The sequence below is a fragment of the Bos indicus genome, chromosome 3 (genome assembly GCF_029378745.1).
Source record: "Bos indicus isolate NIAB-ARS_2022 breed Sahiwal x Tharparkar chromosome 3, NIAB-ARS_B.indTharparkar_mat_pri_1.0, whole genome shotgun sequence".
Taxonomy (NCBI): Eukaryota; Metazoa; Chordata; class Mammalia; order Artiodactyla; family Bovidae; genus Bos; species Bos indicus.
The window spans coordinates 50,497,310-50,732,722 of NC_091762.1; the positions used below are offsets into that span (position 1 = coordinate 50,497,310).

At 37.4% G+C, this 235,413-nt stretch overlaps 3 protein-coding genes and 1 pseudogene across 12 annotated transcripts; 1 reads left to right on the top strand and 3 right to left on the bottom strand.

Annotated features, from left to right (window-relative positions):
- Positions 1 to 2,365: 2,365 nt before the first annotated feature.
- DR1 (down-regulator of transcription 1) lies at positions 2,366 to 24,964 on the bottom strand. Its single transcript, XM_019957035.2, has 3 exons — positions 24,036 to 24,964; positions 13,197 to 13,360; positions 2,366 to 5,964 (listed from the first exon to the last, which is right to left on the bottom strand). The coding sequence occupies exons 1-3, from the start codon at positions 24,253 to 24,255 to the stop codon at positions 5,818 to 5,820; spliced, it is 531 nt and encodes a 176-aa protein (XP_019812594.1). The 5' UTR covers positions 24,256 to 24,964; the 3' UTR covers positions 2,366 to 5,817.
- Positions 24,965 to 34,314: 9,350 nt separating this feature from the next.
- CCDC18 (coiled-coil domain containing 18) lies at positions 34,315 to 207,526 on the bottom strand. 9 transcript variants are annotated; one of them, XM_070786084.1, is made up of 29 exons: positions 207,338 to 207,526; positions 205,045 to 205,180; positions 204,364 to 204,538; positions 195,228 to 195,389; positions 191,105 to 191,211; positions 189,090 to 189,218; positions 175,812 to 175,908; positions 174,202 to 174,323; positions 172,487 to 172,778; positions 169,322 to 169,446; positions 165,456 to 165,613; positions 154,853 to 155,073; positions 153,646 to 153,756; positions 150,050 to 150,181; positions 144,972 to 145,106; positions 144,724 to 144,801; positions 141,692 to 141,808; positions 134,212 to 134,379; positions 131,898 to 132,040; positions 129,085 to 129,248; positions 128,656 to 128,869; positions 124,861 to 124,960; positions 121,272 to 121,388; positions 120,447 to 120,590; positions 118,405 to 118,608; positions 116,520 to 116,657; positions 109,629 to 109,829; positions 98,783 to 99,250; positions 81,152 to 95,042 (listed from the first exon to the last, which is right to left on the bottom strand). In XM_070786084.1, the coding sequence occupies exons 2-29, from the start codon at positions 205,176 to 205,178 to the stop codon at positions 95,028 to 95,030; spliced, it is 4,371 nt and encodes a 1,456-aa protein (XP_070642185.1). In that variant the 5' UTR covers positions 205,179 to 205,180; positions 207,338 to 207,526; the 3' UTR covers positions 81,152 to 95,027. The 9 variants fall into 9 exon arrangements, with proteins under 9 accessions (XP_070642191.1, XP_070642190.1, XP_070642185.1 ...); XM_070786086.1 differs by having other exon boundaries at positions 207,293 to 207,526; XM_070786085.1 differs by having other exon boundaries at positions 206,242 to 207,526.
- Positions 75,614 to 76,526, bottom strand: LOC109556050 (myosin regulatory light polypeptide 9 pseudogene; annotated as a pseudogene).
- A 137-nt stretch (positions 207,527 to 207,663) lies between the features above and the next one.
- Positions 207,664 to 227,943, top strand: TMED5 (transmembrane p24 trafficking protein 5). 2 transcript variants are annotated; one of them, XM_019957041.2, is made up of 5 exons: positions 207,664 to 208,141; positions 216,424 to 216,521; positions 222,585 to 222,779; positions 224,704 to 224,753; positions 225,130 to 227,943. In XM_019957041.2, exons 1-5 carry the CDS (start codon positions 207,962 to 207,964, stop codon positions 225,189 to 225,191), a joined length of 585 nt encoding a protein of 194 aa, XP_019812600.1. In that variant the 5' UTR covers positions 207,664 to 207,961; the 3' UTR covers positions 225,192 to 227,943. The 2 variants fall into 2 exon arrangements, with proteins under 2 accessions (XP_019812600.1, XP_019812599.1); XM_019957040.2 differs by lacking the exon at positions 224,704 to 224,753 and having other exon boundaries at positions 207,680 to 208,141; positions 222,585 to 222,768.
- Positions 227,944 to 235,413: the final 7,470 nt, after the last annotated feature.

A 235,413-nucleotide genomic window follows, 5' to 3' on the forward strand; every position in this document is an offset into this window, starting at 1 on the left:
TTTTAAGTCTACTTTATATAATGGTTTAGCGGTGTTACCAGTTTGCCACTATGAACTATCGCTACCTGTTGTCACAGAGATGATGAGAAAACAAAGTAATATATGCAAATATCTAAAAGAAAAATGTTGGTCCCATTTTTTCATGTCACATTTATCATGTTATAATCAGTCCTGGGTGTTCACTGGAAGGACTGATGTTGAAGCTAAAACTCTAATACTTTGGCCACTTGATGAGAAGAGCTGACTCATTTGAAAAGAACCCTGATGCTGGGAAAGATTGAGGGCAGGAGGAGAAGGGCACGACAGAGAATGAGATGATTGGATGGCATCACCGAATCAAAGGACATGGGTTTGGGGGGCTCCGGGAGTTGGTGATGGACAGGGAGGCCTGGCGTGCTGCGGTTCATGGGGTCACAAAGAGTCGGACACGGCTGAACGACTGAACTGAAACTGTCTTCATATGTGCATTCATATTACACTGCCTTCCTTCTTTCAGTTCTCAGTATACACATCCATACACTCAAACATTTTAGGGACCAAATAGGTATTTGTAATGGTTACAAATGCCCATAGCAGCATTAATCATAGTAGCAAAAAGGTGGAAGCAACCCATTCACAGATTAATAGATAAATATGGCATATACATACAATGGAATATTATTCAGCCTTAATAAGGAATGAAATTTTGATACATGCTACAACATGGATGAACTTTGAAAGTATTATGCTAAGTGAAATAAGCCAGGCACAAAAGGACAAGCACTGTATGACTCCACTTCTATGAAGTATCTAGAGAAAGTAGAATACTTATCAGGGGCTGGAGGAGAGAAGAAAGGAGCTTAGTGGGTACAGTGTTTTCAGTTTGGGATAATGAAAAAGTTCTGGAGACAGTGGTGATTGTTAGACAACAATAACAAAGTGCTTAATGCCAATGAACTGGACACTTAAAAATGCTTAAAATGATAAATTTTATATGTATATTTAACCACAATAAAAACATTTTTTAAAAAATTCATGATTGGGGACTTCCCTGATGGTCCAGTGGCTAATACTGTGCCCGCCCAATGCAGGGGGCCCAGGTTCAATCCCTGGTCAGGGAACTAGATTCCAGATGCTGCAACTAAAACCTGGTGCAGCCAAATAAATAAATTAAAAAAATACACAAACAGCACTCGGGTGTTTACAATAAAATCATGATTGTTAAAAGATATATATATAGTAATGAGATGGTATACCTGATCTGTCTTAAACTGGGTGTGACTAGGATCTCCAAGTTAAAAACAGCAAGGAAGTAGATTTCAAAGAACTGGACTTAGGGTTCTAGGGGGCAAAAGGATCTGCAAATGTGAAGTTAAGAGCCACCTTTAAGATTTGACTTTTTTAGAAATACATTTTAACCCTGGGCCTATTCTCTCCATATCGTCCTGTTTCTTTTGGTCTTTTTCTGACAGCATGTTTTTCTTCCAACAGAGGTTCAGTTTCAGTCTTTCTCCTAGTACTCTATCCTGAAAGTAAAAACCTGGATGTTCTAAGGTGATGCTTCTCAACAAGGGTGATTTTGCACCCCAGGAGACCTTTGACAATGTCTGGAGACATTTCTAAGTTGTTTCAATGGGGCTGGGGGGCAGGAGTTGCTACTTGCATCCAGTAGATAGGCCAGGGATGGTGCTAACCTTCCCATGAGACACAGGATAGTCTCTCACAACAAGAAATTAACTGGCCCAAAATGCCTATAGTGTTGGGTTGGGAACTCTCTTCTAAGATCTTATTCTAAGGTTTTACTAAGTTGCTTGATTTCTGGTAGAAACTGATTAAAATGGAAGTTACCTCCTTTGATTCCCTACTTTCTCTTTTCATTTACATCTTTTATAGGAAAAAGCTAGTTTCAGCACATATGCTAAGGGTAGGTCTTTTATTTTGAGTTTACAGGACAAGGATCAATGGTTATGTTTATGATAAGTGGGGGTAGGTGAGAGGCTATTTACGCTACCATTCTCCTTACCCCGGCCAGTCCTACCATGATACTCTATGCCATGGGACAAGATGAAAAATAGAAGGGACAAGGTGTTACAGACAGAGAAGAATGGGAAAAAAAAAATCCAAGTGAAGCCAGTGCAAGGCAGTGCCTATCCCATGTGGACTGGCTAATCCTTTCCAGTGGCCACTGGATAAGAGGAAGTATCTATGAATCCGATTAAAGTTATAACAAAAAATTTTTAATTCAATTAAAACCTAAATCATGGACTTTCTACAAGATACTACTTTTAAACTCAACATAATGTTTATAATTACCTAAAACTTACATTTCTTCTGAGGAGCAATAAACTAATGAATGCGTAATACTACTGTGTCAATAACAAGATACTCAAATACTTATGCTTTTATTTTTCTCTTGTATCATACTAAATATCAGACCTGCTGTAGCAAGTATAACTCATTTGGTATAATTTAGAAATTTCAAGAAACTACTGAACATCATGGGTCACTAGACCATTATAGTAATTCATTATCATAGTACACATTAAAATGGTACATTTTTACAAACACTTTGGGAAACTGACAGTACATACTAAATACCAAATATATACACATCCTTTAACCCAACAATTTCACTTTCAGGTATAGATTCAACACAGATGCATGTATATACTCACGAAATGACAGGTGTAAGAATGTTCTCCACAGAATTATTCATACTAGTCCAGAACTAGGAACTACGCAAATGCCCACCAATGACAGAACGGATAAATTCTGCATATAATAAAAATAAACTAATGAAATACTATTCAGCAATAAGAATGAATGAACTACAAATACATGCAACAATATGAATGAACCTCACTTGGGCAGGTTAAGTAACTACCTCCTAAAATACCTAGGATTGAAGCCCTGAAACCTGTAAATGTTATCTAATATGGCAAAAGTGATCTTGTGGATATGATTAAATTAATGATCTTGACACAGGGGATTATCCTGGATTATCCAGGTGGGCCCTAAGTGTAGATGCAGAGGAACATTTGACTACAGAAGAAAGATGATGTGATGATAAAAGCAGAAGCTTTGAACAGAGGAAGAAGGCACAAGCCAAGGATTATAGGAAGACACTGGAAACTGAAAAAAGATAAGGAAATGGATTCTCCACTTACAATTTCCAGATTTAGGAACCAATCTTGCCTCTGACCTAATAAAACTGATTTTGAATTTCTGATCTTCAGAACTACAAGAGAATACATTTGGGTTGTTTTAAATCCCTTAGATTTGTGGTATTTTGTTACAGTGGCATCAGGAAATCAATACACTCAAAAATAAAACAATGAGCAAAAAAAAGTGTATTATGTATAACTGCATTTACATAAAATAAAAGACAGGCAAACTGATTTTAGAAGTCAGAATAGTAGTTACTTCTGGGGAGGAAGAAGGTGCGGAGACAGGGGCAAGAGGAGAGCTTCTGGGATGTTCATAATACTGTTTCTTAATCTGAAGGTGGCAAAATTATATTTAATTTGTGAAAACCCTTATTTATGTACTTTCCTACATGTATGGTATATATAATTTTAAAAGCTGATGCCTTTTCTGATGCCTTTGCTGCTGAAAAAGACAGACATATTCAAGGAGGTGGGGAAATACTTACCAAACAATAACTTTATTTCTCAAGAATACTAAAAATTTTGTTTCTCTCTCCAAAAGATTTTAAAAATCTCAACAAAAGACACAATATAATAGTTCACTGCTAAAAAATAAACTAAAACACTGCTGAATTAGCTCTATTATGCCTGCATCCTAAGACTATAAATTACAAAAATACAAGTAAAACCACATTTTCTGAAAAACCAGTAAACAAAGGAGAAAGTCTAGTACTATATACCTAAAGATCAGAATTGTTTTGGGGGGCCTAAGATTCTTGAAACTAGTAAAAATGGTAATAACAGAAATCTCATGCCATCAACCTGTACAGATCATTAAATATAAAAACAATTTATAAAACACATCAGATTTTATTGCTTGAAGAATACAGCATATGAAAATCACAAGAATGTCAAAATGAAAGTCACTAGGATTTGAACATATAATACATTATCAGATGCAGTAAAATATTAACCTGAACTCTGCATCAAAAAAAAAAGGTCTGGAAAATATCTACGTTTTTTCCTAAGAAACAGATATACTTAAAATAAAAAGTATAATGATGTTACAGTACAAATTAGAAAAGCCAACACTTATTAACTTATTATTTCTTAGACTAGACTACCTTTGGTACTTAAACTTTTAAAAAAACAATCCCTTCTATCTTGTTCAAACGCACTCATGGATACAGTATCAACTTTAACTCAAAACATTCAGCAGGATTAACCTATTTGTGGCATGGAAGAAGTGTATTTAATAAATGTGTAACAATATTTCACTTTTTCTAAAACTGCAAAATATGATCATTAAGAAATCTAATACTTGTACATTTGACTTATTTAGCTCTTCAATTAAAACTGGAATTCTAGCAGCCACAATCTATCTTTAGACCTGGTGAATACACAAATTTAAATGATTTGGCAACTGACATAGTAATTTAGATTACTTCATACTATTTTAAGTGGCTTTTCCATTTTGTTTTCAAAATATAAACACAATAGGCCAGTTCTTCAAAACACTGGATTCCTATAAAAATCACTATCATACTTTACTTATTAGAACCAAATTAAAGCTTTTCCCTTTTAATAAGCAGGTTAAAATTATTTATGTTTCATATAGGGCTAATCAATTATGACACATTTTCTTAAACAAAACATTTTTTAAAGCTATCACTCAATTATGATGGAGATAATGATGCCATTTCAAAGGAAGTATTAGACATTCTAGGCCATCTAGTCAAGAAACTGTAAAAGGAATGCTAAAAACAAACAACAAGGAAACTATAACTACAAGTTAAATTACAAAAAGAATCCCCTCTTATAACAAGCATGCTCATTAACTGTCATTTCTTTCCCCTAGGAAAGGTCTTAATATTCGTGAACCAACCAATGCAACCTAAGCAACTGTTTCACAAGATGGACTAAGCAAGTAATATTATTAATGATTACTGGAGTGAAATACTAAGAATCATGACAGTCCTCAGAACTGGGCAGGCTTTGAAATGTAATAGTGTAGCTAAAGATGAATTATGCTATAATAAAACAAGTTTTTAGCTCTACATAAAATAAAAACAAACTGAAAACATAACCTACCAAATTTTACAACTACTATTGAACATACTCCTTTCTAATTTTTGAATGCCTTGTTTTGAGATCTTTTTAAACAAGTATATTTATCTGAGCATGTATGTTTATTGCCTGTATACATATACTCATTTTAAAAGACAAAATCCAGATACTGCAAAACTGAGCTTTTTCACCAACCTGATCTAATGTCTACTATATCACACAGCACCTCCCCCCAATAATTTAAAATTCCCAATTTTTAGTTTAGTTAAAAGGGCAGAGGAAATGCAAATGAAGATTTAGAGCTTCTGTATAAATTTCACTGTATTTTTATAAACTTGAAGTTTTCTGTAACACTGTTTATTGATCAAACACTCACTGCTATCTAAAATTTCATAAACACCATTAAAAATTCAAAATTGATATTATACTGAACCTTAAATTTTCAACAGTTCAAAGAGACAGATTTTACATGAATAGCACACAACAGATGAAACTTAACAGCAGATATCCTAGAATACCAATGGCAAGTCCACCAAGATGCAAAATTACAGATAAGCATTTTTTTCACTGTTTTCTTGTGCAGGGAAAATCATTTTAAAGGAAATAGAAACTCAGCTGGTGAATTTCAGATATCATCATCATCTTCTTCATCCTGAGAAGATCCTGCCTGGTTGGATGCACTTGCTGATGCAGCAGCAAGCTGTGCTTGTTGGGCAGCTTGCTGCATTTGAAGCCATTCCTGTTGGGCCAATTCTGCTTGTTGCTGTCTAGCCTAAACACAAAAAACATAAAAAAAAATTTTTTTTAAACCTGTAACATGCACACTTTGTATATTAAGCCAACCATAAACTTAGTCATTATTAAACTGGGTATTTTCCAACCACTGTAGTTGCTGTACATCAGGACAACATGAACTCTGTAAGAAAATATAATGAGAGACTGCTTCTTCTCAATTCTCTTAAGAAGAGTTTTCAAAAGTTTCCATAAAAGTTTTCTATAAAAGTTTCCTTTTATGTCACATAATGGTTCAACTGAAGACAGCCTAAAAAAGTTCACAGAAAAATCACAACATTCTCTCTTTGGTTTTCTTTTCCCTGTGTTTGCCTCTCTTTTGTTTCACTTGACTCTTCCGCCCTCTCAACTTATAATTTTGACATAAATACTTACAATCTAAAAATTGTATCTGTGGTTTAGAATTTCACTAGTACAGTACCTCTGTTACAGAAAAGTACTGAACATGAATGCAATAGCTATCTTGATATTTCTTTTAAGTTTCTATCATAGTTTCCTACCCTATAGATACATTTCTTTCTTCCTCTGTCCCTTTCCCCTCTTTATAAATGCACACATATGTATGCGCACACACACACACACACAGAACATACCCTTCCCACATACAAACTAGTGAAAATACTTATCCAGTACTGAATTTAATTAAGTAGGATAGTTAAAACCCATTCATTTGAAATAACTTCTATAAAAACCACCACTAGATCTGAGAAACCAAGGTACATCCACATGCATTACATGGTTCCTTCCCAATTTAATTTCATCTATTAGCAGAAAAACCATACCAAGAAGGGAAAAATGAATCTGTTCTTGAAAAAAATCACATAATTTCCCATTAAGAGTTTACCAAAACAATGCTGTTTCTCCATTTCTGCCTTTTTTCAGAATTAATCTTTTAGCCTGGCTCATTCCCTCATTTAGGAATGGCCAATTGCTTGCCAGTATTTAAAACACACATCAGTTTTCTTGATCTTTCTAGGTCACATTCTCCGCTCTATTTCATAGTCTATAATTCTGTATGCATTCCCATACTTATCTGTTTTGTTCTCTAGTTACCTGAGTATATTATCTTTTTTCTCCTCTAGACTTGAGAATAGAAAACGTTTCCATATTCATTGTTGCTTTCCCAACATACAGGCCCCAAGGATTTCTGAATGAATGAATGTTTTGTGGGAAAACAATAATGCTCAGCATAACCTTAAGATTTTTTACCATGTACATTTCTAACTTTTCTTAATAATGTTATGAATTTATTATCCAAACATTCCCTGGGGTAATTCTAATATATAAAAAAATCATTTAATTGTTACCAATTAAGTCCAAATTTCTCAGCCTAGAATTTAGACCCTCCAAATTACGGTCTGCTCTACTATATTTTCTCTAATCTTCTTTCAAAGCATTTCCCTTGTGCTAAAAACAAACAAAAAAAACCCCCACCTATAACATAAAATGTTTTCCAATTATACTTCATACTCTCCCATTTTTGCTACTTTACTCATGCTGATAGTCAATCTTTTTGAAATCTGATTTTCACCTACTGTAATTCCTCTCTTCCTTTAAGTACTCCTGAAATACTATTTCATCAGTAAGTTTGTTCCTGACTCCTTCCAGTATTATTTGGGGTCTAATAAGGAGATAGAAGTCACACTAGATAGGGAAACAGAAAGAATGTAAATATAAAAGATCAGTAATCAAGTATAAAGGTGATAACTAGGTAATCAAAGAGGCAAGAAACAAATACTAAGATTTGTGCATGGCAACTACAGGAAGCAGCCATCAACCTTAAAATTGAAACAAGGGAAGAGGTTGAAATTTTTATAACTTACAAGGTTTGAGGAGCAAACCACAGACCTGAAACTCAGACTTCTGAAGGAGTATATTTGGCTGGTACTACCATCTCTAAGTTTAGAAGAGGGCCCCAAGGTTTGAGACCCACATACCTGAGGAAGGGGATGCATGTTCGGGTTGGTTCTGTAAGTATTAAGAGAAACTGCAAACCAGATTCAGTTGCTGCTACAGGAAAAAACTGATGCAGCCAGGGTGAAGCATTGCTGCATTGCTCAAAGGAACCTGAAGCCAACTGGAAGTAAAAGAAAGGAACAAGTGCCTTCTTCCACCCAGCCATGTAATCTCCCTTCAGAGCCCCCCACTAGCAGCAGAGTCTAGGGAAGTCAGCTAGAAAAGCAGAAACACTGTTTGCAGACTACTGGGCCCATTCTCAAAGCTAGCACAGGAAGGGGGTTTCATGCTGAAACAATTGCTTAGTAACTGGCACACTTCTACATTAAAATCTGTACTTGGGGATCTCTTTATGTCTTCCTCATGAGTAGTCAATCTCATATAACAGATGTTAAGGTATCTATATTACACCTCCCCTCTGAGACGAAAATGTTTTTTGTGTTTGTTTAGGAAATTAAAGATTAAATTAGGAAATTAAAATACCTAAAATAAAATTTAGGTATTCTAGTAACTACTTCTACCTATTTTTATAAAGAAATATGGAAAATATTTCCATAATACACAGGCATATTTACTATTATGGCAGGAATACCCAGAGTTCAAAACAGACTAAGAATGCTTCACAGAAAATACTTGAAAATCGTACGGCAAACCAAATATATCAATTTAATCAACTTAAGAATACCTACTCTGTGGCCTAATCAACTATAAATAGGTATAATTTTGTGGCACAAAAAAATTTCAAATAATCTCAAGTCTCTACACAGGTTTTATTTGCAAAGCTGCTTTATCTCAGTTTGTTCATTATATTGTAGTTTGTTCAATAATCTGCAAAGACATGTACTGGTTATACTTAAAATTTAACTGACTTTTTTAGGTACCATTGCCCCATATCAGCACCCATACTTTCCTCACTGAACAAAAAGCACTCTGATACCTTTAAAATCAATACTGATTGATAAATATTATTTGTATTCATGTCCATAAATTAAAAATTTCAGTGGTATTTATTCTAATTTCTTTCCTTCCGTTTTGCTTCTTACCCAATCCATCCAAAGTATTTTCCTTCTAAAATGGAAGAGTGAAAGGGAAGTAAATAGGCATTACTTGCTAACCCACTTCTTCTGGAAATTCTCATTATGTTTTAAGACTCCCCCTCCCACATACTAATACAATTCATTTACAATTTACAGTTAACGAACCTCAACATATTACTGGTACTTCCTTTTCAAACATTTGCTGCTAGCACTGAAAGACAGCTTCAAAAGAGGCTGCTTTTTGTTAGTATGTAAAATAAAGTCTAAATGATTAAGTGAAATGAAAGTTATGAAAAAGATGGTATAATAATTTATCAGTTCCATTCATATTTAAGACTAAAGTACTAATACTATGTGTTCTAGGAAAAGTACTAAGCAGGTACAATAATTTTACTTCTCTTCTGATTTTTCTCACAAGAGCAAAGAAATACCAGGGTATTTTTTATCCATAGGTCAGGGCAAGACAGAAAGGAGATAAGGGAGAAAAAAAAAAAAACAAACAAAGAGATGACAAGGGTAGAAAAGTGAAGACAGAATTTGCAACCAGTAGATTATTTCCTTCATTCAACTTTTTGTCATAGAAATGATAAAGTACATTCATTCTACTTAAAAGTTCCAAAATAAAATTTAAGTAAACAAAATGGTGGCTAGAGTATTAGCACAGTATTGTAGAAAGAGCACAGGTTTTGAAGTCAGAAGATATTTACCCATTTCCTTTGTCTAAGTCGATCCTTTCCAATAAACTAAGCTTCATAAAGACATAACCCTGTCTTTTTTTACACTATTATAAGATTAGCAACTAGCACTATATCTGGTAAATAGTGAAGACTTATTAATAAATATCTGTAGAACAAATGATCTCATGCAAGTCTCTCCATCTCTGAGTCTGTTTCTTAAAGTGTAAATGGGTACAATAAAATTTGTATTGTTCATTAAAAACTCTGCAAAGTGTATAAAGTATTTAGCAGAGCATCTTTCCCTTCATCAAATATTTACTTTGGCACCCTGTAGGTGATCTACCATAGTAGAGACTCAATAAATAATAGCCAATAGCTTTTTTAAAAAACTTTCAATCCTCCATTGGTATCTCATATTCATATGGATTACAACACTGTTTGCATGTGGTCGTGCCTACCTCAAAGGCTTTTCTACTTTAGCACCTATTTTCTATGTTGTTGTCAGGATTAAATAATACTGGTAAATCACTTGGCACATGATTAACACATGGTTAGAACTCAATAAACATTGGTAAGCTTTATCTTCCTTATCAGTTTAAATGGTATCTGGTGTCTAGTGCTTGATAACTTAAAATTTAAACACTTTTTTTTTTTGATGTTTGATAAGAATTTTCTTTTTTTTAAACTTTACAAAATTGTATTAGTTTTGCCAAATATCAAAATGAATCCGCCACAGGTATACATGTGTTCCCCATCCTGAACCCTCCTCCCTCCTCCCTCCCCATACCATCCCTCTGGGTCATCCCAGTGCACTAGCCCCAAGCATCCAGTACCATGCATTGAACCTGGACTGGCAACTCGTTTCATATATGATATTTTACATGTTTCAATGCCATTCTCCCAAATCTTCCCACCCTCTCCCTCTCCCACAGAGTCCATAAGACTGTTTAAATACTTTTTAATATAAACCAAACTGGTAGTTAATGAGCTAATCTGGAAAAGACCTGAAATGGTATTTCCTAGTTCTAATAGTAATTATAGTAACTTGTAGCAATTCTCACCTCTTCTATTCAAACCAAACCTGTCTTTCATTTTCAAATGAGAAGCCAGAACTTTGTAGGGGAAAAATAGCCCCACTTCTCCCCCTCCCCTTTTTTTTTTCATAATGGTGAATAGATTCTTGAACCTCCTCAAACTTCAGAATCATAATTTGGAAGATCAAGGCTGAAATAAATGATTTCAAAAGTCTGTTCCACCCCTACAGTTCTGTGCTTCCCTGACTCATCAATTTAACTCAGTCATTTATTCAACAAATATTGTGCTAGTTTCCATGTTAGATGGGTGCTAGAGATACAATTAATAACAGGTCCAGCCGTCAGGGAGCTTACAAACTAATGGCAGGGACAGACAATTAAAAAGGACCACAAAGCACTATTCCTATGATTAAATATGTATCTCTATGGAACTGAAACACTATTTTACATCCTCTTTACCACAGAATCACCTCTGACCCAGTGATTTAGGTCGAAATTTCAAGATCTTCCCACTGGAAAGTGAGCTCAATGCTTTATTTCAAAAAAGTATGTACTTACAGACAGTTTGCTTGAGCAATCTGAGCATTTCAGTAGTACCCAGAAATGGAATGGACTATTTTTTAAGCTGTTCTTGTAAATCTTCAAGTTCGTAATTCCTTGCTCCTGCCTTTGCAGGGTAAGTAGGAAGGAGGTACAGAGAAGAGCAAGTGAAAATACCATTAAGATATCTCAGTCCCTGATGATAAATTTAGCCTTGGACAGTGATCTGCATTCTTAATGACGAGGTTATTAAGCTCTCAGTCTTACATGGAGTGAATATTCAGTCATTCAAGGATCACTGTAGGGTTTCCCTCGTGGCTCAGTGGTAATTCACCTGCCAATGCAGGAGACACGGGTTCAATCCTTGACCCGGAAAGATCCCACATGCCATGGAACAGTTAAGCCTGTGTATCACAACTACTGAGCCTGTGCTGTAGTGCCCAGGAGCTGCAACGACTGAAGCCCGTGCGCCCTGGAGCCCGAGCTCCATGACAAGAGACTCCTTCGCAAGGAGAAGCTCTAGCACTGCAACTACAGAGTAGTTCCTGCTAACTGCAACTACAGAAAAGTTCACATACCAATGAAGACCCAGCACAGCCAAACATAAATAATTTTTTTTAAAAAAAGAAAAGAATCACTGTACACTGTAACTACCTTCTCCCCAGCTTCAAGGAACCTGGCAGAGAAGGAGCGAAGGACAATTTTTCCCTCTGAATTTCTTGTTCTTGCCTGTGTGTATTCTGGACCAGGCCCAGTGCATCCCATGCCTGAATGGAAAGGATTGATGGAAAGCTTTTTCTTTGCATCAGCACGGGGTATATGTGCATATTGGTTGTTGTGTTACTCACTCCACGCGGAAGCTGTGTTGCATGCTGCATGGGATTCTTCATCTCCTAATCCTCATCCCTAGGTATTTTTATCAGATAATGAATGCTGCCAGCCTTTGTTGCCTCTGCTATAATACAAAGGCACAGTGAGCCATGGAGATGAAGGGTAAGAGACACTATAGCAGTCATCTTTGGAAAATATGATCTTCCACAGAAGGATGATCCAAAATACATTACAGAGCTTGTTTCTACTGTCACCAAGGGACCTGGAAGGGAATGAAGAAGGTATCCAGGATTCTGACAATGGGCTAAGGCAGGCCAAGAAGATGGCAGAGCAGTAACACTGGAGAAATTCTGAGAGGCTAGTCACAAACTCTTGGAGGAGGAAATGGCAACCCACTCCAGTATTCTTGCCTGGAGAATCCCAGGGACGGGGAAAACTGGTGGGCTGCCGTCTATGGGGTCGCACAGAGTCGGACATGACTGAAGCGACTTAGCAGCAGCAGCAGCAGTCACAAACTCCACTCAATTCCAGCTCCCGGTGGTCTCCTTTTTTAAAAAACAGAGGGAAATAACAAATAGTTCTTGTTGCTAATCCTCCACAGACTGGACAATAAAAAAAGCAAAAAAGGAGAAAAGTTTTCTGCCTTTCTCTGTTCCACTGACCCTTCAAAGTTTTAAAGATCAGAGTGTTTTAAAGGTGTAGTAAAGACCTAAGTTAACTAAAAAGTAAATGTGAGTCAGGTTTTTTTAATATGCCATTCGTCTAAAAATTTGATAAAATATTTTCTCACCAGTCCATCAGTTTAAATCTTACGAATGTTTAGGTATACTTTTCATGCTTTTAAATGGTCATTCTGCCTGAAAAAAACATCAAAGTAAAGTCTCAGTAGTCATTTGGAGTTGTTCTCCTCAGAAAACAGGTTGCTGCAAATATTTACTTTTATGTAAAGTAAACAGCTGGCCAAATAGAGTCAAATTGGCCAGATCTAACATCAGACTCTATGATTAAACAATCAGCCACAAAAACAAAATTCTTTGGACATGCAGATTGACTTGGGAAATGATTTTAGAAAACTATGATTTTGGTGTTCAAAAAGGGTCAGATTCACATGAAATTAATTTAATATGTGTTACTTACTTTTGCAAATAATTCCTGTTGCTGTCTCAATAATTCTTCTTCAGGAATGCCAAGATTTTCCAAACGAGAACTGGCCTTTCTTCTTTTTAATGCTACTGTCTTGCATTCTTGTAAGACTTCTTTTACTTCACTGATATAAGAGCCAAAGCCTAAACTTTCTAGTGCTGGGAAAATGAAAATATGAAAACATCAGAAAGTGATAAAACACTACTTTTTCTTCACCATTGTGAAGCTTGCCAATGGGGGTGGGGGGTGGGGGGAGGTATTTGGAGGGGAAGACTATTGTCTTCTAATAATTTTACCTATTTTACAGTGCACAATAATCATCCATATGGCTAAGACAAAATATTTTATCAGCTTTCTTAATATCAGATTGCAAATTAGTTAAAACTTAAGGAACATATCAAGGCACAGGCCTTCACTTTTCCTTTTCTTTTTAGTTTTTTAAAAACTAAAGCATTTCCTGTGAGGAAAGAAAAAAAAGGCCCAATGTAAGAACATGTGGTTTTACTAAGAAAATATTTTTTCCTATACCACTTATAGTAAATAAATCATTAAGTCTGTCATATTCTTAAAGAATACAAAAAAAGGAAATATTTGGAATATACTTGTTAATAAAACGGCTTAGAAAAAGTAGGCTGGTAACATAAGCTTTATCTAACTTACAGTAGGACGGGGGAAAGAATAGTTAAGTTCTTTTGTCTAATATACCAACAGGAAACTATTTTTAGCAAAGACACTCAACCTGCCAAGTTTAAGAAATACTGCTGGAAATAACTTATGAAATTCGGAATTTATTCAAAGACCCTGAAAAATCAAACTTACAAGAAATACTGCAAAAATATTTAAAGTGATGTGGCAAAAAAACTGAGATAAGGGAAGACTATAAGGATAAAAGAAACATCAACAAAATATTCTATTTTTTCACATTTAGAAAGAAAAATTTATAAGAAAATAAAGCCTTCTGTAATCTAGAAAGACAAAGCATAAAATTTCCTTTTGGCTCACAGTATTTAAAATTATATAGTTTTCTGTATGTTGACTAATGCCCCAAAGTCATATTTTGCTTTCTGAACCAACAATGAAATACAGGTGATAAAAAACATAGTAAATGAACTTAAATTATTTTTACAGACTTTCAACAGTTATGATGAACCAGGCTCCCTCAGTAAAGATGCCCTAAGTTCTCACTGAATTTGCTTTTCATGGAGAATACCAAATATACCTTTAAAATGTACATTCCCATGTAAGCTGAGGTTTTTAAAGGCATTTTGAGTGATTTTACAGTTTTAAATTATTTTGTATGTTAAGCTGTTTTCATCAACCATCTTTAGAAATAACCTGATGTCAAGAAGTAGACTGCTACTACTTGAATTTTAACTTAAGAGATCCCATCTTTTGACCCTTCCCAAATTTCAATAAGACATTATTCTGAGTTCTATTTACCAAATTACCAAATTAACTACCACCTAATTCCTGGCCTCAAGGAGCTTGGGGGTATAGTAGGAAATTAAGTGAAAACTAGGCAGCCTAAATTTTTTACTTGAATTGATAGACATTATTTTTTAAGTGTTAATGCTAGAAGCCAAAGTTTTTCATTTGTATTTTCTCTTTTTAAAGGCACGAGCATAGCAGTATATTTTCAATAATACTGGCTGGAAATAATATCAAAAGAAGCTAGTAAATGACTTATGGTATCCCACTACAATCTAAAGAAAAGTTTTATTTCCTTAGCCCTACAACAAGATCCTCCAGGATCTAGCCCCAGCTACCTTTCCAGCTTTATTTCTGCCATTAAATCCCTGAATACTTTGCTAAACCTGACCACTAAGTGTTTCCCAATAGGCACTGGTTTCGCACATTCATGCTGACAGTAATTCATTCACAATCCAGATCAAACTCTGTCTTCAAATTAAGCTTGCCTGATCCTTCTAGACAGAAATCAGTTCAGTTCAGTGGCTCAGCAGTGTCCAACTCTTTGTGACCCCATGCACTGTAGCACACCAGGCTTCCCTGTCCATCACCAACTCGTGCAGCTTGCTCAAACTCATGTCCATTGAGTCCGTGATGCCATCCAACCATCTCATCCTCTGTTGTCCCCTTCTCCTCCTGCCTTCAATCTTTCCCATCATCAGGGTCTTCTCAAATGAGTCAGTCCTTCACATCAGGTGGCCAAAGTATTGGGAGTTTCAGCTTCAGCATCAGTCCTTCTATTGAATATCCAGAGTTGATTTCCTTCAGAATGGACTGGTTGGATCTCCTTGCAGTCCAAGGGACTCTGAAGAGTCTTCCCCAACACCACAGTTCAAAAGCATCAATTCTTTGGGACTCAGCTTTCTTTACAGTCCAACTCTCACGTTCACACATGACAACTGGAAAAACCATAGCTTTGACTAGATGGATGTTTGTTAGCAAAGTAATGTCTCTGCTTTTTAATATGCTGTCTAGGTGGGTCATAACTTTTCTTCTAAGGAGCAAGCGTCTTTTAATTTCATGGCTTCAGTCACCATCTGCAGTGATTTTGGAGGCCCCAAAAATAAAGTCTCTCACTGCTTCCACTGTTTCCCCATCTATTTGCCATGAAGAGATGGGACCAGATGCCATGATCTTAGTTCTTTGAATGTTGAGTTTAAGCCAACTTTTTCACTCTCCTCTTTCACTTTCATTAAGAGGCTCTTTAGTTCTTCGCTTTCTGCCATAAGGGTGGTATCATCTGCGTATCTGAGGTTATTGATATTTCTCCCGGCAATCTTGATTCCAGCTTGTGCTTCATCCAGCCCAGCATTGTGCATGATGTACTCTGCATATAAGTTAAATAAGCAGGGTGACAACATACAGCCTTGACATACTCCTTTCCTGATTTGGAACCAGTCCGTTGCTCCATGTCTGGTTCTAACTGTTGCTTCTTGACCTGCATACAGACTTCTCAGGAGGCAGGTCAGGTGGTCTGGTAATTCCATCTCTTTCAGAATTTTCCACAGTTTATTGTGATCCACACAGTCAAAGGCTTTAATGTAGCAGAAATAGAAGTTTTTCTGGAATTCTCTTGCTTTAATACAGAAGTAATCTCCCCTTTTTGAAAAGAGAATATGAAACTTGGTTCTCACTGTATTTGTATAACCTTGGATATGTTGCTTAATATCTATGCTTCAATTTTCCATCTCTAAAATGAGAACAGTGTCTATTTCATAACATCTTCCTACAATCAGAAGCACTATAATGGTTAAGCATGCAGCCCTTAAGGCTGCCAGGAATTGACTTCCAGCTCTTAGATTAGCTGTGTGACTTAAGTTCTTTCACCCCTGTTCTTAGAAAACAAGAACAAGAGTAGCTACATTTCATCAGATCATGTTGTTATGAAAAGTAAATGAATTAATATAAACAAAGAGCTAAGAACAGAGTTTAGCCCACAGAAGGAGCAAAATAAAGCATTCATTATTATATTATCGTACTTTATTACTTTAAGGGTTGGAGGAATCAACAAGTAATTAACTGAAGGCATTTCACACAATGTCCAACACGGAGGAGTTCCTTACCTAACTTGGACTATGTATTATTCATGTTCAGTTTTTAAATTTATTTATTTTTTCTCTTACATTTTAAAGCGTACGCTAGTAAGTGTACAGGACCCAAATAAATGTACGGCTATGCACTGTTGCTGTTGTTGTTTAGTCACTCAGATGTGTCCAACTCCTTGTGAACCCATGCACTAAAGCCCGCCAGGCTTCTCTGTCCGTGGGATTCTCTAGACAAGATATAATGGAGTGGGTTGCCATTTCCTACTCCAGGGGATCTTCCCAACCCAGGGATCAAACCTGCACTTTTTGCACTGGCAGGAAGGTTCTTTACCACTGAGCCAACAGGGAAGCCACACAGCTACTACCACCCCATTAAATTCTAGCTAAACAAGTATATTAAATTCACAAAATTAACAAATCAATGCAATAGAGAGACAACTCTTCAAAATGTCATGAGTTCAAAATTACATATTAAAAACTTCAATCCAATCTACCTTAAACCATGGAGGGCCTAGGTTAAAAAAAAGAAAAAAGAATCGCTATTAAAATCATTAAGGTTGACCCTGTATGCAAGACAGCAAAAGAGACACAGATGTATAGAACAGTCTTATGGACTCTGTGGGAGAGGGTGAGGGTGGGATGATTTGGGAGAATGGCATTGAAACATGTATAATATCATATGTGAAACGAATCACCAGTCCAGGTTCGATGCATGAATCAGGATGCTTGGGGCTGGTGCACTGGGATGACCCAGAAGGATGGTATGGGGAGGGAGGTGGAAGGGGGTTCAGATTGGGGAACACGTGTACACCTGTGGTGGATTCATGTTGATGTATGGCAAAACCAATACAATATTGCAAAGTAATTAGCCTCCAATTAAAATAAATAAATTTATATTAAAAAATCATTAAGGTTGAGAACACTGCTTTCAAAAGAAAATTGCAAGTAAATCCAAGATTAACATTAAATATTATTGAAAAAGCTGTGCTCTCAACACTGAGCACACTGTACTCTCAAAAAAATGGTTCAACAAGAGCAGCCATAAATTTAATCTCAAAACTGTACTGACTAATCCTAATTTTAAACACATTTTGGCTAACAAATATGATTAACTGGATACAGCATCCCAAAGAAAGGCAATGCCAAAGAATGCTCAAACTACAGCACAATTGTACTCATCTCACATGCCAGTAAAGTAATGCTCAAAATTCTCCAAGCCAGGCTTCAGCAATACGTGAACTGTGAACTTCCTGATGTTTAAGCTGGTTTTAGGAAAGGCAGAGGAACCAGAGATCAAATTGCCAACATCTGCTGGATCATGGAAAAAGCAAGAGAGTTCCAGAAAAACATCTATTTCTGCTTTATTGACTATGCCAAAGCCTTTGACTGTGTGGATCACAATCAACTGTGGAAAATTCTGAAAGAGATGGGAATACCAGACCACCTGACCTGCCTCTTGAGAAATCTGTATGCAGGTCAGGAAGCACCAGTTAGAACTGGACATGGAACAACAGACTGGTTCCAAATAGGAAAAGGAGTATGTCAAGGCTGTATATTATCACCCTGCTTATTTAACTTCTATGCAGAGTACATCATGAGAAACGCTGGACTGGAAGAAACACAAGCTGGAATCAAGATTGCCGGGAGAAATCTCAATAACCTCAGATATGCAGATGACACCATCCTTATGGCAGAAAGTGAAGAGGAACTCAAAAGCCTCTTGATGAAAGTGAAAGTGGAGAGGGAAAAAGTTGGCTTAAAGCTCAAGATTCAGAAAACGAAGATCATGGCATCCGGTCCCATCACTTTATGGGAAATAGATGGGGAAACAGTGGAAACAGTGTCAGACTTTATTTTGGGGGGCTCCAAAATCACTGCAGATGGTGATGCAGCCATGAAATTAAAAGGCGTTTACTCCTTGGAAGGAAAGTTATGACCAACCTAGATAGCATGTTCAAAAGCAGAGACATTACTTTGCCAACAAAGGTCCGTCTAGTCAAGGCTATGGTTTTTCCTGTGGTCATGTATGGATGTGAGAGTTGGACTGTGAAGAAGGCTGAGCGCCGAAGAATTGATGCTTTTGAACTGTGGTGTTGGAGAAGACTCTTGAGAGTCCCTGGGACTGCAAGGAGATCCAACCAGTCCATTCTGAAGGAGATCAGCCCTGGGATTTCTTTGGAAGGAGTGATGCTGAAGCTGAAACTCCAGTACTTTGGCCACCTCATGCGAAGAGTTGACTCACTGGAAAAGACTCTGATGCTGGGAGGGATTGTGGGCAGGAGGAGAAGGGGACGACAGAGGATGAGATGGCTGGATGGCATCACTGACTCGATGGACATGAGTCTGAGTGAACTCAGGGTGTTGGTGATGGACAGGGAGGCCTGGCGTGCTGCGATTCATGGGGTCGCGAAGAGTCGACACGACTGAGCGACTGAACTAAACTGAACTGAAACAGGGATATTTTACATCTGTTATCATGCAGTAGTAATACCCCCATTTTACATAAAGGAGAATCTTAAAGGATAAGGGGAACACATGTATACCTGTGGCGGATTCATTTTGATATTTGGCAAAACTAATACAATTATGTAAAGTTTAAAAATAAAATAAAATTAAAAAAAAAAAAAAAGGATAAGGAAAATGTCTCCTAAACAGGACCATCTTAGCTGTGCAGGTTGTTCAGTGTACAACAGCAATGTATCTGGGAAAGCCATTCATACTGTAAACATCATAGATTTAAACTCTTACTATGGCACTTTTTCTGTCAGATGGTAATAAAGGTTTTCAAGGAAGAAGTATTTTTTTCCAATTGGTACAAAGGGATTTTATGGACTGCTGATGGCCCTGGCCCTAAGGATCTCAGAGTAAAAGCTAAAACAATAAAAATAAATAAAATGAATAATAGTACATCTATTTTTAAATTTGTGGATAAAACACATATCACTTGTTTCTCAGAGGTATGCTGATATCTACCTTAAAACTGTATTCAGAAAAGCACACAGCATATTAGGGGGGAAAATCCCTTAGCAATATTTTTTCAATTTGAAAGACAGTTATGACTACTTAAAAAAAAAAAAAAAAAGGTAAAAATGTACACCCAACAACAATTTTAACATAGGCATATCTTATATTTTACAGTAATGATGTACTCCCCAAAAGTTTTGTTATAACATGAATTTGTGTGAATTATTTTATCCTTCAAATGCATAGTGCATGCTTTTCATTTAAAGAAACTAAAATACAAAAAATGGCATTCTCTAATTTCTCTCCTTTCTTTTGTTTGTACGTTAGGGGAGGGAGGTGCTGTAGTTCACTTAAAATACATTAAAAGAAGGTAGGCCAAAGTGATTTCTTGGTTTAATGGCCTAACAAAGACCCTTAAGAATCATGTCATCTATGGCAGCGGTCCCCAAACTTTTTGGCCTCAGGGACCAGTTTTGTGGAAGACAATTTTTCCATGGTGGTAATGCGAGTGATGGTGAGTGGCAGATAAAGCTTCCTGCTCATCCACTGCTCACCCTCCTGCTGTGTGGCCCAGTTCTAACCAGGGTTTGGGGATCCCATCTCTATGGTATCACCACTCCTTGGAATCCGGGACAACAATGAGAGATGGATGGCAGAGCAAAAATCAAATACCATTCATCTTTATATCCTTAGCAGTATCTAGGACAGTGCCAATTCAAAAGTTAACTGTTGGGTGGCAGAAGAAAAACAAAAACAAAAAACATATTGATTTTAAAGAAGATAGTAAAGTCCTAACTTAAAAAGTACCTGTGTGCGATAAATTGTTCAATGTAAATTACATGTGTCCCTTCAGGAAAAAAAGTATCAGTATGGATGCTTATCTAGGCAACACAATACTATTCTCATTATTATTACTATTATTACAATACAACTTCTTTGCAATCACTCAGATCCCCTGATTGCAAAACTACTTCAAATCCACTTTCCAAAACAGACTGTGGTTGAAGCTTTAGAACAAGGATACTTAAAGTATGGTCTGTGGATTTGTATCATAACTGTTTCATCATGTAATTGTCTGCAATGAGTTAAGTACTGTAACTCAAACTAAGCATTTTAAGAGCCTTCACAGCAAAACTGCAGCTATGTGAAGTGATGGCTGTGTTAACTAATTTTATTGTGATAATTAATTTATAATATATACACACACCAAATCATTAGGTTGTAAACTTTACACTTACACAATGTTATATGTCAATTATAGTTCAAAAAGCTGGGGAAAAAAAGAAACTTCATAGCAATTTGACAGTAATTTTATTTCTATTGAGTGCAATATCAAAATTTTTCATTTTGTTTTTCTAGTGACTCATTTTTATTGTATTTTACCAAGTACCAGCGTGAGAGGGATTGGAGCAATACAACTGCTGAAGTGAATCCTCAGAGACTTTTTCAAACTTTCACTAACTTGCAGTTACTATTCTCAAAAAAGTAAGAAAGAAAAGGTAGCAACAGACTTAAAATGCAGAAATAAAAATATCATTTAAAATATTCCTACTTACACTTTCTCTTTACAAATGGCATCATGACATAAGGTTAAACATAACAGACCTTCAGCTTTACATTTTAATCAGTATCATATAAAGTTTTTACATTGTAGCATTATTTCATATAAGTTTCTCAATTCTAACAGTAATTGCTAATTATACCTGATACCATTAAGTATTATTTATACATAACTGGGGAAACCTAAGTTAACATATTTGCCTAAGGCCAAACCCTTCACAGTATACTTTGCAGTTCTTAACACTCAATGTCAGTTCTTTCCATAATACAACAGAACATGTTAGAACTCATTTAAGAATGTGATCACAGAAACCCAGAAACAAAATAAAAACATCTTTTAAGTGCAGAACTCCCTCTATTTGTGTGTATGTTATCTTCAATGCCAAGTCCATGTTCTTAAAATAAGCAAAATATTTGTATTAAATTTTTTTATATTTTAACTAGGTTATATAATTTCAGATTTACTGGCAATAAAATTTGTTCAACTTTAGCTTGCATTTTACAAAACTGCCTCAAAATTTGCTCTGAGAAGGCAAAGTGGCAAGCGAAATGTCCTGAAGCAAAGTCTAGTTCATTAAACTTATTACTAAAAAAATCCAAACTTAAATATGTGAGAATCAAACCACTTTAAAATGTACACTATTCTACATGGATATATCTTACATTCCTAAATAATCAAATTGACAGAACAGTATTAAAAAATGTCATAATCAGCTTTCCAGTCAGTCTATAAAATTACACCTTAAACACCTAAAAAAAAAACACACCTTAAGGATTTCTTTTAAAAAATTTTAATCACTCAAGACAAAAATTTCTTTAAATTATTACGCAATATGAGATTATAAATATATAAAGTCTATCCCTCTAACTGGGGAGAATTTGGGGTTAAAATGTACATCCTTATCTAACACTTAAGAACAGCAATGTTACAAGAAAACAAAAGTAATTTTATAAAGCTGTAACAGCTCAATACATTATTTTTTTAATTAATAAATCATCCTCAGTACATAAGGAAAATGCTTTCACTGGAACTTTCTGACTCATACGTTAAACTGAATTTAGCATATTCCAAAGTTGAGCTATTTAGCTAGCATACTGCTAGCTACAGCTGCACTTTTCTTCCATCATGTCAATCAGAAATCTAAATATATCCTAGAAAAGAATAAACTCTACCCAAGAAGACAGATTGTAAGGCATTATTAGATTTTTGGAAAGATCCCCACTTCTGTGGTATAAACAAATGTTTAAGCAGATCCTTTTGAAATCTTTTGCAATTTTCATTAGAAAGGCAATGTTGATAAAAGATCTGTTTTCTCTTTTATGAATTATAAAAGGAAATTACAGCTATTTGTGTAGGACAATCTTGTGAAAGATTTGTGACAATTGCACATATAATGTAAAAATAAAAACACAAGAGGAAAAATAGACAACTTGGCTTTCATTTTACTTGCCAGAGTACTCTAAACAAGTAGAAGACTAGCTTTAAAGTCAAATATACCTTTTCCTAGGGATTTCTTTTTCTCCTTATGTACTGAAATGGAAATGTCAGAGTATGTTTTATATATCAGTAAGAATCAAAAATGAAATGACAAAATACTTCTGTCAATAATTACCGTAAAATACTGTACATGGTGAATATGAGCAGATGTGTCCTCTACTTCAGTATAACAGGAAAGTCACCTTTTAAAAAGTTAATAACAATAAAATGGTAGATAACTGCCTGCCTACCAAAATTAAATTAACAATGAATCTTTTTTTTCTGACTTCAAAAGCGATCCAGAAATTGTTAGAATTTTAATTGGGTTATTATAAAAGGCAAGCTATCACTTCAAAATTGACCACAACCTTCCCATAAGATTATATATACCAGTTACAGAAAAGTGCTTCCCAAAACATTATGACTAGTAATGCTGAAACAAACAAACCATCAGAATATGGTCCTCCAAAGCCCTATTAACTGAACTAAATCCTTTCCAAGATGCAAGAGGAGAAATGGTTAAACTTTCAGAAGTGTTCAATAAACGCTTAAGCCTATACAGCTAAACGGAGAGGACAGCAGGAAACAAAAGGGAATGTTCCACGAAAAAAAATCTCACAGTCTTTAAACCCAAGCTTTAAAAACCTACCTCTATGGAACAATGCAAGCTATGGAAGGAAGGAAGGAAGGTTAAAGAATACTGACTGCTTCTTTCTTACAGAATAGAACTGGAGTACTTTAGCAACTTGTTGATGAACGGTAGGGACCATGAAACCATTTTTAAAGCGGAAAATATACTATAGTCAATACTAATAAACTTTACAATTGTGAACATTCACGTTAAGAATATTTTTATTCATGTTCTGAAAATTGATCTTTTCTTCTACACTGGTGAAAAAGGTCGGGTGGGAAACGGGTGCCCTCTCCACTCAAGCTTGAACTTCCTGTCTGAATTCTAATTCTCCAAGAACTTCTGGCTTCCTCTCTCAGTTGTCATGATCCAGGTTTCACTTTAGGCAGGCAAAGTTCTTGTTGCTTAGGTTTACCTAGCTGTAAGCTGAGACCGCTACTACTACTTTCTTAGGGGGAATGTTAGCCGACTTAATCGCCTGCAGCTCTCACCTGCATTTGGTGTTTGAAAAGGACCACGAGAATACTACAGAGGTCTGAAGGCACCGGCTGCCTCCATGCCCGCAATGGCTTTTCAGTTACCAATACTAACCAGGGGACAGAACTGAAGGCTTTGACATGAACGCGTCACGCGACCAGCAGGCTGTCCCCGGCCCCTCTTTAAAACAAAATCCCACAAATACCACTTACCTTGTATGACGTGCTCTGGCGAGATGGTTTTCTTTTCCGATTTGTTGCAAATCTCATTGGCTTCAGAAGATATAAGGTGAATGAATTCAGTGCAGCAGTTCACCACCAGCTCCCGGGCATCGTTGGCCACCCGGACATTGGGGAGAGTCTCTTTGATCATCTTATTGATAGCAGCTCTGGGTATAGTGAGATCATCATCGTTGCCAGATGAGGAAGCCATCGCACCTTCTCTCTCGCGCCCCGACTTTTAAAAACTCCTCAACTCTGGTCCACGACGATTTTTCAAAAGGCCGCCCTCGGAGAGCGATCCAGGAGTCCCTCTGAGATGAGCGTGCAGAAAATTAAGGGGCCAGGGGTGGCTGGAGAGAGAGGGGAACACCCGTGTGTGTGAAAGATTTAAGGCGAGGTTGGGAGCAAAGTTGGAGGTGGGCGGGAGGGGGGTTGTTGAGGATTCTGGGGACAGCACTGCCCAGGTCGGAGGGGAAGGCAAGGTGGTCCGGAATCTGAGCACTAGAAAACCCCCTTCGTGTCTCCTCAGAGGGGCGTGCGCTGTCGTCTAACCGTTCCCCAACGGCGCGGAGCAGAGGCAAGGTCCGGGGGCACTGGTCTGGCCGCGGAACAGGGCGGATACTCAGCCGGCAAGGCTCTACAGAACCGGAGCCCCCGCTGCCGCCCCCGCCGCCGCCGCCAGCAGCCGATGCCGCCGCCTCGGCCAAACCATCCTTCAGACACCCGCGCCGCCGCCTCACAACATGTCGGCCGCAGCCGCTGCTGGAACCGGGGCGGTCTCCTGGGAACGAATAAGGACAGAACCAGGCACAAGGGGACCGGCAGCGGCGTCTGCTGTGACCGTTTAGCCCGAACGCAGATCGTGGAAGCCGAAGCCGCCGCAACGGTGGTCCCTCCAGAGGCCAGAGAAGGTTTACTGGAAGCCTCTCCCGATACCCTTTGCGCTACCGGAAGCCTCACCCCCACACGTTACCCACTCCCCCCCCCCGCAAGCCCACTTCCAGACCAACTTCCGGGTGTGTCAGCCGCCCTTCCCCCACCGTCGCCGGCGGGAACCGCCCGTCTTCTCCGCCAGCAGCTTCCGCCTGCCGCAGTACCGGCACGCGCTCTGGGGTCCCGCCCCTTCCCAGGGATAGTGACCGGGCGAGCGCGCGCCTCGCGGTACCGAAGACATCTGAGCACGGGCCAGGGCTTCGGCACCAGAAGCGGATTGTGATGGGTGGGTGTACTGGCTAGGGTGGATCGCTGCCACTATTTTCTCTCGGCCAGCTGAGGCCTTCTTAGCCACGTTTGGAGACAAAGGAGCGCTGGATTTCGTTCAAAGAACTTGCTGTGCTAACGTTAAAGAGCCCGAATTGAGATTGAAAGGAAGAGGAACGAAGTCCAGGTTCCAGAATGGGATGTAGGAAAAGGAAAACTCCGTTTTCCTGGGGCTGCATCGTCCTGAGGAAAAAACTGTTGATATCTAATAGACTATCTGGACCAAAGCTCTCTATGGTCCTCCACCCATTTTTCTGGGTTTATGGGAAATGAAACAGAGAAGTGACAGCCACTACTAATTGACAGCTAAGCTGGAAACTAAAAATAAGATCCAACGTAGTGGAGAGGCGTAGTGTACAATGAGCCAAATTACAATGTTCCCACTTAGACGTTTTCCGTGATGTATTGGTTCTGCTAAGGTGGGGGAAAGTGGGTTAAAGTATGTTAAGAAACTGGTTTTCTCTTCTTTCCAGGGAAGCAAACGTGTGGCAAGTTCTTTACAAAAATTGCATTTTTTTTTTTTAAAGTAAGTTTGCCACAACGTCTTTTTGAAGAAGAGGCTGTTATAAATAGAGTGTTGCAATTTCTCAAAAGTAAAAGAGATAAAATTTAAATCAGTTTAGGCACTTTACTTAATCATATACAGTTGTTGTACACTGGCAGCAACTGGGTTGTTTGAAATGTTTTCTTAAAGTTTTGTCTTTTGGTGTACAACCCTAGATGTCGCATCTTGAGGAAATCATACTTGTTCCTTTTTTTTTTCATTTAGCGTTTTCTCCAGTACATTTGCAGGTTCTTTAACTTCTGCAATGTAGACATTTGTTTCTTAGCATTATTAAGTTTAGTCAAAATGTCTTTGATAAAATGATATTTTAAACTTTTTATTCAAAATAGGAATGTGAAACTGTTGGCTCAGATGTAGGCCTCTATGAAAGTTTGCTTCCTATGTATCTTGTTTTCCTTTCTACATGCTTGCTTGTTTCCTACATCATAATATTCTTCTGGAAATCCAATTTTTGTTCTTCACAACTCGAAAGGGTCCAGCTTGCAATGAAGAATACCCCCACCACCACCACAACTAGAGAAAGTCCACTCCCTGGAAGACCCAGCATAGGCAAAAATAAATAATAATTTTAAAAAATTAGAAAAGGAAGTACTACAGACACAGTGAGCTTCTGGTTTGTTCATCCCTGTATCCCTGGGGCCTGAACAGATCCTGCTACATAATAGGCACTTGGTAAATATTTGTTATCTCTGGAGGTGAATGAGGACCTTTAAGGATAGTAGAGTAAAAAAGAAGTCCAAGGACAAAAAGAAGAAAGTATGTCAGGGGATACTTGTTAGAAACCAAGAAGGTGTAGTGCAAAGGAAGCCATGAGGGGAGTTTTTTTGTTCATGTTTGTGCACACGTGTGCTAAGTCACTTCAGTCAAGTCCGACTCTGCAACCCTATGGACTGCTACCTGCCACTCTCCTCTGTCTTTGGGATTCTCCAGGCAAGAATACTGGCGTGGGTTGCTGTGCTCTTTATTTTTGGCAGCCTTGGGTCTTTGTTGCTGGTGGGCTTTCTTTAGTTGCCCAGAGTGGGGGTTACTCTCTAGTTGCTGTGTGGGTTTATCATTGTGGTTTTCCTTGTTGGTTTCTGTAGGTGTGCAGGCTTAAGTTGGAAGGGTGTGAGATGCTACAGAGAAGCATTGTTGGAAGGGGATCAAACAATCACTGAAGTAAAAGGTCAACAGGAGAAAGCAGAAGTCAACATGCAAACAGTTAAGGAGAGGAATGCGGAAAAGAGCAAGGAGTACAGAACACACTTTCCAAAAGTTGGGTGGTGAAGAAAGTGAAAGTGAAGTCGCTTAGTCGTGTCCAACTCTTTGCAACCCCATGGACTGTAGCCTACCAGGCTCCTCTGTCCATGGGATTTCCCAGGCAATAGTACTGGAGTGGATTGCCATTTCCTTCTCCAGGGGATCTTCCCGACACAGGGATCGAACCCTGGTCTCTTGCATTGTAGACAGACGGTGGCTTTACCGTCTGAGCCACCAGGAAAGTCTGGGTGGTGAAGGGAAAGGGGCAATGGAATGACACTTGAGGAAGAAGCAGGGTCAAGAAAAAATTGCAAAGGCTAGGAGACACATACATGTAGTTCAAAGGAAAAGAGGTGTAGATTGACAATACAAGCAAAGTAAGACTTTAAGGAAATGGAGGTGGATGAGATTGAAAGGTCCAAATAGAATGATCAGGATTAGATATACAGATCTGGGCATGTTTCATAAAACAGACTGAAGACAAGATTATTCCATCTAGTACAGTGTTCATCTCTTGTTTGTTCTTTAGTTCTTCTAGGTTCTTTGGTAAACATTTCTTGGATCTTCTCCATTCTTTTTCCGAAACCCTGGATCATCTTCACTATCATCCTGAGTTCTTTTTCTGGAAGGTTGCCTATCTCCTCTTCATTTAGTTATTTTTCTAGGGTTTTATCTTTTTCTTTCATCTGGGATTTAGTCCTCTGTATTTTCATTTTTATTTACTTTCTGTGATTGTGGTTTTCCTTCTTGAGGCTGCAGAATTATAGTTGTTTCTTCTATCTGCCCTCTGGTAGATGAGGATAAGCAGCTTGTGCAAGCTTCCAGATGGGAGGGACTGGCAGTGAGAACTGGATCTTGCTCTAGTGGGCAGGGCTGTTCTCAGTAAAACTTTAATCCAACTGTCTGCTGCTTTCAAATTGTAGTGCTGGAGAAGACCCTTGAGAGTCCCTTGGACAGCAAGATCAAACCAGTCAATCCTAAAGGAAATCAACCGTGAATATTAACTGGAAGGACTATGCTGAAGCTCCAATATTTTGGCCACCTGATGTGAAGAGCTTACTCATTGGAAAAGACCTTGATGCTAGGAAAGATTAAGGGCAGGAGGGAAAGGGGGTAACAGAAGATGAGATAGTTGGATGGCATCACCAACTCAATGGACATGAGTTTGAGAAACTCCAGGAGATGGTGAAGGACAGGGAAGCCTGGCATACTGCAGTTCATAGAATTGCAAGTAGTCAGATACAGCTTAGCGACTGAAAAACAATGGTGACCTCCAAGAGGGCTCACACTAAGGGGCACTTCCTGGGACTGCTGCTGCTAGTGCCCCCATCCCTGCAGCGAGCCACTGCTGACCCATGACTCCGCAGGAGTTCATCGAACACTAGATGGTTGGTCTGGTTCAGTCTCCTGTGGGGTCACTGCTCCTTTCCTCTCAGTCCTGGCGCACACAAGATTTTGTTTGTGCCCTCCAAGTGTGAAGTCTCTATTTCTCTCAGTCCTATGGAAGTCCTGCAATCAAATCCTGTTGGCCTTCACAGTCAGAATCCCTGGGGATTCCTAGTCCCTTTGCTGGATCCCCAGGCTAGGACACTCAGAACCATCACAAGAGTGGGAGAACTTCTTTGATATTAGTGTTCTCCAGTTTGTGGGTTGCCTGCTAGGCGGGTATGGGATTTAACTTTATCGTGATTGTGCCCTCCCCCCACCATCTCGTTGTAGCTTCTCCTTTGTCTTTAGATGTGGGATATCTTTTTTTGGTGGGTTCCAGCATCCTCCTGTCCATGGTTGTTCAAAAGCTAGTTGGTGCTCTCACAGGAGATGGGCACATGTCCTTGTACCCTGCCATCTTGAACCAGTCAACCCTGAAGACAAGACTATAAGTGAGTGATTATAAACAGTGATTGCAGAAACTGATTCATGATGGAGTTTAAGAAGTAGCCAAAAATGTCAAGAGTTGCAGAGAAGGGAATAAGAACTGAGAAGAGATGGTGTTCATCTAGTGATATTTATAGAAGCAGTTCATGAATAAAAACCTTGGAATTCTTTCATCTATTTTATGGGTCAACTTTGTAACTGAATTTTAAGGTAAATAAAGGATTCCTTTATCTGTAGGTAATAAATTCAAGATGTGATGCAAATATGTTTTTCTTTCAAATGATAATGACTTTTTGATTGTGCTAGTTTAAAATCATTTGAAGCAGATGGAATTAGGAAGCCTTTCCTTATGTAAATCCAATTGTTCATTCTTGCTTGCATAAATGAATAAACATTCATGTTTATTGGGTGTCTACCATATACTTTGCTAGGTACTTGGGACAATGGCAGTAGGTAAGAAAGACCCCATCCCAGCCTCCATATTTAAAGCACTAATACCAAAGAAAGAAAAGAGCTATATTTTGTCACTTCTTGGTAATAGGGGAAAAAAGGGAATCTAAAATAATACAGAAATAATATAGTATACCTGTTTGAAGAATTTTTATGGAGTGATTAAAATTACTGGGTATGGGTATTAAATTTTTCCTTTAATATTAAAGCAAAATATTGGAGAAGGCAATGGCACCCCACTCTAGTACTCTTGCCTGGAGAATCCCATGGGCGGAGGAGCCTGGTGGGCTGCGGTCCATTGGGTCCCGAAGAGTCGGACATGACTGCTCGACTTCACTTTCACTTTCACTTTTCATTTTCCTACGCTGGAGAAGGAAATGGCAACCCACTCCAGTGTTCTTGCCTTGAGAATCCCAGGGACAGGGGAGCCTGGTGGGTTGCCATCTATGGGGTCGCACAGAGTCGGACACGACTGAAGTGACTTAGCAGCAGCAAAATAGCAGTATTGTTATTAGAATTATATGAAAATACATATGTAAATAGCTGAATAGAAACATTGAAAACTAACATATTTATGTTGAAATAGAGAAATTATTGGTGATTTTACTTTTGATTTTTCTTTAAAGTTTTAAAAAAATCTTTTTCTAGTTTTTAAATGTTTTATATTAGCAAGTAGTGAGAAATTTCTTTTTCTGTTGATTTGTAAATGTATCCATTCTTCACATACACAGTGGGGCTTGAAAAAGCAGTCCTTGGATTTTAAATCTTTTGTTTAGCTAGAAAAGCTCTTAAACTGGTGATCCCCATGTGAAATCTAACCCACAGATATTGTACCAATTATTTATTCCCACAACAAAATGTTGCCTAGCAAGTTACCCCAAAGGTCAGTGGATTAAAACACTAACCAGTTATTATTTCTTAGGAGTCTCTATGTTAGTTGGGCAGTTGTTCTGGAATTGGCTGGGTTTATTCAATTTCTGTCCGACTCTTTGCAACCCCATGGACTGATTAATTATACCATCCTTGGAATTCTCCAGGCCAGAATACTGGAGTTGGTAGCCTTTCCCTTTTCCAGGGAGGGATTGAACCCAGGTCTCCCATATTGCAGGATTCTTTACCAGCTGAGCCACAAGGGAAACTCATGAATAGTGGAGGATCTTGCAAATCAACAGGTAAATATGGGGTGATGATTGAAAGTGTTATAGAGGAGATAATCCTTGAAAAAGTTTTCAGGAAGAAAAGGAAGGGAATTTCATGCAGGGGAATAACAAAATCTCAGTGATATAGAACATTATGGAATTCTCGGTGAGCTGTGATACTTTGGTGGCGGGTATAGGGAAAGGACCATGAAGGAGTAGCTTGAGAGAAAGTGCTCCAGGGAAGTGTAGTATTTAAGGTTCTTCCACTTATTTAGAGTAAATAACAACTCTAGCCAGTTAAGTTGACTTTACCAGAAGGATACTGGCATATCTCACAGAATGTTGGTAATTGCTGGATAATCAGGGAAACTCAGTAATAGGAATCCATAAACTGTCCTCCTCATGGACTAAAAACAACTCCCCATCTTTTTGCATCTCAGTTCAAAATTCCAGTTGCCAAGGAGAGCAAGTCTGTTTGTCCAGTTTGGGTCAGATATCCACACCTGCTTCACTCAGCCATGCAGTTTAGACTACAAGTTACATGTGTTGAATGGTGCTGCTGTTCCGTCCCTGTGCTGGGGAGGGAGACATCACTGTGAGCCCTGTGTTTGAGCTAAGAGGGAGGTATCCATTGTATTTTACTATTTAGTTGCTTTTCCCCACATGTATGATGACAAAAATGTCTTCAGCCTGCCTACTTGATCCAGTCATTCTATTACAACAGCCCCTGCTCTTGCCCTCTTTCAGGACCAAAGGTACATCCAATCCAGCTGGTGGGATGTTATTGTTCACTTAGTCCTGACCTCTGGATGTAAAGTGCCTATTCTAGTTCTCATCTACCTGTGATTCCTCATGGTCTTGCAATCTAAGGACTAAATGGTAAGTACAGTCACTACCAGTACACTCTATAAATAATATGGGGATTCAGGAGCCTCAATGGTTGCTATAGAAAGAAAGAAAGAGAAGAAAACACTGGCAGTTATTTTAAAAGGGAAAAAAATTGGGTAATTTTTCAGTCTTCAGACCTTCCATCCATATATTTGCTACCGTTGAAGTTGTAACTGGTGGGTATGACAATCCATTAAACACTTCCTTGTTTGCAGCTAATATCTCAACTGACTGAGAACGTTGCCTACTAGGGTAATTTAAGCCGTCATTTGTAGGGGTCTAAGAAGCTTACTCCTTGGAAGCAAAGTTATGACCAACCTAGATAGCATATTCAAAAGCAGAGACATTACTTTGCCAACAAAGGTCCGTCTAGTCAAGGCTATGGTTTTTCCAGTAGTCATGTATGGATGTGAGAGTTGGACTGTGAAGAAAGGTGAGCGCCAAAGAATTGATGCTTTTGAACTGTGGTGTTGGAGAAGACTCTTGGGAGTCCCTTGGACTGCAAGGAGATCCAACCAGTCCATTCTAAAGGAGATCAGTCCTGGGTGTTCTTTGGAAGGAATGATGCTAAAGCTGAAACTCCAGTACTTTGGCTACCTCATGCGAAGAGTTGACTCATTGGAAAAGACTCTGATGCTGGGAGGGATTGTGGGCAGGAGGAGAAGGGGACGACAGAGGATGAGATGGCTGGATGGCATCACTGACTCGATGGACGTGAGTCTGAGTGAACTCCGGGAGATGGTGATGGGCAGGGAGGCCTGGCGTGCTGCAATTCATGGGGTCACAAAGAGTCGGACACGACTGAGCGACTGAACTGAACTGAACTGAAGCCTTTGTTGATCTTCAGTGCCAATTGTGTTAAACTAAATAAGGCAATGTAGCAGATTACAGAACAACTCTAAGGTGGAGTAACTGGAAACCAATGAATGTTTTTTCAATAAATAGTGTCTAGTTAATAATGAAACTGAAGCACAGAGTGTTTATTAACTCTTCAGCCTCAGAGTCAAGATTTAAAGTCAAGCTTTCTTCATGGTTATGTTATCCTGCCTCTGCACTGTTACTGTAGAGATTTCATGTGGGCACTGAGACGTCCATAGCTCAGATTAGGTCAGGTTTTAGTTCTTAAGCCTTAACTAGCCATTGTGACCAAGAACAAGTTATTTAATTTATCTAAGTTTCAGTCTTTTCATTTATAAAATGGACATACCTTAGTGCATGGCACAATACCTATCATTTGATAAGTAGATTTATTAAATGGTGGCTATTATTAATTTAATAAAAATATACTGAGCATTCTATGGCAAGCACTGTGTGTACAGTGCTGCACAAGATGGACATAATTCCTGTGCTCATGGATATTCCAATTAATAGTATCTAAACCAAGCCATAAAATGAAAATAAGGATGTGTAGTCCATATGATTGCTCCCTTGCCCTGGATTATGAACATGGAGATTGACATATGGGACCATAATGATGATTGTGAGCAGAAAAGGACTGATGAGGAAAGGAAATAAGCCTGAAACAATCAAGAGTAAAAGAAGGAAGACAAGAATCTGACATGAAATCAAGAAAACTCCCAAGAGAAAGAATACTGCCTGGTTTTCTAGCTTGTAAATCAGGATTTTACAAGAAAAGTGGGCAGAATTGTCCAAGAGGTTCTTGTCATAGAACAGGAAATTGGAATAGGTGAAATGATTTGTGAGAAACTGTAGAAATGAAGTGATGGATATTCTCTATACACTGTAGAAAGCATGATTAAAGAGAAGGAAATGAGAAACATTAAAAAAAATTATCCTCTTGATTCGGAGAACAGCCATGCTTTGTAATATGAGCCAAGAGATAAAACTGAGTTTGTCTCTCATGGTGGGTAGGGAGATAAGCCTTTTTTCAGGCTAAATTCCCTTGCCACCTGGGTTTGTTTTCTTAACTGGGAAAAGAACAGGCTTTAGAGATTCTGCCCAATCAATTCACAGAACATTTTCTTGGTAATAACTATTGTAGCTCTTTTTTCAGTCAGGCTCACACACAGGATTGAATCTTGGTTTTTGATAGCAAGTATCTTTAACAATTATCAATGTACCAAAATAATTCTAAAAGTGCCTAAGGAATTACATGGAGGAAGATAAGTGAATTACATATATTAATCCTTGGAATGACCTAACATAAAATTCCACACATTTACCCTTATGGTTGTGGTTATGTAATTTGACCTAAATTATTGTCAGAGTTAAGGCCAGCATTCATCACAATGAGACAGGAAATGGATTAACTGACCAAATATAGTATTTTCAGAAGCACCTCATGGTAAGTGGCTTAATTTGTGGCTAAATTATAGGCAAAGTAGGTGAGAAAGTCATAGTTCCCAAGTAAATCCCAGTTTACAGTGTTCACCATCAGAATGTTCATCTTTACTAGAAGTAAAGATTATTGTTTTGATTAGAAACACGTATTTTTGTGACTGTTTGTTTAGGTAACAAGGACATCTAAAGCACAAAGATAAGCCTATATTTTGTACAGATGCCTTTCTATGTTTGCAGCTTCAATATAAAGGATAGTAAAGTTGGACTTCCCTGGTGGTCTGGTGGTTAGAAGCCTCCTGCCAGTGCAGTGGACATGGGTTTGATCCCTGGTCCGGGAAGATCCCACATGCTGCAGAGCAACTAAGCCCATGCACAACTACTGAAGCACCCTAGAGCCCATGCTCAACCCAACTAGAGAAAGCCTGATCATAGCAACAAAGCCACAGAGCAGCCAAAAAATAAATAAAAAAGCAAATTTTTAAAAAAACAGGGCAAGGGAGCTCCCCCTTTTTTAAAAAAAAAAATAAATAAAGGATAGCAAAGTTAACGTCAATTTCTGTTTTGTAATTATGTTGATTGTATTGGGAAAACATGAACCAATACATTTAAATTTATAAACTGGTTACAAGAAGTTACCCATGTTTATGAAATTTGTTCAGCATTTCATAAATTCATAAATAATATTTAGCTCCTGAATAATGGTAATACATACATTTATGCACCTATTATACATAATACATTAAGATTACTGGCTTGTTGAGAAAAATATGATTATAAAATCATATATCATTTCAGCCCAGATACACAGCAATAAAAAAATTTAAATACCTAACAACACAAATCTATATAAGCAATAATTATGTTAGAAAACACTTACAGCATTCTTGATTTTTTTTTTTTTTTAAAGCCAACGATTCATTTAGTATCTTTCTGGCATTTGAACTGACATCTCTTCATCTTCCACATAGTTGCTAACCGAGAAGGAAAATGGTTAGATTTGTCAAATGGCTTTAAAGCTTCACGTTAACATCAACGTTACAGAGACCCAAGGAGAGAAATAATAACAGAGGCATTGCTAATCAGCAAGAAAAGTATAAATTATACAATAAGTGAAGGAGCCACTGGCCAACTGTTTAGAGGAAAACACACCACAGTCAGTCAGTTTAGTCCCTCAGTCATCTCCGACTCTTTGCCACCCTATAGATTGCAGCATGCCAGGCTTCCCTGTCCATCACCAACTCCTGGAGCATAATCAACCTCATGTCCATCGAGTCAGTGACGCCATCCAACCATCTCATCCTCTGTCGTGCCCTTCTCCTCCTGCCTTCAATCTTGCCCAGCATGAGGGTCTTTTCAAATGAGTCAATTCTTCACATCAGGTGGCCAAAGTATTGGAGTTTCAGCTTCAGCATCAGTCCTCCCATTGAATATTCAGGACTGATTTCCTTTAGGATGGACTGGTTGGATCTCCTTGCAGTTCAAGAGATTCTCAAGAGTCTTCTCCAACACCACAGTTCAAAAGCATCAATTCTTCGGCACTCAGCTTTCTTTATAGTCCCAACTCTCACATCCATACATGACTACTGGAAAAACCATAGCTTTGACTAGATGGACATTTGTTGGCAAAGTAATGTCTCTGCTTTTTAGTATGCTGTCTAGGTGGGTCATATCTTTTCTTCCAAGGAGCAAGCGTTGTTTAATTTCATGGCTGTAGTCATCATCTGCAGTGATTTTAGAGCCCCCAAAATTAAAGTCTGTCACTGTTTCCCCATCTATTTGCATGAAGTGATAGGACTGGACACCATGATATCAGTTTTCTGAATGTTGAGTTTTAAGCCAACTTTTTCACTCTCCTCTTTCACACTCATCAAGAGGCTCTTTAGTTCTTCATTTTCTGCCATAAAGGTAGTGTCATCTGCATATCTGAGGTTATTGATATTTCTCCTGGCAATCTTGATTCCAGCTTGTGCTTCATCCAGCCCAGCATTTTGCATGATGCACTCTGCAGATAAGTTAAGTAAGCAGGGTGACAGTATACAGCCTTGATGTACTCCTTTCCTGATTTGGAACCAGTCTGTTGTTCTATGTCTTCTGATCCACACAATCAAAGGCTTTGGCATAGTCAATAAAGCAGAAGTAGATGTTTTTCTGGAATTCTCTTGCTTTTTTGATAATCCAATGGATGTTAGCAATTTGATCTCTGGTTCCTCTGCCTTTTCTAAATCCAGCTTGAACATCTGGAAATTCACAGTCGTGTACTGTTGAAGCCTGGCTTGGAGAATTTTGAGCATTACTTTACTAGCGTGTGAGATGAGTACAACTGTGTGGTAGTTTGAGCATTCTTTGGCATTGCCTTTCTTTGGGATTGGAATGAAAAATGACCTTTTCCAGTCCTGTGGTCACTTCTGAGTTTTCCAAATTTGCTGGGATATTGAGTACAGCCCATTCACAGCATCATCTTTTAGGATTTGAAATAGCTCAACTGGAATTCCATCACTTTCACTAGCTTTGTTCATAGTGATGCTTCCTAAGGCCCACTTGACTTCACATTCCAAGATGTCTGACTCTAGGTGAGTGATCACACCATCGTGATTATCTGGGTCATGAAGATCTTTTCTTGTACAGTTCTTCTCTGTATTCTTGCCACCTCTTCTTAATATCTTCTGCTTCTGTTAGGTCCATATCGTTTCTGTCCTTTATTGAGCCAATCTTGCATGAAATGTTCCCTTGGTATCTCTAATTTTCTTGAAGAGATCTCTAGTCTTTCCCATTCTGTTGTTTTCCTCTATTTGTTTGCACTGATCACTGAGGAAGGCTTTCTTATCTCTCCTTTCTATTCTTTGGAACTGTGCATTCAAATGGGTATATCTTTCCTTTTCTCTTTTGCCTTTAGCTTCTCTTCTTTTCTCAGCTATTTGTAAGGCCTCCCCAGACAACCATTTTGCCTTTTTTCATTTCTTTTTCTTGCAGATGGTCTTGATCACTGCCTCCTTTACAATGTCACGAACCTCCAACCATAGTTCTTCAGGCACTCTGTCTATCAGATCTCATCCCTTGAATCTATTTGTCACTTCCACTGTATAATCATAAGAGATTTGATTTGGGTCATACCTGGATGGTCTGTTGGTTTTCCCTACTTTCTTCAATTTAGGTCTGAATTTGGCAATAAGGAGTTCATGATCTGTGCCATAGTCAGCTCCTGGTCTTGTTTTTGCTGACTGTATAGAGCTTCTCCATCTTTGACTGTAAATAATATAATCAATCTGATTTCGGTATTGACCATCTGCTGATGTCCATATGTATATGACATGGGCTAAATTAAATTCTTGGTGGATTAAAGATTTTAATATAAAAGTGAAATCATTAAATTACTAAAATATAAAAAATACTTATGAATAATCTTGGAAATGGAATTTATAGCACATGAAATATAAAGCAAAGACTTATTTTTAAAACACATAAAAAAGTGGAAAGTGTTCCAGAGATCACCAAAAAATTAAAGGGCACATACCGAACTGGAAAGAAAAAAAAATCAACAAAAAATTAAAGGGCTGATGCCAAACTAGAAGGGAGAAAAATGGATGAAGGTTAAGAAGTCTTACAAATCAGTAAGAAAAGGATAAATAGCCAAATAGAAAAATGGGCAAGTAAGTCAGAAAAGAAGAAATAGATAGGGTCAACAGGGGACTCACCTGCTAGTCCAGTGGCTAAGACTCCTCTTTCCCAACGCAGAGAACTGGGGTTCCTCCTCTGGTGAGGGAACGAGATCTCACATCCTGCAACTAAGAGGTCACATGTCACAACTAAGACCCAGAACTGCCAAATGAATAAGTAAATTAAAAAAAAAAGAGAGGGGGGTCCAATAAAGATGAATTGTATTCATCTGTAATAAAATGCAAATTAAAACAATATTAAAGTGTCTTTTTTGCCTGTTGAATTGATAAGGATTATTTTAAAAGACAACATCAGTGTTAGAGAGGGTTCTAGAGCAGTTCTCAACTGCTTTTTGACAAAATGTCTGAAAAGCACATACCTTTTAACTAGAAATTCAACACTGGTGTAATGATAAGAAAATGTATCCTAAGGAAATGTATGTGTGTCACAAAATATTTTTGCAGTTTCCTTCCTTGCTCCTTCCTTCTACCCTACTCCCTCCTCTCTCTCTTTCTATCCCCTTTTTCTTTTTTGTTTTATGCTTGGTATTGGTGAAAGTTTGAAAAAATTAAAATGTCCAACAAAAAGGGAGCTGGTTAAATAAAATATGGTAAATTTATTTAATAAAACATCTACATTATTACCAGTAAAAATAACACCATAGTAAAATATTTGGAAAATGTTCACAATATAACAAGTTTTTACAAAAATGGGATATAGAACAAAATATATTGGGAAAGCGTCTCCTCTCTTCCTCTCTCTGTCTGTCTCTCTCTCGGTCTCTCCCTCACCACCAACACAACACCAACATATAATACAATTACTGGAAAGGTACTGGAAAAATATAAACTGTGGGGAAGAAGGATTACCGGATTGTTAAATATTCTTCTGTTGCCTCATTATTTTTAAAGTTAGCTACAATGAACAGGAGTTATTATTTTTTTTTTTTGATAAATGAAAACATTTTAAAATGAAATATGTAATGTTACTTAGTGGTTGCCTTTTCAAAATAGGTAAAAATCATCAGTTAACCATTTGGTTCAGAATGTTTTCATTTCAACAGCTCAATAATCATAACGCAAAATTGAAGGAAAAACATTTTTGAATCTTAAAATGTTATAGAATTGGTAGATTATTTTTCATTTCATAAAGTATCATAATCACTAGTTTTTATTGTTCCTATGGCAATGTTTTATACACAAGAATGGCAGAAGTTAGGAATTTGTGCCCTGAAAAACTTATTGAAATATAAAATCTAAAGTAAATAATAACTTCCTCCTTTGAATATAACAAAGATGTGGGAAGGGGTAGTAGGCAAGAAGGCTCTGGGTTACCATGGGGATGATTACGTTCTCCAAGGTATATCCCACCCCACTCCAGCTTCTTGGTCAATGACTCACTAGCTCACAGGGGAGTCAACAAATACTGAAGTACATACCTACTACCTGTAAAAAGTGATTTTCATTACCCAGAGAAGTGCTGTAAGATACTATTTAAACAAATAAGGAAAACCAATCTAAATTACTATTTAAAATTTTTCTAATTGGTGAGTGTTTAAGATGCATGAGAGGACAAATTCTTAACTCAGGTCATTCCAGGACTATTATGTAACAGACTAAAAATTGATATGGATACTAACAAAAATCATTAAAGCAAAATTACAAAACACTTCTAGTAATACTTCAATTGTTTCTTTAAAAACAGCATTTCCTAAAATAACCTCCAAGATAGTCCTGTAATTTGTTAATTTTAAGGATTTGTGTTAAACTTTGGGGCCAGTCAAATTTGGGGGCCAGTTAAGGGAGCTAACAATCTACTTGAGGAGTCCAGATAGCCATCCATCAATTCATTCATTTGTTCAATAAAATATATTGAGAACCTACTATGTGCCAATAATTCAGGGCTTTAAGCATTAAAAAATACCTAAAACATACGTCTACCCTCAAAAGCTCACATTTAGAAGGAGAGATAGATGTCAGTCTTAGTGACTGGCATACCCATTGTTCCTTCTAGCAGAACTCTGACCATGGCCACTGGTGAATGAGAAGTCCTGGGTGGCTATATTCTGCATCAAGGGACCGACCCATGTACCCTTTTCACGTGCTTTTCCTACCATGACAAAGAAAAAAGCTTTGGTTCAAAAAGTTTCAGCCAGAGAGAGAGGGACAGGGTAGCAGTCAGATGGTCTCTTTAACAGTTCCAATAACAGATACAGACAGCTAGTTAGTGAGTGAGTAGAAACTGAAAGTGATCCTGAAAAGATTCTTAGAGAATCTAATAGTTTACTGCAGACCTAAAGTCTTACCAATAACCCCATCAATTAACATATATTTTGTATGTTATATGTACCATATACTGTATTCTTAAAATGAAGTAAGTTAGATAAAAGAAAATGTATTAAGAAATTCATAAGGAAGAGAAAACACATTTACAGTATTATACTGTATTTATCAATACAGTAAAATTATGTTCTGTGTCTACAAAATGAACTGTCTGCCAGTACCTACCTCAATATTGTCTTATATGGTACAAAACACTGTAAATGTTAAATGTATTCCTAACACTAGATATAAAAAATGAAAAGATAATGTGAAAAGAAATTCACATTTATTTACAGATGTAATAATACATGCATTGATAATGAAGAAACAGCAATATAGCTTTCTGGTTCAGTTCAGTTCAATTGTCCAGTCATGTCCAACTCTGCGACCCCATGGACTGCAGAACACCAGGCCTCCCTGTCCATCACAAACTCCCAGAGTTTACACAAACTTATGTCCACTGAGTCAGGGATGCCATCCAACCATCTCATCCTCTGTCGTCCCCTTCTCTTTCCGCCTTCAATCTTTCCCAGCATCAGGGTCTTTTCAAATGAGTCAGTTCTTCCCATCAGCTGGCCAAAGTATTAGAGTTTCACCTTCAGCATCAGTCCTTCCAGTGAATATTCAGGACTGATTTCCTTTAGGATGGACTGGTTGGATCTCCTTGCAGTCCAAGAGACTCTCAGTGTAATCGGTGCGACTGCTTCACTGTGGCCTAGCTGATGCACCAATGAAGGGATCTTTATAAAATCTTTTGGTATACAGTATTACAATCATTTTCATAATACAGTATTGGAAACATTGGTACATTTTAAAACAGAAAACACTTACCTGTGATGATAGGCTGATATGTACTTTCTCCAATTATGAGAGAGAGAAGCATACACTATGGCAATGCATTCTTTAAAAGCAAAATTATAAAGCAGCAAGAAAACTAACATATTATTAATTTTATAATAAATATCACTCATCTTATGCTTATGTAAGGATAGACTAGTGTCTGCATATATTTTATTGTTGTTCAGTCCGTCAGTTGGGTCTGACCCTTTGCAACCTCGTGGACTGCAGCAAACCAGGCTTCTCTGTCCTTCACCATCTCCCAGAGCTTACTCAAACTCATGTCCATTGAGTCGGTGATGCATCCAACCATCTCAATCTGTGTCGTCCCTTTCTCCTCCTGCCTTCAATCTTGCCCAGCATCAGGGGCTTTTCCAATGAGTAGGCTCTTTGATTCAGGTGGTCAAAGTATTGGAGCTTCAGCTTCAGCATCAGTTCTTCCAGTGAATATTCAGGACTGATTTCCTTTAGGATTGACGGGTTTGATCTTCTTGCTGTCTGAGGGATTCTCAAGAGTATTCTCCAGCACCACAATTCACAAGCATCAATTCTTTGGCACTCAGCCTTCTTTATGGTCCAAATTCCACATCCATACATGACTACTGGAAAAACCATAGCTTTGACTAAACAGACCTTTATACACAGTTCATCTGTGAGTTTTTCAAGTTGTCAAAAATCTCCAAAAAATGTTCCAAAATATTTATTGAAAAAATTCCCATGTAAGTGGATGAACTCAAGGGTCAACTTAATGGATTTCAGTTCAGTTGCTCAGTCACGTCCAACTCTTTGGGACACAATGGACTGCAGCACGCTAGGCCTCCCTGTCCATCACCAACTGCTGGAGTTTACTCAAACTAATGTCCATTGAGTCAGTGATGCCATCCAACCATCTCATCCTGTCATCCCCTTATCCTCCCACCTTCAATCTTTCCCAGCATCAGGATCTTTTCAAATGAATCAGTTCTTCGCTTCAGGTGGCCAAAGAATTAGAGTTTCAGCTTCGGCATTAGTCCTCCCAATGAATATTCAGGACTGATTTCCTTTAGGATTGACTGGTTGGATCCCCTTGCAGTCCAAGGGACTCTCAAGAGTCTTCTCCAATACCACACTTCAAAAGCATCAATTCTTCAGCACTCCACTTTCTTTACAGTCCAATTCTGATATCCATACATGACTACTGAAAAAACCATAGCTTTAACTGGATGGACATTTGTTGGCAAAGTAATGTCTCTGCTTTTTAATATGCTGTAGTAAAGGAGAAAAGGAAAGATATAAGCATCTGAATGCAGAGTTCCAAAGAATGGCAAGAAGAGATAAAAAAGCCTTCCTCAGGGATCAATGCAAAGAAATAGAGGAAAACAACAGAATGGGAAAGACTAGAGATCTCTTCAAGAAAATTAGAGATACCAAGGGGACATTTCATGCAAAGATGGGCTCGATAAAGGACAGAAATTGTATGGACCTAACAGAAGCAGAAGATATTAAGAAGAGGTGGCAAGAATACACAGAAGAACTGTACAAAAAAAATCTTCATGACCCAGATAATCACGATGGTGTGATCACTCACCTAGAGCCAGACATCCTGGAATGTGAAGTCAAGTGGGCCTTAGAAAGCATCACTACGAACAAAGCTAGTGGAGGTGATGGAATTCCAGTGGAGCTATTTCAAATCCTGAAAGATGATGTTGTGAAAGTGCTGCACTCAATATGCCAGCAAATTTGGAAAACTCAGCAGTAGCCACATGACTGGAAAAGGTCATTTTTCATTCCAATCCCAAAGAAAGGCAATGCCAAAGAATGCTCAAACTACCACACAATTGCACTCATCTCACATGCTAGTAAAGTAATGCTCAAAATTCTCCAAGCCAGGCTTCAGCAATACATGAACTGTGAACTTCCAGATGTTCAAGCTGGTTTTAGAAGAGGCAGAAGAACCAGAGATCAAATTGCCAACATCCTCTGGGTCATGGAAAAAGCAAGAGAGTTCCAGAAAAACATCTATTTCTGTTTTATTGACTATGCCAAAGCCTTTGACTGTGTGGATCACAATCAACTGTGGAAAATTCTGAAAGAGATGGGAATACCAGACCACCTGACCTGCCTCTTGAGAAATTTGTATGCAGGTCAGGAAGCAACAGTTAGAACTGGACATGGAACAACAGACTTGTTCCAAATAGGAAAAGGAGTACGTCAAGGCTGTATATTGTCACCCTGTTTATTTAACTTATATGCAGAGTACATCATGAGAAATGCTGGACTGGAAGAAACACAAACTGGAATCAAGGTTGCCGGGAGAAATCTCAATAACCTCAGATATGCAGATGACACCACTCTTATGGAAGAAAGTGAAGAGGAACTCAAAAGCCTCTTGATGAAAGTGAAAGTGGAGAGTGAAAAAGAAGGCTTAAAGCTCAACATTCAGAAAACAAAGATCATGGCATCCGGTCCCATCACTTCATGGGAAATAGAAGGGGAAACAGTGGAAACAGTGTCAGACTTTATTTTGGGGGGCTCCAAAATCACTGCAGATGGTGACTGCAGCCATGAAATTAAAAGATGGTTGCTCCTTGGAAGGAAAGTTATGACCAACCTAGATAGCATATTCAAAAGCAGAGACATTACTTTGCTGACAAAGGTCCATCTAGTCAAGGCTATGGTTTTTCCTGTGGTCATGTATGGATGTGAGAGTTGGACTGTGAAGAAGGCTGAGCGCCGAAGAATTGATGCTTTTGAACTGTGGTGTTGGAGAAGACTCTTGAGAGTCCCTTGGACTGCAAGGAGATCCAACCAGTCCATTCTGAAGGAGATCAGCCCTGGGATTTCTTTGGAGGGAATGATGCTGAGGCTGAAACTCCAGTACTTTGGCCACCTCATGCGAAGAGTTGACTCATTGGAAAAGACTCTGATGCTGGGAGGGATTAGGGGCAGGAGGAGAAGGGGACGACAGAGGATGAGATGGCTGGATAGCATCAGTGACTCAATGGACGTGAGTCTGAGTGAACTCTGGGAGTTGGTGATGGACAGGGAGGCCTGGCGTGCTGCGATTCATGGGGTCGCGAAGAGTCAGACACGACTGAGTGACTGAACCGAACTGAACTAGGTGGGTCATAACTTTTCTTCCAAGGAGCAAGTGTCATTTAATTTCATGGCTGTATTCATCGTCTGCAGTGATTTTGGAGCCCCCAAAAATAAAGTCTCTCACTGTTTCCACATCTATTTGCCATGAAGTGATAGGACCAGATGCCATGATCTTAGTTTTCTGAATGTTGAATTTTAAGCAAACTTTTTCACTCTCCTCTTTCACTTTCATTAAGAGGTTCTTTAGTTCCTCACTTTCTGCCATAATGGTGGTGTCACCTGCTTATCTGAGGTTATTGATATTTTTCCTGGAAATCTTGATTCCAGCTTGTGCTTCATCCAGCCCAGTGTTTCTCATGATGCACTCTGCATATAAGTTAAATAAGCAGGGTGACAATATACAGCCTTGACATACTCCTTTCCTGATTTGGAACCAGTCCGTTGTTCCTTGGCTGGTTCTAACTGTTGCTTCTTGACCTGCATACAGATTTCTCAAGAGGCAAGTCAGGTGGTCTGGTATTCCCATCTCTTTCAGAATTTTCCACAGTTTGTTGTGATCCACACAGTCAAAGGCTTTGGTGTGGTCAATGAAGCAGAAATAGATGTTTTTCTGGAACTCTCTTGCTTTTTCAATGATCCAACAATGCTGGCAACTTGATCTCTGGTTCCTCTGCCTTTTCTAAATCCAGCTTGAACATCTGGAATTTCACAGTCATGTACTGTTGAAACCTGGCTTGGAGAATTTTGAGCATTACTTTGCTAGTGTGTGAAATGAGTGCCACTGTGCAGTAGTTTGAACATTCTTCTTGTTACACATCATGTAATTCCAAGCACTCGAACTTTGTTTATACTGTTCACTCTCCCTCAATAGAACTTTCCTTTCAACTGTGGTTAAATTCAACTCTCTGACTACTGCATGCTTGCATCCCCAGCTGAATACACAGCACGCCAACTGGTCCCACTTTAATAAACATCTCTTAGTGCTGCCCACAGTGACACGTCATTCCCTTAATCCATTCAGTCTCCTATAACTGCTTCTCCTCTCCTCAAAACTCCAACATCTCCCCATCCTCCTTCTCAGTAGGTGATCTTGCTTCCTGTTTCACTGTAAAAGGAAAAGCCTTGTACAGAAGAAACTGACACAAAAAGGAGAACTCGCAATGTTCTGTTGAGGCACTTCACTCATTTCCCCTCCACCTAGACTCTTACCATACTCCTGATCATTTTGGCCCTAATCTGTTGGGCTATAATGTTATTCTAATGTAGAAATAGAGAAGAAAGGTAATGAAGAATAATGAAAATCATTATCTATATGATGTTTTTGTAGTTTACTTTTAATATTCAAATAGTGATGTAATTCTCATGCTTCTAGGAGATTTTTCTAATAGTGTTTTCAGGCCACAAGGCAGATAGTGCTTTCATCTGAAATATGGTAGAATTACCACCCTCATCCTCCTCAATCCAGACAGCCTCAGAAAGTAAACTCAAATTCATCCTAGGACTACCAGAGAGCCTCTTTTCTATTGTAAAACACTGAATTTTTTCATTTAGACAGTTGCTTTCAGACTTTTTGTTGTTGTTTACATCCTACAATAAGAAATATATTTTACAGGGCCATAGTACCCACACATAAGCACAGTCACATATATGACTGAGACCAAACTTTCACCAGATAGCACTTATCTTTTCAATAATCTTAACTAATCTTTTCAATGCAATGCACTCATATTTTCTAATCTATTTTTTAAATGCTCATTGTAATATAATAGATAGATTCATTACTCACTGAGTCGAAGCCCATGGTTTGGAAAATAATTCAATAAGGGATACTTGGGTTAATAGACAAAATCTTTAAGATTTAGTGAACAAATACATGAACATTAATTTAGAACTCACTCAGCTATCACCACCTTCAATGGAATGGCCACGTAATTAGCTGGTTTGCTAAGAATAAATGGCTCATTTTACTTTGTGTCTATGTTGTAAAAAGCAAAGCTGATTTCAGAACAAATAAGGTAAAATCAATTCAAGAAAGGGAATCAGCTCCTTCTTATTGTTCTTTTTTGTTCCCCATTAGCATAAACACCACTATTCAAGTAGGCTCTATATTACTGAAAATAAAGCCCTGGATTGGGGTACGGGACTAGACAGATTAGGTGACTTCTAAATTACTTTCTAATCCTAAAATTTTATTCCTTCAACAAGTATTTACTAATTGCATGGTATGGATGCCAGGCACTATACCAGGAGACAAGGGCCCAGCAGTGAACAAGACACACAATGCTGATACTGTGGAGAAACTAACACTCAAGCTAAAGAGACAGAGAATAAATAAATAAATAGAGAGGATACAGCTAAGTTCCAAAGAAAATAAGAAAGATAAATGATAGCGAATAATAGAAATGACCTACTATTCTTATCTGGGGCTTCCCAGGTGGCTCAGTGGTAAAGAATCTGCCTGCCAATGCAGAAGATTGATACAGGTTTGATACCTGGGTTGGGAAGATCCTTTGAAGGAGGAAATGGCAACCTGCTCCAGTATTCTTGTCTGGGAAATCCCATGGACAGAGGAGTCTGGCAGGCTACAGTCCATGGGCTTGCAAAGAGTCGGACATGACTGAGTGATTAAACAACAACTATTCTTCCCTATTATTATTAATTATACTACTTCTTCCCTGGGGGCTCAGCAGTCAAGAATTTGCCTGCAACGCAGGAGCTGCAGGAGACTTGGATTTGATCCCTGGGTCGGGAAGATCCCCTGGAGGAGGGCATGGCTACCCACGCCAGTATTCTTGCCTGGAGAATCCCATGAACAGAGGAGCCTGGCAGGCTATAGTCCATAGGGTTGCAAAGAGTCAGACATGACTGAAGCAACACACAAGTACCATTACTGCAGAAGTAACAGCAATCTGATAATTACCTTTATCATGGTCAGGGAAGGCCCATCTGGGAAGGTGACATTTAATCTGAAACCTGAAGAATGAGGAGGAGCCAGCTGTGGACGGGCCCAGAAGAACAGCCTTTCTAGGCAGTGGAATAGCAAGTACAAAGGCCCTAATTCTGGAAAGAGCTTGTTAGGTCCTAGCAACTGACATAGGGCTGACATTACTGAGCCAAGTGAGCAGGCAGAGAGTGCATGAAATGAGTTTGGATAAGTGAGAAGATAAGGGCCTTGAAGGGAAGCGTATGGAGTTCAGATTCTATTCTGTGTTAATGGGCAGCCATCAAAAGGACTTCAGCAAAGAAGGGACATGATATGATTTTAAAAGAACACTGGATATGGTGTGGAGAATGTGTTCGAAGTAGGGAAATTGTTTTAGGAGTCCAGGCAAGAGATGACAGGGCTTGATTATGGTGGTGGTGAACTCTAAAGTCCTGTTTTGCTTGCAGTTAATAGACAATATGACAGTAGTTCTGCTTATTTGAAAGTGTTGCTTATTTTGCCTGCAAAGCAAATATTTCTCCATCTTTGCTTAAGAGCTTAAATCCAAAGGCTCTAAACTTCTGTGTATATCTGTATGTGTGTGAGCATGCACTCACACATGCATGCTCAAGGGTGGGGTGGGATGGGGTGGGGTCCGGCAGTGGTGGCTGTTTTTAATATCCCAGAGCTGCTTTGTAACCATGGCTGTGTAGGAGTTGGTTGGAGGGTGGAAGGACAGAAGTTGAGACTACTGGAAAGCAGACATGGATGCCAAGGTGCATGCAGAATAAGGCAGATGCACGTACTATAGCTCCCTGGGAATTCCATCAAGCTCAGGAAGTGTTAAAGATGCTGTATATACAAGGCGCACCTTGGTCAAATACGGGAGGAAAAGATGTATAATCATCAAATTCACTTGGAAAAGTCTAAGATATCAGAGTAAGAGGATATTATTTACATGACGGTCTCAAAGCCTCAAAACCTCCTGGAGAAAACAACATAAGAATTTGATGGTTAGTCCCCTAGAATACAATGATTATATTTCCTAAACCCAACAGGAGACTTTTTCTAACAATTCTGGTGGTGGGCAGGGGCGGGGGGGGGGGGGGGGGGGGGTGGCGGGAAGGATGTGGCTGCCTGGGAAGGGAGGAGACTCATTTTAAGGTGGCAGAAAATCAAGAAAGGCAACCTTCTGTCTGTGAGGAATTGTTTATTATGACATAGATTAATGCTTGTCTGTCCCAGTCATTGAAGAAATTGTTTTAAATTCTTAACAAAGAACAGTGAAAATGAAAAAAAAAAACAAACAAAAAACCAACAACAACTGACACTTGGAGGCTTAAACTATGTTAGCCCATTAGCCCAAGGGCTGGTTTACAACAGAGATCTGTATTGTTCACCAGAATGGAGGGCTTGGGAATCCCTACCTGCTCCTCCATCAATTTTGAGCAGAGCCCCAGCAGGAGTAGGGAAAGACTGCTGCAGAGTCCTGGCTGGAGTTCTGACAGAAGGCTGATTTTGAGCAGGAAGAAAGAAAGTTCCTAAAACTTGAGAGACCACGCAGGGCCAATGAAAATGAGAACAAGTTAGGAAGTTGAATGTCCTTATAAGGAAGCCAGAGTGGGAACTTAGAGCCAAATACCTCTAATTTTGTCCTCGTGGGAAAATGAAGATTACAGTTGGTGGGTTGGAATAAGTACTGCTGAATCCTAAAGTAAGCTGTGGAATCTTTGGAAATTCACAAGAATAAATTAAACTAATACATAGTCTAGGAATAGTTTATATCCACATCTGCTTGGAGGTGAGAAAATAGATCAGGGAAATGCCTAGCACCCTAACAGGTGTTCAGAAAAAAAGAGAACAATCACAGACACATTCAGAGTGATATTGTGTTCTTTACTCCTACACATGTGGTTGACCCAGTGTGCACTACTCAAAAAGTAGGCTCCCTAATCAAGATTCCATATCAGGCACAGGCTAAAAGAGATTGAGCAATGTCTAACTTAGAACCCTTTGCTCCATAGACATATATATAGTAGAGGCTTAATCTTAAAAGCCCTTGTTCGAGCCAGGTATGATGGCCCTATAGAAGTGTATCTGACTGCTGATCAGTTATGGTTGTGTGTTCATGTCCAATCTGGTTCTTTAGTCACACTTGTAAACAGCATATGTTGTTGTTTAGTTGCTAAGAGTCTGACTCTTTGCGACCCCATGGATTGTAGCCTGCCAAGCTTCTCTGTCCATGGGATTTCCCAAGCAAGAATACTGGAGGGGGTTTCCATTTCCTTCTCCAGGGGATCTTCCTTACCCAGGGATCAAACCCACATCTCCTGCATTAGTAGGTAGATTCTTTATCACTGAGCCACCAGGGAAGCCTAAACAGCATATAGGTTTTTGCAAAAAGGCAAGTTAAAAGCTTGCATGAAGCTCTTAATGTGTGATATCACACAGAAACATATTTGACTTTCTGAAATGTCTCAGAAATGAATTGCAAATGTTGCTTTTTGCTTTCAGAATAGATTAGAACTGGTTGAGCATGTCCAGCCCATTGATCTAGCTTTCAAAACCTGTGTACATAAGGGCATTTCTCTAAGGAAAAATAATTAACAATGCTTTCATCTGTCAGAAATGTTCTTTGTTTAATTACTCTTTTATCACCTTCATAAATTCACATTCAGTTCACAGCAACATCCTGGAGGAGTGGTATATGTGAGCCAATAAAAATGAAGTAATGAAAAAAATATTATGAGTCATTTTAAGAAAATATAGACAAAAAAAGTTGATTAAGAAAATAAATTTTGCAGCCCAGACATACCTTGAATAGAACTTTTTGTTCAAATGTAAAAAATGACAAACACATATAAGAAAAAAATGCCTATATAATTCTTACAAAAGATATAGATCGTTGATGGGAAAGAGAGAAAGAAGCATGGATACTAAGGTACGAATTTAATTCTTGTGAAACACTGAGACTCTAGTGATGGGAAGCAGAGATAGTTGTGTGGATGTGGGCACATGCAAGGATTCACTTAAGGTTATAATGAAAGGCCATAGGGAAAGAAAGCATTGGTGTTCATACTTCACTTAGTTTGGTCCTGTGCTGTCAGGGCTAGATACAGCAGATCTTTAAAGAGAGGGAGGGAAACAAAAACAGAACACAACAAATAAATCAAAGGAAATTAATTCTAGGCCAGAATTTTAAATGATGTGAGATTAGTGTTTTTGAAAGCCCATGGTATCTAAAAGGATTAAAAAATCAAATTTCTTTTCAGGAAACAATCAGAGGTCAAAACAATAACTCAGCTATTGATTTTTTTCTTCGGAAAAAACACACAATTTGAACAATGAGAGAAGAATCTAATCTAGAATGGTTCATTACCTTTCTGAAATTCCTGCCCAACCCATTTCTATAAGCCAAACACTTTATGTCCCATATTACATAGAAAAGAGGATTTCCCTTCTCCCATCTTCTCTCAACCTACTTGCAGAATAAAGAAATAGTCATTTTAAATGAATATTTATTGTGTACCTATTTAGTAGCCTATATTGTTCTAAGAATAGCAAGAAGAGATAAGAAAGCCTTCTTCAGCGATCAATGCAAAGAAATAGAGGAAAACAACAGAATGGGAAAGACTAGAGATCTCTTCAAGAAAATTAGAGATACCAAGGGAACATTTCATGCAAAGATGGGCTTGATTAAGGACAGAAATGGTATGGACCTAACAGAAGCAGAAGATATTAAGAAGAGGTGGCAAGAATACATAGAACTGTACAAAAAAGATCTTCATGACCCAGATAATCACGATGGTGTGATCACTCACCTAGAGCCAGACATCCTGGAATGTGAAGTCAAGTGGGCCTTAGAAAGCATCACTACGAACAAAGCTAGTGGAGGTGATGGAATTCCAGTGGAGCTATTTCAAATCCTGAAAGATGATGCTGTGAAAGTGCTGCACTCAATATGCCAGCAAATTTGGAAAACTCAGCAGTGGCCACACGACTGGAAAAGGTCAGTTTTCATTCCAATCCCAAAGAAAGGCAATGCCAAAGAATGCTCAAACTACCGCACAATTGCACTCATCTCACACGCTAGTAAAGTAATGCTCAAAATTCTCCAAGCCAGGCTTCAGCAATACGTGAACCGTGAACTTCCTGATGTTGAAGCTGGATTTAGAAAAGGCAGAGGAACCAGAGACCAAATTGCCAACATCTGCTGGATCATGGAAAAAGCAAGAGAGTTCCAGAAACATCTATTTCTGCTTTATTGACTATGCCAAAGCCTTTGACTATGTGGATCACAATCAACTGTGGAAAATTCTGAAAGAGATGGGAATACCAGACCACCTGACCTGCCTCTTGAGAAATTTGTATGCAGGTCAGGAAGCAACAGTTAGAACTGGACATGGAACAACAGACTTGTTCCAAATAGGAAAAGGAGTACATCAAGGCTGTATATTGTCACCCTGCTTATTTAACTTATATGCAGAGTACATCATGAGAAATGCTGGACTGGAAGAAGCACAAGCTAGAATCAAGGTTGCCAGGAGAAATCTCAATAACCTCAGATATGCAGATGACACCACTCTTATGGAAGAAAGTGAAGAGGAACTAAAAAGCCTCTTGATGAAAGTGAAAGTGGAGAGGGAAAAAGTTGGCTTAAAGCTCAACATTCAGAAAACGAAGATCATGGCATCCGGTCCCATCACTTCATGGGAAATAGAAGGGGAAACAGTGGAAACAGTGTCAGACTTTATTTTGGGGGGCTCCAAAATCACCGCAGATGGTGATTGCAGCCATGAAATTAAAAGACGTTTACTGTTTGGAAGGAAAGTTATGACCAACCTAGATAGCATATTCAAAAGCAGAGACATTACTTTGCCAACAAAGGTCCGTCTAGTCAAGGCTATGGTTTTTCCTGTGGTCATGTATGGATGTGAGAGTTGGACTGTGAAGAAGGCTGAACACTGAAGAACTGATGCTTTTGAACTGTGGTGTTGGAGAAGACTCTTGAGAGTCCCTTGGACTGCAAGGAGATCCAACCAGTCCATTCTGAAGGAGATCAGCCCTGGGATTTCTTTGGAAGGAATGATGCTGAGGCTGAAACTCCAGTACTTTGGCCACCTCATGCAGAGAGTTGACTCATTGGAAAAGACTCTGATGCTGGGAGGGCTTGGGGGCAGGAGGAGAAGGGGACGACAGAGGATGAGATGGCTGGATGGCATCACTGACTCAATGGACGTGAGTCTGAGTGAACTCCGGGAGTTGGTGATGGACACTGGCGTGCTGTGATTCATGGGGTCGCAAAGAGTCGGACACGACTGAGCAACTGAACTGAACTGAACTGATTGTTCTAAGTACTAGAAAACAGCCATAAATAAAACAGACAGTAATAATGCCCCCAAGAAGTTTATGTTCTAGTGAAGGAGGGCAAGCAATAAACATATTAAAAAATAAATGAATAAGAACTTCAGGTACTGATACATATTATGAAGGAGCTATAATAGGATACGGATGAAGGTGGCTAAGGAGATGTAGTACTACTTTAGCTACAGTGGTCAAGGATGGCCTCTCTGAGAAAGTGACATTTGAGTCTTTTTTTTTTAACCATCTAAATGACTGCAAGGAGATCCAACCAGTCCATTCTAAAGGAGATCAGTCCTGGGTGCTCTTTGGAAGGAATGATGCTAAAGCTGAAACTCCAGTACTTTGGCCACCTCATGCGAAGAGTTGACTCATTGGAAAAGACTCTGATGCTGGGAGGGATTGGGGGCAGGAGGAGAAGGGGACGACAGAGGATGAGACAGCTGGATGGCATCACCAACTCGATGGATGTGAGTTTGAGTGAACTCCAGGAGTTGGTGATGGACAGGGAGGCCTGGCGTGCTGCAATTCATGGGGTTGCGAAGAGTTGGACACGACTGAGCGACTGAACTGAAATGATTAAAAAAAAGCACATGAAGATCTAGAGGAGCTCTCCAAGCAGAATAAGTGATAGGTGGGATGGCTTGAGGTAGGAACAAGCTTCCAGTATTCATGGGACAGAAAAATCACAGTGGTTAGAACTCAATGAACAAGGGGAAGAGTGGAGGGAGATGAGAACAAAAGGCAGATGGAGCAAGATTTGGAGGGCCTCATAGACCCTGGTGAGAAGTTTGTAGGTTGTTCTCATTGCAATAGTCTTTAGAAAATTATATTCTTTGATTTGTACTTTGCAGAGATTACTCTGGCTGTTATATGAATAGAAGAAGAGCAATAAGGGGCCAGGAGAGCAACAAGAAGACCAATGGAAGGTGACGATGGCATTGACATAGATAAGAAGTGTAGAGAAGGAGAGAAGTGGTTGGGTTCAGGATATTTGGAAGTTGGAGCCAATATCGATGAATGTGAAGTACAAATTTATTGATGAGCTGAAAGTGCTATGTGAGGAAAAGAAAAGAGCCAATAGGGCTCCTAGGCATGTGTCTTGGGCAATTTAGTGTATATGTTTATTACTTACTAGGATGGGGAGGCTGGAAATCAAAGACTTTGTTTTGGCCATGTTACATTTGAGATGCTTATTAGACATCTTAGTGGATATGTTCAGTAGTGGGTTGGATATATAAGTCTGGAAGTCAGGTGAGAATTTGGAGGTTAGATATATGAACTTGAAAGTCATCAGCATATGAAGGTCTTTGAAGCAACAGGACTTGATGGGATCCCCTAAGGAGATAGTACATAGAGATCTAAGAACAGAACTCTGGATACTCCAACATTTAGAAGTTCAGGACAGGTGGTCTCCCTTCACATCCAAGGCAATTTTTTTATATGTTCTCTGATTTGACCCAACCTATCCCTTCTGCACCAGCAGATTTAAAGTGACTGTAAATTCTCTGACGTTCCTCTCACTAGGAGGTGGAGTCTAAGTACCTTCCCCTTGAATCTGGGCTGTCACTAAAGTCAGTGACTTATTTGACCAACAGAAGTCATCAGAAGAGACATTCTGGGACCTAAGACTAGGTCTTGCAACTTCTTTCCAGGATATTTGGGATATTCTCTTTGGAAGACTGAGCCATGATGTAAGAAGGACTGTCATCCTGAGACTGGCCTGGGAAAGGCTACCTGTAGAACCTCTGGTTGCATTTTCACCTCAGCCCAACCTTCTAGTCACACTTCCAAGGCATCAGAAGTATGGATGAAGCAATCTCGTACTTTCCAGATTAACCCATCCATTCACTGATTGATTTGGGAAGTGACTTCATATGATATCACATGGGGCAGAAGAATCGCCCAGCTTAACTCTGCCCAAATTGCTGATGCTAAAATCATGAGCTACAATAAAAAGAGTTGCTAAGTTTGGGATAATTTGTTATGCAGCAGTAGAAAACTGTAACACCTTCTTTCTTCCTCTGTGTCCTTTTTTGTAATCAATTCTCATCACTTTCAGATCATCCTATCTTCTCTCAGGGCTGGATGAAGCATAAGGTGGAATCAAGATTGCCGGGAGAAATATCAATAACCTCACATATGCAGATGACACCAACTGTATGGCAGAAAGCAAAGAGGGACTGAAGAGCCTCTTGATGAAAGTGAGTGAAAAAGCTGGCTTAAAACTCAACATTCAAAAAAAGATCATGGCATCCAGTCCCATCACTTCATAGCAAATAGATGGGGAAACAATGGAAACAGTGACAGAATTTACTGTGACGGCTTTTTTAACTTATATGCAGAGTACATCATGAGAAACGCTGGACTGGATGAAGCACAAGTTGGAGTCAAGATTGCTGGGAGAAATATCAATAACCTCAGATATGCAGATGACACCACCCTTATGGCAGAAAGCAAAGAACTAAAGAGCTACTTGATGAAAGTGAAAGAGGAGAGTGAAAAAGTTGGCTTAAAACTCAACATTCAGAAAACTAAATCATGGCATCTGGTCCCATCACTTCATGGGAAATAGATGGGGAAACAATGGAAACAGTGACAGAATTTATTTTGGGGGGGCTCCCAAATCACTGTAGATGGTGACTGCAGCCATGAAATTAAAAGACGCTTGCTCCTTGGAAGAAAAGTTATTACCAACCTAGACAGCATATTAAAAAGCAGAGACATTACTTTGCCAACAAAGGTCCATATAGTCAGAGCTATGGTTTTTCCATTACTCATGTATGGATGTGAGAGTTGGACCACAGAGAAAGCTGATCGCTAAAGAATTTATGCTTTCCAACTGTGATGTTGGAGAAGTCGCTTGAGAGTCCCTTGGACTGCAAGGAGATCAAACCAGTCAATCCTAAAGGAAATCAGTCCTGAATATTCATTGAAAGGACTGATGCTAAAGCTGAAGCTCCAATACTTTGTCCACCTGATGCAAAGAACTGATTCACTAGAAAAGACCCTGATGCTGTAAAAGATTGAAGGAGGGAGGAGAAGGAGATGACAGAGGATGAGATGGTTGGATGGCATCATCAACGCAATGGACATGAGTTTGAGCAAGCTCTGGGAGTTGGTGATGGACAGGGAAGCCTGGCGTGCTACAGTCCATAGGGTCACAAAGAATCGGACACGACTGAGCAACTGAACTGAACTGAACTGACTTTCTCTCGCACACATTATTTTGTTAAAACTTTCCCTTCCTTACTGATTTTTTTCTTCCACCTGTAAGTATGCTCAGTGTTTCCCATTGTGGTAAAAATCTCTAACTTTCAGCTCCCATTCATCAACATACTGCAAAACCTGGCTTTTGTGTTCAGCATACCCCTGAATAAGATCAATGAAACTGATCTCATTGAATTCAACAAAATCAACTCCTAATTGACAAAGCCATTGTATGAATATATTTTTCTTACCTCAAATTGAACTACTATATCTAGTTTTCAGTCTCTCATTATGATTTTTTAAGGATGAGGATAGTGGATGTGGCTGAGCTGAAATAAGGTGAGAATCAGAACTAGTCTGTACAGCCAACAACCTCAGGATATTAAAGGCATGAGTTTCTTCTGCTGAAATATGAGAGGCACCTCAAAACCAGGAGAGCTCCTGGAGACAAAATGGATCCAGAAAGAATGAACCAGGTAGAACAGAGTTGGGTAAGTGAAAGGAAAATACCAATAATGAGAAATTATTTGATTTAGAACTTTGGTTCAGCATTCTGGACAATGAGCAGGATCAAACTCCTCAGAGAAGAGCAGTAGATCGTTAAAAAGGAGGGTGGAGAATAAGCAATAAAAAGTCCTTAAGCAGATTCTTAAACTTTAAAGTGCTTATCAATCAACTAGGGAAGTCTCATTTAAGAGGCAGATTCCCCTTCCTTGCCCAAGAGACTCTGGTTTTAGACCCAAATTTTACATTTCAAATAAGCATCCAGTGCCATTCTGATACAGGTGGAGAGGAATGTCTTAGCTTGGGTGTTCCAGGATGAAGCCATTTGGTTATTCTTTACATAGTTAACTCATTAATTTCTCATAATTGCATAATCAATGCTTGGTTCAGCTGGGCCACTGGGACACTTGAGTGGAGTTTCTCTCTCTATCCATGTAGTTTCAGGGCCTCTTTCTCTCTACATGGATTCTTTATTATTTTTTTAAATTTTATAGTGGAGTATAGTTGATTAACAATTATGTGTTAGTTTTATGTGTACAGTAAAGTGATTCGGTTATACCTGTACAAGTATATGCTCTTTTGAAAATTCTTTTCCCATTTAGGTTATTACCTAATATTGAGCCAAGTTCCCTGTGCTATATAGTAGGTCTTTTTTGGTTGTCTATCTTAAATATGGCTATATGGCCTCTTTACATGGCTTCTTTCCATGTAGTCTCTACAGCAGAATAGCCAGACTTCTTAACAGGGTGATTCAAGATTCCCAATAGCACAAAATGAAAGGCCCTCAACCTCCTCAAAGTTAAGGCCTGGGGCTGCCTAACACGGTATCACTTTTGCTACACGCTGTTGGTTGAAGCAAGTCACAGGTTTAGTTCAGATCTAAGGGATAGGGACTATACAGGTGTGTGAACAGTGAAAGATGCCATTCACTAACAAGCTGTAATATAACAGATTACAGGGAAAATAAAGGAAGGAAAAAACAAGACAAAGTTAGGGATGTTGGGAGCAGGAATGTGTAAAGTTAGGAAAAAATATGCACACCACAAACCATGTTCACTTTTTATAGGTGAACTACAAGTTGGGCTGTGAGTTTCCCAGCAGCCAAGACCAGTTATGATTAAATGAGTTAATATAAAGAATGATACTGTGTTACTATTAATATAATAAATCAAAATAATAGTTATTATTGCAGTAGTCTAAGTGATAATGGAGACAGAAATAATACACATGGGAATAAGAGGCTTAAAAAATTGAGACAGATTTGGGATCTAATCAGATGTGAAGAGAGAGAGAGAGAATTATCAATTTTATTAGGTATATAATGGCACTAGAATTATGTAGAAGGCTATCTTTTTTTTTACAGATATATACTGAAATATTAAGGGTTTACTGTCATGATATCTATAATTTACTTAAAATGTTTTAGCAAAAAATATAGAACAAATATGGAAAAATATTAATAATGGTTAAATACAAATAACTGATGTGTTGGTTTATTATACTGTCTTCTCTGCTTTTCTAATGTTTGAAAGGCTTGCTAGTAAAAAGTAAAACAAATAAACATCAAATGTATTAATTGTCTTCTATATTCTAGGCTCTGTCTTATGGGCTTGTGAACATCAGCAAATAGAACAGACCAAAATCACTGCCCTTAAGGAGCTTACACTGTAGCAGAAGGAGACAGAAAAGAAATACTAAACAAAATAAATAAGAGGTGCAAAGTACCATGGAAAGGAAGAACAGGCTTAGGAAGATGGGGAGCAAGTACAGTTTGAAACATGGCGGCCAAGGTCAGCATTATGGAAAAGGAGACAACTGAAAAAAAGACTTGAGGGATGGGAGGGAGTTGTTCTATGTATATCTGAAAACAGCATTTGAGGCCAAGAAAACACGTGCAATTGTACCTGGCATGTTCACTATCTATGAACAGCAAGAAGCCCAGTGAGACTGAAGCAGAGTAAGCCAGCAAGGGAGCAGGGGAGAAAATCAGGGAAGTGGACCAGTGAGAAGAATTTAGCTTTTATTGTGAATGAAACAGAGAGTTGCCAGAGTTCTCAATCAGAGAAATGACTGAGCTGAATTGTGTTTTTAAAGGTCACTGTAACTACTGTGAGAAGGGACAGTAGGGAGAGTGAGGATGGAATTAAGGACACAAGTTCAGCGGCAGCTGTGGAAATCCAAGGTCTTCTGAGTCAGCATTGTGAAACTAAATACGAGACTAAATACGAAAACTGTAGATGTCCTCAGAGAAAATGGGAAAAATCAAGTGCCTTGGCATAGTTAAAGCTTTCTTAGGCAGGACACGTAAGCAACTAATCCTAAATGAGAAATCTGATGTATTACTTTATCAAAATTTAAGATTTTAGTTCATTAAAATATGTCATGAGGAAAGTAAAAAAGGAAGCTATAAACCAGGAGAAAATATTCATAGTACATATATCTTGGGCCTCCCTAGTGGCTCAGGCGGTAAAGAATCCGCTTGCAACACAACAGACCTGGGTTCAATCCCTGGGTTGGGAAGATCCCCTGGAGAAGAGAATGGCAACCCACTCCAGTATTCTTGCCTGGAGAATCCCATGGACAGAGGAGCCTGGACAGCAACAGTTCATGGGGTCACAAAGAGTCAGACAGGACAGAGCAGCTAAAACTTTCACTTTCACATAAATCTTACAAAGGAGTCATATTCAGAATTCTACAATTCAACAATAATAAATTAAACAAAACTATAAATATAGGCAAAGTTTTAAACCATTATTTCATAAAGAAGATATTCAAATGGCTATATACTCTGAAAATGTGCTTGCTCAATATCATTTGTCATCAGAAAAATTAAAGTTAAAACCACAATGAGATACCACTATACACCCACCAGAATGACTAATACATAAAAGACTGGCTCCACCACTGTCTCTGAAAGTTGTCCAACCTTTCAGCACAGTAGCTCACAGGGAGTCTGAGGAGACAAGCTGGTGGAGCAGGAGGGAGGCCCAGCCTGCTCCATTAATATGTTGTGGCGAGAATGTGGAATAGCTGGAACTAGAGTACCATTCTGCTGGGAGTGTGCAGTGATTCAACTGCTTTGGAAAACTGTTTGGCAGGTTTTTTTTTTATAAAGTTAAACATACATCTACCTTATGACCCAGTAATTCCCTTTCCAGACACCCCAAGGAAAAGAATGTTATCAAAAAGGCAAATGTTAACAGTAGATTTATTTATAGTAGCCCAAAATAACCTACTCCATCAACACAGTGAGGAAACAACTGCAGTATTTTCACACAGTGAAATACTTGGCAATAAAAAAGAACAAACTACTTATACATGCAACAACATGGATGGGTCTAAAAACCATGTGAGTAGACTTCCTGGCCCAGTGGTTAAGACTCCACCTGCCAATATTGGGAACGCTGGTTCAATCTCTGGTCCGGGAAGATTCTGTATGTCACAGGGCAACTAGGCCCGTGTACCACAACCACTGCAAGGAGATCAAACCAATCAATCCTAAAGGAAATCAGTCCTGAATATTCATTGGAAGGACTGATGCTGAAGCTTTTGAGTTTGCTCCAATACTTTAGCCACCTGGTGCAAAGAACTGACTCACTGGAAAAAAGCCTCATGTTGCAAAAGATTGAAGGCAGGAGGACAAGGGGATGACAGAGGATGACTGTCTCATGACTCAATGGACATGAGTTTGAGCAAGCTCTGGGAGTTGGTGATGGACAGGGAAGCCTTGTGTGCTACAGTCCATGGGGTCGCAGAGTCAGACATGACTGAGTGACTGAACTGAACTGAACCACAACTACTGAAGCCCGAATTCCTATAGTGTTTCAGTCTTATTAGACCCTGGCTAAAAAGATTAAGAATTGAGGGAGATAATTAGTAGGTTAAAGAAGAGAATTCTGTATATAAGACAATCTAGTGCCCTCCTACAGGAAAAATAAAATGAAAAAAGCTTGATATGTGTTTCAGCTGATCCAATGTATGTTTGTTTATTTGTTGTATCTTTGATAAGCAGGAAAAATATTTCTTTATACAGAAGAGACACAGAGTAATTCTTCCTTTCCCCCTTGACCCAGTCTTCACCGAGTGGTTGAGGACTAATTCAGCAAGCACTTCAACAAGAAACAAGTTCCCATGAGTGAGGATTGAGGTAGAGAACAAAACCAGTAGTGCTTATGACAGTCTTGGTCAAAAATAAAGACTGAGAGCCCTATCAGAAGAGAGGCTATGTCTATTTCATCCTCCCAACATATCGTCTGTAACCTGCTCAATGCCTGGTCATTTGAAAGACACAGATGAGGCAAAACGGCCAAGAGCTTGGTCAGATGGGAATGGTAAGGCTGAAACATCTTTTCAGAAGAATTTAAGACCTAATCAATGGAAAGTTGGGGTAAGCCTTAGTTGGCGAAATTTATGGGCAGAGGTTATAGTCCAGGTGAGGTCTACATTTGGGCCTCAGAGCTCCAGAGTTAGCTCCCAGTGGGTCTTGCTGCTCAGACTCCAGGCCTTTTATTTAGAGATGCTCAGACCTGCCCCTGTAGAACTAGGTGGGACCAGAGAATCTGTACAAGTCCCAATCACTCCTGCTCTTGATAGAGGGTTAAATCAAGTGCAGGATAATCTCTTTTAACCTCTGCTGCTGCTGCTGCTAAGTCTCTTCAGTCGTGTCTGACTCTGTGTCACCCCATAGATGGCAGCCCACCTGGCTCCCCGGTCCCTGGGATTCTCCAGGCAAGAATACTGGAGTGGGTTGCCATTTCCTTCTCCAATGCATGAAAGTGAAAAGTGAAAGTGAAGTTGCTCAGTCGTGTCCAACTCTTCACGACCCCATGGACTGCAGCCTACCAGGCTCCTCCGTCCATGGGATTTTCCAGGGAAGAGTACTGGAGTGGGGTGCCATTGCCTTCTCTGCTTTTAGCCTCAGAAGTTTCTATATTGGGATGATACTAACAACTGGACCAATGACCAAATTTTGACACATCATCATGGTATCCTCAAAGAATATTGAGAAGAAAGTTACTCAGTTGCTAAATTTAGGAGACATAGTTTTGGAGCCTTTTTCCATTTAAAAAAATCAAAGTATAGTCAATGCACAATATTAAGTCATAGGTATACAATATAGTGAGTCACATTTTTTAAAGGTTATGCTCCATCTATAGTTATTAATCAACATTGGCTATATGCCCCATGTTGTACAATATATCCTTGAAGCTTATTTGATACATGCATATGTGCGTGCAAAGTCGCTTCAGTCATGTCCAACTCTGCAACCCTATGGACTGTAGCCTGCCAGGCTCCTCTGTCCATGGGATTCTCCAGGAGGAAAATTACTGGAGTGGGTTGCCATTTCCCTCTCCAGGGGATCTTCCCAACCCAGTGATCAAACCTGTATCTCCTGTGGCTCCTGAATTGCAGGTGGATTCTTTACAGTGAGCTACCAGGGAAGCCCCTATTTTATACATAATAGTTTTTTAACTCTTAATCTCTTACCTTTAGGGGGTTGCCCAATGGCTCAGATGGTAAAGAATCTGCCTGCAGTGGAGGAGACTTGGGTTCGATACATGGGTCAGGAACATCCCCTGGAGAAGGGAATGGCTACCCACTCCAGTATTCTTGCCTGGAGAATTCCATTGACAGAGGAACCTGGCCGGCTTTAGTCCATGGGATCGCAGAAGAGTCAGACGTGACTGAGTGACTAACACTTTCACCCATACCTTTATCTTGTCCCTCCCTGCTTCCCTCTGCCCACTGGTAACCACTGGTTTATCCTCTATATCTGGAAGTCTGCTTCTTTTTTGTTATATTCACTGCTGCTGCTGCTGCTAAGTCGCTTCAGTCGTGCCTGACTCTGTGCGACCCCATAGACGGCAGCCCACCAGGCTTCCCCGTCCCTGGGATTCTCCAGGCAAGAATACTGGAGTGGGTTGCCATTTCCTTCTCCAATGCATAAAAGTGAAAAGTGAAAGTGAAGTCGCTTAGTCGTGTCCGACTCCCTGCGACCCCATGGACTGCAGCCTACCAGGCTCCCCTGTCCATGGGATTTTCCAGGCAAGAGTATGGAAGTGGGGTGCCATTGCCTTCTCTGGTTATATTCACTAGTTTGTTATAATTTTTATATTCCACGTATTGGTGATAACCTACAGTATCTGTCTTTCTTTGTCTGACTTACTACACCAAGCATAATACCCTCCAAGTCCACTCATGTTCCTGGAAATGGCAAATTTTCATTCTTTTTTTGTAGCCAAGTAGTATTCCATTGTATGTATATATAACATTATCTTCATCCATTTATCTGTTGATGGACATTTAGGCTACTTCCATATCTTGGCAATTGTAAATAATGCTGCTATGAACCTTGGCCGACTCATAGGAAAAGACCTTGATGTTGGGAAAGATTGAAGGCAGAAGAAGGGGGCAACAGAGGATGAGATGGTTGGATGGCATCACCAAATCAATGGACATGAGTTTGAGCAAACTCGGGGAGATAGTGAAGGACAGGGAAGCCTGGAGTGCTGCAGTCCATAGGGTTGCAACTGAACAACAACAAAAATGAATCTTGGTGTGCATATATCTTTTCAAATTATGTTCTGGGGTTTTATATATATATATATTATATATATCTCCAGGACTGGAATTACTGGGTCATATAGTAGGGCTTCCTTGGTGGTTCAGCTGGTAAAGAATCCGCCTGCAATGCAGGAGACCTGGGTTTGATTCCTGGGTTGGGAAGACCCCCTGGAGAAGGGAAAGGCTACCCACTCCAGTATTCTGGCCTGGAGAATTCAAAGGACTGTATAGTCCATGGGGTCACAAAGAGTCGGACACGACTGTGCAACTTTCACTTTCACAGTAGTTCTAATTTTAGTTTTCTGAGAAACCTCCATACTGTTTTCCACAGTGGCTGCACCAGTGTACATTCCTACTGACAGTGTACAAGGGCTTCCTTCTCACCACAACTTCACATAGTTGTGTTTCTTCACATAGCTTTAAATGGCCACTCTATCCAGAGCTCTTGATTATTGTCACTAGATTGTGCCAGCCCTTAACTATCACCTCACCTCTGCTGTTACTGACTGGTCCTGCCCTAAACTGGGCCCAGCAGATTCCCTCTCCCTGGAATATGGAATTGGTGGTGGGGAAATCTCTGAGGATAGGGCACAAATTGAGTGCATTACCTTTTGGGGATAAGAAATGCTATTTAAAAAAGAAATTTTATTGGAGTATGGTTGATTTATGTCTTGTGTTTGTTTCTGCTATATAGAAAAGTGAATCAGTTACACATATACATAAATCCACATTTTTTAGATTCTTTTCCCATATAGGTCACTAAAGAATGTTGAGTAAAGTTCCCTGTGCTATACAGTAGATCCTTATCAGTTATCTATTTTATATATAGCAGTGTGTGTATGTCTCAATTTATCTGCTCCCCCATTCTCCTTGGTAACCATAAGTTGTTTTCTACATCTGTGATTCTATTAATAAGAAATGTTTTAAGCACTTTACAGAAACTGTCAATAATTTTCCATCTGAGATGAAATATCATAAATTGGCATAGATCTAGGATACTTTTAGGTTATTCATCAATTCTTTAGATTAGTTCAACTGTGAAATACAGTAAATACCATTAATTGCGGTTTAGTTGAGCCACAGAAGGAAGAATGAAAAAATGATCTTCTTTCTTTCCTCCTTGGTAACCAGAAGTTTATTTTCTTGTCCATTTATATCATTTTTTTAAGATTCCATATATAAGTGATATCATACAATATTTGTTTCCCTCTGTCTGGCTTACTTCACTTAGCATGATAATCTCTAGGCCCATCCATGTTGCGGCAAATGGCATTATTTCATTTTTATGATGGAATAATGCTTCCCAGGTGGCTCAGTGCTTGATCCCTTAGTTGGGAAGATCCTCTGGAATAGGAAATGGCAACCCACTCCAGTAGTCTTGCCTGGAAAATTCCATGGACAGAAGAGCCTGTTGGGCTATAGTCCATGGGGTTGCAAGGAGTTGAACAGAACTGTGTGACTGAGCACACACACGCACCATTGATACATCCCAATGCCATGCTTGTAGGAAGTGCTCATGAGCTGAGCTGAGCTGAGCTGAGACTGTCCCATTATATTTATGCACACATACACACACACAATGGAATATTACCCAGCCATAAAGAAGAATGAAGTTTTTTCACTTGCAACAACATGAATGAACTTGGAGGGCATTATACTAAGTGAAATAAGTCAGACAGAGAAAGACAAATACCATATATCACTTATATGTGGAATCTAAAAATATAACAAACCAGTGAATAAAACAAAAAAGAAGCAGATTAGCAGATACAGAGAACAAATTAGATGTTTACCAGTGGGGAGGGGGTAGGGGGAGAGACAGTATAGGGGCAGGGGACTTAAAAAGAGAGTTACTATGGGATTACATGAAATCATGTTTGTGAAACCTTTGAAAATTGTAAAGCACTATAGAACTTAAAAGAATCTTTCCTTCAATAAAAAGGAGCTTAAAAAAAGATCTGAATAATACAAATGCAATCTAACATTTTCAAGGTATACAGAAAGTATCCAGCACTTAGGTAGCTACTTATCTTCATGGATCATTTCCTTGGTTCATCATCTCTGTCACAGTTCATATCACTGAAGGTTATCATATGCTGGCTTGCGTGTCTTCCCATTCATTTATTGATTCATTTAGTAATTGTTTATTAAGCATCTCTATATGCCAGACACTGGGGATGTAGGGTGAGTAAAACACTTGAGAGTCCTTACATTCTGTCTTACATTCTGGTGAGAAGAGAAACCAAAACAATGTGGACAAATAAATACTTTCAGGTTATGGTAAGTCTTGTGAAAAAATAAAATGGTGATAGGTATAGAATTACTTTGGGGATAGGCAGTCGGTAGGCAGAATACTTTGGATAGAGTAGTGAAAAGATATGAGGAGACAACATCTGCACTGACAACTCTAGGAAGTGACTAATGAAAGCGAGTCAGTCACGGTAAGAGAGCTGTGGGAGAGTGTTCCAGGCATAGGGAACAGCAAGAGCTAAAGCTTGAGACAGAAATACATTTAACATTAAACAAGGGCTATAAAGCAGGCCCATGTGGTCAGAGTGCATGAACAAGGTAAGAGTGGGAGCAGAGGAGTCCAGAAGTTTTTGCAGGTCTCAGAGACCTTGGAAAGAACTTCAGTTTATTCTAATGGTAATGGGAAGTTATCAGAGGGTTTTCTCTCACTTCATCTTCTCACCACCAGACACTTGTACTCCCTCCTTTCACAACGAAGAAGCATACCTTGCCACCTCTAGGGCTCTGGATTGCATGCCTGTCTAGTTGAAGATTAACTCCTGCCACGGTCTGTTCTACTCCATGCCTTAGTATTATCCTCAAGTAAACTCTCCCTAGAACCCACATCTTCACCAGCTTATGCCCTTTTTTTTCCACAGTGAAATGTAGGGAGGAGGTACAAGTGTTTGGTGGTGAGAAGGCCAGGGATGTGATTAACTTTTAAAGCCTCTCTGGCTTCTCTAGTGGTGGGCAATAAGGTAAACTCGGAGGAAGAATAGATGGCCATTGCAATCATCTAGGCAAGAGATGAGGGTGGCTTGGATCAAGGTGGAAGCAGTCATGGTGGTGAGAATTTTGAGTCAGGTTCCACTTTGCAGATAAGACTAAAAAGAATTGCTGATGGATTGGATGGGGTGGTAAGAAGAAGCACTGGGTGACTGGGGATGTTTTATCCAAGATGGAGAAGATTGTGATAGAACAAAACTCTAGAGGGAGATTAACAATTCTGTTTTGGTCTTCTTATAGTTCAGATGTGCTAAGAGACACAAGTGGAGATGTGAGAAGGCAGCTAGATATTCAGGTATGGAGATCTAAGGAGAGAACAGAGTCGGACATGTAATTCTAATTCATCAGCATAAAGACTGTATTTAAAGCAATGAGACTATATATATATACTTATGGAGTGAGTTTAAGTCCAGAAGAAAAGAGGCCCTAGAATAGAGACCCAGGGCACTTTAATTTTGGAGGTTAGTAAAGGAAGAGGTGACCCAGAAACAACTCCAGTGATATAGAAAGAAAACTGAGAGCATGTGGTTGAAGCTAACAGTAAACTCTGTGTCAAATAGGAGGAAATGGTTGTATCTGCCAAATCCAGCAGAGAGGTCAAATTAGAGAGGACTGAGGACTAACACTGAAATTGGCAAGGTAAAGTCACTGGTGACAGATTTGGCAATGGTCATTTCCAAAAATGCAACGAGCATTTGATTGGAATGGGTTGAACAGAGAAAGAGAATTGAAGAAGTGAAGACGGCAAGTATAAGCAACTTTTCATAAGTCTCACTGTGAAAAAAAGGGCATAAGTTGGTGAGGATATGGTTCTAGGGAGAGTTTACTTGAGATTACTAAGGCATGAAGTAAAACAGACCATGGCAGGAGTTAATCTTCAACTAGGCAAGCATGCAATCCAGCACCCTAGAGATGGCAGGGTATGCTTCTTCATTGTGAAAGGAGGGAGTGCAAGTGTCTGGTGGTGAGAAGATGAAGTTAATTATTGCCTGATAACTTCTGTTCCTTCAGTGAAGTGTAAAATGAAATCACCAGCTGAGGGGGAAGATGAAGTGTAGGAGGTTTAAGGAGAGAGGAGATGTAAAATAAACAACTTGGAGAGTCGGAGGCAATGTCATATTCATATTTGATTCCTAGCATAGTGCCTGGGACACTGTAGGCATATTGAAAAGTAACTGAAGTCAGAATCAGAAAAGAAAGGAAGAACTATTATATGCATTAAAAACCTACATCTCAATAATAAAAGTGATGTTTTTGTAGAGTACTTTCACTTACAAATGGTATAGTCTGCTTGAGTGTATTCTATAAATCTATAAATTAGAAGAAGAAAGCATCATTTTAAAAAGTGATTTAGGATAAGATTACTACTTAACACTTTATTCATTAGAAATCTTTCTCACTATGCTAATCTTTTCAAGGGTGAAGGGATTCTGTCTTTTCATCTTTGTATTCTCAGGACATATATAAAACAGTGCCTGGTGTGAAGTACACAATAATGTTTTTAAAAAATAAATAAATGACTACTAACACAGGAGCTTCTAATTCCAAGAGGATTTGTAATCTGAAATGGAAGACTACCCAAAAGAATTTAAATACTTTAGGGATGAAAAGTCGTAGTGGATTATAAAAACAAATGGATGTTTCAGGGATATTTTGAGAGAGCCTCAATATGCAATATACTTTCCCACAAAACTTTATTTGTGACATTATTTCAAAAATAAAAACTGATCTAAATGGATTTTTGGTCTCATCAGTGTGGTAACTCTTATATTTGCTTGAGTTTATAGGCTCTTTGATCTTTTCTCTGTAATGGGAATGGATATTGTCTTATTTAGCTAACATTGTGCACTGTTGTGAACCATATTCCCAGATGCTTCAGAGCCACCCATCTTGCTTACTCTTCCTCTCTAGAAAGACCTGGAGAGATTTCTTTTCTGTCTGGATGATGGAGTACCACAGTCACCCACACCTGCTATGGAAGACCAGGCCCAGAGGCAGTTCCGCCAATCAGGCAGAATGTGGCTCCACTTCACCCCCGTGTTAGACTGTTCTTACTCCTGGAGTGTTGCACAGCACAACTTCCCCATTTCTTGTAACATTGCTTTCAGGGGTAAGGTATTCAAAAAATTAAACATAAACAGGAAAATAGAACTGGGCATATATGAGGGAAGGAGAGGAAAGGTAGATACAGAAAGGGGGGAAAGAAACCGGACCACTTTAAAGTCAGTTATTATAATTACAGCCATTCAGTTGAGCAACACAATAATACGATAAACTTTACAGCTGAGGGGGAAAATCATGGCAGAGGGGGAGAAAAAGAAAAGTTGAGAAAGAAATTCAACTCTGAACTGGTCATTTTGCCCAGTAGTGAGGGACATAGAGAAATGGGGAGAAATATAAGTGTGCCATAACCGTCTCTGCCGTCATGTTTATACATCAGCACAAATCACAAAGGACAGATAATATAAACACATTAACTAAGACCTTTACCAAGAAGACTTGACTTTTCTGACTTAGAAATTGATTAGAACAGGGAATGAAGACCCATTTCTCAGTCATTGTGTAAGTGGCTGGCTCCCTCTAGTGGCTGCTGAGATTCCCTGTATGTGGATCCTAAAAAGCACTTATCAGGAAAAGACTAAAGGAAAACAACTAAAAATTTTAGGAAAAAACAAAAACACTTTGTTTTAATGTCTTGACATAGAATTTTTTGAAGGTGCTCTGACAGCAAAACTAAAATTGAGGAAGATACAATATTTTTCTGTAAAACAATTAAATTATTTAAAATAGTCTAAGGCTTTGACAAAAATAAAATAGCAGTGAACAAAACAATAGCAATTAGTCATTTCCAGGGAGGGTTTCTACACATCTATAAATGAAGTCATGAGAATGGATGAGGCATTCAGATAAGCATATCATAAAGAATAGGTCCAAGGAAATCACAACATCTAAGCCGTGAGGGAGCCCAAGATTAATTATCAAAGAAACAGGACGTCCTTAGACAATGGTATTGGAAAAGATCAGAGACAAGAGACCATCAAGCCATGGTAGTGGACAGTGTTAAATGGAAAGAAAAAAAAAAAACTAGCTATTGTGGGGACTGTGGGCAAAATAACAGAGTAGAAAGACCCTGAAATCACCTCCTCCCCGGGGCAAACCAAAATCACAACTACTTACAGAGCAACTATCTATGAGAACCACATGAAGACTGCCAGAAAAGATGAGTACAACTAAAGATATTAAGAAGGAACTACAATGAGATGGGTAGGAGAGGTAGAGATGTAGTATATTCAGGACCACACCTCCAAGTCAACAACACCCCAACTGGAAGGAATTTCACAATCATAGAGGTCCTCCCCAAGGAGAAATAAGTCTAAGCCCCACTTCAGGATCCCTATCATGGAGGTCAAGTACTGAGAAGATAAGGCCTCAGAATGTCTGGCTTTGAAAACCAGGAAAGAGAAATGAGCAAAAATAAGCAAATGGAACTAAATAAAACTAAAAATCTTTTGCATAGCAAAAGAAACTATGAACAAAGCAAAAGGATATTTGCAAACACTATCTGATAGGGGTTAATATTGAAAGCATACAAAGAACTCATACAACTCAACATCAAAGAAAAAACAAATAACCTGATTTAAAAATAGGCAGAGGACCTGAATAGACATTTTTCCAAAAAAGGTGGCCAACATAAAAAGATGCCAACATCACTAATCGTCAGAGAAATGCAAATCAAAACAGTGAGATATCACCTCATACCGGTCAGAATAGCTATCATCAAAAAGACAACAAATAACAAGTGTTAGGGATGATGTTTGGCCACCTGATGCAAAGAACAGACTCATTGGAAAAGACCCTGATGCTGGGAAAGACTGAAGGTGGGAGGAGAAGGAGATGACAAACGATGAGATGGTTGTATGGTATCACCGACACAATGGACACGATGAGTTTGAGTAGGCTCCGGGAGTTGGTGACAGACAGGGAAGCCTGGTGTGCTGCAGTCCAAGGGGTCACAAAGAGTCAGACACAACTGAGCGACTGAACTGACTGAACTGAGTGATGATGTGGGAAAAGAGAACCTGTGTACTGTTAGTGAGATTGTAAATTAGTGCAACTGATATGGAAAACAGTATAGAAGTTTCTTAAAAATATAAAAACAGAATTTCCATATGACCCAGGAATTTCACATCTGTATTTTTATCAAAAGAAATAGAAAACACTAATTAGAAAAGACACATGTACCCCAATATTCATTGCAACAGTTTTTACAATAGCCAACATATTTAAACAACATAAATGTCCACCGATAGATGAATGCATAAGAATATGTTGTATATATAATATTACATATATATGTATCTCTTATGTACAATGAAATATTACTCAGCCAAACCAAAAAAAGAATGAAATCTTGCCATTTTTGACAACATGATGGATCTAGAGAGTACTATGCTAAGTGAAATAAGTCAGAGAAAGACAAATACCTTACATTCTCATAAGTATGTGAGAATATAAAAAAACAAAGCAAACAAACAAAGTGAAAACAGACTCATAGATACAGAACATAATGGGTGGTAGGGCAAAGGCGGGTATGTGGGAGAATACTGGTGAGTTATAAACCTCCAGGTATAAAGTAAATAAGCCACAGGGATGTAATATGCAGCATACGGAATATGGTCATAATATTGCAATAACTTTGTATGGGGACAGATGGTTACTAGATTTACTGTGGTGATCATTCCATAATGTACGCAAGTGTCATAGTGATTTGACACCTGAAAATAACATGATATTGTACATCAACTATATTTCATTAATAATTATTTAAAATGTCTATGCTCAGAAAAGAAGGCTAGAAGGATATAAAACAACACACTAAATGTGATCTTTGGGTGACAGAAAAATGAACAGCCATTGTGCAGTGAACTCAAAGGTTAAAATAAGTACCATTCAAAATAGGTAAGCAATACTGATCAGGGTAATACAATATAGCTAAAATGAAACTTTAAAGTGTGTCAATCTTTCGTTTATCTTACTAGAATTTAGATATATCAAATACTCTTTGCATGCCCTCATTACACACACACACACACACACACATACACACACTTTTCCGGTAAAAGAATTTGATCTGGATTCTCATTAAACAGCTTTTATTTCAACATGAGGAAATGGCTTATTAAGCTCTCTAGTCAAGGGGAAATGAACTAAAAGCTTTCTGTCTTCTCCTAACTACTTTAGACAGTGTCTGTTGTAAAATGCTCACGCTATTAACTTCTCAAATGAATCATAATACATGAGGATATCCAAATTTAATGAGGTAAATATGACTAGACTACAAAATTATTATTGAGAAATATATTTAAAGCACTGAACATTTCCCTGATTTGGTTATTCAGTTAAAATGATCCTACTGCTGTACCACTTCTATTTAGTCCGTTTAAAGAAGAGAACTAGCATGTTGTACAGGAAGCTACTGAAATGCTTCCATTGCAATAATACTTGGCATCTAAGATTTGGTTCAGGTTTTAGATCTCAGGTAAGTTTTGTTTTTTAGGTTTTCATCCCCTTCCTCCCAAATTATTGACACCATAAAACAAGAGAAGAATAATTTGACTTACTAAAAAGTTCTTTTTTAACTGTTAAATTATGATTTAACTGTTAATATGGACAAGTGAATAAACCCAGTCAGTGTACTGGGTTTATTTTTAAAAATGAAAGTGAATGGAATAATTTTGAAGAATTGGCTGAACTCAAGATGATACAACTGAAAAAGTATTTTAAGACAAATTCTCCACAAAACCACATTCCATACAAACATTTCCTTTATATTAATGGCCACACAACTAGATTATATATACCTTGAAGTAAGTTGACTGTACATTTAAAATCTTCATGTCCCAGCACAGTGCCATAAGAATAGTAATGCTCAATTACTGAAATGTTTCTTGCCATAGATGATAACTGTGAAAGGCAGGATTCTAAAGATGTCCCCCTTACTGTAAGATTCCTGCCCCTGGTTATTCAATCAAACACTACTCTAAGTACTGCAGAGAAGGGACTTTGCAGATGCAATTAAGGTTATTAGTTGACCTTACAAAAGGGTGACCTTACAAAAAGTATCCACAATTACCTAGGCAGATCTAACCTAATCACACAAACTATTAAAGGCAAAAATATTCTCCAGATGCTGCAGGGAAAAAAGGTAGAAGAGGATGTCACTTTGAAGCATCAGGAGGATTTGACTCCCAGTTGCTGGCTTGGAGATAAAGAGAGACACAGATCAAGAAAACAGATTTAGTCCTAGACCCACAAGGAACTAAATTCTGACAACCTGAAGAAGCCTGGGAAGTAAATTCCTCCCCAAAGCCTCCACAAAGGGTCACAAGTCCTATCAACACTTGAATTTTGACCATCAGGTTCTGAGCAGAGAACCTTATCTGCAGAAATATGAGATGATAAATGGACATTGTTTTAAGCCTCTAAATCTGGGGCAATAGGAAAGTAATGCAAAAATCAAATAAACATGATTTTTTTACTACGTTGCTGTTGTTTGGTCGCTAAGTTGTGTCCAACTCTTTGCAACACCATGAAGCGCAGCACACCAGGCTTCCCTGTCCTTCACTATCTCCGGAGTTTGCTCAAACTCAAGTCCATTTGCTATGTAGGATCTTAACATTGGGTCCTATATACAATCAAATTCACAATGGTGCCCCTTATTTCACAAACATTTCTCTTTGGGGAAAGAAGCTAGAATTTAAATCTACAAGCCTGGTGCAGACCTGAGCATTGTTCCAATTCACTCAGTTGTGCAATGCTACCTAGAAGTCTTCCTTTTCACTGTCTTTTCAAATCAGATGCCATATTATTTGGACAGAGGATTTGATTTTGGAATTTCTCATTTCAATTTGAATTTCTCATTTCTGTTTTCTCCAAGAGATCCTTGATCTCTCTTCCTTTTCCTCTGAATTCCCTAGTTGTATGTTAATGAGTCCCTATCTTATGTGTGTGTGTGTGTGTGTTAGTCACTCAGATGTGTACAACTCTATGTACACAACTACATGTATGTATGGACTACAGCTCACTAAGCTCATCTGTCAAAGGGATTCTCCAGGCAAGAATACTGGAGTGGGTTGCCATTCCCTTCTCCAGGAGAACTTTCCAACCCAGGGACCAAACCTGGGTTTCCCATGTTGCAGGCAAATTCTTTACCATCTGAGCCACTGGGAAGCCCTATCTGAAGCCTCTTTAAATCCTGTTTGCTGCTGCTGCTAAGTCGCTTCAGTCGTGTCCGACTTATATTCCTTTAATTTGAAGACTTTTGAGGAATGTGACTTTTTAAAAATAGGCTAGGATACACAGTGTAATGTAAAATTATATGGAAATTTTCATGTGTAGTTTAAATAATAATAAAGTGACTAATGTATCTACCCACTATTCAGGTCATCCTATGCTATGCTGAGTCACTTCAGTCGTGTCCGACTCTGTGCGACCCCATAGATGGCAGCCCATCAGGCTCCCCCATCCCTAGGATTCTCCAGGCAAGATCACTGGAGTGGGTTGCCATTTCCTTCTCCAGTGCGTGCAAGTGAAAAGTGAAAGTGAAGTCGCTCAGTCGTGTCCAACTCTTCATGACCCCATGGACTGCAGCCTACCAGGCTCCTCCATCCATGGGATTTTCCAGGGAAGAGTACTGGAGTGGGGTGCCATTGCCTTCTCCGAGGTCATCCTATATCCCCCAAATTCTCTGCATGCTCCTCCCTAGTTAAATTCCCTCACTACTTCCAAAGATAACCACTATCCTCATTTTTGTGTTAAACATTCTCTTGCTTTTCTTTATAGCTATTGGCGAAGAAATATCAATAACCACAGATATGCAGATGACACCACTCTTATGGAAGAAAGTGAAGAGGAACTAAAAAGCCTCTTGATGAAAGTGAAAGAGGAGAGTGAAAAAGTTGGTTTAAAGCTCAACATTCAGAAAACGAAGATCATGGCATCTGGTCCCATCACTTCACGGAAAATAGATGGGGAAACAGTGGAAACAGTGTCACACTTCAGTTTTTGGAGCTCCCAAATCACTGCAGATGGTGACTGCAGCCATGAAATTAAAAGACGCTTACTCCTTGGAAGGAAAGTTATGACCAACCTAGAGAGCATATTCAAAAGCAGAGACATTACTTTGCCAACAAAGGTCTGTCTAGTTAAGGCTATGGTTTTTCCAGTGGTCATGTATGAATGTGAGAGTTGGACTATGAACAAAGCTGAGCGCCAAAGAATTGATGCTTTTGAACTGTGGTATTGGAGAAGACTCTTGAGAGTCCCTTGGACTGCAAGGAGATCCAACCAGTCTATTCTGAAGGAGATCAACCCTGGGATTTCTTTGGAAGGAATGATGCTAAAGCTGAAACTCCAGTACTTTGGCCACCTCATGCAAAGAGTTGACTCATTGGAAAAGACTCTGAGGCTGGGAGGGATTGGGGGCAGGAGGAGAAGGGGACGACAGAGGATGAGATGGCTGGATGGCATCACTGACTCGATGGACGTGAGCCTGAGTGAACTCTGGGGGTTGGTGATGGACAAGGAGGCCTGGCATGCTGTGATTCATGGGGTCGCAAAGAGTCGGACACGACTGAGCGACTGAACTGAACTGAACTGATGCTTACCTAAACAACACATTTTTAGCTTCCCTTGTTTCGAACATAAAGCTTGTTAATTTCTAAAAAAAAAAAAAAAACTCCTGCTGTGATTTTGATTGGGATTGTCATCCCTTCAACTCTGGAAGCCTTTATTTCTGCTCCATATTGCACCAACTGAAACCCCCATTAAAAGTTGAAAAGAGGGACTTCCTTGGTGGTCCGGTGGATTAGATCCCCGACTGGGGAACTAGGATCCCACATGCTGTGACGAGGCCTGCATGTTGCAAGTACTTTACCCCATGCACTCTGAAGTCCATGCACTGCAACCATGAAGCATGAGCGCCACAACAAAACACGATGCAACAAAGATCCCATGTGCTGCAACTAAGACCCGATGCAGCCAAGTAAATAAATAAATACAAAAACAAACAAAGACAGTGGAAAAGAAATGGTGAGAGTGGAGATCTTTACCTTATTTACAATCTTAGGAGGATATCATTCAGTCTTCTGCCATTAAGTTTGGTTTCAGTTATAGGTTTCTCATAGATGTGCTTTGTCAGATTAAGTTAATCTTCTATTCTTAGACTGCTGAAAGTTTCTTTTTTATTGTAGTAAGATATACATAACAAAAAATTTTCCCCATTTTAGCCATTTTGAAGTATACAGTTCACCATTTGAAGTATATAGTTTAGTGGCATTAGGTATATTCACATTGTTGTGCAACCACGGCCACTATCCATCTCCAGAATTTTTCATCATCCTAAACTAAAACCCTGTGGCTATTAAACAATAAATCTCCATTCCCTTCTTCCAGGTCACAAGAATCATCATTTCCATGAATTTGCCTATTCTAAGTAACACATATAAATGAAACCATACAATATTTTCCTTTTGTATCTGGCTTATTTCACTTAGCATAAAGATTTCTAGGTTCATTCAACTGTAGCATAAATCAGAATTTCCTCCCTTATTAAGACTCAATATTATTCCATTTTTGTATGCATATATTACATTTTCTTTATCCATTTATCCATCAATGGACACTTGGGCTGTTTCCATCTTTTGGCTATTATGAATAATGCTGTTAGGAACACTGGTGTACAAATAACTCTTCAAATCTCTACTTTCAATTCTTTTTGATATATACTCAGAAGTGGAATTGCTGGATAAGAGAGTGCTGCTGCTGCTAAGTCACTTCAGTCGTGTCCCACTCTGTGTGACCCCATAGATGGCAGCCCACCAGGCTCTCCCATCCCTGGGATTCTCCAGGCAAGAACACTGGAGTGGGTTGCCATATCCTTCTCCAATGCATGAAAGTGAAAAATGAAAGTGAAGTTGCTCAGTCGTGTCTGACTCATAGCGACCCCATGGACTGCAGCCCACCAGGCTCCTCCATCCATGGGATATTCCAGGCAAGAGTACTGGAGTGGGGTGCCATTGCCTTCTCCAGGATAACAGAGTAACTCTAGCTTTAATTTTCTGAGGAACTGCCATACTATTTTCCATTCCATTTTACATTCACTTCATTCACACACAAGGTTTCTAACTTCTTTACATCTTCACTAACACTTGTTATTTTCTATTGTTTAAATAATAGCCATCCTAATGGATGTGAATCGGTATCTCTGGGGTTTTGATCTGCATTATTCTAATGATTAGTTAGCATCTTTTCATGTGCTTGTTCACCATTTTTATATCTTTTCTGGAGAAATATCTACTCACAAGTCCTTTGCTCATTTTTATTTATTTTTATTTTATTTTTATCATAAAGTTTAATTATGGTTCAGAAAAAATTGAGTGAATAACCTTCTCTGAAAAAATATATTGACTCTGTAGACTGCAGTTACTAGGGGCGGGGAGGGTAGATGGCAGCTGGTAAGTTAAATTACCCTATTTTCTATTCTTAAAATGACAAAAAGTCCCACATCCAGTCTGATTATAGAGATGCATGTGCCCCAAGTGGCTGAGAATAAATACAACAAGAAAGGCAGAAGCTGTAAAGCTAAGGACATGCAACAGGCTCTAAGAGAAAGTCTCAGAAATACCCAGAGTGGCAACAAGGAACGTTTGGCTGGAGTTTGAAGTTCTTTTTAGTTGTCTTTGTCTTTTGCTCTATGCTTAAGGATGCGTATGTAATTGTAAAAATAAAGTAAAAAATAAAAATACATGAACTTGATGTAATTGAAATTCCCCTTTTTGTCAATAGGTGCTTCTCTTTACAGCTCGTCCACTTTCTCATCTGTAAACTGGTCTCCCATTGTGGTCAGCAGTTCTCTCAGGTAATCCTCCTGAATGGTGCCAGTTGCTTCTTCATCAAAGCAAGCAAAAGCATTTCTGATGACATCTTCTGGATCTGTGCCATTTAACTTTTCACCAAACATTGTGAGAAACATGGTAAAATTTATGGGACCTGGAGCCTCATTCATCATGGCAACCAGATATTCTTCAGTCGGATTTTTTCCCAGGGAAGCAAGCATGTCATGTAAGTCTTCCTTGTCGATGAACCCATCCTATTCTGGTCAATCATGTTGAATGCCTCCTTGAACTCCTGAATCTGGGACTGGTCAAACACAGCAAACACGTTGGAGGTCGAGCACTGGGGGAGCTTCTTGGTGGTCTTGGTCTTTGCTCTTTTGCTTAACATGGTGGCAGTTAAATCCCTAACTCAGCCACGAGAATCCTAGAGCTTCAGGAACCTCCTCGCTGCCCCGGCTGCTGCTACCAACTCCCCTTTGCCCATTTTTAAATTTCATGATTATCATAGTTGTTGTTGCTGTGAATTTTTAAAGTTCTTCCTATATGCTGCACATTAATCTCTTGTTAAATATATGATTTGAAAATACTTTCTCCTAGACTTTTTCCTAACTTTTTTCTAGTTAGAAATGGAGGTTAGATTTTGTCAAAAGCTTTTTGTGTCTGTTGATGATATTTTTAAATTTTTTACTTTGTTAATATGATGAATTTTACTTTTAAAAATGCTTTGTTGAGACATAATTCATATCACCTGTTTTTAAGAGTGTATATAATAGAACCATTATCACAATCACTTTTAGAACATTTCATTTTTCCAAAAAGAAACCCTGTATCTAATAGTAGTCACTCCCATTTCCATCTGTATTAATCAGCTACCATATTAATTAACTGTCATAACAAAAAACCACAGAGTTGGTGGCTTAAACAACAGAAATTTATTTTCTCACAATTCTGGAGGCTGGAAATCCAGATGGCCATCATTGTGTGGTATCCTCAGATGGCCTTTTTTCTATCTGTGTGCACTCCTGGTATCTCTTCATCTTCTTGCAAGGACACACTAGTCCTACTGGATGAGCGTCTTAGGCTCCTTAAAGGCCCTATCTCCAAATACAGTTATATTGGAGTTAGAGCATTAACCTATGAGTTTTGGGAGAATACAATTCAGTGCATAATATTCTGCTCTCTGCCATTGCCCCCCAAAATTAATTTCCTTCTTGAAATCAAAATACATTCACCCCATATCAACAGCCTCAAAAGCCTCAACCCATTCCATTACCAACTCCATCATCAAAGTCTCATCTAACTAACATCTAAATCAGATAAATAGGAATCTTAAGCTATGATACATCCTAAAGCATAATTCCCATCTAGCAGCACTTATGACACCAGACAAGTTAGGTGGTTCTAAAATACAATAGTGGGACAGGCATAGGATAAACGTTCCCATTCCAAAAAGGAGAAACTGGAAAAAAGAAAAATGTCACAGGTCCCAAGAAAGTCTTAAATCTATGAAGACAAATTCATTTAGACCTTAGGACTCAAGAATAATCCTCATTGCCACAACTGTCCCCCTGGGCTCAGTTCAGAGGGAGCAGGCAAAACACCCAGCACCTAGTCTTTCTCTAGAAGGGTTAAATTTCATCTTTCCCAGCTGCTGTCCAATGGTCTAACTTTTAATCAGACTGCATCTGGGTGGGAAATTCTCAGGAGCCTGAAAGACCTTTAGGGAACATCTCCTTCCTTCTGCCCCTAGCTTACTCCAAGAGCAAAACCAAGTCCCCAGCTATTCCCTGGAAGGAGCTTGTCCACATATCTAACATCCCAACATTTATAGTTGCCACCTGAAGAACTGGCTCCCAAATCAGTTAGCTCTGAGAGCCAAAAGGGCTCAGCATTCACAAGTATCATGGGACTACATTAAACTAATAGGCAGTTTTATACAGAAATGCAAGCATTTCTCATAGTTATTACCCCTAGGCTCAGCACAGAGGAAACAGGCAAAAATAATTTCTCCCTGGAAGAGCTTTGACTGCATACTTTCCCAATTGCTTTCCAAGGGTTGAGGGTTAGGCTTCGGATAAGCTTGCACCTGGGAGCTAATGGGGCTTGCACTTAGGAGTCATCTGCGAGACTGAAAGGGTGTGTGGGAACTTCAGGCACCTCCCCACCCCAAATCCATTAAGCCCAGCAATGAAACCAAGTCTGTAGCTTCTCCTTAACAGAATCTGGAAAAATACCTAGCAGTCTACCTTCCATGTCTGCCAGCTGAGGAAATGGCTCCTAAATCACCTGCCTGTGGGACATGATGGTGTTTAGCATTCAGAAGTTCTCTAGGATCACAGAGAACAAAGAGGTAGTTCTATATGGGTTCACAAGAACTTCTAGGGGATATTCCCTCTGGCTCATCACAGATTGGTTAGGCAAAAACAACCAGCTCCTGATTTTGCCCTGAAAGAACCTAAACTGCATATCTAAAATCCTGACTTTCCCAGCTGCAGCCTGAAGATCAGGCTTCTAATTAGCCTAACCTGAGAAGCTGAAGAGGCAGGTAATACGAGAAACTCTCTGAAAAAGAAATTAAGGGAACTTATTTATAATAGCATCAAAAAGAATAAAATGCTTAAGGATAAATTTAACCAGGAAAGTGAAAGATCTATACACTGAAAACTGCAAAACACTGATGAAAGCAATTGAAAAAGGCACAAATAAAAGGAAAGATATTCTAGCTTGTGATTGGAAAAATTAGTACTGTGAAAATGTCCTTACTGACCAAAGTGATCTACAGATTCAATGCAATCCCTATTAAAATTCCAATTGCACCTTTGCAGAAATATAAAAAACAACCCCCAAATTTAAATGGACCCACAAAAGATTCCAAAGAGCCAAAGTAATCTTAAGCAGGGAGAACAAAGCTGAAAGCATCTCGCCTGATTTCAAACTACATTATAAAGCTATAGAAATCAAAACAGTACAGGACTGGCCTAAAAATAGACACATAATTCTGGAACAGAATAATGAGCCCAGATAGAAACTCATTCATATATGGTCAATTAGTTTTCAACAAAGGCACTAAGAATACACAATGAGGAAAAGATAGTTATCCTCAAAAATAGTTTTGGGAAATCCAGATATTCACATGAAAAAGAATTAAACTGGACCCCCATCTTACACCATACACAAATATTAACTCATAATGGATAAAAGATTTAAAAGTCTTGAAATCATAAAATTCCTGGAAGACAACATAGAGAAATGCTTCTTGATACTGGTCTTGGCAATGATTATTTGGATTTGACAACAAAAGCAAAGGCAAGAAATATTACCCTTTTGTTAATTGCTTCCTTTGTTGCCCTCTGGTCTTCCTTTGCTATTTTTTTTTAAATGGCAAAAAAAATAGTGGTATACTTTAAGTTTTTTCTCTTTATCTTTTGTGAGCCTACTAGAGATTTTTCTTTGTGGTTACCACAAGGGTTACATAAAACATCTTATAGTTAGAACAGTCTATTGTGAGGCAATAACAACTTAGTCATATACAAAAACTCTACACTTTTACTTCTCCTCTCATATTTTATGCCATTGATGCCACACTTTAGTTTATATAGTAATCCATTAACAAGTTATTGCAGCTATAGTTCTTTTTAATACTATTGTCTTTTAACTTTTATACCTAAAGTTAAAAGCACCATCACTACAGTATTATTCTGAATTTGACTATTTACTTTTCCTTTTAGTAAGTTTTCACGTTACTAATTAGTAGTCTTTTGTTTCAACTTGAAGAACTTCCTTCAACATTTCTTATAAGGCAGTGGTGAAGAACTCAGATTTTGTCTGGGAAAATCTTTGTCTCCTTTTCTGAAGAACAGTTTTTTGTTTTTGTTTTTTAATTGGAGGATAATTGCTTTACAATGTTGTATTGGTCCCTGCTATACACATCAACATGAATCAGCCATGGCTATACATATGTCCCCTCCCTCTTATACTCCTTTCCCATTCCCCAACCCATCCCACCCGTCTAGGTTGTCAGAGAGCACCGGGTTGAACTCCCTGCATCATATAGCAAATCCCCACTATCTATTTTACATATGGTAATGTATATATTTCAATGCTACTGTCAATTCGTCCCACCTTCTCCTTTCCCACTGTTTTCACAATTCTGTTCTCAATGTCTGTGTCTCTATTGCTACCCTGCAAACAGGTTCATTAGTACCATTTTTCTAGATTCTATATATCTGCATTAATATATGACATTTGTTTTTCTCTTTCTGACTTACTTCACTCCCTGTAACAGGCTCTAGGTTCATCCATCTCACTAGAACTGACTCAAATCTGTTCCTTTTATGGCTGAGTAATATTCCATTGTACATCTATACCACAACTTCTTTATCCATTCATCTGTTGATGGACATCTACATTGCTTCCATGTCCTAATTATTGTAAATAGTGCTGCCATGAATATTTGGGTGCATGTGTCACTTTGAATTAGGGCTTTCTCAGGGTAGATGCCCAGTAGTGAAATAGCTGGGTCACATGGTGGGTTTTTTTTTTTTTTTTTTGAATTTTTAATCTTTCTCATGTGTTCCCCATCCTGAACCCTCCTACCTCCTCCCTCCCCATACCATCCCCCTGGGTCGTCCCAGTGCAATTTGGGAGAATGGCATTGAAACATGTGAAATGTCATGTATGAAACGAGATGCCAGTCCAGGTTCAATGCACGATGCTGGATGCTTGGGGCTGGTGCACATGGTGGTTTTATTCCCAGTTTTTAAAGAAGTCTCCATACTGTTCTCCAAAGTAGATGTATCAATTTACATTCCTACCAACTTTGAAGTTGTATTGTTGTGCAAGAGTGTTCCCTTTTCTCCACATCCTCTCCAGCATTTATTGTTTGTAAATTTTATTATGATGGCTATTCTGACTGGTGTGAGGTAATACCTCATTGTAGTTTTGATTTCCATTTTTCTAATAATAAGCAATGCTGAACATTTTTTTTTCATGTGTCTATTGGCCATCTATATGTCTTCTGAAGGACAGTTTTGCCGAGTATAGTGTTAGTTGGCTTTTTTTTTTTTCTTTCAGTACTCTGAATATATCATCCTTTTCCCTTCTGGTCTGCTAGGTTTCTGTGGAGACATCTGCTGATATCCTTATGGAAGTTCCCTAGAATATAAGGAGTTGGTTTTCTCATACTGCTTTCAAAATTCTCTTGTCTTTGAATTTTAACAACTTTATTATAATGTGTTTCAGGGTAATCTTCTTTGAGTTGATCTTGCTTTTGGTCCTTCAAGCTTCATGTACCTGGCTGTCTAGATCTTTCTCAAAATTCGGGAAGTTTTCAGCCACTAGATTTTGAATAAACTTTATGCCTCTTTCTGGCTCTCTTCTCCTTCTGAAATTCAATGATGTTTATTTTCATTTGCTTGAGATTATCACATAATTCACGCAGGCTTTCTTCACTCTTTTTTACCTCACTCTTTCTTCTTGTTCCCTGGGTTGGGAAGACCCCTGGGAGAAGGGAAAGGCTACTCCAGTATTCCAGCCTAGAGAATTCCATGAACTGTACAGTCCATGGGGTTGCAAAGAATCAGACATGACTGAGCAACCTTTACTTTCTTCTTGTAACTAGCTAATTTCAAAGGAGTTTGCTGATGTTTTTGAAGCTATTAAAATTTTCAGTTCTAACATTGTATTTTTCAGGTCCAGTTCTGTTTACTTCTTTTTTACTTTATTGAATGATGAAATGAAGTGAAGTCGTCCAGTCGTGTCCGACTCTTTGCGACCCCATGGACAGTAGCCCACCAGGCTCCGCCGTCCATGGGATTTTTCAGGCAAGAATACTGGAGTGGGCTGCCATTTCCTTCTCCAGGTGATCTTCCCAACCCAGGGATCGAACCCAGGTCTCCTGCATTGCAGACAGACACTTTTATCATCTGAGCCACCAGGGTATAATGTAAACCAATTAAAATCACTTGGGTCCAAGATGACAAGTCAAATTCAAGTAAACCTTATTGAATGATGATTATTGTTTATTCCTATAAATACTCTTTATTCTTGATATTTGTTTTTTAACATGATTAAGCTATTCAGAAACAATTTTTATTCTTTCAGGTCTCAATTTTAGTATCTGTGTGGTACCAGGGTAGCATTTAGTTTAGGATTTACTTCTCCACTCCTGAGGCAAAACTTTTGACAATTCCACCTGATGCCCTGAAAATGATGAGATTTTTCCACCCTCACTGGTGGGAAGAGAAATTATTCTTAGATTTGTCTGCTGCTACTGCAGCTGCTAAGTCGCTTCAGTCGTGTCCGACTCTGTGCAACCCCATACACGGCAGCCGACCAGGATCCCCCGTCCCTGGGATTCTCCAGGAAAGAACACTGGAGTGGATTGCCATTTCCTTCTCCAATTCATAAAAGTAAAAAGTGAAAGTGAAGTCACTCAGTCGTGTTCAACTCTAAGTGACCCCATGGACTGCAGCCTACCAGGCTCCTCCATCCATGGGATTTTCCAGGCAATTGTCTGATCTCTCTCCAATTAGGTCAGGTGGTTCTTTCCCTGGATTTGTGTAGTTTTCTCATATATATTCACTGATCATTACTTACTAGTAAACTTGATGGGAATTGTTTGTAGATTTCAAGAGTTGTCTCTGTGCAGCTCCCTCCTCTCTAGTACTCTGCCCTATTAACTCTAGCTTCGAAGACTCTCCTGATTCCTATCCTGTCCCTTCAGTTCAGGATAACCGATAACTTCTGCTTTGATTTCCCCAGGGCTCCTTGTGCACTGCCTAGAAACTCTCTCCAGGTAATAAGCTGGTGGAAATGGAGGGTTTGCTGGGTCCTTTTCCCCTATAAGGAATCATTGTTCATTGTTGCCTGAAATCCAGTGTCTTGAAAAGTGTCATTTCATGTTCTTCCTTTAATCAGTTGAAGGTGATTTCTGAAAATGGTTCACTATTTACTGGAGCCAAAAAACTCCACAAAATCATGCAAATAAAGAGGCTTGAGTCTTTGTGTCCAAACTTTAAGAACACTGACAAAATTACTCAGGTCATCAATAGTCTGCATGTCCAAAAAGCCACCAAGTATCTGAAAGATGCCACACTACAGAAGCAAGGTATGCCATTCTGTTACAATTGTTCAGTTCAGTTCAGTCGCTAAGTCAAGTCCGACTCTTTGTGATCCCATGGATTGCAGCAGAACGGGATTTTCTGTCCTTCATCTCCTGGAATTTGCTTAAACTCATGTCTATTGAGTTGGTGATGCCATCCAATCATCTCATCCTCTGTCATCCCTTTCTCTTCCCGCCTTCAATCTTTCCCAGCATTAGGGGCTTTTCCAATGAGTTGGCTTTTCATATCAGGTGGCCAAAGTATTGCAGGTTCAACTTTGGCATTAGTCCTTTCAGTGAATATTCTTGGTTGATGTCCTTTAGGATTGACTGGCTTGATCTCCTTGCTGTCCAAGGGACTCTCAAGAGTCTTCTCTAGCACCACAGTTCAAAAGCATCAGTTCTTCTGTGCTCAGCCTTCTTTATGGTTCAACTCTTACATCCATACATGACTACTGAAAAAGCCAGTTGGCCAAATAAGTGGATAGAGCTAGACACAGAGTCAGTGGCCCAAAAAGAGTGCTACAAATGCTTAAAAATGCAAAGAGAAATGTTTAACTTACAGGTTTAGATGTAGGTTTTCTGGTCATTGAATACATCCAGGTGAAAAACATCCCCCAGGACGCACTGCAATGCTAGCATTGGATTAACCCATGCATGAGCATCTCTGCCACAAATTTTCCACAATTTGTTCTTGTGGAAAAATAAATTGCTCCTAAACCAGAAGAGGAGGCTGCATAGAAGAAAAATATATCCCAGATAAATCGAAGAGACAAAAGTTTATGAACTAGAAATACATTCAGCATAAAATAAGAGCAAATAAAAGTAAAAAGAAATAAAACCCCAAAACTGTTGTTTCATGTATTTTCATAGTCTTTTGATTATTTCAGGTAGGAGGATACATCTAGTCCTTGTAATTGCATTTTGACCCAAGGCAGAAATGCAGTTTGCTTAGTTTTTAGGATTAAGCATCTATGTTTATGAATAAGGCTAGTTTCTAATATCCCTTGTATTTTCTTTGTGAAGTGTTGGTATCTTATGGAAGTTTTGATAAATTTATGTTATTTTTCTAAGAATCTCTACTTTTAGATTATGCTTAAAGCAAATTAAAAATTATTCTTCAAAGATTTAATATTCTATTAATTTTTTAATGTCTGAAGCATGTAGGTACATACCCACTTTCATTACAATTATTGCTAATTACTGGCTTCTTTTTCACTTAATCAGCTCACCAGATATTTCTCAATTATACTAGTCTTTTGAAAAAACAACTTTTGGCTTTTTATATTCTATTTTATACTTGCTTTTTATTTAATTCAGTTTTCATACCATTATCATCTTTTTTATACTAATTTTGCTCATTTTAAAACTTCTAGATAGACGTTTAACTAATTCACTTTTAGTCTGTCTTTTTAAAGAAATGTTATCTATTGCTGGCTATAATAGACTTCTCTACTGTTTTAGCCGTACTCACACAAGCTTTGAAACACAGTACTATGCTATCAGTTCAGTGAAAGTGAGAAACAGATTTAAGGGCCTAGATCTGATAGATAGAGTGCCTGATGAACTATGGAATGAGGTTCGTGACATTGTACAGGAGACAGGGATCAAGACCATCCCCATGGAAAAGAAATGCAAAAAAGCAAAATGGCTATCTGGGGAGGCCTTACAAATACCTGTGAAAAGAAGAGAAGCGAAAAGCAAAGGAGAAAAGGAAAGATATAAACATCTGAATTCAGAGTTCCAAAGAATAGCAAGAAGAGATAAGAAAACCTTCTTCAGCGATCAATGCAAAGAAATAGAGGAAAACAACAGACTGGGAAAGACTAGAGATCTCTTCAAGAAAATTAGAGATACCAAAGGAACATTTCATGCAAAGATGGGCTCGATAAAGGACAGAAATGGTATGGACCTAACAGAAGCAGAAGATATTAAGACGAGATGGCAAGAATACACAGAACTGTACAAAAAAGATCTTCACGACCCAGATAATCACGATGGTGTGATCACTCACCTAGAGCCAGACATCCTGGAATATGAAGTCAAGTGGGCCTTAGAAAGCATCACTAAGAACAAAGCTAGTGGAGGTGACAGAATTCCAGTTGAGCTATTCCAAATCCTGAAAGATGATGCTATGAAAGTGCTGCACTCAATATGCCAGCAAATTTGGAAAACTCAGCAGTGGCCACAGGACTGGAAAAGGTCATTTTTCATTCCAATCCCAAAGAAAGGCAATGCCAAAGAATGCTCAAACTACCGCACAATTGCACTCATCTCACACACTAGTAAAGTAATGCTCAAAATTCTCCAAGCCAGGCTTCAGCAATATGTGAACTGTGAACTCCCTGATGTTCAAGCTGGTTTTAGAGAAGGAAGAGGAACCAGAGATCAAATTGGCAACATCCAGTGGATCATGGAAAAAGCAAGAGAGTTCCAGAAAAACATCTATTTCTGCTTTATTGACTATGCCAAAGCCTTTGACTGTGTGGATCACAATCAACTGTGGAAAATTCTGAAAGAGATGGGAATACCAGACCACCTGATCTACCTCTTGAGAAACCTGTATGCAGGTCAGGAAGCAACAATTAGAACTGGACATGGAACAACAGACTGGTTCCAAATAGGAAAAGGAGTACGTCAAAGCTGTATATTGTCACCCTGCTTATTTAACTTATATGCAGAGTACATCATGAGAAACGCTGGACTGGAAGAAACACAAGCTGAATTAAGATTGCCAGGAGAAATATCAATAACCTCAGATATGCAGATGACACCACCCTGATGGCAGAAAGTGAAGAGGAACTAAAAAGCCTCTTGATGAAAGTGAAAGAGGAGAGTGAAAAAGTTGGCTTAAAGCTCAAGATTCAGAAAACGAAGATCATGGCATCCGATCCCATCACTTCATGGGAAATAGATGGGGAAACAGTGGAAACAGTGTCAGACTTTATTTTTCTTGGCTCTAAAATCACTGCAGATGGTGACTGCAGCCATGAAATTAAAAGACGCTTACTCCTTGGAAGGAAAGTTATGACCAACCTAGATAGCATATTCAAAAGCAGAGACATTACTTTGCCAACAAAGGTCCATCTAGTCAAGGTTATGGTTTTTCTTGTGGTCATGTATGGATGTGAGAGCTGGACTGGGAAGAAGGCTGAGCACCAAAGAATTGATGCTTTTGAACTGTGGTGTTGGAGAAGACTCTTGAGAGTCCCTTGGACTGCAAGGAGATCCAACCAGTCCATTCTGAAGGAGATCAACCCTGGCATTTCTTTGGAAGGAATGATGCTAAAGCTGAAACTCCAGTACTTTGGCCAACTCACGTGAAGAGCTGACTCATTGGAAAAGACTGATGCTGGGAGGGATTGGGGGCAGGAGAAGGGCACGACAGAGGATGAGATGGCTGGATAGCATCACTGACTCGATGGACGTGAGTCTCAGTGAACTCCGAGAGCTGGTGATGGACAGGGAGGCCTGGCATGCTGTGATTCATGGGGTTGCAAAGAGTCGGACACGACTGAGTGACTGATCTGATCTGATCTGCATATCTGAGGTTACTGATATTTCTCTCGGCAATCTTGATTCCAGCTTGTGCTTCCTCCAGCCCTGCATTTCTCATGATGTACTCTGCATATAAGTTAAATAAGCACAGTGACAATATACAGCCTTGACGTACTGCTTTTCCTATTTGGAACCAGTCTGTTGTTCCATGTCCAGTTCTAACTGTTGCTTCCTGACCTGCATACAGGTTTCTCAAGAGGCAGGTCAGGTGGTCTGGTATTCCCATCTCTTTCAGAATTTTCCACAGTTGATTGTGATCCACACAGTCAAAGGCTTTGGCATAGTCAATAAAGCAGAAATAGATGTTTTTCTGGAACTCTCTTGCTTTTTCCATGATCCAGCGGATGTTGCCAATTTAATCTCTGGTTCCTCTGCCTTTTCTAAAACCAGCTTGAACATCTGGAAGTTCATAGTTCACCTATTGCTGAAGCCTGGCTTGGAGAATTTTGAGCATTACTTTACTAGTGTGTGAGACGAGTGCAATTGTGCGGTAGTTTGAGCATTCTTTGGCATTGCCTTTCTTTGGGATTGGAATGAAAAATGACCTTTTCCAGTCCTGTGGCCACTGCTGAGTTTTCCAAATTTGCTGGCATATTGAGTGCAGCACTTTCACAGCATCATCTTTCAGGATTTGAAATAGCTCCACTGGAATTCCATCACCTCCACTAGCTTTGTTCGTAGTGATGCTTTCTAAGGCCCACTTGACTTCACATTCCAGGATGTCTGGCTCTAGGTGAGTGATCACACCATCGTGATTATCTGGGTCGTGAAGATCTTTTTTGTACAGTGTTTCTATGTATTCTTGCCACCTCTTCTTAATATCTTCTGCTTCTGTAAGATCCATACCATTTCTATCCTTAATCGAGCCCATCTTTGCATGAAATGTCCCCTTGTATCTAATTTTCTTGAAGAGATCTCTAGTCTTTCCCATTCTGTTGTTTTCCTCTATTTCTTTGCATTGATTGCTGAAGAAGGTTTTCTTATCTCTTCTTGCCATTCTTTGGAACTCTGCATTCAGATGCTTATATCTTTCCTTTTCTCCTTTGCTCTTTGCTTCTCTTCTCTTCACAGCTATTTGTAAGGCCTCCTCAGACAGCCATTTTGCTTTTTTTGCATTTCTTTTCCATGGGGATGGTCTTGATCCCTGTCTCCTGTACAATGTCACGAACCTCTGTCCATAGTTCATCAGGCACTATCTATCAGATCTAGGCACTTAAATCTATTTCTCACTTCCACTGTATAATCATAAGGGATTTGATTCAGGTCATACCTGAATGGTCTAGTGGTTTTCCCTACTTTCTTTAATTTAAGTCTGAATTTGGTAATAAGGAGTTCATGATCTGAGCCACAGTCAGCTCCCGGTCTTGTTTTTGCTGACTGTATAGAGCTTCTCCATCTTTGGCGGCAAAGAATATAATCAATCTGATTTCAGTGTTGACCATCTGGTGATGTCCATGTGTAGAGTCTTCTCTTGTGTTGTTGGAAAAAGGAGTTTGCTATGATCAGTGCATTTTCTTGGCAAAACGCTATTAGTCTTTGCCCTGCTTCATTCCGTATTCCAAGGCCAAATTTGCCTGTTACTCCATGTGTGTCTTGACTTCCTACTTTTGCATTCCAGTCCCCTATAATGAAAAGGACATCTTTTTTGGGTGTTAGTTCCAAAAGGTCTTGTAGGTCTTCACAGAACCATTCAACTTCAGCTTCTTCAGCGTTACTGGTTGGGGCATAGGCTTGGATTACTGTGATATTGAATGGTTTGCCTTGGAAACGAACAGAGATCATTCTGTTGTTTTTGAGATTGCATCCAAGTACTGCATTTCTTGCTATACTTCAGTACTGTGCTATACTTCATTTCAAAACATTTATTATTTTTCCATTATTCCTTTTTTGACTAATGAGTTAATCAGAAATGTGTTTCTTACTTTCAAACATACAGGGATTTTTCTATGTATCTTCTTATTATTTATTTCTAACTTTAAAATGTTATGGTCAATCTCATAGTTCTGTCCACTTAGAAGACTTCCCCTAAACACTGCTATAGTTTAGCAACATTCCATATTTTGTTTCATGCAACATATGGAGTCAATTCCCCTTTAATCCAAGTCTAAGCTTTTCCTTCCTCCATCAGCCATCTTATAGACCATCCCCCCAATAAAGCCATGTAGGTGTGAGCTAAAGGAGACATCTTACTGTAATAGAGATAGTGATATGCGGGTCTAGCTCCCTTTTTCATGTACTCTATTTGTACCTTCCAAACTCCCCAAGTTTGGTCTCTGAACTATCATTTTCATTGTTTAATAGATTGCTACTAAATTAGCTCATAATGGAAGCTCTTGTAAAAGTTGCTTGATGTCTCATGCACATGTGCTCAATAGCATGTCAGGAGATGCTTTTCAAAAAGCATATAATTCTCTGCTGCAAAAATTATGACCTTGCTCCAGAACCCTAGGGATTTGTGCTATAGCTCTCTCATTAAAGCTTGTGAGAGATTCCTCTTAATGTTTTTATCTACCATGGATCCTCTACTACCAAGGGATCTGCCAAATTATATGATCTGAGGAGCACAGCAACTTGCATTGCAGCCTGGACCTACCGTAGAATCTTCCTCACTCAAATCTGACAGCCTTCTAAATTTCAAAATAAATGGTTTGGAGCAGTATATACTGTTTCCAAAATTCAAATGGATCCATCAAGTGTTGTGTCCCCTAGTATGGAGTACCTGGTGTAATAACTTGCTCTTTACTTAGAAGGGTTGTTTCATCAATTCCTGGACAACCAGAATCTCAAAGATGTCAATGATGTGGCAGGTGTCTGAATCTTTACAGACTTATCTTTCACTCTCTAGCAAGTATGTATCTCACTAGAGTTTCAAGAGTTTTTGTCATTTCCTGCTTGCCAAGTCTGACTAGTATGTCATTATATACTAAATATACAGAATCATGCACCAGCGAAATGGTTTTATGGACTATCAAGACAATTGAGGTCCCTGCAGATTACTTTGACAAATTTCAGGAGCATTAATATAGACTCAAGACAGCTTGTATGTACTGCTGACATGATTATTTTTTTTAACTGAAGTACAGCTGATTTACAATGGTGTATTAGTTTCTGCTGTACAGAAAAGTGATTCAGTTATACATAAATATATATATTCTTTTCCATATTGCTTTCCATTATGGTTTATTACAGGATATTGAGTATATTTCCTTCTGCTATACAGTGGGACCTTATTGTTTATCTATGTTACATAAAGTATTTTATATCTGCTAATCCAAAACTCCTAATTTATCCTACCCTACACCCTTGGTAACCGTAAGTTTGTTTTCTAAGTCTGTGAGTCTGTTTCATAAATAAATTCATTTGTGTCATATTTTAGATTACATATATAAGTGATATCATAAGGTATTTGTCTTTTTATGACTTACTTCACTTAGTATGATAATGTCTAGGTCCATCCATGATACTGCCAATGGCATTATTTCACGTTTTTTTATGACCCAGTAGTAGTTCATCATGTATATATACCACATCTTCTTTATCCATTCATCTGTTGATGGACATTTAGGTTGCTTCCATTTTTTTCTCAGTTATTGTAAATAGTACTGCTATGAACATTGGGGTGCATATATCTTTTCAAATTAGAGTTTTATCAGGAAATCCAAGGAGTGGGATTGCTGGATTATATGGCAACTCTATTTTTAGTTTTTTAAGGAACTTCCACACTATTCTCCCTTGAACATAGTAGCTGCACCAATTTATGTTCCCACCAACAGTGTACGTTCCCACCAACAGTTCTCCACATCCTCTCCAGCATTTGTTATTTGTAGACTTTTTAGTAATAGCCATTCTGACTGGTGTGGGATGGTAACTCATTGTAATTTTGATTTGAATTTCTCTAATTAGCAATGTTGAGCATCTTTTCATGTATCTCTTGGGCATCTGTATGTCTTCTTTGGAGTAATGTCTATTTAGGTCTTCAGTTTTTTGATTGGGTTGTTTGTTTTTTTGCTATTAGGTTATATGAGCCATATGTACATTTTAGAAATTAAGCCCTTGTCAGCTGCTTCATTTGCTAATATTTTCTCCCAGTCTGTAGTTTATCTTTTCATTTTGTTTATGGTTCCCTTTGCTGTGCAAAAGCATATAAGTTGATTAGGTCCCATTTATATTTGCTTTTACTTCTATTGCCTTGGGAGACTGACCTAGAAAACATTGGTACAATTTATTGATGACCCTATTTAAAAGCAAATTGCAAAAAATAAATAAATAAAAGCAACTTGCTTTTGATCTTTTACTTATGAGAACTGATAGAATGGTTTTGAAGATCAATAGCTGAATATGAAGTGCCAGGCTATGTTGATCTCTAAATAAAGATACCACATCTAGCATAGCCGCCATTTGTTTAACTTTAGTTAAAAACTATCTTCTACACCTCACCTGGGAACACTCAAGTGAAGTGAATAAAAATATAATGCATCCTTTAAATTGTTCATGTTGGCACTAATCTCAGCAATTCCACCTAGGTTGCAGTGTCACTTCTGATTTTCTGTTGGCTGGAAAAGAGGTACAAAGGTTTCTAACTGAACTTTCATACCTTGGTGGTTTTTGGTCAACTGCTAAGTATATGCATCCCAATTGTGTATACAGGGGACAGAGAAATAATCAAAAGGTGGATTTGTAGATCCCTGGACCCACTGAGTATGCTTGGGTCAGGGCTCCATTTATCACCTGGCTTTCATGAGCCTCTACTTCAACTGAGGAGCTAGGCATTTGGGGTCTCTAGTAATAATGTTAGTTCATATCCTGTATCTAACAACTCTATAAAGGTCTGACTCCAGACAAATAAAAGTATTTTAAAATGTTGGCAGTCAGTCTCACAATACTGTTATTATATCCTCATAATTTTTAGAGCTTTCCATGTCTCTTGGGTTATACCATTTTGTGGATTCATAAGATGATGCCACATTTCTCTCCTAATTTTTGAAATTTTTTTCATAAATTTGAAGGTGCATTTAAAAAAAAATTTTTTTTGAGGCCATGACACATGGTTTGTGGGATCTTAGTTCCTTGATCAGGAATCAAACCCTGGCCCATGGCAGTGAAAAGCCTGCATCCTAACCACTGGACCACCAGGGAATTCCCTGAGGGTACATTTCTGACCATGCCTAGCAGGCCTAGATTTTACTAACTCCAAGCTGATATGCCCAATTCTTTCATCATTTTTCAAATGCATTGTCAATCAGAATAAAAGTAGCAGTTCCCTACATTGTTAAGAAGATCTAGTTAAGATAATTAATGAAAGTGGCTACACTAAACAACAGACTTTCAACATAGACCAAATAGCCTTCGATTGAAAGAAGATACCATGCAGGTATCTGCATATATATTTCATAGATAGATAGGAGAAGTCAATACCTGGCTTCAAAGTGGCAAAGACTGGTTCACCTTCTGTCAGGGGGAGGGCTAAAGCAGATGGTGACTTGAAGCCAATGCTCATTTTCCATTCTGAAAATCCCATAGCCCTTAAAAATTATGCTAAATTTACTCTGCCTGTGCTCTGTAAATGCAACAATAAATCCTGGATGGCAATACATCTGTCTACAACACAGTTTACTGAATATCTGAATCCAACCGTTGTGACCTACTGCTCAGAAAAAAGATTTCTTTCAAAAATCTTTACTACTGCTCATTTACAAAGGACTTGGCCACTAAGAGCTTGGATGGAGATGTATAACCAGATTAATGTTGTCTTTATGGCTGTTTAACACAACATCCATTCTGTAGCCCACAGATCAAGGAGCAATTTCTACTTTCAAAGAGTTATTACTTGAGAAATAAATTTTTCTAAGGCTATAGCTGAGTGATTCCTCTGATGAATCTAAGCAAAGGAAACTGAAAATCTTCCAGAAAGGATTCACTATGCTAAATGACATTAAGAACATTACTGATTCAAAATATCATTACTGAGTCAAAATATCAACATTCACAGGAATTTGGAAGAAGTTGATCCCAACCCTCTTGGATGACTTGGAAGTGTTTAAGACTTTAGTGGGGGAAGCAGCAGGAGAACTAGAATTAGAAGTGGAGCCTGAAGTATGTCAAGGCTGTATATTGTCACCTCGCTTATTTAACTTATGCAGAGTACATCATATGAAATGCCAGGCTGGATAAAGCACAAGTTGGAATTAAGATTGCTGGGGGAAATATCAATAACCTCAGATACGCAAATGACACCATCCTTATGGCAGAAAGCAAAGAACTTAAGAGCCTCTTGATGAAAGTGAGAGGAGAGTGAAAAAGCTGGCTTAAAACTCAACATTCAAAAAATGAAGATCATGGCATCCAGTCCCATCATTTCATGGCAAATAGATGGGGAAACAATGGAAACAATGACAGACTTTATTTTCTTGGGCTCCAAAATCACTGCAGATGGTGACTGAAGCCATGAAATTAAAAGAAGTTTGTTCCTTGGAAGAAAAGCTATGACCAACCTAGAAAGCATATTAAAAAGCAGAGACATTACTTTGCCATCAAAGGTCTGCTAGTCAAAGCTATGGTTTTTCCAGTAGTCATGTATGGATGTGCTGCTGCTGCTGCTAAGTCACTTCAGTCGTGTCCGACTCTGTGCCACACCATAGACAGCAGCCCACCAGGCTCCTCCGTCCCTGGGATTCTCCAGGCAAGAGTATTTGAGTGGGGTGCCATTGCCTTCTCCATGTATGGATGTGAGAGTTGGACTATAAAGAATGCTGAGTGCTGAAGAATTGATGCTTTTGAACTGTGGTATTGGAGAAGACTCTTGAGAGTCTCTTGGACTACAAGGAGATCCAACCCGTCAATCCTGAAGGAAATCAGTCTTGAATATTTATTGAAAGGACTAATGCTGAAGCTGAAGCTCCAATACTTTGGCCACCTGATGTGAAGAACTGACTCCTTGGAAATGACCCTGATGCTGAGAAAGACTGAAGGTGGGAGAAGGGGACGACAGAAGATGAGATGGTTGGATGGTATCACTGACTCTATGGACGTGAGTTTGAGCAAGCTCCAGGAGCTGGTGATGGACACAGAAGCCTGACGTGCTATAGTCCATGGGGTGGCAAAGAGTTGGACACGATTGAGCAACCTAACCGAACTGAAGTTTTGACGGAACTGCCACAATCTCAAGATGAAAGAATGGTTACTTCTTATGGATGAGCAAAGAGAGTAATTTCTTGGAATAGAACCTACTCCTGGTGAAGATGCTGTAAAGCTTGTTGAAATGACAACAAAGGACTTAGAATATTACATAAACTTAGCTGATAAAGCCGGATTTGAGAGAATTGAGTCCAGTTCTGAAAGAAGTCCTACTGTTGGTAATGTTATCAAACAGCACTGTATGTTACAGAGAATTGTTTGTTAAAGAGCAAATCAATCAATGTGACAATCTTCATTGTTGTCTTATTTCAAGAAATTGCCACAGCCACCCCCAACATTCAGCAACCACCAAGGGAGAGGCAAGATCCTTCAGCAGAAAAAAGATTATGACTTGCTGAAGGCGCAGGTAATAGTTAGCATTTTTTAGTAATAAAAGCATTTTAAAATTAAGGCATGTACATTGATTTTTTTAGACATAATGCTATACAGACTAACATACATAGTTATGTAAACATAACAAATTATGTTTCTTTACTGTGATTTAATTTCTTTACTGCTTTATTGCAATGGTCTGGAACTGAAGCTGCAATATCTCTGAGGTATGCCTGTAATATCTACTTTACAAAATTGTTATGTGGATTAAATGAGTCAACAAATATGAAGAGCTTAAAATAGTGCCTGATAAGTGGTAAACATTTAACAAAAGTTAGCCATTATTAGTACAATTATGAACCTGTGGCAGAATGAGCTCTGAATTCATATTACTTCTTTTAAAAATAAAGTATCACTAGAAAAATAAGCAAATAATATGGGAGTCTGATTGAAAATATAAGTTATTCAATGTACTTATGCATTTTAATAATGATTTCTAAGTAAAAGATAAAAGGAACATAGCAAGTTCAAACCAGAATAATGAATAAATTGAATTAATTTACACAAAAAGTATAAGTAAGCTTTAAAAGAAAGAACTTTCTTTAAAAATCTTAAAATATAAAATTTATTTAAAAGCAATAAAATAGCAGTTTATATGAAGTAGGAACTACATATAATAAGTAAACACTACACAGTACCAAAAATTCCACTTTTCATCACATCAGCGTCTTCTTTTAACTATAAATTTTCTCCCTGGAATAATGCAAAGTAATAGATTATTATTTGAAATCATGATTTAACATTAAAAATCCACTTTAATAATCAGGGGCATAATTTAAAACAAGAGTGGAGAATATTTAGTCAATTGAAAAACAAGAATCAGAAAGTCAGTAATGGATTGCATGGATGGAAAAAGCAAATAATTCTGGTTGCGGGTGGGGTCAGGAGGGAGTGAAAGATTAAATTAAATTGATAAAGTCAATGAAAAACAGAAGAGAGAAAAAAGAGAGAAGAGAGAAAAACAGAGCAGGAAAAAAAAAGGACAGAAATGCTTGTACAAAGAAGTAGCACAGTATAGAAAAGTAGAAAAATAGAGGGAAATGTCTCAGGAGATTCTAAAACTACAGGTCAAATATTCTTGTCATATCTTGATCTTTACCTGGGCTAGGAATTTGAAAATGTTACCATGTCTCTAAGTATTTATTTGTACTCCCACTTCATCCTTTTTTTCCTTACACTTTTAATTGTTACCTAATCACTGATTTTCTCATTCTTATTTTTTATCTTACTGCATGGTATACAGACCATATTTTGAAAACTGCTTTTTTTTTTTTGAAAACAAAATGGATAAACAATACTTCTTTCAAATTCCTAATAAACTGTCAATCAGCTAATTAACTCACAACACTTCCACTGCTTTAAAGCAGGAGTTTTTAACTTGACATTTGTGTGAACTCTTGAAATTGTGTTCAAAATTGTGTGTGTGTGTAACTTTTTGTGAGTTTTTGAAGCTTTTGTCAAAACCTGAAAGCAAAATACTACTCTGCTAGAGGCTTTATTGTGAATGGAACTGACAAAATAATTAACCATTAAGAAAATCCAAGAAAGGAAACTAACAATGTGGGATCTCAGTTCCTTGACCAGGGGATGAATCCAGTAAAAGCCTGGAATCCTAACCACTAGGCTAGCCGCTGTGCTTAGTCGCTCAGTCATGTCTGACTCTTTGAGACCCCATGGACTGTAACCTGCCAGGCTCCTCTGCCCATGGGGATTCTCCAGGCAAGAATACTGGAGTGGGATTGCCATTTCCTCCTCTAGGGGATCTTCCCAGCCCAGGGATTGAAGCCACGTCTCCCCATCGCAGGCAAATTCTTTACCATCTGAGCCAGCAGGGAAGCCCTATAGGCCAACAGGGAGTTCCAAATTAAGCTCTTTTTAATCATGTAAGGAAGGATGTGGAGAAATGAATAAAAGCTCCAACACTGCGACAAAGCTAGCAGAGGTGATGGAATTCCAGTTGAGCTATTCCAAATCCTGAAAGATGATGCTGTGAAAGTGCTACACTCAATATGCCAGCAAATCTGGAAAACTCAGCAGTGGCCACACGACTGGAAAAGGTCAGTTTTCATTCCAATCCCAAAGAAAGGCAATGCCAAAGAATGCTCAAACTACCGCACAATTGCACTCATCTCACACGCCAGTAAAATAATGCTTAAAATTCTCCAAGCCAGGATTCAGCTATACGTGAACAGTGAATTTCCAGATGTTCCAAGCTGGCTTTAGAAAAGGCAGAGGAACCAGAGATCAAATTGCCAACATCCGCTGGATCATAGAAAAAGCAAGAGAGTTCCAGAAAAACGTCTATTTCTGCTTTATGGACTATGCCAAAGCCTTTGACTGTGTGGATCACAATAAACTGTGAAAAATTCTGAAAGAGATAGGAATACCAGACCACCTGACCTGCCTCTTGAGAAACCTGTATGCAGGTCAGGAAGCAACAGTTAGAACTGGACATGGAAAAACAAACTAGTTCCCAAATATTTGGAAAAGGAGGACGTCCAGGCTGTATATTGTCACCCTGCTTATTTAACTTATATGTAGAGTACATCATGAGAAACGCTGGGCTGGAAGAAGCACAAGCTGGAATTAAGATTGCAAAGAGAAATATCAATAACCTCAGATATGCAGATGACACCACCCTTATGGCAGAAAGTAAAGAACAACTAAAGAGCCTCTTGATGAAAGTGAAAGAAGAGAGTGGAAAAGTTGGCTTAAAGCTCAACATTCAGAAAACTAAGATCATGGCATCCGGTCTCATCACTTCATGGCAAATAGGGGGAAACAGTGAAAACAGTGGCTGACTTTATTTTTCTGGGCTCCAGAATCACTGCAGATGGTGATTGTAGCCATGAAATTAAAAGACTCTTACTCCTTGGAAGGAAAGTTATGACCAACCTAGACAGCATATAAAAAGAAAGCAGAAACAGCATATAAAAAGAAAGCAGAAAGCATAGAAAGCAGAGACATTACTTTGCCAACAAATGGCCATCTAGTCAAGGCCATGGTTTTTCCAGTGGTCATGTATGGATGTGAGAGTTGGACTGTGAAGAAAGCTGAGTGCCGAAGAATTGATGCTTTTGAACTGTGGTGTTGGAGAAGACTCTTGAGAGTCCCTTGGACTGCAAGGAGATCCAACCAGTCCATCCTAAAGGAAATCAGTCCTGAATATTCACTGGAAGGACTGATGCTGAAGCTGAAACTCCAATACTCTGGCCACCTGATGTGAAGAACTGACTCATTTGAAAAGACCCTGATGCTGGGAAAGATTGGGGGCAGGAGGAGAATGGCACGACAGAGGATGAGATGGTTCGATGGCATCACCGACTCGATGGACATGGGTTTGGGTGGACTCCAGGAGTAGGTGATCGACAGGGAGGCCTGGCATGCTGCGGTCCATGGGGTTGCAAAGAGTCGGACACGACTGAGCAACTGAACTGAACCGAAATGAGTCTGTCTTGGATCCATTCAAAAAACACTTTTTAAACATTTTAGGCCACCAAACCTACTTTGATATGTTTGAAATGAGGAAAACGGACATTTCAAAAAACGTAAAATTACCTGAAAGAAATCTTTATTTCTGTGTGCAAACTATAGATTAACTGCTTATAAACAATGTCAAGTAGTCTGTAATGTATGTGTAGCAGCGATAAAGTTGCCTCTTCAGTATGGTATGTTCAAGAAATAATGCAAGTAGAAAAATCATGTGAATGCGATATTCTGAGTCACTATGGAAGCCTATGACCAAAACAAAAGGCTACCTGAATAATCTTTACTAGAATGGTTTCCAGGAAGTCTAGGAACACAACTATTTTAGCACTCCAAAAAACATTCTCCAGTACTCTGGAGTTCAAAATACTTTCCTAATATGAGGTAGAGTTGGTCTTTAATCAAGTATGGCTGCTGCTGCTGCTAAGTCACTTTAGTCATGTCCGACTCTGTGTGACCCCATAGACGGCAGCCCACCAGGCTCCCCCATCCCTGGGTTTCTCCAGGCAAGAACACTGGAGTGGGTTGCCATTTCCTTCTCCAATGCATGAAAGTGAAAAGTGAAAGTCAAGTCGCTCAGTCGTGTCTGACCCTCAGCGACCCCATGGACTGCAGCCTTCCAGGCTCCTCCGTCCATGGGATTTTCCAGGCAAGAGTACTGGAGTGGGGTGCCATTGCCTTCTCCGAATCAAGTATTCGGAGATTCTACTTAATCAAATATTAACCTATTTTAACAAAAATTAATTTTCAAAGCTAAATTTTCAACTCTACTTGTCTAGGTAAAAGCATTCTGAACTTACAAGGAGTTTTTTCATACTTTCAATAATTGTGCACATCACCTAATGACATGAGTATTTTATTTAAATGTATACATTTTTTCCTTAAAAAAAGAAAATGATCCTCATTGGAGACAAATTATTGTAACTTCTAACGTATGAAATACATACCTGAGTTGAACCAGCACCTGTTTGCATAGAAGATTTTTTTAATAGTCGCACTTCTTTGTTTATGTATCTTAGCATTCCACTCAGAGTACTGAAGTCATTATTCTCAGAATTATCATCATTGAGGTCATATGTGAGAGGTTTAAATGAGTCTGACTGGGTATAAGGTAGATCTCTCTGGTTTTCTTCTAATGTTGAAGGTTGTTCCAATTGCATTTTTTTTAAGTCCTGTAGTAATTCTTCAGAAAGATCTTCATCACTATGAGTTCTGAAACTAAGATCACTGGCGCTAATAGAGCGACGTAGTTTCCTACACTTGAAAAAAGCTGTGTGAGAATGCTTAGCTAATTTTGAATCTTGAATATCAGGCGTGATTTCTACTGGAGATGTAAATGGGGCTGGTAGAAATTTGATGTCTTCTGCCCTTTCATGTCCAGAAATTTTGGCTTGTAATCTGGTTAATTCTGATTCCTATAGAAAAATTGGTACATAGTAGGTGCTGATTACATATCTGTTAAATAAATGAATTACTTAGAAAATCATAGACTTAGAAGGCATCTAAGTTAAACTTGGCTCTAGTACAGTACAGAATTCTTTTTATAACAACTCATGTGGGTTGTTGGAGAAGGCAATGGCACCCCTCTCCAGTACTCTTGCCTGGAAGATCCCATGGACAGAGGAGCCTGGTATGCTGCAGTCCATGGGGTTGCTGAGAGTCGGACACGACTGAGTGACTTCACTTTCACTTTTCTCTTTTCACGCACTGGAGAAGGAAATGGCAACCCACTCCAGTATTCTCGCCCGGAGAATCCCAGGGACAACGGAGCCTGGTGGGCTGCCCTCTATGGGGTCGCACAGAGTCGGACACGACTGAAGAGACTTAGCATAGCATAGCATAGCATAGCATAGCATGTGGGTTGTTAACTATGTTAAAACTACATAGTTAAAACTATGTTAAAACCCTTCATTTTGGGACAATTGAACTCCGGGAGTTGGTGATGGACAGGGAGGCCTGGCGTGCTGCGATTCATGGGGTCGCAAAGAGTCGGACATGACTGAGCGACTGATCTGATCTGATCTAGTCATTAGCATTATGTTTAAACTATATAAGGAACTCCATGAAAACTGTATGTTCCTTATAGAATTTTTCTTAGTATTGATGACAATATAAATTTCTATTAAAGACTGAAAACTTACATATAAATTTTTTTTGCAAAAGTATAAAAAGGTACACAATCATTTGTCAATCTAACATATATACACACAAAAAATAACGTCCTTCAGAATTTGTAATAGGAAATAAATGCATATTAGCTACTTTGCTGTATATGTCATCATCACAAGAAATCTTTACTAGTAAATTTTTAAAACCTTTAAATAATTAATAATGTTTAATAAATCAATCCTTATTAAATAAACTTTTCATTTCTGTTTTTCCATGTCCGTCATTTGTGTCCTGTGACCTAACTCTGGGATCCCAAGAATTGAGACTGTATATACTGAAAAGCAATCAAGTCAAAAAAATAAAGGGAGGACATTTTAATTTCAAAAGTTATATAATATGTATAATAGTCCCCTATTCAAATACATTCTCCTTTTCTTACAGGTATCCATAAGATGCATATTTCTAAACCAGTCACTTTTAAACTGATAGTTTCCATTCTTTCTAAAAATACTATGCTTATAGCTAAAACTGTCATAACCACAGTGTGCATTGCAAAATTCATATTTCACTTCTGCTGTCTTTATACCTCTTTATTCTAGGCAAACTTGATTTATAAGTGGCATAAGTGCCAATTTTTTCAAGCAAATTTTGTATTCACATTGTTATAACCACAATTATTTAATGAAATAACTATAAAGTTCACATATATAAGGTCATGTGCAGTTTAAGTTTCTTTTAAACTTCTGTGTGTTATTCAGTCACACTAAGAAATGTGGTATCTCAGATAAGTAGGATTCCATTTAACTTAGAGTTCAACACCTAACTTTTATGAAGAAATGTAGTAAACCAAATATATTAAACATAATTCACCTTTTTCTTAAGACTCAAAGCAGCTCATTGTTGTGATCCTTACTGTAGTAGGCCATAATACACTGATGTTTTATGGCCTTCAGAAGACACACTCAAATACTAGGGTACTTTTTAGGCTATTAAACTGAAAAGATCAGTTGCCTCAGTGTTCTTTCTTCTCTTCTCCCTCACTTCTGTTCCTGTTCTCTGTCATTTACTGCTGCTTTCAGTGAATAGCTTTCCACTATTTATAGTTACTTCTAATTGTTACATTTATGCCAGCTTCTGCTCTTTTCTTAGTTTTTCTTCTTTCTCTCTCCAAACTAGACCTTAGAGCCAGCTAAAATTGACTTCGAGAGCTATTGTCAGAAAACAAAGAAAAAAAAAAAAGAAGAAAACAAAGAAACTCTACTTTTTGCCTGCTATCCTGGCTAATCATGGTACATGTTCTAAGATCTATGTATCTATAGTTCATTTAAGAATTGCTGCTATTCTGAGAATATTTTGACAACTTTCTAAGTAGCTGAATTTACACACTGCTGAATAATTGATAAGTGCAATCCACTGTATTTATCTCATTGGTAATATCTAACAAGTGAGCAGAGATTACTACTAATAAGTGACAGAGATATACTATGCAGAATCTTTAAAATTTGTAGATTGAATTTTTTGCAATGACGTTTTATAATTTTGTATAAATGTTATAAATCCCCAGAACACTAAGTATATTACTATTTCAATAAAAGTATAGAGGGTTCACCTGAAACATAATTCTGGATTCTGTTTATTCAACTTTCCTATAGTACTATGAATATCAAGCATTAAAAACAAAAAATCATGTATTTGGCTGCACTGGGTCTTAGTTGCCACACATCGGATCTTTAGTTGCAGCATGAGAACTCAGTTGTGGTATGTGGGATCTAGTTTCCTGACCAGAGACAGAACCAAGGCCCTAAGCGCTGGGAGTGCAGAGTCTTAGCAACTGGACCACCAGGTAAGTCAATATCAAGCATTTTATAAAAGGAATTTAAGTGCTTAGCATAATAATACAAGTATTTCCATAGTAATAATTGAGTTTCTTTGCTTTTCAATAACTTCCATTTTACTATAAAATCATTTATTGCTTCACAACTATCAGTGGGGTTGGTCTTTTTTAAGGTCTTCACTGACAATGTTAATCATACATATCGGCAATTTGAACTAATATTAAATTATTCCTATGCATCAATACTGATATTAATTCCAAATTCAATAATAAACTGCCATGATCAATAAGGGTGAATAACTACCAAGAGTCTATCTGAAAAATCACATATGTACTCAAAACCAGTAAAAATATTTTTTTAATATAATCTTGCATTTTCTAATGATAGTGATGATGATCCAGGATCTCAGGTAAACAATGAAGAAGATGTAAGAAATGTTTACCAAAGGTCTAGAAGAACTAAGGACAAACAAGCAGAGATGAAAAATGCACTAGAAGGAAACAACAAGAGACAGAGGAACAGGTAAGTGACCTGGAAGACAGAATGGTGATTGCCACAAAACAGAATATAAAAAAAAGAATGAAAAAAAAAAAAGAAAAAAAATGTAGACAGTCTAAGTTAATGCACCAACATTTGCATTATAGCGGTCCCAGAAAAAGACAGAGAAGGGACCCAAGAAAATATCTGGAGATAACAGCTGAAAACTTCCTCAATATGGGAAAAGAAATCATCAACCAAGTTCAGGAAATGCAGAGTCCCAGGCAAAATAAACTCAAGAAGAAACACACCGAGACACACAATAATTGATAAAATTAAAGACAAAGATAAAATATTAAAAGCAATAAGGGAAAAATGACAAATAATACTCAAGAGAACTCCCATCAGGTTATCAGCTGATTTCTCAACAGAAACTCTCCAAGCCAGAAGGGAATGGCATGATACATTAAAAGCGATGAAAGGGAAGAACCTACAACTGAGAATAATCTATCCAGCAAGACTCTCATTCAGATTTGATGGAGAAATCCAAAATTTTCCAGACAAGCAAAATTAAAAGAATTCAGCATCACCAAAACAACTTTACAACAAATACTAAAGGAACTTCTCTAGGCAGGAAACACAAAAGAAAAGACCTACAAAAAATAAACCCCTAACAATTAAGAAAATGGTAATAGGCCATATGTAAAATAGGTAGCCAACAGGAATTTGTTGTATGGCTCAGGAAACTCAAACAGGGACTCTGTATCAACCTAGAGAGGTGGGATGGGGAGGGAGACAAGAAGGAGGTTCAAAGGGACGGGACATATTTATACCTATGGCAGATTCATGTTGAGGTTTGACAGAAAACAAAATTCTTTAAAGCAACTATCCTTCAATAAAAAAATTAATTGAAAAAAAGAAAATGGTAATAGGATCATGTGGTGTGCTGTGCTTAGTTGTTCAGATTCTTTGTGACCCCATGGACTGTAGCCCGCCAGGCTCCTTTGTCCATGGGGATTCTCCAGACAAGAATACTGGAATGGGTTGCCATGCTCTCCTCCAGGGGATCTTCCCAATCCAGGGATTGAACCTGGGTCACCTACATTACAGGTGGATCCTTTATCTGAGCCACCAGGGAAGCCCAACAGGATCATAGGATCATACATAGTGATAATTACCTTAACTATAAATGGATTAAATGCACCAATCAAAAGACATAGACTGGATGGGCAGATGAGAGCATGTGCACATATACACTGCCACTTACCGTATTACTCTATGCCCAAAACTGTATGTAATTATTTCATATTGTGAGGTTCATTATGTTTCCATTATGGTTTGCAACTGTGATTATTTTTTATTTTTTGTCTGGCTATTGACTATGAAAACTGATAAACATCTTTCAGTATTATGATTATATAATTACTATTTTCTTAATATCATTGTATCATGATTGGTCAACAGAAAAGAGCAGAATTCTATATCACTAAAATTACCATTTAACAGAAAAACCTGTATTCACTTTTTAAAATCCAGATGCACAACAAAATTATCTTGGAATTTTTTGAAAAATAAAAATGCCCAGGTATTGCTACTCTTCTCCAAAGTGCCAAATGTATTTCTAGTGAACAGCCATGTTTAAAAACAACTGAACTATATGATGATCTTTTACTTTTATCTAGTTTGATTCATGTTTTCTATTTCATAGTCAATGCTCCCATTTCATTTAGCTTATGTTTTCCAATTTCTCTCTTTTTTGTTGTTGTTTCTCAAGACATTTCAAGTGTAGTAGAAAGGCTTTTGTAACATATATATATAGTATGTATAATATATGTATTTTATAAAAATTGTGAATTTTTGCCTAGCTAAATTTATGACACTTTGATTCTACTTGTTTGGCTTAGTATGAACAGAATGCTAGAGTTCTAATTTATATTCACTCAAATTTTGATATAGTGTCATGTATTTTGGCATCTAGTATTACTGGTAAAAGTCCAGAAAATGTATTATCTTAGTGATTTAAAAAGAAAATTTGAATGAGGCTTGAAACTTCTAATCCAATTCTGAGAATATAAAGAAATACTATGTTATTTAAAAAACACAGGAAATTAACAAGTGATACAGTATTATTAACTAAAGTACAGATGATGTTCAAATCTCACAGAATTTTATGCTGCCCATTATTTGTTTTCATACCTCATTAAAGACTCCACATTGTATTTAATTGCATCGAGGCGCTTCAGCTGCATGCAATAAATGCTGGTAAATTCTCTTTTCATTTTCATTCAATTACAAATATTTTCTAATTTTCCTTGTTATGGCTTCTTAGATACATCCATCATTTAAAAGTTGACATTAAACTTCCAAATACATGGGATTTTTTTTTTACGGTACCTTTAACATTAATTTCTCATTTTTATATTAATTTCTCATTAAATGCTTTCTCCTCTGCAATTACCCTCTGTTTTTTTTCAGTCTAACTTTATTGAGGCTTTTTTTTTTTCAATTGAGGCTTTTGATGGCTAAGTTGAAGCTCTCTCTTGGCAAATGTCACATTGCACTTGAAAAGATATGGGTTATTTTCAAATATCTCTTGATATTGATTTCTAACATAATATCACAGTGATAACAGAACTGACTCTATGATTTCAATACCTTTAGACCATGAAATTTTTGAACCTTGTTTTATGTCTTTGGATATGTTTTAGTGTCTCCTAGTTTACAATCTATGGGAACTTGAATATAACTTGTATCCTACTCATGTGTGAAAATGTATAAATCTTAATTATGTTGAATTGGTACACAGAGCTTTTCAGGTCTACTATATCCTTCTTCTCTGTATACTCATTCTATTAATTTTTGAGAGTTTGATATTGAAACTCCAACTAAAAATCTTAATTTATCTACTTAAAAAATTGTAATATATAGTGTAACTATATGTAATCTTGTTCTGTATTTTCCAAGTCTCCTGTAAATGAGTTATCATACTTTTATAACTAAAAAAAAAATTTTAAAACCCTCTAAAGTAAACATCATGATTCAACTGGCCAGGTCAAGATGGCAATATAGGCTCCTTTCATATCTCCTTCCATGTACAAATGATGAAATCTACAACTGTACAAGGAACAATTCCCTTTGAAAAAACTAGCTGAGAAACATCTACACACTGGGTGAATGAGAAAGTCCACATCAAAACTAACAGGAAAGCTGAACTTCACTTTTGCCATAAAGGCCATGCCAAGAACCGGCTATACAATGGGAAGGAACATCTGGCTTTCAGTTTCTTCCTTAAGAGTAAAGGGCTTGGATCCCACATGTAGTGTTCCAACTTTTAAGACTTCCATGTAAGCAATGGGTTTTCAAAACATTTAGCTGTGAAAGCCAATGGGGCCTGCGTCCGAGACCCACAAGATTATAGCAAACAAAGAAGCAGTTCTTAACAGGCTTGCAAGGATGTACCATGGTTAACATCATAGAATTCAGTACAGAAGAAGCAAGCAAGAAAATGTCCATCTCCCAGACTTTCTCCAAAATAGGTCTATTTTCATACTTTAAAAGTTTCTGTGCAAAGGTCAGGCTTCTATTTTAGCATGCATCTGGGGTACCTGTGGTGCTGGAGAAGACTCTTGAGAGTTCCTTGGAAAGCAAGGAGATCAAGTCAGTCAATATTAAAGGAAATCAACCTTGAATACTCTTTGGAAGGACTGATGCTGAAGCTCCAATACCTTGGTCACCTGATGTGAACAGCTGACTCACTGAAAAAGACCCTGATGCTGGGAAAGAGTGAAGGCAGGAGAAGAGGGTGACACAAGATGAGATAGTTGGATAGCATCACTGATTCAATGGACACGAACTTGGGCAAACTCTGGGAGATGATGGGGGACAGGGAAGCCAGGTATGCTGCACTCCATGGGGTCACAAACAGACCCGACTTGGTTACTGAACAACAAACAACAAGGGGCACCTGAAAGACCAGGGAAGCCAGAAGACACTTTCTCTACCTTCTCCCTCAAGCCTGTTCCAAATTACAAGTGTCTCCCTGGACTTTATGCCAGAAGTGTAACAAGGGACAAAGAAGGTCACTATATAATGCTAAAGGAATCAATCTAAGAAAAGAATAACATTTGTATATATTTTGCACCTAAAAAACACAGGAACACCCAAATATATAAAGTAAGTATTGACAGACCAGAGGGAGAAAGAGATAAGCATATAGGGGACTTCAATACCCTAGTTTCATCAATAGATAGATCATCCATACAAAAAATCATTATGAAAACATTGGACTTGAACTGTAAGTTAGACCAAATGGACTTAACAGTTACAGAATATTTCATCCAATACAGGGCAGGAGTGTACATATTCTTCTCAAGTTAATATGGAACATTCTCCAGGATGGATCATCTGTTAAGTCATAAAACAAGTCTTAATAAATTTAGGAAGATTAACAAAACAAAAACAAATTTAGGAAGATTAAAATCCTATAAAGCATCTTCCAACCACAATGGTAGAAAACCAGAAATCGACTACAAGAATAAAACTGGAAAACCCACAATTACGTGGAGATTAAACAACATGTGATGTAACTACCAATGTGTCAAAGAATAAATCAAGAGAAAAATAAAAAATTATTTTCAGACAAATTAAAATAGAAATATAGTAAACCAAAACTTATGGGACATAGCAAAAGCAGATGCAAGTGGGAAATTTATAGTGATAAACACTGTATTTATATAGTAAGAAACAAGAAAGACATCAATAAAACAACCTAAATTTCTACCTTAAAGAAACAGAAAAGGAAGAACAAACTAAGCCCAAAGTTAGGTGAATGAATGAAATAAAGATCAGAGTGGAAATAAATTAAAGATAGACTAAAAAGACAATATAAAAGATTAATGAAACTAATAGCTGAGTTCTTAAAAAAGATAAACACAATAGACAAACCATTAGCAAGGCTTAATAAGAGAAAAAGAGAGAGAACTTAAATAAAATCAGAAATGAAAGAGATGTTACAACTTGATACCAAAGAGATAAGGGATCATAAGGGACTACTATGAACAATTACACACTAATAAATTGGTCAGCCAAGAAAAAAACAGATAAGTCTTACAACCCACCAAGACCAAATAATGAAGAAATATAAAGTGAGATCTCAATAGACCAATTACCAGTAAGGAGACTGAATCAGTAATAATAATTTTAAAAAACCTCCCAAAACTGATTCACTTTGCTGTACATCAGAAACTAAAACACTGTAAAACAATATATTCCAGTATCAATAAAAAGTATTTTAAAATAAATAAATATTTAAAAGAAGTAACAGCAAACTGAATTCAACAATGCATTAAAAGAATCATATACCATGATCACGTGAGAGATTAGTTCCAGGGACGTAAGAATGGTTCATCATCTGCAAATTAATGTGATACCACATTAATAAAAAGAAGATAAAAATTATATGATCGTCTCAATAGATGGAGAAAAGCATTTGACAAAATTCAATATTCATTTATGATGAAAATGCACAATGCAACAAGTGGGTACAGGGGGAATGTACACCAAGATAATAAAGGTTATATATAACAAGTCCACAGTTAACATAACCCTAAACAGTGAAAAACTGAAAGCATTTCCTTTAACATCAGGAACAAGACAAGGAGGCTCTATCAAAATTTCAACAGTATTTTTCACAGATATAGAACAAGCTATCATAAAATTTGAATGGAACCACAAAAGACCCTAAATAGTTAAAGCAATTCTAAGAAATAACAAAGTTGGAAACATCATATTTCCTGATTTCAAACCATATTACAAAGCTATAGTAACAATAATAAAAACACTATGGTACACAGTAGTATAGAAATGGACACACAGATAAATGGAACAAAATAGATAGCCCAGAAATAAACCTATGCATGTATAGCCAGTTAATTTATGACAAAGGAACTAAGAACATACAATCAGGAAAGAATAATTATCTTCAATGAATCATGCTGGGAAAACCAGACAGCCAGATGCAAAAGAATGAAACTGGACCCCAGTCCTACACCATACACAAAAATCAACTGAAACTGAGAGTGAAGAAAAATTAGAGAGTAAGCATCTTGATATTGGGCATAGCAATGATTTTTTGGATTTGATAACAAAAGTAAAGGCAACAAAAGCAAAAATAAAAAAGAGGGACTATACAAACTAAAAAGTTCTTGCACAGCAATGGAAACCAGTAAAAAGGCAACATACAAAATGGGAGAAAATGTTTGCCAATCATTTATCTGATAAGCAGTTAATATCTAAACTACATAAAGAACTCATATAATTTAATAGCAAAGAAACAAACCATTCAGTTTTTAAAAAGGTAGAGGAATTGAATATACATTTTTTCAAAGAAGATATACAAAGGGCCAATAAGTACATGAAAAGGTACTCAATATCACTAATCTTCTGGGAAATGCATATCAACATCAAATGGGATATCACCTTACACCCACCAGAATGGCTATCAATAGAAAGACAAGAAATGAGTGTTGGCAAGGGTATGTAGAAAAGGGAGACCATGTTTACTGTTGGTAGGCAAGCTACCTAGTACAAGCACTAAGGGAAACAGCGTGGAGATTCTTCCAAAAATGAAAAATAGGAGTCTCATATGACCCAGCAACACCACTTCTGGGTATATATTCAAAGGGAATGAAAACAGGTTATTAAATGCACTCCTGTGTTCATTGCAACATTATTCACAATTAGCTCAGATAAGGAAAAAAGTACCCATTGATGAATGGATAAAGAAGATGTGGTAAATACATATATATAATGGAATGTACAATATGCCCTTTGGAACAACATCAATGGACCTTTAGGGCATTACACTAAGTGAAATAAAACAGAGAAAGACAAATACTGCATGATATTACTTGAATGTGGAATCTCAAAAAAAAAAAAAATCCAAACTCATAGAAATAGCAGGAGAGTGGTTGCCAGAGACTAGGAGATTGGGAGGTGAGCAAAATAGGTTGCTCAAAGGGTACAGCTTTTCAGATATAAGATGACTGAGGGTTTAATGTATAATATGATGACTATAGTTGATAAAACCAGTGTATAAATGAAACTTGCTGAAAAAGTAGAACTTAAATGTTCTCACCAAAAAAAAGTTTTTAAAGTTCATGTTTGATCATAATTATTTCTCTTAAGGCAATATGATACATTCCTTATTAATAATCTCCAAATTCAGTATCTTCTAAATAAAGGGCCTTTTATTCAAAGGTCAATTTTTGGTTATTAAGTGTTCTACAAACTCCAGGAATTCTGATTATGGGGAAATCAGTCATAAATTTACTTCATTATAGTTCTGCTTTATGTATTTTATATGTTCACTTACCTTAATAAGTAATGCTTCATTTGTAGCTTCAATTACTTCATTCCTATCTTGGACTTGCTGATGCAAACTGCTTACAGTGTCCTGAGCTTCTTCTAATTCTAGTTTTGCTTTCTCTAATTGTTCATTTAGTTGCTGAACAGAAGTCTTTTGAGAATCAACAGAAATCTTCCACTTTGCATGGTTTTCCTGATGTGAAATCATCTACACAGCCCCCAAATTGAAAAGGAATGGAAGAAAGAAAATAGGATGAAGTTGGTTTCAATAACATTCTAATACTTTCCATTTCCCCTTGAAATAAAAGCAAATTGTTTATAGTTACAAATATGATTTCTCAACAAACAACATATTAGAGGGAAAATAGTCTTAAATTTACTTAAGAACAGTTAACTAAGTACAATGGACTACTTTTGGATACTGATTTGAAGAAATCAGCTATAAAGACCTTTATGAGGAAGACATAATCCAGATAACCACGACAGTGTGATCACTCACCTAGAGCCAGACATCCTGGAGAGTGAAGTTAAGTGGGCTTTCATGAGGTCGCTAAGAGTCGGACACGACTGAGCGACTTCACTTGCACTTTTCACTTTCATGCATTGGAGAAGGAAATCTGAACAATGACTACATGTTTGATGATATCAAGGAATTATAATCAAATTATAAGTATGAAAATGGCATTGTGGTTATATTTTTTAAATAGTTCTTATCTTTCAGATATATTTATTGAAATGCTTATTGATGAAACAATCATGTTTTGGATTTCCATCCCTCAAAATTACAGGATATGTGAGAGAGGGAAAAAAGAGAAATGAGAGAGGTTAAAGATATGGTAATCATACTTCCCAGTTTACCTACAATCATCTAGGTTTTATGCCTGGTATTCTGGTGTAATTAATAACAGCACTCTTCTTCATTCTCAAATTTCCTTTTATATAAAATAAATAGTCAACATTCTTACAAATTAAGTAAAATTGGCCATGAGCGGGCTTCTTGGTAAAGAATCTGCCTGCAATGCAGGACACCCTGGTTCAACTCCTAGGTCAGGAAGATCCCCTGGAGGAGGAAATGGCAACCCACTCCAGTGTTTTTGCCTGGAGAATCCCATGGACAGAGGAGCCTGGCATGCTACATACAGTCCATGGGGTTGCAAGACTCAGCCATGAGTTGAAAATTATTGAAGCTGAGCAATATATAGGAAAGAAATAAGGGAAAACAACAGAATGGGAAAGACTAGAGATCTCTTCAAGAAAATCTGAGATACCAAGGTAACCTTTTTCATGTAAAGACAGGCACAATAAAGGACAGAAACAGTATGGACTAAACAGAAGCAGAAGATATTAAGAGACGCAAGAATACAGAAGAACTATACAAAAAAGATGATAAGACAACGCGATGGTTGGATGGCATCACTGACTCAATGGACATGAGTTTGAGCAAGCTCTGGGAGACGGTGAAGACACAGAAGTCTGGCATGCTGCAGTCCATGAGGATGCAGAGTCAGACACGACTGAGAGACTGAACAACAACAAATACAAAAAAGAACTTAATGATCCAGATAACCACGACAGTGTGATCACTCACCTACAGCCAGACATCCTGGAGAGTGAAGTTAAGTGGGCTTTCATGAGGTCACTAAGAGTCGGACACAACTGAGCGACTTCACTTTCACTTTTCACTTTCATGCATTGGAGAAGGAAATGGCAACCCACTCCAGTGTTCTTGCCTGGAGAATCCCAGGAACAGAGGAGCCTGGTAGGAGGCCATCTATGGGGTCGCACAGAGTCGGACACGACTGAAGTGACTTGGCAGCAGCAGCAGCAGCAGCAGCAGCAGGAAGCATCAAGACAAACAAAGCTAGTGGAGGTGATGAAATTCCACTAAACTATTTCAAAACCTAAAAGAGATGCTGTGAAAGTGCTGAACTCAATATGCCAGCAAATTTGGAAAACTCAGCAGTGGCCATAATATTGAATAAGGTCAGTTTCCATTCCAATCCAAAAGAAAGGCAATGTCAGAGAATGTTCAAACTACTGTACAATTATGCTCATTTCACATGAGAGCAAGGTAATGCTAAAAATCCTTCAAGCTAGGTTTCAACAGTACATGCACCAAGAACTTCCAGATGTACAAGCTGGATTTAGAAAAGGCAATCAGAGATCAAATTGCCAACATCCATTGGATCACAGAAAAAGCAAGGGAATTCCAGAAAAACATTTCCTTCTGCTTCATTGACTATGAAAAAGCCTTTGACTATGTAGATCACAACAAACTGGAAAATTCTTAAAGAGATGGGAATATCAGACCACCTTACCTGCCTCCTATGAAACCTGTATGCAGGTCAAGAAGCAACTGTTAGAACCAGACATGGAACAATGGACTGGTTCCAAATCAGGAAAAGAGTACGTCAAGGCTGTATACTGTCACCCTGCTTATTTAACTTATATGCAGAATACATCATGCAAAATGCCGGGCTGGATGAATCACAAGTTGGAATCAAGAATGCTAGGAGAAATATCAATAACCTTAGATATGCAGATGATACCACCCTTATGGCAGAAAGCAAAGAGGAATTGAAGAGCCTCTTGATGAAAGCTAGCTTAAAACTCAACATTCAAAAAATGAAAATTATGGCATCTGGTTGCATCACTTCATGGATAGTAGATGGGGAAACAGTGGAAAGAGTGAAAAACTTTATTTTCTTGGGCTCAAAAATCACTGTTGATGGTGACTGCAGCCATTAAATTAAAAGACACTTGCTCTTTGGAAGAAAAGCTATGACAAATCTAGATATAGTATTAAACAGCAGAGACATTTTGTTGCCTACAAAGGTCTGCATAGTCAGAGCTTGGTTTTTCCAGTAGTCATGTATGGATGTGAGAGCTGGACAATAAAAAAGGCTTGAGCAGCAAAGATTTGATATCCTTGAACTGTGATGCTGGAGAAAACTCTCGAGAGTCCCTTGGACAACAAGGAGATCAAACCAGTCAATCCTGGAGGAAATCAACCCTGTATATACATTGGAAGGACTGATGTTGAAACAGAAACTCCAATACTTTGGCCACCTGATGCAAAGAGCCCACTCACTGGAAATGACCCTGATGCTGGGAAAGATTGAAGGCAGGAGGAGAAGGGGATGACAGAGGAGGAGAAGGGGACGACAGAGGATGAGATGGTTGGATGGCATCACCAACTCAACGGACATGGGTTTGAGCAAACGCTGGGAGATGGTGAAGGACAGGGAAGCGTGGTGTGCTACAGTCCATGGAGTAGCAGAGTAGGACATGACTGAGCAACTGAACAACAATAACAATATATAGGAAAATTTATACCATTCTACTTCTGATTATGTTAAAAATTTTCCATAATAAAGTTTTTAAAAATCTCATTTTATTGAGAAAATCAGCTTTGCAATTGAGTTTCCTGACAATTCTAAAACCTGTATTTTAAAAATTAGTTAACAATTATCAATCCCTTTTCCTATTTAATAACATACTTTCATTTTATATTCAAACAACATCAGATCAGATCAGATCAGTCGCTCAGTCGTGTCTGACTCTTTGTGACCCCATGAATCGCAGCACGCCAGGCCTCCCTGTCCATCACCAACTCCCGGAGTTCACTCAGACTCACGCCCATCGAGTCAGTGATGCCATCCAGCCATCTCATCCTCTGTCGTCCCCTTCTCCTTTTGCCCCCAATCCCTCCCAGCATCAGTCTTTCCAATGAGTCAACTCTTCGCATGAGGTAGCCAAAGTACTGGAGTTTCAGCTTTAGCATCATTCCTTCCAAGAAATCCCAGGGCTGATCTCTTTCAGAATGGACTGGTTGGATCTCCTTGCAGTCCAAGGGACTCTCAAGAGTCTTCTCCAACACCACAGTTCAAAAGCATCAATTCTTCGGCGCTCAGCCATCTTCACAGTCCAACTCTCACATCCATACGTGACCACAGGAAAAACCATAGCCTTGACTAGACGAACCTTTGTTGGCAAAGTAATGTCTCTGCTTTTGAATATGCTATCTAGGTTGGTCATAACTTTCCTTCCAAGGAGTAAGCGTCTTTTAATTTCATGGCTGCAGTCACCATCTGCAGTGATTTTCGAGCCCAGAAAAATAAAGTCAGCCACTGTTTCCACTGTTTCCCCATCTATTTCCCATGAAGTGATGGGACTGGATGCCATGATCTTCGTTTTCTGAATGTTGAGCTTTAAGCCAACTTTTTCACTCTCCACTTTCACTTTCATCAAGAGGCTCTTTAGTTCCTCTTCACTTTCTGCCATCAGGGTGGTGTCATCTGCATATCTGAGGTTATTGATTTCTTCTGGCAATCTTGATTCCAGCTTGTGTTTCTTAAAAACATCTTTCTTAAGAACAACCACAACAAACCTATATATATATTTTTAACCTGCAAGTATTTATTTTAATTACTCCTATTTGAAGGTTCTTTTTTGGAAAATTTTATTATCCACTCTTTGCATTCCTTAAAGGTTCCCACAGGTTTGGGCAAATTCATATTATCCTCATGACTATGTTTTTGAGGGACTCTAGGTATGTTAGCAGATTCATTTTCAATTTACTTCACAAGAGCTCTGTAACCCTCAATAATGTTGCAACCAATAGCATGCTGTAACTTGTGTAAATGGATAGGGAAAAGGGTTTCGGGGCACTGGTCAGCTTCTTCCAAATGTTTGGAACCTTGCAGAGACAGAAACTGGTTCTAGGAGCTTTACTATCAAGCCATACAAAATTACTTCACAGTAGCCTTTAAGTCATTTGCCATATTCTTCACTGATAACTTTGGTGTTTCCTAGAGATCCAATCGGAGAAGGCAATGGCACCCCACTCCAATGCTCTTGCCTGGAAAATCCCATGGATGGACAGCCTGGTAGGCTGCAGTCCATGGGGTCACAAAGAGTTGGACATGACTGAACGACTTCACTTTCACTTTTCACTTTTATGCACTGGAGAAGGAAATGGCAACCCACTCCAGTGTTCTTGCCTGGAGAATCCCAGGGACGGGGGAGCCTGGTGGGCTGCCATCTATGGGGTCACACAGAGTCAGACACAACTGAAGCGACTTAGCAGCAACAGCAGCAGAGATCCAATGCACTGTATATAAATACTGCATTTCTCTGGGAGGGTGTCTTTCTGTAAGGATCATTGAAAAACTATTCAAAAGTCTTGGGGAGCCTCAGGATGGGAGGTGATCCAATCTGATCATGAATATAAGGTAATGGGTCCAAGGGAATCACTGTCTGGCTGGAAGATCTCATTTATCAAAAGCTGTTCCACAAGCATCTAACTTACACTGTGACACAAGTGCTGGTCTCTTTGAGATGAGTGTTTTTACTGTCTGCTTATGAGTGCCATACTGTTTGCATAATGACAGGTCTCTTCCATTCACATCATGTTCCTATGTAGAGCTTTCAACCTTCTATACCACCACGAGAGTTAATTGGACCTATATGTCTGGGATCTAACCAGAAAAGCTTTGTGCTGGGTGCCTTCATCCCTAACAGCCTCAAAGCCACCAGTGGCAGCCCCTGTGAAAGTGTCCATATTAGGTATTTTCATATGCTGCATATAAAATATTAATACCAGATATTAAACAGCAATACTAGAACCAATTTTTACAATTCATTTTTTGTACTATCTGCTTATAAATAATTTCAAGAGGCTTATAAAACTAAAACTAAAAAATTGGATAATTAAAATAAAAGTAGAAATATAGACCATGTAAAAAAAGCTTATTGAGTTGCTGCTGGCAAATTCTTGAGATGGACCAATTATTACTGAAGGTCACCAAGTTGACCAGTTAACATCAAATAATTATGCTGAACTCATCAGCATTCACTTTTATCTCCAAAGACTAAAGGTTGTAATCTCTTGGCCTTAGGACTGGATTGAGCATGCAAACGTGTTTTGTTTGGCAGACACAACGTTTTCAAAGAAATTTGACTCTAAATGCATTTAAGCAAGACATGTTAACCAAAAACGCAATTTATTCCTCAAAAAGATGTTAACCAAACTTCCTCAAAACGAGTTTAACATAAATGTCTTTGAGATGGTTAGATAGCATCACTGACTCAATGGACATAAATCTGAGCAAATTCCAGGAGACAGTGGAGGACAGAGGAGCCTGGTGTGAGGCAATCCATGGGGTCACAAAGCGTCGGACGTCTTAGTGACTAAACAACATTTGCAACAAGCACCATCCACAAAAATGCTTTATTAGAACACTTTATAAGGAAACTTAAATTTGAATATCTTCAAATACAGTTTTAAAAAAGACAAGAAATGCTATTCTAATTGATAACACTGTCCATCTCTGTAAAGGCTCAGGACATACTGATGAAGAGCAAATTATTGTATTGCTGCTCTAACTTATGATCAGAGCAAACCTTGAAAATTACCACACATTAATAGATTGACATCACATGAAACTGTTTACATTGGTTATTAAATACCTCCAGGTAGTTTTGACAAGTGTTACTTTATAAAAAGTTATGACAATGATAATAATGTGCCAGGCTCTGGTGTAAGAACATTAACTACATTAATTCACTTAATCCTCCACACAGTTCTATGAAATAGATAGCATTATTATATCCATTTTAGTCAGAGATGTTAAGTTAGTTGCCTAAGGTTACATAAGTACCAAGTAATGAACTGAGATTTAGAACCAGTATGCCTGTCTAAAGAATTCAAGCTCTTAACCCATAGAGTATTAGTACACTGGAATATGAAGCGAAAATAATATGTTCAGCCTACCAGAAATGAAAAGACCAAATGTATTTCTCTATAATAAACATTTAAAAGCTAGATTTATACTTTGTTCAGATAGATCAACACACTTTAGCAGGGAGTAATGGAACAAATTAAATTTTTCTTTACCTCTAGATGATATGCTTCTTTGAGAGATTCTACTTCTGTTGACAATTTCTTGATTTCTGCTTGCATTCTTGCTTCTAACTGAGTTTCACGTACTTGAGAAGCCCCCAGTTCTTCAGCTAAATATTTTCCATGAGCTTCCTTGAAAATGACATATTAAGTAAAGGTTACACTACTTGTTTATTTGGTTATTGTAGCTAAACAATTCAGCACACTTATGGAAGTACTTCAATCTTTTGTAATACTGTATGAACACTCATACACAGTTACCTTATTAAATGTATACTTTATAAAGTGTAACAATCTAGAATTTAATCGAGATATTTAAGAGAGTACTAATGGGAAAGTATCATTGTTTATTGTTTATTGTTTATATATTGTTTATTAATATAAGTTCACTAATCAATGCTTTTTGTAAAATAAACTAATAACCATGGAACACTGAGCTTTAGCAGACAGTAGTCTCCTCTTTAGACATGCCTAAGTATTTTTGCTCACCATATGTGCTGTTTGCTTATCTACAGTTGTGCATTTATCAAACATATCTATGACAGCTGTGTTTGCGACTACAATTATGTAATTTTATTATACATTATGAATACAGATGAAATGCACATGCAAAAGGAATGTTTTTATATGAAAAATAAGTTATATGCTTTGAGACAATTCAACGAGTCACAAATGTTTGCTACCTAATTAGTTGTAAAATATTGTGGGAAATCTCATACAAAATATAAGAGATGTTGTCCTCTGACTGATTTATGAATGTCTCTTAACTCTTAAAAAACCAAATTGGAAGCTATAGATGATGGCATATCAGTGTGGTTTATGCAAGAAAAACTAGGTGGAATGTTATCAAGTGACCCTACCCATATACAAAAAGCCAAGATTTGGTCCCACATTAAAAGGTTAACAAATGACTGTAAATTTAGAGTTTGGGGTTAAAATATAATATTTAAACAATCATTCTTAATAATTCTCCACTTTCATTTAGTTATTTGATTAACTGAGCTTGGTTTATCAGATAAAATCAATTATATTACATTTAGATATCACTGATAAGGACAGAAATGAGATAAAAGTAGATAGCTTCCCTTCTCCTAGTAGACTCCCAAGTACCTGACATAGTCTAATAAAAATCCCCTATATATTTTTTATTAGTCTAACCATCCAGAAATGTAAATAAAAATGTCATCAGGTTAACCAAAACTAAATGTAAAAACACTTTTATTCAAAATCCATACTTAATTAGAACCATAGAACCATAGTAGAAAGCAGAAAAATCACAAGAACTTTTGTAGAATATCAATAAATAATTTTTCTTGAAGTCTAAGTAATTAAGCCAAGCATATTAATCTAAATATTTTTAAGGCAAGTTGTTAATTTTCTATGTAATACTAGAGAAATACAATTTACATTAGTAGTCTTGCTATTTAAAAGCACTTTTCCTCCCCAAGGTTCTAGACTGCAGGTTTCTAATAGTTATAAATCTAGATAGTTTTCATCTATAAATGGCTACAAATGCAAAACTTTTTACTTAAAAAATATGCATTAGATTTCTTTTTCTGTCCCAGGGGTAGCTCAAATTCAGTTCAAAGTCTGAAAGTGCTTTGTAACTTATATTATTGAAAACTAACCAGTTTGACTAAAATTCAGTTCTGAGAGACTTCCTGATTACACTACAATGCTAGGCTAAATATAACACAGGTTTTTTTTTTTTTTTTTTTTTGAGTAATATATACATAAAACAAAATTTATCACCTTAACTATTTTTAAGTACATTTATACTGCTGTGGAACAACTTTTATAAGAACAATATTCTACTGTCAAAACAAGCAAATGTTAAAAACTAAGATTTTCAATAAGATAAAATTAGAATAGGAATTACTTTCTCTTTAGAGAGTTGCTTTATTTCCTCAAGTTCACTTGAGAGCCTTTCTATTTCTCTCTGTGCTTGGACTTGTTGATGACGAGCCTCCACCAATTCTTTATGAGAGTTCTGCATCTGCTCCCGAGTTAGTCTCAATTCTTGCTCCAAATCTATGGCCTCCTTGTACTGAGTTGCAATGTACTGTTCCTGCTCTTTCATAACCTGAAGTACACAAGACATTTGTAGGTTTCAAAATAAAATGACCCAGATAACCTATTTCTTACTCTGATTTCTCTTTTAATAAGTGACATACTCCCTCCCAACTAAATGTCTATATAGTTTAATATACAATGAATATAAACCACTGTGAAACTGATATTCAGAAAAGAAAACTTTTTTAATAGTAAGAAAATGACAAAAGTACTGTAATAAATCTAGGACTCACTGGTATATTTTACACGCCTTCAACATGCAAGCTGCATAATCCTTTAACAGTATGAAGTAACATGACAGAATACATAATAATATAAAGAGAAGAAGTTAATATTTGATTATCCATGTCAAAGATGGAGAAAATACTAGTATAAATAAAGCCCACCATTAATCCACAAAGCTGGGTTAAGAACGACCTTATTCTCTGCAAAAGTGAAATTTGTTACTGGGACTGCTGCTATTCTCTCTGAAATATTTTACATTCCTCAGTTAAATTCCTGCTGCTGCTGCTGCTGCTAAGTCACTTCAGTTATGTCCGACTCTGTGCGACCCCACAGATGGCAGCCCACCAAGCTCCCCCATCCCTGGGATTTTCCAGGCAAGAACACTGGAGTGGGTTGCCATTTCCTTCTACAATGCTTCCTGAAAGTGAAGTCTCTCAGTCTTGTCCGACTCTTAGCGACCCCATGGACTGCAGCCTACCAGGCTCCTCCATCCATGGGATTTTCCAGGCAAGAATACTGCAGTGGGATGCCATTGCCTTCTTCAAGTTAAATCCCTAGTAAAGTTCTATTTCCAGAAGAAAAAAAATTCAGTAAAAAGTCAATTAGTTCTAAATCAGCTTGATGACATAGATAAGATGGTAGGTAATGACACTTAACTTTAGGACTGATAAGAAAGAAAGAAACCAGTACAAAGCACAAGGAACCTGATGTCTAGAATGGGGGCCCCAGGTCCCATTGTGTATCAGTATAAACCTCATGTAAATACTTTTAGCCAGCCCTTGTTTGAGAACATGAAACAACTGAGTCAACAATCTTTTTCTTTTTCTCACTAGAACCCAAACTTGCTCTCAGAGACCCTGCTTAATTTATATATATATATATATATATATATATATATATAATTCAACTAATATTTATTCATGCTTACTATGTGCTATGTACTATTATAGGTATTGAGGATAAAGGAGAAAACAGGAAATAAAGTAGTTACCCTTGTAGAGTTTATGACTGGAAGAGACAGAAAATCAGTTAATCAAACACCAGAAGGAGCTACACAGTAAGTTTTAAAACTGAGCATAGTATTTAAAAACAAGAAAAAGTTACATCTACAAGAGCTCTTAGAAGCAAATTCACTTTTTAAAAAGGCAAGTGGGTAGAATGGGTTCAGAAGTCAACACATGTGCAAACTGATAATAAGAAGTTATCAAAATTCATCTGGCAACTCGAAGTACTTGACATCAATAATACACTGTTATCTGTTAATTCATTCTCTGAACAGAGTTCTTCAAGGACAAAGTAGTGCATCCTAGTAATATCTGATCTTCAGTTCTATCACATAGTAGGTTCTCAATTAAAATATTTATTTATCGACCAAGTGAGCATATATCATGGATTTACTATGTAAGAGATATCATGCCAATGCCTATAGGGAATGTAAAGACAAATAACATGGTAACTCACCAATCATAAAGTAATTAAGAAGATAAGGAAATTAATAGATATCTGGCACAAATAATTAGCCAGTTTCTGTGCATATTAAATACCAATCACATATAAAACCAATCAGTTTAAAACAAAGATCTGTATCAACCTTGTTCCTTAGGAGGAAAATAATTTGCTTACACTCTCCATTTCTTTCATCTTTTGTTGTGTCCGTTCAGTTTCTTTTTTCAGTTGACTTATCTCTTGTTCATTTTGTAGTGTTATAAACTCTTTTTCTCGAAGTTGTTCTTTGGAATTTTGCAATTTTTCATTCAAACTTTCTATCTGAATTTTAAACAGAGCAATGTTAATGTAAATAAAGAAAAATAATTCTTCCATCATAACTGTAATCCATGTAAGTCAAGCTTTAAACTTGTATATCTAAAATGGCAAAATTTTAAAATGTGTTTTTCTTGAGACAAACATAACTTTGACATAAGTATCAGAATTTTGTGCCTAATAAGATGCTTATATGTATAACTAAAATATACTATGTTGCACACTTGGTGTTTTCATTAAAAAAAAAAAAAGTAACTATATGAGGTGGTAGATATGCTAATTAGTTTAATTCTGATAATTATTTCAAAATGTGTATGTCCATTAAAACATGACATTGTACACCTAAAATACATGGCACTTTTTATTCTCAATTATACCTCAATAAAGCTGGGGGAAAATTTAAGAGAAGAAAATGAATATAACGTAGCAAGTACAAGATAATTAAAATTATGCATCATTGAGAATTCCCTGGCAGTCCACTGGTTAGGACTCCACACTCTCATTGCTAAGGGATCAGATTCAATCCCTAACTGGGAACCTAAAATCCCACAAGTTGTGTGGCACAGTTCAAATGCAGTATTTTTACTGTATGTATTCTAGTCAAAAGCCATTTTATGTGAATAGTATATGTTTATAGTTAAGGAGTCATTTTTAAAATAATTTAAGACATAATTTTTAATAATTTACCTGTCTGCTGCTTTCTTTAAGTTCCAATTCTGATTTCTCCACAGTACCCTCTAGTTTAATTATTTTCTGTTCCATTTCTCCCCTGTGCCCACGAATAGTCATATCCAAATGTGTAACCTAAACACAAAAGCAACATTAAGCTATTGTTCAATCTTATTCTAATGTGAAAAACTGTATGCCTGGAATGTTATTTAGAATTGTTTACAGTGGAGAAGGCAATGGCACCCCACTCCAGTACTCTTGCCTGGAAAATCCCATGGACGGAGGACCCTGGTGGGCTGCAGTCCATGGGGTCACTAAGAGTCGGAAACGACTGAGCGACTTCACTTCACTCTCACAGTGGGTATAACTGAAGAATAAATGCACCTCAAATCAATTATTAAAAAGAATGAGAAAAATAATCATTGCTTAATAATACTGGATCTTGAGCCCAATATATAATCATATATTCACATAAGTGACAAAATTTTGTCACTTATGATCACATAAGTGACAAACTTCATTTTATGCTAAATACTACAATGCAACATGAAAACCATGGGATGCAGCAAAAGCACTGCTTAGGAACATCTATGCACTGAATGCATATATGAGAAAAGAAGAAAGATCTAAAATTAATCACTTGAGCTTCCATCTTACAAACTAGAAAAGCAAGAGCAAATCAAATCCAAACTAAGCAGAAGAAAAAAAAAATGCTAAAAACCAGAGTAGCAATTAAAATTAGGGAATCAATAGAGAAAATCAACAAAGCCAAAAACTGGCTCTTCATGAAGATTAATAATAGCAATAAGCCTCTAGCCAGACTAACAAAAAAAGAGAGAGAAGATATAAATTGCTAATATGAGAAATGAAAAAGGAGATTTTACTACAAATATCAAGGACATTAATAGGATAATACAGATATATTATAAACAGCTCTTAGTCCATGAATTTAAATAAAATTAGATGTAATTGGCCAGTTACTCAAAAGGCACAATCTGCCAAAACTCATACAAGAAGAAATGGATAATCTGGATAAGCCTATATCCACTAAAGAAACTGAATCAATGATTAATAACTTTCCAAAACAGAAAGCCCCAGGTTCAGATGGGTTCATTGGTAAATTCTATTGAACATTTAAAGAAGAAATTATGCCAATTCTTTACACTCTCGCTTAGAAGATAGAAACAGAGGAAGTACTAACTCATTCTCTAAGGCTAGCATAACCCTAATACCAACACCAGAGACATTATAAAGAAAGAAAACTATAGACCAGTATCTTTCATGAACATAGATGTAAAAATTCTCAACAAAATATTAGTGAATCATACTCAAGAATGCATAAAAAAAACTATACTCCACATTTGAAAGTTAATTAATATAACTAACCACATTAAGAAAAAAAAAATCACAGAGGAACCAGAGATCAAATTCCCAACATCCACTGGATCATAGAGAAAGCAAGGGAATTCCAAAAAAAGCTACTTCTGCTTCAGTGACTACACTAAAGCCTTTGACTGTGTGGATCACCACAAACTGTGGAAAATTCTTCAAGAGATGGGAATACCAGACCACTTTACCTATTTTCTGAGAAACCTGTATGCAGGTCAAGAAGCAATAGTTAGAACTGGACATGGAACAATGGATTGGTTCCAAACTGGCAAAGGAGTACATCAAGGTGTATATTGTCACCCTGTTTATTTAACTTATATGCATAGTACATCATAAGAAATGCCAGGCTGGATGAAGCACAAGCTGGAATCAAAGATTGCTGGGAGAAATATCAATAACCTCAGATATGCAGATAAGAGCATGCTTATGGCAGAAAAGCCAAGAGCAACTAAATAGCCTCTTGATGAAAGTGAAAGAAGAGAGTGAAAAAGCTGGCTTAAAACCCAACAATCAAAAAACTAAGATCATGGTATCTGGTCATATCACTTCAGGGCAAAAAGATGGGGAAAAAGTGGAAACGGTGAAAGATTTTATTTTGGGGGGCTCCAAAATCACTGTAGACGGTGACTGCAGCCACAAAATTAAAAGACATTTGTTCCTTAGAGGAAAAGCTATGACAAACCTAGACAGCATGTTAAAAAGGAGAGACATCACTTTGCTGACAAAGGTGTGTATAGTCAAAGTTGTTATATTTCCAGTAGTCATGTATGGAGGGTGTTGGACAATAAAGAAGGCTGAGTGCTGAAGAACTGATGCTTTCAAATTGTGGTGCTGGAGAAGACTCTTGAGAGTCCCTTGGACAGCAAGGAGATCAAATCAGTCAATCCTAAAGGCAATCAACCCTGAATATTTATTGGAAGGACTGATGCTGAAGCTCCAATACTTTGGCCACCTGATGAGAAGAGTCCACTCATTGGAAAAGACCCTGATGCTGGGAAAGATGGGGGGCAGGAGAAGAAGCGAGTGACAGAGGATAAGATGGCTGGATGGCATCAATGACTCAATGGACATGAGTTTGAAAAACCTCTGGGAGATAGTGAAAGACAAGGAAGCCTGGCGTGCTGTAGTACATTGAGTCACAAGGAGCTGGACACTACTTAATGACTGAACACAATCAACAACAACTGTATAATATTCTGGAAAAGGCAAAACTAGAGACAGAAAAAAGATCACTGGTTACCATGGTTGGGGGAAGAGAGAGAGGGATGAGTAAGTGGGGTACAGAGGATTTTTAAGGCACTGAAGATATTCTGAATGATACCATAATGATGGATTCCTGTCCAACCTCATAGAATGAATAACACAAGAGTGAATGATAATATAAACTATGGATTTTGGGTGATTATGAAATGTCAATGTAGGTTCATCAGCTTTAACAAATATACCTTTCTGGAAGGAAATGTTGATAATGGGGGAAGGTTGCACCTTCTATGGGGCAGGGTGGGTATGTGGGAAATCTCTGTACCTATTGTTCAATTTTGCTGTGAACTTCAATCTGCTCTAAAAAATAAGTCTTTTAAAAAAGATGCTGCAGAGCTTCCCTGGTAGTCCAGTGGTTAAGAATCAGTCTACCAGTGCAGGCGACATGGGTTCAATCCAATTCCACATGCCGCGGGACAACTAAGCCCATGAGCCACAACTACTCAAGCCCACATGCCTTAGAGCCTGTGCTCCGCAACAAGAGAAACCGCTGCAATGAGAAAACCTGTGTACCACAACTAGAGAGTAGCCCCCATTCACCACAACTAGAGAAAACCCATGCAAAGCAACGAAGAACCAGTGCAGCCAAAAATAAATAAATAAAATTATATTTAAAAAGATGCTGCTAAAAATGCCTTCTGGATATTTCCATTCCTTCAATAAATACTAGTTGAGCAAGTAACTCCTTTAATCACATTTTCTTCTGATATACAGTAGTATAAGAGATCAAAAGGTTCAGACACTAAGCTAACCTTCACTCCTGAAAATCCACCTGCTGTAAAAATAGCAAAAAAAAAAAAGAGAGAGAGATGACATATTTCTAATTTAAAAAATACTATGTGCACAGAAAAAACAAATAGCTATAAAAACTATTTTACCAAAATGAGGGGACCTCTGAAACCTCAAGTGATTGTATTTTAACAGAAAATTTCATTAAAATATAGTTAAGAAAACCAACTTGAGCTGCTCTTTGCTTTAGCTCCCAATTTCTCTCCTTAAGTGCCTGATCCATTTCAAGAAGTTCTTGCTTTTTGTCTTCAATCTCCATCTTGCATTCCCTGAAATTTATCAAAGTGAAAAAGACCTAAGCAGGTAAGTAGGAATATTATAGTTTTAAAAAATCAAATCAAACTTACTCTTCCTGTAAGTTAAGGGACAGGATACATTCAATTATTTCAGATTGAGAGACTTCAAATTAAAGGAATAATGCATAAAGAAAACAATTGATATCAATACAATTACTTTAATATCATGTTCTAAAAAGGCACAAGTTAACTTAAATTCTACTTCTGCAGACAATGTAAGCTAAATGCTAAAAGCACTCCCAAGAAATAGGATTGAATCAGTATAAGAATTTTTAAAATATATCTATATTTTAATCTATAGATCAAAGGAGTGTTTGAAAGTCTTTTATATGTAACAGCTATGAGTTCACTATAATTGAACGAGGCATTTGTCTCATGGCTGATGTCCTTGATATCCACAGTTTAGTAAATGACCATTGTATTTCTTACAGGAATTTTACTCAAAATGACACCTTATATTTAGTGAAGTAGTGAAATCTACTACAGAAATATTTTAAATGTTTTTAAAAAAATTCTAGCCCTTCTAAAACACTAATTTAAGAATTATTTTATATTATAAAGAAACTTAAAATGACATAACTTCAAGATTTATATCACTTTGAAGCTTGTGATCAGAGAATTTTAATTCTGAACTCTAAGTTCTGATATGACAAAGGATTAAAATGTTGTTGATCTTGAATCATCAAATGATTTTCTAGTCTTAAATATGAAACAATATAATAAAGATACTGAATTTAAAAAGCAGGTTCTGAACTTCTTTAATGAGCTGTTTACTGTTCCCCTAAAAGCCTGAAGAGTTAATACAAGACTAATATTCTAAAAGTAATATAAAATGAATTCTAAAGATAACTCTAATTGCTGTCTATAAGAATAGCTGTGCTTCTAAAATTCAGCTACTAGCTAGAATTTTAAGATTTTGTTTTTACTTCTCTCATCCATCCATTCCCTTATTTATTTAGTAAATATTTACTGGATGTTTCCTAAATGTCAAGGTTCTATGACTATGGATTTAATAGTCAACAGGATATTTGTCCTTCATCACATGGAGTTTACATTCTACTAGCTCCAGAAGAGATGGACTATAAATAATAATTCCACAAGAAAAATATAAAATGCTATGTCAGAGCATTAAACACAATGATGAGACAGTGACTGGGAGACTATTTCAGAATAGGTGGTCAGGGAAGGAGGGCCCTCTGAGGTAATGTGAAGGGTATGAAGAAACTGGCCAACAATTATTTCAGGCTATTTCAGGCCAAAGAAACAGCTATGGCAAAAGTCCTAAGGTGGGAAAAAACTTTGTAAGCTTTAAGTAGAATAAAAAGGTCAGCAGCAAGGAGAACAATATAGAATGAGGCCAGAGAAATAGGCAGAAACTTTGTTATGCAGGACTTTGTATTCTAGGAAAAGGAGCTTGGAATTTTTTTTTCAACTGTGGTAAAATACACATAAGATTTACCATTTTAACTACTTTAAAGCATATAGTGCAGTTACACTGAATACATTCACAATGTTATGTAACCATCATCACTATTTCCAGTACTTTTTCATTACTCTGAGTAGAAACCCCATACCCATTGGCAGTTTTCTTCCATTCTCCCTTCCCCCAGTCCCAGACAACAATTAATCTGCTTTCTATCTCTGTGGATTTGCCAATTCTGGATATTTCATATAAATGGAATTATGCAACATGTATGTGGTTTCTTTCATTTAGCATATTTGTAAGGTTTATCCGTATTGCAGCACGTGTCAGTACTCTATTCCTTTTCATGGCTGATTTGTATGGATATACCACACTGGTTTATCCATTCACAGCTATCAGTATCCATCTGGGTCGTTTCCACTTGGTGGCTATTGGGAATAGAGGTGCTACAAACATTTGAGCACAATTTTTGTTTGAATATCTCTTTTCAATTCTTTTGGGTACTTAAACCTAACAGTGGAATTACTGAGTTACAAGGTTAATACTATGTTTAAACTCACTGATGAACTGCCAAACTGTTTTTCCACAGAGGCTGGAACTTTTAAAATTTCTCATCTGTTATTTTCTATTTGGGTGTTTTGTTTTTATTACAGCCACCTTAGTGGGTGTTCTGAAGTGGTATCTCATCATGGTTTTGATTTATATTTCTGAAGGAGCTTGGGTATTACTCTGAATCTTTTGGGAAGTCATGAGAAAGTTCAAGTAGGAAAGCAATATGATCTGACTTATGTTTTAAATCATAAACTTAAATCCATTCTGTGGTGAATGAATTGTGAGGAAGGTCAAGAATTTAAGCTGGCAGACCAGTTAGGAAGCCTCAGCAACAGAACAGGTGGGAGATGATGATGGCCTGGGCTAAGTAGCAGAAAAAAGGCCAAGAAATCAACAGATTTCAGAATATGTTTTGGAAATAAAGTTGACATAACTTGCTAATTGGGCTTCCTAGGTGGCATTAGTGGTAAAGAACTTGATTGCCAATGCAGGAGACATAAGAAACATGGGTTTGATCCCTGGGTAGGGAAGATTCCTGGGAGAAGGGTCTGGCAACTCACTCCAGTAGTCTTGATGGGAAATTCCATGGATAGAGAAGCCTGGTGGGCTATATAGTTCATGGGGTTGCAAAGAGTCAGACATAACTGAAGTGACTTTACAGGCAAGTTGCTAATAGACTGGATGAAAAAGGGGAGGGAAAGAGATAAAAGTAATCTTATATATATAGATTTCTGATTTAAGCCAATGCATAATAATGAGTTGGAGGAAGTACAGGGTTATGAATTTTAAAAATGAATTGTTTTAGTCAAGTTTAAAATGCCTCTTTAAAATACTTAAGTGGAGATAGCAAGTAAGTCATTAGATAGGAGTCTGGAGTTTGGAGATGAGGTCATTACTAGAGATAATACGTGTTTAGAAGTCTCTGGTACATTGTACTGATATTTAAAGCTACATGAAACTTACTAAGAATGAGTTTGTGAGTAGAAAAGGGAAGGGGTGCTGCACTGAATCAAAGGATACAACATCTAAGTTTGTGGATCACCTTGCTACTCTCTATCCTGTTCATTACACATTTTACACCCTGATCTGTTTTCCTTTTCGGAATTTATTTCCCACAATTGGGCACTAGTCTGGCTCTCCACCTATACTCACCATAGATGTGTACTGGAACAGTACTTTATGCTATTGCTGCTAATCTAAGAACCATTATATTAGACTTAGACTTGTGTTTCACTATCTGACTTTTGGCATTTTACTTAATTTTCTCAGTTTTCCCACATGTAAAAAGGTGATAATGTGGAACTTATATTTGCTTGTTGTAAAGAAATGAGATCATATATGAAGTACTTGGCATAGCCATGGCACATGTTAATATTACTTTGCTATTAACCACTGCTGTATGCTGGCCCAATCATTTTTTACCACCATGGGATATAGAAGAGGGCCAAAGTAAAATGGTCCAAAGACCAGGGATGCAAGTATTAGTCAACAGCAATAGCTGAATTAGTGAGATGGAGTATGGTGAGATGGAGCATTGGACGTAATGTCTAGAATGAACGACAGTGAGCTAAAGGCAGCTGAGAAGTTTGGACATCCAGAATTCAACAGCAAAGTCTATAATATGACCCAAGGACTAAAGGTAATAAAGAGAAATACCTGTTATTGTGATATCCTCTCTTAGAATTTAACTCACCTAAGTTCAGCTGTGAGATCCTTTATTGTAGTATATTTTTCCTCTAAAGATAATTGAGCCTTCTGCAGAACATCTCTCAATTCCTGGAGTTGTCTTAGAGTACTTTTTAATTCTCCATGAGCATTTTGCAGTTCAGTCTCTAGTGCTTCCCGTTTCTGCAAGGCTTCTGTTAGCTCAGTTTCAGTGTGGTGCTGTAACTTTTCTAAATCCTTCACTGTTAAAAGCAGAGAATAATTTTAGAATTACATATGAGTTACTTGTTACTCAGAACTTTGTAAATAATAACTAAGAATACCCAATTTTATTCATCTATCAGAGTAAGAGACAGGATACCAATGATTATCCTTTTCCCTCATCTCAGATTCTCTTTATTCCATTTCCTTAAATATATAATTGTAGGCAGCTAAGCTGAGCTACCCTGTTGCTTACCAGCATTTGTTTTCTTATCTAGTTCTGTCTTTGTCTGTTCTAAAATCATGTCTAACTGAGAGACATGCATTGCTTTATTTTCTCCATCTCGTTTTAGGTGCATTATTTCTTTTTCCATTTTAGATAGCTCTTCTTTGTATTGATCCATCTCGAGTTTTACTTGCCTAATTAGAAACAAACAAAAATAATAAAACAAATAATTAATAGACTGTAATTCTGCACCAATTACACACCACTAAACACAACTAAATGATGTGTTTACTGAGGAGAGAAATGATGTGTTTACTGAGGAGAGAAAAACAGTTTTATAAATTATAGTTTCAGAAATGAAAGAAGCCAATAGTTGGAACAGAGAAAAATCCTGCTTCCTGAAGAGGTCTTGGAACTAGAATATATCTTTCTTGTGAAATTTATTCATTTAGTTCATAAGTTTCCTATTAGTAATTAGAACTTATAGGAATTGAATGAGCCTTTCAGCTATAATTATGAAAAGTTTTTGTCTAGAAATCAAAGGATGGGTGTAAGAACAAAAGCAAGATCATAAGTGAGAGCAAGGACTGGGGAAAGGTTGTTGGAGTTATGAAAGAAAACACAAAGGTGTAAGAGAGTCCCCCTTACAAGAATGAGTAATATTGTGACTGTCAGACAGCATTAAGAAAATGCTTACGGTTTTGAAATTATGAATTTAAAGTAAGACTGGTCACTGTAGTTATATTTTTCTTCAGCCTCTGTAAAGATGCAAGCATGAATTATTCTGAGTTGGATTTTTAGTTCTGAGTACCACAAAGTAAGACAAAGGTAAGGAAACAGCCATATGCCAATCAGTGATTTTAATGAGCAGAATTTAAGCTAGGTAAAGAGAGGAGAAAGGGAATTAGAGAATGAGAAAGTGGTAGATTTGAAGGCTCAGAGGTCCTAGTTACATCAAAGAATTGTTGAATATGGGGTATTAAAAGGAATGAGGTAATAACATACATGTAGATGAACAGTATTCAGATTATGTTGAAATAATGGAGGTATCAGAAATGATAAAATCTGCTGTAAATCATGTGAGTGAGTGGATGAGGGTCAGCTAGATAGATGTATATTGAAATCCCCAAGAATAAAGACAGAACTAGTGTTGGATTCAGCTTTAGTAAGTCAGGTGGTCTGCTGGTGTCAGCAACAGTGAAGAATATGATCTGATAACATGAGGTTCATGGTTATGTTATACTATTCCACATCTCAATTCTTTGGTACAAGAACTACGGGGGAAAGTTTTTACTTTAGAGGGCTGCAGGGGAAGAAGCAATGCCCTTAATGGAGAGTCACACTTCTGTTATAGCAAGAGAAAAGAAGAGATAGAGAATATAAGGGATGTCTCTCAGGATGGACTGTGAATTCCAGAGGATGAAGTGAAAATCTATCAGAAGTTCAGATAGGGTGAGAAAAGGAAAGAAAACACATGAGGTTTTGGGGACTTAGTATGAGAGATGAGGGTAATTCTAATGCCAATCTGTTGCTTCTTGTGGTGTCTGAAACAAGCAAAAGTAAAGTTATAAGGCTGAATACTCTTTGTGGAATTAAGGTACACAATGGTGGTAAGGCTGCATTAGTGGATAGATAACTATTGATGGAAGAAAAGTTTGAAGAACTGTGGTCTTAAACTCAGGATAGCTTCTTGACCCCTTGATAGAGTTGAGGATATCTGGGGAAGCGAGTTGCTACTCAAAGCATAAAGGTCTTATCTTTATTTTTGTCAGAGGGGGAGAGGGAGTCTGAGGATGTTGTGGTTCAAATGTATAAGTTAACTCTTACTCCTGTTGGTAGAATGGTGGGCTAATTAAGAGTAAAATACTATGTCAACTCTTGTCAACAAAACAGAAGCAATCTGGGGAAGCTAGGTATAGCTTTCAGCTCTTAATTCCCTTCTTTTTTTTTTTTTTTTTTTTTGATGTCTTAGCCCAGTGCAGCCATAATAAATCAGGATCTTTAGAGGTGGGACCTAAGCATCAGTACTTTTTAAAGCTCCTCAGGTGATTTTAATGTTCAATCAATAGAAGTCAACTTTCTTTTATTAAGTTATTTCCTCCCTATAAACAATTAGAATCTATAAACAATTAGAATCCATGAAAATTTTCTATCATCTTTCCCTGCCACTTTTAACATTATTCACAATTTGATTTAATACAACAGTTGCTGAGTTAGTGGTAAAGAACCTGTCTGCCAATGCAGGAGACATAAGAGACGTAGGTTCAATCTCTGATCAGGAAGATCCCCTGCAGAAGGAAATGGCAACCCAATCCAGGCTTCTTGCCTGGAGAATCACATGGACAGAGGAGCCTGATGGCCTACAGTCCATGGGGTCATAGTCGGACACACTGAAGTGACTTAGCGCACATAATATGTATATTGATACCTCACTTTCCCTCTGAAATCTGAAAAACTGAACTCAGATGCATTTCACCTCAAAGGCTTCAGATAAAGCCCTGTGGTTCTGTTTTAACCTTCAGGTTTTTCTCTAGCATCCCCATTAGGATTAGGATATGAAGTATAAGGAACCATGCTAATTGTTGTGGGAGGACCCTTAAAATAAACCACGTATTATCTTGGCCTTAAGGAACTTACAATATAGTAAGAGGGTAAAGGATATTAAACTATAATAAAAAAAGGCATAATGAAGGATAAAAGGGAGGTATAGGAATGCTATAGGAATACAGATCATAGAGAAATTAATTTCTCAAGCAAATGCTTCACTCAACATTATCTTATTTTGAAACTCAAATATGACTGATGGTAAAAAAGGAAGACAAAAACTAACATGTTCATTTTACCTGGTAGTACCAGTAAGCTCAATAATTTTTTGTCTTTTCAAATCTGCTTCATATGTAGCTGCTTCACATTTCTCCTCCATTTTCCTCAACTTTTCAGCTGAACTTTCCCTTTGTTTCTGAAGCTCTTGTTCCAGTTTTGATATCTTGGAAAGCAATTTTTAGTAAATATTTTAAATTCAAACACAGCCCAATATTCCTCAGAAGAAAAATATTTATATAAATTTGTATCCTAGCTTATCATTCAATTTCAAAGTAAAGACCAAAAAATTGTGTTTTGGAAATATGAGAGCAAAACTTAATTTTTAATAAGATATTTCATTGATATATTATGCATATTTTATAGATGTGACCACATCATAACACTAAAATAGGACTTAAAATAATTGGACAAAATAATGATAAATGTTCCTCTTTTCATTATTCTCATGTGAAATGTTCTTTATTCTCTTGTCAAACTATGTTCCTCTCCTTCACAAATTGGCTCATACAGTGAAGGATTCCTAGATTCCCATCTGCCCTCAAACACTGCCACTTGCATTTGCTCCTATTCATTCTTCCTTCTGTTACTACACTGAAGGAAGTATTCTTCCCCCTATATAAGTCAAACTACTTCACAGGTGTTCTGGATTCAATTCCTGTCCACTTTCTCAGGAACTTCAAACTATTGACCATGTCTACTCTCTGCTGTATCTTCAATATCTTTCTTCTGGTTTCTTTATATTAGCATTTACACATGTCTAAGACCTTCCCATCATAAAAACCTTTCCTCCATACCACCTCCAACTACCACTTCTTTTCTTCTCTCCGTAGCTCAACTTCTCAGATTTTTTTCTATGCTTTTTGTAGTATTTTTCTTTCTTCTCATTCATTCCTCAACCCATAGAAATCTGGCCACTCTACAGAAACTACACTATGTCAAAGGTTTCCATGCAGCTAATTCCAATGGACATTACTCAACCTTCAATTTACTTGACACTATTTGACACTGATTGCAATAGCCCATGACACCAATTATCTCTCATTTCATGAAATACTTTGGCTTCCATGACTGCATCCTTCAGAGCTCTGTTGAAGTCAATCATCTCACCCCTCATTCTATATTCTCTCCCTAGTTAACCTCAGCCACTTTGTTTTCAATGAATATTTACATGATTGTGATCTCAAAAATTAGTATCTTGCTAACGACTTTAATATCCTCCCTGCTCTTTAAAAACCTCTCACTGAAGAACTCAGTACAGACTATAAGTCATTAATAACCACACCTCCCAACGCAAGTTTCAAGTATAAAATTAAAATAGTAGCCAGGTAAAAAGGTAAGGGAACCATGGAAAATTCTACCCACTCTGTCCTTGATTAAATGGCACACTGATTTGCAGAAAAAATCTAAAGATAAGTAAAAATCTGAATACATCCAACACAAAACCTGTACATAGTGGAACATGAACAAAAAGTAGAAAAATATATACGAGAAAATTTTTCCCAAGTTCTGAAGGAATTTTTAGACATAAACTTCTTTAGACCCTCAAAGAAATCCCAAATGACAAAAAAATATCTTAAATAGGATGAAGAAATAAAATCATCAAACCAAAAATACAAATGTACTGATACACTTAAGGGAAAAAAAAAAAAAACAAAAACAGAAGAAAACCATAAGACAATTACAGAAATAAAATCAATTTCAGAAAGAACAAGAATTACAAATCAATCTTATAAATACTAGAGTCAACAACAAGGAATTTATAAAGTAGAAATCAAACATCGATGAGATGAAGAAATGCTTCAGGATGAAGCTGTGCATCAGGCACAGCAAACAGTAGGTCTAGACTTGAGCAAAAAGGATGGAGAGCCACAGGACAGATGTCTTTAAAGAAGAAAATATAGAATACCTGCCAGATCTCTTTGAATATACAGAGAGGAAATTCCTTAGTGCTACTGGAGAGGCTAAGTTTAGAATATATAGATTAAAAAGTCATACAAAGGACAAAAAGGTGAGGTGTAGTGAGATTACAGAGAACTATCCTTTTTTATTTTTATTTTTTTTTTTTTCCTTTTTTAATTTATACTCTTCTGTTAAGTTTGATAAGAGAAAAACAAATCAAAAAATGTAAAATATCTGTCAGAATAATTCAGATGAACTTGGGAATGAATGAAAGAAGATTCTACTATAAAATGTCCCAGGACTCTTTCTTTGGACTAATAACTCAATATGGTATCTGTGAAGTTTAAACAGCAATTTATATAACTAGCAAAATAAATCTATTATCAATTTAAAAACTTTCTATAACACAACTCCATTTTGACCAATAAAATATACCTGTTTTTCAAGTTTAGTTTGAATGTCTTCTAGCTCTTCATTTCTAATTGTCTCTTGTTGTAACATCTGCTGTTGTTGTTGAAGAGTATGCTGCAGAATAACATTTTGCTCAGCAGTTTCTTGAAGACTGTGATTTTTAATCTTCAGCTCTTTCTGTAAACAATATACCTAACAAATATATAAATTTCTCATTATAATTTCAAATAAAAGCAATAAAATGTCAATTACCTCATTAGATAATTATCCTCATTTGTCATATGGGATAATTGCAATCATTGCTATAATTTATTATGTGGAAGGGCAGGGCTCATGTTTCTGATGAAGATATGTTATTGGGTTGGTGCAAAAGTAATCACAATTTTGCATTGTTGAAATTTGCTGTTTGATATTGGAATACATTCTTAAGTAAATGTGGTTATGTTATACACCATTTTAATGTACATTTCTTGGTTTATGATTTTTGCTAATGACTTATTAGTTGCCATGTATTTTATATTTATTTTAGACTAGAAATGATGTTAGACAAAAAAGCAATTTGAGCAATTTTCTTATTTGAGTTCAAAATGGGTCGTAAAGCAGCAGAGACAACTCACAACATCAAAATTCATTTTGCTAATGAACATACAGCGCAGTGATGTTTGAAGAAGTTTTGCAAAGGAGACGAGAGCTTTGAAGGTGAGGAATGCAGTGGCTGGCCATCAGAAGTTGACAAAGACCAATTGAGAGGATCACTGAAGCTAAACCTCCTACAACTATACGTGAAGCTGCCCAAGAATTCATTGACCATTCTACAGTCATTTGGCATTTGAAGCAAACTGCAAAGTTGAAAAATCTCTATAATTGGTGCCTCATGAGCTGACCAAAAATTTAAACACATTGGCTTTTTGCAGTGTCATCTTCTTTTATTCTGCACAACAACAATGAACCATTTCTCGAATGAATTGTGACATGTGACCAAAAGTGGACTTTATACCACAACTGGCAACGGCCAGTTCAGTGACTGGACCAAGAAAAAGACAAAACATATCCCAAAGCCAAACATGCATCAGAAAAAGTCATGATCACTGTTTGGTGGTCTGCTGCCCTTTGATTCAATACAGCTTTATGAATCGTGGCAAAACTGTTACATCTGAGAAGTATGCTCAGCAAATCGATGAGATGCACCAAAAACTGCAACAGCTGCACCAGGCACTGGTCAACAGAATAAACCCAATTCTTTTGCAAGACAACACCCAATGAATTGGGATATGAACTTTTGCCTCAGCTGCCATATTCACCTAACCTCTCATCAACCGACTACCACTTCAAGCATCTCAACAAATTCTTGCAGGGGAAATACTTCCATAACCAGCAAGAGGCAGGAAATGCTTTCTTAGAGTTTTCAGAATCCTGAAGCAGATTTTTATGCTATAGGAATAAACAAACTTATTTCTTGTTGGCAAAAATGTGTTGATTGTAATGGTTTCTATTTTGATTATTAAAGATGTGTTTGAGCCTAGTTATAATGATTTAAAATTCACAGTCTGAAATTGCAATTGCTCCTTCATCAACCTATTAATAGGGTCGATTCTTGGCTGATGTCTGAGAATGTGGCTTTTGAAACACTCCCTAAGTGATAAGATTCTTTTCCCTGGCTAGGACACCAAATCATGCTTTCCTTCTGGGAACTTGGGATTTCATACCTATGGCTGTTCTTATGTGACCAGCTCCCCAGTAAAAAGAGTCATAAGCAGGCTTCCTTGGGCAGACATACTGCATACATGTTACTGCATTTCACTTCTATAGAAAGAAGCATATTCTATGTGACTTCTCTCAGAACGAGGACGAGAACATAGGAAGCCATAGATGCCTTCACACTGCATCTGATGTTATCTTTTATCCCAACTGATAATAAGCCATAGCCATAAAAACCTGCATAAATGATAGGTGATATTTAGTATATTATTGTTGCTATCATTGCCACTGTTTGTAAAATAATACTCCAGCAAAGCACTCGTGAATATTCTTGCTCCAAAAAACACATAAAGGAATAACCATCTAAGAAACTAAACTCATTCATTCCAAATATTTAGGACTTTAATATGCTGGTACCCAAAATTGCTTTAAAGCAAAAGTATCATTAACATCTGATACCTTTAGAGTTATCTGGAAGAATCTATTAAGAAGGGGGAAAAAAAAGGCCCATTGTCCAATAATCTAAATCCTACAAAGTGCCAAAAGAAACCATTTTAAAATTGTATAAATAATACAGCATAACTTAATATGTATTTTATAATATTTGTCACCTGTTCCCTAAAGTAAGGGGAAAGTTTAAATAAATGATATATAAATCAAATTTTGAAAGATGAAACCATTTAAAATCCTAATTTAAAGGACAATACCAAATATAAAATTTTACAAAATAAGGTGGGGAAAAAAAGAACCTCATTTCATTAACATAAAAAACACTCAGGCAAATAGAAAAGTGAAAAGTATTAGTATTAGAGTGAACTGTAGGTAAATCTTCTTTAACAGATTTCTTATTGTTGCCTAGGTAATAACTTTTTAAATGAAAGAAAATAAACCCTTTCCTTTGAGGCAAACAATCTTTCTAATAAATACTAATCCAGAAGAAAGCAGTTTAAACTCCTAAGAAATAGTGGAGAAGAATTCTGATTTGGTTCTTTTTTCTAATTATCTGGCAGTCAAACATTCAACAGCAGCATTAAAAGCTTGAGTCAAATATTCTTTGTTTATAACAAGAAGCTCTTAAATTTCAAACTACTTCATTATATGATGACTCTTTACTACAATTAGAGAACTTTAGATCTAACAGGCAACTATGTAATTTCTAATATTATTATGATAATTCTTTTTAATGCTAAACTATCTTAATTTTGTCTGTATGAAAAAAACTAATTAGTGTAAATATGTATCATTAACATCTGTTTTGATTTTCCTGTTAGCTCCTGACAAAACTACAGATCACACCTCTGCTGTAGTTTATTTTATATAGAACTGACTTGCCTGCAAGATAAGTTTAAACACTATTCTTTGCTTTACTGTAACATCCTGTTATACTTACTTTCTTATGCAAAGAAAAAAACGGACCAGTTAATAAAGGAAGACAAAATATTAGAAAAAAGATAAGGCCTAACCAAAACACTAAGAAACTAATACCACATAAGGACAAATAAAAATTTTATTTCAGTAACATAGCCACTAGCAAAATAATTTCAATTAAAAATACTGAAGTACCAAAGTACTGGAGCAGCCATGAAGAGAAACCCCACGTCCAAGGTAAGAGAAACCCAAGTAAGACAGTAGGCACTGAGAGAGGGGATCAGAGGGCAGACACACTGAAACTATAATCACAGACAACTAGTCTATCTGATCACACAGATCACAGCCTTGTCTAACTCAATGAAACTAAGCCATGCCATGTTGGGCCACCCAAGACAGCCGGGTCATGGTGGAAAGGTCTGACAGAATGTGGTCCACTGGAGAAGGGAATGGCAAACCACTTCAGTATTCTTGCCTTGAGAACCCCATGAACAGTATGAAAAGGCAAAATGATAGGATACTGAAAGAGGAACTCCCCAGGTCGGTAGTTGCCCAATATGCTACTGGAGATCAGTGGAGAAATAACTCCAGAAAGAATGAAGGGATGGAGCCAAGGCAAAAACAACACCCAGTTGTGAAAGGGACTGGTGATTGAAGCAGGGTTTGATGCTGTAAAGACCAATATTGCATAGGAACCTGGAATGTTAGGTCCATGAATCAAGGCAAATTGGAAGTGTTCAAACAAGAGATGGCAAGAGTGAACATCAACATTCTAGGAATCAGTGAACGAAGACGGACTTGAATGGGTGAATTTAACTCAGATGACCATTATATCTACTACTGTGGGCAGGAATCCCTTAGAAGAAATGGAGTAGCCATCATAGTCAACAAAAGAGTCCAAAATGCAGTACTTGGATGCAATCTCAAAAATGACAGAATGATCTCTGTTCATTTCCAAGGCAAACCATTCAATATCACAGTAATCCAAGTCTATTCCCCGACCAGTAACGGGACTGAAGAAGCTGAACAGTTCTATGAAGACCTACAATACTTTCTAGAACTAACACCCAAAAAAGATGTCCTTTTCATTATAGGGGACTGGAATGTAAAAGTAGGAAGTTAAGAAATACCTGGAGTAACAGGCAAATTTGGCCTTGGACTACAGAATGAAGCAGGGCAAAAGCTAATAGAGTTCTGCCAAGAGAACGCACTGGTCATAGCAAACACCCTCTTCCAACAACACAGGAGAAGACTCTACACATGGATATCACCAGATGGCTGACACTGAAATCAGACTGATTATATTCTTTGCAGCCAAAGATGGAGAAGCTCTATACAGTCAGCAAAAACAAGACCAGGAGCTGACTATGGCTCAGATCACGAACTCCTTATTGCCAAATTCAGACTGAAATTGAAGAAAGTGGAGAAAACCACTAGACCATTCAGGTATGACCTAAATCAAATCCCTTATGACTACACAGTGGAAGTGAGAAATAGATTTAAGGGACTAGATCTGATAGATAGAGTGCCTGATGAACTATGGATGGAGGCTCGTGACACTGTACAGGAGACAGGAATCAAGACCATCCCCAAGAAAAAGAAATGCAAAAAAGCAAAATGGCTGTCTGAGGAGGCCTTACAAAGAGCTGTGAAAAGAAGAGAAGCAAAAAGCAAAGGAGAAAAGGAAAAATATATCTATTTGAATGCAGAGTTCCAAAGAATAGTAAGGAGAGATAAGAAAGCCTTCCTCAGTGATCAATGCAAAGAAATAGAGGAAAACAACAGAATGGGAAAGACTAGAGATCTCTTTAAGAAAATTAGAGATACCAAGGGGACATTTCATGCAAAGATGGGCACAATAAAGGACAGAAATGGTAGGGACCTGACAGAAGCAGAAGATATTAAGAAGAGGTGGCAAGAATACACAGAAGAACTATACAAAAATATCTTCACGACCCAGATAATCACGATGGTATGATCACTCACCTAGAGCCAGACATCCTGGAATGTGAAGTCAAGTGGGCCTTAGCACTATGAACAAAGCTAGTGGAGGTGATGGAATTTCAGTGGAGCTATTTCAAATCCTGAAAGATGATGCTGTGAAAGTGTTGCACTCAATATGCCAGCAAATTTGGAAAACTCAGCAGTGGCCACAGGACTGGAAAAGGTCAGTTTTCATTCCAATCCCAAAGAAAGGCAATGCCAAAGAATGCTCAAACTACCGCACAATTGCACTCATCTCACATGCTAGTAATGTAATGCTCAAAATTCTCCAAGCCAGACTTCAGCAATACGTGAACCAAGAACTTCCAGATGTTCAAGCTGGTTTTAGAAAAGGCAGAGGAACCAGAGATCAAATTTCCAACATCCACTGGATCATGGAAAAAGCAAGACAGTTCCAGAAAAACATCTATTTCTGCTTTATTGACTATGCCAAAGCCTCTGACTGTGTGGATCACAATAAACTGTGGAAAATTCTGAAGGAGATCGGAATATCAGACCACCTGACCTGCCTCTTGAGAAACCTATATGTAGGTCAGGAAGCAACAGTTAGAACTAGACATGCAACAACAGACTGGTTCCCAGTCGGGAAAGGAGTATGTCAAGGCTGTATATTGTCACCCTGCTTATTTAACTTCTATGCAGAGTACATCATGAGAAACGCTGAGCTGGAGGAAGCACAAGCTGGAATCTCGATTGCTGGGAGAAATATCAATAACGTCAGATATGCAGATGACACCACCCTGATGGCAGAAAGTGAAGAAGAACTAAAGAGCCTCTTGATGAAAGTGAAAGAGAAGAGTGGAAAAGTTGGCTTAAAGCTCAACATTCAGAAAACGAAGATCATGGCATCCGATCCCATCACTTCATGGAAAGTAGATGGGGAAACAGTGGAAACAGTAGCTGACTTTATTTTTCTGGGCTCCAAAATCACTGCAGATGGTGACTGCAGCCATGAAATTAAAAGACGCTTACTCCTTGGAAGGAAAGTTATGACCAATCTAGACAGCATATTAAAAAGCAGAGACATCACTTTGACAACAATGGTCCATCTAGTTGAGGCTATGGTTTTTCCAGTGGTCATGTACGGATGTGAGAGTTGGACTATAAAGAAAGCTGAGCGCCGAAGAATTGATGCTTTTGAACTGTGGTATTGGAGAAGACTCTTGAGTGTCCCTCGGACTGCAAGGAGATCCAACCAGTCCATTCTGAAAGAGATCAGCCCTGGGATTTCTTTGGAAGGACTGATGCTAAAGCTGAAACTCCAATACTTTGGCCACCTGATGCGAAGAGCTGACTCATTTGGAAAGACCCTGATGCTGGGAAAGATTGAGGGCAGGAGGAGAAAGGGACGACAGAGAATGAGATGGTTGGATGGCCTCACCGACTTGATGAACATGGGTTTGGGTGAACTCCGGGGGTTGGTGATGGACTTGGAGGCCTGGCATGCTGCAGTTCATGGGGTCACAAAGAGTCGGACATGACTGAGCAACTGAACTGAACTGAAGTACCGAAAATATTTAGTTGAAACCCAAATATTAATTCACAAAAATGAACCTATATCTATCAAATTTATATTGGCATATCACTCTACCACCCTTTAACTTCCACTTTACTTTAAAAGCAAATTATTACTAAAAAATAAAAGCTAGGAAAGTTACTGACACAATGTCAACTTCACAAAACTTAAGTTCATCTTCAATAAAGGTATTTATTAATAAAAGGATTTATTTTACTGAATAAATGCTTTATGAAGAAATAGTTTAGGCTTATTCTCATCTATTTTGTGTTTATTTTCTACTATCATGTTGACAATATAATTCCCTATGAACACATACTTTATCACCTTTTAAAGCAAGCTAATACAAAATTAAAATATTTTCAAAATAATTTGGGACCCCAAAGTCACTACTATTTTAATCATAAATGTATTTATTTCAAAACCTGTAAAAGAATATTTGCCTGAGGCAAAAACTCAGAGGTGTATTTACTAGCTTTGTGTTTTAGATAATCAAAATGTACTTTTTTCAGCTGGCTTTCTATCAATATGCTCTGGGGCCATTTATTTATTCAGCTAGCATGGATTGGGGAATATCCACTGATTTGGTAAAATATCTTTATAACATCACCTGTTACTAACAGAATGGATGGACTATGAATCAAATAATATTTTCTAAAACCTAGCTATATATGTATATGTTCAGTCACTCAGTACTGTCTGACTCTTCTCTTTGCGACCCCAATGACTGTAGCCCACCAGGTTACTCTGTCCATGGAATTTTCCATGCAAGAATGCTGGAGTGGATTGGCATTTCCTGCTCCAGGGAATCTTCCCGACCCAGGGACTGAACCCAGGTCTCCTTTGTCTCCTGTACTGGCGGATTCTTTACCACTGCCAGCTGGGAAGCTACACGTGATGAAATGTTAATTTACTTACCTCCTCAGATTTCTTCTTTAGCTGTTTTTCAAACTTTTCTTTATTTCCTTCCAATTGGTTCAAATGCAAGGCAAGTTCTTCCTTACAAATTTCCAATGCTGAATCTAGTTGTCTGACCTAAACAGCAAAAAGGAAAAAAGAAAAATCAACTAATACTAATGAATGCTTATGATATGCTCAATATTTTACAGTTATCTCCTAATGTTACCTCACTACTTCAACCAATGAACATATAGTCCAACTTAAGATATAAAGCACTATTAAAGAAGAGATTTAGAAAACTAATTATTACTGCAAACCAGGAAGCCAGAGACTGGAGTCCTAAAGAATAAACAGCCATCAACAAGTGAGGAAGGGCATTTAGGAAGAGCGAAGTACATTCAGAGACAAGGCACTGTGAAAATGAGTAGTAAGAAGTTGGCATGAGCTTAGGGTATCAATGGAGAAGGCACTGGCACCCACTCCAGTACTCTTGCCTGGAGAATCCCATGGACAGAGGGCCTGATGGGCTGTAGTCCATGGGGTTGCTAAGAGTCGGACACGACTGAGCGACTTCACTTTGACTTTTCACTTTCATGCATTGGAGAAGGAAATGACAACACACTCCAGTGTTCTTTCCTGGAGAATCCCAGGGATGGCAGAGCCTGGTGGGCTACCGTCTATGGGGTCACACAGAGTCGGACACGACTGAAGCGACTTAGCTGTAGCAGCAGCAGCAGCAGTAGGGTACCAAAAGCATGAATTTGTAAGAGATCGGTATTGGAGAGATGAGACTGGCAAAACAGACTGGGGCCAACTGTCAAGGACCTGTAGGCCAGACACCCTAAAACATTTTCTAAAAAGGTAAGCAGTATTTAAACCTATTCCTTAAATTCTCTTGATCAAGAAAAATAATAAAGTGAGTACAAACTGGTGTATTGTACTAAAAATACTATGGTGTGAATATTCTGAAGTCACTAAGAAAATGAAGTGTTTTTGTCAGCTAGGAAAAAAAAATAATAAAGGAGAGGGCTGTTTTTCCTTTCAATTAGTTAAAACATTTTTAGAAAGGCAGCCATGTAACTTGGTTCAAGTGTTCATAAAGCTGCAAATGCTTCATGCTACCGTAACCTTAAACAGCAAATGAGCAAAGAGCAACTCAAATTCAGTAAATTTCTTTAAGAATTTGCCTATATACTCCATGTCCCCCATCTGTTAATGAGATTCATTCTTCTCTTGATTCTTTCTTTTCATTATTGTAATTCTGAGTTTCTCAGGAGCGATTTTTTTCTCCTCAATGCTAATAGCCTTTTAGTAAGTAGTCATGAAAGTGTGAAAGAAATTTCAGCAAAATAAGAAAAAATAGAAAACTGCTCCCTCTTGCAGATAATATTCTACATCATGAAATTATCCTTACAACTCTTATTTCTAAAAGGAGGATCTTGAAAGACACACAGTTGCCAAAGCCTGTCCCTATAGCTTGTGAATATAACAACAGCTTAAAAGTTTGTAATTTTGAATAATTATCTTTATTAATAAACTGCTGCCCTAAAAATAATTTTTAAATTGTTTTATGAAGGTATAACTAGTTACAAGTTTTCTTTCTTAAGCATGAGTATGAGCATTGGTACTTGTATCAAATTCTACACACAGGAAAAAGAAATCTGTCAGAATATCACACCTGATAAAAATTAGCAATGTAAAAACTCATTCGGGCAAGATTCATCACTGGATTTTAAAAACTATTGACTATAAGCTTGTTGAGGAACAGAGCTTTCAACATGGCCTCCAAGAATCATCCCACATACTGCTTATTAATTATAAAGGAAAAATTGTGCCCTGAACATGGTGAGATCTGGCAGTAAACTTTAAATAAGGGGGAATTCCCTGGAAGTCCAGTGGGTGGGACTCTGTACTTTCATTGCCAAGAGCCAGGGTTTGATCTCTGCTGGGGGAACTAAGATCCCATTAGCTGCACAGTAATGGCACCCCACTCCAGTACTCTTGCCTGGAAGATCCCATGGACGGAGGAGCCTGGTGGGCAGCAGTCCATGGGGTCGCTAAGAGTCGGACACGACTGAGCGACTTCACTTTCACTTTTCACTTTCATGCATTGGAGAAGGAAATGGCAACCCACTCCAGTGTTCTTGCCTGGAGAATCCCAGAGACGGGGCAGCCTGATGGGCTGCCGTCTATGGGGTCGCACAGAGTTGGACATGACTGAAGCGACTTAGCAGCAGCAGCAGCACAGTCAAAAAGAAATAATAATAATGAGGAGAAAACATTGGATATATAGTAATTACTTAGCAAACTCTGAGTAACTTAATGTGTGCTAAGCATTTTATATCCTCATTTTAATTAATCCTCAAATCCACCCTCTTCTAGTGCATTGTTATTCCTATTTTAAAGATGAAGAAGTTGAAGTTCAGAGAGTTTAAATAACCAAGCCAAGGTTACAGTCAGTTAGTAAGCACACTGAAGCCAGAAATGAAACCCAAGTTAGTTTAGCCCTAAAGCCCATGTCTTTAACCATAAGGACATAAACACTATTAATAGCAACAAAACTGTATTTTACTCAGAAATTCTGGATTTATCCCCTATTTAATCATATAGCAGAACTAGTAAAAAGAAGCAAAACTCTACTGTTTGTAATTTCATCTCTCTTCACTTCCTTCGTTAATATTTTTACTAGCAATGTTAGTAAATACCTACAGTTAAAAAAAAACAAACAGCTTTTGGTAAAAAAAACAAACAAGTCTTAAGGCAAAAAGAAAGGAGTTCAGATAATCTATAAACTAGGTTGTGATAATCTTACAGATAATATTATAGATAAACTATAAACTATCAAATAATTAAGATCAAAATTCTCACTGAAAAAATATACTACTTAAAGAAACTAAGTTCATTGATTTAGGTAAAATTTTTACTACTTTATTCATTTTTATGTAAAAGATTTTTACAATTTATAGAGTAAACTAAAAAGCCACAGGAATGTTTCTATTAATAAAAAAAATTAAAGGAAAAAAAAATTTTTTAAGTATTAGCATACTAGCCTTGATCGTTTCTTCAGATACTTGGTTCTGTAATGCTTTCAAAGCTTCATCTTTCTTCATATTTTCCTTTTCCATCTCCTAAAAACATACAGATTGGTAGCAAAAAATAAGTTAAGTGTATATATATTTTAGCATTAGTAACAAGTTGTTAAAAAATTGATTTGATTAGAATTAAAGGAATGTTAAAAATACATAAACTTAAAATATTAATCAACTTTTAAAAAGCACTTTTATAAAGATGATTTTACCCCTTTGCTTTCTGTCAAGAGTCTGTCTAGTGATTCAAGATGATGTTGTTTACATATTATATCTTGCTGCAACATAGACATAGTCTTTTCTTGTTCTTTAAATTGTTGTTCTTTTTTGTCTAGTTGAGATTCAAGCTAAAAACAGAAACAGGGTTTATTAATTTTCATGTTAACTTTTTAAAAATCTAAAACATTTTAAATACAGTCCGTTCTTGAACAATGCAGATTTAAACTGCCTGAGTCCACTTATACATGGATTCTTTTCAATAAATGTGTACTACAGTACTATACCACCAGAGGTTGTTTGAATCCACAGATAGGAACCATGGATAAGAGGGCTGACTATAAAGTTATATGTGGATTTTCAACTGTGCAAGAATTGGCACCCCTAAACTTTCACATTGTTCAAAAGTCAAATGTACACACAAAATACTCACGTTACATTACTATTGAAATTACACAGATGATTGCATTTTGCCAAATTTCCTTTAGTTTCCCTCCTTTTAGAGAAGAAATAAAATCACAAATCCAGGTCTTATTCTTTTCCTCCCTCACCAATACTATACTGAAATTGTTTTGTATCATTCTCTAGTGTGTTTCAGCTTCATGCATGTTTTCCATGCTTTTAACTACATATGTAGACCAATGAATGTAATGTAATTTTCTGTTTTGAAAATTCACATAGACAATATCAACACTATTTCAGCAACTAGTTTCTTTCACTTAATATTCTTTTAGGGCTTCCCTGGTGGCTCAGTGGTAAAGAACCCACCTGTCAATGCAGGAGGCATAATATTGTTTTAAATATTTATCTGTGTATCCATATACGGACCTAGTTCAAATAACATAATATTCCATTATAACAACAAACTACAGCTTGTTCACTCTTCTGCTTGGGAATAGTTGGTATTCTTTTTCAATACAATGATAATGTTACAGTAACAATCTTTGTATGTATCTCTTTATGTACATGTATTAGAGTTTCTTTAGAACATTCCACCTAGAAGTGGACTTCCTGGTTGTAGGATATGCACATTTCTAACTTCATTAGGTATTTCTTTACAAAGGGTATCAAAATTAATACTTTCATTAGAAATGTTTGTCTTTACAACTTCACCACTAACAGACTGTTATCAAACATCCAAAAGTTTTGTGAAGACAAAATATGAATAAACTGATATGTTTATATGAATATTTGTGTATATTATATAAAATGTATAAAAATCATTCATATGTGATATATATCACATGCATACATATACACTATAAAAGAGCAGCAACAAGTTAGCTAAAAATTATTAAAACCAAAGAACTGTGAAATGGAAACACTCAAATGAAAATAAATAACACATCATAAATTAGAGGAACAGAAAGAAAAAAGACTGAAGTGAACAGAACATAAGGGACCTGTTGGACACTGTCAAGCAGACCAAGGTGCACATCACAGAAGTCCCAGAAGGAAGGGCAAAATTCAATAACCTCTCATGATAAAAACACAACAAATTAGGAACAGAAGGAAACTACCTTCACAAAATAAAACCCTTAGATGAAAAACCTACAGCTAACACAGTCAATGACGAAAGACTGAAAGCTTTTCTTCTATGCTCAGGAACAAGAAAGGGACGCCCCTCTCACCACTTCTATTTAACAGTCCTGGAAGTTCCAGCCATAGGAATTAAGCAAGAAAAAAAAAAGGCATACAAATTGGAAAGGAAGAAGTAAAACTATCTGTTGGCAGATGATATAATCTTATATATACTGTAAAAAAAAAAACTTAAAGATTTCACACAATAAATCTACTAGAATTGATAAATGAAATCAGAAAAGCAGAGGATATAATTTAACACGGAGAAATCAGGGGCATGTCTATACATGAACAATGAACAATCTGAAAAGAAAATTACAAAAACGATTTCTGTTATAGTAGTATCAAAAAGAAAAAAATACTTAGGAATTAACCAAGGAGGTAAAAGAGTTATACAATGAAAATCACAAAACACTGATGAAAGGAATTAAAGAAAACATAAGTCAAAGTGTTAGTTGCTCAGTCGTGTCTGACTCTTTGTGACTCCATGGACTGTAGCCTGCCAGGATCCTCTGTCCATGGAATTTCCCAGGCAAGAATATTGGAGTGGGTTGCTATTCCCTTCTTCATGGGATCTTCCCACCCCAGGGATGGAACCTGAGTCTCCCACATTACAGGCAGATTCTTAACCACTTGAGCCACCAGGGAAGCCCCAAAGAAAACATAAATAGAAACATATTCCATGTTCACAGATTAGAAGATTTAATACTGTTAAAATGTCAGTATGACTCAATACAATATAATCTCTTTTAAAATCCCCAAAGACCTTTCTTGCTGAAACAGAAAAACCCATCTTAAAATTCTTATGAAATCTCAAGGGACCGTGAACAGCTAAAACAAACTTGAAAATGAACAAAACTGGAGTATCCTCACTTCCTGACTTCAAACCTATCAATATTACAAAGCTACAGTAACAAAACCAGTGTGAATTGGCATAAGACAAATATATACACCAATGGAATAGAATCAAGAGCCCAGAAATAAATTCTCACACATATGGTCAAATGATTTTGACAAGGGAGCCAAGATCATTCAGTGGGGGAAAAGGACAGTTCTTCCAACAAATGGTGCAGATAAAACTGGACATCCACATGCAAAAGAATGAAGTTAGACCCTTACCTAACACCATACATAAGAATTAACTCAAAATGGACAAAAGACATAAATGTCAGACATTAAAAACAAGAAGTCTTGGAAGAAATCTTGTAACAAAAGTTTCATGACACTGGATTTAGTAAAAATTTCTTAAATATGACACCAAAGATGCAGGCAACAAAAGAAAAAATAGACAAATTAGAATTCATGAAAATTCTAATATTCTGTGTATCCAAAGACTCAATAGAGTAAAAAGGAAACCGACAGAATGGAAGACTATTTGCAAATCATATACCTGATAAGGGATCAATATCAAGAATATATAGAGAAGTCCTAAAACTCAATAACAGTATAAAAACAACCCAATTTAAAAAATGGGCATAGGAACTGAATACACATTTCTCTAAAGATATACGACTGGCTAACAAAGACATGAAAAGATTCTCAATATCACTGATAATTAGGGAAATGCAAATCAAAATTACAGTGAAATGCCACCTCACACTCATCAGGATTGTTGTTTCTCAGTTGCTAAATTGTATTCAACTCTTTGTGATGCCATGGATTACAGCAAGCCAGGCTTCTCAATCCTCCACTATCTCCCAGAGTTTGCTCAAATTCATGTCCATTGAGTTAGTGATGCTACCTAACCATCTGATCCTCTGCCACCCACTTCTCCTTTTGCCTTCAATCTTTCCCAGAATCAGTTTTTTTCAAGGAGTTGGCTCTTCGAATCAGATAGCCAAAGTACTGGAGCTTTAGCTTCAGCATCAATCCTACCAATGAATATTAAGGGTTGACTGCCTTTAGGATTGACTGGTTCGAGCTCCTAAAGAATATTATTGGTGGACATAAAATTCTCGGTTGACAATTTTTCTCTGAGTAGTCAAAAAAATATGTTCTTCAGTCTTCTAACCTTCACAGTTTTTTTATTTTTGATGAGAAGTCTATAGCAATTTTAATCTTTGTTCCTCTATATGCAATGTGTTATTTATCTCTGACTGCTTTCAAGATTTTCAGCAACCATTTTGATGTGTCTTGAAGTTATTTTCTTTGCTTCCAGTCCCATTACTTCATGGTAAACAGAAGGGGAAAAGTGAAAACAGTAACAGACTTTTATTTTCTTGGGCTCCAAAATCACTGTGGACAGTGACTACAGCCATGAAATTAAAAGATGCTTGCTCCTTGGAAGAAAAACTATGACAAACCTGGACAGCATATTAAAAAGCAGAGACATCACTTTGCCAACAAAGGTCCATATACTCAAAAGCTATGGTTTTTATAGTCATCATGTATGGATGTGAGATGGACCATAACATAAAGAAGATTGAGCACTGAAGAACTGATGGTGAACTGTGGTTCTGGAGAAGACTCTTGAGAGTCCACTGGACAGCAAGGAGATCAAACCAGTTAATCCTAAAGGAAACCAATCCTGAATATTCGTTGGAAAGACTGAAGCTGAAGCTCCAATACTCTGGCCACCTGATGCAAAGAGTTGACTCACTGGAAAAGACCCTGATACTGGGAAAGCTTGAGAGCAGGAGGAAAAGGGGACAACAGAGGATGAGTTGGTAGGATGGCATCATCAGCTCAATGGACGTGAGTCTGAGCAAACACCAGGAGCTAGCGAAGGACAGGGAATCCTGGTGTGCTGCAATCCATGGGGTCATAAAGATTTGGATACGACTGAGTGACTGAACAACAACAAAAATCCTCTTTAAGCTTACTGAATTTATAAATTTATTTCCTTCACAAGTTGGCAAAATTTTAATCATTATTCTTTCAAATATTTTTTGTACCAGTCTCATTCTTCTCCTCTTTGGTACTCTGGTGGCATAAATGTTAGACCTTCTGATATTATTCAACAGGTCTCTAAGGCTGTGTTCATTTTTTTCCAAAATTTTCTTTCTCTCTGTTGCTCAGACTAATTTCTATTGCTCTATATTATAAGCTTATATTTGTGTGTGTTAAGTATTAATACATTCTGCTATTAAACCCATCCAAACTCTCTTTTATTTAGTCTTGTGCTTCTGGTCTCACACTTGCTCCTTTACTTTTGCTTTTGCTCTTCACTTTTAACCTAAGATCAAGAGAGCTTCTACTCAACCAATCTTCAGGCAAATGATATGTCTAGTGGAAAAAGAGCTACAGAATCACTCTAATTAGATAATGTCAAAAAATAATGACTGAAACAAATGGCAGGAGTACCAAAGGAGAAAGCACTGTAAAATGATATAGAAGTAATGGATTCTAATTATAGTACTTACTACTAACTTTTCTGTCTTGTTTCCTAATATATTTAAATAAAAAAAGCTAAGTTAGTAATGTTTAAGATTTTCAGATTTCATATTCTAAATATACATTACATTTACTTAGAAAAACATAATTAATATCTTACTCTTTCAATCTGCTTTTCCATCTCTTTATGCTGGTCAAGATGAATTTTCTTTGCCTTTTCAAAAGCTAAACAAATTTTCTCATGCTCTGTATTTATATTGGTTTCCAGGCTCCTAATCTTTTCATTCTTTTCCTAGAAATACAAAAACACTTTAAAAGAACATAATTAAGAACTAGTTTTTCATAAAAGTACATTAGAAAAAAAGTATATTAGTAAAGCATAAAATTTATTATACTCTATTCTTTAAAGAATCACAATAGTCAATGTCAAGCTTTAAGAATATTTCAATAAAAAAACAATAAAAAAAAGAATATTTCAATAGTTATAAAAAAAGACAAAGTGGTTATTTTAAAAACTGTATCAAAATGATAAGATCAAACTATTTAAAAATTTGTGAAACATCAAAGAACTATTACCAGTTCCTTCAATTCTACTAAATTAAAAATAGTGAGTGATGTTGAGCATCTTTTCATGTGTTTGTTAGCCATCTGTATGTCTTCTTTGGAGAAATGTCTATTTAGTTCTTTGGCCCATTTTTTGATTGGGTCATTTATTTTTCTGGAGTTGAGCTGGAGGAGTTGCTTGTATATTTTTGAGATTAGTTGTTTGTCAGTTGCTTCATTTGCTATTATTTTCTCCCATTCTGAAGACTGTCTTTTCACCTTGCTGATAGTTTCCTTTGATGTGCAGAAGCTTTTAAGGTTAATTAGGTCCCATTTGTTTATTTTTGCTTTTATTTCCGATATTCTGGGAGGTGAGTCATAGAGGATCCTGCTGTGATGTATGTCAGAGAGTGTTTTGCCTATGTTCTCCTCTAGGAGTTTTATAGTTTCTGGTCTTATGTTTAGATCTTTAATCCATTTTGAGTTTATTTTTGTGTATGGTGTTAGAAAGTGGTCTAGTTTCATTCTTTTACAAGTGGTTGACCAGATTTCCCAGCACCATTTGTTAAAGAGATTGTCTTTAATCCATTGTGTATACTTGCCTCCTTTGTCAAAGATAAGGTGTCCATATGTGCGTGGATTTATCTCTGGGCTTTCTATTTTGTTCCATTGATCTATATTTCTGTCTTTGTGCCAGTACCATACTGTCTTGATAACTGTGGCTTTGTAGTAGAGCCTGAAGTCAGGTAGGTTGATTCCTCCAGTTCCATTCTTCTTTCTCAAGATTGCTTTGGCTATTCGAGGTTTTTTGTATTTCCATACAAATTGTGAAATTATTTGTTCTAGCTCTGTGAAGAATACTGTTGGTAGCTTGATAGGGATTGCATTGAATCTATAAATTGCTTTGGGTAGTATACTCATTTTCACTATATTGATTCTTCCAATCCATGAACATGGTATATTTCTCCATCTATTAGTGTCCTCTTTGATTTCTTTCACCAGTGTTTTATAGTTTTCTATATATAGGTCTTTAGTTTTCTTTAGGCAGATATATTGCTAAGTATTTTATTCTTTTCGTCACAACGGTGAATGGAATTGTTTCCTTAATTTCTCTTTCTGTTTTCTCATTATTAGTGTATAGGAATGCAAGGGATTTCTGTGTGTTGGTTTTATATCTTGCAACTTTACTATAGTCATTGATTAGTTCTAGTAATTTTCTGGTGGAGTCTTTAGGGTTTTCTATGTAGAGGATCATGTCATCTGCAAACAGTGAGAGTTTTACTTCTTCTTTTCCAATTTGGATTCCTTTTATTTCTTTTTCTGCTCTGATTGCTGTGGCCAAAACTTCCAAAACTATGTTGAATAGTAATGGTGAAAGTGGGCACCCTTGTCTTGTTCCTGACTTTAGAGGAAATGCTTTCAATTTTTCACCATTGAGGATAATGTTTGCTGTGGGTTTGTCATACATAGCTTTTATTGTGTTGAGGTATGTTCCTTCTATTCCTGCTTTCTGGAGAGTTTTTATCATAAATGGGTGTTGAATTTTGTCAAAGGCTTTCTCTGCATCTATTGAGATAATCATATGGTTTTTATTTTTCAATTTGTTAATGTGGTGTATTACATTGATTGATTTGCGGATATTGAAGAATCCTTGCATCCCTGGGATAAAGCCCACTTGGTCATGGTGTATGATCTTTTTAATGTGTTGTTGGATTCTGATTGTTAGAATTTTGGCCAAAGAACTAAATAGACATTTCTCCAAAGAAGACATACAGATGGCTAACAAACACATGAAAAGATGCTCAACATCACTCCTTATCAGAGAAATGCAAATCAAGACCACTATGAGGTACCATTTCACACCAGTCAGAATGGCTGCGATCCAAAAGTCTACAAATAATAAATGTTGGAGAGGGTGTGGAGAAAAGGGAACCCTCTTACACTGTTGGTGGGAATGCAAACTAGTACAGCCACTATGGAGAACAGTGTGGAGATTCCTTAAAAAACTGGAAATAGAACTGCCTTATGATCCAGCAATCCCACTGCTGGGCATACACACTGAGGAAACCAGAAGGGAAAGAGACACGTGTACCCCAATGTTCATCGCAGCACTGTTTATAACAGCCAGGACATGGAAGCAACCTAGATGTCCATCAGCAGATGAATGGATAAGAAAGCTGCGGTACATATACACAACGGAGTATTACTCAGCCATTAAAAAGAATTCATTTGAATCAGTTCTAATGAGGTGGATGAAACTGGAGCCTATTATACAGAGTGAAGTAAGCCAGAAAGAAAAACACCAATACAGTATACTAACGCATATATATGGAATTTAGACAGATGATAACAATAACCCTGTGTACGAGACAGCAAAAGAGACGCTGATGTATGGAACAGTCTTATGGACTCTGTGGGAGAGGGAGAGGGTGGGAAGATTTGGGAGAATGGCATTGAAACATGTAAAATATCATGTATGAAATGAGATGCCAGTCCAGGTTCAATGCACGATACTGGATGCTTGGGGCTAGTGCACTGGGATGACCCAGAGGGATGGTATGGGGAGGGAGGAGGGAGGAGGGTTCAGGATGGGGAGCACATGTATACCCGTGATGGACTCATTTTGATATTTGGCAAAACTAATACAATTATGTAAAGTTTAAAAATAAAATAAAATTAATTATAAAAAAAATAAATAAAATAAAATAAAAATTAAAAAAAATAATAATAAAATAAAAAATAAAAAATAAAAAAATTAAGAGACATACCACTCTATATAAAATAAATTAACAGCAAGGGCTTACTGTATAGCACAAGCAATTATATTCAAAGCCTTGTAATAATCTATAATGGAAAATAATCTGAAAAATAATATGTATGTATAACTATATATATATAACTATATATAACTATATAACTATATATATATATAAAGCTGAATCACTTTGCTGTACACCTGAAACAAACACAGCATTGTAAATCAACTGTACTTCAATAAAAATGTTGCTACTGAAAAAAAAAAAAAAAGCAACTTTAGATAAGAACTTTCCATATTAACTTAAAAATACAGAACTAAAAACTGAAAGAATCTGATAAAATTTATACTTTCCTACATGGTATATTTTAGAATAATTATACTAAAACAAACATGTTGTTACAAATTAAGTTCCTTAAAGACACAGTAAATTTGTAGCAAAAAAAGGTAATTTGTACCATAAGTTCCTGTTCCAGTTCTGCATTTTTTGCAGCAATGGAGGAATAAGCAACTATTTTTTCTTCTAGCTGTTTCTCTAAAGTTAAAAGTTGAGAACATTTCTTTGTCATCTGAAAACACATTGAAATAAATTTAAAATTATTTTAAAAATATGAATGACAATTCAGAAGAAAAACAGTGAGGGGAAGAGCAGAATATGACACATCCTATTCCATTAATTCAGATGCCTATGTTCAAACAGGACCACACCCAACCCATTTTGTAAAAGTAGCTGTTAAAGACTGAAATTAGTACAATAAAATGTTAACAGCAGTATTTCTACTGGTAGAATTACCAATGTTTTATTTTCTTTTTTGTCCCTTTCTGTATTTTAAACAAGACTGTGCTAATATTTTAATTTAAAAAGTTATTAAGCTTAGTACCTGACACTTTTCCAAGTAAGATGATGGCTGTAATTATCAACTGACTCTCTTTTCTGTAATTAACATAAGTTCCTATCCCACAGGTCTTATCCCTAGTCTTGGCTATAGACTTTAAGAAGGGAAATCAGACATTTAAAAAGTGCCCTCAAAGACCGGCAACCTGTGATTTGAAGGGTGACTATAGCATATACACGTGTGGTCCTAGTACACAATTACCTATTAAGGCATTCTTGTTCTGTCCTCAGTGGAAATGAAGATCAGATATTCATAAAACATACAGTATCCCCTTTTCAGGATATAATCCAAAGATAGCTGCATCAAATTTACATGCAGCTGTTTAAAAATGCAGATTCCTTAGCATTACTCCATACCTACTGAATCAGAATCACTGGAATAGGACCCAAAACCTGCATGTTTAACAAGCTTTCCAGGTGGTTCTACTATTTGCTCAAATACGAAATCCTCTATTACTACCTGTTTTTTTCCAATTACATAATCCAAATTTTTTACTTGTAAATATGTATTAGCCATATTAACTTATACTTGAAAGAAATAATAGAAAGGAGTACAGTTTAAGCCTCACCAAATTTAGCCACTGTTTTCCTACTTTTAACATATATTAAAACCCAAAAGTTTCCAAATATAATTTAAAAAGAAGTTATAACTTATAGGATACCATTTTTTTAAGTGTATAAATCTCATCTTTAACAAACAATTTTTACAAAACCATACAACATTTTTTTCTTCTCTCAAAATTTAGTACATATAGCTAATTTAAGCTTACTTCACTTTCAAGTTTGCTAGAGTTTGAAGCTTTCTCTAGCAGCTCCTCTTGAATGAGTTGAAACTGACTAGTTCTGTGAGCCATGTTAACCTTCAGATCAGAATTCTCAGCTTCTATTTGCATCAACTTATCACGTAATTCTTCTATTCCAGAAGCAAGTCTTTGCCTTTCTCTTTCATATTGCTTGTTCATAGTATGCTGATTTTGATCTTTTAAACTTTCTGTTAATAAACATAAAAGGAAAACTGTTCTCTGTAAAACTTAAAGAATAAAATCTCATTTCAGTGTTGAAAGATTTAATCATATTTACTTTCTGATCTAAAGAATACTAAAGTGGATGAAACATAAATTAAAGAAAATATAATTAAGAAACATGGTAAGCAAGGTACTTTCTATTATTAAATATATAAAGTAGGAATAAGTTCTGACTCAATTTACTTTTCTAGATTATCACTTCATAACATAAGGACTATCTTTTTGTACCACAAAGAGCCCTTCTCCATCTTTAAAAACCCCACTGTTTGAATATAAATCATTATTTGAAAACAAAACAAAACATAAAAACATTGTCTTATCTCCTTAAACCAAAATTTATCATAAATTTATTTGGCTAACTTGATCATTTTGATATACTGTATACAGATGCAAACTGAAAACCCCAACACTGAAGTCTTCATATTCCCTAGCCAAATGATAAGAATTCAGTAATGCTCTTTAAAACTACTGAGGGTTATCAGAGGTAGTTGTTGGCATACACCTTTTCTCCATTATAAAGGTATACACTATTGCCGACTGAAAGGTAAACAAGCTTTCAGGGGTGCTTTAAAGTAGATGCACAATGTAGATGACTGCATGAGAATACACAGATGTGTAAACAAGTAGAGAAACTATGCCTTCAAGGGTTGCGTAAATACCATTTCCCATCAATTCTCCATATCCCTAATAATTCACTTTCTAAACAATCTATTATTGACTCTGTTCTTTATTAGAGAATATATAACATATATTATCACAACCTCTAATTAGAATTCCCTCTGCTGATTCCATCATTCTCGACTATATTCCTTCTAATCACTTAAGATATCTAATCTTCTCTACCATCATTTCTGCTAGCAGTCCATTGTATTTGAAGGTGGCATATGACAGGTTAAAGATACATATGTTAACCCCTAGGGCAACCACTAAAAAAAAAAAAGAGGTATAATTAATTACTTAATAGAATGCATTAAAAAAATGAAGTACAGAAATTCATTCAAAAGAAGGCAAGAAAAATGAACAAAACCCAACAGAATAAAAAGCAAACAAATAACAAGATGGTAGATTTAAACCCAAAAAGATCAATGATAACATCAAATATAAGTAACCAACACATTCCAAAAAGGGTGAAAGAATGACTAGTTACAAAAGTAAGAATCAATCATATGTATTCTATCAGAAACACACTCATATACAAAGATACATCCTTTTAAGGATGGAAGAAGTCTTCCCAGGCAAACACTAATCAACAAAAAGCCAGAGTGATAACTATCGAATTATGAACAGAGGAAAGAAAAAATAGTATTGCCTAGTGAGGTTTTCAACATATGTTGCTATAATACATTGGATAATTACAACATAAAATAGGAATGGTAAAGAGACCTATAGTCTTACAAAGTTTCTATATTTTACTTCAAGCGGAAAAATCTTAATTCTGAATAAACTATGAACTATAACAAACTATACATCAAGGCTCTATGTTGTCACTCTGCTTATTTAACTTATATGCAGAGTACATGATGCAAAAGCCGGGCTGGATGAAGCTCAGGCTGGAATCAAGGTTGCCAGGAGAAATATCAATAACCTCAGATATGCGATGATACCACTCTCTAATGGCAGAAAGTGAAGAGGAACTAAGGAGCCTATTGAAGGTGATAAAGGAGAGTGAAAAAGCTGGCTTAAAACTCAACATTCAAAAAATGAAGATCATGGCATCCGGTCCATTCAGTTCACTCAGTCATGTCCGACTCTTTGCAACCCCATGGACTGCAGCAAGCCAGGCTTCCCTGTCCATCACCAACTCCTGAAGCTTGCTCAAACTCACATCCATCAAGTCGGTGATGCCATCCAACCATCTCATCCTCTGTTATCCCCTTCTCCTCCTGCCTTCAATCTTTCCCAGCATCAGGGTCTTTTCTAATGAGTCAGTTCTTCACATCAGGTGGCCAAAGTATTGGAGTTTCAGCTTCAGCATCAGTCTTTCCAATGAATATTCAGGACTGATTTCCTTTAGAATTGACTGGTTTGATCTTGAAGTCCAAGGGACTCTCAAGAGTCTTCTCCAACACCACAGTTCAAAAGCATCAATTCTTCAATGCTCAGCTTTCATTATAGTCCAACTCTCACATCCAAACATGACTACTGGAAAAACCATAGCTTTGACTAGACGAACCTTTGTTGGCAAAGTAATTTCTCTTCTCTTCAACACACTCGAACTACTTCAACCAGTCCCATCACTTCATGGCAAATAGATGGGGAAACAATGGAAACAGTGATAGACTTTATTTTCTTGGTCTCCAAAATCACTGCAGATAGTGACTGCAGACATGAAATCAAAAGACGCTTGCTCCTTGGAAGAAAAGCTATGGCAAACCTAGACAGCGTATTAAAAGGCAGAGACATCACTTTGCCAACAAAGGTCCATATAGTCAAAGCTATGGTTTTCACAGTAGTCATGTACAGATGTGAGATGGACCATAAAGGCTGTTGTTGTTATTGTTCAGTCACCCAGTCGTGACCGACTCTTCCCAACCCCATGGACTGCAATACGCCAGGCCTCCCTATCCCTCATCATCTCCCAGAGTTTGCCCAAGTTCATGTTCATTGCATCAGTGATGCCTTCCAGCCATCATCCTCTGACGCCCTTTCCTCCTGCTGCCTTCAATCTTTCCCAGCATCAGGGTCTTTTCCAATCAGTTGGTTCTTCACATCAGGTGGCCAAAGTATTGGAGTTTCAGCTTCAGCATCAGTCCTTCCAGTGAATATTCAGGGTTGATTTCCCTTAAAATTGACTGGTTTGATCTCTTGCTGTCCAAGGGACTTTCATCAGGAGTCTTCTCCAGCACAGTTCAAAGGCATCAATTCTTTGGCGTTCTACCTTCTTTATGGTCCAGCTCTCATGACCATATGTGACCACTGGGAAGACCATAGCCTTGACTACACAGACCTTTGTCAGCAGAGTAAAGTCTCTGCTCTGTCTAGGTTTGTCATTGCTTTCCAGCAAAGAGGCAATCATCTTCTGATTTCATGGCTGCAGTCACCACCCACAGTGATTTTGGAGCCCAAAAAGAGGAAATCTGTCACTACTTCCACCTTTTCCCCTTCTATTTGAAGGCTGAGCACCACAGAATTGATGCTTTGCAGTGCTGGAGAAGACTCTTGAGAGTCTCTTGGACTGCAAGGAGATCAAACCAGTCAATCCTGGAGAAAATCAACCCTGAATATTAACTGGAAGGACTGATGCTCAAGCTTCAATACTTTGGCCACCTGATGTGAAGAGCTGACTTATTGGAAAAGACTCTGATGCTGGGAAAAACTGAGGGCAGGAGGAGAAGGGGAAGATGGAGGATAAGATGATTGGATGGCATCATTGACTCAATATGACACAAATTTCAGTAAACCCCAGGAGATAGCGAAGGACAGTCTGGTGTGCTGCAGTCCACTGGGTCACAGAGTTGGACATGACTGAGCAAGTGAACAACAACCAGAAAGAGAAATTAGAGAATAATCCCATTTACAATTGAGTCAAAAAGAATTAAATAGTTAGGAATAAATATAACCAAATAGGTAAAAGATCTGTATACTGAAAACTATAAGACACTGATGAAAGAAATTGAAGACAAATAAATGAAGACATTTCATCCTCATGGATTAGAAGAATTAACATTGTGAAAATATTTATATTACCAGAAGTGATCTACTGATTCAATTCAACCCCTATAAAAATTCCAAAGGTATTTTTCACAGAAATTGAATAAACAAGCCTAAAATTTATATGGAACTACAAAAGAGAAAGAACAAAACTGAAGGCATTATACTAGCTGGTTTCAAACTATGTGACAAAGCTATAGGAATCAAAAAAGTATAACACTGGCATAAAAACAGACACATAGATCAATGGGACAAAAACAGAAAGATCATAAATAATGGTCAATTCATTTACAACAAAGGAGTGAAGAATACTTCACAGGGAAAGGATAGTCTCTTCAATAAACAGTGTCAGGAAAACTGGACAGCAACAAGAATGAAACTCGACAACTATCTTACACCATACACAAAAATTAACCTAAAAATGGATTAAAGACATGAACTGTGAACATAAGACATGAAGTATAAAATTCCTAGAAAAAAAACAACAACATAGACTGTCAGCTATTAGACATCAGTCTCAGCAGTGACTGTCTTTTGGTGATTTTTCTTTTTTTTTGCATTTTACATCAAAAGCAAAACCAAATAAGCAGGACTATATCAAACTAAAAAGTTCCTATATAGCAAAGGAAATCATCAACAAAATGAAAAGTCAACTTATGGAATGGGAGAAAATATTTTAAAATCATTTATCTGATAAGAGGTTAATAGTCTGAACATATTTAAAAAATCACAACTCAACACCAAAAATAAAGGCAGAGAATCTGAACAGACATTTTTCCAGAGAAGACACCAATGGCCAATAGGTACAAACAACACTAAGCATCATGAAAATCTAAATCAAAACTACAATAACATAACAAAAAGATTCTAATTTGAATAGTACAGGAAACTATATTCAGTATAGTTTATCTTGTGATAAACCATAATGAAAAAGAATATAAAAAAGAATGTATATTTGTGTATAACTGAGTCACTTTGCCTACAGCAGAGATTGATACATTGTAAATTAACTATTATGTTTCAATTAAAAAAAAAAAAGATAGCCAACAAGGACCTACTATATAGCACAAGGAATTCTACTCAATATTCTGTAATATCCTAAATAGAAAGATAATTTGAATAAGAATGGGAAAAAGATTAAATTAAATTAAAAAATTACAAAAAAAACTCACAGTGAGCTATCACTTGACAGCTGTTAGAAAGGCTGTATAAAAAAGATGAGATATAACAACTATTGGTGAGGATGTTGAGAAAAATGAACCCTGTATACTGCTGGTGGGAATGTAAATTGGCACAGTAACTATGAAGAACAGTATGGCAGTTCCTCAAAAAATTAAAAACAGAACTACCATAAGATCTAGCAATTCCACTTCTGGATATTATCTGAAAGAAAATCTGTATGGAAACACAAAAAATCCCAAACAGCCAAAACAGTCTAAAGAAAGAAGAACAAAGCTCAGAGTATCATGCTCTATGATTTTAAACTATTCTACAGATCTATAGTAATCAAAATGGTATGGCACTGGCACAAAACTAGACACACAGTTCAATGGAACAAAGTAGACAGCCCAGAAATAAATTCACACTTTATGTTCAATTAATCTATGGCAAAGAAGAGAGAATATACAATGGGAAAAAGACAGCCCCTCTAATAAATGGACAGAGATATGCAAAAGAATCTAAATGGGCTACTTTCTTAAACCACATACAACAATAAACTCACAATGGAGTAAAGACAAAGATAAGATCTGAAATCATAGTATTTCTACAAGAAAACACAGGCAGTAAGCTTTCTGACATTAGTCTTAGCAATATTTTTGGGGTCTAGTCTCCTCAGGCAAGGAAAACAAGAGCAATAATAAACAAGTAGGACTACATCAAACTAAAATGTTTTTGCACAATGAATGAAATTATCAACAAAATGAGACATCCTACTGTATAGGAGGAGATATTTGCAAATGATATAATTTGATAAGGGGTTAATAATCCAAAATATACAAAGAACTCACACAGCTCAGTATCACTAAAACAACCTGATTTTAAATACAGGCAGAGGACATGAATAGACATTTTTCCAAAGAACACATACAGATGCCAACAGGTACATGAAAAGATGCTCAACAATACTTATCATCAGGGAAACACAATCAAAACCACAATGAACTACCTCAAACCTATCAGAATGGGTATTATCAAAAACACAACAAATAACAACTGAATGTGGAACAACAAGAATGTGGAGAGAAATGCACTTTTAGTGCACTACTAGAGAGAGTATAAATTGGCAGACACTGTTGAAAACAGTATGGGGGTACCTTTTTTAATCTTTAAAACCACCATACGACCCAGTAATTACACTTTTGGGTATGCTTCTGAAGAAAATAAAATACTAGTTAGAAAATATATCTGTACTCCTATATTCATTGCAGCCTATTTTACAACAGCCCAGATATAGTAGCAACCTAAGTGTCCATCAATTGGTAAATGGATCAAGAAGGTGTATATACAGAATGTATTTATAAAATAGAATATTAGTCATAAAACAGAGTGAAATCCTGATTATTTGCAACAGCATGGATTGATATAGAGGGTATTATGATAAGTAAAATAAGCTAGACAGAGGAAAAACAAATATTGTATTATTTCATTCATATAAAATTTACATATGGAATCTAAAAAACAAAACAAATGAACAAACATAACAAAACAGAAACAGACTCATACATACAGAGAACCACCTGGTGGTTGCAGTTGGGAAGGGGGAAGGGGAAGAAGATAAGTGAAATAGGTAAGAGAGACTAAGAGGCACAAACTCGGTTACAAAACAAATGAATCATGGAGATAAAAGGTACAGTATGGACAATACAGTCAATAATATCCTAGTAACATTGTATGGCATCAAATGGTAACTAGACTTACCATGGTGATTTTGTAATGTCCAATCATTATGTTTTACAGCTTGAACTAACATAATGTTGTAGGTCAATTACATTTACTGTATTTACAATAAAGACAGAAAAAAAAAAAGGAAGGAAGAAAGAAGAAAGGGCCAATGTTCAAATTTTTAAAAGCAACAAATAAATAAATAAAATGAAGAGAGTCTTAAAAAGACTACTTAATAATCTATATATTCACATATAAGGAATTCAACTGATCTGCTATTACAGTAAGTCCCCTATATATAAATGAGTTCCATTCTGAGAGCACATCCATAAGTCCAACAAAGGCAGCTGTGATCAGCTATTTTTCACACAAATACTTAAAAAAAAAAAAAGTAAATAAACATTTTAAAACACAGTACAGTACTTTGGAAAGTACAGTGGTACAGTATAACAGCTGGTACCTGTTAGCAGTACCAGCTACATCACCACTGCTTTTATGCTTGCTTCTGGACACTCAGAAAACTAAGATCATGGCATCTGGTCCCATCATTTCATGGAAAATAGATGGGGAAACAGTGTCAGACTTTATTTTTTGGGGCTCCAAAATCACTGCAGATGGTGATCACAGCCATGAAATTAAAAGATGCTTACTGCTTGGAAGGAAAGTTATGACCAACCTAGATAGCATATTAGAAAGCAGAGACATTACTTTGCCAACAAAGGTCCGTCTAGTCAAGGCTATGATTTTTCCAGTGGTCATGTATGGATGTGAGAGTTGGACTGTGAAGAAAGCTGAGCACCGAAGAATTGATGCTTTTGAACTGTGGTGTTGGAGAAGACTCTTGAGAGTCCCTTGGACTGCAAGGAGATCCAACCAATCCATTCTAAAGATCAGTCTGGGTGTTCTTTGGAAGGAATAATGCTGAAGCTGAAACTCCAGTACTTTGGCCACCTCATGTGAAGAGTTGGCTCATTGGAAAAGACTGATGCTGGGAGGGATTGGGGGCAGGAGGAGAAGGGGACGACAGAGTTTGAGATGGTTGGATGGCATCACTGACTCAATGGACGTGAGTCTGAGTGAACTCCGGGAGTTGGTGATGGACAGGGAGCCCTGGCGTGCTGCAATTCATGGGGTAGCAAAGAGTCGGACATGACTGAGCGACTGAACTGAACTGTACTGAACTGGACATCTTGGGCTTGAAAGAAAGATACTGTACTCTACAATGTAAAGGACACAAAAGCACAGCCACTTGTAGAGGATGCACACATGTGACAATGTATGCCAGACATGTGAACTAATTTATGTGGTTGGACATGTGAATGCATGCTCGCATCTTTCAAAGTTTGCAGCTTGGAGGTTTGTATATAGGATACTTAATGGTATTACAAATACTTCAAGTTTTCTTCTATACAGTGGTTTCTTCATGTTAATTACTGGTTAAGAACCAAGTATGTTAAAAATAAAAGCTGGTCCTAATGTACAATACAATGACAATAGGTTATACTGTTGTATATTAGAAAGTTGTTAACAGAGTAGATCTTAAGACATTCTCCTTTTTATTTTTTGGTATATTTACAAGATGATGTATGTTAACCAATTTACTGTGATCATTTCATAATATATGTAAATTAAGTCATTATGCTATACACAGTAGGAGAAGGCAATGGCACCCCATTCCGGTAGTCTTGCCTGGAAAAAAAATCCCATGGATGGAGGAGCCTGGTAGGCTGCAGTCCATGGGGTCGCTAAGAGTTGGACACGACTTAACTTTCACTTTCACTTTTCACTTTCATGCATTGGAGAAGGAAATGCCAACCTACTCCAGCGTTCTTGCCTGGAGAATCCCAGGGACGGGGGAGCCTGGTGGGCTTCCATCTATGGGGTCGCACATAGTCGGACATGACTGAAGTGACTTAGCAGCAGTAGCAGCAGCAGCTATACACAGTGCTATATGTCAACTATATCTCAAAAGAACTGCAAAAAAAATTTCACCCAATAATTACAGAATACAGAATTTTTTCAAGTGAATCAGGAATATTCATCAAGAGAGATCATACGCTGGCCAATAAACTGAGCTTCAAAAAACATTTAAAAAATTTAAATCAGGTTCTTTCATGAATTCATTTGTTTAATGAAAACAACCTAATGTCCACCACTAATAACAGAGATATCTGGAAAATGACTAAATATTTGGAAATAAACACACATAGAAGATATTATAAGACATAATAAAATGTAAGATATTATAAGACATGAATAAAATGTAAACTGAATAAAATGTAAACATTACCTAAAAGTAAGTTATACAGCTAATTTTAATTAGCTGAAGATACAGCTGAAGTAGTGCCTAAAAGTAAGATTATACCCTTAAATACTTTTGAAAAGGAAAATTTTAAGTCAATAATCTAAGCTTTCACTTTAAGAAAATTTTGAAAAGAAGAGAACATTAAGCCCAAAGTAACTGGGAAGGAATATATGGAACCTGAAGGAAATATTATACAGCAGTCCTCTTTTATCCTCAGTTTCACATTCTGAGGTTTCAGTTACCTGCTGTTAAGTAAGGCTTGGCTATAATACATGGAAAATTCCAGAAATAAACAATTCCTAAGTTTTAAACTGTGTGGTATTCTGAGAGGTGTGATAACGTCTTACACTGTCCCTTGTCATCCAGCTCCAAATTGCCAAAGACGTATATAATAATCCCTTTATCCTGGTATTGTGCCTTTTAGACACTTAGTGGTCAACTAGGTTATCAAATCAACTGTTGCAGTATCATGGCGCATATGTTCAAGTAATACTTATTTTACTTAATAATGGTCCTGAAGTCCAAGAGTAGTAATGCTAGAAATCCAAATATTCCAAAAAGAAGCTGTAATATGCTTCAGTGAAAAGGTGAAAGTTCTAGATTTAATAAGGAAAGAAAAAAGTTATATGCTGAGGGTGCTAAGATCTATAGTAAGAATCTTCTGTCCACGAAATTGTGAAAAAGAAATTTGTGCTAATTTTGCTATCATAGGTCAAACTGCAAAAGTTACAGCCACAACGTGTGAAGATGAAAAAGCCATTTAAAAGTGTATAATAGGAGGGAGGAGGGTTCAGGATGGGGAACACAGGTATACCTGTGGTGGATTCATTTCGATATTTGGCAAAACTAATACAATATTGTAAAGTTTAAAAATAAAATAAAAAAGAAAAAAAGAAAAAAAAAGTGTACAATAGAGGGAAAGACAGAGAGACCACATTCCTATAACTTTTATTATAGTACACTGTTATAATTATTCTATTTTATTGTTAGTTATTGTTGTTAACCTCTTACTGTACCTAATTGACAAACTAAACTTTATCATTTGTATGTACAGGAAAAAACTTCGTAGTATATAGGGGTCAGTACCATCTGTAGTTTCAGGCATTCACTGGAGGTCTTAGAACATATCCTGGAAGGATAGGCAGGGACTACTGTATGTCTTAACTGTGTGATGGTAACAAGGGTATATACATATGAAAAAACAAACCTTTGACAAAATGTACTGAATTTCATATTTTAGATGGATGCATCATAAAATGTAAGGAAATCTTACTTTAAAAAAGTGTATTTTTAAAGAATGATGCAACATTTAATAATTTTGAAACAATTTTTTACTGTCTTATCAACACTAAGTAGTACTAACAGATTATCAGGTATGTTTGATAATAGAAACCAACAGACCCCACATGCAAAAACAACAAAAAGTACACATGACACTGTGATCCAGCCATTAAAAAAAAACCATCATAAAGAACTCTAATTATAATTTATTAAAAGAATTGAACATACCTACTTGATTACCTAGTTTTACAGGTTCTATTTCTAAACTGTTTAATTTGCGACCTTCTTGGTAGTCATTACAAGCAGTAAGATTGTGAGATAACTGATTTGCAGTCAGGTTTGCCTGAAGCTTCTGAATTTCTGCCTCTTTTATTGCAAGTTTAATCCTGGCACAAAAGAAAATGAACCAAAAAGCATTAGAAAGATTCTGTAAAAATATCACATCCCATTTTTCCCTTTCAAATTAAAAAAATTTTAATTAAAACTCTGATATTAGTCAACTATTGGCCAGGATACAGAAAATCTTACAAACCACTGAATACATTGTAAACAGGTTCAGTTACTTCAGAAACTGGATAGTACCCACCCTGCTGCTGCTGCTGCTGCTAAGTCGCTTCAGTTGTGTCCGACTCTGTGCAACCCCATAGACAGCAGCCCACCAGGCTCCGCCATCCCTGGGATTCTCCCGGCAAGTACCCACCCTACAACCCAGCAATTCTACTTTTAGAAACATCTGCTAGGGAAACTCTCACATATTATACAGGAAACATGTATATATACCTCACAGCATTATTTTTAACAGACGAAAACTATACATACAGTAAGTCTCCCTCAAGTTGCCAACTTACAAAGATGCGAATGTGCATTCTCATGTCCAATCACAAGTTAGTTGACATGTCTAGTGCACTGTCGTGTGTGTGCATCCTCTTACAAGGGGTTGTGCTTTTGTATCCTTTACTGTATAGTACTGAATAGAGTATGGTAGTACATTATCTTTATTTCAAGCTCAGGATGTCCAGAAACAAGTGTAAAAGCAGTGGTGATATCGGTGTTAAGAAGCTCCAAGTGATGATGTTGGAAACAAAAGTGAAAATAATTTAAAGTGGAGTCAAAAAGATGGGAGACATCGCTAGTTCTTGTAACATGAATCGCTCAACCACTGGCACAATTCCAAAGAAAATGGACAGTTATGGAACGGAAGTCCACTGTGCTGATGATGTCGACAATAATATGAAAGAAGCATGGAAAAGTGATGGAAGAGATAGAAAGACTTCTTGGTGTGTGGAGGCCAAGATAAGCATCAGTGTCAAGGCCTGCTCAGTTTAATGCTGATTCAAGAAAAAGCTAAAAGCCTTTATAAAGACTTTAACACAGCAAAAAAAGTGAAAGTGAAGTCACTAAGTTGTGTCTGACTCTTGCTACCCCATGGGCTGTAGCCTACCAGGCTCCTCCATCCATGAGATTTTCCAGGCAAGAGTACTGGAGTGGGTTGCCATTTCCTTCTCCAGAGGATCTTTCTGACCCAGGGATCAAACCCAGGTTTCCCACATTGTAGGCAGACGCTTTACCATCTGAGCCACTATTGGGCACATCTTTAAAAGCCAGTCATGGCTGGCTTCACCAATTCAAGGCTAGAGCCAATTTTCACAAGGTAAAAGTAAGTGGTGAGGCAGTGAATGCAGATATGGTAGCTACCCAGGAATTTCCTGAAACGCTTCTGAGAAATTATTGATGAAGGCATGTATTTACCCAAGATGGTTTTTAATGTGGATGAGACAAGACTGTACTGGAAGAGAATGCCAAACCGAAGTTACGTCAGTGAGGAGGAAATGTTGATGGCAAACTATAAAAGCAGCAAAGGATAAGATAACTACTATTTAGGGGTAACACTTTTAGCGATATGAAGCTGAAGTCTCTCAGTTCATTATTCATAGAACTCAAGAGCCCTTAAAAACATAGCCAAGGGTTCTCTTCCTGTTCTGTGGAAGACTAACCCTAAAGCCTGGGTTATACACACTGTTTTCCAGGATGGTTTTGCTTGAAGAAGGATGTCCATTCAATATTCTTTTGCTGCTTAACAATGCTCCAGGCCATTCCCCATTCATGGGCAGCTATCATCCTAACATCAAAGTAGTGCATCTGCCAACAAACACTACATTGCTCATCCAACCTAAGGACCAGGGAGTTATAGAGACTTTCAAGAAATATTATTTATGTCAGACTTTTTTCATCAAACAGTAAAGGTGAATGACAAATCAGGAACAACCTTGCTCCAATTTTGGAAGGACTGTAACATAAAAAACAGTGACTATAGGTCATAAGGGTTTCCCTGAAGGCTCAGATAGTAGAGAATCTGCCTGCACTATGGGAGACCTGGGTTTGATCCCTGGGTTGGGACGATCCCCTGGAGAAGGGAATGGGTACCCGCTTCAGTATTCTTGTTTGGAGAATTCCATGGACAGAGGAGCCTGGCGGGCTATAGTTCATGGGGCTGCAAAGAATTGAACACGATTGAGTGACTAACACTGGGAGTCATTGGATAGGCCATAAAAAGCAATGACTTTGCTTGGTGTGACTTAATGGCTGTTATTATGAATGGGGGTTGGAAGAACCTTTGCCCACAGTTTGTTCACAATTTTTGTGGATTTGAGAAGGTGGATGAGGAGTCCAAAGAGGTCTTCAGCAACTTAATGACCTCAGCAAGAACCTACAGCTATATCTACAAGAGGACAACTTCACTGAAGACCTGATGGAATTGGAGGCTCAGAGAAAGTACAACGAGATACAAGGGGAAGAAGAAGTAACTGAAGAACTAAAGAGATTCACGATGCAGGAAATGGCAAGGGAATTTTATTTGGGGAGGCACTGTTAGTTTTTAAGGCACAGGACCCAAATGTAGAACAGTACATGAAGATGGCAGCAGCTGTTCAGAATGCAATCCAGTGCTACTGTGTCATTTATGATGAGAAAAAAAGAGTTACTACCCAGATATCACTGAAACATTTTTTTCAAGAGGTAGAACTGAATCCAGCAAGGAACAAGAACCTGTGCCATCAATGTCAGACGTGAGTGAAATTGCAGCTTGCCTTCCATCTTCTATTGCTGATGATCTTTCAACTCTACCATCTCCCACCTCTCCCTCCTTCAGTTAGTGACTCATCTTGCCTGTTCACTTGATACCGACCTCTGTATGCCAACTATTGTACTGTGCTACTGTACTTTTCAAGTTACTGTACTGTAAGATTAAATTTTTTTCTTTTTTGTGTTTGTTTTTTTATGTATTATTTGTGTGAAAAGTATTATAAACCTATTATAGTTTATATATATATAAAATATATATATTATATAACAGATTGTATTAGTTGGGTACCTAGGTTAACTTTGTTGGACTTAAGAACACACTCTTGGAATGGAACTTGACTGTATGTAGGAGACTTACTGTAAGGTAACTATATAAATAAAGGAACAGATACATTGTGATGAAGTTATAAGATAGACTCTTACACTTCTATTAAAACTAGACTAACAATACTAATCCATCCATTGAACAATCATTCCACCTACCTACCTCAACATGGAAGAATTTTAAAATGATGCTAAGTGAAAAAGCAAAATTACAAACAATATAAAAACAGCATATTTATGCATATGAGTGTAAACATGCACAAATGAACTGAAGAGTAGATACCCAACTCATGATAGCAGATAATTAGGAGGAGAATGGGTCTAGTGTTAAGGATTAAGGGAATTATCCATCCTGTAATGTTTTACTTTTCATTTAAAGAAACAGATTTGAAAAAAAGTATCAAAAAATGTTAAGAAGAATCAACCTTCATCGTGGAAATACCAGTTCAGTTCAGTTCAGTTCAGTCTAACAGTCCTGTCCGACTCTTTGCGACCCCATGGACTACAGCATGTCAGGCTTCCCTGTCTACCACCAATTCCCAGGCTTGCTCAAACTCATGTGGAAATATAGATATTTGTTAAAACATTCTCTAGCTTTCTCTGCATATTTTTCAATTTAATCAAAGATCTTAATTCCAATTTTTTAAAAACATTGTATTTGCTACAACTTCAGGATCTGAAAACCATACCTCAATTCCGAAATCACCATTTTATTTGTCTCACAGCAGCCAATGTAACTGTCTTGCTTATTTGACAAACTGCTCATCTGGTGCTTAGAAAGAGGTGATTTAAAACCAAATATTTCTCTTTTTAACTGCAAGTTTAAAAACAAAGATATATAAACTTATAATACCTATGACATAATCATTTTTTATGCAGAACTTCAAGTCTGAAAAATTTCATGCACAGAAATAACCTAACAGTCATCAATAGAATATATAAATTTATTACACATTATAAAATATTAATGGGAAAACTATAATAGTTAAATCTCCATTATATAAATCATTATGGAGATATTTCATAACATGGAATGAAAAGCAAGAGAGGCATATATAGAATTTTCAAAAATGCACTAAACTCTATTTTTTTTCCTGGATATATCTATATGGGGCAATATTTAAAATATGGACAAGAAGAATACATATGAATTTCAGAACAGTGGCTACCTCTGGGGAGAGAAGTGAATCGGGATTAACAAAATATATAATGAGGTTTTATCTCCCTAAAAGATTTTATTCTGCAGTAGATACCAAAACATTTCCCAGATTTAGCAAATGTACTATATTGATCTCTGTATGTATGCTGTATGTTCTGAATAGAGAATTTTGAAAATTAGTTATTAAAAGGGCAAGGTAAGCACTTAATGACTACTACCTTCAAACTATAACCAAATCACACTTTTTAGGAATAGAAAAATTTTTCTAAATTCACATTTCCAAACCATGTTATATAGTATATCAAGCATGTATTACCACTTGACTCTCAGAACCACATATCAGGTAATTCTTCATATTAAGTCAAATGAAAGCATCAATTTAAAATGAATGCTACTGTATTTTATTATTACCAAATTTTACAAGTAATCAGTACAATTAAAAATTTAAGCAAATAATCAGCATCCTAGGAAAGTAGATATTTCAGGGGGATGGAAACCAAGAATTCTATGTTCTGGTTTTAATTCTGCCACTCACTAACAGGATAAATTATTTATTTCCTTGGGTACATTTCTTTACCAATAAAATGATGGTATTGAATTGAATGATTACTAAGGCATCTTTCAGCATCCTAAATCCATGACAGTTTAAAACTGATAAAAATGTACCATCCATTCATATGTAAAACCAACCATGACACATTTATCTATACCTTTTCTTCTGATCTCACCTTTATTTTACACCTATCAATAACAAATTTCTGATACAAGTATACTTTTCTTCCTAACCTCATTTATAAATATGGTCATATCTATAACTCAGAGAAAAGGTGGCCACATGCTACCATAAAAACAATTCTAAAAGGTATATGAAAAGCTGTTCAACAGTCAACACGGAAATGAAAATTAAAACCACAATGTGATATCAATTAATACTCATTAATATGGCTGTAATCAAAGACAGACAAGAATAAATGTTGGCTATCACTTCACGGGAAATAGATGGGGAAAGAGTGGAAACAGTGTCAGTCTTTATTTTTGGGGGCTCCAAAGTCACTGCAGATGGTGACTGCAGCCATGAAATTAAAAGACGCTTACTGCTTGGAAGGAAAGTTATGACCAACCTAGATAGCACATTCAAAAGCAGAGATATTACTTTGCCAACAAAGGTCTGTCTAGTCAAGGCTATGGTTTTTCCAGTGGTCATGTATGGATGTGAGAGTTGGACTATGAAGAAAGCTGAGCACCGAAGAATTGATGCTTTTGAACTGTGGTGTTGGAGAAGACTCTTGAGAGTCCCATTGACTGCAAGGAGATCCAACCAGTCCATCCTAAAGGAGATCAGTCCTGGGTATTCACTGGAAGGACTGATGCTAAAGCTGAAACTCCAGTACTTTGGCGACCTCATGCGAAGAGTTGACTCATTGGAAAAGACCCTGATGCTGGGAGGGATTGGGGGCAGGAGGAGAAGGGGACGACAGAGGATGAGATGGCTGGATGGCATCACCCACTTGATGCACGATTTTGGGTGAACTCCGGGAGTTGGTGATGGACAGGGAGGCCTGGTGTGCTGAGATTCATGGGGTCACAAAGAGTCGGACAGGACTGAGCGACTGAACTGAACTGAACTGAAGATGCAGAAAAACAGAAATCCTCATATATTGCTGGTGAGAATTAAAGTGGTGCAGCCACTTTGGAAAACAATTTGGCATAAATTTACCACATGACTCAGCAAATCTACTTCTAGGTATCTACTCAAGAGAAATCTGTGGATGGAGACTTGTAAGCAAATGCTCAAAACAGCATCATTTATAACAGTCCAAAAGTGGAAAAAACCCAAACGTCCTCCTATTGGTGAATGAATAAATGTGGCAGATCCATACAAAGGAATAGTATTAAACAACAGAAAGAAATGAAATACTGATACATATCACAATGAAAGATCCTCAAAAACATTAAGAATGCAAAAGACCACATATTATATAATTCAGTTATATGAAATGTCCAGAAAAGACAAATCTCTAGAGGCAGAAGAGTGGATCCCCTCGGAGTGGGGATGGGTTGTTGTTCAGATGCTAAGCTGTACCCGACCCCATGTCTGTGCAACCCCATGGACTGTGTCCATCAGGCTCCTCTGTCCATGGGATTTTTCAGGCAAGAATACTGGAGTGGGTTGCTATTTCCTTCTCCAGGGTATGACCTCCTGGAGTTTGCTCAAACTTTTGTCCATTGAGTCAATGATGCCATCCAATCATCTCATCCTCTGTGTCCCCTTTCTCCTCCTGCCTTCAATCTTTCACAGCATCACAGTACTGAGACTAATTATAAATGGGCACAAGGGGCCTTTGGGGGATAGAAATATATGAAAACGGGATTGTGATGATTATTTCCATACTTATAGATTTACCTAAAATCATTGAATAGTATACTTAAAATAGGTGAATATTGTGGTATATAAAAGTTCCTTTAATAAAACTGTTTTTAAAAATTTGATGGCATTCTTATACATGGCATAAGAGAGATTGAGACAGGGTAGAACAGTAGAAAGGTAAGTTCAGAAAAGAAAAAAGGATGAGATAGAAAGAACTGATGACTGAAAGCAGGTATATAAGGAAAACAATGGAAGGTAATAAAGCAACAACAAAATCATGATCTCTTATAAAGCACTTAGGTAAAATTTTCCTTGTCACATACTTACAGGCAACTGGGACATAATTTTTTCCAAACTTCTCAGTTCTACCCTCGAACTTTCTATTTCCTGCTGACACAAATCCAGTCTCTCATTCTGTGTTGCAATACGAACTTTTAATTCTCGGTTTTCATTCATTAGAGAAAATTTTTCTCTAAGTATTTCATCTTTGTCCTCTAAGTCACTCTCTAGCTTCAGAATACTTTGTCTAGATTCAGTTAGTTGTGCCATGACTTCTGAATTTTTCACTGCCATGATCCTTAATTTTTCTTTCCCATTATTATTTTCTTCTTTTAACTGCCTATGAAGAAAAAAGCATAAAAATGAAAATTAAACATTCACTTTCAATAATCATGTTAATCAATCTCACTTTTATGATATTTTAAAGCTTAATCCTGAAACCTACTCACATTTACTGAGTGCCTATCTTCTGCATGTTAGGCACTCACAACTTTATGTGGCTGGTACTATTGTTACTCCCTGATTAAAGATAAGGAAAATGAGGCAAAGAAAAATGAAACTTGCCCAGTGTTTCACAGTAATTGGACAGAATAACTCCACTATTTTGGAGGCATTTCAGCTCCCTTTTAAAAAGTGTATGACAGGAGAGTAACTCTTAAGTCCTAACACGATATTTTGCAGCATCAAGTTTTAGAAAGTATAAGGAAAAATCATGAACTCTAAAAGGTAAAATCTAATTAACTATTAATAAGATTATTATCAGCATTATTTTTTAATATATATAAACACGTCAAACATTAGAACAACCTAATTTTAGAACTGTAACTGAATTTCATCAGTTCCCTTTTTCACATTTTTTACATCTTGAAATTACAATGTTAAACTAGGTGATTTCTCCTAATCTGAAGAATATATATTCTACTAACTAGCTGATGTGGCCACATTACAAGGACATTCAGTTCAGTTCAGTCGCTCAGTTGTGTCCAACTCTTTGTGACCCCATGAATCAGCACGCCAAGCCTCCCTGTCCACCACCAACTCCCGGAGTTCACTCAAACTTATCTCCATAGGGTTGGTGATGCCATCCAGCCATCTCATCCTCTGTCGTCCCCTTCTCCTCCTGCCCCCAATCCCTCCCAGCATCAGAGTCTTTTCCAATGAGTCAACTCTTCGCATGAGGTCGCCAAAGTATCGGAGTTTCAGCTTTAGCATCAGTCCTTCCAATGAATACCCAGGACTGGTCTCCTTTAGGATGGACTGGTTGGATCTCCTTGCAGTCAATGGGACTCTCAAGAGTCTTCTCCAACACCACAGTTCAAAAGTATCAATTCTTTAGCACTCAGCTTTCTTCACAGTCCAACTCTCACATCCATACATGACCACTGGAAAAACCATAACCTTGACTAGACAGACCTTTGTTGGCAAAGTAATGTCTCTGCTTTCTAATATGCTATCTAGGTTGGTCATAACTTTCCTTCCAAAGACATTAGGTCTCTGTTAATTTTTTCTATATGTATGCAAGACAAAATGTTGATCATACTACTCTATTTAAGTATGTTAACATCAACACACGTTTTATTCATTGATAACCTGAACCTTATAAGTAGAAAACAATCTTAGTTATGAATGCCTATCTTTCTAGATAATTTAAAGCCATAATTACAGAATACAAAATATTCTATTTTCAAATGTTTCAGGTTTTACTCTGCTGCTACTTCTACTTCCACACAAAAAAATCTTTTTTCTATAATAGGATACTGTACCTTAATTTCTCTTTTAGAATTTCAAGTTCATTTTTATACAGACCACACTTTTCCTGTAGCCTTTTATTTTCTTTTTCACAATTAATTAGATTTTTCTCTAATATTTCTTCTTCAGCTTGAACCTAAAACAATAATCTGTTTTAAGTCAACATACTAATGTGGTCATAAGTTTTAGCCATTTCAAATGCGTGATTTCAGAAAAAAACAGGAGAATGGAGTAAGTACTCCACAAGTTTAAGTCCCCAGCCTTGTAGTGAAAGGAAGAAAGTGAACTTCTAGCAATAAAGAACAGAGAGGGGGAATATTAACACCTATCCATAAATAGTTAACAACTTCAAGAGAGGGACAATAGCACTATTACCTATAAGCAGAATTGTTCTGGTCTTACCTGGACAAGGAAAGCAACTTGACAAGGCAAGCTACATTGTTACTAAAAGCTAATGTTACTAACTTTAGTAACATTAAGTTACAAAAGGCAAATGTTGCAGAGAAGCAATTTTTGAAATTTTAGCCGCAGAATACTCCCAATGGAATCACAGCCCCAAACTTAAAAGATATAAAAAGTCAAGCAGCCAGATTTGAGGAGTGAGAGTAGAGGACTGGACAGATTAGCCCCAATTCCTTTGTTAGATTCTAGGGCTATGCTGAGCAGTTGTGAAATCAACCATCCTGAGGAGACATGTGAAAAAACTCATCTCTTCCATTTTCCTCTCTTTGGTCCTCCCTCTCGAGGAGGATATTCTTCATACTAAGGATTCTACCTCCCCTTCCAGATTACCTTATTAAAAATTCCCTGGCAGTTCTGTGGTTAGGAGTCCATGATATCTCTGCCAAGAGGCCTGGGTTCAACCCCTGGTCGGGGAACTGAGATCCCACAAGCCATGTGGTGTGGCCAAAAAAAAAAAATCCTTTCTACGGTATTTCTTTCCCAAAGGGACCTTTTCCAAGGCTTTCAAAACAGTGATCTTATTAATTCACACTTAAAACTTCAGAATCTAATGGAATCTTAATTCTTTTAATTGTTAATATTTCTTCCCTTTCTACCTTTCTTTGAACAGAATTTATAAATATTAGTTAAGGATATAAAGAATTTTTCTGAATGTCCAACATGGGCTCCCTCCAAACAGGTTTATTGTCATGTGGTATTACTTGAATATATTCAATGAACATAATTAAACCCTATATTACTATGTAGAACCTGTTCAAGGAACCTTCCTCTGAGACAGAAGTGGAGCCCCTCTCAGGGTGTTATACCTAGAGAGACCAATTAAAGGCTACATAATCTACTCTGCCTTCATTTTCACTGAGGTAATGGGAACAAATTTCCTGCTTTTACTTCTATAGCTCCAAACTATTCACTCATCTTTCTCTATATTTTGTTTGTTCTCTTATCTCCATTCTTTTCCTTCTTTGGATAAGAAAGTTAATGCTCATTATAAGACTGTAAATATTATATTAACTAATCATTATACATTCTTTATTTCAATTATTATGAGTGAGATCATAAAAATTACTCCTTGCTTTAACTATAAATAAAGATATTCTATGTCTATCTTTATTTTCAGAATACGGACAATACAAAACACTGAATTTGCACAATTGCCTCTTACCTTTTCCAGTTTTTCAGCCACTTTTTCTTTATAATGTTGGAAAGCTTTACTTAGCTCTTCAGCATTATATAGTGCTTCATTCCTTTGTCGTTCAGCTCTAAAATTAAAAAACGGATAATTAATAAAAGTAAAGAATGCTCTGTACTTGTGTACTTAAGTTCCAAAGTAACCTGTATTTAATTATAAGGAATAATTAGAGAGAAGCAGATTTCTCTGTTAAAAAAAATGAGTATAAGACTTAAAATGAAAAATGAAGATTAGACTACAATAATTTCATCAATATAAGATATCTACATGAAAAACAAAACAGAACATAAAATACTTATAAACTTTGAAACATTTTTATGTGTTGGCAATTTTTTTTCCTATCTGGAAAAGAGAGATTAGGAAGTAGCCTGAGGCTGTATGATAGATCTCAAAATTCAGGTATTACAGAAACAGTCCATGGTCTAGTATATTAAAAATACTCAGTAAATCTTGTAATCTTTGCAAAGGCCAAGTAATTTTTAAAAATGTATTTCAAATGACAGTAACTTCTACTGATATAAGATACAAAATCTTAACAACAAAATCCAACCACCGACAACCACGTTGTCTCACCTCTCAGTTGATTCTGACCTTTCCTCATATCTCTCACACTGAACTGAGACTACTGGGCTGGCATTTGGTCAATTTCACACCCATATCTAAAATTTTTTCTATATTCAAACCTATTTTTAATCCCATTATTTTAAAGTTAGCAACTCTTCTCTTATCCAAAGTGAATTCCTTTGTCTATACTCTAGATCTTAGTTCCTCCCTTTCAGGAACTTTTATTTTTATATTTTCAGAGTCTTCTCTATGGGCTTACAAATTCGAGTTAAAGTATCTCACAGGACTTTCCCGATAGCCCAATGGTTAAGATTCTGTGTTTCCAATGCCAGAGGGCACGAGTTTGATCTCTTGTTGGAGGAACTAAGATCCCACATGCCACATGGCATGGCCAAAAAAATATTTTAAAAGATAAAATGTGTTTTCTAAAAGAGAGAGAAAAAATAAAGTATCTCTTACTTCCTGAATATAAGAGGTTCTTAAATTTGGAGAGCAACTGCAGATTATCTGAGCTATCTACTTAGATCAAAGTTTCAGATTTAAAAAAAAGGGGGCATTTATTTGAAAATCTAAGAGAATATATTCTATTCCTTCATTGATATAGCTAGAATTCAGAGAGCAAAGGATACCTGCAGCATTTCTCAAACAAAAACCTTCACAGATATGTGCTTTCCTCTGTCATCTTTCAAGCCAAACTTATCCACTTTATACTTAACTACTCTTCCTTACCAACAATTTCTTTAAAAAGGGTTTAACATTTTCAGCCACACAGAAAAGAATGGATAAATAAACCCATGTATTCTCAACCCAACTTTTATGAATCTTAAACTCTTCACTGTATTTAATGTAGCCTTTATCTTAAGCAAAGAAAATATCACAGACATTAGAGTTGACAATCCTGTGTATTCCCCTCCAAATCCCATTACCCTGACTTCTACCACAGAGGTAACACTAGTCTAACTTTTTATTATTATACATTTTGTATATTCATAGGTTAACCAAAAAAACCACAAACAATACATCACAGCTTATCTATTTGAAGAGGCACACTGTTTTCACATTTTTAACACCTCTTAAACTGGTAGGTTATTTTAATTCTGATGGCATACCATAGTTTCATGGTGGTATTTTTTAATGATTACTAAAATAACCGACTCAATGGACATGAGTTTGGGTGAACTCCGGGAGTTGGAGATGGACAGGGAGGCCTGGCGTGCTGCAATTCATGGGGTCACAAAGAGTCGGACGCAACTGAGCGACTGAACTGAACTGAAAATAACGGTACACCTTAAAATCTGTGTAATCTTACATTCAATGAAGGACTGTACTTTCTTTTCCATGTTTCTTTTAAATTTATTTTTATCTGGAGGATAATTGTTTTATAATATTGTGTTGGTTTCTGCCATACACCAACCTGAATCAGCCATAGGTATACATATGTCCCTTCCCTCCAGAATCTCCCTCCCACCTGCCACCCCATCCCTTCTAGGCTTTTTTCCATGTTTTTAATACTTCATATGAATGGTACCACAATGTATATATACATCCTTCTATAGACTACTTTTATTAATTATCATTAAGATCTGTGTATGTTCACCCCTGTGACTATAGTTCATTTTTAAATAAATCTACTATATACTATTGTGTGGTATAAAAATAGTATAATTTGTTCATCCATTTTTTTAGTTGCTAGGCACTAAGGTTGTTTCCAGTTAATACAGTATTGCAATGAACATCTGTGGTGCGTAGCTCCTTGGCAATAGGTATGAGAGTTTGTTGAAACCTAAGCACACTGGAGGCCCACGTGTGTGATAAGTCAGTTCAGTTGTGTCCGATTCTTTGCACCCTATGGACTGTAGCCTGTCAGGCTCCTCTGTCTGCAATTACTCAGCCTGTGCACCTACAGACTGTGCACCTAGAGCCTGTGTGTAGAAACAAGAGAAGGCACCACAATGAGTAGCCTACACACTGCGACTAGAATAGCCCCCACCCTGTTCTCCGCAAACTAGAGACAGTTGCCTTGCAGCAACGAAGATCCAGCACAACCAAAAATATAAATAATTTTTTAAACCTTCTTAGTATTAAAAGAAAAAAAAGTAGGTGCCCAAAATCAGAAAATGAGAGGTTCAGTAACTTGCCCAAGATCTCACAGATTACTTGAAACGTAACTTGTTTCCATAATCTTTCTAAATAACCACTTTACACTACTATATCTGGCATGGTATTCAATTCCCTGGGGCCTAGAGTCAGTTACTTGGGTTCAAATTCTCCCTCTACCACTTTCTAATGGGGTGACTTTAACTTCTAATTCAGTTTCCTCATCTATTTATGCAGAGTATTATCAATCTCATATGACAGTATGAGAAATAAGTAAGTTACACACCAGAAGCACTTAGAAGCATTTATACACAATAAATGTTCAGTAAGTTACTGTAGTTACTATCAAATTTAAAACTTTTGCCAATCAATTAAATAACAGTGTGAAATGACTGTAGCTTTATAAACTTACTATAATTTTAATTAACATTTTTGATGACAGTAAGGTTAAGCAACTTTCATGTTTCATTAGCCATTTGAACTTCCTATCCTTTATCTCTTCAGAATCTTTGTCTTTTATTACTGTATATCCCCTACCCCATGCCATCCCTCTTGCCTCCTGAGAAACCTGTATGCGAGTCAAGAAGCAACAGTTAGAACCTTACATGGAACAATTGACCAGTTTAAAATTGGGAAAGGAGTATTAAAAGGCTGTATATTGTCATCCTGCTTATTAAACATATGCAGAATATATCATGCAAAATGCTGGGCTAGATGAGTTACAAGCTGGAGTCAAGACTGCTGAGACTATCAATAACCTTAGATATGCAGATGACACCACCCTTATGCAGAAAGCAAAGAGGAACTAAAGAGCTTCTTGATGAGGGTGAAAGAGAAGAGTGAAAAAGCTGGCTTAAGACTCAACATTTAAAAAAAACTAAGATCATGGCACCTGGCTCAATCACTTCATGGAAAATAGAAGGGGAAATAGTAGAAGCAGTGGCAGATTTCCTCTTCTCGGGCTCCAAAATCACTGCAGATGGTGACTGCAGCCATGAAATTAGAAGCTGCTTGCTTCTTAAAAGGAAAACTATGACAAACCTAGGCACCATATTTAAAAAGCAAAGACATCATTTTGCCGACAACGGTCCGTATAGTCAAAGCTGTGATCTTTCCGACAGTCATGCAGGGATGTGACAGTTGGACAATAAAATAGGCTGAGCGCTGAAGAATTTATGCTTTTGAACTGTGGTGCTGGAGAAGACTCTGAAGAATCCCTTGGACTCCAAGGAGATCAAACCAGTCAGTCCTAAAGAAAATCAACCCTGAACATTCATTGGAAAGACTGAAGCTGAAGCTCCAATACTTTGGCCACCTGATGCGAAGAGCCGACTCACTGGAAAAGACCCTGATGCTGGGAAAGATAGAAGGCAAAAGAAGAAGAGGGTGGCAGAGGATGAGACGGTTGGATAGAATCACTGATTCAAAGAAAGTGAACTTGGGCAAACGCCAGTAGATAGTGAGGGAGGCCTGGCATGCTGCACTAAGACATGACTTAGTGTCGGAACAACAGCAATCTCTTCCTGTAATGTTTATGTTTTCTGGCTTTCATTTTAAAACATCCTTCCCTACCGTGATACAACATAGAAAAGATTCCCTTATATTTTTTCTAATAGTTCTCCTTTTCACAATTGGGCCTTTAATACATCTGGAATTTTTTTTTAATGCAGGTATTGTATGAGCAATCTATTTTAATTTTTTAATCAATAATCAATTCATCCAGCATCATTTTCTGAAGTTTTTGTTTTTAAAATTTTAAATCAGTAACCCCTTAATGTGGATTTTTGTCCATCTGCTACCACTGCTTTATGTCTCTCATTTGAGAGATATTTTTGCACTGAACTATATATTCTGGAGTAATTAATAAACTTCAGTCCTAAATACTTCAGCACATGTCTTCTAAGAACATGAAGATTGTTTCATATAACCATAAGTAACTATCAAATTTAAGAAATCTAAAATTGATACTATGTTGTTACTCAGTCACTAAGTCTGTCCCACTCTTTGCAACCCCAGGAAATGAAGCATGCCTAGCTTCCCTATCTTTCCCTATCTCCCTATCTCCTGGAGTTTGCTCAAACTTATGTGCAATGAGTCAGTGATGCCATCCAATCATCTCATATTCTGTTGCCCACTTCTCCTCCTGCTTTCCCAGAATCAGGGTCTTTTCTAAAGAGTTATCTCTTCACATCATATAGCCAGGGTATTGGAGCTTAAGCAACAGTCCTTCCAATGAATATTCAGGGTTGATTTCCTTTAGAACTGATTGATTTGATCTCCTTACTGTCCAAGAGACTCTCAAGAGTCTTCTCCAGCACCACAATTTGAAAGTATCAATTCTTCGGTGCTCAGCCTTCTTTATGGTCCAACTATATATAAATGTTATTAATTATTCCAATCATTTCTTTATGGAATTTTCTTTTTTCTGATCCAGGATCACTTATTGCTTTAAGTTATCATGTCTCTTTAGTCTTAATCTGGAACATCTTCTCAGTTTTTCTTAGTCCTTCATGACTCTGACATTTTTCAAGAATAAACAGTTGTTTTACAGAAGACTAAGCTAAGCTTGTCTGATGTTTCCTCATAACTAGTTTCAGGCTATTCATTCTTGAGAGGCACACCACATAACTGGTGCTATACCCTTCTCACTATATCACAAATGAAACACTTGATGTCAGTTTGTCCAGTACCTAAATTATTGATTCATCCATCCTTTGTCCTGATTTGTAATGCCACTTATTACATAACAAGATTTCACCATATGTGTTTTTGCTTAAGGGTCTTTGTCCTGTACGACTAACCTTCTGTTTATACCTATACCAATATCGAGTTTCCCAGGTGGCACTAGTGGTAAAGAACTTGACTGCCAATGCAGGAAACATAATGAGATAGGGATTCAATTCCTGGATTGGGAAGAGCCCCTGGAGGAGGGTATGGCAACCCATTCTAGTATTCTTGCCTGGAGAATCCCATGGACAGTAGCCATGGAGCCTGGGGGGCTATAGTCCTTAGGTTCACAAAGAGTCGGACACAACTGAAGTGTCTTAGCAAGCACACATATACAAATATCATATTGACTTAATTAGTATAACTTTAGAAGTCTTGCTTATCTATAGACATGTTCTCTGCCTTGGCCTACAGCTTCAAAAGTGCCTTATTTGTCCTTGAACTTTGGTTCTTCCACACAATTTTTAGGGTCGGTTCATTAACTTTTATCAAAACTTGTTAGGATACTGGTTGGTATTGTATTGAACATATAAATTATTGGGAGAAAACTGATACCTTTATGTTGGGTTCCCTTACAGAAAAATGGTATATACCTCATTAGTTAGATCTTCTCTTAAGACTTTCAAAGAAGTTTTATTATTTTCTCCATTGTATTATCATTTTAGTCTGATGTTTTGACATCTGTTGTCTTACTGACCCTATGAACACTGGCCCTCCCAGCACTAGCCAATTCTCAGTGGTTAGTAGACTATGCACATGGGGGTGCACCTTTCATATACAAACTAAGCAACCCAGAGCCTACCCTCCATTCCTCTATCTGGCTGTCACGCTCCAGGCCAATAGTCTCCTGTCCTAATCACCCCAGGACCAGGTATCAGACAACTCAAGACAGCCTTACATGCCAGCCTACCGAGATTATTCATACTAGCCAATCTGAAGGTTGAATACTCAACCTCAACCATTTCTTCCCACAGAAATCACAGTAAAATCTCTTGTTCATGTTTTTCTCCCTACTCCCTCTGTCTTCTAAACACCTTCATACTTAAACTTCCCTGTATGATCCCCTCTACATGACATGTCATGTCTCCTATTTCTAGTAATTTGAGTATAAAAACTTCCTTCAGGATAGCCATTTCCATGTCTGTGTATCTTGCCATACCTGATTAAAACAAATATTGAGCACATTTTTAAACTTCCATTAAGACTGTACCTATTCTTCTGTAGATTTTTTTACATTTAACATATAGTTTCTATTTTAATTTTTCATTAAAATAAAAGTGCTCATCTTAAGTGAATGAATTTGTATATAAATGTTGTTTTTTCAGTATTAAATCATCTCCAACTCTTTGGGACCCATGGACTATAGCATGTCAGGCTCCTCTGTCTTCCACTATCTCCCAGAGTTTGCTCAAATTCATGTCCAATGAGTCACTGATGCTATCTAACCCTCTCATCTTCTGCCACCCTCTTCTTTTGCCTTCAATCTTTCCCAGCATCAGGATCTTCTCCAATGAGTTGGCTCTTCGGATTAGGTGGCCAAAGTACTGCAGCTTCAGCTACAGTCCTTTCAGTGAATATTCAGGTTGATTTTCTTTAGGATTGATTCACAATTCAAAAGCATAAATTCTTACCTATGTACCCACATAACTACTATCCAGATCAAATACAGAACATTTCTAGCACCCAAAAAGCTTCCATATGCACCCTCTCAGTCAATACTTTTTATTCAAAATGGTAAGCACTATTTGGACTTTTAACATCACATTCATTTTGCCCATTTTTGATTTCTTAAGTAAATACACAGTATTCTTTTGCATCTGGCTTCCTTTGCTTAACATTATATCTGTGTTATCTCTGTTGTTAAACAGCTATAGTTGATATTTTTCACTAATGCATATATTTCATAATGTGAATATATTTATTGATTCTACTATTAATGAACACTTAGTAATTATGAATACAGCTACTTTGAGCACCCTTGCACATATTTTTGATAGATATAGGCCTTCACTTCTGTTAGAATGGATTCTGGATCATAGGGTGACTTACATTTAAATTTAGTAGACATTGGTAAACAGTTTTCCAAACTGGTCTATGAATTTATACTCCTGCTAGAAATATATTAAAATTCAGTTGCTCTACAACATTAAAAACTTGATACTGTGAGTCTTTTTCATTTTAGCTACTGTGAGCCATAATGGAAATGTTTCTTCTAATCATCATCATTTTTTAAATTAATTTTTAATTGAAGGATAATTGCTTTACAGAATTTTGCTGTTTTCTGTCAAACCTCAACATGAATCAGCCTATATGATATAGGTATACATATATCCCCTCCCTTTTGAAACTCCCTCCTGTCTCCCTTCCCACCCCACCCCTCTAGGTTGATACAAAGTCATGTTTGAGTTTCCTGAGCCATACAGCAAATTCCCATTGACTATCTATTTTACATATGGTAATATAAGTTTCCATGTTACTCTTTCCATTTATCTCACCCTCTCCTCCCCTCTCCCCATGTCAGTAAGTCTGTTCTCTGTCTGCTTTTCCACTGTTGTCCTGTAAATAAATTCTTCAGTACCATTTTTCTAGATGAAAGAATTGTACACAGAAAACTATAAGACACTAATGAAAGAAATCAAAGATGACATAAGCAGATGGAGGGATATTCCATGTTCCTTGGTAGGAAGAACCAATATTGTGAAAATGACTATACTACCAAACACAATCTACAGATTCAATGCAATCCCTATCAAAATACCAATGGCATTTTTCACAGAACTAGAACAAAAAATTTCACAAGTTATATGGAAACACAGAAGACCCTGAACAGCAAAAGCAGTCTTGAGAAAGAAGAATGGAGCTGGAGGAATCAAGCTTCCTGACTTCAGGTTATACTACAGAGCTACAGTCATCAAGACAGTATGGTACTGGCACAAAAACAGAAATATAGAGCAATGGAACAAGATAGAAAGCCCAGAAATAAACCCATGCACCTATGGGTACCTTATTTTTGACAAAGGAGGCAAGAATATACAATGGGGCAAAGACAGCCTCTTCAACAAATGGTGCTGGGTAAACTGGACAGCTACATGTAAAAGAATGAAATTAAAACACTTCCTAACACCACACACAAAGATAAACTCAAAGTGGGTTAAAGACCTACATGTAAGACCAGAAACTATAAAACTCTTAGAGGAAAACATAAGCAGAACACTCGATGACATAAATCAAAGCAAGATCCTCTATGACCCACCTCCTAGAGTAATGGAAAGAAAAACAAAAGTAAACAAGTGGGACCTGATTAAACTTAAAAAAGCTTCTGCACAGCAAAGGAAACTATAAGCAAGGTGAAAAGAAAACCCTCAGAATGGGAGAAAATAATAGCAAATGAAACAGCTGACAAAGGATTAATTTCCAAAATATACAAGCAGCTCATACAGCTCAATACCAGAAAAACAAACAACCCAATCAAAAAGTGGGAAAAAGACCTAAACAAACATTTCTTCAAAGAAGACATACAGATGGCTAACAAACACATGAAAAGATGCTCAACAATGCTCATTATTAGAGAAATGCAAATCAAAACTACAATGAGGTGTCACCTTATACCGGTCAGAATGGCCCTCAACAAAAAGTCTACAAACAATAAATGCTGGAGAGGGTGTGGAGAAAAGGGAATGGTCTTACACTGTTGGTAGGAATGTAAATTGATACAGTCGCTATGGAATACAGTATGGAGAGTCCTTAAAAAACTAGGAATAAAACTACCATATAACCCAGCAATTCCACTCCTAGGCATATACCCTGAGGAAACCAAAATTGAAAGAGACACATGTATCCCATTGTTCATTGCAGCACGATTTACAATAGCTAGAACATGTAAGCAACCTAGATGTCCATTGACAGATGAATGGATAAAGAAGTTGTGGTACATATGCATAATGGAATATTACTCAGCCATAAAAAGGAATGCATTTGAGTCAGTTCTAATGAGGTGGATGAACCTAGAACCTATTATACAGAGTGAAGTGAGTCAGGAAGGGAAAAATAAATACCATATTCTAACACATATATATGGAATCATCATCATCTTGATCATTTTATTTCTTGTGGGGAAATTTCTAACAATTGATTCAATATCTTTAATGGTTAAAAAACTAGGGTTTTCAATTTATTCTTAAGTTAGTTTTGTTAAACTTTATTTTGTTGGAAAATCATTTATTTAGTTTAAGTTTTCAAATGTATTATTGTAAAATGGTTCACAGTACTTGGTCTTATTTCTTAAATCATAGCTAAATCTGTAATTTAGGGGACCCTTTTCAATTCCAATATTGGTTTTTGTGGATTAATTTTCTCCTGGATTCATCTTATGTAATGCCCATTATCTTGGCCACTGTGGGGGAAAAAAAAACAGATCTGGGTTTTGGGGATTCTCTATTGTTTCATTGTTTTCTATATATCCGTTTCACCCTTTATTATTTAAATACTTCTATTTTTCTTTTGATGCTCTTTCTTTTATGTCCTTTTCCTGACTATATAAATTTAATGTTTTAGTTCATTCATATACTAATTTTAATACATGAACAGACTAAAAATTTTCTTCTAAGAATATCTTTGGCTACAGCCCACAAGCTGCAATATGAAACATTTTTTGTATCAGTTCTAAGTCTTCCAATTTTCATCATAATTTCTTCAATCATCCACGAGTAGCGAGAAGGCTGATTTTACATTTTCAAACTACATGGTTTTCAGGGAGGGAGGACCATGGCGGGGTGTAGGGCTGTCATATGTAATTTAATTACACTATGGTCTGAGAGGATGATTATGTATGACATAAATATTTTTATTTTTGTTAAAATTCATGTTTTCTGGAAGAATAAGGTAACAAAGTATAAATATTCTAGGAGTGTCTAAAAGAATGTGCATTCTCAAATGGTTGGCTACAGGATTCCATATATACATCCATTAGATTAATAGTCACTCAACTCTTCAGCTTCTTACTTTTTTGTTGCTTAATCTAACAATTCTAGTAAATCAGTAAAAGTATTCCCTGTATGATTACAGATTTGTTCATTTCTACCTGAAATTTTGTTATTTTATTTATGTACTTTGGGACTAGATTATTAGATATAAGTTTAGAATCTTTATAGCTTCCTGCTGAAGTGTTACCTAAACATTACATATATACATATATACACATGTGCGTGCGTGCTTAGTCACTTCAGTTGTGTCCAACTCTCTATGACCCCATGGACCACGGCCAGCCAGGCTCCTCTGTTCACGGGACTCTCCAGGCAAGAATACTGGAGTGGGTTGCCATTTCCTTCTCCAGTGATAAAGTGTGAAGTGAGTGAAGTGAAGTCGCTCAGTCGTGTCCGACTCTTTGTGACCCCATGGGCTGCAGCCTACCAGGCTCCTCCGTCCATGGGATTTTCCAGGCAAGACTACTGGAGTGAGTTGCCAGTGCCTTCTCCGATATATACATATATATAAATACAAGAGTTCTTTTTAACTCTAGTAATACTTTTTGCACTTAAATCTACTCTGTGATACTAATATAACTATACCTATTTTGTTTTCTGCCTAAAATATTAATTTTCATCCCTTTGCATTCATCTTTTCTGTGTCCTTATGTGTTTTTTTTAAAAAATATAAAATGTTGCATTTAATTTCTGCTATATGGCAAAGTGACTCAGTTATATATATATATTCTTTTTCATATTCTTTTCCATTATGGTTTAATCACAGGATATTCAATATAGTTTCCTGTCCTGTACAGCAGGACCTTGTTATTTATTCTGTGTCTTTATGTTTTAAGTATATCTCTTATAAACTGTATAAAGCTAAACAATCTCTGACTTACACTGGCTTTTTAATCCATTATGATTAATCTCTACCCTCAAAAAAGTCTTTGTAAAGATTTTGATATTTCAATTTTAGAATATTAATATTCATTCTAGTTCTTTAAAAAGTTCCAAGAGTCTTCATATCACATCTCTACCTAAAAATATGAATTGATGTTTTATGCTTCCTGGGTTAAAATACAAATCCTTTGGCATAAAACAAAAAGCCATTTACAGTCTGGACCAAGCCTGTCTTTTTCCTTAAGTCGTACTATATCTGTCCATTTATAAGTACACAAAATTCCTAGCGTTCTTCAGAAAAGATGTTCTTTTGTATTTCTCTGCCTTTGCACATGTTGTCCAGAACACATGCACCCCTGCTTATCCACCTTATGACAGCAAAGTCAATACCCTACCCCTGGACTTCCCTGGTAGACCAATGGGGGACACAGGTATGATTGATCCCTGGTCCGGGAAGATTTCATGTGCTGGGGAGTACCTGGGCCTGTGAGCCACAATTACTGAAGCCCATGCACACAGAGCCTGTTCTCCACAATAAGAGAAGGCACCGCAATGAGAAGCTTATGCATCACAACTAGAGAGTAGCCAGCCCCTCTCTCTCCAAAAGGAGAAAGCCCATGTGAGCAACGAAGAACCAGTACAATCAAAAACAAAAAAAAAAATCCCCTTCCATAAAAAATCATCTCTAAGTTCTGCAGAGAACTAGTTATTCTTTCTGTACTTTTTCTTAGCTATAAGGCTGCTGCTGCTGCTAAGTCGCTTCAGTCGTGTCCGACTCTGTGTGACCCCATGGACTGCAGCCTTCCAGGCTCCTCCATCCATGGGATTTTCCAGGCAAGAGCACTGGAGTGGGGTGCCATTGCCTTCTCCAACTTCATGTATTATCTTGTTATTTTAAATAACAAGATAATACATGAAGAAAAGATGTTCTTTTGTATCTCATCTGTTCATCTGAGTAAGTAAAGTCTGATTTTCAGACTATTCGACCACAAAGTTTATATTTACAACAGCTACAATGGTTAGTGTTTATTATTTATGAAGCACCTTACATTTCTTTTTTCATTTATCCCTCACATCAAGACAATATCATCTTGACTTAATATGAACAAAATGAGGTTCAAGAAGGTTAAATAGCTTCTTCAAGGTAACAAACTCACTGAGACTTTAAAACCTAGCTGGTTTGAGTCCAAAAGTAAACATTTCCACTAAGTAATAATGCTTACCAAATATATACTGTAACTTGAACCATACTAACCAAACACTGCTGATAAAATATTCTTCCAAACTCATTTTAATGAAAAAATGACATAGACAGGATTTGAGCAGGTTTTAGAAGTTTAAATGCACATGCAAACAAATATTTATCTATTTATGACAACTTTTCAAAAACACTTTCTTCATAACATTACTTATATCATAGGATGAAGTTTTAAAACATATTTTTGTTGCCAAAGATGATAAAAATGCAGATTATGATTTTACCCTGTATAAAAACTGTTACAATGACATTATTATATGGTAAAATCTCATTAAACTAAAAAGCTTTTATCTTTATTAGTTTAAAAGTTAATGAACATTCAAAGTTAATAATTACGTGGTCAGTTATCTAGAAAACTTTATCTTAAGATATGGCTTTAAAGAAAAGACATGGCTTATACAAAATAGATATTTTCGCATTACTTATCTATTCCTAAAGGAAGACCAAACCACATTATCTTATATATTTTATTTAAGAAATATGTAAATGTCATTTCATCGATAATCATTATCAGGCTTTAAGGAATTAATCCCAATTCAAAATGCCAATAACATATAAAGTCTACTCGTGAAAATTTTAATCAAAAATTTTTAAAAATTAAAGGATGAAAAACATTAAATTTTTCACTGACAAATTTCTGAAATTTTTTCTACTTCAAAAACTATGCAGAATTTTAAATAGGTACTATATATTCTTTGTTTTTCCCCTAGAAATACAATTATTTCCTTTAAAAACACATACCTCTTTCCTTGTTTACTTTGTTCAAGTAAGTCCACCTTCAGCCTTATACATTCCTCTTGGGACTTCTGCAAACTCTGTTCTTTTTCAATTACCATTTTCTGACTCTGCTCTAATTTATCTTCTGCCTCTCTATAAAATAAAGATACTTTTAAAGGCTGTTGAAGAGATTATTTCAGGTATGCAAGAACAGTTCAACGTCTGGGATTCTATTATTTTAAATCACTGAGTTAAGAGAAAAAAATATTTTACATGAGGCAGAGAAAAGGCTTATACATCACTGGTATACTATGAGTTTTAACAAGGAATAAAAGGATGCTGCCATCAAATGATAAATGTGTCTGAAACAAAAGCTGATACCCTATTTAATGATACCTAGAAGCATTAGGTATATTTCAGAAACTAGATAAGGATGACTATTATCACCACCATATCCAATGATTTTTCTGACAGTTGCAAAAAGCAAAAATGAAAAAGTAACAAGTATAAATTTCAGAAAAGAAGGACAAAATTCTTTTTTTGCTGATAATATCATTAGCTACCTGGAAAATCCCTGGAGAATCAAAATAAAAATCAGAATTTATTAAAGGTATGAGAAATAGTCCAATTAGAAAATAATTATATTATACAAAAAGCAGCAGCCTTCCTATATTCTATCAATGAACAGGATAAGAACAAATTGGGAATTGCCAGGCAGTTCAGTGGTTAGGACTCTGCACTCTCATTCCCAAGGGCCTGAGTTCAATTCCAGGTCAGAGAACTAAGATCTCACAGGCCACATGGCTAAAAAAAAAAAAAAAAGAACAAGAACAAATTCACAACAAACAAAAATGTAAAATACCTAGGAATAAACATAATATATGTATTACTAAAAAAATTACAAAATTCTGATGGTCATGAGAGATGATTTTAGTGTAAATCAGAATCATCTGTAGGACTTGTTAAAACATAGACTGCTGGGTCCCAACTCCCAGAGTCTGTGATTCAGAAAGTCTGAGACCAGAACTGAGATTTGCATTTCTTACATGTTTCCAGATGATGCTCATACTGCTGGTCCCAGAATTAATCTTTGAGAATCACTAAAATGGAACAATATGCTATTTAATATGCATGTATTTCTCATGTATTCAAAACAGAAAAGGAAGACAAATTACAAAGTGCCTGATTCCTTGTATTTCTTTGAATTCCCATCAAAGTAGCGAGCATAACTACGTAGGACAATAAGTAAACTAGTTCATATTAATGAAAACATATAAATAAATAGCTTAGATTTAGTCTTTTTTAGCTGTCATACAACTGCATGTATCCTGCAGCCAAGAATTATGATAAACTGAAAACAGATTCATCAAGTTCTGAGACAGTCTATCTGTGTGTGCATGCTAAGTCACTTCACTCATGTCTGACTCTTTGCAAACCCATGGGGTGTAGCCTGCCAGGCTCCTCCGTCCATGGGATTTTCCAGGCATGAATACTGAAGTGGGTTGCCATTTCCTTCTCCAGGGATCTTCCCGATCCAGGGATTGAACCTGGGTCTCCTGCATTGCTGGCAGACTCTTTACCATCTAAGCCACCAGGGAAGCCTGGGTGGGGGTCAAAATTTAACAAGATATATCAAAAATAAGTATTTTAAAGCCGTAAATGGGCTTCTCAGGTGGCTCAGTGGTCAAGAATCCACCCACAATGCAAGTGACACAGGTTTGATCCCTGTGTGGGAAGATCCCTTGGGGAAGGAAATGGCAACACACTCCAGTACCCTTGCCTGGGAAATGGCAGCACACACCAGCACCCTTGCCTGGAAAATCCCATGGACAGAGGAGCCTGGTGGGTTATAGTTTATGGCGTCACGAATAGTCAGACAGGACTTAGCGACTAAACAACAACATGAGATTTCATATGATAAAAACAGACATTGTTAGCAATTTCCCAGGTGAAAATATGGATGAGATTCACACACTCACCTGATGTTACATTCTAATCAATGAAATGTGTTTAAAAAAAAAAAAAGCTGTAAATCTTACCTCAAAACTTTATCTTGGGCTGAAACTTCTGCTTCCAAATTTATAATCTGTTCTTCTAAGATTGGTACATTGGCTGCCTGTTTTTGAGCAGATTCAAGCATAGAAACCTAAAACAAAAAACAACTTTCAGAGTACTTTCTTTACAAAATAAATTCATCTATTTGCTCCTTAGTTTCTCTTACCATCTGATGGAAATTCAATAGAACTCCCCAATCATTCTTCAATTATGAAGCTCATCTTGTCTATCAACTTACATGGGCATGTCATCATCACAAGCCAGTCTCATGTAAGCTCCTCCCATTATCCTCAACTTAGTATCACAAGATAACTGGTTAACTATTTAGGGAAAATAAAAGAGAATCTCTACTGATACTAACTAAAAAGATTAATTTCACATAAATCAGAAATTTAAATTTCAAAGATCAAATCATTTAAAATTACATAAAAATACTACTGACTCTTTTTAAAGCCTAAATTTAGAAAACATGATTACTAGAGAAAACCTAGAAAATACAACTTGGACTATGAAGAGTGTAAGATGATGGAAATCAACAACCTAAATGGTGTCTGGAAAAGAACACTAAATATTCCCAGAAAAAGGAAGCATGAGGTATATAGTGCAGGACAGTGATGAGGTCTAGAAGAGAAAACTTGGAACATAGTTCAAGATCTCTTTGATAAGTCCCTCCTTTTCCTATGCTCAGAACACCAGGAGTCAAGAGTCACCAACAGCCTTCCACTTAAGAAGAGAGAGAGACAGTTTACTAATCTGGAGAAACTGAACAGGAAACATTTGGGACTCTTGAAACATTTTGTGGAATGATGAGCAGAGATGAGGTAGAGTTAAAAAACAAAGAGATTAATACAGAACAGTCAGCTTCTAGCCTCCTATCCCACCTCATGTGGGGCTATCTCACAGGTAAGAAATCAAAGGATTCTTTGCTGCAGAAATTCAAGAACTTCAAAGTAAAAGACCTCACATATGGATACTGAATGGGAGAAGGGAGATTGCTCCCTACAAAAGAGCCACCTCCTCAACCATTACCAACAAATGAAGCTCAGTGGACAACAAATCTCACCTTTGCAGAGAGTTTCCAAACAGCATTTAAGTGCCTTCTCTTAAATACAAATAGCCAGAACACCAACATCTGAGAGGTCAAAACAAAAGTTAAAAGCAACTGGCAGAAGCAAGGCAAATACATACATACATACACACACACACAAATCATTGAGAGAGCAATGAGAGGATATTGCAAATACAAAACAATTAGAGAACATGAAAAGTTCTAGAAAATGAAAAATTATGACAGCCAAAATAAAAGATTCAATAGGATGACAACGTTGAGGAAATCTCTGAAAAAGTATCACAAGAAGACAAAGAGACAGAAAATACCAGGCAAAAACTTGAAAGATTTAAAGGACCAATCAGGTTAAAAAAGACAGAAGAAAGAAAACAAAGGGAAAAAAATAATCAAGATTACATAAGAAAATTTTCAGGGACCAAAGGACCCAAGATTTCAACCAGAAGATCTTTATGTAACCAGTACAATAAATAACAAAGGTCTACTCAAAGATAAATCACTATGAAATTTTAAAACACCATAGAAAGAAGGAAAATACTAAAAGCTATCATAAATGGAAAAACAAATGAAAGATATCTTACACGCTAGGAAATGTAATTCACAATGGAATTAAACATTCCAGACACACACTAGAGGATATGAGACAAAAAAGCAGTGTCCTAAAAACTCTGGGGGAAAATAATTTTCATTCTAGAATTCAATCAAGTGTTGGGGAGAAATTAAGACATTTCAAACAGGCAAGGAAGCTACTGGAAAATATGCTTCAACTAAAGAAAGAGTAAACCAAGAAAGTCAACATGAGATCCCAGGAAACCGTAGACACAACCTGGAAGAACATCAAAGAGAAGTCCCAGGAAGACAGCTGGGCAGCAGGCCTGAAGGGTAATAAGCCCAGAAAGGACAAGACATTAAGATCCAGAACTGTAACTACTACACAGACTTTGCTAAAATGTCAATTATGAATATGTTGTCCAGTACAAAGGGGAGCAAAAGATTTCCAAAAGCGGCACATACACAACATCAAAGCTGAGACCTGCCCTGGAAAAGGCAACCTCCCTAAAAAATATTTTATTAAACAATTTAGAAAATGCTAAGATAGGGGACTTGCCTGGTGGTCCAGTAGTTACGAATCTACCTTCCAATGCAGGATACACAGGTTCGAATTCTGATCGGGGAACTAAGATTCCACATGCTGTGAGGCAACTAAGCCCACATGCCACACCTGGAGAGCCCAAGCACCAGAACTACTGAGCCCATGCTCTTCAACAAGAGAAGGACACCCCAGTGAAGATCCAGCATAGCCAAAATGAAATAAAATAAAACTCAATAAGCCAAAATACCCCAGTTCTTAAAAAAAAGAAAAACAGAGAAGTATATAAAATACAAATATCTTACTGCCTAGAATAACCATTGGTGTATTTATATGCTCAAAGAAAGGAACACTTAAAATGTTAATAGTTCAGTAGTTAATAGTAAAACTCTTAATATCTCTAAGACTTCAAATAATTAAGCCTCTATGACTTTAAAAAGAATCTATAGGGGACTAAAAAGTTAAAATATAATAAACAGACATATCAAAAGAAATGGCAAATGCACTGAGAAGGTAAATCTCATGAGAAATCAAGAAAAACAAGATATTTTTGCCTCAAAGAAATTTAAAAGTATAGTTTTGTTTTGTTTTGTTTAATCAGTAGACCATTGAATGTAGACAGAGTGCAGTAAATGCCTGAAAAAACACTTTCTGTGTGATTTGACCATTCTGGAAATCTACCCCAGAAATAAATCCCAAACACCAAAAAAGTTTTATGTTCACTGCAGCATTTTTCTCCTTAAGCACAACAGTGTACTTTATTTTGTTTGAAAAGAACAAAAGAAAAATAAAATACCTCCCATAACTGTACTACTTAAAACAATTATGTCTAAAAAACAAAGTCTCACTATGACTCTCTAATAGTTACCAGAGTTATAGCATAGCCTTTCTTTCCTTATATACATCATATGTATATATATACATGTACTAAAACACAAACATTTAGACAAATATGCTCATTTTATAAAAAAAAAAAAAACAGATTAGTTACTGTGTGTTTGTTTCTGCCACTAAATATTTCAGGTAAGTTTCTGAGTGCTGACTGTACAGATACCACTCTAAGTGCCTCTACAAATATCATCTAAACTTTACAAAGTCCCATGAAAGTCAAATAACTTTGCATTTTAGTACTCATATATTGATATATGTTTTAGTTCTGATATATTAATATATTGTAGTACTGATACATTGATATATGCTTTCACCTTAAGTAACAAAAGTAAGCTTGGTAGCAATTAATTATATGTATGCATATATATATATATATCTATATATATATATATAGATATATATATATATATTTACCATGTCCCTATTACTGGACTCTTTCATTTCTTCTAATTTTTTTGCTTAATATCAATCATATAGAAAAATAAAGGAAACCACTTAAACAGGGGAGTTATTAAGTTATGGTATACTCACATAAGAAAACATTAATGCTACCATAAAAAATGGTTGTTGGAAGAGCTAGGTAAATGCACCAAAAAATGCTTAGACTATATAAGAAGTATAAAACACAGGAAAAAACAAAACTATTCAAATGTGTAATATTCAATTATATGATAAACCAATAAAGTAGTTTCTAGATCACGGAAACTGGGTTATCTTTCTCCCTTTTTTCTATTTTTGAAGTTTTCAACAATGAGGGTGTATTATTGTAAAGAAGATAAGTAAGCTATATATTTTCTTTGTACAAGAAGCAAAACCACACAAATTGGTGATCTTAAGAATTTTAAGAAGTTCTGACTTATCTAAATGCATATATTATACAAGTTCCTCTAAATAATTTTCAAGTATTAAATTCATATAAAATTGATTCTTTAATAGGTTGATATATTATCAAAATAAAAATCATATATAACACATTAAGGTAATACAAGGAATATTTTTCCAATTACAAATCTCAAGAGATTCTTTTCTGTTGGCATAGTCACCATTTCAAGAAACATACTTTTGCTCTTGACTGTGTCAATTCAAAGTGGACAGATTCTATTTTAGTCATTAAAGAATGATTCTGTGAAACTAAACAAGCATTCTGTTGCCTAAGTTTATTAAGTTTCTCTCGAAGACTTTTGATTTCCTGATCCACAGGGGTAGATGATGAAAAAGACATCTGAAAAATGAAAAAGAACAACCTATTTTGAATTACTTCACTAAGTATTATATATAATACAATGAACAATTATCAATAAAATGACTAAGTAGCTCAGAAAAATAGGTTAAGGTACTTAGTGTTGGGGAAGATATGTGAGACAATCAGTGCTCTCCTCAGCAGATGGTGAACAAGTAAGTAAATACATTTGGCTTGTAAAACAGTGGTACACTTTGGAAAAGTTCTTGGTATTATCCAGTAAAGTTGAACATGTTAAGACTCAACAGTATTACTCCTGGGTATAAATCTGATAGAAACTTTTGTACCTGAAGATTATGTAAGAATGGGAAGAACTGAAATGCCCACAAACAATAAAATGGATAAATTATTCTTTGCGTGTTCAGTTGCTTCAGTTGTGTCCTACTCTTTGCGACCCTATGAACTGTAACCCACCAGGCTCTTCTGTACATGGGATTCTCCAGGCAACAATACTGGAGTGGGTTGCAATGCCCTGCTCCAAGGGATCCTCCCAACCCAGGGATGGAACTCATGTCTCCTGCGGCTTCTGCATTACAGGTGGATTCTTTACTACTGAGCCACTGTTAACTGTACATATATTTCTATTATATTTTTTTGAATATATATTTTATAATAAAGTATTTTAATTTTCATTCATTGAGGTTTCCAAAACATGACTTAATTTTATTTTTTGAATAAGTAATGTATTTATATAATTCAAAAGTCAGAACTATATATAAAAGAGTACATACAGAAGTATCATTCCCATGTTTAGTAAATAGGTAACCATTTTTACAAGTTTCTTACTTATAAATTTTTGTATAACACAAATTAGACAGCAGAAAAACAGGAAACTCCTTCTATAGGAGAGTCATTAATTAAGTTAGGATCTTAAATCTAGTCTTCTAGTGCTTCCATATACATACACAAACAATACAAATTACCCACCCCCGACAACAGCTCTTATGCAAAACCAGAATAGTAAATATGGTTTTTCACTTCAACAATACATCCTGGCAATCTCTCCACAATCAATTCAGTGAGAAACTCCTTTTTTCTTTTTACCCGCTTAGCTGCAGTATTCATTGCATATTTATTCAACCAATATCCTATTACTGGACAACTGAGCTATTATTAGTCTTTTGTTATGACAAACAAGGCCTCATTTTATACTTATGCAGGTAGCTTTCCAGAAATAGGATTTCCAAGTTAAACAAATTTGTGGTTTTAGTAAATATTACCAAATGTCTCTCCACTGAGATTATATCACTTTGCATTTCTACCAGCAATGTATGAGAATGCCTATTTCCCCCTAATATCACCCACAAAAATACAGTGCCAAACTCAGGATGTTTAATAATCTGGTAGTGAATTTCTCTTTTTATGACTGAGATTGAACTCTTTTTATTTGTTTTAATTTCCTTTCCCATTCATGCCTTTTGCATATATTTCCACTGGTTTGATGATTTTTCCTTATTTCTAGTTCTTTATATATTAAAGAGCTTTCGTTTGTCTTTATTAGGCATTATCAATAGTTTTCCCCTTTTAATTTGTCATGTAACATTTGATTTTGCTTAGGGTAAAACACAATGATGTCAATGAAGGCATATATACAATAAAAAGTCAGCAATTTGAATTAGGATACACATCAAATTTCTCAAAATTACATACTTTTTGTAGACAAGGAATTTGAATTCATTTTCTAAAATGCAGGCTCAGATGGCTTCATCAAGCAGCTTCCTTACTAAAAGAAAATCTCTCAATTGCTAGCTTTCTTAAGTGGGAAGAGCAAATTTCTATCAAAAAAGTTTATGATGTACATATGTAACCATATGTATATATGAAGAAGGAATTCAAAGGGCCTGGACTCCATCTTAGGCCTGTTCATGCTGATCATGCTCAGCCACCTTTCCAATGGACTCTGAACTCTGTGTTTAGTGCCTATGAAAACAACAACAGAAGGATAAGACCCACTCCAGACAGGGGAACCTTGAAGATCGTATCTAGGTTACTCATCGCCTCAGAGAAACATACACTAATCACCCCTTCCTCCAGACAGGCCATAAAATTTTCTGTATCTATTGGAGTGTAACCTCGGGTTTATTGATTACTGGCTAATTGCTTGACTGAGCACATCCTGAGCACATGAGCACATAGCATGTGAAATGATGGGGTTATTGGGATTGTATTTTCCTTGGTTTATGTAAGTCTCAAGGAATTTGGAGTGGTGGGTTCAGACACATAATACACACGGGGTATAAAAGATTTTCAGATGCTGGTCAGGGTCCTTGGCTAAGAGGAGACTCTGCCTTGGGCCTGCAGGTGTAATAAACTGCACTCCACTATCTGCATTGTCCTTCTGAGTGAGTTTGTTTCCCGGAACGCGTGGCTGCAACATTTGGTGCTTGGGCCGGGAACCTCCTCACTTTGAGGAGACAGGTCTCATTTGAGGCCACCCCGAGGCTTTGTGGCTTGAATCTCCTAGAGGGGGGAAGTCGCCTCGCCCCTCTGGAAGAATTCAGCCTTTCAACGCCCCGTTTCTTCACTTTGGCAGGTAGTGAACGGCAGCAAGGGAACTGAGCGCTCAGATGAGGAGGAACCCACTCAGCAGGGTGGAAGAGGGGGCCTGATCACCCCCCTGGGAGGGACTAGAAGGGGCACGGACCTACAGGGGCCTGGAATAGGCAGGCAGCAGCAATTGCTCAGTACTCAGGTCGACAAGTGTGCTACGGTTTAGGAAGGAAATTTGTAAAGGTCATTTAGGAGGTGTGTCCACGCCGTCTCAGGGAAAATTATTTACCAGCAATCGCCAGGGGATTTTTAGGATAGAAAACTGGTCCTTGTATGCTCCCCTAGGAGGTGTCCCATCTGCTGTGAAATTCTTGACCCCCTCAGAATTGTTAGGCTAGAAGGAAGGGGATACATAAGTGAGTATGAATTGGCCTTCCCAGAGATGGCCTGGGACGTGGGATGTTTAACCCATCTGTGTTTTCATCCGCACCTGATCAAGCCCACCAAGGCAGAACAGACTTTAAGGGAGAAACAGTCTTGGACCACGTGGTGTTCTGGTTCGGTTGTGCTGACCAGCAGGTGAAGGCATGCTGATCCCCCTTCTCCCTCTGGCATCTGGCAGGTAAGGCTCTTCTCACCCCAATTAGGAAGGAGGCAGAATGGCAATTTAAGTGTCATTGAGTGGAAATATCAGAAGTACATACAGTACTGAGAACTTCGTAGACAGAACGAAAAGGAAAAGTAGAAGAAGGTCCGAGAAGGTAAGCAAGATGGGAGGAAGTGAATCTAAGGCAACTGTATTGGAGTGCATGATTAAAAATTCTAAGAAGGGATTAGGAGGAGACTATGGGGTGAAGATGAAGCCTAACCGCCTCCACATACTCTGTGAGGTCAAATGACCCCTATGGGAGTAGGATGGCCACCAGAGGACACCATGAACTTAATAATAGTGGAAGCAGTCTATACAGTAGTCACAGGAGAGCCAGGACACCTGGATCAATATCCACATATTGACTCATGGCTAGGGTTAGCTCAAGACCCTCCTACTTGGACAAGGTTCTGTATCCAGAAGGGAAAGGGAAAAACATTAATGGCACAAAAAAATGACTGATGATAAAAAAGTAAATTCCATAGGATTTGGACGGGGATGACCTGACCCCTCCCCCATACCGGATAACGACGCGCCTGCCTCCCAGTGCTCCACCAGGACCGGAGGCCGCCTTAATGCCCAATCCAGGGCCAGGTGAAGTCCTGCAGCAGTTGCTGCTCCTCTGCCAGCTCTCCCCAAGGTCATAGAGCCGCCACCTTGGCAGGCTCCGATCCCGATGACAGAAGCCTCTGGCCAACACATCCAGGATCAGGCTCCAGCCAAACCGCCCAAGCTATACCCGCCTCTCCCAGTGAGTAGTGACAAGATTGGAATTAAGCAGAAACTGCACTGTGCCAGAGAACCGGAGGGAACGAAAGAGAACAGACAAGAGATTTGCAATGCTAGCTGCTGCTCTGGGAAAGTTCATCTCGGGCCCTCCTGAAAAACCTCCTCTGCCCCAGGGACAGGACAGTCCTTCAACCGGTCCCAGTGGAGGCCCTGGGCCCCGTTACAGCCAAACCAGTGTACCGAGTGCCGAGATTTTGGCCACTGGAAGAATGAATGCCCTAAGGCAAGGAAGGAAGAGGAAGCTCCTGCAGTTGTGGGGCTTGCTGACTTGAAATTTAAATAAGGCTGCCAGGGCTCAGAGATATCAGGTCCCCAAGAGCCCATGGTAACCTTAAAAATGGGGGACCAAAACATTGACTTCACGGTGGATACAGGAACAGAACTGTCGGTAGTAAAACCTGTGGCACCACTGTCCAAAAAGACTACCGCTGTAACTGGGGTATCAGGAGAAGAGATGATTAAATCGTTTTGCCAGCCCAGAAAATGTCAGATGGGGGGTGGGCACCAAGTGATTCATGAATTCCTCTACATTCCTGAGTGCCCAGTACCCCTGTTCGGAAGAGACTTGCTCTCCAAACTAGGAGCACAAGTGACTTTCTCCCCTGAGGAGAGGCCCCCCCTCCTGGATGGACACTATAATTTATTTGCTCTCTCTCTCAATACCACCTCAAGATGACTGGAGGTTGCATGAGCCTTTGAAGGAAGACCCGGGTGGGCCGGGAGAGCATGAGAGCGAGCTAACTCAATTATTCCCTGAGGTCTGGGCGGAAGACACCCCCCCCACCCCACCCCCGCCCCAGCTGGCTAAACATAAGCCCCAGTGATAAAAGAACTCAAACCAGGTACCATCCCGGTTAGAAAGCTCCACTACCCGCTACTGATAGAGGCCTGGGCCGGCATACTGCCCCACATCAATAGATTGAAACAAGCGGTTATTCTAGTAGAGTGCCAGTCGGCTTGGAATACACCCATCTTGTCAGTTAAAAAGGAAGGAGGGCAGGACTATAGGCCTGTACGGGATCTCAGGCTAGTCACCCAGGCTACTGTGACTTTACACCCCGCTGTTCCAAACCTCTATACCTTACTTAGCCCTCCTCCCACTGAGGACTAAAGTTTATACTCGCCTAGATCTCAAGGATGCCTTCTTCTGCGTACGCCTCGCCCCAGCGTCACAGCCCATCTTTGCCTTTGAATGGGAAGATCCAGTCGGGGGCACCAAACAACAGCTCATCTGGACTCCCCCACAAGGGTTTAAGAACTCCCCAGCCATCTTTGGGGAAGCCTTGGCTTCTGACCTGAACTCATTCCATCCGGAAGAGTATGGATGTTGGCTCCTATAATATGGGGAAGACCTGCTGCTGGCTGCCAAAACCAGGGAAAAATGCTGGAAAGGGACAAAAGCACTACTCCAGCTGCTGATGGAAGCAGGTTACCGGGTGTCAAAGAAGGCGGCACAGATCTGCAAGGAGGAGATAAGGTACCTGGGGTTTGTTTTAAAGAAGGATACAAGGTTCCAGACCCTAGTTGGGTCCTATATACTGATAGCACTAGCCTGATAAAACAAGGACAATGGCTGTCAGGTTAGCCAAAGCGGAAGGGGCCATCAAGACTGAAAAGGGATGGTAGGAACTGCCAAGTGGCAAATTATTGTCACCGGAGGAGCTGGCACACAATCTGGTAAGCCAAACACAACAAGCGACCCACCTAGGCCATGCTGCCTCCTCACAGGTTAATGCTGCCTCTTGGGTATTCAGACAAAAACCTCCGGGTATTCAGCTGAAAGGCACGCTACCCTTTGAACACCTGGGAGTGGACTTCACTGAAATGAAAACTCACCAACACTATCGTTACCTGCTGGTCATGGTATGTACGTTCTCGGGATGGGTAGAAGCTTTTCCTACCTGGACTGAAAGAGCATCAGAAGTAGCCTGGTGCCTGCTTAGGGAAATAGTTCCCAGACTTGGACTTTCTACCAGCATTGGTTCAGACAATGACACGGCTTTTGTAGCTGATTTAGTACAACAAGTAAGCAAAACTTTAAATATCAAATGGAAACTGCACACTGCATATAGGCCTGGAGTTCCTGAGATGGTGGAATGAACCAACTGGACATTAAAGAGACTCTCCAAGTGGATCATAGAGACTGACTGCTCCTGGTAGACTTGCTTCCGACGGCTCTGCTCAGACTCAGGATGACCCCACAGTCCCAAGGCTATTCTCCATACGAAATTGTGAATGGGAGGCCCCCCCACCCCCATAATAAAACAGGTGTCAACAAATTTGCCTCAGGTAAGGGGGAACAGGATTTCACAGCAGATGGAACTGGGTAAGGTAATAAATCGGGTAACTAAGTTTGTACAGGAAAGGGTACCGTTCCCCCTTGGGGAACAGATTCATGAGTTTACGCTTGGTGACCAAGTATGGGTCAAAGATTGGAAACATGATTTGCTAGCCCCTTGGTGAAAGGGCCCTTATGTTATTCCAACTACCCCTGCTGCTGCTGCTGCTAAGTCGCTTCAGTCATGTCCAACTCTGTGTGACCCCATAGATGGCAGCCCACCAGGCTCCCCCGTCCCTGGGATTCTCCAGGCAAGAACACTGGAGTGGGTTGCCATTTCCTTCTCCAATGCATGAAAGTGAAAAGTGAAAGTGAAGTCACTCAGTCGTGTCCGACTCTGTGAGACCCCATGGACTGCAGCCTATCAGGCTCCTCCGCCCATGGGATTTTCCAGGCAAGAGTACTAGAGTGGGGTGCCATTGCCTTCTCCGAACTACCCCTACTGCAGTTAAAGTTGCAGGTATTGTCCCTTGGATCCATCATATGAGGGTGAAGAGAACATACCATGCAGTCCCAAAAAACACAGTGGACTGCACAGAGGGACCCCACTGACCCTCGAGAGACTAAGACCATCCTTAAGAAGAAGGAAAAGAAGATCCTAGACAAGCTCGTTCAGGATGAAGCCGCACAATCAACTCCTGCTGCTTGGCCTCATCAATGTGATTTTGAATTTAACTTCCATTTCAACTCAGGACAATGTTTTCATCTCATGGGCACATTTCTACGCAGACTTCCACAAAACTTCCAACTGCTGGGTGTGTAGGGCTATGCCTCTGTCAGTGATGGATGGACTTCCTTGGTGGGTGTCACTGCTCTGCCAAGGAGATTTTAAGCCACTCTCCTCTTTTCTGGGATGACAAAAAGAGACTTTCCTCTCTCTTGTCAATCATAACCTCTCCTTGCTCTCTTGCTGTAAGACCTACAGTCAATAGACTTGGGTCATGGGGTTACATTTGATATAAATGCCAGTGTAACAAAAGCCTAACCTACTTGTTGTAAATCTATCCCTAGCCCTGTTAAATCTATCTTATTTACATGCTAGGTGGACAAGATCCGTGGTTCAATGATATGAGTACATTGCTGCCTTATTCGTATCCTCTATAGGGACAACAGATATCATGATTAGAGGCCTTGACTAATTTCACATAACAGGCCCTCCTAGATAGAACAAAAGCCATCCAAGCCTTAAATGAAGAGCAAATCCAAATGAGAAAAGCGGTAATTCATAATAGAATGGCTTTGGACACACAGCTGTTCAAGGAGGGACCTGTGCTATAATTAAGGTTGAATGTTGTGTATACATTCCTGACTTATCTGGCAATGTATCGACTGCTTTAGATGACATGAAAAACCAGGTAAAAGCAATGTCAAATGAAAACATTCCTTTCTGGACTTTGGTCCTATCTTGGGTGAAGGGAGATTGGTGGAAAACTAAATTTACCACTGTTATAGTTGCCTTGATAGTTCTGCTTTGTGGACCCTGAATTTTACAATGTATTATGAACTTTGTAACCTGAAGGTTGATGTCATTCTCCCAAATTGGCGGTCGGAGAGCCACGGTGCAATATATCCCTATGAATGATGCTCATAATATGAGTTAAAAGCATCAAGAGGGGGGAATGAAGAAGGAATTCATAGGGCCTGGACTCCATCTTAGGCCTGTTCATGCTGATTATGCTCAGCCACTTTTCCAATGGACTCTGAACTCTGTGTTTAGTGCCTATGAAAACAACAACAGAAGGATAAGACCCCCTCCAGACAAGGGAACCTTGAAGATCATATCTAGGTTCTCATCGCCTCAGAGAAACATACATTAATCACCCCTTCCTCCAGACAAGCCATAAAATTTTCTGTATCTATTGGAGTGTAACCTCGGGTTTATTGATTATTGGCTAATTGCTTGACTGTTTGAGCACACAGCACGTGAATGATGGGGTTATTAGGATTGTATTTTCCTTGGTTTATGTAAGTCTCAAGGAATTTGGAGTGGTGGGTTCAGACACATACACATGGGGTTATAAAAGATTTTCACAAATGCTGGTCAGGGTCCTTGGCTAAGAGGAGACTCTGCCTTGGACCCACAGGTGTAATAAACTGCACTCCACTATCTGCATTGTCCTTCTGAGTGAGTTTGTTTCCCGGAACGCATGGCTACAACATATACGCATGCTGGCAGTGGGGTAATAAAAAATGGGAGGAAGATAGAGGAAGAAGAGATAAAGGGTTGAGTAAGACAGAGGAATACACATAGGAAGATAGAGAATACAAGTGAATAAAAAAGAGGAAGAAAGTGAGTTTCAGAACAGGACAGATGTCTAACATCATCCACAAAATTTAGATATAATGAATGGAGCACCTGACCCAGGCTAAACAGCAATATACTTCAATCACTTAATAAGCCATGATTACCTATTACGTACATGGTATGGTACTAAAATCAAGGGGGTTACAGAGAAAACAAGACATTTAATTGCAAAAAGGTAATAAATATAGAAGTTTTAAAATAGAGTAATACATCAAAATAGCTACTCTCTTATATACCACTTAAATTCAAAGAGTCTTGAGCACTATAGTAAAAGACTATGGAAAACATAAATTAGGCATTTGAAAAAAAAAAAACTCAGAGAAAAAGTATTTTAAATAGACAGGTCTAAAACTACTTTTAGGTAGGCAGGTCTAAAAACGATAACCTTATCTCTTGGCTTTTTTTGAAAATCGGTACCACTATTGGGCATTTTACAAACTCTGTTATGAGGTGAGTAATTCAAAAGTCCAAGATGGCTAGGGTGAGAAAGATTTTCCAAAATGAGTCTTTCAGATCTTGAGAGATTAGGAGCATAATCAGAATTTTCACTTGGACTAACACTAGAAAAAAAAGAAAAAATACATTTTAGTTCTTAGATATTTTTAAGTATTTACTCTAAATTTCTACATATTAAGAAAATAGAAAAGCACCTGAAATATTGCTGAAAATCAGATTCCAGAAAAGAACTTGAGGCATTTCAATTAAATTTTCAATAAACCATAATTAGTTTTAAAACTAGCAATCTATGTTTCTGGAGCCTCTATGCTAGAGTTACTTAAGATTCAAAAAACAGTCATGATAATAAAAGATTAGTTAAGACTACACATATATTTTATACTGAGTCCTAATATATTAAAGGTCTTAATTTGTAAATACTTCTATAATAGTTCTGTTCTTCTTCCTAAACGGAAAGCTATATTCAAAATTATTATTTTTTAAATTATGGAGCATTATTCCCAATTCTGGACACACGAGAAACACAACAAACAATAATGATATTCAAAAATTTTACATTCATCAGTTAAAGTCCTAAGTTAGAGTTCTATACATAAGTTTACTCACTCACCTAGATAACTCTTCTCCTAAACTCTGCAAACTCCATTCTGTTATCTTCAGTTCATGTCTTAAGGAAGCAACATTTGCCAGCAAACTTTCTTCTTCATTATCTTTATTATAGAAGTCTGATGAACTAGATTCCATTTCTTAAAAAAAGAAATGAATTTCTTGTACCTTGCCTGAAATAATCTGTGATGTCAGTCAAAATTATCTCACACTAATAAAACTTAACTCGAGTTATTATTTTTCTATTTCAAATGTTGTGAAATCTTTCATGGTAACTTTAAACAAAGCAAAACAGCCAGCAATAATCAATTTCTCTGCAGGGTAAACCCATAATGGAAAGTTCAACAAAATTTCAATGAATCAATTTTTCATTTAAGCCAGGGACTACAATTCACCTTTCCTAGCCATCTTCAATCTTTCTAACAAGTGTGTAAACTGTTTTTATTTGATGTTAAAGATGAAGAAACTAAGAATGAGCCAAATAACTTGCTTGAGTGTGTGCACGTGCTCAATCACGTCTGACTCTTTCCAACCCCATGGACTGTAGGCCGCCAGGTTCCTCTGTTTATGTAATTTTCCAAACAAGAAATACTGGAGTGGGCTGCCATTTCCTTCTCCAAAAAACTTACTCAAGGTCACACAAACTGTAAATGGTGGAACCAAGATTTGAACCTAGGCCATCATGACGCAAAGATCTTTTAATTATGTCACACTGTAGTTTTCTTATTTATTATAAATTAATTTCAGTATGAAGTGTTTGAACTTGATCATGTTACAAGCTCTGAACATCTGACAAAACTGGTATCATAACATTCATATTTTCCTAAAGGTAATTTATTAACAGATAAAGGTTATCCCCTTCTCCTATTCACCATGGCTATAAAATTTAAAACCATAAACTCACATTCACGTAACAACCACAGAAATCAAAATGACATTTAGCAGGTTAACTCACAAAAATAAATAAGAAAAGTTGTTTCTTCAACTGATGGGTATCTCAAGGGTTGTGAAATTCTCTACTAAGTAGCTTTGCACATTAAAAAATCATGATAAATACATTTTATTACTAATAATTAATATTCATAATTATTGTGTACTAAAACATATTAATAATACAACTTAAATGAAAGCTTTACAATCTCTACTACTCCATCTTCCTGCATAATCTTTAAATTACATTTCTCTCTCAGATCTCATTTACCTTTGTCATTGAAGCTTCTTTTTGATCACCCTTCTAGAATTCTGACGACATCTCAAGCTCCAAAAGGTTAGGAGTCCTGTGTATTATAGTCAGGACTCTAAGGCACTTCCAGAAACCCAATATTTTCAGTGACTAAACGATGATTACAAAACTGTCCTTCTTTCCCCTCACCTAGCTAAAATAACAAATTTACTCCACACTCAAAATTTCTCAGATGTAGAGAGGAAGATTAAAAAGAAAACTTTCATCTTACTGGAATAAACTGTGGCACGAAATTATATACTATGGAATCTTAGTAAAGAAAACATTTCTTTCCTCTTTTGTTTCCAAAAACTTGCTTCTGCTTAAATGAGAAGACTCTCCCAAACAAAAGTCAAAGGTTCAGGTCCCCACTCTGTGTTTTTCCAACAACTCTAGTTACCTACAGGATGGTGAAGGAAGAAGGGTAAAGAAAATTTGGGCAAATTCTAACATGCCATTTTGTTTCAACTGAATCAGGTTTATGTAAATTTTAACCCAAGAATTCTATCACCCTTCTAAAGGATCAATGAAAACGTTTGATATGCAAATATATTTTCATTTTCCTAATGGGCCATTTAATACCCTCAAATAAGTATTTCTCCTCCCTTCAACTTAGTTATAAAAGTCCAGCTTCATCGCCTGTACATACGTGAAAAAGCACGTCATGCTTCTTACAGGCCCTGACATCTTCGGGCCTTAATTACAATGCGTTTGCAGGTATACACAGGTACACACATCACACCAAAGAACAACTTTATACTCGTTGTATGTAAAAAAGATGGGCTGTAGTTGAAAAGGATTCCGCATTTTGGAAGGCCATTCAAGGCTTTATATCGTACTGTTCTGTTTCAAGAATGCTCAATTTGATAGAACTGGTCCTTCGTTCATCTGGAAGCAGTGGAAGAAAACATGAACAACTTCCTTCCAGATTTTTCTTCTACTAAAATACGACCCTGAAGAGCAGTGTGAGCAGCGAGGGTGATGACTAGATTAAACGCGTCCGAGGGAACCGAGAGGGAAACACCTGTACCTCTTCAGATAGGCCAGTTTCCACCCTCCAGGGGCAGTCGCTCACCACAAGTCGTAGCTGTGAGAGAGACCCACCAACGACGGCGCACGCCGAGCTCTCCTCTCCGTTCGGAAACCTCCGACCCTCTCCCCGGCCCCAAGCGCCGAACACACTACGGGAACCCCGGTTGCGCCGAGTTCGAACCGCCGCGGGAACCGTTGGGAACGCACCTCCCCAACCGCAGCCCCGCCCCCCGCGCAGCCTTAGCGACAGTCTACGCCGGACGCGCGGGGCTTGTCGGGGATTGTGGTCTGGGAGCGCGTCCGAGCCTGCCTACCCAGAACTACATTTCCCACAATTACCACCAAGACGCCCATTGGTGTGACGCCCGCCATGGGAAGCTGCGGAGGTCTGGGTGTCAGGCGGTCCGTGCTGGCCCGGTGCCTGAGGGAACCAAGGCCTAGGAGGGTGTGGAAAAGGACTGCTGGCTCCGCCTTCAGTCCCTACGCTTTGTAGACAGGCGTTTCCCTCTCGGAGAAACACCCCTCCGCCTAGGCCTTCACCTGGAGCTTTTTCAGGCTCCAGGTTTGCCTGCCAACCACGAGGAGTCCTGGAAGGAAAAGCGGAGCATAAGTGCCGATAACCCACGCCTCTCAACGCCTTTCCCAGCCCGAGATCGCCCAGGCAGGGATGGGCGATAAGACCTGGCTACCCTTCCCCGTGGTCCTCTTGGCCGCTCTGCTGCTGCCTAGGGCGGCCGGCTTCACTCCCTCCTTAGACAGCGACTTCACGTTCACACTTCCGGCGGGCCAGAAGGAGTGTTTCTACCAGCCCATGCCCCTGAAAGCCTCGCTGGAGATCGAGTACCAAGTAAGTGTAGATGTTGAGCCAGCCTCCTTCCTTTAGCCTAACTGCACGTCGTCGCCTCTCACCCGCTGAGAAAGTTTTTGGGGACCGCCCGGCTGCTAAAGAGGCGAGGGCCGCCCGGAAGCCGGGCAGCTGCGCGCCGGCTCGCGAGGCGCTGTTGTCCAGGGGCTGGGGACTAGAAGTTAGGCGGGATCTGGAATTGACTACCCGCCCTCTCCCCTTTTCTCCGGTGGGAAAGAGGCCAGCTCTAGTGATGTCGGTGGGTTTTTTCTTTGTTTAATGATTCGTCCATGTCTTTAGCCACTACGCGCGCCAGTACCGGAAATTTCACAATTCAGGCCTAATACACATTCTGTTTAATCACTGGACAAAATGACAGTTGCTTTAATCACCGCCCCCAGCCCTCAATTTCGGTATTATAAATCTATACTGTTACTTCTTCAGTTAAGGATTTTTGAATTGTGACCATGCGATGATCACTAAATCCTATTTTGGAATATTTTGAAAGGGGCTATTGGTGTGTTTAATGGTGAATTTCCTTCCCAGTTGTATGTGTGTGTCTGTGTTTGTGCGTGTGCGTGTGCTCAGTCGTTAAGTTGTCTCCGACTCTGCGACCCCATGGACTGTAGCCCGCCAGGCTTCTCTGTCCGTGAGATTTCCCAGGCAAGAGTACTGGAGTCGGTTGCCATTTCCTTCTCCAGGGGATCTTCCCGACCCAGGGGTCGAACTGGCATCTCCTGCCTTGGCAGGCGAATTCTCTACCACTGAGCCAACAGGGAAGCCCTCTGAGTTATATATATACCCATTATTTAAAAACCAAATAAGATCTAATTGTATATTAAAGCTCTGTAATCTTTTCTTCAGCATTCTAAGCATTTCTCCCATATCACTATTTTATTTTTAATAACAGCATGATGTTATAGGGAATTGCCTTAATTTATGTAGTCACTCTGGTAAAGGGTAATTTCTTAGAAGAAATCGTTAGCTCCAGTATGGCAAATTTCGATTTTTCTAGGTAGCACTGCAAAAAAAGAGAAATGCCTTCATGTGGTTCATCTTTCAACTTTTTTCATGTTACCTAATTTTTAATCAGATGTTAATTTTTTATAGTTGATGTAGAGAATCTTTTTCAATAACAGGTACTGTCATATTTAGAGCAAAATAAAGTTATTTAGAATCTTCATCTGCAGAAACTTTGAGATTAGATTATTTATAGATGAATATGGCTTCCCTGGTGGCTCAGATGACAAAGAATCTGCGGGCAATGCGAGAGACCTGGGTTCCGTCCCTCGGTTGGGAAGATTCCCTGGAAGAAGGCATGACAACTCATGCTAGTATTCTTGCCTGGAGAATCCCCTTGGACAGAGGAGCCTGGCAGGCTGCAGTCCATGGGGTCGCCAAGAGTCAGACACTACTGAGCAACTAAGCAGCAGCAGCATAGATGCATAAGGTTAAGCATAAAGTATCTAAAATTACAGTTAGTGAGCCAAGCTGAGGCAGGAACTCAGCATTTCCTGATTTCCAGTTCAGTTCAAAAGTTAATTTACTGAAGATTTACCACGTGCCAGTAATGCCTGGCGGTGAGGACACAGAGGAGGGAACAAACAAAAGAAAGAGCCCTTTTCAGGGATCTTAATATTTAAAGGTTACTGGCTTATAAACAGGGGCTTCGCAGGTAGAAGAGTGGTAAAGAATCTGCCTGCCAATGCAGGAGACTCAGAAGAAGCAAGTTGGATCCCTGGGTCGGGAAGATCCCCTGGAGCAGGACATGGCAACCCACTCCAGTGTTCTTGCCTGGAAAATAAAGTATGGTTATATGCTGTTGGAGAAGGACTTCTCTGGGTTTTCAGAAAATAATTCTTGGAGAAAATAAATAGGAACCTAGAAACATGCTTAGGTGAAACAGGAATGCAGGGAAGAGGGGCATTCTAGGAAAAGGAACAAAATGAATACGCATTTCTGAAAATGCAGTGTTACTGTTCTAGCAGTGGGCAGTATATACTGGACACTACAACTGCTGATCTTAAGGGGTGGAACTCTTAAGACTATAAAGTCTAGGGTGAGAATAGAAGAAAAAGAGATTGGAGAGGTCAGGAGGCTGGATCATGAATCTTAGCTTGTGTGCTATGCTGAGTAGCTTTGACCTTTGTCTGTATAAGGGCTACTGAAGTTAAGCAATGTGGTAACAGTCAAAAATGTTTTACAGTGTGGAATATGGATTTAAGGAGGGCAAAATTAGAGGTAAAGAAACCAACTACAGGGTTAGAAAAAGTCTAGATAAGGAAACAAGTTTTATTGTTCATCAGTCTTTACCCAGGTATTAGGAAAGAAATTGGGACTTCTGTGGCAGTCCAGTGGATATGACTTCATGCTTCCACTGCAGTGGACTTGTGTTCAATCCCTGGTCATGGAACTAAGATGCCAGCATGGCCTAAAAAAATAGATAAATAAAGGTAAACTACTGACCTCTTAGGATTAACAGCTCCAACTGTAGACAAAAAAAATGCCTAGGTCGAAATCTTGAATCTGGCACTTACAACCTCTGTGACCTTGAGCAAGTTACTTAACCCCACACTTGTAAAATATTGACAATAATAGTAAGAGTTGATTTGAAACAGTTAATAAGTGTTTATGTACCACCCCAAACAGATAGTAAAAGTTCAGTATATGTTAGCTTTTTTATGTTTACATTTTTCGAGTTTTATATATAGTGGGTTAGCTTTATATCAGCACTTGGCATCTTTAATCACTCAAAAAGACTGTTCCCTTAAAGCATTCTGTCTAAACTGTTTTGATTAAGGAAAGAATTAAAATCATTTGGTGTTTGTGGTCCTAGACAATGTTGCAAAGGTTCGTAGGGTAGAAATCTTCAACCCCTTGCATTTTCCAACTCTGTCATTAATTTTCCAATAACTACAAGCTACTGGGTTTTGTCTTCATTTTTAAAATGTCAGGTAACAAACTTTTCTAGACATTGCCCTTGGTTTACTGTGACATATTAAAAATTTTAACCATTTCACACTTTTCAGGTGTAAGAGGACACTTTTAGGGTAACTGACCAGTCCCATTATATATTAAGTTCTTGGAATTTTTAAATGTCAATACATATATATCTTATGAGTAAAATAGATAATTCATTTAAATTTTTTATTATTGAGTGCTTAGTTTCTGTAAGCTTTATGTTAAGTACTGCAGAAACAATGGTGAGTAATACTATACTCTGTGTACAGTAATACTAGATTCTTGCAGTCTAGTAAGGGGATAGACGTTAATCAAATTAATACAAGTTCAGTTCAGTTCAGTTCAGTTGCTCAGTCGTGTCCAACTCTTTGCGACCCCATGAACCGCAGCACACCAGGCTTCCCTGACCATCACAAACTCCCAGGGTTTACCCAAACTCATGTCCATTGAGTTGGTGATGCCATCCAACCATCTCATCCTCTGTCGTCCCCTTTTCCTCCTGTCTTCAATCTTTCCCAACATCAGGGTCTGTTCAAATGAGTCGGCTCTTCCCATCAGGTGGCCAAAATATTGGAGTTTCAGCTTCAACATCAGTCCTTCCAGTGAACACCCAGGACTGATCTCCTTTAGGATGGACTGGTTGGATCTCCTTGCAGTCCAAGGGACTCTCAAGAGTCTTCTCCAACACCACAGTTCAAAAGCATCAATTCTTCGGCACTCAGCTTTCTTTATAGTCAAACTCTCACATCCATACATGACTACTGGAAAACCATAGCCTTGACTAGATGGACCTTTATTGACAAAGTAATGTCTCTGCTTTTTAATATGCTGTCTAGGTTGGTCATAACTTTCCTTCCAAGGAATAAGTGTCTTTTAATTTCATGGCTGCAATCACAATCTGCAGTGATTTTGGAGCCCCAAAAAATAAAATCAGCCACTGTTTCCCCATCTATTTGCCATGAAGAGTTGGGACCAGATGCCATGATCTTAGTTTTCTGAATGTTGAGCTTTAAGCCAACTTTTTCATTCTCCTCTTTCATTTTCATCAAGAGGCTCTTTAGTTCTTCTTCACTTTCTGCCATAAGGGTGGTGTTATCTGCATATCTGAGGTTATTGATATTTCTCCTGGCAATCTTGATTCCAGCTTGTGCTTCTTCCAGCCCAGCATTTCTCATGATGTACTCTGCATGTAAGTTAAATAAGCAGGGTGACAATATCCAGCTTTGACGTACTCCTTTTCCTATTTGGAACCAGTTTGTTGTTCCATGTCTAGTTCTGTTGCTTCCTGACCTGCATACAGGTTTCTCAATAGGCAGGTCAGGTGGTCTGGTATTCCCATCTCCTTCAGAATTTTCCACAGTTTATTGTGATCCACAGAGTCAAAGGCTTTGGCATAGTCTATAAAGCAGAAATAGATGTTTTTCTGGAACTCTCTTGCTTTTTCCATGATCCAGCAAATGTTGGCAATTTGATCTCTGGTTCCTCTGCCTTTTCTAAAACCAGCTTGAACATCTGGAAGTTCACAGTTCACGTATTGCTGAAGTGTGGCTTGGAGACTTTTGAGCATTACTTTACTAGCGTGTGAGATGAGTGCAGTTGTGCGGTAGTTTGAGCATTCTTTGGCATTGCCTTTCTTTGGGATTGGAATGAAAACTGACCTTTTCCGGTCCTGTGGCCACTGCTGAGTTTTCCAAATTTGATGACATATTGAGTGCAGCACTTTCACAGCATCATCTTTTAGGATTTGAAAGAGCTCAACTGGAATTCCATCACCTCCACTAGCTTTGTTCATAGTCATGTTTTCTAAGGCCCACTTGACTTCACATTCCAGGATGTCTGGCTCTAGGTGAGCGATCACATCATTGTGATTATCTGGGTTGTGAAGATCTTTTTTGTATAGTTCTTCTGTGTATTCTTGCCACCTCTTCTTAATGTCTTCTGCTTCTGTTAGGTCCATACCATTTCTGTCCTTTATTGAGCCCATCTTTGCATGAAGTGTTCCCTTGGTATCTCTTAATTTTCTTGAAGAGATCTCTAGTCTTCCCCATTCTATTGTTTTCCTCTATTTCTTTGTACTGATCGCTGAGTAAGGCTTTCTTATCTCTCCTTGCTATTCTTTGGAACTCTGCATTCAAACAGGTGTATCTTTCCTTTTCTCCTTTGCTTTTCGCTTCTTGTCTTTTCACAGCTATTTGTAAGGCCTCCTCAGACAGCCATTTTGCTTTTTTGCATTTCTTTTTCTTGGGGATAGTCTTGATCCCTGTCTCCTGTACAATGTCAGGAACCTCTGTCCATAGTTCATCAGGCACTTTGTCTATCAGATCTACTCCCTTAAATCTATGTCTTACTTCCACTGTATAATCATAAGGGATTTGATTTAGGTCATACCTGAATGGTCTAGTGGTTTTCCCCACTTTCTTCAATTTAAGTCTGAGCCACAGTCAGCTCCCAGTCTTGTTTTTGCTGACTGTTTAGAGCTTCTCCATCTTTGGCTGCAAAGAATATAATGAATCTGATTTCTGTTGCTATGAAGCTAACTGCATAAGCCTAAGAATGTTTAATAGAAGGACTTGATTTTATCTGGGAATTGAAAGAAGACATCCTAGAAGTAGAGTTCAGATCTGTGAAGAATCAGGCTTACTAGGGATAAGGGGGTGGAACAAGGTGATAGGTAAAAAGAACAGCATGTGGCAATCCAAGGCTTTGAGGCAGAAGACTGAAGAATACCTTTGAGGGACTGAAAGACTATGACAGACAGGGGAAAGTGGGACTCATTCATCCTGATCCATTGAAATCATTAGGAAGTTTAATTTAGATTTATGGTATTGTTTATTTTAAATAGGTATTTTGTGTATTTTAAAATTAGCTTCTATATTTTTAAATGACATTTAAGCCTGCTAGTCATTACCAATAATACCTTTTGCTTTACTGAAGTCTATGCTTAATTTTGTGATATCACTTATTTTTTGATTTAATGGATATGACTTTGGGATTTTGGAGGGGAAACTTTAGTAATTTTAGAATGTTTTGAGTCCTTAGATATCAGAAAATGGTTTTATCTTTTGCTTTCTCTTCAGTAATATTTGGGAACATTGACTACATGTGATGTTTTAAAATCCCTTGTGATTTTTACATCTAGTGTATGTGCAAGAATGCTGGTGCCATCCCTGTTCTTGTTATTTTATAGTTCTCTACTACTACTTCAGTTTCTAGGTGGTTCTTTTCAAATCCTTTGGAAAAGTCAGTAGGAGGCTTATTAGGTGGTTATTTGAAATCTTTAGCTCTGTCCTTCATAAAGTCTTACCATTTCCTGCATTGTTCTTATCTATACTTTTTTGCTTTGTTCTGAGAATTCTTTGGCTCCTTTTCTCTAATTTTTAGACTCTATCCATGTCTATTCTGTTGTTGTTAAGGCTTTATTCATTAGGGCTTTATTTGGGCAATCACATTTTGGGTTTTTCTAAGAATTTTTCATATCAGCATCTTCATCTTTTATCGATTTTTATGTTCTTAAATTTCTCTGAGGATATATATTACATTTATCTGATGAAACATATTTTTAAATCTGTCTACATTATTTTCCAAAATTTGATCCTCTGAGAAAAGCTGCTGCTGCTGCTGCTAAATCACTTCAGTCGTGTCCGACTCTGTGTGACCCCATAGACGGCAGCCCACCAGGCTCCCCCGTCCCTGGGATTCTCCAGGCAAGAACACTGGAGTGGGTTGCCATTTCCTTCTCCAGTGCATGAAAGTGAAAAGTGAAAGTGAAGTTGCTCAGTCGTGTCCGACTCTTCACGACCCCATGGACTGCAGCCTTCCAGGCTCCTCCGTCCATGGGATTTTCCAGGCAAGAGTACTGGAGTGGGGTGCCATCGCCTTCTCCGTGAGAAAAGCTGCTGCTGCTGCTGCTAAGTCACCTCAGTCGTGTCTGACTCTGTGCGACCCCATAGATGGCAGCCCACCAGGCTCCCCTGTCCCTGGGATTCTCCAGGCAAGAACACTGGAGTGGGTTGCCATTTCCTTCTCCAATGCATGAAAGTGAAAAGTGAAAGTGAAGTCGCTCAGTCCTGTCCAACTCCCAGCAACCCCATGGACTGCAGCCTACCAGGCTCCTCCGTCCATGGGATTTTCCAGGCAAGAGTACTGGAGTGGGGTGCCAAATAACATGAAAAAGCAGACATTGGTTTCAGCAAATATTTGGTGTTTCTGTTTTTAGAATTTTGAGATTAATAGATATTGGTAGCTAGATGTATTCATTGTTCAGTGGAGTATCTCTAGAAAGTTCTTACTCTTAAACTCTTTTAAGATTTCCTAGGTTTCTAGTATTGTTATGGATTATATTGATACCTTTTGTTCATTTCACTGAAATTTAAAGAGGAAAAAGAATTGTGTATATTTAGCTAGCCACTCAAAACCAGTTCTGTTGGTCAGTAAGTAGAGCACAAGAATAGGTAATCTATTATTCCATTAAAGCCATGAAGAAAAAGAAAATGGAGTTAAGAAAAACAGTAGCCTTTGAAGTTAGATTGCTAAATTCACATTGTGACCATACCACTTATTTACTATCTCACCTTAGACAACCTTCTCTGTGCCTGTTTTTTGAGGGTTTTTAAAATTTTCTTGAGGAAAGGGGTGTTTGTTTTGGTTGTTTTCGCTAAAATGAAAACAATAATAGAACCTACGTTTTAGAGTTGTTGTGAGAAATAAATTAATCCACATAAAGCACTTAAAACAATGTGTGGCATAAACCATAATTGTTAGCTGCCATCATCATCATCAGGACATTTTGAAATTGTAAAGGAACAAGCTGAATTATTTGGCCAGTAAGTAAATAGCCTACTTGGAATACATAATTCATACTGGGAAATAATAGGTGATGTGTTGAAAAAGTCAGTTGGAATCAGATTATAAACGTCTTGAGTTCCAGGCTGAGAAGTAGCTAATACTGAGGAGGAAACAAACTCAGAAAAATTACATAGCAAACCCTAAATTGCTGAAGGAAAAGGGTCTACAAATTTAACTCCTTTCTGTGTTTCTTTCTAATCCATAGGGCTTCTCGATGAAGGTACTGTTCTAGGGAGATTATTTCAGTAATACTCCTAAGACCTAAATTTAAGTGATGGCAGCAGGAAATGGCAAGAAAGGGACAAGTTCCAAAAATGAATGGAATGGAAAAAAATGGTCTTTCCTTTCTAGCTCTAACATGAGTGTGTTGACCTTCTTACCCTTGTTAAGGTTTAGAAATGAAATCTTTTCATCATATAATCTACTTTTTATTTTCAGCATTTGTAAAATGTACTCTTCTCTTCTTTGCCTTTCTGCAGGTTTTAGATGGAGCAGGATTAGATATTGATTTCCATCTTGCTTCTCCAGAAGGAAAAACCTTAGTTTTTGAACAAAGAAAATCAGATGGAGTTCACACGTAAGTTATCTCTTAGTTGGGTTCCATGAACTGAATACCAGTGGGAACAGGGAAATTTAGCACATTTGATACTAAATATTAGCATGAAATGATTCCATATGAACATTTTAAACAGTTCTTTTCAGTGATCTATCTTAAACTAAAGTGTCATCTTGTTTAGGCATTTTCTTTTGATCTTGACTGAGTTTTTGCTTTGCTTTGGTTAATGAGATGAGTATACCACAGGTACTGCTTTCAATCTTCTGAGGCATTTTAAAACCTGCCTTTCTGGCCACCACAGGCTTTTTCTGTTATAAGTTACTATTCCAGGTATATAACTTGAACTGGTGGCCGTATCATTTTTGCCAGTAGTTTTCTTAAAACAACAGTACAGTGATACATCTTTATGTGTGTGTGTGTAAATTTTTATTTTCTTCAAATGTCACTCTTTTTAGATAATTAGAAGACCTAAAAGTAAAAGATCTGACCACAGGAAACCCTATAGAAAATGCTTTTTATAATTCCAAGTTTAAAATTTGATAAAAGGCCATATATTGTACCTCATTTCTCTTTTTTTCATCTCACCAGTGTTTCTGTTTCATTGTATTATTTTACTGTAGCACTTTTGTTTACTCAGTATTGTTACTGAGTTTAAACTGTGAGTATATAGGAATAAGAAAATCAAATACGGAGTGTCCAATATTTGCCATAAACTAGACTTTTCATTTTATATGCTTTTGGAGAAGGAAATGGCAACCCACTCCAGTGTTCTTGCCTGGAGAATCCCAGGGACGGGGAGCCTGGTGGGCTGCCGTTTGTGGGGTCGCACAGAGTTGGACACGACTGAAGCGACTTAGCAGCAGCAAATTAATCATTCCAACCCCCTGTGAGAGATATTCTTTGATTCTCCAATTCCCATTTTACAGACAAGGAGGCTTAGAGAAGTTAAATAAGACTGCAGGCATATACATTTATTAGGAGGAAGGAGAATGAACCAAAATTCTTGCTTCTACTATACAGTGCTTAGAACATTTCTAGCACATAGTCTTTGTTAACCAAAGTACCTGGCATATAACTGTTACTCAGTAAATATGAATACATGTATGAGTGAACGAGGTGGGAAAATGTCTCAACCATCGTTTTCTAAGATACTCATTTTAATGTGCTTTCAAAAATGCCATTTTACCTATGTAGAGTTCTAAAAAAAAAATTGCATAAACTACTGATAAATAAAATCAGAAGTGGTAATTTTAAGTCAGTTAAGGTGGCTATACCAGAATTAACTATGCTTTCTCTTTGATAGGTATATGAACAAGAGCCAAAAATGAAGTTCATCTTTAAATTTCAGAATATAGAAAATGTATAGAATTTCTGTCAATTTTAATTACTCTCCCATTTTCTGCTTTCATTTAGAGATTAGGGGGGAAAAGGTATGTTACTACTTTCTTAGAAAGAATTGTTGTTCAGTCCCTAAGTTGTGTCCAACTCTTTGTGGCCAGGCTCCTCTGTCCTCTACTACCTCCCAGAGTTTGCTCAGACTCATGGCCATTGAGTCAATGATGCCATCTAACCGTCTCATCCTCTGCCACTCCCTTCTTTTGCCTTCAATCTTTCCCAGCATCAGGGTCTTTTCCAGTGAGTCAGCTCTTCGCATCAGGTGGCCAAGGTATTGGAGCTTCAGCATCAGTCCTTCCAATGAATTTTCAGGGTTGATTTCCTTTAGGATTGACTGGTTTGAGCTCCTTGCAATCCAGGGGACTCTCAGGAGTCTTCTCCGGCACCACAATTTGAAAGCATCAATTCTTCGGCACTCAGCCTTCATTATGGTCCAACTGTCACATCTGTACATGACTACTGGAAAAACCATAGCTTTGACTATACAAAGTTTGTTAGCAAAGTGATGTCTCTGCTTTTTAATATGCTGTCTAGGTTTGTCATAGCTTTCCTTCCAAGAAGCAAGTATCTTTTAATTTCATGGCTGCAGTCACCATTCACAGTGCTTTTGGAGCCAAAGTAGTGAAAATCTATCACTGTTTCTTTCCAACTTTTCCCCCATCTCTTTGCCATGAAGTAGTGGCCTGGATGCCATGATCTTAGTTTTATGAATATAGAGTTTTAAGCCAGCTTTTTCACTCTCCTCTTTCACCTTCATAAAGAGACTCTTTAGTTCCTCTTCACTTTCTGTCATCTGAAGAGTGGTACCATCTGCATATCTGAGGTTTATATTTCTCTTGGCAGTCTTGATTCCAGCTTTGTGATTCACCCAGCCTGGCATTTCACATGATGTACTCTGCTTAAAAGTTAAATAAGCAGGGTGACAATATATAGTCTTGTCATACTCCTTTCCCAATATTGAACCCATCACTTGTTCCATGTCCGGTTCTAACTATTGTTTCTTGACTCACATACAGGTTTCTCAGGAGACTGGTAAGGTGGTCTGATACTCCTAGCTCTTTAAGAAATTTCCAGTTTGTTGTGATCCACACAGTCAAAGGCTTTAGCGTAGTCAATGAAGCAGAAGCAGATGTTCTTCTGTAATTCTCTTGGTATCTCTATGATCCAACAATATTAGCAATTTGATCTCTGGTTCCTCTGCCTCTTTGAAACCCAGAATGTACATCTACAATTTCTCTGTTCACATACTGCTGAAACCTAGCTTAAAGATTTTGAGCATAAACTTACTAGCATGTAAAATGAGTGCAACTGTATGGTAGTTTGGCATTGCCCTTTAAATTGGAATGAAAAACTGACCTTTTTCAGTCATGTGGCCCCTGCTGAGTTTTCCAAATTTGCTGACATATTGAGTGCAGCACTTTAACAGCAGCATCATTTAGAATTTTAAACAGCTCAGGTGAAATTTCATCACCTCCACTAGCTTTGTAATAATGATTCCTAGGGCCCACTTGACTTCACACTGCAGCATGTCTGGCTGTAGGTGAGTGACCACATAGAATTATCTCTTATTAAACCATTGGGAAAAAAGAATGAGTTTATAAGAGTTCTTTTGATATGTCAGGTCACTGTTCTAAGTACTTTATGTATTAATTTTTTTTTATTCTTCCCTATAGTCCTTACTATCATCTTACCAATGAAGGAATTGAGGCATAGAGCAGTTAAGTAAATTACTGCAGGTTACACAGCTAATGAACAGCAAAGCCAGGATTTAAAACCAGTCAGCAACTCACTCTTAATCACTATACCAAATTTACAAATCTAAAAACTAAAATGAAAATTTCATCTTTAGCTATATTTTTTCAAAAAATTACTTAATTTTTGGCTGTGCTGGGTCATCATTGCTATGCACCGGCTTTTGCTAATTGTGGGCTACTCTTCATTGCTGTGCTCGGGCTTCTTTCTCATTGCAATAGCTTCTCTTGTTGCAAAGCACAGGCTCTAGAGCGTGCAAGCTCAGTAGTTGGGATGCACAAGCTTAGGTGCTACGTGGCATGTGAAATCTGCCCAGACCAGGGGTTGAGCCCAGGTGCCCTACATTAGTAGGTGGATTCTAAACCACTGGACTACCAGAGAAGTCCCTTAACTTTTTAAAGGCAATTAAAATCTGTTATGCCGCTTAAAGTTTTTTCTTAAATCAAACCTTTTAAACAAATACTGTCCTTCCAGAAGTCAAGGTTAGTAAAAAAAAAAAAAAAAATGTCTCCAGACAGAGCCTTAAACAGCTTAAGTAATACCTGTTTGTCCAGCATTGTCATATGTACCATTTTTCTAGACTGCTAAATTAGTTATTACCCTAACTCATACCAGAACTTAAGTCTCCCCCCAAAATTCAAAGATTAACAGAGATAAAGTGTATAAAAGTGTGTAAATTATAAAGGGGGATATATAAGTATTGGAGAAGGAAATGGCAGCCCACTCTAGTATTCTTGCTTGGGAAATCCCATGGACAGAGCCTGGTGGGCTGCAGTCCATGGGGTCACAAAAGAGTTGGACACAACTGATTGAGCACATACAAGTTTTGACTAGAGAAGGGAATGGCAACCCACTCCAGTATTCTTGCCTGGACAGTCCCATGGACAGAGGAGCCTGGTGGGCTACAGTCCATGGGATCGCAGAGTTGGACACAACTGAAGCAACTGAGCACGCATGTCTACAAGTAGTGGCTATTTTTATTTATAGTATATATACTAAAATCCAGTCACACTGCTGGGTAGTCATCTCTTATTCTTAAACACAGTAAATCACAAATAGGGGGAAGAGAAACAAGACTGGCTTAAAAGATGAAGATCACAGAAGGCTATAGAAAATAAAGCAAGACACCTCAGAAATTGAAGATCAAACGTATAACATCCACAAAAGAGCCAATGGCATCGTTTGGCCTGTGTAGGCCTCCTCTTGCCAAATGACTTCTAGATCGAGTAATCAATCATTCAGAAGTCCTCCGATCACAAGTATTTACTAGCATTTTGTACCACTGTTCCACGTTTTGTGTATGTGTACCTTCCAAGAGCTCATCCTTCTTGTGATATGCCCAAGAAAACCCAATGAGAGAAAATTAAAATACTGATACTATGGGATAAGATTTTGTCAGTAGGATTGAGCTTTGAAACAATACTGTTATAGCTAATTTTTGTTTTTTGGCCCATCTTGAATGAGTTTTCACCCCTAGGGGGCAGTATCTCCTCATTGACAATATGTAGACTAAGAATGCTGCCCTTCAGAATACATATGGTGGTTATATGCTATCAGTGATACCATTAATCAGAATATAGTGGAAATTTTACCTCAGAAAATGCCCCAAATCTACGTCATATTACATAATAATCACAATGTTTTTGTTTTGTTCCTTTTAATATTGTTCCCCTATATCCATACCAGTGTTTGCTTTAGACTCCTTCAAAGGTTAAATGTATCTCCAAAGACAAAGGTATGTCATAATTAAGGACACTGCAAAGAATACAGAAGGCTTCTAGCAGTATTGTAGAAAGATCAATTAACCGAAGGTCAAAAGTTCAAGCTTCATCTATGCTTAGAATAGGCTATGTGATCGTGGGCAAGAAACTTGTATCTATGTGAACCTTACTCTACTTGCCTTGAAAAGGTCAATTATGCTTACTTTCAAATAGGATGATAAAGATTAAAAACGATGTGTGAAAGCAGTATGTAAATTATGAAGAGGTATATAAGAACTGGCTATTTTTATTAATAGTGATATATGTTAAAATCAAATCACATTGCTGAGGACTTACATGTTATGCCTAAACAAACCCTAGGTCAGAAATAAGGGGTGGGGGGGAGAGATGGAGATGGCTTAAAAGATGAGAATCACATGTTGCTCAGAAGGCTATAGAAAATGATGTAATCTGCCCCCAAATTTAAGTGATCCAGCATATTGGATAAGGAAACTTCGAATTTAGACCAACCTTCATGAACAGTCACAACAAAACATTTGTTGAACTTTGTTTTTTGTGGCCAGCAGTAGTAAATGTCATTAGCCTGTGTAAATAGTTTGTTAAAACTTCTCTCCACAAAAAGTTATTAGAAAACTATTTTGCTAAATTAACTCTGCCTAGGCCAATTATCTTTAATGTGAAGATCAAGATCGTTTAAGTTACGAGTGGCATTTATTCAGTAAAGGTAATGCCACTATGAGTAATGCTCTTGTTCTTCACCACTGAACTCATTCCTAATCTTTGTAAACTGTATTATAATTTATGTACTTAATCCAAAGGGGCCTAGAATGAAGCATTTAGGAAAATCCATTGGTTTTGAAAATTAAAAAAAAAATCTCACTTTACAAATTAATCTCAAAAGTGGAGGTCTGTAGTGATGTTTCCATATGAGTTGAACTCATTATAAATTACTTTAAATACATAAATATTAAGGTTCACTCTGAGGTATCCTATCTAGGTTTTTAATCCTGCTCCAGTGTCAAGCACATTTAAATTGCAAGTACTTGAATATCTATTTTTAGGTTACTGCTTTAAAGAAATTATAAGTTATCTTTCAGTACTATGGAGGTCTGTCAGTAAGCTAATTATAAATCATGTTATTTCTTTTACAGTAGTTTTTTCTTTGATCCCAGATGGAAGTACAGATAACTGAGGACAGTTTCTTTTTTTAATACAGGATAGAGACTGAAGTTGGTGATTACATGTTCTGCTTTGACAATACATTCAGCACCATTTCTGAGAAGGTGATTTTCTTTGAATTAATCCTGGATAATATGGGAGAACAGGAGCAAGAACAAGAGGACTGGAAGAAATACATTACTGGCACAGATATGTTGGATATGAAACTGGAGGACATTCTGGTCAGTATAGTGTTTTTTTTTTTTTTAGAATAAAATAATAAAAAGTTACTAACATCTAGAGACTTTACCATGTGATAGGCACTGAGTTAGGTATTATTTACATTCTCTTACTTAGTCCTTACTTAATTCTATGAGGATTATCCACTCCATTTTCCAATAAGGAAAATTAAGGATTAGGGATATTTGGTAATTGTCTCTGTCACAGAACCAGAGAGGGAAACTCCAATTTGAACACATGCTCTTAAATACAGAACTTAGTATGTTCAAACAGAGGATTGTAATGATCTGCAGAATGCTTGCACACAAAATTGAGTAATTTTTAAATACTTAAAATATACAGGAATTTTCCCCCATAACACAGATTTTATAACGTGAAATTTGGTATCACTTGATTAATTTGGGGAATGCTGTTAACATAACTCAGCCAAACCTAGTAGTTATCAGAAACTACCACTACCCTCAGGAGTAAAAGCTTCTTTGCTTGAGTTGCTTTATGCTTTATTTATCATAAACCTGCATAAAGAAATGTGCATGTATATGAACCTGTTTACTAATGATTGTATTGCAAGTGTTGGGGAGAAAGGTCATTACCCTTCAGCCACAACTAGAGGTAATCAAATGATAGAATTTATTCAGCGATATTTATAAACAGCATATATACCTGTTACAGAACTTTCTGTAGGAGAAATAATGTGATTATTCCAAATTTGAAACCGTAATGTATAACTCTAATACTCATAACCTGAACTGTTTTTTTTAATAGTGTGATATTTTGATCATGTTGAGGTTTCTTAAGAAAACTATCAAATTATAAAAGAAGAGACATATTGTAAGATCAGTTAGCTAAGTCGGAAAATTAAATGATCATATCATATGTGTAATTCCTTCTGAGCCTTCTAAGCCTTGGTGTCCTATCACCCTTGGGGATACCACCTCTAGAGTTGTGAAGATTAAAGGTGATATGGCATATCTATAAATGCTTAAAACAGCATCTAGCAAACAGTAAGTGTTAGTTTTCTTACCTTTAACATTGTTGTTAACTGTGACTACAAACTGAAATGATTAAGCTTGATTACCATGAATATTTACCATGACAATTTTGATCTCATCATCTCATATGTGTACTAAATTTAGTTGAACTTGAGATTCAGAAGAAGACTTAGTTATCATTAGTCCAGCTCCAAACTCCCTTTCCCCTTTTATTCCATTTTGTAGATAACGAACTGGCTTAAAATGAAAATGATGCATCCATAGTCTCACTACTATGGATACAAATAGTCTCTTTTTCCCACTCATTTTTAAAATTTCAATCATATTAATATATTCTTCCATTTTAAATTTATATTGCCAACAAGTACAAAATACAAGTAGTTGTAAATTTTATTAGTATTAATACTTCACTGAATTCTCAGGAAATTGACTTCATTCACAATTAAACAAAATGAACAGAAAGTTCAGATTTAAATATGGCTTAAAATACTTAGTCTTTGTTAAAGAAAAACAAAGTGTCTTTCAGGAGTTTTTCCACTTATACTCCCCCATCAAAATTTTTTATGGCAGCAGCAAACTTGAATAAACAATTTTATACTTGACTGTCATCATCTGATACTGAAAAGAACTATGCATGGTCTTTTCATTTGGGGATCTCAATCTCATATTTTTCTGGAAAATATTTGCATTACTAGATTACCATTGCATTACAAATAGACATATATGACAAATATTATACTTTGTAGTTTTGTAGGCTTAGCAGAGCACTCTGAAATTTTGTGTATATTTTTTGCTTTTAAATGAGGATTTTAAGGTGACTATACAGGAAAATCTGTTTCTGTTATTTTCTTACTTATGCCATCAATACTTTAACATAATTTCTAATCTCAGTTTTACCGTATATTCATGTAAACCTTTTATAGTTTTTAAATCACTTCTCACCAGGACCCTACTAAAAAAATTTTTTTCAGATGTGCAACTCAGACTGCATCTTGGTAAGCTTGTTTGATGAATGTACTCTTGGAACATTTCTGTAATAAAAACATTTCTTATGGTTGTTAGGGCTAACAAGATAATGTATGTAAAATTACTGGCACTGTAGCACTCAAATATATTTTCATATTATTTTCAATTCCCAGTAGCTTTGTTCTCTTTTAGAATAATTATAAACAATAACTTAAACATATCATGAAAACTATTACATAAACTTTATGTAGTAAAGATCTTTAGGTAAATCTTAAGTAGTACCTACCCCTTAATTAAAATTGTTTTTGGATATTAAACTAGTAAGAGTACAGTGAAGCACAGTTTTAAATTAACTTAAAATTACTGAGCATTCTTTTACAATAAAATTATTTTATTTATCTCCAGGAGTCTATCAACAGCATCAAGTCCAGACTAAGCAAAAGTGGTCACATCCAAACTCTGCTTAGAGCATTTGAAGCACGTGACCGAAACATACAAGAAAGCAACTTTGATAGAGTCAATTTCTGGTCTATGGTTAATTTAGTAGTAATGGTTGTAGTGTCAGCCATTCAAGTGTATATGCTGAAGAGTCTATTTGAAGATAAGAGGAAAAGTAGAACTTAAAATTCCAGAGTACTTAACATTCACAAAAAGGGGCAGAAAAATGCAATAAACTGTTACAGTCAAGACCATTAACAACAGTCTTTTCCAAAACATTTTTAGGCATTACCATTAAGTGCGAAATAAGTATAATTTTAATATGAAAGGAAAGGCTTAACTTTCATCTGTGCAAGTAATCTTATTGTTCCGATTGTACTTAAGTGTATTGCAAATATTGTGCAGGTATAAATGAATGAAGCCATGTTAATAACAGTAGTTTCCTATGTTTGCAAAAGTTTTGCAAATGTCATTAGGTGATTTAAATAAATGAACTTTAGGCCTAAATGTAACACTGAACAATGTTTTTAGAAGACTGTTACCCAGAAGTTTCTTTGTAAATGTGGCAATTACAAATTAATTGTAGAAGTTTTTCAGTGTATCAAGTTATAAATCATGAGAATTATCTAATCATGGATATCTTTAGAAAAAACTCAACTTTTCTCTTTTTACGTATGTATCTTCTAAATGTATATAGAAACACAGCTGTGAAAAAAAGGTATGTGGGATTTTTTTATAACCAAATATATTAAAATATTAACAAAAAGTATTAGTTTTATATACCTAGCCTACATTCCTAAAAGCTGACTTTTTGAATAATTCTTAAAAATACTAAAAGCATACTTATCAAAAATAGGACAGATTTTCTCTTTGAAGTGAATAAAGATCGTTCCCAATTTCTGTAAGGATACATTCTCTCTAATAGTTAACTAAGATATAGGATTTCTAAATTAAATGAGGGGAAATCACTTTATTTTTATATTATCAATAGTGTTACATTAGTTTTAATGTATTTACTGACTTGGATGATACATTAATACCATCAGTGTGATGGAAATATTGCTAAAAGAGTTTGGACCTAATGTTAAGTAAATATCTTGAGTTCTCAAAAATCATTAAAAAAAAACAATAAAGTCAATATAAAAGAATTTAGGGAAACGAGAATATCTTATCAAAATAAAATTTACTTAAACTATAAGTATCTGGAATCTGACTGGCTTATCATAATCACTCAATCCTAATATAAACCATGAGATTAATTTCCAGTTAAGCCCTACTAGTATAAATATTTATTAGTTTTTATTGTAATTTTCATAAAATGACCTTTCTGATCACTTTATTGGCATTCAAATAAGAATCAAAAACCTACAGAAGTTTCAACACTCAATATATGAACAACTCTAGTCTTTACCATCATGTCTTAAGTACTACTAACTTAATGAATTAAACAGAATTTTTAGGTTATACCAACTTGTAATATTGTTTATGTCATGTAAGAGTTAAAAACAATGAACTGATAAACCTGAGTATAGTTGGTTAGTACTGCTGAATTCTTAATAAGCAATAATAATATCCAGAGACAATGATGGTTTCATCTATAATTTATAATCAAGTGGTACAAAATGAGAGATATTTCCCTCCATCTTATATATATTTCCCTCTATTCTTCTTAGGAGAAGAATAGAAACTTAGATTTCCCAACTTTGAGGCTTTTTTAAAGTGAGATAAACGTCATGTTTAGGTGATTACCTTAATTGGCTAAGAAAATGCTTTTAAGTGTACAGGAGTAGCCCCTGTAACACATGCAAAACAAGGGCCAGTAAGATTTTTGGTTATAAAGAGCTTTTTCCTCTTCTGATAAACTAATAATGAGAACCGAATGTAAAGTACTATAGCTAATAAAACAGTACAGATATAAACTACTGCATCTTTTCTATAAAACTGTGATTAAGAACTCTACCTCTTATGTGTGGCTGGTCACTGTACTTACTGTACTCTGATTCTTTACCTAACAATGGATTTGTTACATCATTTACATTTGATTTGTGCCACTGATTTTTTTAAACCTTTGATTCAGTAACTTCCTATTATATAATAATGGCCTTATTTAGAAAACAAAAAATTTAGGGATATTGAGGACAATTTTATTTTTATAGACAAAGTGAAAACAGATTATTTAAGAAGCATGTTACCTGTATTAACCATAGAGTAAAATTTGTATGCAAAGAACTAAATTCTTTAATATTTCTAAAAGCTTATTGTTTATCTGCATCATATGGTTTTAGTGTAGTATTTTGACATTAAAACTATGCTAAAAGTGAGTAAACTGTCACTTGACAGCTTATTTTATCTTTACTTTTTACTCATATAAACTTCTAAAATACTAAAATATTTAACTAAGGCCTAGAGTTTCACTATGATTTGCATTTGGATCCTTAATGATTGGTTTTCTGTAAATGTCAAGATAAGTGGTTGAAATAGTATTGAAATAAAGTATAAACTGAAATGTCATTTTATTTTATGTATGTTTATCCTTCTCAAGTATTATGTCCTAAAATTGACAAAAATTGAATACCTATAATTGTATGCTTCCCCAAAGAAAATTCTTTTATCTGAAATTTTCAAAGATATTGATTCAGCATGTAATGGTTTTTCAGTTGAAATTTAATAATGCACAATTAGTGTTGCTCAAATGCTTTATACTTATGAACAGACACAGCCATATTATATGAGCACTGAATACTGTGCTGAGTATATATAATAAAAATTACAATCAAAGAATGTCTTATTTATCTACCAGTCATTATAAATACTGTCTAATCTTTAAAGCCTTCATTGATGTCATCTTAAAAGTGTGCTCTCTTCCATTTGAAAACCTATACTTCTCTGCACTTTTTATTGTGAATCATTCTACCCTTTAGTAGAGTTCTGTTTGTATATGTACTTGTTCTGCTGCTGCCCAAACATGTAACTAAGAGGTACTCAAAGGTACTCAAAACAGGCAAAGATTCAGTTCTGAGAGTCTGGAATACTAAATAAGTACTCAGGGAGCTTGTTCCACTCTTCTACCCTATTACAAAAATTGATTGTTTAGGATTAGAATTTAGTTCCAGAATCTTAATTAACACAATTTGGGATTCTGGTGTCTATATTATCCTTGGATCACTTGCTAACTGGGTGAACTTGGGAAATCAAAACTCCAGTTTCAGGACTTCAGTGGTTAAGACTCTGCTCCAAGTGCAGGGGCCAGGGTTCAATACTTGGTCAGGGAACTGAGATCCCACATGCTGTAACTAAGCATTTGCATGCCATAACCAAGATCAAAGATCTCATATGCTGCAACTAAGACCCAACATAGTCAAATAAATATTTAAAAAAGAAAACAACTCCAGTTTCCTCCTTTGCAGAAGTATTTTAAGTTACATCTTAAAACTCAGTTAAAAGAGCAAATAAAAGAATCTAGTGCTTAGTGAAGGTTGATATATTATTGGTGATTTCCTTCATACCATTTAGACAAGCCACTTTTCCCCCGGAGACTAGTAGAATTCCTTAGGCACCTTTCTGGTTCCGCACTACCATCACTTTCAGGTGTCTGGGTTTGTGTCATTGGACACGGGGTATACATACACTTAATGTGTATCTGGGAGAATGACAGAATAAAGAATCCAGACCTAAGATGATGGCATCCAAGAATGAGCCTATATTATGGATGCTAGATCCCTGCATTGAGAAGAAAAGGTGAGAAAATGCAGGGCAGGGGAAAAAGTTAGAGGTCTTCAATGTCCATGAATCAACAGCAAAGTGAACAGTGAGAATCTTTTATCCAACAGTGAAATGAATTCCCTTATAAATAAAGCAAGCAACAACTCCCCAATCTTAGTTTCCAAGTGGTAATAATGATTAGACATAAAAGGGATTATTTCTACATTGGGATAAAATGGAAAGATGGACTAATAAAACTATTCTGTTTTTATTTCAATTTTTTAAAGCACTAAGTAATATTAGTGGTAGGAGAAAGCTGAAAGGGCCAGAGCTTCAAAAGACACATTGTAGAGTTCTATTTTGCTGAATTCTTGCTTGGTATTAAAAAGCAGAAGAGAAACTGAAAACACAATACCATTTATAATCATTACTCTAAAGAAACAAAACATGTACAGGATCAGTATGATAAAAGTTACCAAATGCCTGGTAAAAGAAAGACCTAAATAAATGGAGAAACATAACCATATTCAAAGGTGAGAAGGCTCAACATAAAAAAGTCAATTCTTACAAAACTGATCTATAAATTTAACACAATTCTCATAAAAATCTAGCAAGGTTTTTTTGTAGACAAGGACAAGCATATTCTAAATTTATACGGAACGGAAAGGCAAAAGAAAAGGACAGTTCTGAAAAAGAATTAAGTCTACCTATTTTGATACTTAAATCAACATAGTGTGGTACTGGTGGAGGGATAGGCACGTGGATCAACAGAACAGACATTCTAGAATACACCAAAACAAGTCAAACTGATTTTTAACGAAGGTACAAAAGTAATTCAATAGGGGAAAGACGGCCTTTTAAACAAAAGGTGCTGGAGCAACTGGGTCAAACATAGGTGAAAACATGAACTTAAATGTTAAAACTAGAAAGCTTTTTTGGAAAAAAATATGAGAAAAATCTTTAAGACTTAGGGCTAGACAAAGAGGTTCCATACCTGACACCTAATATATGACCCGTAAAAGGAAAAATTGGACCTCATCAAAAGTAAAACTTTTGCTCCATGACCTACTAAGGGGATGAAAAAATAAGCTACTTAAGGGGAAAAATATGAGCAAATCACATATCCAAAAGACTAGAATATTAAAGAATTCTCAAAGTCCAACAGTTAAAAAAATAAAACAGTTCAATTAGAAAATGGGCAAATGACATGAATGGACATTTCAGTGAAAATATATGGATGGCAAATAAGCACATGAAAATAATTTTAAAATCAATAGCCATTAGGATAATTCCAGTTAAAAACATAATGAGGTATCACCATACCAGAAAGGCTAAAATTTTAAAAATAGTTACAACACCAAATACTGGGCAAGGATGCAAAACACATTAACTCACACTCTTAAACTGCTAAGTGGGATATAAAATGGTAGAGTCACTCCAAAAATATTTGGGCCATTTCTTTTAAAACTACACATGCACTTACCATGCAACCCAGCATTTATACTCCTGGACACACCCCGATACATGAAACCATATGCTCAAATAAAAACCTGTATACACAGACACAGCAACTTCATTTGTAATAGTTCCAAACTGGAAATAACCCAAATTTTCTTTTAAAGAGTGAACAGTTAACGTTGGTACATCCATACTATGGAATACTGAGCAGCAGTAAACAGAATAAACTATTGATACATGCAATAATTTGGGTAGACTTAAAAGGAATTATGGTTGGGGGGAAAAATCATAAAGGGTCACACACGGTATGGAGGAAAGAGATAGTTAAAACTGGCAGGTTTGTGGTGAAACAATTCAGTCTTGATAGTGACAGTTAACACAAATCTAACACAATATAAAATTCACAGAGCTATATACACACATACAAATGAGTGTTTGTAAAACTGGTGAAATCTGAATAAACTCTGGATTGTACCAATGTCAATTTTCTGTACTAAATATTCTACTATTATGCTAATATCACCACTGGAATATATGAAAAGTATACAGGAACTCCCTTTTTTTTTCTTTTTGCAATTTCTTGTAAATCTATAATTATTAAAAAATAAAAACTTAAAAATGAGGCAGGTGAATTTTATACTGCAAGAGACATTACTGTGTTCTATATATACATATTTCTGAATGAGCCCAGGAATAAATAAAATAATTTAACTTCAGGCTAAATAAAACCAAAATATTCTCACTGAAAAAATCAAATTGTCAGGACTCTCCTGCTGGTCCAGTAGCTAGTGCTTCAACACTCCCAATGAGGGGGCCCAGGTTCAATCCCTGGTCAAGGAACTAGATCCCACATGACACAACTAAGAGTTTGCAAGCTGTAACTAAGACCTGGCACAGACAAATAAATATGTATATTTTATAAAAAAGAAAACACGAGTGTCATTTTAGTTATCGGTCAAGAAGCAACAGTTAGAACTGGAATGAAACAACAGACTGGTTCCAAATAGGAAAAGGAGTACGTCAAGGCTGTATATTGTCACCCTGCTTATTTAACTTCTATGCAGAGTACATCATGAGAAAACGCTGGGCTGGAAGAAGCACAAGCTGGAATCAAGATTGCCGGGAGAAATATCAATAACCTCAGATATGCAGATGATACCACCCTTATAGCAGAAAGTGAAAGAGGAGAGTGGAAAAGTTGGCTTAAAGCTCAACATTCAGAAAACGAAGATTGTGGCATCTGGTCCCATCACTTCATGGCAAACAGATGGGGAAACAGTGGAAACTGTCAGACTATTTTTTTGGGCTCCAAAATCACTACAGATGGTGATTGCAGCCAGGAAATTAAAAGACACTTACTACTTGGAAGCAAAGTTATGACCAACCTAGATAGCATATTAAAAAGCAGAGACATTACTTTGCCAACAAAGGTCCGTCTAGTTAAGGCTATGGTTTTTCCAGTGGTCATGTATGGATGTGAGAGTTGGACTGTGAAGAAAGCTGAGTGCTGAAGAACTGATGCTTCTGAACTGTGGTGTTGGAGAAGACTCTTGAGAGTCCCTTGGACTGCAAGGAGATCCAACCAGTCCATCCTAAAGGAGATCAGTCCTGGGTGTTCATTGGAAGGACTGATGCTAAAGCTGAAACTCCAATACTTTGGCCACCTCATGCGAAAAGTTGACTCATTGGAAAAGGTTCTGATGCTGGGAGGGATTGAGGGCAGGAAGAGAAGGGGACGACAGGAGGATGAGATGGCTGGATGGCATCACCGACTCGATGGACATGAGTTTGAGTGAACTCTGGGAATTGGTGATGGACAGGGAGGCCTGGCGTGCTGTGATTCATGGGGTCGCAAAGAGTCAGACACAACTGAGCGACTGAACTGAGCAGTTCTTAAAGAATTTAGTTATCAGCAGGTGAAATACTATATTCTTCAAGGCTCTTAAGGAATTGAGCCTGATCATTTTGACATGAAATACGAAAGAAGAGTCAAGTCAACCTTTTTCCTTTTTAGAGCAATTCCATTTTCTAAAATTCTGTCCAGTATGTTCAGTTCAATTCAGATCTTTTGCTCAGTTGTGTCCTACTCCCTGAGACCCCATGAACTGCAGCACGCCAGGCTTCCCTATTCATCACCAACTGTCGAAGCTTGCTCAAACTTATGTCCATCAAGTTGGTGATGCTATCCAACCATCTCATCCTGTCATCCCCTTCTCCTCCTGCCTTCAGTCTTTCCCAGCATCAGGGTCTTTTCTAAGGAGTCAGTTCTATCACATCAGGTGGCCAAAGTACTGTAGCTTCAGCTTTAGCATCAGTCCTTCCAATGAATATTCAGGACTGATTTCTTTTAGGATTGACTGTTTTGATCTTGTCCAAGGGACTCAAGAGTCTTCTCCAACACCACAGTTCAAAAGCATCAATTCTTCAGCACTTAGCCTTCTTTTATGGTTCAACTCTCACATCAAGACATGCTGCTGCTGCTGCTAAGACGCATCAGTCGTGTCCAACTCTGTACAACCCCACAGATGGCAGCCCACCAGGTTCTGCCATCCCTGGGATTCTCCAGGCAAGAATACTGGAGTGGGTTGGCATTTCCTTCTCCCATGCATGAAAGTGAAAAATGAAAGTGAAGTTGCTCAGTCGTGACTGCTGAAAAAACATAGCTTTGACTAGACGGACCTTTGTTGCCAAAGTAAAGCAGTATTTGCTGCTTTTTAAAACGCTGTCTAGATTGGTCATACCTTTTCTTCCAAGAAGTTAAGTGTCTTTTAATTTCATGGCTTGTAGTCACCATCTGCAGTGATTTTGGAGCCCAAGAAAATAAAGTCTGTCACTATTTTCATTGTTTCCCCATCTATCTGCCATAAAGTGATGAGACCGGATGCCATGTTCTCCATTTTTTGAACATTAAGTTTTAAGCCAGCTTTTTCACTCACCTCTTTCACGTTCATCAAGAGGCTCTTTAGTTCCTCTTCGCTTTCTGCCATAAGGGTAGTGTCATCTGCGTATCTGAGGTTATTGATCTTTCTCCCAGCAATCTCAATTCCAGCTTGTGCATCCAACAGAAGTTATACCATGATGAAGTGGTTATTAGAATACTGCCATGGAAAGATTACACCTAATTCCCCAATGTTATAAAACCATCATTCTGTGCATTTCAACAGAGAAGCTATCCTTGACTTTTTCAAATGCTAACTTTTCAGTGGACAATCATGGCATTACACAGTGGATAACTGATCCCTTCCTCTATAAAGGTAACAACTCCTTTTTTGCTATAAAGGATCTTAGAATTAAGGCATATACAGGATATGCAACTAGGAAGCAACTTATTAATTATAACACAAACCACTGTAAACTCTTAAATCCCAAAAGGACATAAATTTAAAAATAAAAATGCTGGCAATTACTCCTTCATTATCCCTTGGACAAACAGCAAAGGAGCAAAGAATGAAAAAGGTCACTTTGTTTAGAATGAGGAACCAGTAAAGGCTAGAAAACATTATGGAGATGGCCCATACTCTCCTGTGATAATATATTTCCTTTCAGACACCCAAGGGAAGACATAATACAATACTTTTGTAGCCCCGTAGCCTCTAATACAAGTTACACTCATCACAGTATACCCAAGACAGTTTAGTATCTTAGAATAAGAAAAATTTGAGCATTACTATAACTAGAACTTTGGAGAATAGAAAAGTAAAGAATCTGTCTTTAGGACTTCCTTGGTGGTGCAGTGGATAAGAATCCACCTGTCGATGTAGGGGACATGGGTTTGATCCTTGATCCAGGAAGACTCCACATGCCCCGCAGCAACTAAGCCCACATGCCAAAACTACTGGAGCCCTCAAGCCCTGAAGCTGTACATGGCAACTACTGAAGCCCACAGGCTTAGAGCCCGTGCTCTGCAGTAACAGAAGGCTTTGCAATGATAAGCCTGAGCACCACAACGAAGAATAGCCCCCACTCAGCGCAACTACAGAAAGCCCATGCATAGCACCAAAGACCCAGTGCAACCAAAAATAAAAATAATTAACAACAACAACAAAAAAGAATCTACCTTTAAAGAGCTGATGGTTCACCTGGAGGGAAGAGTAGTTAGTATTCAGGAAATATCAGCTACTAATTTTTCCAAGTCAGCTTTGTCATTCATTGCTCCAAGAAGTTTTGCCAAATTCCTTAAACTCATGGTGTATCCCTCTTATGTGTGTAACCTTTATTGGGTATCCCTCTATGGTATAACCCTCTACACTTCCCCTTCAAATCACTCTTCATACCGTATCAGAATTATAAGAACCCTCTACAAGACTATAATCTCTAAAGGCAGAGAACATCTCTTCTATCTACTGCACCCAGCACAATATCTAGAACCAGTATTTGCTAGTGGAAAGATAAGGCACACTATGATTAAGTAAAAAGTTTGTTAAGTGTAAAACACAATCCTCTTTCAGTAAAAACAGAAACGGATACAAAGTCTTGAAGGATAAGGCTTATACACCATTAGCTCTGGATTATAGAACCTGGAGGAGTTTCAGAACTATGTTAAGTTTTATGTTACCTTAATTGTTCACTCAAGTGTTTTTATATCATAGCTAGAAAACTGTAAAGCGTTTTCACTTAGGGAAAAAAAATAACAAGGATTTTCTCCTCTGTTTTTCTCATCTACTACCACCATTCTTCCCAGTTATTGCCCCTTTCATCTAAACCACATCTTCAATTTCTTGAGACCACTTCACTAATTCTCCCTTTTGTTGCCAGCTAATACACAACAAGAAGAAGGTAAGGAGAAAAGTAATACATGAGAAACAAATTAGCATTATTTCCTCCAAGTCAGATTTGGATGAAGGAACATTTTTAACCCCAGATACAATTTCTATTACAATAAAATCCATGTTGTGTGTGTGGCAGTCACTCAGTCATGTCCAACTCTTTGCAACCCCATAGACTCTGTCCATGGAATTCTCCAGACAAGAATACCGGAGTGGGTTGCCATTCCCTTCTGCAGGGGATCTTACCGACCCAGGGATCGATCCCCTGGTCTCCTAAATTGCAAGCAGATTCTTTACCATCTGAGCTACCAGGAAAGCCCTTAAG

Excerpts from the sequence above, each read along its gene's own strand:
- CCDC18 (XM_070786084.1), bottom strand. The coding sequence starts at position 205,178 with ATGGAATCTAGTTCATCAGACTTCTATAATAAAGATAATGAAGAAGAA. Across the intron at positions 172,779-174,201 it reads ATTCTAAAAGAGAAATTAAG|GCAGTTAAAAGAAGAAAATA; the intron begins GTACAGTATCCT and ends TTTTCTTCATAG. Across the intron at positions 121,389-124,860 it reads TAAAGCAAAGAGCAGCTCAA|GTTACACATTTGGATATGAC; the intron begins GTTGGTTTTCTT and ends TTTTGTGTTTAG.
- TMED5 (XM_019957040.2), top strand. The coding sequence starts at position 207,962 with ATGGGCGATAAGACCTGGCTACCCTTCCCCGTGGTCCTCTTGGCCGCT. Across the intron at positions 216,522-222,584 it reads AAATCAGATGGAGTTCACAC|GATAGAGACTGAAGTTGGTG; the intron begins GTAAGTTATCTC and ends TTTTTAATACAG. Across the intron at positions 222,769-225,129 it reads TGAAACTGGAGGACATTCTG|GAGTCTATCAACAGCATCAA; the intron begins GTCAGTATAGTG and ends ATTTATCTCCAG.
- DR1 (XM_019957035.2), bottom strand. The coding sequence starts at position 24,255 with ATGGCTTCCTCATCTGGCAACGATGATGATCTCACTATACCCAGAGCT. Across the intron at positions 13,361-24,035 it reads GCCAGAGCACGTCATACAAG|CACTAGAAAGTTTAGGCTTT; the intron begins GTAAGTGGTATT and ends TCATTTTCCCAG. Across the intron at positions 5,965-13,196 it reads AACAGGAATTATTTGCAAAA|GCTAGACAGCAACAAGCAGA; the intron begins GTAAGTAACACA and ends TTTTGTGTTTAG.